This window comes from Artemia franciscana, chromosome 10 (assembly GCF_032884065.1).
Source record: "Artemia franciscana chromosome 10, ASM3288406v1, whole genome shotgun sequence".
Lineage (NCBI taxonomy): Eukaryota > Metazoa > Arthropoda > Branchiopoda > Anostraca > Artemiidae > Artemia > Artemia franciscana.
In genome coordinates, this window is record NC_088872.1 from 8,511,245 (window position 1) to 8,790,687 (window position 279,443).

Here is a 279,443-nt window from a genome sequence, read left to right on the forward strand (position 1 = left end):
GCCTTTAAAACCAGGGTTTCCTGATTATCAAATAAAGAACTGCTTATCAATTAAAACACTATCGACTTCCTTAAGAAATGAACAAAGAGACCTTTTGCTTTTGTGTACATGAATTAATAAAGTATGAGGGGTGTTTTTCGAGATATTCTAGGTATTGTTCTTCAAAGGTCTACATTGCTTCTTTCTTCATATAATTATTTGTTTGTTGGGTTTTTTTTTTCGAATCGTGCAACAGAGATCTTCTGATTTTATTTCTTCAGTTGATCTTATTTGTATTTACCATTGTATTTCTTTTGAGATATGATCTTGGTCTTTTGAAGATTCTCTCAATTTTTCGCTAGTTCTGTCTTAAGAAACTTAGCTTCGGTGTCCACCAGCGAGTAAATTTGCTATTACTGAAACGGTTTTTAGAGTAATTGAATGTTCTTTAGATTTTGTTAGTTGCAAAATATGACAGATATTTTAATTTTTATAATTTACTGAGAGATTTCAAAGTCATCAATATCTTCCAAAAGCAATTGTCTAAAAATATTTCGACGGGTTTTTAAAGTCATATCGTTCAATGCTAGGGCAAGGTTGAAATACATCTTCGCTAAAACTACGAATTAACGACTTGCATATAAAGTCAGATAAACATGGAGCAATATAGTGTATTCTACTTTTGAAAAATCCTTATAAGCTGATATCTGATGGTCATTATAGAAGGGTTAGCTGTAGAAGTACGAATATAAATAATAACGGACGGATTGTTTACGATGGTCAAGGAGTTAGAAGCCAGGAAGTTTTCTACTTCAAGAATAAGCAGAACCGATGGTTATTTCTTTATTTCCTAAGTAAAATATGACCGTAACACGCTCATTAGCAGTTTGATTGGATAAGCTGGGCAATTTATGACTTATCTTCACAAAATTTGATGCACTGAAAAAATTTTAACCCTTTAATAGTTTTGGTAACATATATATTTATTATGGATATGTGGAATTTTACACTGCTTATCTACAAAATATTCCTGAATTAAAATGACATCCTAATTTGTTCTTTTCAAGTCTTTACATAAAGTCATTTTAACACCCCCACGGTGTTTCAGTGACCCGCTAGCGCTGTAAAAAAAAAAACATGTTTAGTTTCAAGCCCTTTTTTGGAATTTTTTTTTACATTTTTGCGGGCACACAAAATTCGCACGCATTTTGGTTTCACAATAAGATTTAACTATTAAGGTGAATTAAAATAATAACTGCCATTTCAGAATTAGTATTAAAGACAAATTTTCCTTACGAGACAGTTGTTTTTGTTTTAGTTTTTAAACGCGTTTTTAGGTTTTTGTTCCTATGGGCCGTGGTTTGCTCTGATCTCTGTTCGAGCCTGAGCGTGAATTGTTTTACTGTCTCATTTATTATATTTACCTGTATTATGTTTTCCTGTTTGAAAGTTTCATATTTACGTGTCTTACATATTCAAATATACAAAGCTGAAGGATAATAATTGTTCTGTTGTAAAAAGGGTACATAATAATTAACCAATGAACAAAGTTTATATCATCCGAGTTAGCTTTTACCACTTCAGATAAAAAAGACTGAGTTACATTTTCTAGTCGTATTGTTGATTTAAGGAGGTTGGATTTGAATGGGGTTAAGTTTAATGGGGGTTGAATTGAATGGAGGCTGAGTTTCGAAGGGTTGAATTATATAGGATTGGGCTAAAAATGGGTTGAGTTACATGGGGTTAAGTTAAATGGGGTTGAGTTAAGTGATGGTTGAATTTTACGTGACCTTGGTTGTTGTATCGGGGTTCAGTTGAATGTGGTTGGGGTTGATTCAAACGCAAGTCAAGCTAACGCGGATTGAGTTAAAGGGGATGGGTTATACACGGATTGGGTTGAATGAGGCTGATCTTAGCGGGTTGAATTAAATTCGGATAAGTCAATTGAGTGTTTAGTTCCATGGGAACTGAAGTATTTCCTAATCCATTTCCCTAAAAAATACTTTCATTTAAAAAGGTGAAATACATATTTAATTACTCAAAACATTGGAACTAAAACATATAAGGAATAATACTCAAAAGAAGATTATAAGAGTAGCCACGTGTGTTTCATTCCGGTTTCTATTCATAAAAAAAAACAAGAAAAATTAATTCCAAACCCTTGTCAATCTACTTCACTTAAGATACAATATATTTGCATATTTTCAACATTAATGTTTTCCAAATCTATCATTTGCAAGTTTTTTTTCTCCTGTAGGTCAAAATGGCACTTCCAACTGAGTAAAGACGCTCTAAAGGAGCAGACACCGTAATTTGCATGATATATTCTGTGAATAGTTTTTGAAATCATTGGTGAGTCAACATTTTTCCTCTTGTGTTCAAGGAACTGTAGGATCTCTAATTTTAAAAAAAATGGTACATTTAAACTAGGTATCATCTTTAAGTCCTTACCCTTCCATGAACAAAAACACCCTCTGTATGAATGATTTTGGTTGTATTTTTAATCTTTGACGTCAGATAGACCTTGTGCTTTGTCCTTTTGTTTAGTAACTGTAACCACAAGTCTCATTTCTATAAGGAGATAATCATTCAAAATTGTTCTTCAGTCTTCTAAAAGCCGCTAAGTCTTGAAATAGAGGTGGTAGAAAATTGGAATTACAAACTCCCTCAAGGTTTTAGCCTAAAAGTCCATAAAAGGCTCTTGTCAAAAGATCCAGTGGAAAGTGCAGCCACCAACTTTTAAATTGCTCTCCTTTTCCTCTACGTCATGTTGGTAAGGATTCGACAATAAATATTTGTTTAATGAGGTGGTCGTTGGAGCGAAGCAAAATGTTTCCAAGCCAGTGGAGCTGCCAAACCTGATGACGCTTGATATTTTGTCTCAAGCTATCGTCGGATATGTAAGCATATTGCGTCTCAAGATATGTCGGTAAACAGCGTTGTTGGAAGTCTGATTTGACGTCTGGAAGTGTAAAATTTAACCTAGGCAGTGGTGGTCCAAAATCTCTAGAGCACCTCCGTGAGCTGCTTTGATGGACCTTGATTCAATACCATACAGTAAGACTGCCCTAATTGTCGACACATATGCTTATCTTCGTTTGCAAGCTAATTTCTCTACAGACCAAGAGATGTTTGCAAAGTTAAGCGAAACTCCATGAACTCAGACATATTTTTATTTGTTTCTTGATGACATCCTCCCTTTTGGGTCTACCTCGGGTTCCAGATAAACGAAAGTATCCACCTTTCAAGCGGGGGATTTCCACAATGATTTTCATTCAAGTGGATCAAAGGCGACGCCAAAGTATATAAATATGTTGATAAAGGGAAATTTGTATCTCTTGCATTGCTCCGTGATCAGGCGATGGACAAAAATGAGTTTTGAGTATCCACTGCCATACCTATATCTGGACTGGTTTTACCGTGTTTGCTTGTCTCCTAGTTTTTGGAATCTACATAGTAGAATGGCAGGAAAAAAAGCACATAAATACTTATTTTCAATACTGCACTAGAAGTGTATCTAAATATTTACTAGAGACAAATTGAGAGTATTTAAATGCATATTTTTAATAAACGCATTTAAAAACTATCCTATCATTTTCCTTGTACCTGCAGGAGTTTCCAAGGCAACCATTTAGCCAAAATAACAGTATCTTTGCTAATTCGGCATTTCTGATAGTGAAGTGGCAAGTAAGTCAATCTTTGCATGGTAACTCATGGCTGCATCCCATTCATCATGCATTCAAGAAAAGAGGAAACAAGACAAAGAATACAATTGAAATCTCAAGGCATCCAAAATTCCTCGCATCCCGTATGTTACATGGCAAAGCTTATGTATATTTGTCATTAGTGAACGATTTAACCGGAATATCTCTATTAGAGCTTTAAGAGCTGCATATTTATATGCACAGCCCATAGCTTAATAGCATGCCCATTAGTATAGCCTATAGGCCTAGCACCAGCAGGTCTCAAAAGACGCTGGGATTCTACTTTGTTCCCTTAAATATTGGTAAATTTAGAGTTTTCCCATTGTTTAAATTGACAGAAGGTGTATATACAACTTGATGTGTCTTCATGCTCTTCTATACCACTTCTATTACACAATTTGTTTTGAACCCTTAAAGTGATACCTTACTCCTTGTTTGAAAATCTGGTAAAATTCTAGTTAAGTGACTTCTTGCTATCTTGGAAAGGGGTTAGGTTAGGAAAATGAAACTTTTAGAGATGGGTCTACAGGCTAAAGTATATCATGGGAAGGTATTTTAAAGTTCCCACCTCCACTACTTCTCCCTCTGGCAGGCCCTGAAATTTTCCTACATGACAAGTCTATACCTATTGAAATTTTGACAAAACAGCATTTTACCTTAGTTTTCAGTTACTAGTTGCTTTTTCTCTGCCTTTAGTTCTGAAAATACAATTCCTGTTATTTGAGTATAATTTTGAGCCATATCAATGTTTTTTTTCAAAATTGAGGAAATGTATTTGCATATCTTTAAAACCTTATAAATTGAAATTGAGCAAAGTAGTGAAGCTGAAAACAATTTTGTTGTACTTCATTTCAGCAGAAGATCTATTTTGCAAGGTTTCACTTTTATAACACATATATTTTTAAAGGTCAGGGCCCTCTAGAGGAAGAAGGAGTAGAGGTAGGTACTTCAGAATACCTTCCTGGGACATACTTTAGCCTACAGACATATCCCTGAAAATTTCATTTTCCTAACCTAACCCCTTTCTGAGATAGCAACAAGTCACTTAGCTAGAATTTTACCAGAAATTCTGAAAACAGTATTAATTTTATTTTCCCACTATTCAGAATAAAATGCAAAATGTAGGCTATAGGGTATTCTTCATACATATTCCACTTCTTATTTTGCTGATGGTTCTTCTTTGCCATTAAATCAATTTGAAAAAAGCAATAAAATGCATAACTTGGGTAATATATATGAATATTAGGGAAGCAGGCAAAGTGAAGCACTTTTAGAAATGATGTAAGTAGGCTAGGCTATTTAGAATATTTCTTAAGTTGTTTCCAGAATTTCTACATTATCACTAGAAACATTATACAATTTTTTAAATTAGGCCTAGCCTTGGCCAATCTAAAACATTCTAAAGTACTTTTTAAAATTCTTTACCTTACCTTAATCCATCTGAGAGCTTTAAGGTCTTCCAGACCTGTAGTGCTCTTGAGTTGATGACTGCCAGCTGAACCTCCACTGCTTCTTTTCTCCTACTCTTTGTCAAGTTGGTTTTTGAAGGACTGGATAGAGAGAGCACTGACAATTCTCTCTTACATCTTACAATTTATTCTCTTCTCTCTTCTTGAAAACTCTTCTTGAAGACTCTTCTTGAAAAGAATGATTGGTGAGTTTTAGATTGGGAGCTTGACTTGGGTAGCTTCTTATAGTGTCCTCTTGTGTTATGCTGGCTAGTACCTACTGAGATTGCTGCCAAATGTTGCTGACTTTTCATTCTGCAGCTTGTAAGTAAGCATCATATTGCTGCACCATCATTGGTAAACCAGAGTGAGTAGTTTGAGGTACTTGAGGTGGTCCTCATATGAGGTTGATGCTAGACTTTTATGCATTTTGTTGCTTGTCTTTGTATGTTTTCAATGAGCCTCACTTTTTGTTGATAAGAAGGACCAGCAAGACACATGCCAAAATTGAGATGAGGTCTGACAAGAGCCTTGTATAGTTTTATAAATATAGATGCATGTCTGTTGTTGATGGTTTGTTTTAGTAGTCCAAGACTAGAGCTTGCATAGGAAAATACATGCTGGACATCACTGTGAAAATTAAGTTTATCATCAATAATGACACCTAGATCCCTTTCTTCTGCTCTGTTCTTTAGTTGCTCTCTTACTTTGGTGGTGGGGTTGCAGATCATGTAGTTTGCCATTGGGTTATTGGGTTCAAGGTGTAATACACAGCACTTTCCTGCATTAAATTGGAGAAGCCAGTCATGGGTCAAAACTTGTAGCACATCTATGTTGTGCTGGATACTCTGAGGGCATGCAATACCAAAGAGTTTGGCATCATCAGCAAACAGGTGCATGCCATTGTCAATATGGTTAAATATGTCATTGATGTAAAACAGAAAAAGAGTTGGACCCAGTACAGTTCCCTGCAGTACTCCACTCATTACTTCAGCCTTGTCAGAGTATATTGGCTTGCCATCTGTAGCAAATAAGCAAACTTTCTGCTTGTACTTTGTAAGGAAATTCATCAGCCAGTCTACAACAGCCTGATTGATGCCAATACTGGATATTTTTGAGTGCAGTCGACTGTGAGGAACCTATCAAAGGCCTTAGCAAAGTCCAGAAGGAGCAGGTCAATTGGATATCCAGGGTCAATTAGGTCTGTGATTTCCTTGTATGATTCCAAGAGGTTTGTTTCAATTGATTTCCCTGACTGGAAGCCATGCTGCTTAGGGGACAAGATCTTCCTGGTTGTCAAATGCTTAAGGATTGAATCATTGACTATGCACTCAAGTATTTTGATGACAACTGAGGTCAGGCTAATTGGCCAATAGTTTTCATGCTTGGAATGATTACCTTTCTTGAAAACCAGTGTAATGTTGTCTATTTTCCAGTCTGCTGGCAGCTCTCTAGAGGTGAGTGATGTTGGGAAAATTCTCCTAAGTGGTTCTGCTATGATAGCTGTAGTTTCTTTTAATAGCCTGGGATGTAGGTTATCTGGTCCTGGTGATTTGTTAGTATCTAATTTCTGTAAGTGTCTGATAACCTCTGTAAGCAATAGAGTGATGCTTTCCATTGGTGATCTTACAATGTATTCAGGTGAAGAGGGTAAAGGACCATTGGGTTCAGTGGTGAAAACAGAAACAAATTGCTGATTTAGTGAGTTTGCAAGCTTGTTGATATCTGTTATTTCTTCATCTTCCTCAGTTACTAGTTTCCTGATGCCTCATCTATTTTGGTCTTGGCTAGAGACATATTGCCAAAATTTCTTTGGATTTGTCTTAGCTTTGTCTGCAAGTTTAGATTTGAAGCTTGTGTATAAATTGCCTGCTAAATTTTTTTATTATAGGTTTCTTGCTATCCTGAAAAGTAGTTGAGTTAGATAAATAAAGCTTTCAGCAATGAATACAGAGCCTATAATACAGTCTTGGAAGGTATTACTAAGTATCTATCTCTATCTTTCCTTATTTTTAGTGCTTAGAACATTGCATAGCCTCATTACAGGCTTATGTCCAGTCAAAATTTTGACAAAAACATTTTACCTTAGCTTTGTATTCTCAGTGTGTTTCATTAGCCAAAAAATTTTTAAATGCATTTCAGGCAGATTTTAATCCTTGGCCTTTTTTTCTAACTCATAGGATAAAATTACAAATCTCTAAAACTGTACAAGTCTAGATTAAGTGAAGTTATGAGGCTCAAAACCAGGGGTTTAATTTGCTATGGGACTGGGAGGGAGGAGAGCAAAACACTTGGTAATGGTCTAGATTAGGGGATATTGATTAGTAAACATGTTAAGAAAACAATTCTTACTTCATAATATGCAGAATAATTGTAGTCAACATATTTTTTACTGCAGCTCTACTATACTTAACCCTGGGAGCTAGGGTTTTCCCCCTGGAAAAGTCCCTCATACACAAAATTGAGCAGACATGGAAAAAATACAAAATAGCTACCTGAAAAAGTTGATTAGATGTCCTAAGGGGTAAAAAAAGGACCATATATCAAAAATTAGTGTAGGACAGGTGCTGGTTTGGTCTCCTATCACTGCCAACTTATAAAAAAGGACTAGAACTCTCAATATCTAATCAAATGAGCATCTTCCAAAGTTTCTATAACTATGAGGGGGAGGTTAGGATAGGGAAGGGGCAGAATAAATGCTGCTCATTTTGGGGTTTAGTCTTACTCTTTCCTTTATAAAATATTCCCAGAAAGCAAGAGTGATTAAATATCAGTTTCTACCTCCAACCCCTCCCCCTACTCCTTCTTTGAAACTAACTCTTCATTTACCCAAAGGCTCAACAAGAGTTAGGATATGCTTGGGGCTTGTTGCCCTCCAATCACTTCTTGCTCTTATTAAGGAAATTAGAGTTTTTAATTTGCAATTGAATGAGCCCCTTTTGAAGTTAACACAGTCACCCCTTCCATATGAAGTTCTTTTGGGAATAAATAAAAAATAAATCATGTAAGCCTTATGCCTGTTTACTATAGGCAGTGTGCATTGCCTCTGGCTTCAACAGGTTAGTAAACTTTCTATTTCCTTTCTAATGAACATCCAAGATTATCCAGGAGGAATATGGAGGGATACTTAGCACCCTTACCACCCCCACTAATGTGCAAATATTTATTTCCCATGTATTCTGTCAATGCATCTCTCTTGTTTCAACCCATGTACCCATAAATTGAATAAACTGAGAACACTCTCTCATTAACGTTCTGTCATTCTATTGAAAACTTCAAAGGTGATTTTATTATTGGAGGAGATTTCAATTTCCCAGAACTGATCTGGAAGGATGGGTACTCTTACAACTCTACTGCCAATAACCTGATTTAGGCTAGACCATTCATTGAGATTGTACACAACCTTTCTGCCTACCAACTAGTTGACCAACCAACTCAGTTTTTCCCTTCTCAACAACCCATGGTGATCTGGTGTTATAATCACCTCTAAACATCTTGTGAAAAGTAAATGCAAAAGACAGGTCTACACAGAGAAAAAGGCAATTAGAAAGGAGCTAAGACTTATTGACTGGGATGAGCTACTTCAGATCAATGTTCACAACCAGTGGGAGAAATTCATGACAGCTCTCACCAACATTCAGAGTAGAAACATGACAAAAAAGCTGGTTGACCCCTAGCACTAAACCATATATGACCCCTAACATTAAAAAACAAAGAAATTGGAAGCTGCACCACTGGAAAAAAAGGAGATAAGCCTGGTCACTATGAAAAGTACATCTAAGCTTAGAACAAACTGCAAAACTTAACAAAACAACTGTACTAGAATTTCAAGCTTAGACTTGCCAGTGAACACAAAAGTAACCCAAGAAAGTTTGGAATTATGTGTCCAGTAAAGACCATGCTAGGTGCTGTGTTAAACACCTCACTACTGATGATGGAAGAGAAGTGACTGTCACCCAGAAACTAGCAAACTTACTAAACAAGCAGTTTGCTTCTGTCATTACAATACAACCAGACAGTGAGCCTCCACCCCTCCTAAATACAACATACCATTTCTCATGAGCATGTTTGTTATCACTATACTTATGGTGGAAAAGAGGCTAAAAACCTTGATGCCAACAAATTAGCCAGTCCTGAAATCCACCCAAGGTTTCTCAAAGAAACAGCCACCAAGATTTCTTCTGCTTTGTGCCATCTGTTTTAGTTTTCTCTCAACAGCAGAGTTGTTCCCTCACCATGGAAGACCACTTATATTAAACTTATATTCTAAAAGGAGGACGAATCTAAAGCTGAAAAATGCAGACCTATAAGCCTGATGTCTGATGTCACTAAGGTTTTTAGAGAAAATTGTCAATGATGCACTTCTCAAGCAGCTTGTTTTCCACAGCATTATCTCAGACAAACAACATGGTTTTCTTCCCAGGAAGTCAGTTGAAACCAACCTACTCATAACTTATGAGCTAATTACTCAGCTTCTTGACAGAGGATTTCCTGTCAACCTAATTCTTCTAGACATTGCCAAAGCCTTCAATAAACTCCCTTTTAGTCATTTTCACTCCAAACTTACAGCTGTGGGCATTAACAAAGTGCTAGTTGACTGGCTTATGGACTTCCTTGGCTGCAGAACACAAAAGGTTTGGCTATTTGCCACAGATGGAGAGAAGGTCTATTCAGCCCCTTGCCAAGTTCTGAGCAGTGTCCCTCAAGGAACTGTCATCAGACTAACCTTACTCCTCATATGCATCAATGACCTGGTAGCTGAAACAAGAAACCACCCAGCTCTTTATGCTGATGACTCCAAGCTATTTGGTACTGTGAACAACAGTAGCCTACAAGCTGACCTTAGCCAAATTCAAGCACAGGCAGATAAGTGGCTTCTATCCTTGAACATCTCAAAGAGTATCAATCTTCATTTCAGCCATGGAATTCACAGCACGAATACACCATGTATGGTAGAAAAAGACTGTCTTGCTTCCTACTTCAAGTAGTGGTAGAAACTTAAGAGTCCTGTTGAATGACAGTTTAAAATTCAATGACCACAATGTCAAAGCAGTTATGAAAACAGACACAAATTGGGACTCTTGAAAAGAACCATCAGTAGTCAATCCTCCAAAGTTTTTTTGAAACTATACAAAGTTCTGGTTAGGCCAATCCTGGATTTTGGAACATTCTTGCTGATCCTTTCTACAAGACCAACATCCAGCTTGTTAACCAAATGCATTGATGGTTTATGCAGTCACCCCTACTGCAGTAGATTACAATCTGCTAACCTCCCAATACTTGTTTTTCAGCATAGGTATAATGACATGATGCTCACCTACAGATACCTCCAGCAAGCAGACCAGAAGCTGTTCACCTTATCTCCCCACCAAAGACAAGGACATTCCAAAAAGCTGTTCAAATCCACCATTAACACCAAGGTCCAACTAGATTTTTTTAGCCAGCAAGTAGTGAATGGCTGGAACCAACTGAGCCAAGAGACAGTCTCTGTAACCCCACCTGTAGAATTCAAAAAGAGGCTCAAAAAGAAATGGGAGGTCAAACCATGAAGATTCCAGTGGCAAAATCCCTCCCAGTCCTCAATACCATAACATTCTTGGAAGACAATAGAGAGTCAGCCTGGAGGATGATGCAGCTTATCATTCCTAACTGTCTTGCATGCTTAATCCAAAGTTTCTGTTTGTGCAGTTGTGGCAACTCTGAATTGCTGGAGAATGGTTCTTCAAGCATATCTGCCATGTGATCACTCTTACCAAGTGGGCTTAAATGGCATCCCTCCAGCACTCTCAAGTCCTGATGGAGTATCACAGACCCTATGGAGCATCACAGTTCTTGCATATAATTTGCTCCAAAGTGCAAATTAAGGTATGGTAATTAAGGATAAACAAGAAACCGAAAAACAAGAGTAGCAGGTGGCAGAATATATAAAAATATACAATTTTGGCTATACATTTCTGCACTAGGGGAGTTTGGCACATTAGGAAGGGAGTGGGTGCGTTGTCAGAGTAGCAAATGCTATATTTTGGAAGATGAACTTTCCAAGAACAGTTGGATATGCAAATGGATAGCTTAGAACTTTATAACATAGAAGATGGATAAAATCATTTTAAGAAATTAGTTTGTAAAGATATCATTTAGAGGAAAGTTTGAAAAACAACTAAGAATATTAGTGAAATGTGTTAAGCTTGGTGAAAAGAAGAATGACTTTGTGTTGGGACTTTCCAAGGAATAGATTTTATAAAAATATGAGGGAATCAGGATGCATTAACATGTGAAATAACAAGTTGTAAAATGGAGGCTATTGATGAAAATTGCAAAGAATCTGGAAAATGCACCCAGGCAGCATAGAAGTAAGATATTTGTTCTGGCATGTTAAGAAATTAAGAATTAGTAGTCAGTCTGGATACTAGCAAGAGATATGAACCAAGCCAGGGAAGTTTTAAGGGTAATAGGCAGAAAATTTTGAGAATTTGTTACACCCTGGTTATTTGGTAAGATGTGATATAAAATAGAAAAAAAGTTTCAATACTTTAGAAGTTAGAGAATATTTGTTTTGCAAGGAGGAATTAAAAATGATACGAGAAGAATCGGAAAATAATAAAACCCCAGGCTCATGTGGTGTTGTAAATGAATTTCTGAAACACAGTTTTTGCAAAGTTAAGAAATAAGATACCAAATTTGTTCCAAAATCCAAGAAAAAGATAGAAAAATAAACAAAAAGGACAACAAGTCACCAAACTGACATGTTTGAATAATCAACATAACATTATATTTTACTGAGCATGTAGAACCTTCCTGGGATAATTATTGACTTTTATCTAATTATGTTACTTTAACAGCAATTTTTCTGAAACAATAATTTTCATCCTCATATCCTTCATGAATGTCAAACAGTCTTGTGTCAACCTCTTCTCTGTTGGTCAAGTTATCATCAAATAAAATAGTTATTGCTGAATCCATTGATATTTTCAAACAAAGACTGGATGCTGAGCGTTTTCCCAGAGAGTGTAAACTTGACTGGGAAGCTATTGATCATCCAATTGCACCTGGTTACTTAAGAACTTTGAAAGCAACTCAAATCATCAACTTTGGAGCTCCACAAAGATAAATCCTTAGATTGTTCTAAGCTGCAATTTAAGGTAACAAGAGGGTCAGGCAATGAGTGTTTTTCATTCCATATGAATGACTTGCTCATAGTGGAACATGGACTAAAAATTTCACATACCTGAAGAATCCTCTCATTATAGACAGTGGTGCCAGTAGGGGGTGTTTTTGCACCTAGATTTAGAAAAATACATTTGACCCCTCCTTTTATCTTGGTGAATTGTTGCCTCTGCTAATAGATACTTTTTTTCACCATTCAATTATTCTTGAGTGGCAAAACATATAAAATTTAAGGCAATGCAACTGCTAAAAATCTTTAGCTATAATGGTCCATATAAACTCCTTTTTGAGAAAACATGTTACCCAAGTTGAGTCTCTTTTCCATGTGTTTTGCAGTAAATGCTCATAGTATGGCCAATTGGCAAACCCAGATAAAGAAACTGACTCAGAAAGTATGATCACATGTGAGCTCAGGCTGGGCAGAGTTATTCCATAAAAGGATTTTACATTTTGATATGCTAAATTTCAAACCAGTTTTATCATATTCATCATGTATGTACAATATTTTGAAATTTTATTCTAAAGAAAGTAAAGTTATAGACAAGTTTAAAAAACCATTTGCAAACCCAGCTAGTCAATAATATGCCAATAAAGCTAATTCTGCCACTAGAATTCACTATATACTGAGAAGAGGGACAGCTGAATATTGTGAATAGGATTTTGATATAAAGGAAGTTCCTAGTTGTTTTTTTTTTAATAGCTAACATTTACTGCAATTCAAGAATTATTATAGCAATGAAGGCTCCATGGTTGGTTTAGTATACAGACATAGCAGGTACACAGATTCTCAAAAAAAAAATATTTGACTCTTTCTCTTAACTCTACTTCTTAAAACAGTAAAAAACTATAGTGTAAAGAGCAGGGCGTTGAAGAGGAAAAGCCCCTTTCATATACGGAGTAATTTCTGTTCGTTTTAAGTTTTAATGTCGCTCCTTACTTTCATTTAAAAAAACTTGTTTTTTTATCTAATTTCTGGACGTTTTTTAATTAATGCATGTTTTGATCTTGGCTATCCGCACATAAATAATTAAAACGAAAGTTGCAAATTTTTTTTTTTTTTTTGGCTAAATGGCTTTCTCATAGTTTTAATCAGAATATTTTGAGAAAAAAGGAGCGAGGGAGGAAGCCTAGTTGCCCTCCAATTTTTTTTATTGCTTAAAAAGGCAACTAGAACTTCTAATTTTGTACAAACATTTTCATTAGTAAAAAAATATATAATTTACGAATTAACTTACATAACGAACTTCTATATTCGTATGTTTTTATTGCGTATATGAGGGGGTTCACCCCTCGTCAATACCTCGCTCTTTACACTAAAGCTTAAATTTTGTTCCAATTCCATAAGAATGACCCTTGAATCACAAAGACTGTAGAATAAATAGTTGAAATTACTAAAAATACTTTAGCGTAAAGAGCGAGGTGTTACAAGGAGGTAAACCCCTCATATGCGTAATAATTTCTGCTCGTTTTAACTTTTAATGCTGGTCCTCACTTTCAGTAGAAAAAAACTTTTCATTTTTATTTTTTCATTGTTTTTTTAAATAATGCTAGAAAATTCTGCGCCCCCTTCATTGAAAGTCTCTTCCCACAAGAGAAGTTTTTCCATGGAAAGATCCTCCCACGTAACCCCCCTCCCCCCCTCCCACCTCAACTCTCCCTCCCAAACCGAAAAAATCCCCCTGAAAACTTCTGTACACTTCCCAGTTACCATTACTATATGCAAACACAGGTCAATGTTTGTAACATGCAACCCATCCCATGGGGACTGCAGGGGAGTAAGTCGTCCCCAAAGACATTGTTATTAGGTTTTTCGACTATGATGAATAAAATGGCTATCTCAGAATTTTGATCTGGTGACTTTGGGGAAAAAATGAGCGTGGGAGGGGGACTAGTTGCCCTCCAATTTTTTTGGTCGCTTAAAAAGGGCACTAGAACTTTTAATTTCCGTTAGAATAAGCCCTCTCGCGACATTCTAGGACCACTGGGTCGATACAATCACCCCTGAAAAAAAAAAACAACAAATAAACATGCATCCATGATTTGTATTCTGGCAAAAAATGCGAAATTCCACGTTTTTATAGATAAGAGCTTGAAACTTCTACAACAAGGTTCTCTGATACGCTGAATCTGATGGTGTGATTTTCGTTAAGATTGTATGACTTTTAAGGGGTGTTTCCCCCTATTTTCGAAAATTAGGCAACATTTCTCAGGCTCGTAACTTTTGATGGGTAAAACTGATTTTGATGAAACTTATATATTTAAAATCAGCATTAAAATGCGATTCTTTTGATGTAACTATTGGTATCAAAATTCCATTTTTTAGAGTTTTGGTTACTATTGAGCCGGGTCGCTCCTTAAGTTTGTTACCACAAACTTTTTGAAAAGTTACATTCTTGCCTCGAATACTTTCAGTGGCAGCCACCACTGTCTTTTATACTGAGGATAAGAACTACAAACCGTGCCAGTTCAACCAAATCTGCTTGCAGATCCTTTTTTTTGTCTTGAGTAACTTGGCGAATACTCTATGATCTGCTGAGAAGGAACAGAGAATTAAAATCTATTAGTGAAAATTCTATTATTTAGCATAATTCCAACTTAAGACAACTATTTTATAAAAGGAAAAATAGCAAGTTTCTAATCTTTCTAATGAGTGACTGAGATTGGTCTCTCACTAAACACTTCTGTCTGCTTTTACCTAGAACTTTTGTTAATTATTGTATGGCCAATAGAAAAGGTAACAGGGAATTTTTTTAAGATGTATTTCAAATGCTTAGCCTTTGAGAACGTGTATCCTAATGAAGCCTATTATTAAGTCAAAATTTCTAAAATGCCTTAAAACTTTTTTCTGAGATGCCCATTTCATAGTACTTTTTTCTTTTTTCTGAGATGCACATTCCATAGTAGCAACTTGTGTGAATAACCTTCTAATGAGTGACTGAGATTCTCTGAATAATCTGTCCTTTTTACCCACTACTTTCCTAAATTGCTGAATTTAGTTGATAATAGAAGAGGAGATATAAATAAAATAATTTACACATATTTCGAACCCTTGACCTTTGTTTTCCCATATCCTTAGTAAGTATATCATTTATATAAAATTTAAAATTTCTTGTAATTTTCTTTGAGATGTCTCATTTTGTAGAAGCTAATAATGTAAATGAACTTTTTGGGAGTGATAGCCTTTAAAGTATTTTTAATAAAACAAATAAACAGAAAAAATTAACATGTCTTCCAAACTATTGGCCTTTGCATACCCTAATTTTAAATAAATGTTCTCCTTAATGGCATTATTTATAGTTCTAATATTTTCATTATCTTATCTCCGTGGATATGCTAAAGATTCTTTTTTTGTCATCCCTGTAATTTATTTTTTGGTTCTTCTGTAACGAATGAACATAACCCTTATTTATTTTAATTTTGCTGTAATGAACAGGTTTAACCCTTTGAGACAAGGAGGGTGGTGACCACTCAGTCAAAATATTAAAGGGTACATTTTAGACAAGTGTTTCAAATTCTGAAACCATATTGGCCAGCCATAATATAAGAAAAAAACTACCAAAGATGGGGGCTTTTAGGCAAAAAAAAAACAACTGAAAAACAAAGTGAATGTTTCTGGAGGACAACTATGTCCCTCCTTCTGGGTGAATATAAAAAAAAAAAATCAAGGAAGATGCTAAAAAAATCACACCCCATGTACAAGGCCTTTGATATCTGAGGGGTTGATGACATGTTTTGTTTTGTGAATGCAAAGTTTATTCAAGGATAATCTCAGGAATGACTAAAGTATTGCTTCTCTTTTGAGAAAACCAAAATATGATTTACTTGTTCTTAAGTCACTGGTATCTCAGTCCAGAGCTAGATCTAAATTTTGGTATTTAAAAATCTCAAAAGCCTCTCTATAATGCCAGACAAGGTAAAGGCCCTATCCTGAAAGGTGAAAACTCTGGTGTTTAAAGAATTCTATGCTCTTGTGGTCTTTGATACATTGGAAGGGCCAATCAACAGCTTATGGATAGAACAGCTCAGCACTCTACTTCAATTGATAACATCCTTAAAAAGCAGAAAAAAATTAGAAATTTTGGGCTCAGCCCTTGCACACACGTTTATGACCACCCAGACCATACTATTTTATTTAACTAATCCAGTCTAATTTCACATGACAAAGATATTGTCCAGCACTATGGAGAGGCTCTTGAGGTTTATAAATACAAAAATTTAGGTATAGATCTGAGCAGAGATACTGGTGATTTAAGAATAAGTGGCTCATATTTTGATTTTCTCAAAAGAGAAGTCAATACTTTAGTCATCACTGAATCACTTTTGCATTTACAAAATGAATCACATCAACTCCTCAGATCTCAGAGGGCTTTTGCATGGGATGTAATTATTAAAATCAGAAATAAAGTGACAAGTTTTCCAAGTATTTAGTTGCTGGTCATTGGCTTGGGCAAATGAAAGTTTTCCACTTGCCAGTCATTTACTTGTATCCTTTGATATTGGTTCAAAAGTTTTTGAATTTTTGCTAACCGTGGGTATTGGTGACTGATTCACCTTTGGTTGTTAGGTATTTAGTTTTAATTATTTTAATTTTGGCTTCTATTTAATGTTGACTCCCCACTTTGTTCTGGTTTTCTTTGTCTTTTCACATTTTTTGGTATTTTCCTTGAAATTTTTTTGTTCACACTGAAGAAGAGAGGCAGTTGTCCTCCCAAAATGTTTGCTTTGTTTTTCAACATCTTAGTTTGACCTTAAAAACTATTGTGATTGTTTTTCTTTATATTCGAGTTTTAAAGAAAGAGTCTGAACCCACTCCCCCAATGAATAAGATGTTTCCTTTTATCCAATAAAAATAAGGGGTTTGTAGCTAAAAAAACACACTTTTTGTGTTGCTAACCCCTTCCTCAAGAAAGATTGTGTGATGCAACCAGGGATTGCACCTTAACCATATATTGGTTTTATATCTTTCTGACTTTGTTGGGGGGGGATTTGGTTGGAAAAAAGTTTACTTTCAAATGATGATTATAACCTTTACTAACAACGCAAAGCCATCTAAGGCAAACATAACAGTGTATACATCCTTACAGGGAAAAATAATAAGAATGCAATAAGAAAGAATGTTCTAAGGAAACAATCAGCATAAAAACAAATAATAGTAGGATTAATTTTCCATCTAAAGTGGTATTTGTTTTTACATAGTTTTTTTTTTCACTGGAAGTTTTCGAAAGCAAATTGTGCTAGAACATAAGTCTTCAACAGCTGTCTGCATGTTCGAAGGGTCAGTAATGTCATCAGGCATCAAAGTAATGTTATTTTGCTCACAGTTTTCAAGATAAATATCATCACAATCATTGGTGCCTACAAGTCCAACTGTTTGGCGGAGGTGGAGGAGAGGAATTTTCAAAAGGCTTTTTTCTAGAGGAAATTGATGAATAACAGCTCTATTGTTCAATTTTGCTACAGGATTTATTTTGACCAAATTTGGGAGAAGAGAGAATTCCTTATCTCCTTTCAAAATGGGATCATATCTGTACACAGCCCTTGGGGAAGAGGAGATTCAAAACATAAAACATTAATTTAGGGAATAAGTATGTAGTTTTTCCCATAGATTTGGGTTGGATTTTGTTGTGAAATTGCAAAATGATGTTTACATCTACTTCCTTCAATGATCTAAAATATATTGTTGCCTTAATGCAGAAATAAATTCCTTGCTTGTATTAAATACCAATCCTCTATTCTTTTGCCGAATTTGGTGGAATGTGTAAATTTAATTTATTATTATATATATATCATGTACATAAACGCCTGAACATACGAGGGGGGTGCCCCCTCCAAATGAGTCCAAAAGAGCCTCTTCCCAAAGATTGGGCTGTCTTTCTATGTGCAGCTGGTATAGTGTATTTGAACTTCAGTAAAAAAAAAATTGTTTTTCAGGAAATCACTGGGAATACTCCAAATGGCGAACCCAATAAGGGCAATAGTGTCCCGTAAAAAAATACGATATAAACAGGATGGTTTTGACTTAGATTTAACTTGTAAGTTTTTTTAAGTTTATAATTGTATTAGAAATCTATAATTGTCTCACGTTTACCTTCTTTGACCATTATTATATGATTTATTGATTTATTTATATTGATTATTGTTTTATGTTTTATTCTTACTGTTTTATTGTCTTACGGTTTCTCCAGTTCCAAAAATTGTAGGGAGGTATATGGACTAACAACAAGTCCTTTCATCCCTTTGACTTGTTCTTCAGAAAAACTAACCACTGGAAGTGCTATTCTCCAGTCTGCAAACAATGAATATATGCAATTATGAACAATAATACACTGTTTTGATTGTGAGAAGTGCGGGTACCTGAGCTACCTGTCCCCAGCAGTTTTAAGGCCACTAGGCCGGCCGGTACCAATACGGCTCTTCCTACTCATTTCCGCTCTCTTCTGCACAATCAAAAACTATAGATAAATCACGTCCTTTTAAAAATTGACTTCTTCCAGCTTTAATCATCACTAAACAATATTTCTCTTGTTTAAGATATCAATTGCTGCCTTAAATATCTTACAATCAATTTCCCATGGCAGGTTAGAATCCAGGATAGCTGTATAAGTATTTGGAATCTTAGCCAAGGAGCAGAAACGCTTAAGAGCAATAATCTCCTCACTCTGAGCCTGGCAATCAAATAATATATGCTGGATTGTTTCATCTGCTGAAAAGCAGACTCGGCGTAAAGGGGAATGATGTAACTTCCAATTAAATAACAAGCTATTTAGAAGTAGGGCACCTGATTTCAGCTGGTAATATAGCACCGTATTTAATCTTGTATAAATGGAGATAAAATTGATTTACTGTGATAAACATTGGATTTTTGCCTGATAATACCTCGTGAGTTGAGGTCAGTGGAAGGATTAGGAATTAACATGGAAGCCTTTGCTGCTAGAGAATCAGCCATATCATTATATTTGATGCCTTTATGACTTGGAACATGTTGAAAATAAACTTCATTTCCTTTGATCTTAAGATTAAGAAGCTGTCTTCTAATATTATATAAATCCTTGTCATTAGCAATTCTATTAATATTTTGGATCAATAGTAATGCTGCTTTAGAGTCGGAAAGACAGAGTATATTTTCAGATTCCATATTATAATTTATAAGTGCATCCAAGGCCAGGCAGATGGCACATTATTCAGCAGACAAGATAGAAGATCCCAATGGGAGAGGAGAATAGATGTTCAAATTCAGGGATGGGATACATGCTCCTGCTCCAGCTCTTTCCCTCTGGACAGATCCATCTGTATATATTTTTCTATAGTTGGGGTACGCCTTTGAGATCCGTTCAGCCAAAATAGTCTTGATCTCGTAATTAGGAATCAAGTCTTTACTAATAGAGATAAGTTCTACTTGACAGCTTGGAGGACTCATTTCACATGGAGGGGACTCGGTAAAAGGATATGTATAAAGTGAAAGTTGATTCCAGTTTGGGATCTCCGGTTGAAACTGATTCAATGATGAATGGGCATTGGGACAGGCTGACTTCCCAGCAAAGGTATGTACATATACAGCATTCTTGGCTCCATAAGCCTGGATTCGCGAGAAATATTTAATCCTTAGACTGGATGCTCTTTCACTTAGGGACGCCAATCCCGACAGTATTATTAACTTTGACATAGGAGTATGCTTATGCAAACCCAAAGCTATTTGACATCCCCACTTACTTCCAGCAAGTCTCTTTAGAATTCAAAGTCTCTGAATAATCAGAGATTTCAAAGAATTAATATGTTCATGCCATTGCATTTTAGAATCCATTTTAGAATAAACTATGTAACTTCACTGAATTGCAATATGAGATCTCCCTTGAGAAAATTGTTAGTGGATTAGGAGGATCTGTAGTACCATTTGTAAATATAATGGCTTTAGTTTTACTGATTGAGATTGGGAAGCCAAATGCTAGAGAGAATCTCTGGACTAAACTTATATCCTGTTGAATAAGACTTTGAAGAAGGCCAATATCCCTTCCCGACTTCCAAATAATCAAATCATCTGCATAAAGGTCAAATGATGCATGAGATACTTGAAATTCAGAAACATACAAGTTGAATAGAAGAGGGCTCAATATTTCACCTTGAGGAAGACCTCTCGTAATGGGACATTGCTCACCTCTAGACTGATTTACTTGAACGTAAAAACATCTATCAGTTAGAAAGGACTTGATAAAACTTATAAAAGAATAAGGGAATTCAGGATTTAATAAGATTTCCAATAATTTATTGTGCAATACGTTTCCATAGGCATTCGACCAGTCAAACAGAACAGCCATTGTGACATGTCTTATTTTAAGAGAGTTACAAATGTCAATTTCTAGCCGGGTACTGTTGTCTAAAGACCTATGTCCTTTTCTGAAACCTGTTTGTTCACTAGGAAAGAGATAGTTGACTTCAGCAAACCACTCAATTCTTGATAAGACAAGCCTTTCTAGGACTTTACTAAAGGAAGCTAATACTGATATAGGATGGTAAGACTTGAGATCACTAGATGAGTAAGAAGGTTTTAAAGCTGGAAATTCTCTTTTTGTTGATCCTGGTTTTGAAAGAAAAACTGCCCAATTACCCATTTTCAAAGAGAAGGTCAGGTTGAAATGCTTTGGACAACTGTCAACATACTTCTATGAATGAAGTGCAAACTTTTTATCAATAAAATGTAATGCAATGAAATGAAATGAAAAGAAACAGAATATTCCTTCTGTTTCTCTTTCTTTTTTATATTTATCATTATCTCTCTTCCTCTCCCTCCCTCTCTCTCACGTATACACACACACGATTTTAAGCTAAACTAGCTATGATTGAATCAATCACATCTTTGATGTAAAGTGTGTGCTACCACCCTCCTTTAAAGAATGTAGGCTATTAGCTTTCATTAACTTTTGATATTTCCCTACTCAACTAAATTAATTGAAGCTTTGAAATAAGAAGATATGGCATAATCTTTTGTAAAGATATTGTGGATTTCTTTTTCTTGTTGCAAGCTGAAAGATTTGAATGTCAAGTCTATTTTGACCACCCCAAAAGCCAGATAATTAAATGAGTTTTACCATATTTCTAATCATCCTTAACATTCAATGAAAACAAAAACAAAAAAACACGACAGTTCACTCAAATTAACAACGGAAAAAAGACCAACACTCTTTTTGGCCATCAATTTGTTTCTAAAAGGGAGTTTGGTAATGTTGTATACTAAAATGGACTTCAGCATCTTTTACTCTGCTCAAGGACATAGGTATAACTAGGGATTTCTCTGGGGTAGGGGTGGGGGATTGCCATCTTCTATAAAAAAAGTTCTCTGTTTGCTTCTGGGGATTTTTATAGGAGCACTTGTATAACCTCAAGCACACAGATTAATACCTGAAAACCTAGCCATTTTTCTCATAAGATGACTAGTGAATTGAAATACAACCATCAATATATCTTATTTTTTAATTTTTTCCAATGTTTATTTTTTGTATGGACTGGATTAATTTGACTTCTTATTTTACTTATAGAAGTTAATCGTAGACAAGAAGTATCTTTAACATGGTAAGATTCACCTGCAAATAATGAGTAACACTTGACAGTATTCACGCTGTAGAATAATTTTATTAGAATTTCATCAAACAGTTCGTGGTAACGAACTGTAGTAAGGAGCCACCCGGCTCAATAGTAAACGAAACTAAAAAAAAATGTCGCTAGAATGTCGCAAGAGGGCTCTCTCTAACGGAAATGAAAAGTTCTAGTGCCCTTTTAAGTGACCAAAAAAATTGTAGGGCACCTAGGCCCCCTCCCACGATCATTTTTTCCCAAGTCAACGGATCAAAATTTTGAGATAGCCATTTTGTTCAGCATAGTCAAAAACAATAATAACTATGTCTTTGGGGATGACTTACTCCCCCACAGTCCCCGGCAGAGGGGCTGAAAGTTACAAACTTTGACCAGTGTTTACATACAGTAATGGTTATTGGGAACTGTACAGACGTTTATAGGAGTATTTTTTTGGTTGGGGGGGGGTGAGGGGAGGGGGCTATGCGGGAGAATATTTCCTTGGAGGAATATGTCATGGGGGAAGAGAAATTCAATTGAAGGGGCGCAGAGTTTTCTAGCATTACTATAAAAAAAAACAATGAAAAAATAAACATGAAAAAGTTTTTTTAGTTGAAAGTAAGGTGTAGCATTAAAACTTGAAACGAACAGATATTATTGCGCATATGAGGGGTTCTTCTTCTCCTAAATACCTCGCTCTTTATGCTAAATTATTTTTAGTAATTTCAACTATTTATTCTACGGCCTTTCTGATTCAGGGGTCATTATTAAAGAATTGGGACAAAACTTAAGCTTTAGTGTAAAGAGCGAGGTATTAATGAGGGGAAAAACCCCCTCATATACATAATAAAAATATAAGAATATAGAAGTTTGTTACGTTAGTTAATTCTTAAGTTACGTATATTTTTTACTAATAAAAATGTTCGTTAAAAATTAAAAGTTCTAGTTACCTTTTTAAGTAACCGGAAAATTGGAGGGCAACTAGGCCTCCTTCCCCGCCCTTTATTTCTCAAAATCGTCTGATCAAAACTAAGAGAAAGCCATTTGGCCAAAAAATAATTAATATGCAAATTTCATTTTAATAATTTATGTGCGGAGAGCCAAAATCAAACCTGCATTAATTCAAAAACGTTCAGAAATTAAATAAAATACCTAGTGTTTCTAACTGAAGGTAAGGAGTGACATTAATACTTAAAACGAACAGAAATTACTCCGTGTATGAAAGGGGATGTTCCCTTCTCAACGCCCCACTCTTTACGCTAAGGTTTTTTACTGTTTAATGAAGTAGAATTGAGAGAGAGTCAAACTTTAGCGTAAAGAGCGGGGCGTTGAGAAGGGAACATCCCCTTTCATACACGGAGTAATTTCTGTTTGTTTTAAGTTTTAATGTCGCTCCTTAATTTCAGTTAGAAAAACTAGTTTCTTTTTATTGAATTTCACAATAAATCAATAGTCATTACTGAAAATAATACAAGACATAAAACACCAGATACAAGTTGAGGACACAAAGTGTGACCTTAGATAACCTGAAGAAGCTTCCTGAGACCTGTGGTCAAACTAAGCTTTCAATCTGTATAAAAATGTGGATGCAATTCGAAAATGAATAGAGTTCTCCTATGCCTCTCTCCTCCCCCTCCCTCTATTTTGAATATCTAACCTATTGGATGTTAGGGGCTCAACTAAGGAAACATCCTTTCTATTATTTTTTCCTAAATCATTAACAAGGTGACAGTAAACTAAAATAATCAGTGAAAACACGTTTTATTTCTACTGTTTATGGAAAGTTTTGAAACAAATCCTTTTGAAGTTGGGGTAGAGAGGTGTTTTGAACTTTTGGTAGTAGGCTTGTAAACTCTTTGACTCAGAGTTGCAGGTGGGCAAATAGCCTAATCCCCCTTTTATCGTAGCAACATCTGGAATTTTACATTGTTTGTTTATAATAGTTAATTCTTCAAATCGGTATTTATCGTTGCCCTCTCGACACCCTAAATATTATGGTCATCGAGGTTTCATGCTACCAAAAACCTGAAATTCAACAAGGGCATAGTCAGATCATTATTATTAGCTATTCCATCGTAGTCAACTACCTATTGTGGGGGGAGCAGTAGCCAGGTTTCATTCTGTCATTGAGGTTGATTCTGCGCATGTACTGAATATAGATCTGGATCACCTTTGAGCCTTATACATGTATATACTCTTGATTGTTTCTTATCCCAATGCTTGATGAAAGTCTCAGCTGTATTACCAGTACCTTTGGAAGCCATTAACTCTGGCTTATCATTTTGCCAACTGCGCCCTAGCTGCAGCAAGATCACTTTTACAACAATTATCACCCCTACCTTTATTTACCCATCATCTCTCCCCTTCCAGAAGAACTTTGCCCAATCGATTTTTGACCTCTGTTGCAGATGCATTGATTTCTCAAGCTTACTGCTCTTCAAGGAGGGTAAAAGTAGGGAAATACCAATCAAAAAATAAATTGGAAATGCTTGGTTTAGTCTTAGCTAAGAAAACTACTGAGTTCCTGCCAATTCCTTTTTAACTGGTGCTGCAGGAAAGATGGAAAGGAAAGGGACCTGGAGGGAAGATTTATTTTTCGGATAAATTCCGAAATTTAACACTAGTCCATTAGGTGAACCTATTTTTCTAAGCCCAAGGGATGTAACATATTCGATACATATTCCTTTACTTTGATTTGTCCATGAGATGGCCATATCTGTTCATTGACGGAGTACTGAAGAGTTCTTGGAACCATGACAGATTGAACTCACTATACAGTAACTTTTCAAAGCTTGGCATTTGACATTTGCTCATCAGATGTTCCGTCATACATGACAAAAGTGAGCAGTTCTACTAAAATGAATAGGTGTTTTCTGATACTGTGTTCACTTCTCCAAGGCTGTAGACCTTGGCAAGACGGTTCAAATGAGAATCACAATACCCATAACTTTTTTTTTAGCTTATGCGAAATGATGCTAGATGCAACTTTCACTTCTTTCTTTCATATTTCTTCTTTCATGTATTTATTTCTTATTTCTTGTTAATTACATCTTATTTCCTTCTTTATTTCTTTATACTTTTTTCTTTCATATTTCTTCTTTCATATATTTATTTCTTGTTTCTTATTAATTACATCTTATTTCCTTCTTTATGTCTTCGTACTTCTTTCTTTCATATTTATTCTTTCATATATTTATTTATTATTAATTACATCTTATTTCCTTCTTTATTTCTATGGTTTACTTTTTCTTTTCGTACACAGTTTGATAAAACTAAAATAGTTTTTAAATATCCTAGAAATTAAAATATATTAGCCTATACAGGTTTTAGTATCAACAATGATGTCCAAGATTGCATACATCTCCGTTTTCATTTCTTCTTCTTTATTGAGTTTTCATCTTTTTATGTTGGTTCCCTGTTTGATTTAAGCTATTTAGTGTAGTTATCTTTGGTGATTTTTTTTCCGTTCATAAAGGCGTCCAGAGGTATAGTTGAAATATTTGAGCTATTTTAGTTAGTATAGAGGTTAAACTCAAAAAAGGGAATTAGCCTTTATGAACATTATGCCATTTAATTCAGCACGTCAGAGAATCCTATTGCAGCGGTTTCAAGCCCCTGTATACAAAAATCAAATTTTATGTATTTTCTTCTGACAAGCATGGTGACAGATGTGGAATTCATGTGGAATTCACATGCACTGTCTTGGTTGGAATTTTTACCTGTTCTTTGCATATCCATGTATTTTTATTTTATATACAAAGCTTTAAGAAATGAGAAGTATCAGTGCAAATAACGTTCCGGCCTTTGAAAGGCAGAGGGGGGGGGGTAGCCCTACACCTGTTTATGGTATTTTCTGTTCGTTTTAAGTTGGATTTGGTTATTGATTATAATTTCCTTTCGTTGGCAAATTTGCGTATTATTTAATGATATTTATTATCTAAGTGTTACTCTTCAGTTACTATTTGAATTCATGTCTGTTTGTCAGGTTTGGTGTAGCCCTCTTCTTTTCTTTAAAACCTTCTTTGATGGATTTTTTTATATTTTTAACGTCAACTTTTTCAAACCTTTTTTTAAACGTCATTTTCACCTCTGTTTGCAATAAGAATGTTTTATCTTTTTTCATAGCTGTCATTTTGATCCTTTCTGGGAAGAAAAAAAAATGTAAAATCAAAGAAACGGAATTTAAAAAAAATGCCATTAGTCAATATATTCATGCCACGAACTTGAACAGGTCATCTGACCCCGTCAGACTCCATGGAAAGTAAGATTGTGTCCAGGTTGACCCTGACACATGTCCAGATATAATCGTCCTCTAAAGGGTGAGGGGGAAGGGAAATAAGAAAAATAGAAAAAATGCCACTAGATAGCCAGCAGAGCCAATTACCCTAAAGGCATTTTACGATATTCCATGAACAACCTTTTGTGCAGAAAAATGAGGCTTAACATTTAGAGTTTTAAAAATTCACGCTTCTACATAAACAGCATTGCTTGTAATTTTGATTATTCCAAAATAGAAGTCATTAGTATTCCAAACAATAGCCACCTTAAAAAAATCCAAAGTTAGTTTAAGCATCGCCATCTAGTAATTTGGAATTTTTCTACAAATAGATGCCATTTGAGAATGTCAGTCATCCTTTTTTGAAGAAAGTGGTTACATTCTGGAACTAAACATAACTTCAATAAGAAAAAAGGCCACAGTTGTTAAGAGCAATTTAAATCACTTGGATACCCCCCCCCTCCGCCTCCACTCAACAACAATAAAACTTACAAGTTTTGGAACACCAAGTAGGTAGGTATATCTCCCGAAAAAGTAGAGGTTAAGAAAGGAGAGTCCTGCTGGTAAAGGGTCTCTTACCCAATTTCACGTCTTTTATTACGTACCAAAACTTAACTCTGATTGGGAGTGTTCACTGATTTTCAGGTTTTATATTTGTCCAATTATTTTTAGGCTTTATATACTTTTTTTTATAGATATTTTACCTAATTTGATTGCTATGGGCTACCCTGCTGCTAAGTTAGAGTCCATCTATCGGAATAACATTGACGAAGTTATTAGATTTTTAGAAGAAAAGCATAAAAACCACTACCGTATTTATAACTTGTAAGTATTGACATTTATTTTCTTGCATTGGCTTATCTATAGCTTATTGATGAAAGATATCCAACACTTGAATCTGAGTTGTATCTAGGTTATGTGTGCTGTTATGAAATACACCTATGAATGACTCCGCCCAGGAGGGCTGGGGCCCCAACGTTTTGTCCATTATAGATTGTCGTGAGGTCCATTTTTTCTTATTATAGTTCCATTTTCTCTTGTTGCTTATGTTCAATTAATTCTTTGATTTTTTAACGCTTAATCTTTAATGTTGCCTTGTATTACCCTATCTGCTTTAATGTTTTGATGAAAATCTGTGGATTAAAATATTTAATTGGAAGATTAGTTCTGAATCACTTAAGATATCGAAAAAGTCAATTTGAGTTGTATTTAAAATGTAGCTACTTAAGGTTGCTACTAAATGTAGCTACCTTTGCAAGCATACGCCCAGGAGGGTAAGGGAAGTATTTTGATTATTATAAGTTTTCATGATGTTCATTAATTTACACTTTATTCTTAATCTATCCAACACAATTTCATCGTGGTTTTCCTGCCCTGTTTTGTTTTGTTTTTTTCAAATATTTTTGGAAAGAAATGAAAATTTATGTTTTAGAAAAAAAAATTAAATGTAATTTATTATAGTTTGTTACAGATTCATTATATTTCATGCTGATTTATCATATTTCAGTTTATGCTGAAGGTTGAATCTTTCTTGTTTTTCACTAGAAATTTTGCTGTTAGAAGAGTTTTTACAACATTGAAAGAAGATTTTGACTGCAGCTAGACTCTAACTGTGGGTAACGTTATATTGAGAACCTTGAAACAGACTCTATGGATAAAATTGTATTGAAAACCTCGAAGTATTTATATTTGCCCATGTATGGGTATTCTGTCACCAATAGGTTACACGTCTTTTTTTTTTCTTTTTTTTTACAAATATTTTTGGAAAAAAATAAAGCGTATGTTTTAGAAAATTTTTTTTTATTATAAGCGTGATCAACTGTAGTTTCTTACGGATTCATTATATTTATGCTGATTTATTATTTTTCGGTTTATGTTTAGGACAGAACACTTTGTTTTCCACTGGGAATTTGGCTAATATAAAAGCTTTCACAGCACCGAAAGAATATTTGACTCCAGCTAGACTTATAGTTCTAGACGCCAACTGTGGGTAAAGTTACATTTAGAACCCTTAAATTATTTCAATTTGCCGTGGATATAATGTGCAAGATCGTTTATATGGGTATTCTGTCTTTTTGTCCCTCCCATTTAGACGTATAAGGTGCATTCTCCCCACAAAGAAAAGATGCTCGTAGATTGCTCCAATAGCAGAATCTGGCACCTATAATAGTACCAGATCGGTACCTAAGGTCGTTGGTATTATCTCCTTGGAAATTTTATTTTGGTGATTTTTCGAGAGCAAAAAAAAAATCAAAAAGGCAACAGAAAAATATGTCTTGCCCCCCCCCCCTTTCCTAAAAAAATTTTATTAAACATACGCTCTTCTTCTAATTTTGTACTATTTCCATTAAGGTGCCTGTTAACTGTGGGTTACCATTTCACCAGCACTAGTTGGCATTTGTTATTGTTAGTTATTGATAAACTACAGGCTGTTTTTGAGGTTTTTAGTAATCACTGGTAGTGGGTTATATAGCCTGCGCTAAATGCGTTTAAACTGATTAAGAAAACAATATTCAGCCCATTTATGTAAGTTATAGCGAAGTAGAAGACTGTTTTCCCGCGTAGCATTTTGTTCCTCATTTGCTCTTGCAAAACTGTGAAGAAAGGCTTAGTCTTCTTTCCCACTTGCCAATGTCAATTTTTTCTAATTTTTCTATTTAATGTCGGTTACACTATCTTTACCCTTTTCTTGCCATATCCAAAAATCTTCTTTACAATAAAAAAGAAAGAAAAAAAAACAGAGTAACTATTTTGTTTAATAGGTAAAATATTTTTAGTTTAAAGTATCCGGTCCAACTTGGGAAAATGATTAAGTCCAAATGAAAAAAAAAGTACATCATTATACTATTATTAGAATATATATTATATTATCATTGGAATATATATTATTCCATATTCCAGCGCACTGGAATATGCTTGGAATATATGCGCTGGAAGTGCACTGAGTGTTATATTTTCTGAAATCCTGTTAGAATCCGAATAAAAAGAGTTGGGACAAGGACCTTCATTTAATTATAAAAATGAACTAAATGGAAATTTGATATTTGAGGGCCATTCATAAGCCTTTGGAAGATGATGATGATGAAAGGCGATAATATTGTAACATTTTGAATGCAAAATAAGGATATGACATAGTCATACGGGATCAAATTACTTAGCCCCCTCCTCCCTTTTATATTTGCTTAAAATTACAATCACAGGTGGCTGATTTAATGTAACCGATTGCCGTAGAATATTAAAAGGAAATTTGATCAAGCGGAAACTATAAGTTCTAGTGCCATTTTTTACGAGTTGAAAACGATTCTATGAAACGAAACAGCAGAAAAATTACACTAATAGTTAGCCTGTACCAAACAAGAGACAAAAAAAAATCTGAAAATGATAAGTTACAAAAAAAAATGAAAAAATCTCAATCAAAGAAAAATTAAATGAATGAACTAATATATATATATATATATATATATATATATATATATATATATATATATATATATATATATATATATATATATATATATATATATATATATATATATATATATATATATATATATATAACTACGTTTCATAGAATTCCTGTTCGTCTGGCATGGAGTTGCAATTGTGTTTATATATATATATTGGTATGATCGTTGTATCGTTATTCTTCTTTGATTTAACATTTCCCCTTTTCTTTCTTAGTTGTTATGTTTTAGGTTATTTATTTTTTCTACATTGAGGATGCATTGATACCGGCGAAATTTTTATATAATCTTCACTATTTTCCTCCTATTGACCATAGACCCATTCATGTTTTCAAACTTTTCTTCTTTTTTCTGTCATGGCAGGTCAGTTCAGCTTTAGATATCTTATGATTTGAAGACATAAAGAACATTCTCACATAGTATGTACACAATCAGAGATTTTGCTTAACAAGATGGTTAACTGAAAAAAAAAATTATCTACCATCTCGCGTCGCTCCCCTAAACTAGATTGAGATTTAGCAGACTAATTATAATAGCAAACAAAAATGAATAAATAAACTCACTGACTGATCGCTGATAAACTCACTGATCGCAGGGTAAAAAGGCTTCTCCCTTAGCTTTTGGTTCGTTCCCGATCATGGCTAGATGTGATTTTTAGACTGAACGGTCCGTGTGGCTATTCCAATGGGAAAAACGGAGTACGCAAAAACTCTGGATGGAAAACTTCCTGAAATATGCAGAATATTATATTAGAGCCTAAGAGAAATTAAATATATACTTATGTAATTAAATAAATAAAATATTTCACACCAGAAAGGGGGAGAGAATAAGTAGTTTTTGCAGAAGGGGTAAGGTATTTTCAATTCAATTTATCAGGAAGTACTGATCATTATTTATTTATTTTTGTACATTAGACCAAATCCGTAAAAGTAATCTTAAAAATCTTCTCAAACACGTTAAAAGCGCTTTTCTGCGACACGACTGAAAATTAAATATATATATATATTTTATCCTAGATGAAAGTAAAGAGGGACATCAAAACTGAAACCGAGAACTTTCCTGTATTGGAAGTGAGTTGTCTCGCCCTTCAATTTTCCACTCTTTACGTCAAAGTTATAACTTTGTCAACTATGCTTAAAGAAAGAATGATAAGACACGATAGTAATGTAGAAAAAACTGATCAGTATAGTTTTGAAAGGCAGTTGGTAAATAAAACACTTGCAATTACCGATTGGCTATATTTTTGGCAGTTTAAAAATACTTTCGCTTATACACCTGTTGAACTTTAGTGTAGTGAGTGAAGTATGAGGGGAGTGGAAACCTCATCATATACGTTATCATTTCTTTTAGTCCTGATGTCATTATTTTTTTTTTTTTCATTAGGAAAATTTTTGCTTTTCAACTGTAATTCAGTAGAGGTTTTTATAAGATCTCCAGAACGAAAATGTGAATTTTCAGAAGTTTCAAAATCGAGTAGTGGCATACCCTTTTGACAACTATAAACCACCCACGTTAGAATTCAGGTTGTCTTTCTGTTGGGATGTGGATAAAGAGAGGTTCAGCCCTCTTCACACACAGATTATTTTCTGTTCGAGTTTTATTTCGTTCTTTACTTAAATTTAAAAAAAGTTGTTTTTTTAAATCGAGTTATTTTTTTTATAAAGATGTTCAGAACGAAAATATGACGTTAAAAAGTTTCAAGATCGAGTAGCAACATACCCGTTTGAAGACCATAACCCACCCAAGTTAGAACTGATGTTACCATTCTGCAGGGATGTGGATGAATGGCTTCGATCAAACCCAGAAAATGTTGCTGCTGTTCATTGTAAAGCAGGAAAGGTTAGCCGTAATTAGATTTATTTCTCTTTTAGTTATTTACAGTAGCTATTGGACCTAATTGATTGTGTAGGGATCAAACTGCTTCATTGTCGTTTGTCATAACCTCGAATTCTATACTTTTCAAAAATTCAAGTTCATATATAAGAAGGATCAAGAAATTGCTAACATAAAATTTGGAGATTTTTGGAGGGTCTAGGGATTTATGTTTTCGGACAGCATGCTTGTAAATGAGGACATTCCTCACCAAGATTGTTCAAAAGGACAACCTCACCCCCTTCTGAAAGCCTATTATTTGTTTGCGCAAAAAAAAGTTGTTTTGTACCCTCTGTGAAAGTATCTTCCGGCTAAAAAGAGGTTTTTTTTTTCTTATAATATATATATATATATGTATATATATATATATATATATATATATATATATATATATATATATATATATATATATATATATATATATATATATATATATATATATATAAATAAATTTTGAGATTTTTGGAGGGTCTAGGGATTTATATTTTCGGATAGCATGCTTGTAAATGAGGACATTCCTCACCTAAGATTGTACAAGAGGACAACCTCACTCCTGTCTGAAAGCCTATTATTTGCTTGCGCAAAAGAAAAAGTTGTTTCGTACCCTCTGTGAAAGTATCTTCTGGGTTAAAACGAGGTTTTTTTTTCTTTTATTTGTAAAAGACGAATTTGTAAACTTTGTCCGTGAATAAAATAAAATCTACAAAATTAGCCACATCTTTGTGATTTTTTTGGGCTGACAATCAAGCGATTCGAGTCGTTGCATCATCACCATAATAGTGAGGTGTATTCATAAGATAATTCCTCGGGTCATTGATAAACACCAGAATAAGGGTGGGACCTAGAATGCATTCTAGCTAATATTGGGTGTTGCCCCAAGAAATCTATGAAGCACAAACGCTTAATGACTGTTGGCAAAGGATATCCGCCAGCATCTAAAACAGTCAACCATCAATTCCATAGAACCAGTGATGCAAAGCGCCGAAAATATAAAGGGGGGAGGAGGAAACAATTTTTTTTCAATTTAAAACAAAACAAAATTTTAACGTCGTTTTTTATATTTATTACAAAAAGGCATATTTTTATATTTAAGCGGAAGATATTTTACGATAGAGAACGTCATTAGATCATCTTATAAAGGTTGTATAGATGTAAAACACTTATCTAAAACTCACAAACTTTTTTCTAAAACTTTTATCTAAAACTTTTAAAAGTCACAACAATCGTAATCACACTTTAGGCTTAGACATATTGCAGGCTTAGTCCGAAAGCATCGTCAGAAAATAGGAAGGTTAAGGGTTAAATTTTCCTCCTACTCATTTCATATTTATCTATTATATAACCTCTCATAGCCTCTCATTATATTACCTCACATAACCTCTAATAGAGAGTTTGTGAAATGACTCAAATAACTCACTTAGTTATATTATTTATTTGGTGTGACAATCACACGTCATGTGCAAGCTCCTTATTGTTACTAAATATAATAACACTATTTTTGACATACTGTCCTTGGCAGGTAGACTGCCACAAATTAAAAGCTTTGACAGGCCATAGCATCAAATTCAAACTCAGATCCAAGGTAGTTTTTTTTTTTTTTTTTTTACTTACTAAGAACGCTTGACAGGCTGCACCATTGGGCCAAGCAGGCCGTATCATGCTTTGACTGGCCGTTCTTCTCTTGCAATTGGTGAAACATGAATGCCACTTTAAATATCAAAAAGAAGAAAGAAGAACCCTGTAAAATGAAGTTGGTTTTTTTTTTTTTTTTTTTTTTTTTTTTTTTTTTTTTTTTTTTTTTTTGTAAAACACACACAGGGCTAGTCAAACAGTTACTTAGTTGGGGCAACAAGATATTAATTTTTTTTCTTTTGTTTATTTTGTTGGATAAGAAGAAAAACATTTGAGTCAAGGTGAAACAAGGTTCTATTCAGCTGAGTTTCAAATGTTTTAAACTGTTAAAAAAGATAATTGTCAAGACAATCAGAATATTCTCGTTATTGTTATTGTTGCTGCTGCAAATACTGCCAAAAATGTTACTTTAGTTTTTAAAAAAACATCAAGTTTGAGTTATTATTTCATCAACAAGACGGAAGATTTTAAATACAATATTGATCAGCAGCTCTTGTCTGCTTGATCGTGGCATCGAGAGCATGGTAGCTATGCTCATCTAGACGAACAAGTCTACTACTGAATGGGGGAATGGGTTTTCTCACTTAACAATATCAGCCATGTCCAAAAGCTTGTTGAGGCTGTCCTTCCCCCTAATGCGTGACGTACCCCTTGAATAACACTAGCTGTTTGCTTCAGGAACGATTTCACAGCCTGTTTGGACGGGGGTGATATATGGTATTTGGAGAAGGCGCCCAAACCGCGAAGGTGTCCTATTACATAATTTGTCCTATTGTCTCATAATTGTCCTATAATTTGTCACAACTGTCCTGTAATTTGTCATAATTGTCGTATAATTATTTTCATAGTTGTCCTATAATTTTGTCATTATGAAATACATGTCACCGAACCTTTGTTTTTTTTTTGTTTTTTTTTGTTTTTTTTATACCAAGGTATAGTAGGCATTGATGACCTTATCCATGTGAAAATTACAAACCCAATCACCATCGCTATCATTTTCAGATTTGACACGTTTTAATTCTCACTGTCCAGGTTGATCTTCATTGACTCGCTCACATGTTCGGTGTTGCATGTTTCCTAACCACATGTGTCTTGGCTCTTCATTTTTGACTTACTCACATTTTATGACTTACTTCCTTTTTTTTAGGGTCGCACGGGTTTGATGATCAGTTGTTACCTTCTTTTTAGTGGAATATGTAAAACTGCGGAAGATGCAATGGAATTTTATGGTAAAGCTAGGACTTCTGATAGAAAGGTATTTAAGTCGTTAGTATGCGCTTATTTCCTTTTTTTGCTTTCTATTAAAGGAAGTATGTCGTTAGTTTTGCTTTTCATCGTTGCTTTCCGTTAATAGAGGCATGTTTTTTTTTTTTTTTTTTTTTTTTTTTTTTTTTTTTTTTTTTGTGTTCATTGCTTTCTATTAAGTGAGACATATAGTTGTTTTTTTTTAGTTTTGGTGCTCCTTCTGTTAGGGAGCGATGCTTATTGTGAGGCCTTAAAACTGATTTCATTTTATTAATACTCTAGATTCTGCAAAAGCTATACAAACTGCATTTATCTGTAGTTTCTGCTTTTCATTCGTAAGCTCAACATCACATTTTTGAAAATTCGTAGATGACTTTTTATCGTTTTCTCGTTTTCCCAACTACTGTTTTCTCAAGATCATTATCAAAAACTAAACCTTGTTTGGTGTTCTTTCGGTATGTTTAGTGTTTTTTTTTTGTTTTTTTTTTTTTGTTTTTTTTTTTTTTGTGTTCATTGCTTTCTATTAAGTGAGACATATAGTTGTTTTTTTTTAGTTTTGGTGCTCCTTCTGTTAGGGAGCGATGCTTATTGTGAGGCCTTAAAACTGATTTCATTTTATTAATACTCTAGGTTCTGCAAAAGCTATACAAACTGCATTTATCTGTAGTTTCTGCTTTTCATTCGTAAGCTCAACATCACATTTTTGAAAATTCGTAGATGACTTTTTATCGTTTTCTCGTTTTCCCAACTGCTGTTTTCTCAAGATCATTATCAAAAACTAAACCTTGTTTGGTGTTCTTTCGGCATGTTTTTTTTTTTTTTTTTTTTTTTTTTTTTTTTTTTTTTTTTTTTTTTTTTTTTTTTTTTTTTTTTTTTTTTTTTTTTTTTTTTTTTTAATTGTAGCTTTTTGCCCAAAAATATAGAATGTGAATACCTTTATTTCGCTTAAAAACTATACTAATGAAAAGCATTGTAAAATAATGAAGGAGAATTGCAAAGTTTAAAAAAAAATTTGACTTGTCACGATGGTCCATTGACAGCCCTTGCCAGCTCTTATCCTATTTGTAAAAGTTGTTCCTTTCTATATTTGTTTTAAATTATTTTTTTTATTGGTGTATTTGTTGCTTTTTTCGCATGCTCTACTCCTTTTATTAAATTGCTAATCATCTGTTATTTCAGGGAGTTACAATACCTTCACAGCGACGGTATGTGAAGTACTTTGAGCAGCTAAGAGTGCAGCGGAATTGTTCCTATCAGCCAGTTGCTCTTGAACTACAAGAGATATTTCTGCCATGTTTACCTGCTATTGTGACAGGAGTTTTTGGTAAGTCCTCTTTAAATTTAATTTGATTCCTTAATCTCATACTTTTCTGGTTTCTAGTCTGAGGCTGGTCTGAAAGTAATGGAAGTTATTATTAAAGTTGTGTTCTATAATCGTATACAATTTGGCTTGTCTAATCAACTTAAGCAGACGAGGAAACATCCAATCATTTCGGAGGCGAGCGGAAAGAGGGGGGGGGCTTAATACCTCCAGGAAAATAATTCGTAATAAAAAAAAATTGTATGATTTTATAGAACGAGGGAGAACGCTATTTTCGTTCCTTTTCTTCGCTGATATGTGAGGTGATGTGTTTGTTTTTTTCATTTGTATTTGTAGTGCTTTTTTTCCATAATGTAAAATTTTATTTTGTATAATATGCCTGCAAATAAGGAGGGGGATGTCCTCCCGATTTTTACCGGTTATTAATTACAGATTGAGCACTTGGTTCTTAGTTCGGAACTTAAAAATAATGTTTAAAATTTTTAGGCATTTGATTAGGGCCTATTTTTACAGCCTCGTTTGTTACCAACAATTTTTGCAATAAAAAAGAGATCGAATTGCTAGCACAAATTTGTTAATAACATTCGACGCACTTAGACATAGACATAGACATTTTTTAATTTTCTTCCAAAACATATAAATTAAACAAACAATTTACCATTAACGGCCACTCTTAAGACAAAAGAGTCCTGACTGTGGCTGCAATTCTAACCACCATGAATCTGCTAAATCATTTCTTCATTTCTTTCCCCCACCCAAAAAAAATCCTGGGGGGGGGGGTAAAAACAAAATAATTAATATTAAATACTAAATAAATAAATACCTTTTTCCTCTTATCACCCTTCTCTCCTTTTAAAAAAATAGAATTTAACCATTCTCTTGAATGATGCCAGACTTACTGCCGCTCTGACCGATTCTGGAAGGTCATTCCAGACGCTGACACCTATGTTCCTGAGAACAAATCCTGCTCTCGTTGCATTTCTTCTCTCGTGAGTCAAATCCTCCGGATTCCGGGTAAAATAAGGGTGATAAAACGAGTTAGTTTTAAAAAAATCATAGAAGTACTCAGGGCTTACCTTATTTACACTTTGAAAAACAATAATCGCTAGCTGGTAATCACGTAGCTCGCATATGTTCAAAATATCATTCTTTCTAAAACACTCCGCAGTATTTTGACTGTTTTGAAATTCTCCTATGAGGCGCAGTGCTTTGTTTTGTATTGTTTGAGTTCTTTTATAATTCATCACAAAATTACTTGCCCAAACAGAACAACCGTACGTGATGTAAGGGTGCACAATAGCACTGTATAAAAATTTGACAACTGCTACCGGGAACACTTTTTTCAGCCTCCTCGTCACTCCCAATCCTCTAGCTGCTTTTGCCGATACTATTTCACCATGCTTCTTCCAAGACAAATTACAATCAATATAAAATCCGAGATATTAAAAAAAAAAAAAACATGTGTTATGTAACACCATTATAAAGCACATTTTCAAGAAGTTCAGGTACACCAGTTCTACTAAACACCATAAAATTCATTTTTCTTGGATTTACTGCAAAGGAGCTTAGAGCTGTAAAAACATGAAGCCAACTAAGGTTCGCTTTTTGCACAACCTCTTTTGAAGTCCAGGCAAACACTGTGATAGCTGTATCATTGGCGAAAGAGGTTAAAACTGAATCATTTAGATAAAATCGAAGGGTATCCACATATACCAAGAAGAGTAACGGCCCAAGGACTGATCCTTGGGGAACACCAAAATTTATAGGCATAGCTGCACTAGATATATCACTTATCACCACCTTCATTGATCTTCCACACAGATAAGACCGAGACCAACTTAATGCTGTATCTTTAATTCCAAGGTTCCGCAGTCTTTTCAGTAAAACTTCAAAATCCATAGTGTCAAACGCCTTCTTCAAATCAATAAAAATAGTTAGAGGGATCAAATTATTTTCTAACGCACTATTTACACAATCTAAAAGGTGATGAACGGCATGCACTGTAGAATGACCTTTTCTAAAACCAAACTGCGAATCTGACAAAAACCCAAGCGAATTGCCAAATTAATTAGGCTGGATTTTTTTTTTTTTTTTTTTTTTTTTTTTTTTTTTTTTTTTTTTTTTTTTAAGTTGTAACAATTACTTCGAACCGAAACTCAAACGTCAAAATAAGTATAAAATGTTAAAAAAAAAAAATTAAAACAGAAAGCATGGCTGTTTCTTAAATGAAGGAATTCGCAACTTTTATTTTTATTGTTCCTGTTATATTTTAGTTTGGTGCTCAAAAACTATCAGTAGTATTTCGAATTTTTAGGGAATCTTACTGTAAATTTTTATCAACATATTGCGTGTTTGCTCCTGGAAACTCAATTATTAATAAAGTTAGTACTAAAAATTTAGTCTAGGACGGTAGAAACTCACCTTATATTAACACCAACTGTGGATAAAATTAACAGAGAAACCTGATTTTGTTTAGAACTCTCATGGGCACAAGTTTCATAATGGGTTATTCAATTGTTTTTTTGTCGTCTAAATTCTATGTATCAGACAATTGGGAAACAGTGGTTCATTGATTATGAGGTATCAAGTGGCGAATTAAGCGATATTTCGACGGGTTTTATGTTGTGTCATCATCAGACTTGTTTTGATTTAAATTCTCCTCTGCCAAAACAGGATCCAAGAAATGAAATCACTAAGCGTCCAGAAAAATAAGCACCGAAAAGGAAAAAGGCGTCAAGTGGTGAATTAAGCGGTATTTCGAAGGGTCTTTTGTCGTGTCAATTTCAGGCTTGTTTTGGTTTAAATTATCTGCCAAAACAGGAGCCAAGAAATGAAATCACTAAGCGTACAGAAGAATAAACACCGAAAACGAAAAAGGCATCAAGTGGCGAATTAAGCAATATTTCGACGGGTCTTCTGTCATGTCATCATCAGGGTTGTTCTTATTTAAATTCTCTGCCAAAACAGAGCCAAGAAATAAAATCACTAAGCGTCCAGAAGAATGAACACCGGAAATGAAAAACAAGACAAAAGAAATATAAAAAAAAGCACACAAAAAGAAGTTGGGTTGTTGTTTCTTAAAGAACGGAATGAAATATAGGTATCTTTAATTTGTACAGTGGGAGGTCCGAAATTTCATTTAATTTTATTTTACCCGGTTTTATTGAAAATTTTTACTGGATTTTGGATTTTCCTTATTTCAATGACCATCCTAAGCTGTTTAAAACATGTGCAGGGTATTCTATCCCCCCCCCCCCCAAAAGTAAGTATTGGGGTGGTTTTATTTAGTTTTTAAGGTTCTTGATCTGATCGGAATCGATCTTTCTTTGCTAGGCAGGTGTGATTAGTTCTACCCTCCAAAGGCTTTCCTCTAGCTCAATCAACCCTTTATACACTGTAGATGTTATTGAGTTTCTCTACCAACATGTAGCAGATGTGGATTTGAGAATTTTGCTGATTATCATAGCAGAATAGCTAATTTTAAGTGTAGCTGCATTCTTTTATTTTATCTTTTTTCTTTCTTTTAAATAATTTGTATATTTGTAATATAAGTTCTTGAAATACGTTGGAGATAGAAAATCAATTGGGGTAGTAAAGTGGTAACCCTAAATAATATTGTCTTTATAATTACTTTTCTTAAGTGTAGACTTCAATAAAATTGTGAAGTAGCATGGGAAAATCACTTTTTCCTACAATTTCAACAATCACTAGGTTGGAGATAATAAATCAATAGAGGTAGCAATGTGGTAACCCTAAATAATCTTGCGTTTATAATTACCTTTCTTATTTCTAGACTTCAATAAAATTGTGAAGTAGTATAGGAAAATCGCTTTTTCCAACAATTCCAACGATCACTATCTCCAACAATCACTAGGTTGGAGATAGTAAATCAATAGAGGTATCAAAGTGGTAACCCTAATAATCTTGCGTTTATAATTACTGTTCTATGTCTGGACTTCAATAAAATTGAGAAGTAGTATTTATAGGGCATTTTTAAGTCTTTTCATCAAATTAATCTTTCCTGTTTAGCTCCTCAAGTGATTGTTTATGAGAATGAAAATCGGAGACATACAACCGTTCCCAGTGAAGTTAGGAAAGGAGCAACTGGTGTAAAGTTCATTTTCACTTGTCCCATTGTACTATCAGGGGACGTCAAAATTGTACTCAAGCACAAATCAATTGTCAAGGTAGGCAATTGTAGGCTAAATACTTTTGTCTTTTCCTGTCTTCTACTTCTTCTTTGAGACACAAACTGATGCAGAAATTTGATCTAGTTGCCGCTTAATGTAAAGAAATGATTTTTTTTGTGAAATTTGTTTTACACCAAAATTATAGTTAAATATGTTAACTATGTTATATACGTTAAATATAGTTAAATATGTATTAAATAATTTTCTTCATTTTCACCTCCCATTGTACTATCACGGTATGTCAAAATTGTATTCAAGCACAAATCAATTGTCAAGGAAGGCAATAGTATGCTAAATACTTATGTCTTTTCCTGTCTTCTACTTCTTGTTTGAGACGCAAACTGATGGAGAAATTTGATCCAGTTGCCACTTCTTGTAAAGAAATGATTTTTTGTGAAATTTGTTTTACGCCAAAATTATAGTTAAATATGTTAACTATGTTATGTATGTTAAATATGCGTTAAATAATTTTCTTCATTTTCACTTGTCCCATTGTACTATCACGGTACGTCAAAATTGTATTCAAGCACAAATCAATTGTCAAGGTAGGCAATTGTATGCTAAATACTTATGTCTTTTCCCGTCTTCTACTTCTTCTTTGAGACGCAAACTGATGGAGAAATCTGATCTACTTGCCGCTTCTTGTAAAGAAATGATTTTTTTTGTGAAATTTGTTTTATACCAAAATTATAGTTAAATATAATGTCATTCAATAACTGCAACATGAAGTATTTAATAAATATAATTACAATTTTGACCATTAAATCTAAATTCTTTCGATTTAAAAACCAAAAAAAAAAAACATAAAACTGGCAATAAGCCAAAACTTTTTTGTCGCAATACTTTATCTACAAAGAAAATAAAAATGAAAAAAAGCCCATTCAATCAATTCAATATTAAATTGAAAAATATATGACATAATTACGCTCATATTTCGGAATTATAATATTGTAAAAAAGTGGAAACGAAAGTCTGCTCATAACTCGCATGTTGCGTGACAATTGGCTGTACTTTTAAAGAACCACTCCCTTACCACTTACTCCCTTACCATTAGGTAAGGGAGCCTGGGTGTAAAGGAATGATAAAAGAGGGAAAGGTATGTCGATGAAAAGGGTGGTTAGAAAGTATAATCGAAAAGTTTAGTGGAGCTTCTGACAGCGGTCGGATACAACTTCAAGCTTAAGGTCCTTAAGCAACCCCAGAAAAAAAGTCTTTTAGCAATCCCATAAAAAATCCTGAAGCAACTCCAGATAAGGAAACTTATGCTACCTAAATACTGCTATTAAGGCTCTAGACTAAATCCTCTCCAACGAGTCCAGCTCCTTGGATGCTACAATTTGAACGTAGTTCAACACCTGGACTGTGGCTATGGTGTTATTGCTTACTTAATTTTTCGTAGTGCCTAATGATTTTGTTTTCTGTTTGACACCCTTTGCCCCCTCCTCCCATTGCTCAGAGAATTTACATATGGCGGTGTATAATTCTCATTGATATTACATTCTCATGTCTATCTCTTTATTTTTTGGAGGTAGGACATCAACCACTAAAATTTGAGATGTAAATTTCTAAAAATTTCGGGTCCAAAAATGTGGAGATGGCTATTCAAGTATCCAAGATTCATAGTGATTGAGAGAATGTGATAAATCATTGTCATTAGATGTGAAAATTTGAAAAAGCTATTTTATTGGGAAATTATTTATTTTACTGAAATTTGCTATTCCAAAGACTTGAATAAGCCGAAATAGGAGTTCTAATGATTATCGATTTATTTTTAGAAGAAACATCTTTTGATTCTTTCTATTGAAATGTATTCTATTGAAATGTTTATTTTAATATTTGATTTAATATTTAATAATTTTTAATATTATATTAAAATATATATATATATATATATATATATCTATATATATATATATGTATATATATAGATATATATATATATATATATATATATATATATATATATATATATATATATATATATATATATATAGATATATATATATATATATATATATATATATATATATATATATATATATATTATATATATATATATATACATATATACATATATATATATATATATATATATATATATATATATATATATATATATATATATATATATATATATATATATATATATATATATATATATATATATATATATACATATATATATATATATATATATATATATATATATATATATATATATAATTATTTAGTATAAATATTATTATATATGATATATATGTTTTATATTTAATAGTAATGAAATATAATTATTTAATATATATTTATATAAATATATAAATTATTTACATAACATGAAAAATATATAAATGTAATATTAAATTATAATAATAATTTAATATTTGATTTTCCCATTGAAATGTATTCTACTGAAATTTTCCCTGCAATGCCAAATTACTATTTCATCTTCTTCCTTTTAAAGTGTCAGTCAATTTAGTTGGGCGGAAGCAGTTACTTGTTTTACTGCTTCCACATTTCTCAGCGTAAATATCTAATTTGACTTATTTTTAGTTTAATATATTTGTAGTGTGACTCACTCTGACGGCTGCACCCTCCAAGCTTTAGTTTTTGGTGAGTGCCTTCTTTACGAGTAAATTTGGACCAACGTCACAGCCGTGAGTGGACTACTATACTGAAACGCTGCCTTTGGATTCTTTTCATGAGCTACTTTGAAACTATTCTAGTTATTTCCTTCAGATTGTTCGGAATACCCCCTGATTCTGGAGCATACGTAGGATTTTTTTTGTTTTTTTTTTTGGGGGGGGGTAATTAAACAGCTAATCTATATATATATATATATTCTGTAATAATTGGGTTAAGAATTGCCCAGGAATTCAGGAAAAACTAGGATTTGGGTGAGAGCGCGAGACCTCTCTCGGGATACATTAGACCGACAAGATTACGAACCCTTTCTTTCAAGAAAAAGAGAAACAACCTTATCTGACCAATGAAATTGCAAGTAGTCGATGGTGTTATTGGGGTAACACGGTGCGTATGGGTGAAAGGTTGACTCTCTTACTATGTTTGTTCCTAGTTCTCTTCTGGTACCCGAAGGCGAAGACGTCAAAGGCAAAGCTAGGTTTATTTATGGAGGGTAATGCTATGCTGTTCAGGTATCAGTGAAAAATATTTAGTCTGCAACATTGGAGAAGTCGTCGTGGCGAGGCATTGTTGTCCCCGTGCGTGCCAGCCGTCGTGGGAAAACTTAAGTCTAAGCAATGGTGGTTATGACCTCTCTTGTGCCCAGGGCAAAATCTTGGTTAGTGCCCCTCTGTCTTTAATTTATTCAAATGATTTGATTATTGTTATTATTTAATTATTTTCTTAGTTTCTAATTTATTTCTATGATATTAATTAGTTAATAATTTTTATTTATTAATTATTTTCATATATTATCGGCACCATCTACTCTATTTCAATAAAAATAAATTTCAAAAATTACAAAATGATCATCACTATTAGATTATTATTTCAAATTTTGCACCCCCAAAAATTTCTGCACTCGTTGCAACAAAAACTCCGAAATTCACTGTCTTTAAAGTTTTTTTTTTTTTTTTTTTTTTTTTTTTTTTTTTTTTTTTTTTTTTTTTTTTTTTTTGGGTGGCACCAATTCACGAAAATGGGGGTGGGTGGGCAAAGTATATTTTTCAAAGTCTAGGGGGAGGGGTATTTTTTTTTCGATGATAATACTAAAAAAGGGTAGTTTTCAATGAAAATTCTAAAACAAAGAATGTATTTTTGAAATCTAGGCGACTGGAAAAATATCTGGAAAGAGAGAATGTTTCCCTGCCCTCCCAACTGGCGTCGTTGCGTCTCTTCTAAGGTCTGTGCATAAAGTGTGTTTCGTACACAAAGGAAAATCTACGGAGATTGCTTGAAGTATCGGTATTTTGGGGTCTGTTATATTCTAAGATCTTCCTTTTCAATGTACACTACAGTGTTTTCAATTAATAACTTTTTTTTTCTTATTTTAAGGAGACGTTATTTCATTTTTGGTTTAATACGGCATTTGTTGATACAGTTTTGGATGCTCCTTTACCTTCAGATTCCTCAATAGTTGTTATAGATGGAAGTGCTACTCGTGTACCTGCCTTTGGAACTGCCCACCCTGCAGACTCTCGTAGTAATAGGGGCTCAAGTCACCAGCCAACCATGACCCCTACCATTCTTGGAAATCGATTCTTTGCCCAAAGGTTTGTTTTTGTTTTGTTTTTATTAAGTTGGTATATATAAGGGGATTATTTTCATGTACTTTCACTGTGAAGCTGTTGAATGTGCTTTTTAGTTCTGGGCAGATTCAAATATTGTTTGGATGAGTTAATATTCTAATAAAATAATAGACGTTCTTAATTTTCTTAATGCTCAAATCTGGGTAATGTCGACATTCACTTGTGCATGTCCGAAATTCCTTTTTCTCTGCTTGGATTCAATTAGCTTTACAAGTCAGCTTTTTCAGTCTAATGCGAGCTATGATGGTAAAAGTTAAAGTTAGATTAGGTTAGCTTATGTTAGGAAAGGTTAAATTTGGTTATAAATGTCAGAAGTGGGTTAAAAACTTAAGTTAACCTAATCTAACCTAACCTGTCATCATCAAACCATGCATTAAATTGAAAAAGTTGACTGGCAACGCTGACTAAATCCAAGGAGAAGAAAATATTATCAAATTCGGATATAGATATTAATTGTATATAAATAAATATATAATTATTGGGGTATATATATATTATAGAGGGATTATTTTCATGTATTTTCTTTGTGAAGTTGTTGAATGTGCCTTTTAATTTTGGACATGTTTAAGTGTTGTTTTGGCAATTTTTTGTCATTGGTAAATAAATAATATTTTTGGTACGGGGGGAGGGGAATAAATAGTATATAAAAATAGTAAATCGAATTAATTGTTCATTACTGAGATCTTGTTCTTTTAATGCTTTTAAATTGGAATACACCGATGGATTACTTTAATCTGTGAAAAAAAAAACACTAGAAATTACAGATAAACCATAGAATTAAACCTGCAATGATCTTCAAACAAATACAACGTAGAGACAATAGGGAAAATTTCAATGATCTTCATTATTCAAATAAGTCATTAAAAGGTAAAATTTGAAATCTGTCGAGGCATAATTAGGTGAGAACATATAAGAAAAAATGTATATACTGAGGGCCGTTTCCAGGGTCTTGCTACGAGGATGGGGGGGCAAATTTACAAAAGACTTTATTGTCATTGAATAGCTAAAAAGTACGGTATCTAATTCTTGCATTTTTCTGTTCAACATAATCCACCCCAGCCATACCTAGGTAAAACCTCGTGTACATCATTTGTGCACTGTTAGGTGGTCGGATGGCCTTGGGGTTCCTTTGGGAAAAAAAATTATGTTGTTGAATATACTGTTGCTTCTTTTCTTGATGTAGGCGACTTATGAAAGGAAACAGAATTAAGGTTCCTACAGGGAACTGTGGATCGAGAAGGTAATTAATAAAAATATGATTTGGCCAAAATGTATGGTTGTATTTGTTTTGTTTTTTTCTGTGTATTGATTAGTCGAAAAAAAAACAGCTGTATTTAATTCTATCAAAGTTACAGGCATTTTCAGTTTGTATTTTATACTGTTTTAATGATTAGAGATTTCTTGAGAATTTGGTATTGTAAGCGTTTGAATCGTGATAAAGTTGAAGAAAATGATTAAGAAATAAAAAGAATTTCAACTATTTGGAAGTGAATTAAAGTTTATTTGGCAAGTAAGAGATAACAAAGGAATGACAGTACCAAGAGGGGACAATACTAAAAGGATCGAAAAATAATAAGGCTTCATTGAAGGTTCAAGGCTTTATTATAAATGCCAATAATTGGCAAAATTTTACGTTTTTCCTTTGGTAGGGAACAGAGCTCGTGTCAAATGTGTTCATTTGTTGATGGAGTGGTAATTGTGAAAAATCGTGGCAACGAAGTTAGAGATAAGATACTGAGGATCACTTATAGCAATTAAAAAAAAAAGGAGCAAATTAGCTAACTTACTTACTTAATTTACGTAATGTTTTGCTGACTTGGCGCCAGCGTGGAGAGAGCAGACGCCATCTTTCTCTAGTAGGCCGGATCTAGAGCCGCCGCGGGTGTATGTTCATGTCTTATTCTTGTCTAGGAAATGATGCAGACTATCGAACCATCTTGTTCTTGGGCGGTCGCGTGGTTGTTTCCATCTGGCAGCCACAGGGGATTAGTTAACTGTGGTGTCAGTTTGGGATGAAGGAAATGCTACCCAGGTGGCCCACCTTCCCCCCTCCCCCCTTTATTTTGAAAAACACATTGTTTGGAGGGTATTTTCGTTAAGAAAATGCTTTTTTTGTGTTTTCATTGGAAAGAACATAAAATTCCCTCCTCCCTTCCCTCAGTTTTACCAAAGTATATTTTGTCCCTCCCCCGTCCCTAAAATCACATGTTACAAATATTATACTGACGCCACTGCTACAAATTCTGGGAAAACTCCGATCGAACCTCTTCATAGGAAAGGTGACAGTCATGTTTATCTCCCGTAAAGAGTTCTTAGCGTCAGCTATTTTCTGATAGGGATTTTTTATTCCACTAATCTCGTTTCCTTCTATTTAGATCTTCAACGATGATTGCATCGCTACCAGCTAATTCAAGTAATGAACCTACCCGGGGACCAAGGTTAAAAATGGAGTTTGTAACTTGTGACCTAGATAAAGTTTTCAAAGACAAGCATAGTAGATTTGGTGCAAATTTTAAGGTAAGACCATCAGTCAAAAATCAAGGTAGACTTTTATATTTTGCTTAAGAGAAACCGAAATTTATTAAAACCAAAAAAAAAAGAAATATAATACCTGTTTAACGGCGACTCTGAGAACGAAAGTACTTGTCCGACGGAGTGGTAAATTACTTACACTGCAACCGTAAAACATAATAACCGAACAGATAATATGTCTCCCTTAGGACTACAGACCTTACAAATAAAAGCCACATAAACCTTAATGGAGCCAGTTTTGTTATTACTAATCTTAGAAACAGAATAATTTCTTGTTTCCAATATCTAAAAAAGATAGTTTTAGGTTGAATTGTTTTGCCAAAGGCTAATGGTTTTAATCTTATGCCTTTATTTAAAATATTTTACTTAATAGAGATTTCTTAAAACCAAATAAAAAAATACAAAATCTGTTTAACGGCCACCCTGAGAACTAAATAGCTTGTCCGATGGGGTTGTCAATTACCTACACTGCAACAACAAAACATTGTAATCCAACAGGGAAGATGTCTCCTTTGGCACCACGCACCTTACAAATAAGAACCTTATAAACCAAAATAGTGTCAGTATCGTTATTACGATCTCTCAGGGGGAGAATAATTTCTTGTTTCCAATATTTCAAAAGAGTTTGAATCGTTTTAACAATGGTTCATGATTTTAATCTTATACTCATTTGACTTTCAGCTTTACAACTATTTGCAAAGGGTGGTTCATTTTCCTAAAATTATAGCTCTTCTTACTTTAATAGTTTTAATTGTGCTTGGTGATTGGGGGGGGGGGAGAATCCCACTAAGATTTATCTGGAGTACACTTCGTTTGGAAAACCATTTCCCAAAGGAATTTTTTAGGAATATGAAAAAATATATACAGTTCTATTCCAAGCGACTTCCGTGCATTTGTTCTTTATGGGGGAATTCGCTTTAATTGAAGATAAATTAAGCAAAATTAAGTAAGATATAAAATCCTCCGTTATAGTATCTGAATTCATCTAGGTCAATTATTTTAAGTTCCAGGTCAAAGTCCCAATCATGTTTTAGCTTAAAGCAATGGATCTTTTTCTGCCGTTCCAGTTATTACTGACTGCGTTACCAACGGTTTTTGATTTTTTAGCTTGAAAAACAATTACTAAATAAAAAAAAATTGGTGTCACCAGTTCACAGAAACCCATCAAATATTGATAAATTAAAAATGGGAAAGTCTTAAAACAACACTTACACCTCAAGACAAGTACATAAATGTAATACAAAAACTATAGAACATAAAAGCCGTCCATAGTTACTTCTTGAATGAGAAAAATTACAGGTTTTAATTTGTATTCTTTGAATTTTTTTATTTTTTTGCTGAATTCTTTAAAGTTGTCTTTTACAACGTTTCAAATTGTTAGAGAATTTCACTAGTAATCGTCAAGTTTTGTAAGCCACAGGAAAAAACCAAAATCTTTTTAAGGATGTCAGTTAAAACTATAAAGTTGCCCTGGTGCTCCCCGGAGATATGTCCTCTGCATGACAAAGGATTAACCAGAGTTTTAAGAATAAATTTTCCGAGAACATTCTTAAACAAATTTCTGAATCTAGTGGAAATCTTGTCCAATTTTTGGCTTGTTCTTTAACTTCAGCGCTTGTTTCAGAAAATTGTTAGAACAAATAGGGAGTTAAAAATCTCTGAATAAAACTTTAAATTCAGTTAATTAAATAATTTTTCTGGAATTAAACCTGTTCCTTGACTGCTTTTGTGTAAATTTACAGTGGTTTTTAAATTTTTTCCAGACAGAGTTTTTTCTTACACTATTCTTGATTGCTATAGAAACAAAGTGTTCAATTTAATATCTAATGAAAAAAATAAGGAATGAAATGATTTAACATTTGATGCTAAAGAAGTGTTATTCATTTGTTCTTTCTGATGGATTATTAAACATTGGTGAGTTTTCTCCTTTTATAATTTTTCCATGTTGATCATGCCTATAAATTAAATCATTTTTGCTTTCGTTTTGTTCCCCTTCCCTCTCTCTATCAATCTCCTTCTTCATTTTTCTCTCCCTTGTCTTGGCTTTCTCTTCTGTGTATATCTAGGCTTGTGTATTATAGGGCTAAAAGCTTTTGGTTATGCTAATTTAAAAAGAAAATTTTATCAGAATAACCTTTATGAATCATGGTATCAGTGAAATGTGCTCGATCGATTGATCTAATCTGCTACACTGTATCTTACTTTGTTCTTGAGATAATTAGAAGCCTCCACCGTCCATAGTTTATAATTCTTAATTCTATATATAATGTATAATATAATAATGTATTAATAATATTGTTAATATAATTAATTCTATAATTCTCCATGTTTTAAGTGGTTTGCCTACTTTGCTATATACAATGTATTATTTATTATTATTATTTCTATAGTATTTTTGGTTTTAGTCCAGGGCACTATATATCGAAGGAGTTGTCGTGGAAACTTCAAAAAGGGCTCATTTGATTGGAAATGGAAAGGGCTTGTGCCCTTTTTGATAGTTGAAAGTGATTTGAAGTACAAATTGTATTCCAAATTGTGCTATTCAGCTTTGTGTTGTCCTGTTTTGAAGGCGACAAAACACTTTTTGTGCAAAGAACTGTTTCGTTTTTTTAGCAGCAACCGAAAATCCCAAGACGCTTTTCCAGTCTTTTTTCTCTCCTAGCTGGGTGGCTAGCACGCTAGATTTGAAATCCTTTGTCCGTTAGGACAGTGTTTTAAGTTCTGGGGTTGCTGGTTATTTGATTTTAGAACAGGGATCAGTAGCGTGATTGTAAGCTCAGCCGGAGTCGACCCAGATGTAAATGGGTACCTGGAGAAATCTGGGGAAGGTAAACAGATAGGATGAGCGAAAGCACATGATGCCCCCCCCCCTAGTGCATTGCACTATCTGGAGTAAGGGCCATAAAACGGAAAACAGCACTACCGCCAGGAATTGCCGTATTTTTACCTTTATAAAATTAATGCTGTGTGTCATACCTCCTTTGGATTACCACAGTCTTCTTTCGACAGGTCTTATGAGTCTACTTGTATTGTTGATTTCAAAGTTTGCTTGAACTCGAAAATGTTGTCATTTGTCGTCATTAATATTTCTAAAATCTTCTTTAGCATATACTATGATAGATCCGTCTTTTCAGGTGATATGTATATTTGCAAAGCCGTCGAATAATAACCGCGCTCAAAGTAGCAATGTTGGTTATAGACGTACCCGGGCCCTTTCGGGTCACGCCATCAATTCAAACCTGAAAGAACTCCGTCCTCCCCTGTCACCAACAAGCCTGAGCAGTTCTCCCCAAGCTAGAATTACCTGTGGGCCCGTATGTTTTCTTCCAGAATACTCAGATGGAGCTTGCAACTGCCAAGAATTATCTGACTCAAGCTCCACAGTTGAGTCTGAAAGCGAAGGAGGAGGCTGGGACTCAGGTATGCATTGTCTTCTATGGCTCTAGTGAGATTTACTTTGTCTCTTTAGCCATATCTCAAATTTTAAATATAGAACCAAATGTAGCATAGTGAATTGGGGTTTGGGGGGGGGGGGGAGGGGTTGTGAGGTGTCTTTTGTTGGCCAAATTTTATGCTTGTTTCTTTTTTCCTTTTCTTTTTGCTCTAATGTCAAATAGATAAAGCCGAATAAAGTAGATGTATGCTGCGATGAGAATGCATAATGTTGGATTGGACATAACTCCCAAGGTTGCCACTGTTTCAGGGGGAAATCATTCAGAAAATCGTCCAAAAATATCAATATTAAACTTACTAGAGCCATGTCTCCATTTAAATATTTTCTTTGTTTTATTAAAGCAGTCAGAGATATTTGTGATAAATTTTTGTTTTTTTTCTTTGGATTTATTAGAAATGTTTTTTATTACCTTTAAATTTCCTTTTTATGCTACTTATATTTTCGTTTATTTTTACTTTGTTTGACTTTCATTTTATTTCGTAAGGTTTTTTTTTTCTCCCTGAGCCAAAGAAGAATTTAAGGGCTAGATATTATTAAGTAATTCCAATTAGTCTCTAGAAACAATCAAATGGGAAAAATGCAAGGAGAGTCAGTGGTTACTTGTCTTCATTATTAGATAATAAAAAACAAGTTTTTTTAACTGAAAGTAAGTAGCAACAATAAAACTTTAAACGAACAGAAACTATTACGTATATGAGGGGGGTTGCCTCCTTGTCAATGCCCCCTCTTTACGCTAAAGTTCGAATTTTGTACTAGTTCTTTAAGAACGAATCTTGAATCACAAAGATTGTTTAATTAGAATAAATAGCTCTTTTAAAAGTACTAAAAAAAAATTGCGTAAAGAGCGATGTATTGACGAGGGAGCGACCCTCCTCATATACGTAATAATTTCTGTTCGTTTTTAAGTTTTAATCTTGCTCCTTACTTTCAGTTGAAAAAGCTTGTTTTATTTTGATTTAATTTTTGATCCCCTCCATGGAAAATTCCCTTCCCCCAATGAAAAATTCCTCCGTGGAAAGATCCTCCCACGTAGATCCTCTTTAGTCCGGCGCCAAAGAATTTTTGATGATCGATGAAATTAGTATTTATAAAAACAGGTTAGTGCTGGTCATTTAAATCCTTTGATATGAGAAAAGAGGGAGTCAGCTCTCCACGCTCTTGGTGTTTAGAACCAAATCGCCCCTACCCGAGTGGTTGGCACACCAAACTTGAAATCCTTTGTCCAATGACAGGGGTTAGAATCCTGGTTTCGCTGGTTAATTTTGAAATTGTGGTCAGTGGTGTGACTCTGTAAACTCAGCCAGAGTCGACCCAGCTCTAAATGGGTGCCCTTAAAAATCTGGGGAAGGTAAACAAGGTTGTGTTCGAAAGTAGTGTGGTGGACCCCCAGGCCCCATTGAAATTCCTGTCTGAAGGGCCACCAAACGAAGATCAGCATGGTTAGTAGTGACTGTGAAGTCCAATGCCAGTCCCCTAACTCTCTTACGTTAATGGCTTTCTTAAAGCTAGTTTTTGGTTATTAATTTAAAACCAGAGATGGCAACTTTGGTCGATTTATCAAGGATACCGGGGGGGGGGCAATATTATCTAAAAAGAGCACGACGGCTGATTGAGAAGTATATGCAGCATAAGTATGCTGCTTGTTTGGTGTTTACTAACATTTTCCTGGAGGAAAATGAATTGATGCCTACCCTGTGTTTTTTAGTATAAGATTAAGATGTTTAAATAGTATGTGCGCTAAACATTGTGAACGCAACCTTGCTTGGTAAATGAACTTCTCAGGCGCATGCACTGTCACCGTCAAGGATTTAGAATTTAATAGTTTCACTTTTATAGTGTTGTGAGTGTTTTATAGTGTATGTAGTGTATTATTTAGTGTATTATAGTTTTTATGGTGTATTTGGTGGTTGGTGTAAAAGTTTTTGGTTTTGGTTAAATGCGTCGGATGTTTTCAAGAAATCTAGTAAAATTGTCTGTCTCGAAACATAATTGATACCGTACATCCCTTTTTTTTTGGGGGGGGGGGGAACGTCAAATTAAAAAAGTTACTTTTGGCCGTTATTTTTCCTTGTGAAAGTGATCTTTTCGATCCGTCTAGGAGGGCCCTTCCCTACCCCCTGGCTTCTGGTATGTATATGACCTTTATCTTGAAATTTAGAATGGTTGTTCACAGGCTGCTACTTAAAAAGAATAAACAATCGCAATGCCTGGTCAGCTGTCCCTTCCCCTCCCCTTAGGTTTCATCATTTTGAAAAGAAACAATGTTAATATTGACAAAATTAAATATTCAGACCTACTGAATAGTAACTGTAGGTGAGTTAGGAAGCGACGATTGTGGTGCCAAAAAGTAAGGAGTCACGCAAAACCCGAAATATGTTTGTATGCCGCTAAAGTAGACTTCGCATGTAGACTTTTATTTCCTTTTAGATATAAAATCTAGATAAACATCTAATAAATAACATGTGTTAAAATAGACCATTTTCCTCTTATTTTTTTTCTTTTCTCGTTTCACCTTTTTTCCAATTGTCATAGTCTAAAATCGTCTGTTTATTTCTTTTACCAAATGACCCCGAACAGTTTAGGTTGTGTTCTCGTTAAACTTGGTCACTAGCATGTCAACGTCAACATGTGCCTGACTGTTTGATTGGTCAAAATTTGCTTTCCGGTAAAGCTAGTGGTAGAATTATAGTAGTCATAAAGGTTGAAAAAGAATGGAGGCCAGATTCTGCAGAATGTCGTCATCGGATTTCGCCGTTAATTTGGTTCACGCTATATATTCGAAATGGATTTTTGTTATAGCACAATGGGATAAATGACACCATCTAGTGAGAATCTTGCCTCTGGTCCCTTTTTTATCTCTGTGACTATAGTAGAATTGATATATAAGCTAACTTCTGAGAGAATAATTTAATTTTTGCCAAGCCAAAGATAACCGTTTGACAAACGAAAACAACCGTGTGGCGTCAAACGACTGTTCTGACCGAAGACTGTAAATTTTGTCAAGCAAAAACAACTGTGTGACGAACAAAAACAACCGTGTGACGCCAAATAATCGTGACCGTGTTTTGATTCCTGAATAATTGGATTTGGATTCAAAAATTGGCTACGTTTAATATATATATATATATATATATATATATATATATATATATATATATATATATATATATTCTATAATACATTTTTATTGGCACAAAAAAAGTACTACTAACAACTCACTGGATCATCAAGCTGCCTGAGGCAAGACTGCTGTGCACGCTCTTTCTCCTCCCCAATCTGTTCTTTGCTTCACTCTTTATTCCTTCCCATGAATCTCCTTTAAATCCTTCCTTATGACTTCTTACCAACTTCTGGTGATTAGCAAGTATAACCGTAATATCATTTAAAACGTTAATTAGTGATTCATTTGTGTCAGTGTAAAAGTGCTTGCTGCCGTAGATTCACCACCATCTGCAAGAAGCTCGTGGGCCAGTATCCCGGTCAAAGTTGCTATGGACACTATCTATTTCGTGGGAAGGAGTGTTACTCAATTTTTTATGTCAAGACCTACTGGAACTACTTGTAATACGGTAGACTCCTATTGTAGTTTTAATTTATTTGCCGGTCAAAAAATCATTCAACTCTATTCCGAAACAAGAGCGGATTTAATTGGGGGGGGGGGGTAATCCGGTTTATTGGGAATCCGTATTTGAAACTAAATATTTTAGACATATTACAAGGATCACCTACATTGACCGAGTATTAAATGAAGAAACAAAAGCGGACATTAGTGTTTCTTCACACAATTTTTTTCGGGGGGGGGGGGAGATTACGGTTTATTGCCCCTAACTGTTTTTTTTGTCGATATTTGTATTCCAGTGAAGTTATTGGTAGTGTTACTGTAATATTTATATTACTGTATAATAGTGCTATATTTAATTGAGAAGAGAGTAAATTTTGTCAAGCGAAAGCATTCATGCGACGTCGTTGTGTGAATTCCAGAAAATTGAATTAGGATCCTGGATTTTTTGGATGCCTGTTTAAAGAAGAGAATAGTACATTTTTGCCAATGGAGAAACAGTAAACTTTATTTATTTTATATTCAGTTTTGCCCGTCTGATGACCGTGTTTTCAAATTCTCCGAAACAGAAGCTAACCTAATTTTCTTCTTTTTTCCATGAAAATGTTTTTTAATCGGGCGATTTGAAATCGGGTTGGCGAAGCAAAAATCAATATCTGTCAGAGCTTGGCGTTATATTTCTGTATTGCACAGCTTTGCTTTTTCTCTTAAAAAGGTGGACATAACTTTTAGCTTCTTTTATTTTCTTTTCGCAGCGAATGACTCGGACCAGCCAAGCCAAGTTCGTTATCGGGCTCTTTCCGAATCGTCTGTGACGACAATCGAACCTTCCTGAGACTTCCTTCCTATGCTTTACCTTCTTCCTGCGGTGTAGTGTTGCACAGTAGACCAAGTATGTTGGCTTTAGCAATTCGCAATTTGCGTTATTTGGTAGTAGCAACTCTGAATGGACGAATAAACCACCTATTGTGTAAGCTAAGGTTCCTATTAAGTAGGGTGAGAGTACACAAGCTACGTTGTCAATTAAGGTGAATAGACAATTCGGTGGTCTAAAATGAAAGATGTAATTTGTATTTTTTTATGATTTTGAGTCAGATGTACCATATGAAGCGCATGTTTTCCGAAAGTGATAAAACTCAGGAATAGAACCTGTTGAATGTGGACAACCGTTTTGCATGATCATAAGAATTCGTCACCAGCACAGATAACCTAATGCTCAAGGACGTAAGCTGGAACTTATTTTTGTTGAAGTCGTGAGGCAGATATTGGAAATAAGCGCGTAAATAGGTGAATTGCATGGACAATATACGCGGTTATACACGCATAAATCGTGCGGTTTCAAGGAGGAGTAGGCCCGAAAAACTTCTCCCCGTGCGTACAATCTGTATTGAATTGTTGTTATTTCAATGATTGTCCTAAAATCAGTGAAAGTAAAAAATTGAACATATGTGATTGATTGGTGTTAAACAAAAACTATCAAGGCCACGTTTTCTTATAATTCAACTATATTAACATCCGTTAAAAAAAAAAAAGAAGCAACTGGTGAGATTTGATTTTGAGCCTGAAATTTGAAAGATGGCTCAGAGATTTAGCACGATTTTGCCTATTTTTAAAGCGGAAAATTTAGCTTTCTATTCAGTATGGCTTTTTCTGGTGAAGTCACCCATGCTTTTTAACTTCCTGACAGTTCCAGTCTCCATTGATGCTTTTTAAGGGTCAGAAAGCAAATCAGGCGCACTTCAAGTGTTTTTTTTGTTTGTTTTTTTTTTTCAAATAGTTTTTAGCAAAAGTCAAATCTGGTGAACGAAAAGTTGTTATTACTCAACTGAGTTTGCTGAGAAAACCACAATGAAGACGGGACTTTAGTTTTATAGTTTTTAGACTAGATTATTAATTTCAAAGAGCAGCCGTGTCTTTTGGCTGTAGAAGGAATTTTGACTGCGCTAGTCCACGTGCCAGGAAATATTTAGTAATATCATGGCAGTAACTGGGTTTTGGTAGACTGCCACCTTAGTTGCTTATGACTGGTTTTGCCACTTATTATGTGTTGATTCTGAACAGCCAAATTATAAACTCTAAACATCTTTTTTATTCTGCCACTGGTTATAGTTATGTACAATGTTGGGCTTACCCTAAAGACGTCATTCGTTATTAATAACAAACACCGAAAAATTCCGTTATTGGTTCAAAATCTTTTGAAATGATAAAAAATACTTTATGTAAGTCTATTTAATATTTACCTGACTCTAAAATACTCCAGATGTGTCTCATCAGGCAAACAGCGCTTCCGCTAAATTTTAATATAGTATAAAGATGACTGCCTAAGGCGGTGCAGCTTGGTATAAATTAAACCTAGACGACATCAGTGTCCCTAGCAGATTAATTTGATTTAGTCCCCTCCTCCCATTTCATCAAGATATGGTAATTGCAAAATTTTTGGTCGTTATACAGCGAACATTGGGAAGAAAACTCGTTTTCTTCGGCACGTAAAGTGTGTATCTAGTTAGATAAATTGACAATAGAAATATCAATTAAAATTGTGTAAACAAATTTGAAATTGTGCTACCAGTGAGCCGTCCTGGCTAAGTGGTTGGCGCACTAGATTGAGAATCTTTTGTCTGAGGGGCATGGGTTCGATCACTGGCGTGGCCGGCTATTTATTTTTGGACGGGGGTCAGTGGCGTGACTCTTTAAGCTCAACCAGGGTCGACCAAGCTCTAAATGGGTACCTAGAGAAATCTGGTGAAGGTAAGCAGGAAAGGTGTGCGAAAGCACCCGATGGCTGGCCCCCAATCCTTAATTGCACTTCCTGGCTGAAGGGCCACGAAACAGAGATCAGCACTGCCGGTTCGGACTTTGATGGTCTAGTGCCGTCATGCATACATACTACTACCAGTGATGATGGTGAAGAAACGAGGGATTAATGGTAATTCATCTGTGTGGCGACTGTACTGGAACGCGGTCAATTTGTTTTTAGTTTTTTTTGTTCTTTTTTTTCTTAAAATAATTACCATGAGAAAAAAATGTAGGGCAAATAAACGAGGAAACACTCAGCTAGTTTTTCCTGTCAATACCCCTGCTCAGCCGTCTTCATTACAAAAAATAATTCGTCCTCATGTGCAATCTGTCCTTTATCTTATATTCTTCCTTCTTCTTTTTTTGCACTGAAGACGGCTGAGCAGAGGTCATTGCTGAAATATTCGCATTGTTTTCTTGTTTTTCGTGGACTGAAAGCTTTTCTCTTTTTATATGTTTTTTCTTGTGTCATGTTTAGCCAATGTAGTCTTAGTGTTACTACATTGTAGATTTGTTAAGTTCTATTCAAGCTTCTACCATGAATTGTTCCAATAGCAAGATTATGGACTTTGGAAAATTCTGTCATCACTTTGCCATCCTTACCATGAAAAATCCTTCGCCATCTAGCGTTCTTGCATATACATATACTTTTGTTTAAACATCAGGTTTAAAATTTCTGGCAAAACATGAAACCAAAAGCTAAAATCCCTTGATATTCAAGGTAATAAACGTTGACATTAATGTGACTCTTTGAAAACATTTTAGGGTTTGACAGACGTAGTGTTTTCTTGATAGAATGCTTCAAATTGAATAATTTGGAGATTAAAAGAAGATTTTTTTTTGGATTAGACATCAAAAAGGGTTTTGTTTTTGTTTTTACATCAGATTTAAAATTTCTGCCGAACCATTAAACCAAAAGCTAAATTCCCTTGATATTCAAGATTATAAACACTGAAATTAAAGTGACTATTTGAAAACATTTTAGGGTTTGACAGACGTAGTGTTTTTTTGATAGAATGCTTCAAATTGAAGAATTTGGAGGCTAAAAGAAGAATTTTTTGAATTAGACACCAATAACTTTTTTTTTTTTTTTTTTTTTTTTTTTTTTTTTTTTTTTTTTTTTTTTTTTTTTTTTTTTTTTTTTTTTTTTTACAAAGGATTTTTTTGTACAAAGTACAAAGGATAGTGACCATGAAGTCTAATAATTCGAATTGCTGAAGTAGAAAATGCTGCAAGCACATATATCTTAGAAAATTAGTAAAAATCTGGTATTCAACTTTCAATGAAAAACACCCAAATGTAGTTTTTGGTAATAGTAGGTGCCAAATCTAAGAAGAAAAGGATAATCATATGAGAAACATTAGCCAAAAAATAAACTAAAACAGCTGAAGAAGCTCGAAAATCTTTCCTTTGAAGTTGTAGTGGTCTTTGAGAATCAATACATTAATTTTTAGTTTTTACAGACGAAGAGCATAGTCAAATTTAACGTGCCAGTTTTGCTTAATTGTATTCACGATTCAACGTGACAACATTGATGAAAATGTGCTACTTAGCTAAATATTCATAATTTTAAAACAACCAAAGGAAAATTTCTGAAAAATTAAGGTTTTCTGGTATGAATAGATGGTTCCGGGGGGCGGGGAATATTTTTGTTCAATGTCCCTGGTATTTGAAGAAAATGCATAACATTAACCAAAAAACAAGGCGTAGGTTTTGTAAAGCATCCAAAACATCAGAACCTGGGCCGGATCTAGGGGGGCTAAAGGGGGAAAGTGCCCTGGGTGGAACACCCGGGGGTTGGCAAAGAAGCTTAAATTGTAATATTCTTGGGCAAAATTCTAATATTTACAGTATTGATGGTTTGTCAGGGGGCGGCAAAGTCTACGTTCCTCCCTCCCCCCCCCCCCCTGAGAAAAAAACCTTACTCCGGTTCGGATCAAAACTTCTGTAATGGGAATTGCACGAGCGTCTGTAGCACATCCCGTTTCAATTTCAAATACATCGGTACTGTAGCATGAATACTGTGGTTTTTTCCTGGCTTTTTTTTACAGTTTTTGGAAATCTACACATTGCTCACGTTTCAATATTTTACTGATGAAAAGCGTTGTCAAATTTGATTAATTAGTTTTGCTTATTTATTTTCAGGGTTTAAGGTGGCAACACTAACGAAAACGTAATTCTGTCGAAAAGACATAATTTTAACTCATCCAAAAGAAAAATCCTATAATATTGCAGTTTTTAGATATGAATGGACCTAAAAATGGGTCCAGGGACGGCAAAAAGTGTTTTTATTTTAATGCCATTGACACTGTAAACAGAATATTTAAAACTAGTATGCAGTTAAATACAACCGAGCCGGTTAAACTGATCTACTTCACCAACTCCTCAGTTTTTGAGCTTTGGTTTTTTCTCGGCTGTTTTGACAGGTTGTAAGACCGTTTTACTTGTTTATAATTCTTCTTCTTAATGGGACAGTAGCAAAATAATTTTTAATATTCAAGAAGATAATACTGTCGAAAATTGCTAGATGGCAGTTAATACCAATAGAGTGAATCGAAGTTGGCTTCATCGCTCATTTAGATTATCTGCTTCTTCAACTATGGTTCTTGGTACATGTAAATATTCAAAATTATTTGCGACATATTTAAACTTTTTTAGACTTACTGAATGATCAATTCTGGAGTAAAATAACTTTAAGGCTTTCTGTGTGTAGACTATCTAAAGAAGGGAGTTTCTGCTCGCCTTCTAGATTGGAAAATATTTTGGCTGACTTTGTCTTCTTCTTCTTAAGAAAAGTACCTGAAATCCTAAACGTTCTCCTTTCGACTTCCAGATGCATTATTATATAGTTTATATAGAGTTTGGATTTGTGTATGCCGTGTGTTGTTAATTTATTTCGAGATATTTACGTGGTCTTAAGAACCTTTTCCAAAGATTTTTTTTCTAAAATATATAAATTCAACGATTTTCATTTTGCAAGTCTTAATTTCTCTTTTTTTATCATAAATGACGTTACCTGTAAGTTCCAACAGAAGCTGGAGAATATTAAGGCTTGTTTCTGCCAGCTAACAGAAAATTTTCTCTTAAATGAAATGAATATATAAAAACGGGTAAAGATCTTAAGAAAGATAGTGAGCTTTGAAAAAACAACAACAATTTTATACAAAGACTAGTAAATATCTCAGTAGTTTGGCTTCACATCTGAAAGGCTTTATCAACCGAGAAAAAGGGCAAAATAGAACTAGATTTTGAAAAATGCTAGAGAATAATATGAAAGATAAAACAAAGACTTGTAAATATCTGAGTAGTCTGGCTTCACATCTGGAAACCCTTATCAACCGAGAAAAAGGGAAAAGGGCAAAATAGAACTAGATTTAGAAAAACACTAGAGAATAATATAAAAGGAAAACGAAAATGGTAACAGGGAACCTAAGATAAACATAGTTCTTTTGGCTCGAGAAGCGAATTTACCATCTCTGATCCAAAACAGTGAACAAAGTGAATATTCGCTCTTATGAAAACATCTTTTTCATCACTTGGACGTGAAATCAGGCCGCCGGAACGAAACTCAACTCCTACCAAAAACTAAGCGTTAAGCTAAATTTGTACCAAAAAGCTTAGTTGTGTGAAAGGGTTTTCTGTCTCTAATTTTTGAAAGTCACAGCCTATTCTTATAATTTATAAAATTATGAATGGTAAAAAGTATAGGCAAACGAATATAAAAAGAGAAAAATAGACAGATTAACATTAATCAATATAAGGGTCATTCAGGAGCCAAACGAATTACATTTTTTTGTTCATGTTTCCAATGCGATTTTTAGATTTCATGTTCTACTCTTAGTTGTCCCTGTCTGCATATATTGCATTTATATTTACCGCCTTGAATAATGTATGGTATCTGAATCACTGTTTATTCTGCTTGCAATGCCAAAATATTACAGAAGATCGAGTTTTTGACCTCGATTCGATTCATGTATACTAGAGAAACCATGAGAAATCTATTTTTTTTTGTATAAATCTATTTTTTTGTATAAATATATTTTTTTGTATAAATGTTTTTTTTTTGTATAAATCTATTTTTTTGTATAAATCTATTTTTTTTGTATAAATCTAATTTTTTTTTTGGGGGGGGGGGCACTAACTTCCTTTGCCCCTCTTATCCGAAATCTTGGATCAAAAAAAGGGTACTTTTAATTGAGGATGGATGTTTTTTAGACTCAACTCTAGATATGAATAAACCAGCCGTCAACCCAACCTCAAGGAACCAATTTACCAGTTCTAGGTCATATCATCATCATTTTTTTTTTCTTTTTTTAACATCAAGTTTAAAAATTTCTGCCAAAGTGTGAAACCAAAAGCTAAAATCCCTTTGTAAGATTATTCAAGATCATAAACGCTGAAATTGAAGTGACATTTCGAAAACATCTTGGGGCTTGACAGACGCAGCGTTTTCTTCGTAGAATATTTCAAATTGAAGAATTTGGAGGCTAAAAGATTTTTTTTTTTTTTTCTTGACTAGACACTAATAAGTATATTAACTGTGGCTGCATGAGCTTAAATTTTTATAGTAAGTGTTTCCGTAGATCTAGAATCAAAAATGTTCTGTTGTGTTCAAGTCAACTTTTCAAAAGTAATAAAGGCAGGCCATGGCATACCCAGGATTTTTGTTCGAGAGGAAGGGGGGATACTAAAAAACTGCGAAATGCATCAAAAATTTTTTTATATGATTTTGTTACTTTTTACGAGTTGCACAAAAATTTCCAAGGGGAGCTTCAAACCCGGTAACCCCTCCCCCGGATACAGCCTTCAAGGCAGCGTCAAAAAAAATACAAAATGAGTCGGAATTCTTTAACAGTCCCTACCTTGAAAAGGGGGTAAATTACACCCGTATTTAATAGTTATTTTTAGATTGAAGACGCTACGTCTGTAAAGTTGTTAGAAGAAGATGAAATTGCTGACTTTGAAGTAAGCTGAAATACCAGGAATGTGTTTTTCATTAAATGTACACTGTTGTTGCTGGAGGACTTTGAATGCCAAGTATGGGTCTTCAATACATATAATACAGGAGCCCAGATTCGGTACACTAAGATATGTGTATTTGACCATTTAGGGAGACTACTATCAATGCTACCTTTTCAAACAAGGCGTTTCTCGAGATTAACGTTCAGCATATATTTCGAAAGATTTTAGGTGAGTTGGGAAAATAGATGTCATCACGTACAAACTTTTTTTTTGTAAAATTAGAATATGGTTAAACAAAAAAATTTTTATTAACAAAATTTCCTAGCTAAGCAAATTGACCCAACTCCAGCTAAGCAGCACCCATAGAAGTAATAATTTATAATATGTTGGAGGCAGCGTGACTTTCAGTGACCTCTTTCTGATTTTTCTTCACTACCACCAACAATGGTTTCCTAAAGCTTTTGAAGTAAGCAAAACGAGATATATCGGTCTGCCTCCCTGTTACCACCATCGATTGCAACTATTCTTGTTATATTTATAATGGCTGTTTACCTCTAAGGTTAGTTATAATAGAAATAAATATATTTGACGAATGCTTATATAGCAGGTAAAAGCAATTTGCTTAAACATGAAAATAATTAACTATAAAATTACCCGAACGATATTCATTGAAAACTAAGTCTTCCTTTAAAAACATTGCGGACTCGTATCACAGACTAAATGTGTACTCGATAACTTAATTTTAATTACTTATTTGTTATCACCCTATGCCTAAATATTAAAGATTAATACAAATTTAGGCCCTAAAATGCTTATTACTTACAGTAATACAAATTGCTTATGATTTTAGTCTATCCGCTTTATAGGAGCGTAAATAATTAATTGCCGTTAACATTAATTTAGTTCTGGAACTAAGTTAGCAATTTCAAAAATTTATTCAATCAGAAATGCCATCGACTAGTCAAAGTAGATGGCAAGCTTTGCGAGACTAAAATTGCTTCCGTTAAACGGGAACAAAATAGATACATTTTGTTAATATCTTTTTAACCAGTTAAAAATAATTTGGGCAAGCATAAGGATATTTTTTTTAGGATTTCGGAAATTATCTTAGAATTTAGAAAGCTGAAAAGAAGCAAACTTTTGCTCTAAAAGCAACAAAAAGCGGCTCTTAGAGGTGACTTATTCCCGGGCTTTTTTAAGGCATATTTTAAAACATCTAGTCAAGTTGGAAATGTTGGTGGAAGCATTTACAAAAATAGGTTCTTCGTAACGAAATATATTTTTGTAAATATTTTATTTGCCAAAGAAAATCCATTTGTGTGAATATAGTTTTCTTTGTTTTCCATTGTGAGAAGAAAGTCCGTTTTTAAGCGTTAAATGTGACTAAATTAATCTGTGTCATTCGAGTTTCTTCGTAAAACTAGTTCATCTTCTGTAGGCAGCTTGAAGTTGTAGAAGTGAAACTGACAATCGAAATTTGTATGGGTGTCGTAAATTGTAATATTGTTGGTATTATATGAAAAGCGTATATTGTGTCACACTATGGCTTATTACCGGTGGATTTTTTCGATTATAGATAATTTTCATTAAAGTGTGCTTAATTTGTGTTTTTGGAATTATTTCGATTGTCTTTTGTTGTATCCCTTACACTCCCTTTTCTAACTGTGCTTTTAGAAAGCTTTATTTGTCAGTTTGCTATATTTATCTTTAAATAGGATATTTAAATAGAAAGCCTTATAAGCATTTAACATTCAAGAATCAATAAGAATCTTTTTAAGTTGTAAGTTTTTTTCGTGCTTTTTTTCTATCAATTATTCAGATTTTGCCTGTTCGCCTTTTGAAAAGATGTTTTCAATCAACAACCTTTAATAAGTCTCAAACGTGCAGAGAGGGGGTTCGTTCACGACTAACGACATTTTGACCGTTCATCTTTTGAAAATGTTTTTTAATTCAGTAGCATATAATACATCTTAAAAATGGAGGGAAGCTTTTCTTTGCTCGCGTCTATCTGCAGAGGGATTTCAAAAGCTGGGTGCAGCTTTAGCTCGTTCGTCTTTTGGAAAGGGTTTTTAATACAAGAGCATTTAATGCATCCGAAAAATAGAGGGGAGTTTTTTTTTTTGTCCACGCCTAATTGGTGGGTGCTTTCAAACGCTGAGTTCAGCTTTTGCCCTTTCTGCTTTCGAAAAGGGTTTACGATTCAGTAGCAGTTAATTTGTTTTAAGAATAGAAGGAATATTTTTTTTTACTCCTTACTGCAGATTGCTTTCAGAATCAGCTTTTGCCTTTTCTGATTTTGAAAAATTCAGTAGCAGTTATTTTTGTTTCTTTAATGGAAGGGAGCTTTTTTACCCCTAACTGCAGTGCTTTCTGAAGCCGAGTTCTACTTTTGCCTGCTCCTCTTTTGAAAAGGGTTTTCTATTCAATGGCATATATTACATTTTGAAAATGGAGGGAAGCTTTTCTTTGTTCGCGTCTATCTGCTGAGGACTTTCAATAGCTGAGTTCAGCTATTAAAACGGGTTTTCACTTCATGGTCATTTAATGTGTCTTAAATAGCCGGGAAACTTTTTTTTATTTGGGCCTATTTTCACCGGGCTGTACCCTAAAAATATTCAAGGGTAGCTATTCTAGATTTGAAAATATAAAAACCAAGAAGTTATGTGGAAAGGAGTTTTTTGTAGAGAAAGTCATTAAAATAAAACCGAAGCTACTTTTTCAGCTATATGACCAATAATGATGAAATAAAAGAAAGGCAAACAAAAAGAAACTGTTAGGACGATCAAAAACCCAATCAAAAAGTTTTTGCGTCATTGCTATTCGGCTGAGTAGCTATGAGTCATGTAGCCAAAATCTTCACTTCGATTTTTATTTTAATCCAAGATTTTTTTTTTTTTTTTTTTTTTTTGTTCACAAAAATTTCTCATTCCTTTTAACTTTTAGTATACAGGAAAGACAGTGTCGTCTTTGTATTTTCTTTCGAGTAGAGTTTGATTAAAATCTCTTTTTACAATGTCCGAGAACGTATGCCGTTTGGCGATTTTCCCATGGCAATGAGTGAAGTATGTTGTAAAAAAAAACAAGCTATTTTGACTGTAATAATTTAGACATAGACTTGAGAAACTTGAATCGAAAACGATTTTTGGTTAAAAAATAGTCGTGTTGTAATTTTCCTTACGAATCTCGATAGCATTTTAAAGAACTTTCCTATTTTGCGAAACTACCTGAGCATCAATCGAGAGCTATACGACGTCAAAATAGTGTAGGTAAAAAAATGACAGTAAATGCTACTAAAATTATATCATTAAAAATAAAATGTCTTGAAAAAGCCCATTTTTTGTAATTTAAGAATTTCAACACTATTTATCATCAGCATTATCGAAATGCTGTGAACTGAAGATTTCAGGGCTTAAGTTAATAGGCGAGTTTACAAGCTTACAAGCCGGCTTCCAACATACCGATGATTACGCTAGTATTCGAGTACACACAAAACTTCCCACTTACTCAGTTCAACTTGTTGGCATGTTGAAACTTCGTGTCGTCGTCTGCTGTTACGGCTATTGCCCTTAAATTCACTATAATGTATTACCATACGAGCAACTCGTACACACGCTAATCTAAGTACACGTGGCTAGTGTACAAGCTAGCTCTTTCAAAAGCCGGCAGTCGAAATCCTAAATCCACTATAACGTATTACTATACGAGCAACTCGTGCACACACTAATCTAAGTACACGTGGCTAGTGTAAAAGCTATCTCTTTCAAAAGCCGGCAGTCGAAATCTTCTTTCAAAAGCCGGCAGTCGAAATCTTAAATCCACTATAATGTATTACTATACGAGCAACTCGTGCACGCACTAATCTAAGTACACGTGGCTAGTGTACAAGCTAGCTCTTTCAAAAGCCGGCAGTCGAAATCTTAAATCCACTATAATGTATTACTATACGAGCAAATCGTGCAAGCACTAATCTAAGTACACGTGGCTAGTGTACAAGCTAGCTCTTTCAAAAGCCGGCAGTCGAAATCTTAAATCCACTATAATGTATTACTATACGAGCAACTCGTGCACGCACTAATCTAAGTACACGTGGCTAGTGTAAAAGCTATCTCTTTCAAAAGCCGGCAGTCGAAATCTTCTTTCAAAAGCCGGCAGTCGAAATCTTAAATCCACTATAATGTATTACTATACGAGCAACTCGTGCACGCACTAATCTAAGTACACGTGGCTAGTGTACAAGCTAGCTCTTTCAAAAGCCGGCAGTCGAAATCTTAAATCCACTATAATGTATTACTATATGAGCAACTCGTGCACGCACTAATCTAAGTACACGTGGCTAGTGTATAAGCTAGCTCTTTCAAAAGCCGGCAGTCGAAATCTTAAATCCACTATAATGTATTACTATACGAGCAACTCGTGCATGCACTAATCTAAGTACACGTGGCTAGTGTACAAGCTAGCTCTTTCAAAAGCCGGAAGTCGAAATCTTAAATCCACTATAATGTATTACTATACGAGCAACTCGTGCACGCACTAATATAAGTACACGTGGCTAGTGTACAAGCTAGCTCTTTCAAAAGCCGGCAGTCGAAATCTTAAATCCACTATAATTTATTACTATACAAGCAACTCGTGCACGCACTAATCTAAGTACACCTGGCTAGTGTACAAGCTAGCTCTTGCAAAAGCCGGCAGTCGAAATCTTAAATCCAGTATAATGTATTACTATACGAGCAACTCGTGCACGCACTAATTTAAGTACACGTGGCTAGGGTACAAGCTAGCTCTTTCAAAAGCCGGCAGTCGAAATCTTAAATCCACTATAATGTATTACTATACAAGCAACTCGTGCACGCACTAATCTAAGTACACCTGGCTAGTGTACAAGCTAGCTCTTTCAAAAGCCGGCCGTCGAAATCTTAAATCCACTATAATGTATTACTATACGAGCAACTCGTGCACGCACTAATTTAAGTACATGTGGCTAGTGTACAAGCTAGCTCTTTCAAAAGCCGGCAGTCGAAATCTTAAATCCACTATAATGTATTACTATACGAGCAACTCGTGCACGCACTAATTTAAGTACACGTGGCTAGTGTACAAGCTAGCTCTTTGAAAAGCCGGCAGTCGAAATCCTAAATCCACTATAATGTATTACTATACGAGCAACTCGTGCACACACTAATCTAAGTATACGTGGCTAGTGTACAAGCTATCTCTTTCAAAAGCCGGCAGTCGAAATCCTAAATCTACTATAATGTATTACCATACGAGCAACTCGTACACACACTAATCTAAGTACACGTGGCTAGTGTACAAGCTATCTCTTTCAAAAGCCGGCAGTCGAAATCCTAAATCCACTATAATGTATTACCATACGAGCAACTCGTACACACACTAATCTAAGTACACGTGGCTAGTGTACAAGCTATCTCTTTCAAAAGCCGGCAGTCGAAATCCTAAATCCACTATAATGTATTACCATACGAGCAACTCGTACACACACTAATCTAAGTACACGTGGCTAGTGTACAAGCTATCTCTTTCAAAAGCCGGCAGTCGAAATCCTAAATCCACTATAATGTATTACCATACGAGCAACTCGTACACACACTAATCTAAGTACACGTGGCTAGTGTACAAGCTATCTCTTTCAAAAGCCGGCAGTCGAAATCCTAAATCCACTATAATGTATTACCATACGAGCAACTCGTACACACACTAATCTAAGTACACGTGGCTAGTGTACAAGCTATCTCTTTCAAAAGCCGGCAGTCGAAATCCTAAATCCACTATAATGTATTACCATACGAGCAACTCGTACACACACTAATCTAAGTACACGTGGCTAGTGTACAAGCTAGCTCTTTCAAAAGCCGGCAGTCGAAATCCTAAATCCACTATAATGTATTACTATAGGAGCAACTCGTGCACACACTAATCTAAGTACACGTGGCTAGTGTACAAGCTAGCTCTTTCAAAAGCCGGCAGTCGAAATCCTAAATCAACTATAACGTATTACTATACGAGCAACTCGTGCACACACTAGTCTAAGTACACGTGGCTAGTGTACAAGCTAGCTCTTTCAAAAGCCAGCAGTCGAAATCTTAAATCCAGTATAATGTATTACTATACGAGCAACTCGTGCACGCACTAATCTAAGTACACGTGGCTAGAATACAAGCTAGCTCTTTCAAAAGCCGGCAGTCGAAATCTTAAATCCACTATAATGTATTACTATACAAGCAACTCGTGCACACACTAATCTAAGTACACGTGGCTAGTGTACAAGCTAGATCTTTCGAAAGCCGGCAAGTCGGTGGCAGTTCAACCGTTTCCTGAGCATTTTTTAGAAGGAGCTAACGGATCGAATGCATCGAGTACACGAGACTAGTTTACGAGCAGGTTGTGGAAAAACCAGCATATAGTCTGTAAATTCGTATCGTCTACTTGAGTCTTTGCGGTACGCTTTTTTGACGTCCAAAAAAATGTTTATTTATTATGCAGGACATATTTTTGAGAACATTATTTGTTTGTTATGTAGAACAATATTTCAAAACAAAGAAATGAGCCCCAAAGTGACAAAAAGGTCTATGGCCAGCAAAGGAAATAAGAGAACAGAAATCAAACGAATATTTAACCCGTATATAACGACTCGTCTTCAGCATAAAAAAAAACAATGAAGCAACTAGAATCCAAAACTGAAATAATATTATATATATATATATATATATATATATTTATATATATATATATATATATATATATATATAAGTATATATATATATACATACATATATATATATATATATGCATATATATATATATATATATATATATATATATATATATGCATATATATATATATATATATATATATATATATATATATATATAATTACTCACATATACAATTTCCAGCTACCCTTATGAATTCAAAATGGACTTAATTATACTGTTGTTGCGACATAATTGTATGGTTACCGTTCGATGCTGTCAATTATTCATTTTCGGATTCATTTCTTTGTTTTGTCATAGCTGGCCAGTTCGGCTTTAGATATTTTATAGAACATTATTTGTTTGTTATTTAGATTGAACATCACTTTTTTCCTCTTTTTTAATCATTAGTTATTGAGTTTTCAATGTTTGTTCTCATCTGAGTCAGTACAATTTTCAAAACAGGACGAGTTAAAAGGGCTTTTACATATTATGGACACATTATTTATAAATGCTCCCTCCCCCCAGGACCCTCTGGGTCGTTAAAACCTGATGAATTTTACTTTTTTTTAATATTATCTTTGAAAAAAACAATAACAGAACAAGCTATTTCAATTACCAAATTAAATACAATAAAATATCAGACTTATCCTTGAGGGGAGGAAGAGGCTTGTTCGTTTGCAGTTAAGAATTTATTTCAATATAACAGTTAAATTCTTTTTTATTTATTAATTGTCTCAGAGCTGATTTTTAACGTAGCAAAATTTCACGTTTGTCCTATCCGAGTCCTTAAGATTTTTGGTGCTTATGTATTATACGAGAAACATACTCGAAAACTTGTATCGCGAACATGAGACATTACCCGTTTTTCACGGTGTTAATACCAGACATTTAGTTTCGGCTGTGAAAACTACAGCAAGGAATTATGGAAGGGGGGCCGCCCAGAGCTTATTATATTAGATATGTAAACTAACCTAGCCAAAATACCAACTAAATGTTTAATTAAAATGTAGGTACAATGTATTTTTCCGCTGAAGCTAATTGTCTCGTATTAACACGGGAAAAAAGGATAATGTCTCATGTTCGCGATACAAGTTCTCGGGTTTGTTTCGAATAATACATAAAGTACCCATAATATATAATACATAAGTACCCAAATTTCTAACCAGAACAGATTGCTATACTGTATAAAGTACTATTATTCAGTGACGCGAAGATTCAATCTTTAAAATTTCGAATGACGACTTGTTTTTGGAACGTTCCAATTTAATTAAATTCCGATTTTGTCGATTGCGTCCATCCTGTTTGGATCGTCTGTTTCTACCCAAATGTTGAGCATCCAATTTACCAACTTCTCTTTTGTTTTCGCCTCAGTCTGTTCACTTTATGAAAATTTTCTACTAAACTAGGGAAGTTTTAACGTGGGAATTTGATAAAAAAATTTCTTTTTTGCAAGGTTTTGGAAAGTCGAACAAAGAGTAGTAATAACTTTCGATTCAGGATTTATGTATCCCAGGTCATGAGGATTTTGACTACTATTACTACTAACAACTCATTGCAGTACCGAACCACCTGGTGCTAAAACTGCTAGGCACGCTCCTCCTCCGCCCAAATCCATTTAAAGCATTCCGCTTCACACCCTCCCCATAAGTTCCAATTTCTATTAAATGCTTCCGTACGACTTCCATCCCAATTTGGCCCCAGATGATTGACCAAAATAGAGGAACTTGACTAGAAATTCTGAAAATGAGGAATGGGGTGAGTCATAAGATTTTCCACTGGGAGGCTTTGGGATTTTTTGGTTTCTTCTCAAAATTTGTTTTTTTCGGGTTTCAAAATGTCGGATGCTGAATAAATTTTTTTATTCAATTCTGGATATTTGTAGGCTATGTCAAAATGAATTCTGACTAGAACTAGATTCTAAAAGGATATTATTAAGAAAACTAATAGGGCCAAGCTTCAAATTCCCATCCCCCCTTGATCCACCCCCTTAAACTTTAAGAGCTAGTTCTGATGTTGCAATTACGTGCTACTTAGGGTCCAACTGTGAGATGTTCAGGTAGGAAAGCCACTTCGAAAGAACTTGTAAAGCTGATATCCAACCTGAACATCAGGTTGGATATGCTACACTTTACTTCAACACATTGTCTATGTTAAAACACATAAGCAAACATCTTTAAAATTCCTGAAATTGAAGTGACAGAACGCTTAGACTTCTGACAGTTTGACGATTTTTAATCTGACTGAAGCATATTTTTGACCATTCTACACTTTGTTTTACCTTAACATATTGCCCTAGCACTTGATTACCCCATAGCTTCGGATGTTTGTGATGGAATTCCCTAGAATAAGTATCAATACACCGGAATAGGAGAAACTTTTTGTTTGTGTTTGTATAAGAGAGCAATTGGACTAATATCATAGTTGAATCTTCCAATACATAAATAACTGACGCATTCCGTGATAATTCACCAAGAGGACTGGTAAAATACAATAAAAACCGGGCGTGCATCTTCGTCACTTTTTTGTTTTTAGTTCTATTCAGACTACTATTTTGTTGCTCAAATATGTAGGAAACGCCAAAAAGTGCCGTGAGCATTTTCTCTTTTTCTCCGCTCACGAGATCATTAGTACATCTTAATTAGAACAAGGACAGTATCGTCTATGTTATTGTCTGTTTTTTGTTAGATTGTTTTTTTTTTTATAACGGGAAGCACTAGTTTAATAGCTGAGCAACTCTTATCGAACAAACTCTTACGATTTTTTTTTTCATTGAAAAATAAAATGTTAATATTATATTAAGTCCGTTTGTGGTCATCATCAATTAATAAACTTGAAGAAAAGACATGGTGTGGTCCAATACCGAACCTAATGTAGCTTTTTTGAATGCATTTGATCGTATATTGAAAAAAAAAGCTATCTTGTGTATTTGTGTTGCCAAGCGAAATCATAAACCCAATTCTATTTTCAAAAATGGCACAATGGTTATATTTGTTTACACTTTTTCTTTTATACCTTGCATATTTATGTACACTAAAAGCCGTCATGAGTCATGGTTAATTTAACAATCAAATTCAAGTAAACTTGTGGTTTTTCCCCATACTCGTACATTTCTAAAACATCAATGCTTTACTGATTACCCGATAAAAGCATACCCAGAGTGTAACCAAAAACCCCGTTAGTGGCCTTTATGAGTTATGGTTAGTGTAAAAGTATAAAAACGAAAAATTATAAACAAAGACAGTAGTACCCCCCTTGTGAGTTTAAGCGGCCAGTCCCTTCTACTCTTTTCTTCTATAGTGGTTTAAGATCAGGAAGAAGGTTTAACGGCGATTCCACCAGTGCTGCTATAGATGGTGTTATTGTTAACTAGTCATAGATGGTGACATGTTTTCTTTTCCCACGATACATTTTTAGCTTCCAAGCAGTTTTCTATTGATTTTATGAAATTTATACCTGATGTAGGAGTCGAGTGTGAGACCCATTATTTCCTATGGTAAAAGAACGACTCGTTACTCGAATGAGAGAACAAGTCATCGATGATAGTATGTTCTTAGAAATAAATTCTAAGGTAACCAAGGTATTGTTTCTTGGACGCTGGCCAACTGGTGTTAAGTGTCACCACATCGTAATAAGTTAATTGCGCAATCGATTTCACAATTGGATTTTTAGTATTGTTATCAGTGATTTGTTTCAGTGCACCTTTTTGGAAATATCACGAGAATGTGCATACCATGATAATTTGAGATATATTCATAAGATAAATATTCTTTTGATGGTTAATGAAACTGTCCGCTTAAAGTCAGGGGAGATACCACTAAAGACGCACCTTTGAATTCATATAATATATAGATGAGTGTTGAAAAAGGTCTTTATATGCCATACTTGTACCCATCAACTTCTTCAACTTCCTAATCCCACATAAATTTTATCACTCAATATAAAGTCCTCTCATTCCTCCCTTGTATCTCATTCCTGAAAATCTCATCCCTAAGTCCATTTTTGTCCCCAAATCCACTAAGTCTATTTATGTTCTGCCGTTTAACTTACCCTGACTATTTTACAAACCAAAAAGGAGCTTGAAAACAAAACAATAACCCTACTTTCCAAAAGTTTTAGACGGATATTTTTTTTAATTATTTTTTTCCGTTTTTTTTAATCAGACCATTATTTGGGATCATGATTTTCGTAGATGATTCGTAGAATTTTTCCAACTCTTTCGTGCAACACTGCACTGTTAGTGGTGGTAGTATCTTTTAATTATTAATGCATCCAGAAAGGCCTGTATCCAAGGGGGTTACCTGGTTGGATTCCCCCCCCCCCCAAATTTATCTCTGGCTCGTAAAAAAGTAATGAAATACATAAGACAAACATTTATTGCTTTTTGTAAAGTTTTTCGTACCCCTCCCCTCCCCCACCCTTCAACAAAAATCCTAGATACGTCCTTGCGTCCAGGTTATACCACCAAAGATTTGCTTCTCTTCAGTTTCTTAATTTGTTTGGTCTAGGGATTAATGATTTTGTATTGCTAGTCTTTTTTTCTGTATTTGAGATCGGCTTTACCCTGTTTAGTTATTAATGGTCCGAAATATCTGGAACATTCTCTATCTGGACCCTCTATCTTTTTTTCTTTTTTTTTCGCTATAACCTTTTTTCCTTTTTTTACAGGCTTTTAGTTTACAGTTTGGATTTGTGTTTACCCTGTGTATTTATAAATAGCTCAACATATATGCTTTTTCTTCATTTTTTGTTGTTTTCAGCTCTACACTTTTCTTTCTTCTTTTTTGAATGCTTTTATTTTACTGTACTGGATTTTGGCTTTGCCCTTTGTAGTTATAAATAGTTTCAAATGTTTTATATTTCCAAGAACAAGCAATAGTCCAGCTTAAATAGAAAATGTAAAAGGCAGGGAACTGTTAACTCCTCCAAACTGATTACTCTAACATAGTTAGAGTAATCATCATTGTACTTTATTTAAATGTAAATATTGATATTACTGCTGATAATGCTCATGTTGAAGCTCTTATGCCTGACTGTTAGAGTCGGAGTGTAAAATTATAATTATCTAAAGAAGATTCGACATCGTGGAAAAAAGTTCGGACAAAATGCATTTATCGAGATAAATCATGTTTTCGTTCCCTTGCTTAATTTTGCGCTGTCACTTAATTCTTATAATCGAATTGCCCAATTATGATGACATGATTGTAAATTTTTAGAACATACAAAAAGGGGTTAAGACCAGTTAATTGAAAAAAAAAATGGCAGATATGTTTTTGGCCGATGTCGAGGTTTAGTAACGAACAAAGGAAGGAAAAGGAATGGAGAAACACTAATAAGTGACAATAAAAATAATTGTCGTGTTTGACAACAATAAAAAGTGACATTGAATGACAAGTTTTATATCATTTCCAGTCCTTGATCTTTCTTGTCTTCGCTTGATCTCTAATATGCACCAGGAATATCGACCAGAAATATCCGCTTCTTCTTCATTTTTCTGTTTCATCAGCTTCATCTACTTTCATTTAAATATTCCTCTTTGGATGTTTTGAAACTCTGTGTTTCGTTTCATGGTTTTAGCAGTTGTTGCTGTACAACTTTAGGTTTTCTTAATATAAAAATCTGAAGTTTTAAAAATTCATCCTAACTGATTACCAGATCTGTTCAGTCAAGTTTGTCATCATGAGAAGTGTGTGTCTTATTTTCATTAGTCACATAAATTGTTTATTACAATCTTGAATCTTTTTAATGATTAAAATTATTTTTCGTTTTTTGGTCTTTAGAGTAAAAGATCTCTCGTGTTTTGTTGTTTTTTTTTCTGTTTGTTTTTAACCAGTGCAAATTTTCTTAGACCAGGAAAAAGAATTATTTGGAAATTAAATCGAAAGTTATAATAAATTGGATAACGAAGATTAGTTTTCTATTTATGATATTGGTATTGGTGCATTTTGAGAACTAGTCCAAGGCATCTAAGAATATTTGTCATTATATATATATCGTCTGTCCGGTATCAAAAGGCCGGTATCTCCATAATTGTAAACTTTCAAAAGAGCGAAAAAACCTCACAACTTTTTTATTTACTCCAATAACCGTAAAACAAAAACGGATTGATATTTAGAATAGATACATATACACCCCTTTTCCGTTTGAGGTTATTAAAGGGAGTAGTGACGCTATAATGCTTTTAAACTGACCCATAGCCGTTAGTCTTTTCTTCTTTAATGGTTAACGAAAAAGTTTTACGGCGATTCCCTCTAGACACAGGTGCTATTAATTTTCTTCAAGATGCAGGTATTTTTTACGTAATAGGGAATTCCACGACCCACGTATCCCACCATTCAGCGACACACATTTCCCGCCATTCCATGGCAGCCGGCAGGTTTTATAAATTTTATCTAGATTTCTTTGGTTGTTACGTAATAGGGAATGCTTACCTGTGTTAAGGATGCTGCATTCTCGTGTGACTTGTTTCTTCAGGCCCCAGAGGGAATCCCTGCTTGTAACTGAGGGCACACGCGGCGTATCACGTAATGGTGACGCAATCCTGAGTGTTACGTAATGATGCGCACACGTGGGATTTTATGTAGTGACTGTGCACACGTAGGGTATTACATGATGCTTTAAGAGGGTTTTTTCAAGATTTTTGTCCGCTTTAGGAATCAAATGCAAGACCAGAGATTTCTTCAATGACCAGACCTGAGCCTTAGACAGCCGACCAATAATGTTTCATAATATTTGGATTTGGGAAATACCTTCTACGTGACAAGTTGTTTCCCCGCCCAGAGAATTTGCTGCAGTTTGTAGAAGGATTAAATGGATCGCGTGTTTCCATCTCAATGCTATTGACTATTGATCTATTTCGCGCACCTGCTAGCCACGATGTATTAAAGTTCTAATGTGACATAGACAGGTTGAGTTAGGTATTGAATCATGGACGTGTTACATAGAATTTGCCTTAGATATTTCATTGTGTAAATGTCACACGCATTTTTTGTACATACAAGTTTTATTAATAAAAACACATTATAAAATCACGAAATCACAGAATAAAGCAGTTAAAACTCAACGAATGGGAAAACAAAACGTGAAAAAAACTGATATAAAGGATAAATATAAGAAAAAATCTGGGAATTAAAGAAAGATGGGAACCCTAGCTACCACTTCCAGGGGAGGGGGGTCTATTAGAGTTAAATTTAAGCCATATAAAGATATATTTCCGAGACGTTTTAATAAAAATGCCTCATTTCTTTGAGCCGAGACTGCATTCCTGATTGCTAAGCATCACAAGCATTATAAAATCATGAAATCACAAAAACAAGCAGTTAAAACTCAACAAACTGAAAAACAAAACGCGGAAAAGCTTTTAAAGGATAAAACATAAGCAGCAAAAGTGTGGGTTAAATAAAGGCGGGAACCCTAGTAACCAATTCAAGGGGAGGGGAAGGGTTATTATTAGAGGCAAATTTAAGCCATATTAAGATTTATTTATGAGAGGTTTTATGAGAATGCAACGTTTCATTGACTGATGACTGTATTCCTGATTGCAAGTTATCACAAGTATCATCTTGAAATCTTAGAAAAGGTAGTTAATAATCAACAAACGGAAAATCAAAACGTGAAAAATCTGATAAAGGATAAAAATATAAGCAAAACAGCGTCAATTAAAGAAAGGCGGTATTCTTAGCAAGCAATTCCAGGGGGCTGGTATAAGAAGTAAATTCAAGCCATATTAAGAGATATTTATGAGAGGTGAGAGAAAATTCCACGATTCTTTGAGCCAAAATAATGTATATTCACGCCACCGTGACAATATTTGGCTGGTTCGTGACATCTCCCTGATACATATTATCATTCCTAAGGCATTTTTCAGATACTTCCATGATAAAAATCATGCTTTAAATCCATCGGTTCATGTTTTCTCAAGCCACTCCCTCGTGATACACCATGTCAATTCACGCCACCGTGGCACACTATGGATGGCCTGTGACTTCTCTAAGATACATATTATCCTTCCTCTGACACTATCGGACTGATAAAAACTATACTATGATTCCATTGGGTCGTGTTTTAGCAATCCACCCCAACGTGATGCCTCCATGATAGTTCCCGCAACCGTGATAAATTATGGGTGAGACACGGCACCTTCATCATTCTTAAAGCATTTTTCAAATATTTTCATGATAAAAATCATGCTTTAAATCCATCAGATCGTGTTTTCTCAAGCCACCCCTCGTGGTATATATTGTCAGTTCGCACCACCTTGGCACACAGCACCCTCTGGCGTGCTTTATCAGAGCTAAATCATTTTTCAGTCGATTTCTGGTAAAAATATCCGTTTACACTAGAATCGATCGGTTAAACTTGATAAAAAAAAAACTTCCCAATTATAAGAAAAACTTCAGAGTTTCCTCTGATGACTCGTAGCAGTTGACGCCAGAGTGGCACAATTTACCGACTCCCTCTCCTGGTGGCACCCCCTGTCGTGAACAAACGCACAGAGACAGGCAAACACACAATCACGGAAACTCAGACACGGTGTGAGAGAGAGACAAAACACACAGAGTCAAACTCACAAAGACAAACAGAAAGACCGGCAAACACACACTCAGACGCACACAGACAGGCAAACACACGGTCAGGCACACAGGTACGGTGACAGAGAGACAAAAAACACGCACACACACAGAGTCAGACAAACAAAGAAACGGTCGATTTTCCGGCATTATTTGAAAAATAATTAAGTAGACTTACTTCAACTAAAAGTAAGGAGCAACATCCAAAGTTAAAAAGAACCAAAATTGTCCCGTGTATGAGGAGTGGGTCCCTTCTCTCAATACCTCGTTTTTACGCTAATTGTAGCTTTTTTCCCAATTATTTAAGAAAAACTCCTGAAACAAAAGAGTCGTTGAGTAAGGAGATTTAAATACAAAAGAAATTTTTGTGTGAAGAGCGATCCAAAAATCGCCAGTATCTTATTTTTCTTTATCCTGAGCCCGAATAATTCCAAATCAGGATTTTATTAATATTCATTCATATAATGTAAGTTTTTTGTATTTCATTGAAAATTTTGAAAACATTGTGGAAAATACCCTTTGATTGAATATTTTGATATTGATTTTTGGGAAATTTAAAGTTAATCAGAGCAAAAAACTGACCAGAGGTATTGAAATTGATATATCGAACATCGAAGTAAAAATGTCGATATAGCTCAGGCTCGTAACTTTTGATGGGTAAGACTAAACTTGATGAAACATATTTATTCAAAATCAGCATACAAATCCAATTCTTTTAATGTGTATTGGGATCGAACTTCCGTTTTTGGAGTTTCGGTTACTATTTTTCCGTGTTGCTCCTTACTTTCAGTTCGTTGCCACGAACTCTTTGATTCAATCCTGAAACTCTAGTGTTTGTGGTAGTTTCTGTTTGTTTTAAGTTTAACTTCTAATTTCTGTAATTAAATACTGTAATTTCTCAACGTTTTGGGTTTCATTTATTTATTGATATTATGTTCGTCTGTATATTATGTGATATTATTTATTGATATTATGTTCGTCTGCATATTATGTGATATTATGCGATATATATCCGTCTTGCACGTAATGAGGCTTTGGGTGCTGCCTAATAAAGAGCGTTTAATTTTACTTGTTACGTAATAGGACTTGTTAGAGTCCGTTAGTCAGGAGGGGAAGTTCCGGTTGTAACTGAGGGGGCACAAACGTGGGTGTTACGTAATAACGGTGCACACCTGGGATGTGACGCAACCTTATGTCACTTGATAGATTTATTGGGGATGAGGTAGGGGCGTATCTAGAGCAAAATCTTGGGGGGCCCAAAGTGACAAGGGTGCCAATGAGCAAAATCTAGCCCCCCTGTATCTGCCGGTGGGGTTAGGTAATCGTACGTGACTTATTGTCACGTATTTATTGGGAATGATGTTATGACAGTGCACACGTGGATGTTATGTAATGACGATGTACACGGGGAATGTTACATGATACTTTAAGAGATTTCATTTTCTTTTAATGCAAAACCGCGTCTGGTACTATCAAAATACTATCAAGTATTACCAAAATCTTGTATAATATTATCAAAATCTTGTCTGATATAATGAAATTCTTTATTAAATTATCAGACCTTACGTGGCATTAGCAGAATCATACAATCTAATAACAAAATCAACCCATTAACAAACTCCCCAAAAAATCCACCTATTAACAAAGTCCCAAAAAATCTGAAGTTATAGATAAGCTTGGGCGCGCACGCTTACTAAGCCCTAACAAACCTAACCCAAAATCAGTTAACAAAATTTAACCTAAGTAAAAACAAAAAGTCAGTACTATCTATAACTTTAGTTTTTTTCCACTTACAATTTTTATAAGATTTTGTTAATAGGCTATATGATTTTGATAATACCACGTAAGGTTTTGATAATGCAATAGAGGATTCTTGTTAAATCAGACGATATTTTAATAATGTGGGGCAAGATGTTTGATAAAATTAGACAAGATTTTGAGAATACCATACAAGATTTTGGTAATACTTGATAGTATTTGGATACTATCAGACACGATTTTGCTAAAACAACACTAATTTTTAATAATAACTTGATTTAAGTAATGCTACGAAGGATTCTCATAATGTCTCGTATGACTTTGTAATATTTCAAAGGATTTATTAATATCTTGCTAGACTTTGATAATATCGTGTAAGGTTTTGATAATCTTGATAATAGCATACAGGATTTTGATAGCACTATGTTAAGTTTTGTTAAAAGGTAATAGGATTTTGATAGCACCATATTAGATTTTGATAATATCAGACACCTTTTGATTAGCTGAAAATATTTTGTTAATAATTTGCGAGATTAAACGATAATACCTTCCAAGATTTTGTTAATAACTTGCATGATTTGATAACCCTATTTAGGGTTTTGATATTGTCATAAAGGATTCTCATTAAACCAGTTGAAATTTTGATAATATCATACACGAATTAGGTAATACTTGGCAATATTTTGATAATCTTGATATTGACAGACGGGATTTGATTGCACATTGTTAAATTTGGTAATTGCAGACACGATTTAGATAACATCATGTCAGATTTGACGATATCATATACGCTCTGACATTACCAGAAAATATTTTTATTAATATATGGCAGAACTTTCATAATACCATGCATGATTTTGTTAATAACTTGCAAGATTTTGTTAATACTATGTAAAGTTTTGATAATATCAGAGGATTCTCGTTATATCATGTGGGACTTTGTTAATGTAGCACAAGATAATTGATAATTTCAGGCCTGATTCTGATAGTATCATAGAAGATTTTGCTAAGGCTTGATATTATTTTGATAGTACCAGAAACGATTTTGCTTGCATCATCCTAGATTTTGATACTAACTCACAAGATTTAGGTAATAGCGAAAAGGATTGTCATAATATCCCCCAAGAATTTGAAAATGCAAGACCAGAATTTGTAATATTTAAACGTGATTTGGTAGTATCATTGTAGATTTTGATAACAGCTTATAGGATTTAGGTAGTATTGGAAAGGATTGCCATAATATCTCGCAGTACTCTGATAATGCAACACAATATTTAAAATTTTGTAATATTTAAACACGATTTGTTAATATCGTGTAAGGTTTTGATAATATTTGACAAGATGTTGATAGTCTTGATAAAAGCATACACGGTTTTTATTGCACTTTGTTAAGTTTCATTAATAAGTTACATTATTTCAATCGTGTCATATTAGATTTGGGTAATAGCAGTCACGTTTCGATTGTTGCTGAAGATATTTCTTTAAGGCCTAGCTGAAGTCCAAGCATTTTACTCCCTAGTCAATTCTTTTTTTGAGGCGGCAACTCGATCAAAGACAAAGTTATCAGTTTTCTTCGTCGCTTCAACTAAACAAATATGAGAAGGTTGAACTTAAGGGGTTTCTCACTCAAAATTACGATTAGGCGCAGGTTATTCTAAGCAATTCTTCTTGTAATTATTTATTCAATAATATTTTTTACAAATATTTATTAACCGGCAATTTGATGTCTACATGCTACTTACTCTCCAGACTCTGTATAAACCGGTTACAACTAACTAATACTTCATTAAATCACTCAAGAACAATCCGAATGGTTAGTCCCTTGGTCTAATACAAGACTTTGGTAATGCTTGGCAAGATTTTGATAGTCTTGATTATAGCTGACATGATTCCATATTGCCAGCTTAGGTTTTGGTAATAGCAGACATGATTTTAATGTCACCATTTTATATTTTGAAAATAAGAGGCTAAATTTTGATAATTTCTCACAGGATTTTAATAACGCCTAATAATATTAATGTAAGATAACTCCATGTAGGATTTTGGTAATTACTTGTATGATTTTGATAATACCACTTCAGGTTGTGATATTGCCAGAGAGGATTCTGACTATATCAGTCGATATTTTGATAGTGTAGTGTTAAGATTTTGATAATATGATACAAGATTTTGATAATCTTATTATAGTAGAAATGATGTCATATTACTACGTTAAATTTTGGTAATAGCAGGCATGATTTTGATTTTACCATTTTAGATTTTGACAATAACAGACTAGATTTTGATAATACCACACAGGATTTTGGTATTCTCCGATAATATTTTGATAGTAACAGACATGGTTCTGCTATAACCATTCCAGATTTTGATAGTAACTTGCAAGATTTAGGTAATGTCCAAAACTGGTGGAATCGGAGCTGTGGAAACCGCAGGGCGGAAGTGGCGGAATCGGAACCGAGATTGGAATCGGGACTGGTTGGACTGAAATTGGAATCGGTGGAAGCCAGCAGAAACAGAACTGGAACCGCTGTGAGCGCGGGTCAGAAGCGAGGAAAGCTGAATCGGATGTCACTTTATTTAAAAATAACTACAAATGTTTTAGGAATGATGAGGGGTGTCATAGTGTGCCAGAAGGTCAGTCATGGTGTGGGACAGTGGCTTGAACTGACATAACGTATTACAGAAGGTTGGCTTGTGAAAACACGATCCAATGGATTTAATGCATGATTTTTGAACAAGAAAAATATCTGTAAAATGTCTTGGGATTGATAAGGGGTTGCCAGAGGGTCGTTCATAGTGTGGTACAGTGGTGTGAATTGGCATGGTGTTTCACGTCAGGGGTTGGGTTGCAATATTTTGAGCCATTGGATCTAAAGTAGGATTTTTAATAAGGAAATACCTGGAAAACGTCTTAGGAATGATGAGGGGGTACTAAAGGGGGCTAGAGAGGCCAGTGATAGCTTGGCACAGTAGTATGAATTGACATGGTGTATCACGGAGGGTCCGTTTGTGAAAATATGAACCAATGGATTTAATGCTTGATTTTTTTTTATATCTGGAAAATGTGTTAGGAATAATGAGGGGTGCTAGAGAGTGCCAGTAATAGTATGGCACGGTGGTGAGAATTGCTACGAGTCATCAGAAGAAACGCTAGTGGGATTTTTTCATTAAGTTGAAACAATCGATGCTAGTATAAACGAGAATATTGCATGAAAATGCCTGAAAAATATCATATGTGCGATAATGTCTCCTTGATGGTGCTGTGTGTCAAGCAATCAGTGTCACATGCTTGGAATTGCCAGTCTGTTTTAACAGGAAAAAGCATGATTTTTAGCAGGGAAATAACCTGAAATGTCTTGAGAATGATAAGTGGGTACCAGAAGGCCAGTCATAGTGTGACACATTGGTGTGAATTGACATGGTGTACCACGTCGGGGGTTGGGTTGCGATAACTTAAACAATTGGCTTTAATTATGATTTTTAACAAGAAAATACCTGAAAATGTCTTAAGAATGATGAGAGGGTGCTAGATGGGCCAGTGATAGTTTGGCACAGTGGTATGAATTGACATGGTGTATCACGGAGGGTTGGCTTGCGAAAACATGAACCAATGGATTTAATGCTTGATTTTTAACAAGAAAATGTCCGAAAAATATCTTACACTGCATCATTGTGACATTGTGTCACGCTGGCCTCAGTTGCTAAGAGTCTTCTGAAGAAACGCTAATGGAATTTGCATTAAGTTTAACCAATCGATTCAAGTGTAAACGAATATTTTTGCAGGAAAATGCCCGAAAAATGTCATATGTGGGATAATATGTGCTAGAGGGTGCCTTGTGCTAACCAGTGAGTGTAACAGGGAATAAGAAAACAGTCTCTCAAACACTGTAAAGCTCTTTTAAAAGATACAGGGATTATTTATTTAACAAAAATCTTCATTTTTTAATGAGCGTCAAGTAAAGACGTTGATGTTAAAACATCGAAGAAAATATGCAATCAACGTTTCAAACTGTAGTTTTGTTCGTTCAAGATTTGCCTCTAATATAAGTGTTCAATTCTGTGTAGTGAAGAGGAAAAGAAAGACTTTTGATCATGTATGAAGGTATGCCATATGATACTCTAGCCATAATGATTCTCTCGCTTTAAATATGCGTTAATCTCGCACTAAAAAAATGCGCTAAGAGCAACCCGCAATATTATCTGATAACACTCTCTAAAGCATTACTTAACAAACAGGTGCTCTTCAAATGTAACCAAATCCAGCAATCGATATTTTCCTCTGCGTGTCAATTATTGCAGCCATATGGGAACGCGCAATTCATTTAGTCATTCTAGTATGCGCGAACAAGGGATTCTCCTTGTGTGTTATAAGTCATCATTTAGAATTTATTAGCTGAATCAAAATATTAGAAAGATTTTGTTGGTCCAGCTTGCTAACGCTCCATTCCGTTGAGTGTGAATATCTTTTGAGTCCTAATGTGGACAAAAATCTTTAGTTAATAAATGTTCCCTGAGAAAAAAAAGAAAACGCATTGAAAGAAGATGATATCTCTTGAAGTATTATGTAACATCCCACGTTTACATAGTCATTACGTAGCACCCGCGTGTGCACTGCCATTGCATCATTCCTAATAAATCTACCAAGTTACGTAAAATTACCTCACCTCCAATAAATCTGACAAGTCACGTAAGATTGCGTCACATCAAACATGTGCACCGTAATTACGTAACACCCACGAGTATGGCCCCCTCAGTTACAACCGGTACTTCACCGCCTGACTAATGGACTCTAACAAGTCCTATTACGTAGCAAGCAAGATTAAACACTCTATTCGGTATCACCAAAAGCCTATGGCATAAAAACCCAAGTAAACACTCTCTATTATGTAACAGGCAAACCCTATGATGTAACAGACACCTGCGTCTCGAAGAAGTTTAAAAAAGTGTCGGGATCGGGATTGGAAAACATTCAGTGTTTTCTCTGTCTCGTTACAGTCTACTTCAAAAGGTTAACGTTTTGTGTATGTGTGTGTTGAACGATGAGGACAGCTTGCCAGGGTGCTTGCCGAATTATCTGCTTTCTCTTTTCGTTTTCGTTCTCGATGACTGAAAATAACCACCGTTCTTGGTTTCTTAATCATTTTTATATTTCATTGTATTTTCTTTTGTTTTTCGTCAAACGTCATTTATAGCCACCATGTTTTTAGAGAGTATTTGCTTGTATAAAATGTATAAAGAAAATAATCGGGGAAATTTATATATATTTTTCTTATTTATAATTCTAGGTGAATCTACATATCTATAAACATACAGCATACAGTCACGCTACAGCAGATGACGTATGAACAGCTGATTGCCTACAGTACAAATTCTACCTGCTCAACCCAGTGAATTATTTAATGGAAGTCAAAACGTGACTTTAAATTGTTGCCACAGCTATGTTGTTGTGCAATACGTTTTGTTATTAATTTATAATAGGCCTAGGTTTATCATGTAATAATTTTGGTCTTTTAAGCTTTTTCTTTTGATTTGTTTTCTAGGAAATAAATCCAAATATGTCATTTTTCTTAGTTGTTAGCGATGAGAACAGAATTATTGAAACATTAAAGTCTTAGACTGTTTAAATTGGTCCCATATTATCGAATCTGGAAAAACGACTATTATCAAGTCAATTTGTGCAGGTCCCTGACACGCCTGCCAATTTTCATCGTCCTTGCCCGTTCAGAAGCACCGAACTCGCCAAAGCACTGGACCTCCCCCTAAATCCCCCAAAGAGAGGCCCGATCGAGTCCAGTTACGTGACTAACGTATATAAGACATTTGCTTATTCTATCCACCAAGTTTCATCCCGATCTCTCCACTCTAAGCTTTCTCCAAGATTTTTGGTTTCTCTCTCCAACTAATTTTTCTAATTTTTCCGAATTAACACCCCCCTAATTCCCCAAAAAAGATCGGATTCAGTCTGGTTAGGTTAATCACATATCTAGGACTTGTGCTTATTCTTCCAACCAAGTTTCATCCCGATCTCTCCATTCTAAGCGTTTTCAATGCTTTATATCAGAATATAAACGATTTATATCTATTATCTCTACTCAAAGCGAGATCCTTATCTACGCTTATGATTTATGTATCGTTGTTTTTAAGCTTTTCATTGGACTCAGCGTATCAGAAAACCCTACTGCAGAATCTTTAACAATGTGGAATTTTGCATTTTCTGCCAAAAGAAAGATCACGGATTTGTGTTGATTTATTTTTTCCCCATGGGTGATTCTATCGAAGCAATGATCCTAAAATATCTGGAGAAAGCTCATTCAAACGGAAATTAGAAGTTCTAGTGTTTTTCAAGTAACCAACAAGAATAGAGGGCATCTAGCTACCTTCCCACGCCCCTTTTCCACCAAAGTCATTTGATCAAAATCTTGAGATTGCCATACTGTTCGACATAGTTGAAACGAAATATATCTAGGGTATTTTTTAGATAACATGACCCTCCATTGCCCCTGAGGAAAAGTCTAAGTTACGAAATTTACCCATTGTTTACGTTGGTTATAGCACTAGTACATACGTTTTTTGGTTTGGCGGGGCGTGAGGGTGAATTTTCTGCTTTGAAATTTTCCTCGGGGAGAATTATCCATGGGAAGGAAGTTTCTGGGGAGATTAACTTTTTAGGGTAAATTTCGTACTTTGGGAATCTGCCAGAATTCCAATACAAAATTCTTTTTATTTGTCTTACTTCCTCATTGCCGACCCAATTTTACATGTATAGATGTTAATAGTAATTGTCCAGGGTAAATTTTCACTGGGATTGAATTTCTAGAGGATCTTTCCGTGGTGTCGGAGCCCGATTTCCCGGGATTAATTATTGAAACGATCATAAATTAAATTTTAAAAAGCTAGTGTTTTCGACTGAAATCAAGGAGCAACATTAAAACTTCAAACGAACAGAATTTATTAGGTATAAGAGAAGGTTCCTCCTTCTTAATACATCGCTCTTTCCACTAAAGCTTGAATTTTTGTCCCAATTCTTTAAGAACTGCTCTTGAAACACAAGGGTCTTTTAATTAGAACAATAAGAAGCTTTTTAAAAGTACTTAAGAAACTTTAGGGTGAGGAGCGAGGTAGGGGGCAAGCCCCTCATATACATAATGATTTCTGTTCGTTTTAACTTTGAATGCTGCTCCTTTCCTTCAGTTGAAAAAAGGAGCAAAAAAAGGATTTGTAAACCCCTTTCAAAGCAGCCAGTTACCACCAAATATAGTAAAACATAAAAAACATTGACACAAAGTTACATAGTGGGAAAGCACAAAACTCATACAAACATGTAAATCCCATACTTTGGACAAGATTGTGTATTTTTGACATCTCTGGCAAAACCTAGATGCTAAAAAAATAATAATAAAATACCAAGAAAAGCACTGCTTTGGGAAAAACTGTCTAGGATACTGTCTTCCAGGGTCGATCGGCATTTCTAAAATTAAAATACATTTTTTTCGTTAGAGTAACTCTATAAAATACAAAGCAGTATATATAACAATTTTGAATTAAAGTGTATTCACAAAATATACCTTTTGTAATTGCTTTTTCAGGTTCAAATTTCAAATAGAATCATTTTTAATTTTTCTAGTTATTTATAAAACCCTTTTCAAATTATATTTTATACAGATATAACTTGGAAAAGAAGATCAAAATATGATCATGCTGCAGATTGAAATGTCACCAAGTTACTTAAAAGAAAATTCACCAGTTGATTTTCTCTACAACTGAAAGGAATAGACGTAAAAAGAAAAAAAAGCGTTGATAAAGATGTTGAATAGCCTTTTAAAGAGGAGGTATTCAGAAGAAATAATGGGGCTTTCTTTTCATCAAGATTTAAATGGAAATGTTTCTCATTTCCTAATTTATTAAGATTGCTCGATTTCTTCTTTTCCTATCAACTGCGGGGAAGGGGAGGCTGGCTTGCTACTCCTGTCCATTCTATGGAGTTCCCCAAGACATATTTCGAGGGTTGAACTTTTTCAAAGATTATTGTCATTCTGGAAAGACTGTTTTATGAACATAAACCTTGAACGAACACAATAACTTATGTGCAACTATACCTCACTGCACATAATCTTGTTTAATTGAGAGGCTTGACTTTGTACACGTTGCCTTATCGTCAAAATGTCCTTTGTTTTCGACTTTATACAAGTTGCCTTATCGTCAAAATGTCCTTTGTTTTTGACTTTATGCACGTTGCCTTATCGTCAAAATGTCCTTTGTTTTCGACTTTATGCACGCTGCCTTATCGTCAAAATGTTCTTTGTTTTCGACTTTATGCACGTTGCCTTATCGTCAAAATGTCCTTTGTTTTCAACTTTATATACGTTGCCTTATCGTCAAAATGTCCCTTGTTTTCGACTTTATGCACGTTGCGTTATAGTCAAAATATCCTTTGTTTTCGACTTTATGCACGTTGCCTTATCGTCAAAATGTCCTTTGTTTTCGACTTCATGCACGTTGCCTTATCGTCGAAATTTCCTTTGTTTTTGACTATATGCACGTTGTCTTACCGTCGAAATGTCCTTCGTTTTCAAATGCTTTTTAAGTTTATTGATCTATTGTGTCTTATTATGAATATACTATGCAGTCAAATAGTGCGGATATTTTCTAGTAATGTAGATACAAACGCCGCTTTACTTAACAACTCTTAAAATATTACATTTTTGGTTTTTGCAAAGGTTTTGTTAGCTTTTAACTATGGAATTGCTGTTAGATTTAAGATGCCTAATTTATCTTTCACCCAAATTTATGCCGAATCTATTGTCATATAAAGTCATAAAGGCCATTGACTTTGATACAAAAAAAAATTAAATAAATGACAGGATTCAGCATGAAAGAAAACCCATTTTAAAGTAGAAACCCTTATCTTTTCGGCCCTGCATGGTTTTCTGTTAAATTCCAATTATTTTGGCCTTGATAGCATTTTTTGGTCTATAATTTTGGACTTTTACAGGGTCTTTCTTAATTCTGACCGACTTTAATAGATATTTAAGATTTAGGGTGACAATTCGTTGAAAATTTCTTTGTGCTTCATCTGTACTTCATCTCGGGACCCTTGGTTTTTTGAGCCACCACCAAATTTAGGCAATGAAATTCAATTCGATTTATTTATAACCCATCTTTTACAAAAAGTGGGCAAAACACCCTTAAGATAGATTAATAAAAAAAAATAAGCTATAAATAAATACAAATCAAATCAACACCAAGACACAACCCAAATAAATAATGAAGACCAAGGATGAGATACTATCGATGTTAAAGAACAAAAATCATGTAGCTTTTTTATCAATAACACATATAGGCATACATATCATACATTAGGTAACGATTTTTAGTCCAAGGAGGGTAAGTGAAAAGGAATTTAGCATAACGAAAAAATAATCTACGAACAGATAGTTTCTGAGGTTCACTAAAAAAAACTGCCAAACTGAACAAAGAGAAAGCAGATGAGGTAAAGCTAGGCTATTATAAATTTTCGCGAGATTTAATTTATCTATGTGTTTAATATAAGATACAATTGAAGCAGAAGCAATTCTCAGTTTTTACTTCAAATTTTCAAGAGATAATTTCACAGTTTCTCTCATATTTTTTCCAGTGGGCATTCCAAGGTAAACTAATTTTTTTAAGAAAGGGGGACTTGAACATTAGCTAATGATAAAAAAGTAGGGCCATTTGTCTCTTCAAAATTGAAAGCTACAACAGCAGTTTTTTCTACATTGAAGAAAATATCTTTATATTCATTATAAAGCTGATGAAACGCTTTTTCACATTCACTAAAAGTACGGCTTTAATTCAAAACGTCATCTGCAAATGCAATTAATGACAAATTAAATCCTCAGTAAATACGACTAAAATTAATAGAATTTTGGGCATGTAAAACAGAGTTATTAAATAAAGACGTTGAGGTAAGGCCACCTTAACGGATACCTTTCAAAATATCAAAAAGAGCAAATCCCCCCTGCAACTTTGCCTTAAGGTGATGGTACGTACAAATAAGGCATTTTCCCCTCTTTTACAAAAATTTACCGCTCTTTTACACGCTTCAAGTAAAACTGGGGAAAAAATGCAACAGTCAAAAGTTTGAGCAACATCTAAAGCACAAAGGATAATATATGATCAACTTCTTTCAGCATCAGCAAGAGCATTCATTAAAGCAAAAAGGGCATGCTCCCTGCTAATACGTTTTTGGTAACCAGACTGGTGAGGTGGGACACAACATTTAGAAGCAATGTAGTTCAAAATAACTGACTCAAACAATTTCAAAATAGCACAACAAAGTGTTAGTGGTCAGAACGTATTACACGCTGAAAAATCCTTTTTGCCTTTTTTCGGGATAGGGGTTATTTGACCAACTGTAAATTGACAAGGAACAACTCTGTTTTCAATAGATATTTGGAAAAGTAGATAAATGATTAAAAGAAAAGTACTTGCATAATCAAAACGTCTGGTAGTAATTCTACCAACTCCCGCGGAATTTCTTTTCTTTAGTTTTTACAATAAAACGATACATCACTTGGCTTAATTATAAATGTCGAAGCTTCGTGTTTTTTCAGACAAGCACTTAATTCTTTTTCGAATTTTGATTCAAGAGCAGGATCAGGAAAAGAAAAATCATGCTTATAATGGTTTATTTACTCAGGCTCAGGAATATAATTTGCACAAATGTATTCACAAGGGCGTTCAAACTTTTTCAAGAGCTTCGAAGGGTTCTCTGCAATTTTATGAGCATTTTTTAAATAATATCAGCCTTATATTGTCTTAACATTATAGTAAAAAAAAAACTTTCCGAACGTAGCCGCAAACCATTAATAGTCCCAGACTTCGGCCTGCCACAATCCCTCCACAAATCCCTCCGAATTTTAGAAGACTCGCACGCGGACATAAGAGAAGGGTTAAAGGTGATCCAGGACATTTTGAATATTTCAAATAGTTGGAAATTGAAAGATAATAGCAGTAAGCCTACACTAAGATACAGTAAAAATGAATTTAATTTTGTCTAATAGTTTGGGATCCCAAACTGTAAGTAAAGAGTCACTAAGCCTAATAGTAGCTAAAACTCTGGAAATAGAAGTTTTGATAGCAGTACCTATATCGAAGAATTTTGAACTTTATTGTGATTAAAAAAAAATACCAAAAAAGGAGTTTTGATACAAATATCAGAACGACGCTACGGTTCGCCTATAGTAAAGAACCACAAGGCTTCCATGTATTTTTTATTTTATTTTCCAGAGGTGCTTCATATGGAAGGGATGGTCGCTCAAACTATGGAGTGGAATCGTTCGATTACAAATTAAAATGCCACTCTAAAGAATCAAAAGTGATTGGAGGGCAATCAGCCCCCCTTCCAATTTCCTTTATTCTCCAAACATATCAAATAAAAAAAAAATATTGCTGTTGGGAAAGGAGGGCATGTTTGACCCTTGGTGTTTCAAAAAGGTCAAAAGAATTCAGATGAAGTTTTCAGAGAATGTTGAGCTAAATCAAAACGCATTATGCGCATGCAGATTGTCAAAAAGACGTAACTGATGTGTGTATAGATGTTTTCTGGGGGACTTTTTTACGTTAAAGGGGGGATGGAGTTACGTGGGAGGATCTTTCCATGGAGGAATTTATCATGAGGGAAGAAAATTTCCGGTATTTTCAGGATTTTCTAACATTATTTAAATAAATGAGAAAATAAATAATACAAAAGTTTTTTCAGGTGGAAGTAAGGAGCAGCATTAGAACCTAAAACGAACAGAAATTATTGCGTATATAAGGGGGTTCGTCTCCTCCGCAATACCTCGCTCTTTATGCTAAAGCATTTTTAGGAATTTCAACTATTTATTCTACGGCTTTTGTGATTCAGGGGTCATTCTGAAAGAATTGGGACCAAATTGAAGCTTTAGTGTAAAGATCGAGGCATTGACGAGGGGGAGAAACCCCTAATATACGCAATAAAGAAATACAAATATAGAATTTTGTTACGTAAGCTAATTCGTAAGTTACATATATCTATTACTAATAAAAACATTCGTAAAAAAATAAAAAGTTCTTGTTGCCTTTTTAAGTAACCAAAAATTGGAGTGCAACTAGACCTTCTCCCCCATTCCTTTTTTTTTAATCATAAATCGTCTGATCAAAACTATAAAAAAGCTATTCAGCCCAAAAAAAAAAAAATGTAAATTTTGCTTTAATTATTCATGTGCGGTGAGCCAAAATCAAAACATGCATTAATTAAAAAGCTTTCAGAAATTAAATAAAAAAAGTTTTTTAACTGCAAGTAAGGAGCGACATTAACACTTAAAACGAACAGAAATTATTCCGCATATGAAAGTGATTGTCCCCTCCTCAACGCCTTGCTCTTTACGCTAAAGTCTAACTCTTTGTCACAACTCTACTTTTTAAAACAATTTAAAAAAAAATTAGCCTAAAGAGCAAGGCGTTGGAGAGGGGACAACCCCTTTCATATACGGAATAATTTCTGTTCGTTGTAAGTTTTAATGTCGCTTCTTACATACAGTTTAAAAAAATCTGTTTTTTTTTTTATAATGTGAGTAAGAATAAGTCACAGTAGTACAAGGATTAAAAATTGTAAGGCCTCAGATTCTTTTAAAGTTTTTTTTTTAATATGCTGGCTCTGAATTTAGAGACAACTTACCGAAGATTATGCATATTGGTTTTGAAAAAAAAAAGCGAAGAGCCGAACGATTTTAGGAAAACTTTAATTCAACCCTTCTATAAGAAAGCTGATAAGAGTAAGTTTTCCGTTTATAGAGGCATTAGGTATGTTCCTGTAGGACGTGATTTACTTAGTATGATAACACTTTTTAGACTTATGTAAGTTGTAGATAAAGTTTTAATAGAACAGTGTGGTTTTAGAAGCAGGATAGGATGCTTTGACCGAATTTTCAATATTAGATTAATAGAAGTGAGGAGTGCCTCATTCATCAAACCCCTTTAGTCCTCAGTTTTACAAACTATGAGCAAGCGTATGATTTATCCGATAGAAGTGTTTTAGTGAAGGTCCTGTTACTGTATTTAGTACCAGATTAACACAATAAAGTTACTAGAGTAATGTAAGAGAATAGCATTACTGCGGTTAAGGTAGGATAGTAGCTTGTTTTGTATTAAATAATGAATTAATCAGGGATCCCTTCTAATCCCATTAATATGAACAATTTTCCTGGACGTTACCTTAAAGAGTGCATAAAAGGCAATTGAACAACACGGAATCAAATGGGGGAAGTAAAACTATTTTAATATAGATTATACAGAAGATTTAGGCAGTATAGATGATAATATTATCAAAATGTATGAATTTTTGAAGGTTTTGAGAGTTCAAAGAGTTCAGGCGCGAGAATAGTTATGGAAATTAGTGTTGGAAGAGAAGTCGCTTAGAATGGTAATAAATGAACAATTAGCCATGGCTTGATGCCCACAACTATTCGAGTTTAATTCGAGAATAGGTATTGAGATTAATATTAAAAGACAAGTCGCTAAGACTGGTAAAAAGTGAACAATTAGCCATGGCTTGACGCCCACAACCATTTGATTTTAATTCGAGAATAGGTATGGAAATTAATGTTAGAAGACAAGTCGCTAAGACTGGTAAAAAGTGAACAATTAGCCATGGCTTGATGCCCACAACTATTCGATTTTAATTCGAGAATAGGTATGGAGATTAATATTAAAAGACAAGTCGCTAAGACTGATAAAAGGTGAACAATTAGCCATGGCTTGATGCCCACAACTATTCGAGTTTAATTCGAGAACAGATATGGAAATTAATGTCAGAAGACAAGTCGCTAAGACCGGGAATAAATGAAGGTGAAGAGTTGATGTTGGGTAAAGAGAAGGTCAAATTGATGGACAGCTATGTACTATTAGTTAAGACAGTAGGGCAGCAAAAATGTTAGAATTAGAATAGCCAAGGCCCAAGGTGTTTCTTCACAACTGAAATTTTTTTGGAAGAATGGGAAGATAAGTCAGCGAAACAAGATTAGAATAATTAAAGCAGCAGTAATAACAGCGGTCAAGTATGGTTCTGATGCGTGGTCGCTACGAAAAACAGAGGATGATTTGCTAGATATTTTCCAGCAAAATTTCAAGTGAATATTTTGCTGTTGTTTTTTTGTTCTTTTTTACCGACTGCCTGACCGTTTTTCAAACATTAAGCCCGATGATGAGTGGGTATACAAGCTGGCATACTTGCCGGATATTTTTCTCTGTTAAATAATCTAGATATATCTTTGATCAAATATGGCTCTGAAGCATGGGCGCTCCGAAAAGCGGCTGAAAATTTACTAGAGCTGTTCCAGAGAAATTGCCTATGGATTGTTCTGATTACCCGGCTGACTGACCGTATTTGAAACAGTAGGCTGTACGGAAAATGAGGTTCAACCCCGCTTTCTAGGGCTATAATGAAAGAAAGGTAGAGATGGCAAAGCGAGGTTCTGCGGAGGAAGGATGACAGATTGCCGAAGATTGTCCTTTTTGACCATCCGTCTGGGGCTAAACGGAAAGCAGGTCTTCCTCGCCTGGGTTGGGAGAATGTCATAGATAAAAAAATCTAAAGGAAATAAGAACTTCCTGGGAGGGTGTAAAGAGGGAGGCCTTGAATAGATTGGGTTGGAGGAGGAGCGTGCGTAGCCGTGTTGGCCTCAGGTGGTTTGGTGCTGCGGTGAGTTATTAGTAGTAGTAGTAGTAGTATTAGTAAACGTGGTTGGCAGATGGAGATATACAAATTTTTATGAATGTTGATGAATATATGGAAGGGAAGAATATTAACCGTCAAGGGGTATCCGAAATTATTCATTAGCACTTACAGTCACTGACAGAATATTTTTATTTGCATTATCCAAAGGAAGAAGATCCCAGACCAGGAAATATATAAATAATAGATCCATTTGTATTTGTCATCGAAGGGGACAAATTAAACATAAAGAAAAAAGAAAGGGTGAGAATGTGAGAAACATTTTATCATGTTTGTACAAAATGATATATTTAATGTTTCATGAATTTTTAAAATCTAGCAACTGCTAATTTCTTAAAAGATTGGGACTAACAGTGAAACTTTAGCGTAAAGAGCAAGTATATTTGAGGGGGTAGTCCTTCATAAACAGAATAATTTCTATTCGTTTTGAGTTTTAATGTTGCTCCTTACTTTCAGTTTAAAAAAAATTTGTTTTGTTAATTCAATTTTAGTTCGTTTTTCAAATAATGCATGTAAATCTGGCTCACCCTCCATGAAATATACCTCCCCCTCCTCACGGGAAATTCCTTTGAGAAAATTTCATCCAACGTAAAGTACACAACTTACATTTCAGGACTTACAAGCCTCTCCCCGCGGACTGTGGGGGGTGGGAGTAATTTTAGCGCTAAGGACATAGTTATTTGGAATTTCAACTATATGGAACAAAATAACTATATCAAAATTTTGATTAGGCAACTTTGGGAGATAAACGGGCGTGGGAGGGGACTGGTTGCCCTCCTGTTGTTTTTGTCAGTCAAAAGGTGGACTAGAACTTTTAATTTCAGTTCGAATATGCCCTCTCTCAATCTTCTAGGACCGTTATTTCAATACGATCACGCCTGGGACTATCTCCTATCTCCATGAACTGTCTTCTGACAAATATAGCAAAATGCGACCTTTTTTTTATATAGGAGCTTGAAACATCTACAGTAGAGTTCTCAGGTACGCTGAATCTGATGGTGTAATTTTCATCAAGATTCTTTGAAGTTTTGGGGGTGTTTCCTCCTTATTCCGAAAAAATAAGGTAAATTTTCTCAGACTCTTAACATTTGATGGCTAAAACTAAACTTGATGAATATTTTATATTTGGAATCGTTATAATAAGTTTATTCTTTTGATGTATCTATTGGTGTCAAAATTCTGTTTTTGGAATTTCGGTCACTATTGAGCTGAGTCGCTCCTTACTAAAAGTTTGTTACCACGAACTGTTTGATGTTAAAAATGGTCGGTACTTTCATTTGTAAGGACTCATTTCTGTGGTGTAAGTATCGACATAAAGTTGCTGTCTGGTATCGTTTTCTTCCTTAAATACAAAGAATTTCAGCTCCAGAGAAGTAAAAACAGTAAAATGAAATTTTGTCCGCATGCTTAAAGTGAATCAACTGAGGTATGTTTCCAAAATTTCAGACGCCCCGCTTTGTTTGAATATAGTGTATTTTCAATGTAATGCTATATAAATATTTAGAAAGAAAATATTTTATTCTTCAAATTTAATTAAAGAGAAATATGTGATCTACTCCGAGCTACTCGTCTAAGAGGTCGAAATTCAAGAAAAATATGAAAGTGTGAAATTTCTTGGAACATAAGACTTTTTTTCAGACTTTCCACCTCTAAAAGTACATGATACAGATGTATATGGTCTGTGTGCGCTATCTTACCTTGTTATAAAGATTCAGGTATGAGCGTTTCATTAGGCTATGTGTGATGACATTAATGCACTTTATAAGCCTAAGAAACTGAGCACAGATGAGCACAAGCACCAAGTTGAATGGTACCATAAATTATTTAAGCTGGACGTTTGTATCACATACATTTGTCTCTGGTCTGCAATAAGTCGTCTTTCTCAATCTTCTCTGACATCTATATTGCTTCTCATTGATGAAACTAATGCTACCAATTAAAATTGTTGGTTGCTTTGAAACTTCGAGAAGAAATTACTACTAAGGGAATCCGATAGTGAGTAAGTAATACTTTTATCCAATTTCATCTTGATTACTGTATGACATTTTGCGTCACCAGTGGTAGATTCATGATTTAAAAAGGCATAGTTTATATTTCTGAAATAGGTAATGAATCCAATTTCTCTAAGGTTGTGCTTACTGGATTCTCTACTGTTTGTCTGTGTAAAGCATTCAAGATAGGCTATTATAGAAGACCAATAGGCTATCCATCAGAGTTAGTCAGAAAATTGATCTATTTCAGAATGTTTAAAATTAGTTTACCAAATTCGTATCATTCCCTTCTAGAGAGTGGGAGTATTAAAATTACATTGCTTCTGCACATGTTTATGAAAGATACCTCAACCTAATCCATTTGAGAGCTTTAAGGTCATCTGGACCTGTAAAGCTCTTGAGTTAATGATATCCAGGTGAACCTCCACTGCTTCTTCTCCCACTCCTTGTCAAGTTGTTTTAAAGACTGGGTGGAAGGAGTGCTGTCAGTAGAGTCTGTCTATTCATTCCACTGGTAAATTACTCATTTTGAAAAATACATGTGATGGATTCTTGATCTGAAACTCAATTTGGTAAATTTATAGCAAATCATTTAAATGGCTTTTGCATAAAGTGAATATATCACTTTATGGCTTTTTTATGTTCTTTACAAATATAATAATTGCTTCTACCTCAAATTCAGATTTAAGCACTTTTTGAGCTCTTAAAAATGACCTAAACATGGGGTACAACATTGGTCTCAAACTTACTGTTTCATTATAAATCCATTTTTTAATGTTCTATTATCCATAAGCATTGATTTTCCATGATTAAATTGGATAACTAAATTTTGCCAATGTTATGGCATTTTCTTTCTTGTTGCCAAAATTTCAATTAAAGTATGTGTTTTCAGTCATTTTTTTTACAAAAGAGCCCTCTAGAGGGAGAAGGAGCTGAGGTGGGTACTTTAAAACACCTTCCCGGGACATATTTTTAGCCTGTAGAGTCATCCCTGAAAGTATCATTTTCCTAACCTAAACCCTTTCCGAGATAGCAAGAAGTCAATTATCTAGAATTTTACCAAAAATTGAATGAAGCAACAATTTTAATAGTAAAAAAAAGATGATTACCTTCATTATTACAGTTAAACAATCTCAGAAACTGAAACCAGCTGGATATCCAAATCCTTATCAGAATATGCCTCTTGGTGGGCTTCAGCCTCCACTACTCTAGAAGGTGAGGGCTCTGATCCAGGGGGGTAAAGCGTTTTTCTTCAATAAAAAAGTAATGCAGGCACTCTTCTGGATCATAGGTTTCAAGGAAGAGAAATCTAGCAATATACTGCTTCAAACACAGACTCCTCATCCCTGACATTTTGCAATTTTTCTTAAGAGAGAGCCCTAGCCTCTCAATACATTGGGTGTGGATGGTCACATCCTCAGGGTCAACAAAGGTGTTTGAATGATTAATCTGGTGGTGAGTAAAGCTGAGTTGTTACAGACTAGAGTATACTGTCCAGCAGTTGCTCATAATTATTGAACCCAGCCTTATGTATCTTTGTAAAAGAGGGATTAGTTTCTTTATCCCTTCTTAGAGTCTTACCACCATCTAAGAAAGAAATGCTAAATTTCTTCTTGATTCCTCCAAATAACCAAACCTGGCTGAGAGGCCCCCCTTTATTATATTTTCTTCAAGCCAGCACACTTTCATCTATTTCAACAACAATACCCTCAACTCCTATTGGCTCCTAGTGTCCCAAATACCCAAACCTGGCTGAGAGGCCCCCCTCTATTATATTTTCTTCAAGCCAACATACTTTCATCTATTTCAACAACAATACCCTCAACTCCTATTGGCTCCTGGTGTCCTACCCAATTCTCAATCACCTCACTACACCATGACCTCTAGTCCACACTTGTGTTTGGGGTAATATCCAGTTCTAGCATTGCTGAATGACACTCCCACATGTCAGTCAATAAAAGAGCAATGAACATGAGGGCTTTGTTTGGTGGAAGTTTGATGCAATGTAGAAAACTTCCTTTCCCATCACTCACAGAGAAGATGCATTGTTTCTTCTTTTTTGAATATGGGAGTCAAACAGAGTTATTGCACATCCAAACATTATTTGATGGGAAAGTATAGTGCAAACAGGGGGTCTGACAGCAGGGACAAATTACTTCAGTTAGTAACACATCATGAGCCCTGAGGATAAAAGACATTAGAAAAAATATACAATATATTGAAATATCATATTTGAAATGAATAGCATATTTTTTTTTAAATTCCAACTCATTTGCAGTTGTGATAAAATTGATATATTCTTAAAGATGGGAAAAAGAAATCTGTTTTTATGTTATGCTGCCAAGATCCATTCAAATCTTCTCATCATTAATGAATGTCTTCTTGATGTAGGGTCATTCCATGTCAAATCACCCAGTAAATAATTAATTTGAAACCCACCTCTTTAGATTTTGATGAAACTTGGCACAATTATTGCATTTGCTATCCTATTGATAAATATCAAATTTTATTTCTCTATCTCTTATAGTTTTTTTTTCTACAAATTCTTTAATTTTCTTAATTTAACGTGATTTTAGGCCTTGGATTTTGCATCTTGCAATGTAACTTGTAGCTTAAAAAATTAATATCTTGAAAACTATTTGAGATATCACCATGTAATATTTAATTAATATATTTAAGATAAGAAAAAAAATACATTCACTAACCTATCTCAACTCCAAAAAATAATAAAAATATTATAATCATAAATTTTTTTATATTTGTAAACCATTGTTGGGATTTACTAAAATTGCAATATCTCAGGTCTCAGACCTGGTAGAGTGTTCATATTTTTTTTACATACTCCTAGATACACAGGCTAACAGATAAACAAAAAAGATGTATGGCTTTTTCAAAAATTATTCTATTCTTTTATTATCTACTATTTTCTCAGGCATGGAACTCTTTTCCGACCTGTCGGCATATATCCCATGTGTGGAACTCCTTTCCACCATGTCAGCCCTTAACTCCCCTGATTTAAACCCACGCCCGCTTTTGCGGACCAGAAACAGAATAAGAACTGAATAAAGCACTCTAAAAGGGTGGGTTATATTCACTAAATCAAGGAAATAAACATCAAAGCATGTGACAGGAACTGATCTAGTTTAATCTGTCAGTTACTGCAAATACTGAGAATTCATAATATTAATCTGGTCATTTAGGAAGTGGGAATTTCACAGAATTTGAGAACTTAATTATGTATTTAACCTACTTTCAAAGTTTACAAAGGGGTCAGAACTAAGACATGACAAAGATTTATAAGAGACATTATAAGCACTAATATTTACACATCCTGTGTGACTCATCTATCTTGTCTAAACAGGATCCTTTCATGTTGGTTCATGCTCCTAGCTCTACAGCTAACCACTGAACACTGCCTCAGTTTAAATCTTGCTTTGAGTGAGTGAAGACCTATAGTGCAAACTTCTTGTGCAGTGATTGTGATTTCTAATTTTATTTAAAAGTGAAAAGCAAAACATAACAGTTTCAGTATATAACTATGTGATTTCCATTAAATGTTTTTTAATAAAACTATTTAGTTTTGAAGTAAAGATGCACCTTTTAATTTGGAAATCAACAAAAGTCAATTTTCTCTGACTCAATGATTGTGTAAAACTAAGTGAATAGGCTAGTTACAGGTTGTACCTATTTTTCTTCTTGGACTTCAAAATGGGGTAAGTGGAAATCAAAATGACAAATCCTCAAGTTTGTAGCATTGGACTATTTAAACAATCAGACTGTTTTCAGACAACTTATACACCTTCTAAAAAATTACAATCTGTATCAGAATTAACCAAGGAAGAAAAAGAATTAATTCAACTTAGATCTGGAATTGATTTAATTGAATTTAAAAATGTTTGTTCCCATCACAGCTACTACTTTCTGAATGTGTTTGAAAAATATCAAACAGTATGCATAGATCCATTAAAAAAACACAAAAAGCCAATAAAAAAGTCGCTAAGAAATGTATTTAAGTTTTTCAAAACAATTGTGTGAAAAAATATTTTTATTAAACCTGGACAAAAGATATGCCCTTCATGTCAAAACTTCTGTGAAGAAAAAACTAAAATCACTGAAAATGAATCTGATGACAAACTAATGATTGAATTGGATTTGTTTGAATCTAGAAATGTCCTTTTCACAAACAAATGCCCTTACACCTAGAAATGTCCCTTTCACAAACAAATGCAGCCTTAGATGATTTGGGTTTAACTCCTATTAAACTTCATAATTTGCCATCACAGTAAGGGATTGTATTACAAAAGAAAAGTTGAAAAAGTAACAAAAGAAGTAAAGAAAAAAAATCTCCAAAGCTCTAGATTATGACATTGAAATATCAGAAGATGAAAAAGAAGACAAAAGAAATTTTATCAAAAAAGCAGAAGATTTTGATAGGCTTGTGGGCCTTTTAAAAGAAAAACTTATGCCTGTTGGGAGATCCCAAAAAGTCCAGATTCTGACTTTGGAGCCAGAAAAAAGTTGCTACAGAATTTCAGGTGACCAAATATATAGTAAAACAAGCAAGAAAACTTCAACAAGAGAAAGGTATCCTAGCTATCCCTGACCCTAAAAAAGGTAACACACTCCAAAAACACAGTTAAACTTGTCACAGACTTTTACCAAAGTGATGAGAATTCAAGAGTGTTACCTGGAGCAAAAGATAAAGTGAGCATTAAAAAAAATATTTATAGACAAAAAAGACTTATTCTCAGTAATTTGAGAGAGCTTTACTCTTGTTTTAAATGGGAATGCCCCAACTTGTAAATAGGATTCTCGAAATTTTGCAGTATAAGACCAAAATGTGTGTCCTTGCTGGGTCAGCAGGTACCCATACAGTATGTGTATGCAACATACACCAGAATGTGAAATTGTGACTAGATGCTGTAAAAATTGAAGAAAGTTACAAAGATTTGATCAAGATGTTGGTTTGTAATGTTGAAAACAGTGAGTGTATGCTATGCCATTGTGACAACTGTCCATCTGATGATGCCCTGATTGAATACTTAACTGCAAAATTGAGCGAAGATTGTGATTTAGAAGAAGAAATAATTATAAGCCAATGGGTTAATAATGGCAGGACAGAAATGGTTAAGCAATCAATCAGCATTGAAGGCTTTATTTCTTTTTGAGCAAATCTGTAGAAAACCTAATCCCACATTCATATATTACAAAATCACAGTCTAAAACTTTCAAAAAGCTTAAAGAAGATCCGCCTTTGAATACAGCAATTGTAATAATGGATTTCAGTGAAAATTATTCTTACACCATTCAAAATGAAATTCAAAGTTATCACTGGAACAGAGGTGGATGCACAATTCATCCAGTTGGACTCTACTTGAAAAAGGATGATAAAGTTTTAATTTCCAACCATTGTTTCATAAGTGATGATTTACAACATGACACTTGTTTTGTGAATTATGTACAAAAAGAAATTTCGAAATGGCTGAAAGAAAATCATCCCGAAATAAACCAAGTTCATTATTTCACTGACGGCTGTGCTGGTCAATACAAAAATAGAAATAGTTTCGAAAACCTAACTAAACCATCATGAAGACTTTGGGATGAAAGCCGAACATTCATTCTTTGCAACAAGCCACAGGAAATCAAGGTACTCAAATACTAAAATATATAATATGAAGCTGTATAGGTTCATATGTTTGGTATAAATTAATAGATGTTTTACCTTCTAGACAGAATTTTTCATGGAGAAGGTGGAGCCTAATCTTTGGCTGAAAGTCAAGATCTTCAAAACTGATCTCTTCATTTGACTAATGTTGGCAACCCCCTCCTCTTTATTTATGTTGGTTAAATGAAGGACAAAAAAGGCAGATCCCTCAATTTATGGTATAGCAGGCTCTATTGACAAAGTAAATCTGAATTTTAGTTTATGCATTTGAAGTATATCTAGAGGAGTATTAAGAATACCCTGTGGTAGGTCTGAAGTTCTTTTCCTCCAAAAACAGGCTTTAATCTTCTTGTTATGTCTTGACACCCCCTTCCTTGCTGACTTGTCTTTTGAACTTCTCCCCACTTAAATCTTACTTTTAAACTTGTTGACTATTAATTATATAACAATGTAACAAAAATGTTGTAATTTTAGGCCCAAGATGCCAATTCCTAACAGAGGAAAAACTTTTAAGATTTTTCTTGGCAACCTAGCTGAAGGTGTGAGCAATGAAGATGTACGCCCGCTCTTTGAGAAATATGGTGAAATTGTTGAATGTGACATTGTTGGAAGTTTTGGATTTGTGGTAAGTTTTTTTTTCTGTTGCTGAATTTATCACTGACACAAGTAATTCTCAGTAGTTGAAAAGAAAATTCTAAACATGATTCATGTATCTTGTATCTACTTCCTATTTAATATGGATTTAATTTCATTAAATAATCCATTTTTGAACAGTCTGAGGTAACAAAAGGTAAGTAAATAGCAGGTAAGCCCAATAGTAACAAAACTAAAAATAATTTTTACAGTAATTAATACATCAAATGAATGTGCATTTTTTAATCCTGATTTCATTTACAAAATTCATTAAGCTGAATGATACTCATCAAAAGCTGCAAGTCTTAAGAAAATTTGCCTGATTAAAGAGAAAGGGGAGCGCTCTTGAAAGGTCAGGCTATCTTATTCAAATCTCACCGCCAGATTCAGCACATTCAAAAACTATTATGGGTCTTGAGTTCCTATCATGGCATTTTGTATTTTTTGCCCGAAGAAATATAACAGATGAATTTTTTTCCGTTTCTTCAATAGGTGATGCTATCAAACGAGTGATCCTTGAAGATTAGTAGAGAGGTCTACTTACCTTTTAAGGGACCAAAAAATAAGATGCAAACTAGCCCTTTTTCCCCAAAAGCTTTAAGTTCTGGAATACGCCCATTGTTTACATAGAGCATCTGTTGGGAAGCAAACATAAGTTTTCAGGGGATATTTTCTGCATGAGGGATTTTTTACAGGGAGCATATTTCGATAGGGCAACAGTTTCTGGAGGACATTTTTACTAAGGAGGATTTCTTGGTGTAGTTGGAAAAACGGCGAGAAATTAAATAAATAAAAAAAATTGTTTTTCAGTTGAAAGAAAAGAGCAACATTAAAACTTAGAATGAACAGAAATAATTCTGTGTGTGATGGTGGCTGCCCCTTCCTCAACTCTCGCGCTTTACAGTAATGTTTTATTTATTGTCATAATTCATTATAATTTCTGCTGGTGTTAATGTTACTTTTTTTTACTCATAATTGAAAAAAAACTTCATTTGTATATTTAATCATCTTTAGATTTTTGGGTATGGGTTGTAAAGATCCACTACCGAATTTCTTCTAGCTTACCTTAGAAATTGAAGACTGAACATTTAAACATAGATTTCTTGTGTTGCTCTGATAAAGTTTTTCTGCAAGTTGAACTTAACACAGGGCTGAAACCAATTAAATACAGTTGTTTGGTTTATTTCAACTTTGGTGCTGTTTCTTATATTTTAGTTAGGCTATGGCTATTATTTTTTTTTCAATCCGTTAATGCTTGAAATTCGTTTGCAAGTTTTCCATTGAAATTCTTGCATTGAGTTTCAGTTTTTAACAGCAAAATATTTGTATATAACTTTTCAAATTCCTGTGATATAGCTTTAAAAATCTGAGACTGATCATTAAAATATATTTCTTGTGCTACTCTAATGTAGTTTCTCTGTAAATTCAACTTAATATGGAGGTGAAATTCAATAAAAGACAATTGTGCATGATTTATGAAATTGTGAGTTGTGAAACGAGTCTTTACTTTTTTTAGATCAATAGATAGATTTTGGGAAAGATTTATTGCTTCTCTTCGTAAAAGAAACAACAGTAGATTCAATACCTTAAATTATTTGTGTTGTTTTTCATAGCAAAGTATTTATTGACTTCACTCATTTGGATCTCAAATGATCACCTTTTTACTAGCAGTTTTGAATAAGGAGAGAAATGTGTTGTAATTTCTATGCGAATGCGCTTTTTGTCCAGGTAAGAAAACCTAGGGCACAATCCTGATAATTATTCTCTTACTGTATGATGAATTTTCAATCACCAAGATCTTTGAATCCTGATTACAACTATTCCCCTGATCTTTATGATTCTTATTGTTGTTTATAGTATTTTTTTACTGACCAAATCTTAAGTGTTTCCCTCTTTCTAGCATATGAGAAATGCAGACGAGGGAAAAGCAGCTATTGCTGACCTGAATGGACATTTCATCAAAGGAAAAAATATGAGAGTGGAAGCCTCAACAAGCAGGCCATCAAACGTACCATCAGTAAAAATATTTGTTGGTAACCTGCCAGATGATGTCAATGGTTCTGAACTTAGAGAACTGTTCGAAAAATATGGAACTGTAATGGAATGTGACGTTTTGAAAAACTTTGCCTTTGTGGTAAGTAAGAATTTTATTAGCCCTATACCCAAGCCATACTAGTTACACCTGTCAATGTGAAAGTTAAGATTCAGGAATCACCCATGCTCGTCCTTGACTTTTGTATCAGCCGTACTTCAGAAGCGGTAATTCAAAATGGCAAGGACACCATTTGGAAAGCCTATGCCTGTAACTTAATATTTTCCCTTAGCATTGTTCCATAAATCTTCACTCGTGTAGTTCAACAAAGAAAAGGTTTATCCTCTAAAATTGAATGCATCCCAGATCCTGAAGGCCTCATTCACAACAGGATTTTACTTATATTAAGATTTAGCTAACACTAGTTCAAGCCAATCAGATTTTTTCATGCAAATATTTAGACAATCACAAAAAAGTGAAGAATTCGATTTGCTCAAAACATGCGTTAGCTAAATCTCGGAATTCGTAAAATCTCATTTTTATTGGGATATTGATTATGCTCAGAATTTGTTTTTGGCAATGTAGTCAAGTGTACTTTTATTTGATTGTGTCTATTGTTTCTGTTTTATGAAATGGTTATAGCGTCAAATTTGGGGGAATTGCTATTTTTCTGCTGGGTTATTTTACCTTACTGTGTATTAGGATTTGTTAGGATGATTCACATAACTGTTCTACATTTAATGACGATGCTGTCTGTTTACGCTTAAAGCCCCAGGGGACCAAGTTTCGCTCGGTGAAAGACGACAACTTTCGCTAACCAGATCTGAATTCCATTTTATTTAATGTAGAAAGTAAAACCATTACGATATTGGACATCTGGGCATGTTTGTCATTCATATTAAAAACGTTGTCTAAAATTAGTTAAGGCCCTACACGAATTTTCCCTGTTGTTTTGTTTCCTGGTATGCAACTTTTTTTGTTATTTTTCTACCACATGGCATAGCGTTGGCAATGCGAAGCCATTAAGAATCCAACAGTCTTCACAGCTATCAAGGAGGAATGTCTATCTAAAAGCTTGGAACCAACTGATAAAAAAATGTTTTGAAACTCCTCGTACCTCGACTCAGGGTATTCAACCTTCATGGGTCTCTAATTTCAATGAGCAGATGGTTTACGAAAAATATCAAGGGTGTTGTGACGAATTTTTCCAAAATTTTAATATATCTGGATTCATTTTTTTTCACAGGAGAAGTATAGTATGCAATTTTTGTAAAAAAAAAAAATTACTGTGCCCGTATTCGGAAAAAAATTACATGTAGATAACTATTACTCGTTTAATAAGATAAATCGGGCAAGTTCTAGGAGAAAAAGAATAATAACTAGCATCAAACAAATATACCATTTTTATGATAAGAGCAATCATAAGTTATCAATGATATGCGTTTCCTTTGTTTTTTTTGTACTTCAGTTTAGTCTTCTCTTCTTTGCTAATCTTGCAAAATGGTTTCTAGGATTTGATCTATATTCTACAACAAATATGAAGGATTTTATTTAGCCTGTACATATGTCTAGGCCAAAGAAGTACTCTTAATTACAGTTTTGCCTCTCACAATTTCCTAATTCAATTAAACTTGGCCATATTTTTTTGCGAGTGATCTCTTTTGAGGAATTTTCAAGCTTTTTAACTTTCAATAAATATAGGTTAAGTCATATTGTTACTTTGTTGCATTTTGCTAAAAATTAATAAACATGATTTACCCATGGATGTATTCATTCTGTTTTGATTACTTTTTCGCTAGCATTCACCATAACAAGTATTAATTGAAATACCTGGAAAAAAATGATCTCACTTTGCGGCTCAAGTTTTTACATCCAAATCTGCTAAGGTGTCGTCTGGAACAATATGCACCTGAATTAACCTAAGTTTTGATTAGGGTTCTTAATTTAGATTGATCGTTATAAAATAATTATTATACTAACTCTCATGCAGTCTGTCAGAACTATTTCGGATGTTGGTGAGGATGAGGGCTAATTTAATTGGAAGAGTAAAATCCAGCCCTTGCACTGATTATTGATTGCAGCAGTAAGCCCTCACTTTCTTAATAGCTGATACTTAGCCTTCATGGTTGTCTAAACTTCCTAATTTTAATGAATTGTTATTAATTAACCCTTAAACTAATGCTAATGCAGTCTGTTAGGCTGTCGACATTGCTGGTTAACACTTGATTGAAAAAACGATCAACATCTATGATTAGTTTTCAAAATTGAAACATAATTAGCTCTATGTTTCAGCACATGGAAAAGGGTGAACCGTCCAATAGAGCCATTCGAGAATTGAACAGTTACAACTATCATGGCAACCCTTTGAACGTCCAGTTCTCAACCAGTCGGGTAAGAACCAAGCCAGGAATGGGTCAATCAGATCAATGCTACAAGTGTGGCCGAAGTGGCCACTGGTCAAAAGAATGTCCTGCCGAGAGATATGGAGGACGCAGCAGTGGTTTCAGAGGCCCGTAAGTTCATTTTTTATGTTAACTTGTCCCTCACGAGTATAACATGATTACACTATATTGAAAATAGTTCCACTTGGACGTACTAAGAACTTTTTTATTAAGATGATCTATAGGGAAATTGATTTGGTTTTTGAATTTCCCATATTTACGCATTTTAATAGCTTACTAATTTTAATTTTCCATTCTTCATAACGAAAAAGTTTTTTTCATATCATCCACTCTATTCTAGCCTACTAGTGTTTATTTAACACGTTCCAGTTTTGTTATTTTGTTATTTGCTATTTATTCCAGTATATGTATTAATAATGCTTAGAGGCAAATATTTTATTAATGACATTTCTTATTAATGTATATTTATAATATATATAATATTTTATATTATGTATAATATAATATTTTATATATACATAATATAATATTTTGTTAATGTATTTCTGCTTCTTACACACTTAGTCGTTGTTGTGGTACATCGTTAGCCTGATTTGAAGCTTTAATTCTGAATTGAATGTAGGAAGTTCCGTTAATATCACATGCTCAAGTTTTGAGTCAAATATCATATTATTCTGAAAAGGCGGGGGAGGGGGCTAAACTTTTTTCTTTCTCATTAATCTCTTGATGTTGTTATCAAAAAGAAGAGATTCTACCATTGAATGACATACATGGACGTCTAAGATGAATCCCAACCTTGAGGATGGTTGAGGGAGGACAAAGCTAAATCTAACCGGCTAATTAGATGAAAAAGCTATTTTGCATTCATAAAAAATATAAGAAAAGAGAAGACCTTCTTCACATATGTTCCTGTTCAAGATAAACTTCAGCTGTTCTGCCCTTGTGTGCGTACTGTTCCGTGTCGTGGATTCCTTGTGTCGTTGCCGTATATCTTGAAATTAAGTAATAGAAGCTGGAAAGCAGTTTTCAGCTTCTATTGGTTTTCAGAAGTAATACAAGCTGAAAAGTTTAATTTCAGATTTCCACTTCGTTTTTATGTGTGATTGGATTTTGATATCCAACATATAAGCCTTTGATAAACAAACATGAATCCGGTTATTTTGCGCTGCTGGAAATTTTACTATAGGCAAGTAAATGAACTTCTCATTTCATCTAAGTTTTTGAGATAGCTTTTGTGGTAGGTTATAACGGGTTGCGGGATTATTTGATAGTTGAGCATTCAATTATCAATGCCGTGTTTGCTGTAATTCAATTTTTTCTCTCTTTTTTGCTTTTTTCACATTTTTCTCTTTAATTTGATTCACACTACTTTTGTGTCATTGAAGTTTTCTGCAGAATTAAGAACCATGAAAACCACCAATCCTTTATTAGGTCAAGGTGTAAAAGACTTTCAGTCGTCTAATTCTATATTCAGCTTGTTGTAGCATAGTGGATTGACTCAGCTTGACAATACGGGGCTCAGGGATCAATCCCCACCGCAGCAAAATTAGGCAACAAGCTTGTAATTTGTCCCTGTAAAAAGATACAGCAGCTGAAACTTCGATTCGACGCCCTATAAATATCCTTTGACGGCAATGACGTCAACAATGGCTCTGGAGAATCTTCATCCTTTTAATACCATATTTAGCAACGTTTTTAAAAATCATTTATTAAGGTTATGTTTCTTCTGCAAGCTGTTTCCTAGGTTATGCTTAAGCAGTCCTATGGTTTTGATGTTGGAACATTAGATAGCAATCAAGTTATCTTTTGATTTCCGAGATTTAGCTTCATCTATCTCCAAATTATATTTTTCAATTTTGCTTTGCATGTCTTGCTAGATTGAAAATGAACTATAAATGGTGCAAAATAGGGGTTTTCCGTTTTTAAGGGAGTCTGTACTATTCGCTAAGAGAATTTTCCAGTAATATCTTAGTTCTGGATCTTTGAAGAGATAGGTCTGGAATAAATTAATATTATGTAATTATATTGTCCTTTTGGTTGTAAGTTACAGCTGTAGGTCTGTCATAAAGTCATACTTTTGGAAGGGAAGATGAACCTTACTCGAAAAAGTGTTTTCTGATAGGGTGAAACGGTTGTAAATAAATGGCATTAATCATACTCTGTTGGGTAAATTAATTATTTAACCTTTGGTTGGGGTGTTCGATTTTTTTATTCTGATGTAGTGTTCACCCTTTGCTCTTTTCATATTTATGTATATCAATATTATTAAAGGAGAATGTATAATATGCTTTTGGCTTTATTAAGTGGATCGGCAATAGTATTGTTAAGTACTGATGGTTTTATTCATTTTTTCTTGTAAGTAAAAATTGCCACACATGTGATTAAAATGAAGTCCCCATTGGATTTCGATTTCTTGTTCATTGCCTCGTGTTTCAGCTCTAAAAAAGTCGACATGAATCCTAAAATAAACGAAACAAACTACTGGTCACGAGGATGAATGGTCAGAAAGAGACATGCGAGGTAACGAATGCTTAAGAAAAATTTAGTTTAGGCCGATAGACAACATGATAAAGACGATAGAACGCATGATGTCTTCAACGATTTTGCGGAAATCCCTTTCGCACTAAAAAGTTCCTTTTTTTTTCGGGGTTGTACTGTCCGAGGACTTGCAGAAATTATATAAGCCATGTGACGAATGGGAAGCGTTATGGCGACTGCGGCACACGTGGTGTTGTGAGATGTCGACTAAAGTGGACACCCCTTAAGTTAAATGTCAACTATTTATGAGTTGACCGTTCAAATATATGTATATTCAAGGGTAGAATCCTGTTTTTTCAATACAAGTTAGACGGATTATAAATTAACACGTATTTGACTTTATAAGGTATAATTACCAATAAGAATATGTATGTTGAGGAAGCTATTAAGTATACGATTATGATTTTAAGTAGAAAGCATATTAGAAAAGAAGCTAGTAAGACACAGCTGGCAGACAAACATATTTCAGTTTAAAATAAATTTAACGAATTTAGCACCTTATTGTTTGGTACTTATTTCTTTTATAATTACGTATGCTTTTTATGATCTGAAATATTTTATTTAGTGGAGGATTTGGCGCGCCTCCAGTCTACGGTGGATCACCTCGGTACGGAGGATCGTCGGCATATGGTGGTCCACCTGCTCGGGGCCCTCCCCTACGTGGCCCTCCGCGTCGAATGGATTCTCCATTACCTCTTGGCCCCGCTAAGATGTACTCGCGACGCTATGAGGATGACTTTTACGAAGGTGGTTCAGTGGATAGATACCGTGATTCTTATGATGATTACGGAAGGCCTGGATATGGAGATGTAGGAGGCTATCCATATGAGCCAAGCGACAGCTTCACTTCTGATTATCCGCCTGGTGGCTATGGTGGATCTTCATTTTCTGATTATCCCCCTGTTGGTCGAAGCCCCGTTAGTCGAGGACGGTAAGCAATTTTAAATATATTTTGATTATTTTTTAAATGCGTTTTTTAATCTCTCGTGTAGTTAATACGACGGTAAAGTATTTATAAGCCTTAAAGTTAATTGCTAAAACACAAATTTTTGAGATTTTTCTTTATGCTATTTCTAAATTACGAGATTTTAAGGCAGTACCCCATTTTGGTCGATGTTGCCAGATTGAACAATGAGAATAAAGAAACAAGACTAATTGATTAAATTTCTCACTACTTCCCGTCGTAAAAGTTCAGACGTTCATTTATGTTGATTCCAAAAGATAATTTCATTTTTAATGGAAACATACCCTATTAACTTGTTTGGTGCCGTATTTACCTACCCTATTAACGTGTTTGGTGCTAAAGATATGCCCTATAACCTGTTTGGTGCCAAAGATATGCCCTATATCTGTTTTTAATTTGGTACTCGCTACTAGAAATAACTGCATATGTGCGTCTCATCAAAATTTAATTACTGACTTTTCTTAATTTATACGTATAATATATATATATATATATATATATATATATATATATATATATATATATATATATATATATATATATATATATATATATATATGTATATATATATATATATATGTATGTAAATATATATATGTATATATATATATATATATACTAGCTGTTGGGGTGGCGCTTCGCGCCACCCCAACACCTAGTTGGTGGGGGCGCTTCGCGCCCCCCCCAAGCCCCCCCGCGCGCGTAAGTCGTTACGCGCCATATATATATATATATATATATATATATATATATATATATATATATATATATATATATATATATATATATATACATCCCCCTGTTTCCCCCGGTGTCCCCGTTGTAGTTGTGTCCCTGTGTCCCGGTCGTCATTTATATTCCCTGTGTCCCGGTCGTCATTTGTATCCCGGTGTCCCGGTCTGTATATACATTCGTTTTTTAGTTTTGTTTTTCTCCTTTATTTTTTTCTTTTTTTTCTTTTTTAGCTTATTTAGATTTTTAGATTTTTTAGTTTTTTTATTAGTTTTTATTTTTTTTTTCTTTTTAGTTTTTTTGTCCCGGTCGTCATTTATATCCCCCTGTTTCCCCCGGTGTCCCCGTTGTAGTTGTGTCCCTGTGTCCCGGTCGTCATTTATATTCCCTGTGTCCCGGTCGTCATTTGTATCCCGGTGTATTTTTTTTTATTAGTTTTTATTTTTTTTTGTAGTTTTTGCCTTTTTTTAGTTTTTTCAGTTTTGACGTCACCTGATCCAGTTTTTTCAGGTGACGTCACCTGATCCACGATCCACAGATCTACAGACAACTTATTTTTATATATATAGATATTTTTTTTTTTTTACTTATGCCCTGGTCGTCATTTATACTCCGTGTGTCCCGGTGCTTTGTTGATTGCTAATCGAACATTCCTTTTGTCCTGGTCGCTTTCTCTTTGAGTTTCGTCATTTATTTTTTTCTTTTTTAGTTCTTTTAGTTTTTACCTTTTTTAGTTTTTTTTAGTTTTTTAGATGAAAATTTTTTTTAGTTTTTTCCTTTTTTTCTTTTTAGTTTTTTATTGGTTTTTACCTTTATTTTAGCTTATTTTTCAGTTTTTTCCTTTTTTTTAGTTTTTTTTTATTTTTTATTTTTTTTAGTTTTTTACCTTTTTTAGTTTTTTTAGTTTTTTTAGTTTTTTAGCTTTTTTACTTTTTTTATTAGTTTTTAGTTTTTTTTTGTAGTTTTTGCCTTTTTTTAGTTTTTTCAGTTTTTTTTTTAGTTTTTTATTGGTTTTTAGCTTATTTTTCAGTTTTTTCCTTTTTTTTTAGTTTTTAGTTTTTTTAGTTTTTTATCTTTTTTTTAGTTTTTTTAGTTTTTTTAGTTTTTTAGCTTTTTTATTTTTTTTTATTAGTTTTTATTTTTTTTTGTAGTTTTTGCCTTTTTTTAGTTTTTTTAGTTTTTTAGCTTTTTTATTAGTTTTTAGTTTTTTTTGTAGTTTTTGCCTTTTTTTAGTTTTTTTAGTTTTTTAGCTTTTTTATTTTTTTTATTAGTTTTTAGTTTTTTTGTAGTTTTTGCCTTTTTTAGTTTTTTCAGTTTTGACGTCACCTGATCCAGTTTTTTCAGGTGACGTCACCTGACCCATCCATCCATCCATCCACAGACAGACAACTTATTTTTATATATATAGATATGTATGTATATATATATATATATATATATATATATATATATATATATATATATATATATATATATATATATATATATATATTGTATTTGTATATAAATATAAGTAAATTTATATTCTTTTTTTTTCCGAACTTCGATAGCCAAACTGAATAAAGCACACTCTTCAAAGTATCTTTGATAATCCTGTCACCTCTGCTTAAATTCTAAAGTTTAGCTTCTGTCACCTAGTTAGTCAAATACGATCAAAAGTATACGATCAAATACTGGGGATCTTGCAATCAGGGCCATTCCTAGGGTTGGTGGTGCCGGGGGAAAATTGATTTTAGTGCTCCCTACTGTCTCAAATATAACCAAAAAAAGCCGAATCAAATTGAAAAATTGGATGAAAGTGGGTAATTCCTCAGCTACAGCACCGATAATTTTTTTTTAGTTTATTAGAATGGAGCTTTTAGTACTGCTTAAACAAGCATGAGCTAGAAATGTTTATTAAATAGTGTTGTAATGTCTATTAATTCTCAGAGGCGGGACGGATTGAGTGTTATTTGTTCTAAAGCAATGTGGGCGTATTTTGCGCCATGTTTCTAAATATGTAGTGTTTTTTAATTATCACTCATTTTGGGTGCTATTAAGCTATTTCTTTTAAGTTAGGGGCACGGACTATAAATTTTTTATATTTTCAAATTGGATTTTGAAAGTACTTCAATAATGGTTTCCACTCCACCCCCTCCTCCTTATTACTTGTATGCTTTGCTGAACAGTTTTATCCTGATGAGCGTCCGTGTTTAATGAATTTGACGTAGTTACCATGAAAACAGTATCTTTGTAACAAGGTCATTTTATTCGTGTGTACGTTCTAAAAATGCTCCAGTTAAGTCCTTTATCCTTGGTTCAATCAGCTGGGCTCAACTCAAAACTGGTAGCTTTTCATTTCTTACCATTTATTATTTTCTATTTTACTTTGCTTGGTGATTTAATTGCTGCATTGGAATATTTTAATCACGCTCCTATTAAAAGAATCAGTTTAAAAAAATATTCATGAAATGGGAATATCGGGGGGAATGAGAAAAATTAATCTGCTGCTGTATACTCAGTTATCTAATGCTAGATATCTGCCATACTTTAGAAGCCGAATTATCTTAAGAAATAGAAATGTGGGTTATCCGTGTTAACCATGCCGCATAATTCCGTGGACAATGGTGAGTGTGCATCTACTTCAACTAACTTAATGACTGTTAAAAAGTATTGGCCTTTTTAAGTTCCTCTGAGTAGAAGTTTTGTAACTGCTCCGCGCTCTGTGGCTGCGTTTATCGCTGTATGTCAGAAAAACGCAGCTGTCTGAACTAGGTATATGTTGTTGCCCTTTTGGGTCCTGCCTGATTCTATTCTTTTTTGATTTTATCATTGGAAAAAAGCAAACCGAAAGAACTATGAATAATTTGTAAGTTTGAATTAAATCGTATGTAAGCTAGGCAGATTAGAAAAGTGGGTTGTTTTCTTTAAGAGAAACCACCACTATCGTCAATAAATATATAAGAGTAGCCAGAAAAAATCAAAGTTTTTCCAGCCACTTGTTATATAAAGCCTTGGCTAATTCTGGAAAGTCTTCAAAATATCCGTAATAGTTTTTTGTGAAGAATTCGAAATTTGACTTTAAATAAAATATTATGATTCAGTTTAAGTTGGTTCATCAATTGTATCCAGTGTGCGCTTATTTTTGAAAAATATTGCCTTGATCTTGAATCTTCACGAGTCAAATAAAATACATTTCTTAAATATAAACTTTGTTTATGTGGAAAAACAAACTTCAGCCTTTGCTAGATTATGAAACCCTTTCCACTTTGACAATTGTCGATTCTTTTTCTGTTGTGTGAGTTTTCCCCTTCATGGAGACATTGAGTAAAGGTTAAACAAAAAACAAATTATTACTAACATCGTAATTTTTTTTTATAAACCCCGCTATACCGTTGACAGGTCATTTAGAACTAAATTGCCTATCAAAGCTATGACTAATTTTCATCAAAGATAAATTAAAATGATGAAAAAACATTTCCCAGTCTAGCAAAACCTTTTTTAATCGATGAAAAATCTAATATAGTTTATTTACTATAGGTGACTAAAATCGCTAATTTTTCTCTTGTTAATGCCTTTGACTTAAGCTGGTACTGTTTTAATAAGTCGACTATATAGCGTTGAAAATAGTTAATCGCGTTTTTTATTGGAACCAGTTCGAGTAGCAAGGCAGTTTCGCTCTCAGGTCAAAAACTCGTGTCGTGTTACTCTTGGATTTTTTTTTGGTATAATATTGAAAATAACTTGTAGCAAAGTAAATTCAAAGGTGCTTTTCTGTCGCTTCAATTCTTGTGGCCCCAATAGCTGAAATGAAAAATTTGCCTTTTGTTACGTTTAGTCTAACCTGGAATGCATCCTCTATTTCAGGATCTTTGTGAAGGAATTCATAAGATTTCTTTTTGAATTTGTAAAGAAAAGGGTACAATTAGTACTCGAGTACAATCTGTCGGTAAATTGAAAATAAGAGAATCAATATATAATCATATCTGTTCTTTACTACAGGTGGTGAATATTATGTAATCCATTATTTTCTTTTGATACTAGTGGCGGTCGTGTCGGAGGTTCTCGGTTCACACCGTACTAAGAAGCGGCGTATTTTCGTGTTTTTTCGACTTTGATGGAAATTGGCGGATGACTATGGAAGTTCGGTGCGGAGTCGTCACACCTTGCGTTCATGTTGGAGCGTCCGGTTTTTCAATTTCTTATATTATTTACCTATCTGTATATTATTTGATATATTAGTTCTCTTTTTAGAAAAAGTGTGTGTTGATGTTTTCTACTCTTAAATACATTGGTCACTATTCACTTTTCTTATCTATTAATGTAATATAAAACGGAAGATTATATTAGTCTGTTGACCATTAATTTTGGGAATTGTCAGTAATATCGTCGTTTTCGCGCTCATGGGCGCTGTGCATGGCTTGTGAGATAATTGAAAACCGTTTACTAAGCAGTGCGCAATGAGACGATCGATAAGGCAGTGTATGTTAAATCGTTCTTTTTTCCTCTTGCTGATCTACCTTGCCTTATTAATATCCAATTTGAACCCAAACGTTGTTATGGGGTTATCTTTTAAACATCTCTGTTCTTATTATAAAATAGTTTTTGACGAATTTTAGAACCGTGCGGATCTTGCTGGTATTCTGTTAATTTCTGGTGATGGGAAGTGTGATAAATATTGACTACCAGGATTCGTAAAAAAATATATAATCGTTTATGATAAATCAATGTAGGTCAAATAAGGTCAAATCAAGCTCAAATTAGGAAAAGGCCTATTGAGGCGTATTTCGGTATTTAGAATGCAGCTTTATGCCTAAAGCATCGATTAATTTTAGTGAGTCTGCTCATAACCTTGGATGCAAAAAAAAACTTCTTTAAATAAACTACTTCCCCTTGATAACAGTAAAAAAAAGGTAAAGGATACGGCATTAGACTTTGCAGTCCGTACCGGCGGTGCTGATCTCCGTTTCTTGGCTCTTCAGCCGGGAAGCGCAATGGGGGGTTGGGGGCCAGCCATCCTGTGCTTTCGCACACCCTTCCTGTTTGATAACAGTAGGAGTAACTTTAGTACATTTTAAATTTTTTTTTAATTTATGCAGATTAGTATAGCGCTGAGCTGCTATGATCCTAAAAGTCAACTGTCCCAAGAAGCAAATAATTGACCAATGACTGAACTAGGGATTTTATAAAAATTATAATTTCAAACGACCTTTTTTGACCATATTCCTTCTCCTTTTCTTAAAATTCAAGCAGAAACTTCTTCATGTGCGCGTGACTGTTTATCAACATGTTAATTATTTTGTTGACAAGTCAGGAACGTATAAAACAAATGGTGCAACGAACGAAAATAATTTTTTATGGTACTGTTTTTTTTTCTTGTTCTAATCACAAGGTTATCATTGTGTTTTTTTTGTGATTTTCATAGCAAACGTCGAATCTCAGTTGAAATTATCCTTGCAGGATGTTAAGACCCAATATATTGCTCGCTAGATTTGCTCTGTATAAAAGAAATTAGTTTGAATCACATTTTGTCTTTTATACTGTTACATTTTTCTGTAAGTCAAATTAGCTGGATTATTTTATGGTTCTTATATTATCTCTAAATTATAGTTGCTCACTTAGGAATAAGGGACACATTCACATTGGGACCACTTCCACCTCCCGTGATTGTTGTAAAGAACTCGTTATTTACGTGGAAATTAAACAGGAATAAAAGTAAAAGTTTTGATGCAGATCCCCCCTTGACACTCCCCAGGGGTTATACCTGATTTTATCTTTACCCGATCTAGAATCGTTTCTAACCTGTTTCAATTTTTCAATTTTTTTAATTTCAATTTTTAATTAATTTCTGATGTTTATTTCTAGGCTTGTATTTGTAGGTGGTCCTGTGTACTGGCGGGGGAAAAGGGCTTATATGGTTTAGGACGTTAAAGAAACCCTAGGATTGCTTTATTTTAGAAGTTATGAAAATCTACAAAAACCATGAACGTTGTTGTGTGGTTCTAAAAAATCGTATAAATCTTCTTGTTCACTCGGTCTTCATTGACTGTTGGCACTAGAGATGTCCTATTTATGAACACGGTTAAGGGTTTTATAGTTCATGAGGCTTAATGAGGCAAATTACAAATTATAGAACTCACCATCCATATTTTGAAAAGAAAAATTTTCGTTAACTCCCATCTAAGTTTTCGTACCCAAGTAGCACTTAATGGAAATTTTATCTCCAAAAGGAAGGTGAAAACGAATTTGATCAAAATTTAGCCTGAAAAAGATAAAATTGAAATTTAGCCGAAAAAAGATAAAAAGTAGCTGTTTTAAGCTCAGTACTTTCAACAGCTTCTCACAATTGTCTGCAAAATAAAAATTTGTGGAATGGGCTAGAAATGAAAAAAAAATATGAAAAAAAATTCCTAAAGAAGACACTGAAAAAGTAGAATTAAGAAGTACTGCATGATGACTATTGGCATATTAAAATGTCAATTTCTATTGGTAGAAAAGAAACGATCACTCATGACTCTTGGATGGAGCGCCGACAATGTCTGCAGTATGCTCCATATGGCTGAGAATTATTTATAATTTTAGGTAAGATTTTTTCCTTCTTAATTTAATTTTATTTACTTAATTATTTTAACTCTTGAGGTGGAGAAGGAACGAGCGTACCTGTGTTGGGCTCAAGGTAACTTGGTGCTGCAGTGAGTTGTTAGTACAACAGCATTATTTGTAACTTTATACAAGAGTTGTTGGTTTTGAAGTATTTTTAATTTTTTGTTGCTTGTGTCTCATATTTCTGTCAAAGGTACCTAAAAGGTCGCCTTGCAGGTCTTTTGACAAGCAAAAAGCCGTCTTTTGTCGCCTATCTGCTTGCTTGAGGTCCTTACTTGGTTTGAGTCTGTTCTCAGGCCTTCGGCTCTCGTAGTTGGTAATAATCTTGCTATTATATAGTTTAAATAAATAAAAATGTCTAAAATGTTACCCGTAAACAAAGTGCCGATTGATCACAGTTGTTTTACTCTGTTGATATGGGTTTTCTCGAAACTACATACTGTTTTTATATTTTCTAGTATATAGTCTGAGCCTAAAAAAAACGATAATATAGTTTGGATATGATTATGGATATTATCATTGCTAAAAAGAGATTATGGATAGCTAAAAAAAAAAAAAAAAGCCACCTCGTGGTTCTTTCGGCAACTAAAAAGCCGTTTTTTGTCAACTCTGTTGGCCCGTGGTCTCGGTTCTCGCTTCGCTTGGGTCTGCTCTCGTAGTGAACAATATTTTGTTAGTGCAGGACTCGTATATAGTTCGAATTTAAAATGGAATTGTCAAAAAAATATACTCATAAATAAATGCCGTTTAAACAGCTTCGTCTGAAACTGGTGATATGGAGAAAAGTGATGATTTTTCTCGAATTATACATAATTTTATATTTTTAAGTTTGCGTTATAGACCTCAAAAAAATATACGAGCACCCCAATTCACTTTTAACGCCTAGTATTGGCTTATGCTCCATCTGTTAAGGACAAACGTGATGAGCCTGTACCTATAGCCTACAACCAAAAGATAAGAGTACTCATCATATGATTCTTTAGTTTTAGATCTATCCCTTCATTGAGCGAGAATCACGTTGTCCCTTTACGCCAAATTTCAAAATATAATTGATATGATGGAATTGAATCTCAGCTAGGGAGCAATAACAAAATTTTATCTTTCGTTGATGTAGTAAAACTTGGAGATTTTTTCAAATAGAACATAGGCCTTGAACTGACATGTGCAGTGAATGAAAATCACTAAATGAGCATTTTAACGTCAAAAATGCTCATTTAATAAGAGAAAAAGGGCCCATCTTTTACTCCATATTGAGGTTTTGATACACAAATGACTTCTTACCCCGAAAGGAATATATTTTCAATAATTGTTCGTTTTTTTTATGCGATAAACGCTCAAGGTCGATGTCTACTTACGACACCGAGGTTAAGAGCCTGCTGGGGAGATAATTGTATATCAGTCGTGTAATTTTTTCTTTTTTGGGGGGGGGCAAAGATGGAGCAAAATGACAGTGAAAACGAAAAACGTCATATATTACCATAAAGGCAAAGATGTACTTAAGAAAGCTGGCATGTTTCTCTGGATCTGAATTATGCAGGCTTATCTTAATTTTGACCAGATTTTTTGCAAAAACCAAATTTATGTTTAGGAGAGGCAAACAGGTCTGGTAGAGGGGGCAGCTGCCTGCCCCTTAGCAAATTACGCTCTTGTTGTACATGTGTACAACAAGTTTTATTGTGATCTGTATTTGAAAATATTGAAGGAGTCTTTAATCATATAGACATAGTTACACTTACAGGAGGGTTCACAAGCAGCAGAAGAGTTACTATGAATGTTTATGCGTTCTCTATGTTTTAATTGCTTTACCCTTGTATGCGTTTTGTTTGGAGTCATTCAGTAGTTAAGTCGTCTTTATGGATGTATGAAAGTTGACTTCGACTACTTACTGATACAGGGATTTGAAAAAAAGCTGGATTTGAAAATCCTAAATTTAAAAAAAAATCGAAAATCTTCAATGTGTTTGGCACCCACACAACTGCCAAGTTCCCAAATTCCAAAAGTTGATGGTGTTATTGGAGTAAGTGAGGCGGCTGGGGAGTATGATCTCTGGTTTTTGGTCCATGTCAACATCAGGTCACGCTGCCAACAGTTAATAACGCTCAGGAAAGTCGCAGAGAAAAATGTTTGGGTACCAGGAAAAGATCGTCCCAGGAAAATCTTTCATCTATAGCACACAAGAGGCGCTGTTGTCCGCTAATGTGTCCAATAATGAAGTATTTGGTACTTCAATGATATACCCCAGACCTAATATTCTTCATATAAGTAGAACCTGTTTCATTGATGCTCAATCCTAGTGAAATATGCCTAAGTATTTTGAAAATATAATATTTTAGAAACAAATACGGGCTATACATTTCCACATTTGGAGGGGGGTAAAGTATTGCGGGTCTGCATGCCTAATGTGTTAGGTAGAATTATTCTGCATATTACGAAGTAAGAATTGTTTTCTTACTTCATACTATTCAAATCTTTACCCCTCCCCCACTCCCTAATGTGCAAATATATAGCCCAAATTATATATTTTCTATCTATTCTGTCACTTCTCTAACTTGTCTCACGCTAGACTGAAAGAAACTAACGAAAAAACGGTTTTACAATGCGTCAATGAATAAAGAGTGGTCGGGGGTATATTGCTTTATTTGCTTCATACCTCAAAAGCTTGGGTATCTTTTAGCCAGGCTTTGGGGAAGTTTATTAAGAAAATGGTTGCAACCCTGTCTTGATATTCTTTTGTCCAATGAAACAATTTTATTATGATGATACAACCCCGCAGATATGACATTATTTTGATTCAAAAAATTTCCGTTACCTGATTGAATGCTATCTGTTCATTGTTGCATGTGTATTTCCCTATGTTTTTGGTAATAAGGATTTTCCTCTTTACAGTTAGGGGTTTAAATCATTCCTGTGACTATCGACAAACCAGTAAGTCTCAATACTATTGAAGATTTGGGGAGACAGAAGATAAGAATTAAATGTATTGTCAGTGGTAATCAAGGTATGGTTCTTTTTATCACATTTATTTCCTGTGATTCCTTATGTTTTATATGATCGTATTTTGGAATTAATTTTGTATTATCGAATTAATTTCGTGAATTTCGTGCTTTGGAATTAGTCTTTTAATTGTTAACGGCTTGGTTAATATCTTTGGCACAAAAGTGGGGGGACTCTTTTTTGTGGCTTAGAAAATAGTTACCCAAGATTTATGTTTGGTCGTAAACAATGTATGGTATTGTATGACAAAGCATTTTGTGACTTATTGAGACACGTCCGTTAATTTTTTGAATTAAAATCAACTTGGAGAAAGTGATGGAATACTGGAGCGCTATGGCTAATTAGAGTAAAATCAAGAGGGATGGTACCTGTGAGAGGGAAAGCTGGCATAACTTACAGCATTGTATAAAATGATACATTATGTTAGTATGACAATGGTGGTATTCTACTTTTTAATTTGATTTCAATGTCCCATTAGTTGACTGTCTATCCGAGTCTAGTAGAACATAAATACATTTAATAAAAATTTAATAAAAACAGAAATTGAAGTTTGTATTTTGTATATTTAAATTTGTATAATAATTACGTATCTCAGCAAATAAAGTGAGGAAGTCTTCTTTTTAGTCAAACAGACTTGAAAAGTTAGAATAATATCTCTTTATATGCCAGGTTTGCCCCTCTCACTCACTCGGACTCTCTGTCTTGGCTTTTTCTACAATTAGCCATAGCTTGATGCCAACAACTACTGGATTTTGAAACTGTTGATTTTAAATTATAATCAAGTAGTTATGGGCATCAAGCCATGGCTAATTGCAAAAAAAAAGCCAAGACAGAGTCTGAGCGAGTGAGAGGAACAAATTTAGCAAGCCCTTATTAGGATTGTATAAAAATGATATCAGTTCATTTGTTGATAAATAAGTTTATCTATCATCCGTCTTTGTGTCATTCCTAGGGCAGAACTAAGGGATGAAACAATCGGATTAATTTTGGATTGATGCGTGACGGGTAATGTCCACTGGACTAAGGTGCAAAATCTGGGACTGAAGTCGCTCTGACTCACAGACGAACAAGTGAAACCTAAGCCTAATAGGCTTGGCTGCTTGTAGTCTAAAGGTGGAATACCCTGTCAAAATTGACACATGACCAACAAGTCCTCTGGACTCGCAGGCGAACGATGAAACCTATAGTTTTCCAAGTCTGGCTAAATGGCACGGGTAACCGGCGGGAGTAAGTATGAGTCTTATTGGACAAATAATTATCTATGAACAAATGAACTGACATCATTTTAATACAATCCTAATAAGGGCTTATGCCACATTTGCCCCTCTCACCCACTCGGACTATCTGTCTAGGGTTTTTCTACGACTAGTCTGGGCTTGATGCCAACAACCACTTAATTCTAATTCAAAGATAAGTCTTTCGAACTTAAACTTCAATCCCGTAAGATCCAAACTCAAAGTTTGTTGAAATCAATAATGATGTAATGCAGCGGTGATCAGTAGTGACAGTGATGTGGCCAGTAGTAATTGCGATAGAAAATTGATGAGTTGAAGTTGATTTGGATGATGACACTACCTTGTTGCCAATCAAATGAAATTTAAACTTTAGTTAGGGAACATTTAGTGTAAGTGAATTAAGTCAATTTTTAAAGGAAGAAAGATATGCTGGAAAGTTTAAAATGCCCGCCCTTTATTGGTATTATTGAACAGTGAAAATGATACAACCAGTAAAGATAGTAGTAAAAGTAGGTCTGCTAAGAGTTTGAAAAAACAGAATTATAATATTGGCTTTAAAAGAAAGGAACAGAAAAAACTGGATGATGAAATCTGGACGATGACACTACCTTGTTGCCAATCAAATGAAATTTAAACTTTAATTAGGGAACATTTAGTGTAAGTGAATTAAGTCAATTTTTAAAGGAAGGAAGATATGCTGGAAAGTTTTAAATGCCCGCCCTTTATTGGTATTATTGAACAGTGAAAATGATACAGCCAGTAAAGATAGTAGTAAAAGTAGGTCTGCTAAGAGTTTGAAAAAACAGAATTATAATATTGGCTTTAAAAGAAAGGAACAGAAAAAACTGGATGATGACACTACCTTGTTGCCAATCAAAGGAAATTTAAACTTTAGTTTGGGAACATTTAGTGTAAGTGAATTAAGTTAATTTTTAAAGGAAGAAAGATATGCTGGAAAGTTCAAAATGCCCACCCTTTATTGGTATTATTGAACAGTGAAAATGATACAGCCAGTAAAGATAGTAGTAAAAGTAGGTCTGCTAAGAGTTTGAAAAAACAGAATTATAATATTGCCTTTAAAAGAAAGGAACAGAAAAAACTGGATGATGAAATCTGGATGATGACACTACCTTGTTGCCAATCAAAGGAAATTTAAACTTTAGTTTGGGAACATTTAGTGTAAGTGAATTAAGTCAATTTTTAAAGGAAGAAAGATATGCTGGAAAGTTCAAAATGCCCACCCTTTAGTGGTATTATTGAACAGTGAAAATCATACAGCCAGTAAAGTTAGTAGTAAAAGTAGGTCTGCTAAGAGTTTGGAAAAGCAAAATTATAATATTGCCTTTAAAAGAAAGGAACAAAAAAACTAAAATTACGATATATTTAATTAGCATGATGATCATTCTTAGGACACCTAACGAGCTTAAGGCTTTGATTAGTATTTTTAAACTGAATTTAAAAAAAATGCCAACCACATTGTTAATGCCTAAATATCATCTTCTATTGCTAGGGTCTACTTTTCAGGCTATTTGTGTCTCTTCTCGCTGATGATAATGACCTGTGTGGCTTTGATATTAATTAAATTTATGGAACACCTTACTACATCGACACGACAGTGAGCCGCCTAACGAAGATATTGACGAATTCTGACATGTCTCTGTTCCGTTTGATGGTTCTGTTTTTGCCGACTCAGAATACTGGCTGATATAGGTAATTTTTAAGCAATTTTTTCTAATACTACAGAGCATTGCTATGCAAAAGATAGATTTAGGGAAGTCTTAATGTTCAAAATAATCCTTAATAGTATGCTTATAGCGGACAGGAATTTAACAAAAAGAAAGGCTTTCAACAAACAAAATTACTCTGTATGAGAAGGTAATCTATAAATGCTTTGTTTTTATTTAACAAAAAAAAGTGATTGTAATGAATTTACGGTATATGATGATAATTCTTAGGACACCTAACGAGCTTAGGGCTATGATTAGCGTTTGAAAACTGAATTTGAAAAGATTATTACTATATTACAGACGCCATATTATGATTATTTATTTCTATTTTTACTTCCTAGATTTCCTATACCACTTTCATCACAAATGTGACGTTCATTTGTTTCATAAGAAAAGTGAATTAACGTAGACTTGGACACTGGAAGACTGTTTCTTGGCCTTCTTCCGCTTGAAGACTCTTGGATGGTTTTTCAAGGAATCTTCTCCAGTTAAGGTAATGTTTCTTCAGTTTTGTCTCAGCCTTTTAATTTATCTCAAAATTAAATTTAAAAATGAAAGTAAAAAAAAAATCTAAAAAATGAAAAAAAAAATCTCACCCGTTTAATTTTATTTAGCAGAAACAACAAGGAGATATAAGTTCAAATGTGGGCTGGTTGGTATGTCCGATTGAAAGCACAATTACCCATGTCAAGTTAAGGAAGTTAGAAATCTAATTTTAGACACCTATTCTTAAAAATTCCCACGAATCTTAGATGCAAGGTGATGATGCCTGATGCCCTGAATGTTAGATTTCAGGTAAGGAAGAAAATACCTCTTGCTGCTGCAATTATAAGTACAATAGGAAAATAATGCGAGCAGTACATTTTTAATCAATAGTAAAAATAAAAAGGGAAGTTTCATATTATTAGACATAATTTTGCCTGAAGGAAAAATTTATTTTTCCTTTGGACTTTCTTTTAGTTTGCTATTTATTAATAGTATTGTAGAGTTGATGTTTTGTATCTCCGGGAAATTTTCTTTCCGCTGTACAATTTAGTTTTAGATTTGTTTCTTAATTTATAGGATTTAAATCTATGTTGAAATTCCAAGTCGCTTTGAAAAATTGATGAATTACGGCTTCCTCTGGTGTCTCAAAAATACGGATCGTAATACCACACATTGTAGCACTTTTGAAAAATCTTAACCAATAATACAGAATAATTCTTAAGAAGTGTTTTTTATTAAAAAGAAGAAAATATTATGAAGGCGACAATTTAAAGTCATAGACTTGGGAATCATTGATAAATTTGAAAAACTGCACCTAAAATGGAGGATTTCAATTGTCTTGTTTCATTTTTTTGTTTTCTCTTCCCCCTTTTCTCTTTTTGCATCTCCTACCCTTTTTTGTTGTTGAAATATTTCTGTTTTACAAAAAAATAAATCCACTAAGCAATATAAAATAGTGTATTATTATTATTATTATTAATTTTTTGTTTTTTTCTGTTCGTCATTTGTCATAGTGTGCTATTTCTATGGCATTACTATTGTAGCTCACCTAACTGAATGAACGCTTAGACGCACATTACCTTCAAAAATTGTAAATTAAGTAAATATATATCGTGACCTGAAAGCAACGTTGCCATCCTACTGAACGAGTATTTTTCATTATATAGTTAGTAGGCATCTGATTCTAACAAAAGAGTATACGCTATGTGTGTTTTTTTATTCTGTCCTCTTTCTGGCTATACTGTTGGCTAATAAGTATTGTAAAGGGAGTGGCCAGTGATAATAGTGAAACAACTAGTTCTAATCCACTAACCCAAAAAAGAAGCTAACCAAATGGAAGTTCTGAAGTGTAATATTGCCAGAAAAGAACAAAATTTTTATTGCAATACATCTACCATATATGATGATCATTCTTAGGACACCTAACGAGCCTGAGGCTATGATTAGGATTTAATCACTGAATTCGAGCAGATTGGCAATATTAATTAAATATCTAGTTACTGTTATTTACTATTATTGCTTTAATTTCTAGGCTGCTTTTATCCATCTTATGACGAATATGGCTTTCAATCATTTGAGAAGTACAGCAACTCTAAGAAGCTCAAATGGCTCGTGTAGATGGCTCAAATGGCTCGTGTAGTTGTGTCGACACCAGAGTTTTTAATTCATAATCTTTGAAGTATTTTTAACAAAATGGTTATCTCAAAATTTTTATGTAATATATTTGGGGAAAAAAAGGTGTGGGGGAGCTAACTGCCCTACTATCAGTTTTACTCTTAGAAAATGAACTAGTACTTTCAATTTCCAATCAAATGAGCCCTCTCTGGAATTATGGATTGGTAGATGCTTGGCATTCTGTGTGTAGCAATCCTTACTATGTCTGTGCTTTGCTTTATGAGGAAGGCATTGGTTGTTCTCATTTTATCTGAAGCTTCTACTCAGGTCGTTAGTCATTGAATCCCTGCTTATTTATAGGTAATTTTTATTATATCATTTTAGTAATTTTTATTGGTAAAAAATCTTTGGTTTATTTCAACCTAAAGTAGAGCTTTATTGTTTATTACAAACAAACAAAGAACCCATCGATATTAAATCCCAAGGAACCCTTTAGATCGGGGTAATTTTGTTCTGGTTTAATCTCTCCCCTCAAGCTAAAGTTTAAGTCCTGACAGAAAAGGTGTAATTTATTGAAAAAATTCTATATTAAAGGCTTCTTGCTATCTCCAGGAGCTGGTGAACGAAACGTTTGGTAAAAAACGTTTTGTCACAATTTAGATATTGAAAAAATCCGTCTTCGATGCCATCTCTGACTTTAAAAAAGGCAGAGATATTGGCTTGAAAACATCTTCCCGGGTTAACTTTTACTCTCTGAGTTCATTCCAGATACTTCTGTTTGCATAACTCAACCACTTCTCCAAGATATCAAAGCCCCATCTAGAACTCGGCCGATTCGTCAGGGGAAAATGACAAACCATCCATTGTGATGTGAATTCTCTTTGGCATGTCTAATTAAAAGCCAATCTTCTGTTCTTTATTGAAAAAATATCTTTCGAAGAAAGAATTTAATCTAGATATCTATTTGAGAAGAGGTTTCAAATGTTAAGATTTCAGTAGTGAAATGAAATGAAGCTTTTTTAGAATTTTGTTGACTTGAAAATGGAAGTTTTTCGAACTCTTAATTCAAATCAAACAACACTCAGTTGAATGTTTTCTACAGCTAATACCACAGCTATTTGAATTATCTGTCAGAGTTTTAAAAAACTACAACAGAACAGTGTTTTCTGTCATACTTCTATCATCCTTACCTACAAACTATTGTCGATTCTCCGTAATCCGAGTTAAACCATATCAAGAGCCTCTTTACTTGTATATATGAATGTATCATACTTGACAAAATTAATTAATGAGCCTGACTAGTGCGGATAGTAAAGAAGCACTACTAATCTTGGGGTCACCGGTTGGAGAGCGACGTTTAGACTTCAATTCCCGTTGGTAAAAAGTAAGTTACTGAGAATAAAATGTGATGGATTCAAGTTACGTTTCTAGGTGAAAACTCGGCATTAGATTCAAATGTGATTCCAAATGGTTAAAGAATTCGACTAAAAGGGAGTTGGGTTTCTCTTCGTACACGAGTATTTATGTTACTTCAGTGTAACCGTAGCAAATGTTACGGGTTTTGTTATTCTTTATTTTTATGTATGTCAACTGGCCAACGTATTGGATAAGCGCGGAAAGGGGGGAGGGGTACTTTTCTCTTTATAAACTGGGTATTTTTTAGGTTCGTTATTACCATAACAATCGTGGCGTCTTAATGCTTTTTTGTCCGACAAGTTTCACTTCTTAATCTGCTTCATTTCTTAAATATGTATTTTCAAGTAATTATGATGATACCACATTGGCCTGAATAAAGTGAGGGTCCATATTTGTTTCAAGACGGAACTGAAAATAAACGACATATCCTCCCTGTACTTTTGGGTACACATTGCAGCATGATATTAATTAGTTTTCTTTTTAATAGAGGCCAGACTGTGGAAATGAAAGCGGCCAAGGAAATCTGCTGGATTCCTCCATCAGTTATAGAAGAATGCTGATTTCAAAGGTTTGGGTTAGCCAATTGATTGTTGATTCTATTCAAGTTACACACATACCTTAAAAGAGAATATCAGCAGAGCTTGTCGTGGGTTTAACCGTAAGTCATTTTGTTTTTTTATTAAAGATGGGACCCGAATATTTTTCTTGAGTAAATATTTTTTCAACGTAGACAAGCTTTAGACTTTTTATGGCACTTGGAATTTACCAAGTCACATATAGCGATCGCAATTTCTGTCTGTCGGTCCTAGTGTTGCTTGTTCGGGCACTTCCAGATAAGCTAGGACGGTGAAAGTTGGCAAGCGTATCAGGGACCAGATCAGATTAAATTAGAAATAGTTTCTTCCCCAATTCCACCATCTAGGTAAGGGTCTATGTGAGCATTCTGTATAAAATTTCGGTTCTTATTAAAAGTCTCTACGCTAACAATGATTTGAAAGAAAAAAGAAAAAATTTCAATGAAAAAAAATCATTTTTATTTTTAACTAAACTAAAGCCTTGTTCGAATTCCTTTATGAGTTAATAAGTATATTTTGTCGTTTTTTTGTAATTCTTAATTAACTTGAAACTTTTTAAACGGATTTTTAGTGCGCTTAAAAAGTTGATTATGAAACTTGTTCGGAATTCTTCCTTTTTAGATATCTACAAAGAATTTTTGGCAATAAATTCGAACCCTACAGTTTATGACTTCAAAAATGGAGATGTAATATTTTGGCTTGTCACGCCCCCTGTGGAAAACTCCAGGGTAAAAGGCTTGCCTATTGCAGAATATGAAGATTCATTTAGAGTTCCCCAGATTGAATGATGCAGTTCGAAATTAAAATCGCTCACTCATATTTTAATCCTGGTGTAAAACTTTCACAAAATGGCTGATTTCTTTTCTAGAGCCCTAGATGATTTCAGCCTACTTCCTTGTTTGACTGTTTCAGGTTTGACCTTCAAACTTCTGCCAAAGCTCTTAATCTATTTGCAAACGCATGGTGAACTTTCCGATTTCTCTTTTCGGTAAATAAATAAAAACAAAAAAGAATAGACAACCACATACGTTTTTGAAAATTATGAAAACCTGGGAACTCAATTTTTGATGCAAATGTGAAGTTATATGACTTATCGAATTTCATGTTTAACTAAGTGTGAGAACTGTAGGAGAATACATTTAGAAAGACCATTAGGCTGTCCTATTTTGTTTTATTATCTCTTTAGTAAACTATTGATGTAAACGTAAACTAAAAGATGATATGTCATCTTTTTTTCTTCTGATTCCAAAAACATAATTTTTTAAACTTATTTTTGATATATTCTTAGTAGGCTTTATTTGTTCAGTGGCAAATTGTTATATCAATCAATTGATAATTGAAATAAGTGACCCTATAATGCATGTAAATTTGGTCGTACAACGTTCGGTTCATTTTTTCTGTGTAAACAGGAAGTTTTCACCTGTTTCTCTATGCGATTGTATGGCAATAAAGGGGAGAATTTAAGGGACGAGAAAGTCTTAATAGTTGAAATACCATGTCGTAACCAAAATGAAAATCATACATAATTCTGATTTTCAGCAATAAATAGACCTAAGATGGAGCCATAATAAGTGACAACGTTCGGTTCATTTTTTTGTGTAAACAGGAAAAGATTTCACCTGTTTCTCTTCGCGATTGTGTGGCAATAAAGGGGAGAATTTAAGGGACGAAAAAGTCTTAATAGTTGAAATACCATGTCGTAACCAAATGAAAATCATACATAATTCTGATTTTCAGCCATAAATAGACCTAAGATGGAGCCATGGGGTGTAAAAGTTTTCATTTTAATGTCCTTAATACTTCAATATTAACATCTGATGAACACCTGTTGCTATATGATCTATATGATTATACATTTAGGTTTCCCTGGCAGTCTGATAATAATTTCACAACAACTTGCAATCCTTGATTTAGTTGATCAGTGCATTTATTTCTATATTTATTTAAGTTTGAAGACACTGATGACAACATTTAAAATGGAGAGAAAGGCTTAGATGATGCTGACAGTTTTTATATGCCAAGAAGACCATCTTGGTCCAATAGATTCCTACAAGCTGGTTATCCTAATGACAATTTTCCCCATACTTTGAATTCTGGCAACGTTATCACTTAGCCCGGCCAGGGCTTTTGAAGACGTAGAGGAAAGAGATATGATTGAAGCAAAGAATTTTATGGAAGTTCGGTTGCATATCCGTGGTATATTCACTGGTAAGCAATTCTCACATCTGCATTAAGAGCTCTATATCATGCTAGCCTAAACTGCATGGTTTGACTCGAGAATTCCCATGATAGTTTTTCTGCTTTTAGCTCCACATCTGTTGTTCAGTGCTTTCTTTTATATTTATTATCAACTATCCTCTCCCTTTCCCTCCCTTTTAACATTCTCCTTCGTTTCCTGCCCCATTAAAGAAAAATGTTGTAAATTGAATAAAGAACCCATCTTGGAATGAATCTGAAACCTGTTGCGTATAAAAGAAACGTGATCTGTAAATTGTTGTACTGATGCTGAAATCTTGAGGCAAGTTTGGTGTGTGGCTTATCTTACTAACGAATACTTTAAGAACAGCCATTCTAGAGAAGAGGGGGATTGGAGTGTTCTCCAAAAAACGGCCCACCCTTGAGATATCCCCCTCTAGGTTATGAAAAATACATTTCATGGTATTATACTTAAAGAGCAGTGTGTAGCATAGAAACTTAAGGAACTGACTTGCTGTAGTACGTCAAAGACATGCATTATAAAAGTTATTTTTTGGCATCTAATTATTTTTGTAATAATTGCCAATAAACAAAGAACAGCAAAATCGATAACTCTAGTACCGAGTTTAATTAGAGGTTTCGACCTCGTCACAAGGGTCATATGAGCTCTTGGCTCTTGTTATCAAAAATTATTGATTTTTGTACTATTCTGTCTTACGAGTGAATATCAGTACTGTTATTGGAATGATAGGTTTTCTATTTTTACAAGCTATTCACCTCAAATTTCTCATAAATTAAAGATAATGACCACATTGCCTCTCCAACATACTAAATCTGACCCAGAGTTTTAGATAAACCTACATAACGTATTGAAGCTAGAAGTCCGATTAAGCTTTTGAGTTTTTGGCGGTTTTTGGTTCTATGTTATTTTGTAAATGTATTTTTTGGAACCGACACGTAAAAAGAAACTTTTAATCAGCTTTTTAAAAACATTAGTCCCGGGTCCTAGGAGAAAGGGGACTATAAAGACTTCAGTTTGAGATCTAGGTACTGGTCTATTTGAACATTCAATATAAAATTTCGGTTCTTATTAAAAGCTTTTACGCTCACAATGATTTAAAAAAAAAGTTGAATTTTTTTTTTTTCTTGCTAAACTAAAGCCTTGTTCGAGCTCTTTTACGAGTTAACTAATAAGTATATTTTTGCCGTTTTTTTTGTTGTTGTTGTAATTCTTGGTTAACTTTTTTGTTCGCTAAAAAGTTAATTAAGAAACTATTGTTCAGAATTCTTTGTTTTTAGATATCTACAAAGAATTTTTGGCAATAATTTCGAACCCTACAAATAATGATTTCAAAAACGGAGATGTAACATTTTGGCTTTTCATGCCCCCTGCGGAAAACTCCAGGGCAAAAGGATTGCCTATTGCAGAATACGAAGATTCACTTAGAGTTCCCCAGATTGAATGATGCGATTCTTTATTAAAATCGCTCACTCATAGACTCTATTTTAATGCTGACCTTAACTTTCGTCTTGTAAAAGAAAACAAGAGGTGTAAAACTTTCACAGAATGGCTGATTTCTTTTTAGCCTGGAGTTCTAGATGATTTCAGCCTACTTCCTTGTTTGACTGTTTCAGGTCTGACCTTCAAACTTCTGCCAAAGCTCCTGATCTATTTGCCAACGCATGGTGAACTTTCCGATATCTCTTTCTGGTAAATAAATAAATAAAATAAAAAAAATAGACAACCACATACGTTTTTGAAAATTATGAAATCCTGGGAACTCAATTTTTGATGTAAATGTGAAGTTTTGTGACTTACCGGATTTCGTGTTTAACAAAGTGGGAGATCGCAGGAGAACATATTTAGAAATACCAATTAGGCTATTTTATACCCATTGAAATATCAATGTCATCTTTTTTTTCTTCTGATTCAAAAAACAAGTTTTTAAGCTTATTTTTTGACATTCTAAGTAGGCTAATTATTTAGTAGGTTATTTTTTTAACGGCAAATTGTTATATTAGTCAATTGGTAATTGAAATTAGTGACCCCTATAATGCACGTAAATTGGGTCGTACAACGTTCGGTTCATTTTTGTGTAAACAGGAAAAGTTTTCACATGTTTCTCTTCGCGATTGTGTGGCAATAAGGGGGATAATTTAAGGGACGAAAAAGTCTTAATAGTTGAAATCCCGCTTCGTAACCAAAATGAATATCATACATAATTCTGGTTTTCAGCAAAAAATAGACCTAAGATGGAGCCAGGGGTTGTAAGTTTTCATTTTTATGTCCTTGATACTTCATTATTCACGTCTGATGAACACCTGTTGCTGTATGATCTATGTGATTATACATTTAGGTTTCCCTGGCAGTCTGATAATAATTTCACAGCAACTTGCAATCCTTGATTTAGTTGATAAGTGCTTTTATTTCTGTATTTATTTAAGTTTGAAGACACTGATGACAACATTTAAAATGGAGTAAAAGGCTTAGATGATGCTGACAGTTCTTACATGCCAAGAAGACCATCTTGGTCCAATAGATTCCTACAAGCTGTTTATCCTAATGACAATTTTTCCCATGCTTCGAATTTTGGCAACATCACTCAGCCCGGCCAGGGCTTTTGAAGACGTAGAGGAAAGAGATATGATTGAAGGAAATAATTTTATGAAAGTTCGGTTGTATATCCGTGGTGGTATATTCACAGGTAAGCAATGCTCACATCTGCATTAAGAGATGTGTATTGTGCTAGCCTAAATTGCATGGTTTGACTCGAGAATTCTCTAAATTGTTTTTCTGCTTTTAGCTCCACATTTGTTGTTTAGTGCTTTCTGGTATATTTATTATCAACTATCCTCACCCTCTTCCCTTCCCTCCCTGTTAACATTCTCCTGTGGTTTCCTGTCCCATTAAAGAACAAGAGCTCATATGGCACTTGTGACGAGGAGAGAAGAGCTAAGAGCCAAGAGATCATATGGTATGAGCTCTAACAAAATTCTATGAATCAATAGATTGATTTAAAAAGGAAAATAAGAGGCTTAATGCCGGTCAAGATTTAAAATAAGAGCTCTGAGTCACAAAGTCCTTCTAAATATCAAAACGACTTTATCAAGTCAGATTGTGCAGCTCCCTGACACGCCTACCAATTTTCATCGCCCTAGCACGTCCAGAAGCACCGAACTCACCAAATCACTGAACCCCACCCCCCAACTCCCCCAAAGAGAGCGAATCCAGTACTATTCTGTCAATCACGTATCAAGGACATCTGTTTATTCTATCCACCAAGCTTCATCCCGATTCCTCCACTCCAAGTATTTTTCCAAGATTTTCCCCTCCAACTCCCCCCAATGTCAAAAGATCTGGTCGGGATTTGAAATAAGAGCTCTGAGACATGAATTCCTTCTAAAAATCAAATTTCATTACGATCCGATCATCTATTCGTAAGATATAAATACCCCAATTTTCATGTTTTCCAAGAATTCCGGTTTCCCCCTTCAACTCCCCCGAATGTCACAGGATCTGGTCGGAATTTGAAATTAGAACTTTAAAGCACAAGATCCTTCTAAATATCAAATTTCATTAAGATCTGGTCACTGTTTCGTAAGTTACAAATACCTCAATTTTCAAAATTACCCCCTCCCCCCCCAATTCCACCAAAGAGAGCAGATCCGGTCAAGTTATGTCAGTCAAGTATCTTAGACAGGTTTCTATTCTTCCCATTCAGTTTCATCCCGATCTCACCGCTTTAAGTATTTTCTAAGATTTCCGCCGCCCCCCCCCCCCGATTACGCTTGATCCGGTTGAGATTTAAAATAAGATATCTGAGTTACGAGGTCCTTCTAAATATGAAGTTTCATGAAGATCCGATCACTCCTTCGTAAGTTAAAAATACGTCATTTTTTCTTATTTTTCAGAATTACCCCCCCCCCCCCCCCGCAATTGAGCGGATCTGTTCCAATTATTTAAATCACGTATGCAAGACTTCTGCTTATTTTTCCAACCAAGTTTCATCCCAATCCCTCCAATCTAAGCGTTTTCCATCATTTTAGGTTTCCCCTCCCCAAACTTCCCCCAATGTCACCAGATCCGGTCAGGATTTAAAATAAGAGCTTTGAGACACGATATCCTTCTAAATATCGAATTTCATGGAGATCCAATCACCCATTCGTAAGTTAAAAATACCTCATTTTTTCTAATTTTTCAGAATTAACCCCCCCCCCCCCAACTACCCCAAAGAGAGCGGATCCGTTCTGGTTATGTCAATCATGTATCTAGGACTCGTGTTTTTTCCCCCACCAAGTTTCATCCCGATCCCTCCACTCTAAGGGTTTTCCAAGTTTTAGGTTTCCCCCTCCCAACTCCCCCCCAATGTCACCAGATCTTGTCGGGTTTAAAATAAGAGCTCTGAGCCACGATATCCTTCTAAATATCAAATTTCATTGAGATCCGATCACCCGTTCGTAAGTTAAAAATACCTCTTTTTTTTATATTTTTCAGAAATACCCCCCCCCCAACTACCCCAAAGAGAGCGGATCCGTTCTGGTTATGTCAATCATGTATCTAGGACTCGTGTTTTTTTTCCCCACCGAGTTTCATCCCGATTCCTCCACTCTTAAGTGTTTTCCAAGTTTTAGGTTTCCCACTCCCCGCCCCCGTCACCAGATCCGGTCGGGATTTAAAATAAGAGCTCTAAGACACGATATCCTTCTATACATCAAATTTTATTGAGATCCGATCACCCGTTCGTAAGTTGAAAATACCTCATTTTTTCTAATTTTTAAGAAATACTCCCCCCCCCCAACTACCCCAAAGAGAGCGAATCATTTCCAATTATGTCAATCATGTATCTGGGATTTGCGCTTATTTTTCCCATCAAGTTTCATCCCGATCCCTCCACTCTAAGTGTTTTCCAAGATTTTAGGTTTCCCCCCTTCAACTCCCTCCAATGTCATCAGACCCGGCAGGGATTTAAAATAAGAGCTCTGAGACACAATATCATTCCAAACATATCGTCATAGCTTACCTGGAAGTGCCTAAAGTAGCAAAGCCGGGACTTTAGGTTTTCCCCCTCCAACTCCCCCAATGTCATCAGATCCGGTCGGGATTTAAAATAAAAGCTCTGAGACTCAATATCATTCCAAACATCAAATTTCATTAATATCCAATCACCCGCTCATAAGTTAAAAATGCTTCATTTTTCTATTTTTTGCGAATTAACCGGCCCCCCACTCCCCCTCAGATGGTCAAATCGGGAAAACGACTATTTCTAATTTAATCTGGTCCGGTCCCTGATACGCTTGCAAAATTTCATCGTCCTAGCTTACCTGGAAGTGCCTAAAGTAGCAAAACCGGGACCGACAGACAGACAGACAGACACAGACCGACAGAATTGGCGATTGCTATATGTCACTTGGTTAATACCAAGTGCCATAAAAATGTTGAAATATTGAGATAAAGGACCTATCTTGGAATGAATCTGAAACTTGTTGCGTATAAAAAAACGTAATCTGTAAATTGTTGTTCTGATGCTGAAATTTTGAGGCAAGTTGGGTGTTTGGCTTATCTTACTAACGAATACTTGAAGAACAGCCATTAAAGAAGAGGGGGATTGGAGTGTTCTCCAAAAAACGGCTCACCCTTGAGATCTCCCCCTCTAGGTTATGAAAAATACATTTCACGGTAATATACTTAAAGAGCAGTGTGTAGTATAGGAACTTCAGGAACTGGCTTGCTATAGTACGTGAAAGACATAGGATTATAACAATTATTTTTTGGGGGTCATTTTTAAATACTGAATAATAACCTGCTTAGAAAAAGTTTTAACTTTTTAAATATGCATTTATTTATATGTAATTCTACATACTGACAACATAGGCGTCGATAAAACGGTAAACGTCAAGAACGTCAAATAAGGTCGATAAACGTCAAAATAAGGCTCAAAATATTTGAGCGTGGGTGTGTGATAAAATAATCATTGCAAGCTAGCAATTGAGAATCGATCACAACCTATTCTCTACTACAAATGACTTGCATAATATAGGGATGAACTCTAGCTGGATTGCCAAACAATTAATTATCTTTATTAGATGCTATAGCCTCCTTCATTTAAATGCTAATAACTGAAAAATCGGGTTTTATTGATGTTCATCTTACATCGGGCAAAGTTTAAGTCTGTTTGTTATTAACTTTACTTCAAGATTTGCTTATAGTATGCACAGTAGAGGTCACGCCATAGAATAGTTTTGATCTCTATCATCTCGTACTACAAAACTCATCGTGCCATTCCGAGCCCTAAAAACAACATTTGTTCTTGAACAGAACCAAATTTTTGCCAAGTCAAATGGCTGAAACAACCTATCATTTAAAAACTATTTTGGAGCATCCCCCCCCCCCCCCTCTGTCTATGATAACGTATGGGCGAGAAATTTTATCCTTAAACCATGAATGTTTACTATAAATAATAATTCTAAGATTGTTTATAATATGTTAGTTCTTTTCAGACTTAGTGTACAAATTCATTTATACGTACAGCTTTAATTGTTACGTATAAGGTATAGCGTTTTAATACAAGGCGACAATTTTGCTATCCCACGATAGCTGAGATTCGTACTCACCCACCTACTGAAGAGAGTTTAGGAATATAGTTATTATTTTGTTTAAATGGAAAAATACGTGATTCAAAATAGAAAAATACGTGATTAAATGGATTCAAAATAGATGTTAGGATCATTGTCTTACCAAAATTGTTAAATACTGTTGTATCATATCATTAGTTAAATGGATAGATATGAGACTAATTAACTATATGATCTAAGTATATTGTCCTATTGGTGCAAGTTACAGATGTAGGCATGTCGAAAAGCTGTGTTTCAGAGGGATTTCATTAAATTGGGGAGTTTCAAAATTTTATTAAATTTGATTTATATTGAATCTTGAATCAATAGTTGCAGTTTGATGATACAGAGAATCATAGATAGGAATGCGAGGCTCAATAAATTAATCAAGTTGTCTGGATGACAGTTTTCAATGTGTATTAGACAGTATTAGTACTTAGAAAAGTATTTGTAGTTACAAATAAGCTTTAGTGTAGTTTAAAAAATATTAAAAGAAAAGTGACTTGCTTACTTGATTTAGAGCTCCTGCTGATGGTCCAGCGTGGAGAGAGATGTGACTCTTCGTCTCCATTCCGGACAGTCCTGTGTAAGCGTGACTGCTTCTCAGTGCTGATCATGAAGAGGTACCGGGTAATGCTGTCCCTCCATCAGAACCGGGGTCTTCCACGGAGGCGCTTCGAACCATGTTCAGGGGGATCAAAATTAAAAAGTGTGCTAGCGGGTGCTTCTGCTGGCATGCGAATTAAGTGGCCTAACCATTGTAGGGTTCTTACGGTGAGCTGACGAGGGTTGGGGGTCTGATCTGTTAGTGTCAGCAGTCCGGTCTTTGAGACGAAGTCGTACCACTTGATCCTTTCGATTCAAATTAGGAAGTTTGTATTGGCCACATCTATAGCATCATGAACAGCTGCAACACTTGCCGGCCTAGTTTCACCACCGTAGCGAAGGACTTGCGTTACGGTCTTGTTGTAGTTCCGTATTTTTTTCAGCTGTTGTTGGGCTTTGACCACACGGAACGTCATCGAGCCATAATAGAAGCGGCTTCAGCGATGCATGACGAGACTTACCGAAGGTCTCGACAGAATCCCTTGATCTTGAATTAAAATTTAATAGTTGTGAGCATCAAGTCATGGCTAATTGTTGAAAAGTCAAGACAGATAGTCCGATTGAGTGAGAAGAAAAATCTGACATTAACCCTCATATTAGTAGGATTGTATAAAAATGATGTTAGTTCATTTGTTAATAGATAAGTCTGTCTACTCTCCGTCAATGTGTCAGGTTTCAATTGAGCCGTTATCTGAGACGGCAGATCTAAGTAAAAGACATAACTTCAATAGTATTCCCTAATACGTTGAATGGTGGTGAGTTTGCGGAATTACCTGCCTGGTCGATGATTATTATTTTTGTTTTCTGCCAGCTAATATGTAGTCCCACTTCCGATAGTGTATGAAAGAAAAGTACTTGAAAAGTATTAGTACTTAGGAAAGTATTTGTACTCGGCTGCTCTTATACTCTTACTTATGACTAATTTTTAATGTGTAATTTTTAAATTAGAGATATTCTGTTTTCATAGTTAATTGTAACTGAGTCATTTAAATTTAATTATTCAAATTGATTTTATTATTTAAAAATCATTGTATTTTAGGTCTAATTACATATGACATTATTACCAAATATAAACTAAGCGTAACGCAAAGAACCAATCAGGTGAAATTTTCTTTTTGCTTCATCTTTTCTTTTGCTTTTTATGGCAATTGGCATTTACCAAGTGATATATAGCGATCGCAAATTCTGTCGGTCGGTCGTTCCCGGTTTTTCGGAAAAATTGGAAAAATGAGGTATTTTTAGCCTACAAACGGCTGATCGGATCTTAATGAAATTTAATATTTTGAAGGATATCGTGTCTCAGAGCTCTTATTTTCAATCCCCACCGGATCCGTTGACATTGGGCGGAGTTGGAGGGGGAAACCTAAGATCTTGGAAAACGCTTAAGAGTGGAGAGATCGGGATAAAACTTGGTGGGAAAATAAAGACAAGTCCTAGATACGTGATTGACATAGCCGGAACGGATTTGCTTCCTTTGGGGAGTTGGGGGGATTCGGAATAATTAGAAAAAATGAGGAATTTGTAACTTACGAACATGTAATCAGATCTTAATGAAATTTGATATTTAGAAGGATCTTTTTCAAAGCTCTTATTTTAAATTCCGACCAGATCTGGTGACAATTGGGAGAGTTGGAGGGGGGAAACCGGAAATCTTGGAAAATTTGAAAATTGAGGTATCTTTATCTTACGAACGGGTGATCGGATCTTAACGAAACTCGATATATAGAAAGATCTTATGTTTCAGATGCTCCATTTTCAATTCCAATCGGATCCGGGGACATAGGGGGTTGGAGGTGGGAAACAGAAATCTTGGAAAACGCTCAAGACTGGAGAGATCGGGATGACACTTAGTGGGTAGAACAAGCAAATATCGTAGATACGTGATTGACGTAACCGGACTGGTTCCGCTCTCTTTGGGGGGGGTTCCAGTGATTTGGCGAGTTTGGTACTTCTGGACGTGCTAGGACAATGAAAATTGGTAGGCGTGTCAGGGACCTGCACAAATTGACTTGATAAAGTCGTTTTCCCCGATTCGACCATCTGGGGGACTGAAGGGAGAAGGAAAATTAGAAAAATCAGGTATTTTTTACTTAGGAGGGGGTGATCGGATCTTAATGAATTTGGATATTTAGAAGAACCTCGTGTCTCAGAGCTCTTATTTTAAATCCCGATCGGCATTAAGCCTCTGATTTTCCCTTTAAACCAATCTATTGATTCTTAGAATTTTGCTATAGGTTATGCCATACTAGCTCTTGGCTCTTCCGACCTCGTCACAAGTGCCATATGAGCTCTTAGCTCTTGTCTTCCTTTTTTCTTTTATTTCTTTTTGTTCCTTTCTTTTGCTTTTTTGACTTCATTTTTTTTCATTCATTAAGACACGTTTCCTTTCAGTTTAAGTTTATGTTTATTTTTCGTTTACGTAACAATCCATAAGGCATTCAGCTATTGGTAATAAATAAAAGAATAAAAATGGTTAGTAAATTGGAAACTACGATTATAACGCTTTTTTTCAAATTTCACAGGGGGATACATGAGGGAACTGAAAAGACTTTAACAAGGCCTGACATTTTCTGAAAAATGCACAGCACAATAGAATTTTCTCTAAGACAAATGCAAATCTACATTGAAGGAGTTTGTGATTATCGATTTCAAGATGTAGACAATATTTTAATTTTCATATTATCAATCAAAATAAAATGTCGATTTGGCAGCCAGATTATTAGTTTTATTTTATACTAAATTGAAGATTCATGTATGATGAACGCCTGTTGTTGTATGATATATGTGATTTTATACTTGGTTTCCCTGGCAGTCTGATAATAATTTTACAGAAACCTTGATATCCCTGATTGAAATGATAAATGTATTTACCTCAAAATTTTTTTAAGCTTTGAACACACTGGTGACAAAATTAAAGACGCCGAGAACGCATCTGAGAACACTGTTCATCTCTTATAAGAAGACCACCCACAAGTTGTTTATCATAATAGCTATGGCATTACACACTGTTTGATACTATCAACGTTATTATTCTGCTGGGCCCCGTGCGTTTAAGGAAGAACAGGATATAGCTGTGGCAGAAGTAAATAATATTGTGAAAGTGGGATGGGATACCCGCTGGTGTATATTCACAGGTAATTAATGCTCATAATTTCAGCAAAAAAATGATTTAATGCCATCCGAAATTGTCCTTTTGGGCCTTCATTATGGTTTATTAGGTTATTTGGTACCTTATCTTATTGTTCAGTGCTTCCTGTAATCTCTCGCAGAACAATACGGTGGGTTGTTAGTAGACTTGTAGGGATGTTCTTTTTTAAAATTAAATACAAGAACAAGGCTTTTCAATTGAAAATAAGGAGCAATATTAAAACTTAAAACAAATATAAATTATTTCGTTTATGAGGGGGGTGCGATCCATCGTCAATAATTCCCTACTTACGCTAAAGTTCGAATTTTGTTCTAATTCTTTAAGGATGAATTCTGAATCACAAAGGGTGTTTAATTAGAATAAAGGGTTCTTTTGGAAGTACTAAAAAAAAACTTCAGTGTAAAGAGCGGGGTATTGACGAGGGGGAGAACCCCCTCATGTACAACATTTAATGGTTATATTTGTAGAAGTAAAATAGTCAATAGTATTATATATAGAAAAAGTAAACAATTTTAATAATGTGAGTAAAGTATGATCCGAACACCTATAGAAAGTATCCCACAATTTGCGAGTTACAAGAAAAAACTGTCAGCCCTTCACCATCAGTTTATCAAAATTAATGAAAAATAGTTTGAATTAAAACAGTGAATATTTAAGGTAATTACAGACGATTGATGGTTTCAAGTCAAATCTTGAAAGTTGGTTTAAGATGCTGACCAATCGCTTCTACCCATAAACAAGGCCGCATCAGGGGGAGGGCTTCGGGGCTTTTAATCCCTCCCCCGAAATGTTTGTCCGACTTGCAAAAACGTAATTAAAAAACATTTTTAAGGTCTATTTTCCTCCCCTTCCCCCTCCTGAACGAAAATCCTGTAAACAGTCTCGTCCATAAAGCAAATCAAATTCACTATGAGATTAATTTTTTTTTGTGAATTTATCAAATTTTTTATGGGAAAAATGTAATTTTTTGTTGGATTCATCATGTTGGGAACCTAAAGCTTCGTCTAAAAAAAAAAAAAACAACAAAGAGAGAAAAAACTCAATGAAAAACAACAAACAAGAATTACTTTTCAGTCTGAAAATGTAATTTTCTTAAATATCCTATCGTAACTAAAATATTCTGAAGTTCAATTAGCATTTGAATTAAATAAAAATAAGTTTTTAGAAACTTTGCAACCGAATAAAACTGAATGTCATTGCAGGATTCTACACTGAGCATAATTCAAATTTTTCAATGGGTAGAGTGGGCTTTATATGTGCCAAGATGAGCAGCATCAAAATTTCCAAATGCTATCCAGTCGCGGTTCTGGTCTCTCTTGCGCCAGTGGCAAAATCTAACAAAAAATTTTCCGGTGTTTAAATCTTACTTTACCCTCTGTAAAATTATTAACTAAGTCGTATCAATTGAATGACAATTTTGATTACTTTGTTGCTTGAAATTCGATTAAAATTTATTTAGTTCGGTCTACTAGATTCTATTTTCAATGAATTGTTGTGAAGATATGGGGAAAATGAAAATTTCGCATTCAATTAGCTTCTACTTACTGCTAACTGTGCCCTCTACGTTATCTTAGTAAAACTAAGAATTTAAAAATTACAAAATGGATATAAATCAAATACAACCGGGGCAAGCTGTCCTGAGCGCCGTGGCTGGGGTAGCGCCGCGGCTGAGTCACAGGGTGGGGCACTCACTTAAGATCGTTTTTTTTTTTTTTTTTTTTTTTTTTTTGTTTTTTTTTTTTGCTTATATTTGAATTAGGAGGGGAAAATATGCCGATTTCGTATTGTATTCCCTCTTCACCAGTATATCTCCATTTGTATAGAAACTATCTGCCCCTTTTCACTATGTTAACGATGGACGAAGTGTGGTTCTCATCTGCAGTACATGAGTACCAGCTTTTGTCCTGTTTCTTCCAAGATAGTGATTTTTTGTAGCGGGTGGACCATGGACACTAATGTTAATTTTTATTATTATTTGTATATATATATATATATATATATATATATATATATATATATATATATATATATATATATATATATATATATATATATATATATATATATATATATATATATATATATATATATATACCAGTTTATCTCGTCAGTAATCCTTCAGTGGGAATTACTCGCTGTTTCCAATATCTTATCTCTTAACATCATATCGTATCGAATTTATGGTTCCTATCTTCTCTCATGTTTTGCTATTTACTTTCTCTCCTCTCCCTCCCCCTCCTTTTCTGTTTTCTTTTTTATCTGTATCCCTGAATCTGAATAGAAAATGTCCCTTTCACTTTGTTAATTATGCACAAATCGGTGTTAGTATCTACAGTACACCAGTACCATCTTTAGTTCTGTTCTTTACAAAATAGTAATGTGTACTACATAGTGACTTTTTACGGATTATACTTTCTTGAAACTAAAATAGTGGGGGGTGAACCTTTATATAATGCTAGTAAGTAAATTAGTTGTTTTTTTCGTTAGTAATCCTTTGGTGGGATGAACTCCTTGTTTTCAGTATCTTATCTCTAACATTGCAATTTGAAGCTCGTATCCTCTCTCTGGCTTTACTATTTACTTTCTTTCTCCCTTTCTACTTTGCTTTCTTTCCTTCTGTCTATGTTTCTATATCTGTATGATGACTTTGCTTCATGACGGTCTTCTTAACTACTTTGATGAATATTTGAACACTGATAGCCTATAATAAATTGTTTATAATTCCGTTAGCCTAAATTAGTTCTCATTTTACTGTTCTTTTTCAGGTAACTGTCACCGCTTCACCATTAGTTTATCAAAATGAATAAAACGGATTTTGAATCAAAGCAGTGAATATTTAAGGTAATTACAGACGATTGATGGTTTTAAGTCAAATTTTGAAAGTTAGCTTAAGGTGATGACCAACCACGTCTAACCATAAATAAGGCCGTATGCAGGGGAAGGGTTAGTGGGTATGAATTTCCCCTCTTGTTCTATATTTATCCGTCTTGTTAAAACGCAATAAAATACATAAAAACACATTTTTAATACGTTTTTTTAACCCCCTCCCTCTCCTGAACGAAAATCCTGGATGTGGTTTTGTCCGTAAAGCAGATCAAATTCACTATTAGATTAATTTTTTACGAGTTCATCAAATTTGCTCACGAAAAAAAGCACGTCTGTCGGATTCGTCGTGTTGGAAACCAGAAGCCCAATAAAGTGTTGTGCCGTTGGCAATTGCTACGCAGAAGAACGTAATTGAGCTGAACGTAATTCAAAGTTGTCAACGGGAAAGGCGAGCTTTATGTTTGCCAACATCACAAATTTCCAAATGATGTCCAATGGCGGTTCTGGCCTCAGGGGCAAGAGGCCGTTATTCCATGACTATCTTAGTTCTTCCCTAGGATGGGTGGATGATAAGACTTTCTATCAACAACTGAAATGACACCATTTTTATACAAATTCGAAAAATTACCTGCACGGAATTTGTTTTGTATATTAGAAAGTATTTGGTCACGTCTGTTTTTACTAGTCAAATATGCGTCATTGACGCTTCTTGGCAATAAAGGTCGCAACGTTGGATCGATAAATCGGTCTTCGAAACTGCAGCCAAGCATCTTTCAAACAAGTTCCAAGTTCTACTATAAAAAAATGGTTGCTACTGCAACTGCTGAAAATTATCGAATGATCACATCCAGGGTTGCCACCTTTAACACGAATGTGCTATTTTAGCACTGCTTGAGTCAAATTTTTTACTACCATTGAAAATCGTTCTGTAGCACACCAGTTTTATTAATTTCAGTACTTTGGGAACTCTGCATCTGTCGACGGAAATTATCAAACGTCATTAATATTTCTGCTTCGCAACTAAGGTTAACCCTGGTTTACTATTTGCTGTATTTCTATTCTAAGCTGAGGTGAAAAGTTCCAGACTTATTTGGGTTAAATATTAGAAAAAATCGAGAATACATTTTTTAACGAAAAAGACATACAATTAGTACTTCTTGATAATATAACAGAGTATTTAGCTGTTAAATCCAAAATACAGCAATTCTCATAAAGAAGTGATGAGCTAGAAATATATTAAGTAATTTGGAAGTCCAACTTCCACCTTTTCTTGTCAATTTTATCGTGATGATACAACCCCGCAGATATGAAATCATTTGATTCAGAAAATCTCCGTTGCCTGATTTAAATATTGTGTATATTTTTGTATGTCTTTTCTATGGCTTTGGTACTATGTGACGTTTTTCTTACAGATTTTTTTTTTTGATGTTTGAATAATCAACCAGAAGAAAATAGAAGTATTTATTTTCTTTAGGACGTCAATGTGAAAAAATTGGATGCATGCTCCATAGTTAAAAGGTATGATTTATTTTTGTTTGTTTCGATATATCTCTGAATTTATATTTTTGTACCCTGATATAAAGGGGCATTTCTATAATTTTATAAGCTACAGTTTTTTGTTAGAGTATTTTAATGAGAAATTCGTTTAGAAAGTAGACTATGAAGTTTTTAGAGAATCTTGTTTCTGACTAGGGATAAGAAAATCTGTGAAAATCTTGCCTTCTCACTTTACAAAGAATTTGGATCAATTATATTAGATTTTTTAAATGTTTTTCTTTTGACTTGGATAAAATAAACAGGTTCTTATCAGAAAATTCCTTGTTCATGATATTACAGTTTAACTTGAATTACTGTTCAGAAAACTCAAACACAGATTATGTCCAGAGGCTGTTTTAGGAGTGGGACAGAGGGTCACCTGCCCAAGGCATGAATGTCAAGGGCGGAAAGTTTCAAATAAATAATATATTTGAAACATAAATTTGAACATAAAAAAATAAAGCAGATTGCGCGGTTACTTAATGAAAGTAATTGATAAATTATTAAGCAATAGATTAAAATATTCGAAATAGTTAAATAATTAAAATAATTATATTATCTAATAAATAGAAAAACAAAATTGTTTGCAGATGAATATTCTGTTAAAACTTTGTCTGAAGATCATGCGGGAGACTGAGGAGGGACTATTCAATATTCTGCCCCGGTTGCAAGAGAGGCTCAGAACCGCCACTGCTTCCGTCCGTATTTCCCCTTATCATCGCCTAATTAAGTTCTTTCAGGTTCTCAAGTTCATCGTGTTTTTTTTTAGGTATTTTTTTTCTTTTGTCTTCTCTGTCTTCCACTTTTGATGTTTTTACTCCTTGCTATTTTTTACTTGCTAATCTTCAAATGTTTTCCATTTCGATTTGTATTCGTTTTTCTGTGTTACTCCGTGTTTTTTGTTTACTATTGTGCAGCACATATAACAATAAAAAATAATATTTATATATATATATTATATATATATATATAAAGATATATATATATATATATGTTATATATATATATATAAAGATATATATATATATATATATATATATTATATATATATATATATATATATATATATATATATATATATTCTCTCACTCTTCCTACCTCTCTCTTACTCTCTTATACACACATACGTCTGGTTGTATGATGACTTGCTTCATGACGGTCTTCTTAATTGTATTGAAAGAACAATTGAACACTGATATTAACCTATTTTTCAACTCTAGTCTTTGTTGCTCTATATTAGTTCTAATTCTTGTGTTTTGTTTCAGGATCCTTGGCCATTCACATGTTAAGACCTGCGAAAAGGAGCCTAGATTAAAGCAGCGAATAATCATATAGCTCATAAGAAATGTATAAGACATTGGTAGAAATCAGCTGATTGCTGTGCTGATTTATAGTTGATCCTGTTCTGATCTATAGCTGACCTTGCTAGAAATCAGCAGATTGTTGTGCTGACTTACAGTTAAACATAATTTGAGTGATTACTTTCAAAGAATGACCTGATCTGTTAAAAGTAAACACCATTTTAGTCATTTTGTGAAATTGTCGTTCTGGTATAACTTGGATTAAGGCCGGGAGGGGTCAATAAAGTGGACTTTGAGACTATTTTATGTATGTGAAAGTGAAGATTAACGCGTTTTTTTCTTTTTTTCTTTTTTTTTTATTTATTTTTTTTTTTTTTTTGTGAATTCCAGCTCTTACTTGGCTAAGAATTGTAATTACGAATCTTGGAATGATACGAAGTATGCTTCTTCCCATAATTCAAAAAAGGGGCCCAAGCGTTAAAGGTATTGCGATGAGGAAAAGAGCACCTTGGGCAAGGTAGCAAAGACACGGTTTGTCTGATAAATTTTCTAATCTGCCCATGAAAACCATGGAAAAGCTTTATGTTGCATGTTTATAAAATGCTATTCCAACCTGGCTGTTTGCAAGACGGAACCGGTATATGGGGGGCATGGCGACATTGGCAAAACAGACTAAAAAAATAAAATACTAACGATTTAATACTCAAAGCCTTACTGACGATGCCTTTAGAAATCCCGCCTTATGGTTTAATTGCGACGAGACAATGATTAGGTACGATCCATCTTTGCCTTTTTTTTTTAGCACAGAGAGGAACTGAAAAACTCGTTTAAAAGTTTTGTGAACGAAAAGGATGGGCCAAAGGTGTTGGCATGTGTCAATCTCAAAGGCGATTCTCCCCCACTGGTAGTGTACAAGGGTGAAAAGATAGACAAAATGTCCTTGAAATGGTTCCAATAGGTGTAAAGGTTTTCCATAACAAATCAGGATGTTTCTCAAACAGATGGAAGACATATTCTATCCATAGTTAGTTGAAAAGGGTCACGAATAGGTTGTTTTGTCTATGGAGGGTCTCACTAGTATTGTATCTGTAGTCATCAGAATTTGCCAGAGAAAACAAATTTTAAGCTAGTGTGCATATTACAAAGTACTACGCACATTTTGTAGCTCTTACTTGACTTCTGGCTCCTGCCGGGCGCTGCTCGGTTTAGAGAGTGACGTATGCCTCCTATCCAAAGTCGTAGATCGGCTTTGCGAGCAGATGTGGTGGCAGTTGAAGCAGGTGTCTGAACCATTATAAGGTTTGCTCGGCTGCTTGAGTCGAAAACCGAGCATGCTTTGTGAGCTGTTGAAGCTTCTCATTGAGCAGCAATTACGAAGCACTTTGGGACAGGTAGCGAAAGAAAAGGGTTTGTCTCATAAATTTTCAAAAGATGGGATACCAGGGGAAAGGTTCATGGGCAACTTTTTAAAACGAAACAATGACCTGACAGTACGTATTGCGGAACCGACACATGGGGGGAGGGCGACCTTGACAAAAGAGAGAATTCTCAATTTTTTCACTACTCAAAAAGAGCAACTTCTGTAATGCACAGAAATGGGCCTACGAAACAACATAACAGCCAGGGTCCAATAACTATAGGCCAACCACTTATACAGAATCAAATAATAAAAGAACATTTTGGAGCAAGCTACATTGCAGGACTTCGTCTCAAATGACGAACCAATGTTATAGAAATGACCAGTCTGTATGAATATTGGAGGTCTGTTGAAAAGGAGTACTGATAGTTTGAGATTCTATACCTATGCAGTCGATAACACGAACAGGTTTTAATTTGCTGGAAGGGCTGCCAGCTGTACTGCTAATTGATATCCATGAAACCACAGCGTCATCAAATGAGATATTTGACAGGGATATCTCCTGCACTAATCAATGAGGTAATGCAAGAGAGCCTGTGTCAAACTTTCTCCATGTATGCTTCTTCTATGTCGTCGATTTTAATTTAGTAATTTGTAGCTCTGTTTCACATGAGCTTAATTTCATTCAACTTCGAAATCAGACAGGGTTCATGTTTCGTAACTTGCTTTGCCTATTCGTACTTAACGACTCCTGAGGAGCCCAGCATCAAAAAGACTAAAGATTCGACTCAGAATGGTTGTGCAATACTTGCTTTAGAAACAGAAGTCACTGTTGATTTGATTTGTCTGTACATTCCCCAACCATTTCTTTGGACTCTATGCTGCGAGATTGTTGATTTTCTTTTGCATAATGTTTAAACTTACGAGTTTAAAGCAAGGAACCGATGTTAATATAAAAATTGTTGGTGGGGCAGGTCCACTTCATTTAGCGACTTTATGTAGACACTCGTAAACTGTAAATGCTTTGGAGGGGGTTCATTCCACTGGAAAGTGAAACTTGGTTTTTGTTGTTTGAGTTAGTGTCTTTCTTCCTCCCGTTTAGTTCACTTATAAAAGGTTAGATTTTGCTGTTGTTTTCTTCTTTGTTTCTTTTTGAGCACTGAGGACAACTTGGCGGAGGTCCTTATCGAAATATTTGCTTGTTTTTCATATTTAGCTACTGGCTGATAAATTCCACTGGACGCTGATGTTAACATAAGAAAAAACAAAGAATGTATTTTTTCTAAATTCTTTTTCCATTTTATTTGCTGAACTTTTTTGTTTTAATAAATAATTTCTCGGTTTATGTTTAGTAGTCAAGATAGTGATATTTTGGTAGTGAAACGGTGCTGCCTAAGTAAAGAGTGATAGTACTTCAATGCATTTTTATCTGATCATGACACTTTTCATGGTAGATGCTTTGGAGGGGGCTCATTTCACTGGAAAGTGAACATTATATTGTCCTTTTTAAAAGACTTAAATGATTGGATAGAGATCAGCCACCCTCCCCAAAGACACTTGAACGAAATTCTGATCCCTGGGAGACTCCAATTTCATCAATGCAGGTAAGATTTTATTAGATCTAGGCCTTTACATCTACTACCTGTGTTATTAGTTTCCTCCATCAAAATTATATACGTTCTGAGACCATACTGGCTATGCATGATGTATGAAAACAAAGAAAGGGAATAGAAAATGAAAAGAACAAACAAATAGGTGAAAAAGCGAGGATTTTATCAGCCAGTAGCTAAATAAGAAAAACAAGCAAATATTTCGATGGAAAATAAAAATGACAACTTTGATTCAGCTCTGGCCCAGCATATATACGAAAATCCTGACCATTTAGTTCTTTTTGAAGAGGCAACTTTAATATCTACCGTAAATGGTCTACCGCAATCTTTTAAAGAGGCAATTGAGATAAAAAAACAACAACATATAAATAGAAATTTGGCTATAAATAGAGACACGGGAGATATTTCCTTAAGCCCAATTTATAATAATTTAATATTAAAAGACTATGAATACTTTCGCCCAGTCTAATTTAAGACAACCTGTTCGCATATTTATTGAAAACAAAAATTGTAGACAGGCGAAAAATGTTGCAAGGCAAAGGATACTTATTCAATCTAATTGGTAACTTCTCTTTCATTGATTTAAACTTGGTTTTTGTTGTTTGAGTCAGTGTCTTTCTTCCTCTCGTGTAGTTCACTTATAAAGGTTAGATTTTTCTGTTGTTTTCTTCTTTGTTTCTTTTTTTAGCACTGAGGACGACTTGGCGGAGGTCCTAGTCGAAATATTTGCTTGTTTTTCATATTTAGCTACTGGCTGATAAAATCCTCGTTTTTCACGTATTTGTTTTTTCTCTTTTCATTTTTTATTCCCTTTCTTTGTTTTCATACGTCCATCAAAATTTCATGGTTCCGCGTAAAAAATACCTTTTTTATATCAAAGAAAAGAGCAGACACATGCTTATTATAGTTTAGTGAATCATTAATCTCTAAAATTAGTGCAGCAGTAGCTTGTTCTGTGGAACGACCCGACCTGAATCCAGACTGACTTTTATTAAATAAATTTCTTAATCGAAATACAAAACAGTTCTTTTGTGAATAATTTTTTTCTAGAACCTTGTATATTGGAGAAAGAATAGCCATTGGACGATTGTTGCCTATATCTATCTTATTATTTTGCTTATGGCCGCTTTTTAGATTTGTAATTACTTTTCAGAATTTACCGAAAGTAAAAGAGGCCAGAAACATGCTAGAATTTTCAGATGACGTTAGATATTTTTTATGTGAATAAAATGGAGATTCAGGGGTTTCCAGTTCAACAGTAATACTAATATGAAGAAAATAATCTACAACAAGATCCTTCCCCTTCGATTCAACACCATTTTCATTTATGGTTACTTCTGGGTGGGGTGTCTTAGTATTGTTTTCAGTTTTTTCTTGACTAATTTTCATGTAGTCCAAGGTGAATCAGGTTGTTTGGGCGAGGTTCTTTTCCGGTATGTACTTTTAAATGGGCAATGAAGGTCCACTTTTTCATTCAGAATTCAGTTAAGTACATCTAAGGATGTATTTTGATCATTCTCATTAGTAACTATCTACACTGTTAAGATTACGTTTCAGTTCATTTGTATTTACTTGTGAGAAATTTCTCCTCTTCATAGGATTTTTTTATTGGCTATCTTTTATGCTCTATAATCAGACATTAGAATTCAATGGTCATACGTATCTTCCGTAACCACGAATGCAGCCTCACATGGATGAGGTGCAAAAATGTTATCAATCAGAGAAAAAGAAGAATTTGTTATTTATGTCGGAATAAAAAATATAGGGTTCATACCATGAAAAGGGTTAAATTCTAAGAACTGAAGGACATATTGGTCAATTCCTTGCTGGCTTGATGGGAGGCATCCCATTAAGTCCATATTAAAGTCCCTAAGGATAAAAATGGCATTTGAAGATGATATCACACTTAACGTATTTTCAAATTTGTCAATAAAGTTTGCCACCCTAGATGAGGGAGGACGATAAATTACAGCAATTAAAAATTTATCATAAAGCTTTCAAAAATCATCTTAGTATTCTGATATAGGAATTCTTCTTTCATCCGTGCCGGGATATAATTTTCAAGTAGTATTGCTAAACCACCTTGCTAATTTCGAGTTCTGCTTACAAGAAAAAATTAGAAATCGCAAATATTAATTTTATTTGCCGAATTCTCATCTAAAAATGTTTCACAAAATCCAAGCATATCCGTAACCGATTCAAATAAAAACGAATTCGGGTGCAGCTTGCCTACTCTTCCATCCACGACAGTTCCAAAAAGGTATTCGCCTCATATTTGGATTTGTATGAACTATTTCATGAGAAAGCAAATATTTATGTGGGGGGGGGGGGCTAAAAAAGAGTTTTGAATTTCATTATTATCATGGGCTAGGGTCGTTTGGAATACTTTAATAAAAAGAACTGGATTTCTTTCAAATTCATCTTGCATTATTTTCTTGTTTTATTTTGTAGGTAGGCTGGTATATTAAATCCTGTTAATACAAATATCACACATTGGGCCGGCAGTTGAAGGGAGACCTAGCGTAATCCTAGGCCTATTATTGGTCATTACAGGTTTGTTTTTTATAGTGGGTGACTCTCATTAATCAGCAAGATTTGACGTCTTGTACAAGAGTTCTCAATCCCAATCCTATTGCGTTCAACTTGTTGTGTATTCATGCGTATAAATATTGTAGTTCACTGTGAAGGATGCCCACAATAAGCAACTTAGCTTGGAAAAGGTTTATTTAACAAAAATCCACTAGAACCATCAAAACCTACAAGAATTATCCGTTAATCAGATTTCGGTGCTAAGCCGTTTTGTTAACTAGGCTATGATTTCATTGTAGGGAATAATGAAATCTCCACGAAGCTGGGCAGAAAGCCAGATTTGAATGCTGAGCAAGTGGTTGGCTTTGGAGAGTACCTGGTTAGTCGAAAGACGGTGCGACAAGCCAAAAGTATCGCCAATCTCCTAACATCATTGGAGTACCTTACCACAAATCAGTATTTTATCCCTTTGGTTTTATCAGTATCTTCGCAACCAGTCATATCTTCTGAAAATCGCAACCTCTTAGTCCGTGTTTGCGATTTACTTGGCAATGAAATTCAGGTGTCGAAAGTCAAAGCAAATAGTATCGTATCTACTGATGATAAAGTGGAAGTGAAGAAGGACATTGCTCTCTCTGCAGAAGGTAATAACTTCAAGTTATCACTTGACGGAGATATGTCTGTGGGTTTCTACACTGCAGAATTATCGGTCGATGTTGTTGGTGATAGCCCTTTTATTGGAGCTGACAAGTCTACAGTTAGTTTCAAAGTTGTTTCAGAGATAGCTGTCACTGGCCAGTGAATTTCATTGCCAAGTAAATCGCAAACACGGACTAAGAGGTTGCGATTTTCAGAAGATATGACTGGTTGCGAAGATACTGATAAAACCAAAGGGATAAAATACTGATTTGTGGTAAGGTACTCCAATGATGTTAGGAGATTGGCGATACTTTTGGCTTGTCGCACCGTCTTTCGACTAACCAGGTACTCTCCAAAGCCAACCACTTGCTCAGCATTCAAATCTGGCTTTCTGCCCAGCTTCGTGGAGATTTCAAAAATACCATTGAGTACCAGAGTTGTAACTGATAGTCCTCCTTCAAACTGAACATACTTGTTGTCAACCGTGTCTGCTTGAACTACGACATCTTCTATACGGTCATAATATTGTTCAATATTTCCAGGGAAATTGGAAGCAATATGAAAAGCGTAGCCCAGACTTTGAGCCGAATCATCTTGTTTCAGAATCCTATCCAGGATTGGGCGAATTTTTTCAACGGGTGTAGATAGATTAAATGCTGCCAATGATTCAACAATATAATATAGATCAGCCATGGAACTTGCGTGGTTTAGTGATGATATGAGGACCTCTTGAATTCGATTGTCAGCTACAACCCCACATTTTGGTAGAACAGCAGCAGATTTGGCAATATAAAAAATATCTTCTGTTTTAACATTATTCAGTGCTTCATATTTCAATAAATTGCAGGATTGCTCTAGGTAAGCTTCTGGTGAAAGATCCAACTTCTGAAGAGCTGAAGATACTCCATAAAGTGTACTAAGATCTTTGCAAGGGATATAACTGATGAGAAGATTTTTAATTCTAGTAATATCGGTCTCATGTATATAACTTGTAGCAGAAATCGAGCTCACAGCTCTTAAACACAAGAGTAATGCTGAGAAGGTCTTCACAAAATCAAAATTCTTCATTTTTGGAATGAAGGGAAAGCATTTGTAATACTTCAGACAATTTGCCAATGCCATTTGATTTAGCTGTCCTTATGACACCGATTATCTACTAAGCTTCAAACTCTTGATTTTCTTTTTTAAGGTTTTTAAATGTTGTAATCCCCTGTGAAAATATATACAAATATTTTTTGCAATTACTCGTTTTTGCCCTTTAAGCAATTTAATGAAAACTTATCCATCCATAAAAATTTTCAATTTTTCCTCATAAGTGAAAGAACGTCATTGCAATACTGGTGTTTTTAAAAACGACGTCATTCATATATATGTTTTTTTTCCAAAATCAAGGCTCTTAACGAATTTTCTCAAACTCCTGACATATCTGGATTGTAGTTTAGGCCAGAATACTAATTTTACCCAAAAAATATGGAACCGTTTTCGAGAAAAAATAAGTACATAAGTGCGTAAATTATTTCTCACTTATAAAGATACTATATGTATTTGCATGCAAATAGCATGTATAATTTATAACACTTAAAGTTGCTTATATTTTTCAGAGTACATTCGTCTTTTGCGAAACCGTATCTGTCTGAGTTAAAGTGTGTATGAGACCTTTGATGAGTTGGAATAAGCGTCTATAAGAAAAGAAGACATAACTAATAGGCTAGTTTGAGCCAATACTTCATATAAAAGACAATTTTAGGTCTACTGTTACAAATGAAAATTATCTAAAATAAAGCAAAGTATTCTTATTTTCTGATGCAAGGTAAGTACCTGATAATGGACCATCTATGAAATGGTCACGCTCATATAGGCTAAGCTAAACAAACAACTTTCAAAATATTTGAAGAGTTGATTTAGTTTTGGAAAATTTTTCTTTTAGGGACTTCTTGGTATCATAAAAAGTAGTTGAAAAAAGCAAATGAAACCACAAGATTGAATTCAGGGGCTAAAATATACCTAGGAAGGTGTTGTTATGCTACAATCTCTACCCTTTTCTTATTGCTAAGGGTTAGAAGGTTGTATATGTGATAGGCCTATGTCTGGTAAAATTCTAGTTAATTGACTTCTTGCTATCTCAGAAAGGGTTTAGGTTAGGAGAATGAAACTTTCAGGGATGACTCTACAGACTAAAGTATGTACCAGGAAGGTATTTTGAAGCAACTACCTCCACTCCTAGAGCCCTGACCTTTGACAACCTTTAAAAATATGGGTGTTATAAAAATGAAACCTTGCAAAATAGATCTTCTGCTTAATTGAAGTACAACAAAATTGTTTTCAGCTTCATAACTTTGCTCAAATCCATTTAATAAGGTCTTAAAGATATGCAAATACATTTCCTAAATTGTGAAAAAAAACATTAATATGGCTCAAATACCAGGAATTGCATTTTCAGAACTAAAGGCAGAGAAAAAACAACTAGTAACTGAAAATTGAGGTAAAATGTTGTTTTGTCAAAATTTCAATAGGTATAGACATGTCATGCAGGCAAATTTCAGGACCCTCTAGAGGAAGGAGGAGTAGAGGTGGGTACTTTAAAACACCTTCCTGGGACATACTTTAGCCTGTGGACCCATCCCTAAAAGTTTCATTTTCCTAACCTAAACCCTTTCCAAGATGGCAAGAAGTCAATTAACTAGAATTTTACCCTAGTTTCATAAAACCATCATAGAAGGAGCACTTTTTTGTTAATTTCTCATCAACTGTTTATTATAGAACATTGAAACATATGCCATTAGATACATCTCAATGAGAGGAAAACAAGTGTGTATTATTACATATAGCAAGATTCTGATGATCATGTATTGTTTTCTTGTCATTATAGCAAGATTCTGATGATCATATATTGTTTTCTTTTCATTATTAGAGAAGCACATTCATTTCTGGTTGACCCCCCTCCTCCATGAGGCAAACTAAAAATGTATAAAGTGGGCTTGTTTACAGGTAACATGACCTAAAGAGCAAAGCATAATAGTCCATGAGCCCTGCAGGCAGTGGGGTAAGATCTTTATTCTATATTTATTCAACAAAGAGTGATAAAAAAAACAAAAAAAAACAAACAGAGTTTATTAAATGGATATAGAATACAGACCTTGCCCTGCTGTCTGCAGGGCTCATGGACTAATACACTTTGCTCTATAGGTAATGTATGTCAGGTTGGCCAAGTAGAAGTGGGTTCAAGAGTAGGCCAGGCGACATGGATAGGTAGTGTTACCTGTGAGCAAGCCCTTTCCATGCATTTTTAGTCTTGTTGAAGAGGGATTTTAGAAAGCAAAAAATGGATGTTCTTCTTTAATAATGACAAAGAAACATTATGTGATCATCAGAATCTTGCCATATGCAGTAATATGCACTTTAGAGTACTTGGAACAAATGTAAACATGTACCCTATTTTTTTATATAACTTGAATCAAATCATTAAACCTTGTTTTTGCTGTTTAAATTATCAAGAGACACTAAATATGTTTTAAAAAAGATTTATTTTCATTTACAAGAGGATTCTGTTACTATTAGACTACTAGTTTCTTCCAAAACAACTTGAAAAAAATCAGTTAAATGCAATGAATCACATAAATTATCTGTGGCCCTGAGCTAGTTAATTGACAGAATTTCAATATCTTGGAGCTTCAGAGCTCCTCTATGAGTCAACTCTAGAGGCTGGAGAAATTTTATTCTGTCAGACTTTTTAACATGACCTTGTCCTCCTGTGCCTGGTATGCAAAGTAAGGCAAGTTGGTCTTTCTTACAAATTTGACTTTGACTTTTCCATACTCTCCTAATGTAAAGCTTCTGGCTTTTGTTCTTCCAAACATCAAAGGGTTCCTTGAAGCTCACTATAACCCAGGATCCAACAGTCGATTTGGCATGTCTTTCTGGTACTTCTGTGCCTGAGTCAGAAGAACTTGAGCCTTGCAAGTTGTAATCCTCAAGTTCAGCACTGGTTCACTTTTTTTCTGATTTGTGCCAAACTTTTCTGGTTGACTTTCTGACCACACACACCAGTTTTCTTTTTTTCTAGGATAAGCCATATTGGTAAATATTTTGCAGTTCATATAATTGACTTACCAATAAAGTGAAAATACCACTCAATGCCTTTTTTATCTTTGTATGAGTTCTTGGTTGTTTTTGACAAAATAATACTACATTTCCTCAGCTCTGTTTTCAACAAAATAATACTACATCTTCTCAGTGCCAAAATTATTTATAGTTGGGTTAGTTAGGTTAGATTTGGTAAAAAAAAGTGCTTAAATTTGCAATAGAAGCAATTATTATATTTGTAAAGAACATAAAAAAGGCATTGAGAGGTATGTTCACTTTATTGGTAAGTCAATTATATGAACTGTGAAATATTTACTGTCCTTTTCTTCTCTCCAGCAGAACATGACTGTGTGTTAAGTAGAAGCTCAACTGGTTTTTCTACCAGCATTAAGCACTCATAATCTGACTCTTCAGATGGCTGTTCCCTGACTGTGCCAGTATCCTCTGACACTCTAGCCAACAAGACTTTTAGCCTTTTTGTGTGCCATGGCATACTGTATTATTGTTTCTGTCTGCCAAACCAAGATTGCCTCTGGACCAAACTGAATTTCTCTAAGATAAGAAACTAAACTGTCTTGAAGTTCACCACCGTTTTCATCAGGTGGTAGATGAGTAAGCACTATTTTTGGCCTTAATAGATATGTTCCACACTTTTCAAACCAGCTCTAAGGAGAGGTTTTCTGGAGCATTTACTTCAATCAACATGAGAAGAGTGTTTAGAAGCTTTGGAAACTGATTTTTTCAATGGCACTTAGATTTCTCCCTGGTCCCATCTTCTACATGTCTAGAATTTCTCTCCACTTTTGTTTAGAAGGAGAAAAAATGCAACATCAAGAGGCTATAGAAGATGAGTTGTGTTTGGTACCAGGAACTTGAAAAGAATGTCTTTTTCATCACATAGTCTTAGTATTTCTGGGGACAGGTGGGATGAGAGGTTGTACCAATCCGTACTATTTTCTCAGATAGCCAATGACAGTTGGGCAAACTAATCTTATTGAAGAATCTTCAAAAGTGACTCCATCAACCAGACTGTGTTCTATTGTACCATGCATCAGTTGGGCAGCCAATGATCTAGGCATCATACAAATGGATTACCCTGTAGCCCACATAGGGAGGAACCACTATACCACTTGCTATAACTGTCATCATTAGCAAAACACTTGCTTTTGAGGAGTTAATCACCTTTTCTGGATACTTCATGCTGCAATTCACAAACACATTTTTCTTCCCCAACTTGTCAGTAAGATTCATTTTATCATAGTACATGATATTTTGCTGAGGAATTCCTTCTATGTCTTTTGCATGTTCCTCAAAACTCACTAACTGAAGCTTCATTCACTTTTGCTAAAGCTTTTTTTTATGTTTGAAGTCATTCTTTCTGACAGTCTGCCTCTGTTTCTTTCTAAAATGTTCTTTACCTACTGCATGTCTTTTTGAGGAGGAATTCCTTCTATGTCTTGCATGTTCCTCAAAAACTCCCTAACTGAAGCTTGATTCACTTTTGCTCAAGCTTTTTTTTGCATGAGGTCTCTCTGACAGCCTGCCACTGTGTCTCTCTAAAAATTTCTTCATCCACTGTATGTCAGGAAAATTGTCATTGAATCTGCCAGATTATCGCCCTGTTAATCTAGGTGTTACTTCACAAAACACCTCAAGTCAAAAGCTATCATGGGATAGCCCATATGTCCAAAAGTCACCAAGCTTTTCATGTGTTCCTCTTGAAACTTGTTGATCTTGGGGCTCTTCCCATCTTTAAGATTTTATATCCTTTTTTCTTGCACTATGATGTCTATAGACGACACTTTTTGGGATTTGTCACCAGCTTCTATAAAAGAAACTGTGGTGTCAATGGTAGCTAGAGCATGTTCTAGGGCATCATTGTCCATCTGCATTCTTCTTATGCTCATGTCTCTTGATTGAGGACTTTACAACCTTAAAAGGACAGATTTTTAGTAAAAGAAAAACAAAAATTGTCTGAGTTGCTTAATTCCATTTTTTAAACAAGTTTGCCCTGTATGATCCCTGACATAGGATATTGCATCTTCCCCATGACTGTGGCTTTGCTACAATTCACAGTCTAGATCTACATAGCCTAAGCTGGGCTATTTTAGTTAACTATCAAATCTACATTTGTGTTTGTCAAAAAAAGGGTTGGAACACAAAATAGTAAAACATTCCTTTTAGTGGATAGTGAGATTTGGTCCACTTACATGGATAGCTTTCTGTTAAAATAGTCCAGTGTACACCAAATCCTATTGGGCAAATTTATCTCTCTTGAGATTTCTTCCCAAGCCTTCTGAATTAAATAGGATGTTGGTTGCTTAATTTTTGACGAAATTTAAGAGCTGAAATCTGTCTTTCAATTGCCTCCGTGTTCTTTTCTTCCACTATCCACAAGTGTTTTAACTGCTTGCATTGGATTTTTTCATTACATGCCTCTTGCAGAAAACCACAAGTATGAGTTGCAAGAACATTTGTAAAAGTTTCTACTAAATTTTAAGAAATGGTATTACAAATTTTTAGAATCTTATGAATCAGGAGTCTTAAATACTTTTCTTGTGCATCATTTGAGCAGAATAGCTATAATGTAAGGTTTCACTTTTACAAATATATGTCATTATGACATCCCTTTTTGAACATGTACACAAGTGTTGGGGAGCTTCAGCTTATTCAATCAAGATGGATAGTCAAGATTCTTGCATCCCTCAACACCTGTCTTTAGACATATTCTATTTCTTGCTGATCACCCTTGTTCAGGAGTGTTTCAACACACATCCCAAGTTCTAGCAATGGCTGCACAAGACCCTTGTACAGTTCAGTCATAACTTTAGATGTTCTGCTGTGTACAGTGCACTTGATTATGCCAAGGGTCTGGGATGTTTTGGCAATTGGTGTTTGTGCATGTTTGTTAAATTTGAGTTCATCATCACCAACAATTTCCAAATCTCTCCTGTCTGCCAAAGAGTCAATCAATTGTCTTGAACCATCCCCTTCTATCATATAGTACTGCCACCTTACATTCTTTCTCCCTAAGTACATTGACTTGCACTTCTGAATGTTAAATTCAAGTTTCTACTCTTGGGTCCATAGTGAAATCAAATTCATGTCTTCTTGTATGTAAGCTTGTGTAACTGATGACTGTAGAGCCAATAATATTTGAAATATCAACATAAAGGCTCATCTTATTTCTTACATTTCTTCAAGCATCATTAGTGAAAACATTGAACAATGTTGGACCTGGGATTGTCCCCCGAGGCACACCACTTCAACTTCTGAGAAGAATTTGTGCCCATTGTCTTCAAATACCTTAACTTTGCTTTCCACTTGAAAGGAACTGCATCACCCATTCTACAACGTTCAGGTGGATACCAATAGCTATTTGTTTTATCTTCAGCAATGACAGACATAATCTCTGGCAATAAAAAGAAAAAGAAAATAAAAACCTAACAAGCATTTCTAATTTTTTACACTATACTGCAGTTAATACCATAGGAAACATAGACTGATATATTTTTTAGTAAATGAAGTAGAAAAGAGAATCTGTGAAAAATGAGATAATTCATTTGCAAGGAACAAAGGCCAGTGGTTTGAATTGGGAGGGGGGCATCAGCCCTCCTAGGTTTCATGGATAACACCTTTTTTGGTGTTTTCATTTAAAAATGTGCATTAAAAAATTGGTTCCCTCAGATTTTGAGATATATACCCCCCCCCAAAAAATAATCTGGAATTGGCAATGCTGCCAAAAACCAAATCAGTGATGATTTTCCAATTTACCATCTGGTATTCCTTGTATTCTCATCATTTTATTTCTTTTTAGGTATCAACCTTCAGTATGCAATTTTCAAATGGAAATGAACAGAAAAAGGATCAGGCTGCTGACCAAAATGCTTCTTCCCCACAGAAGAAGTTTAACCCAGTATCCCCCCAAGGAAATGTTCAGTCATTTTCATATTCACCACTAACCCAAGTTGGAATGTTTAGACCACCTAATGTGCAACTTCTCCAGAATAGTCCAGCACAAAGATTACCCAGTACTCCTAGTAGCATTAATCAACAAGTCCCCCTACGAAGTCCTTTGCCTTCTCTACCAACTTATAATGGATTACCTACAAGACAACAAGGACTACCAATTCAAGGAATGCTTCAGCCTACACTGACACCTCCTGTACCAATCTATAATGGCTTACCTTCCAGATCACCAGGAATTCCAACTCAAAGATTGACTCAACCTTTATCATCATCTGTTGCTACTCCCCTTGTAAATCCTCCATCAATTAAGCAAGCACAACCTTCTTTTGCTGGAAGACCCTTTCCTATACCTCCAAGGTTCCCAAACAATAATTTAGTCCAAAACGCTCCTTCTGCCCCTCCTTCAAGGCAACCTGGTGCTCTATCTAATCAACCAAGCCTGTCACAGAGGCAATTTCCAGTACCACAACAACCACCATCTATTTCAAAACCTCCTGTGATGAATGGAGTCATAGATATGCAACCTGGTGTGAATGGTTTTCAAGGTCCAATGCAAGCTAATATGATGAGACCCATCCAGCCTTCTGGTCAGCAGCATCCCCAAAATTATGCTTCAATGCAACAGACTTACCAAAATTCTTTGAATGCCCAGTTTAATCAGATGAGTGTTACTCAAAGTGGTTTTAATAGAATTTGGGGGACAGAAGCTATAGACTTACTTACTACTCGTGATGTGTTGCCACCAGAGGGAGTTACTCTACCAGCTATTAATTTGCAAAAAGAGCATTTGAATCAACTAAACTGTAGTAGTGACATAATGAGATGTACACTAAGGAAAATTCCAGAGACACAGTCTATATTGGAAAAGGCTAGACTCCCTTTAGGCATTTTAATACATCCATTTAAAGACTTGCAACAACTGCCAGTTGTGACCACAACAAACATTACCAGGTGTAAATACTGTAGAACTTATATAAATCCTTTTGTTTATTTCATTGATCAGAGACGCTGGAAATGCAATATTTGTTTTAAGGCCAATGAATTCCCTGAGGATTTTTTATATGACCCTGGAACAAAGCAGTACTTGAGTGACCCATCTAGAAGACCAGAAGCACAAAATTCCACTATTGAGTATATTGCTCCTTGTGATTATATGACCAGAGCTCCACCTCCTGCAACATATGTTTTTGTGTTGGAGACTTCAAGGGCATCTATATGCTCTGGTTATTTGAAAGTGTTTTCAAAGATTTTATTGGAAGAATTTGACAGGATACCAGGTGATGCCCGAGCTCAATTTGCATTTCTTACATTTAGCTCATCAATTGACTTTGTTGTCTTGGATGAGGGAGCAACAAAACCAAAATTGATCCCCTTGTCTGATATTGATGGTAAGTCAAGTTTTTTTTTGTGAAATTTCTTTTGACTATAAGAGCAAAAAAAAAAAAAAAAAGAAAAAAAAGGAGGATATTGGATGATATCACATTGGGAAAATAGGGTCTGAAATCTCAAAATTGTATTTTTTGGCCTCAGTTTTAATTTTTATCAGGAGGTAACTTGGACTGATATTTGGCTAATTTCTACCCAATTTCCAAAAGTACTGATCAAAAGGTCAGTTTTCCCAAAGTTAAGGTCTAAAAATTCATTATTTTCTGTGTTCAGACATCTTCTCCTTAGGAAGACTTCTATGCCCCCCCCCTATAAATACCCACCAATGCTTGTCATAATAATGGATAAACACAAGGGGGAGGATAGAGGAGACTCTCCTAAAGAAATTGAAACATTGTGGTCTTAGAGAGTATTTATTTCTGTTGATTGCCCCCCCCCCCTTATTTATACCCCTCTTATGTTCCAAGACCATACTGGCTATGCATGATGTATGAAAACAAGAAAGGAAATAATAAATGAAACGAGAAAAATCAAATAGGTGAAAAACGAGGATTTTGTCAGCCAGTAGCAAAATATGAAGATGAAAATCAAGCTAATATTTCGACAAGGACCTCCGCCAAGTCGTCCTTAGTGCTAATTGACAGCCTGTCTGCATATCTAATGAAAACCAAAATTGTAGACAGGCAAAATTTGTTGCAAGGCAAAGGATACTTATTCAATCTAATTGGTACCTTCTCTTTCATTGATCTCAAGTTGGTTTTTGTTTTTTGATTCAGTGTCTTTTCTCCTCTTGTAGAGTTCACTTAAGAAGGTTATATTTTTTTTTTTTGAGCACTAAGGACGACTTGGCGGAAGTCCTTGTCGAAATATTTGCTTGATTTTCATCTTATATTTTGCTACTGGCTGACAAAATCCTCGTTTTTCACCTATTTGATTTTTCTCTTTTCATTTATTATTTCCTTTTTTGTTTTCATACATTATACTCCTATTGTTAGGACCTGTGTTTGTCTGTGATTACATCCAAAGATGCACACATGCCCAACCCCTTGCAGGAGATTGTGATTTTTTTGTGGGATAGGGGGGATTACACATGAATAAAAATGTACACTTAGACCAAAAATTTCTCTGGAAGGTGAATCCTTCTGATGCCTCTCATTAAGAAGTGTTTCCCATATCCTCTTGTTAATGGTATGACTATAACTATGTCCACACATAAAGTAGTAGTGGAGAAGCATACCCCAAAAATTTATTCAAAGGACCCCCTCCTTAAAAAAGACAAATTTGGGCCTCAAAATAGTTGTTTCTTTCAATGCATAAAATTACATATCAATTTGCTATTGGCAACAAACACATATTGCAAGGTAATATATATTTGTCTTGCTTTCTTTATTATTAAAGCTTACACAATTTGTACTGAGATCTAACTCTGACACATAATTATTTTTGGTTAGGTTTCATATTTTGAGTGTCAAGAGGAGAGAATACTGAGTCGCAAAAATATTGAGAAATGGGTAAGTCTTGTTTAAAATCAGATAGAAAACGTCCTATAAATCTTCTCGGTCTTGTTGAGGCCAATTCTTGAGCCCCCAACCTTCTCTGCATTAATGCTTTACTTATCTAATGAGGTGTTTTGTCAACAGTAAATTAAAGTCTTTTAGGGCCATGAGCCAGTAGTATTTCACTTTTAATGATATTTGTCATAAATAAAATGTTTTATGCAAAATACTGAGTACTAATAACCTTTGTCTGGTTTGTGTTTGTTTAATCAGGTATCTCACTGCTGACTGGACAACAATTTTCTATGCATTTTACTTTCTCTTCAAATAAGCTGCTTATTTTCCTTAAAAATCCCATTTAACCTCTATAGTGAAGAAAAAGGGCGTTAGAAGTCTTTTTGCCATTAGTTTGATTGCACGACTTAGGAGACGAATGTCTGGAAATTATTTTGTTGGTTTAGCCTGTTCCCACTCTTTTCTGAAAACCTGCTTATGCAGGAATTTTGACTAAAGGTTTATTTTGGCTTCATGATAATGCGTCCTAAATGGGGTGCAGTGAACTGAAGAAACACTCCAAAGATTGGAGTTGGAGATCCTTCCAAATTATTTGTACAGCACTGACCTCCAATCATACTTTCGTTTGTTCAGACCTTATATTCAGACCCACTCTTTTCTGAAAACCTGCTTATGCAGGAATTTTGACTAAAGGTTTATTTTGGCTTTATGATATTGCGTCCCCACATGTGGTGCAGTGAACTCAAGAAACACTCCAAAGATTGAAGTTGGAGATCCTTCCAAATTATTTGTACAGCACTGACCTCTAATCATACTTTCGTTTGTTCAGACCTTATAAAGAGGATACACACGGTACATTTTTCATCCAGTGAAGAAGTTAAATATCTGGTTTTTCCTTTTTGTCTTTGCCTCTATTATTAGTTCCTATATATTGGGTGATACTGTTGATCTAATCTGACCAACTCTTTGGTTACCCCACCATTATACAGCCAGAATACAGAAGGACTACAGAAAAAATTAACTGATTTTAAGCTAAAGTGGCAATAAAAATATTTCTTATTCTTTTTTTTATCTTATGCAAAGACAGCTTAGTCAATTTTACTTAAGTAGTGAAAAATAATTCTTTCAACATGTAATTAATAAAATATATAGCAGTTCAATTTTATCCCAAGAGTATATCTTTTTGGAGATGATAACGCTTATCATGACTGTTTGTATTTAAGATTCAGTTGAGTGCCCTAAAATTGTTTCCCAGTGCAATTGAAATCTAACTAAGAAAATAAACGTATTTACGCATTTTAAATAAGCTTTTTTGCCTTGATTAAATGATTTGGGCTCTTTTCCTACAGAAGTAGAAGAACAAAAACGAACTCTAAAGTAACTTCATTATTCTAGAGAACAAAAAAGAGCTTATTGATGTTTCAATGTTTTTCCAGAAAAAAATACTCATTTCCTTCTTAAATCCTAAACAAATACTGTGATAAAAGATTTTCCAAAAGAAAAGAGGAAACCATCAATGTAGAAATAGTAATTACCCAATGAGTTTTGTTTTTGAAACTTAACTCAAAATTTGGCATTGTAATAACAGGTCAATACAACAGTGAGTAGAAATTGAGGTTATTTTACTTATCTTTTTGGCATGCGCTTAAAAGATAATGTGATTGATTTGTGAAGATCCAACAAGAAAATAAACACATAGAATTGAAGCCCATTTTTTAACACGGAATTATAGGATAATAATCTCTAGTTTTCTCTTTGTCTTAACACCATAATAATTGAAGGTCAAAGCGTCCATGGTGTCAGAGCCGTTCCTAGAGTTTGAAGTCAACTGGGGAAAAATTGATTTTAGCACCCCTCTCTTGACCCAAATATAAGCAAATAAAACCGAATCAAAGTGAAAACTTGAGCAAAGTGGGCAATCCCCCTGCTGTGGCGCTGGAGCTAGCTGACCCGGTTGCCCCCCTCTTTCGAACGGTTCTGCATGGTGGTCATGGCCAGGTGTGCACATTCATAGGTTAAGACATGTAAATACAGTAGGTAAATCATTTGTGTGTGGTATTTTTTATACTTAATGCTGGTATTGTATTAAAAAGGTTTCAAGATATGAAGGAGGATCGGTTTGAAGGGGTTGGGTGTTAACACAGAAGTACAAATACTTAAAGAAAGCAAACTACTTATATTCTATAATTTTTATTTAAAAACAGTATATGGGTCTACACAAAATTATGATCAACGACATGAACATCGAATAGTTAACCGATGAAGTGCTTGCTATGAACTTCACTGCACAAATTATAATGTCTCAACTTGTTTCTAAAAATTTTTGTCAGTTCATTTGGTGCAGAATTTAAAGAGATATTTCCCAACAAAGTTTTTCATATAAAAGTAAAGAGCAATTATTAAAACCTAAAACCAGGAGAAATAAAATCCTATAAGTCCAATTTAAAACAAACAGCATTCAAAAATCAATAAGTGAAATCTAAAAAGAATACAAATTAAAAAGAATAACCAAGTCAAACGGCCATAAATTCGATAAGGTCGGGACCCCTTCGATTTATTAACCCATCTAAAGGCTATAGAAAATTGTGCTTTACTGAAAACGATTTGTATTTCAAACAGTATGTTTTTTTATTTGTTATACCTCTGTTTCCCCACCGGACTTCTTTTGTCTTGGTTACTGTGTACAAGGAATTGTGTGCGGGACCATTGGGACACAGAAAAGGGCTTAAAACTAGATATACTCTCTGTCAACCCCTCCCTCCCTATATATGTTTTCTGCGACCTTATTTTATGTTTTGATTGGATATTTTTTTGCTCCATTCCTGTTGTACAATTGTGTAAGAATTAGCCTCCCACCTTTCATTGTAATAGCCACCAAGTCTGTAATGGGGGGGGGGAGAGTAGCGCTTTTGTAAAGCAGGTTTAGGGTGGAGAGAAACATAAAAACGTTACTATTCGCGTAAAACAGAGCTGAGAGTGGGAGTGTCGGGGACAAGTATAACTTTTTAGATGCCCCGAGTCGTTCATTGATTAGAAAATGTAGATGTATGTCACATGTAGGGGCATACCTATTATTCTTACAAGAACAATTATACTCAGCCGTCCCTGGCGTGGGAATTCTGTGTCCAAGGGGCACGGGTTCAATCCCAGCTGTGACCAGTTATTTAGTTTGGGATTGGGGTCAGTGGCTTGACTCTGTTTGCTCAGCCGGAGTCGACCCAGCTCTAAATGGGTACCTGGAGAAATCTGGGGAAGGTAAGCAGGAGGGATGTGCGAAAGCACAGGATGGTTGGGCCCCAACCCCCCATTGCACTTCCTGGCTGAAGGGCTATGAAGCGGAGATCAGCACCGCCGGTTCGGACCTTAAGGGTCTAGTACCATCTTACTTACTTACTTTTTGTTATCTCAAAAGATAATGCTAAAAATACCTAAAAACCTGTATTTTCTAACATAATGTACTGGAAAACAGGGGGAGAGGAGATGAGGAGTTAATAAACGCTTAAATAAAGAGTTTTGCTTAAATTGAGTGACATTTTTTGTGCACATACGTTTGCTAGTACTTCTACCCAAAATATGGTCTAAAAACTACGCATGCATCTTTCATATGATAGTTTTGGATGACTGGGGGAGGGGAGATCCATCTCATCTTAATCTTCCATGCTTAGTTCTGCTGCTTAAAAGGCAGTATTAATTTAATGATTAAACATGTTTAGCAGTACTGCAAAACCCTCGTTTTGTTATTATTTCAACTACATTTAAGTACATTAATCATATTTAAATGGCTCCTTTCACACTGCAACGCTATTTTCTTTTTAAGTTCGCCAGCTTCGTCCACCAAAGCTTTATAGGTCCATCTCCATTCATATTGAAATGGCTCCTTTCACACTGTAACGCTATTTTCTTTTAAGTTCGCGAGCTTCGTCCACCAAAGCCCATCTTTATAGGTTCATCTCCATTCATATTGAAATGTCTCCTTTCCCACTGCAACGACTCCTTTCAGCTGTTCGCCAGCTTCGTCCACCAAAGCACATCTTTGTTGGTCCATCTTCATTCATATTGAAATGGCTCTTTTCACATTGGAACGCTATTTTCTTTTAAGTTCGCCAGCTTCATCCATCAAAGCCCTTGTGTTTCATGCCGTCTTATAGTTAGGTTGACATAACGTCTTACGTTGGATTATTAAACGTTGCCATTTCAATATGAAGGGAAGAACAGAGCACCAGGATATAAGAAGAAGATTCTTATCGAGTGGCTAAAATAATTTGTAGAGCCGACTAAATGGGGAAGTTAACATTAAACTAGACATCTTTTTCAAGTAAATATTCTTCAATAGGCCTACATGTTAGCTAAACTTTAGCATTAAAATTCTGGGACACTTTTGAAGGGATTTGAAGATAGAGTTTTTTGTCTCTGTCTTTGTTTGTGTGTGTATGGGGGGAAGGGCTCTTTGCCCTTTGAACTGTAAGAAGTACATTTTGCATGATTTACCAAATAAGACTTCACAGAGTTATTTTTTAAGGGTTTTACCCAATTTGATGTTAAGATAGATTTAATACCCTGTACATGAAATTGATGGTATTCTGACTCAATTAATATTGATACGGTACACCAAATTGCGAGCTTCAAAGGAATGAAACAAAAAACCATGAAGGTAAATATGTCCTTTGGTCTTCAGAGGATTATACCCTTGGAAAGAAAAATGCTTCTTTTATATTATGCTTTTGTATTGATTTATTTTTTATTCGGCAATAAACATACAATTTCTATGAATAATGTTTCATAATTTGATTTCTAGAAATTTTCATACCAAAAGCTGAGGGCTTACTGGCAAAGAGGTCTAACTGTGAAGATTTAATACGAAAATTTCTCGAAGTTCTACCCGATTTGATGAATGTAGAAGGAATGTACGAGAACACAGGGAGTTGTCTAGGCTCTGCACTTCAAGCCGCTTCCAAACTGGCTGTAAGTACTGACCTTACCGGCATCCTACATTAAAACGCAATATACGTGGGTTTTTTATGGTTTGGTTTTGGGACAGGATATGTCAATTGTCCTAAAAAAAAAAACCTTGCGATTTTAAAATGAGTTAGAGAGTGAAAAGAGTTTTGTAGCGCATCTTCACCCACTGTGAAGGTAGTGTAAAGTTTAATCGTTTGTAGTTTTGATTTAAAACGAAAAATCCCACACTTTTTAAAGGGAGTTGGAGAAAAGAGCCTATAGCACGTCTTTGTTCACTGTTCGCATTTGCCAAGGTAGTAAGAAATGTACTTACTTGTAGTTTGCTTACGAATTTCTCGAAAGTTAACGTTTTTGAATTTGTAACGCTCGATCATTCATTTTGTCAAATGATCAAATAGAACATCAGAATTAGTATTATATTAAGTTCTCTGTATAGCTTGTTTTGTTTTCTTTAAAACATTTTTTGGGTAATAGGCTGTACAAGCCTTGTTTAGGAAGGAGGAGGTGGAACGTTTCATACCTAAATTTACTTCAAAAGAGGTAGGAGAGACCAACCATGACTGGAATTAAAAATAGAACGTTCTAGTTCCAATAGACTAACGGACATAGTTATGAATATATATATTATAATTGTACTAATAAATAATTATTTATTTTTTATGAATAATTATAATTATGCTGTAGTTGATATAATTGTAAAAATAATGGTTTTAGATTCTAATACAGCAGTATTATATCTGGTCTGAGAAGAACGCCTTCGTTTTGAAATTCCAAAATTTGTTCATGGTTCATTGACATTATACCATCTTCTGAAAGAAATTCTGAAAAGATGTTTGAAATGTTGTGGGACTTTTTGTCTTTAAATCTAATCTAGGAAGGGACGTCTTTGGTGTTGAACTATTTGTCTTCTTTTGCTTTACTCCACTTTCCTTTTCTGAGAGAGTGGGCAAAAATAAAATTATTATTGCTGTTGTTTTCTAGCTAAATACGATAATTTTTACGCATTTTCTCCTTTAAATAGAAAAAAATCGAAAAAAAAGTTTCTGATGGTAAAAATCTAATATTATATTATTTTTCAACAACTTATTATCCTTGTAGTATCCTTTCTGCATTCCCAGTCATGGAGCCTTCTGGGGTGTATGATGATGTATTTGCTTTATTGTATATTATCGTATCTGAATAAATATCTATTTTTAGCTCTTAATTTTAATCCATGTTAATCCATACATATATTTCACAGTAAAGAATACAGTAAATACACATTAATGAGCCCCAATGGTCTACCAGGAACTGTTCCTTCTGTGAATGAACTAAAAAATTTCCATGAAAAGTAAAGGAACATAATAAACCTAATACCAGTATAAATAAAGTCTTATCACAATTCAAACTCAAAACGACCTGAAATTACTATCAAAGAATAAGTGAAACCCAAAGCGAACATAAATACAAATAAACTATCATATCAGATATAAAGATAACAATTACTGATGCAGATAAATTAATAAATCTAAAAAAGAATAGAAATGAAATTGAATATTGAAGTTATATCCAAATCTAACTAAAATTACGACAAACAGGAGTTTAGCTAGTGCCCCTTTACCAATCCTCTAATCGTAGAAGTTCTAAAGCTTATTGCATTATTTGAGAGTTATTGAGGACTACATGTATTTTGAACAGTTTGCTTTAGTTTTTCAAAACATCAATGAAAAATAAATTAAATATTTGATATGTCTATATGATGATATTAATCCAAGGAAATCTCACTAGTTCAAGATTTTATTTCACTATAATCTTTTTTTATTTTTCAATTTTATAAATATGAGAAAAATGTTAATAATATTTTTTGTTTTCAGTAAAGCGTTAATGACAAAACAGGCTTTAGAACCTTTGCGGTTAGGGGATTTGGAAGCAATATGTTGCCAAAATCTAGTTTGCAGTAATTTTATATTCATTTTAAGATTTGTTTATTTATCTGCATCGTTGCCTGTTTATTTATTTTTAATATGATCATTTATTTCAGTTTCTGTTCGTTTCGGTTTTATTTATTCTTTGATAGTTCTTTCTGAACGTCTCGACTTGAATTGTGATATGACTTTGTTTCTGCAGGTATAAGGAAGAACTTATTTCTTGGAAAGTATTTTAAAATTAATTTTTGTTCGTTTTTGATTGCCAAAGTTATGTTGTTGATTAATATAGTGAGTATTTCCCCAGTTTTTCATGTCTTCCGTTTCAGAATTGGTACATCCGATTCTAATTTATTAATTCTAATTAGCATCCTGTCATTAATTTCTGCATTCCCCTTAGCATTCCCTGAAAGTTTCAAGTAAATACTATTATCTGTTCCTGAGATATTGCAGATACACATTTTTGACAGCCGGGATGCACATAGTGTCTTGTGATTGAGTTCAACATCACTGTCAACATTATTTACAACGATTCAACTTATTACCGTTAACGTACCTGTGATATTGGACACACCATTTCAACTAGCTGGATGTATATAGTTTGTTTTGAATTTGTTCAACATTCCCTGAAAGTTTCAACTAAATAGTATTAGCCGATTCTGAGAGCCCTTTTGACAACCGCGATGCATATAGTTCATTTTGATTAGGTTCAACCTTCCCTGAAAGTTTTGGCTTTATACCTTTAACTTTTCCTGAGATATTGCAGGCATGCTATTTTGACAATCAGGATGCATATGGATGCTAAGGACCCCACACATACTCCCTCTGTATGCATGCATGTATGTTTGTTTATTGTCCATTTACATCTTGCTTTTTAAAGTGATTAATTTGAAAAACCTTTTCCCAAAAAACAAGATTTTTCAAAGAAAAGTAAAGATTTTTCGAAAATGAGCGGAAATTCCAAGCGTAAGACTACCAGAAATAACCATCAATAAATATATGAAATAACAGGAATAACAGAAGTAGGGCTGATAGTGTAACACTACCAGAAATAACCATCAATAAATATATGAAACTCAAAACGAACAGAAATTGCAGTAAATAACCGAGCCAAACTCAAAAGGAGCGACAATTAACATGAGTAGGGCTGGCAACCCATAAGCTGGCCAGCTTAACCCTTAAGCTGGCCTTCTTAAGACCAAAACATAATTTGCATTTTCAAAAAAACAACAACAGAGGACCGCAGGTTGTAATTTTAATATAAACACACTGATATTTATTCTTTAAAGTTTTAATAATTTTTTATCTATTAACGTAAAGAAATGAAAGCATTTTAAACGTATTTTGTTTTCAGTAAAGTGCAAAATATGTTCTGGTCTTGAGAATGCATGGAGTTTGTCAGCCCTTTTCGTGTTAATTTATACTCGTATTGTGTTTGGCTTGGTAATATTTATAGTAATTTCTGTTTGTTTCGAGTTTCATTTATTTGTTGATGGTGATGTGTGTTAGTTTTCAGCATGGTAGGTTATTTGACTTTATTTCTGCTCATTTTTGGCTTAATGGAGCTCTTTACTTTTCTTCGAAAAACTTGTTTTGTGGAAAATGCTTTTTAAGTTAATTTCTGTTTGTTTTTTATTCACACTAAATAAAAAAAACAAGTTTTGTCAACCGAATGTAAGGAGTAACATTAAAACTTAAAACAAACTGAAATTATTACGTATATGAGGGGGGTTGCTCTTCCCCAACACTTCGCTCTTTATGTTAAAGTTTTTTAGTACTTTTAAGAAAAGCTTCGTATTGTTAACGAATATAGCGCTTCAGGATTTGTTATTAAAGAGTTGGGACAAACTTCAAATTTTAGCGTAAAGAGCGAGGGGTTGAGGAAGAGCAAATCCTGAAAAAGTTTCTATAACATACACATAGCAACCCATAGTATGGATTCTTATAGAAGAAAACTGAAAAGATATACAATATAATTTTCCTTCCATGAAAAAGACTATGTCAATAAAAAACGAATAGAAATTAATTTTAAAAATTTTTTCCTCAAGACAAGTTTTTCAGAGAAAAGTAAAGAGCTCCATTAAGCTAAGAATGAACAAAAATAAAGTCAAATAATCTTCTAAGCGTAAAACTACCACAAATCACTATCAATAAATAAGTGAAACTCAAAACAAAAAAGGAAATTACCATAAATAGCCGGGTCAAAATCAAAACGAGCAAAAATTAGCATTAGTATGTCTGATAAACCATATGCCTTCTTAAGACTAGAACACAATTTGTGCTTCACTGAAAACAAAGTACGTTTGAAATGTGTTTATCTTTCTTACTTTCATAAATGAAAAATTTCAAAACCTTAAGGAAGAAATGTCAGTATATAGCAATTAAACTGACTATCCACGGTCATTTGTTTGTTTGTTTTTTTCAGTAAAGCGCAAGTTGTGTTCTGGTCTTGAAAAGGCATGGGGGTTATAAGCCCTAATCATGGCAATTTTTGCTCGTTTTGAGTTTGAATCTGCTATTTATTGTAATTTCTGTTCGGTTGTTTTTCATTTATTTATTGGTAGTTACTTGTGGTAGTTTACACTATTTTTGCTCATTCTTGGATTAATGGAGCTCTTTACTTTTCTGTGAAAAACTTGTCTTTTGGAAGAAGTTTTTTAAATTAATCTAAAAAGTTTAATTGTCCAACTTAGGCGAAGGAACTTTAGAAATAAATGTGAGTTTTTGCTAAATTAGGGCATAAAATATAGGGCTTATTTCACATCTCTTTTAAACTTTCCCTTTAAAAAACTGCAAAACTTGTCACATAAAGTGACAAGTCCATTAGTTAAAAAACGATCCTCATAAGTTAGTAAAAAAAGCAGCAGGTATAAGACCAGAGTCAAGAGCTAAAAGAAAAAATAATTCAAGAAAGCTGAACGTGCACGCTCAGTTGAATATTTTGTCCTCAGACGAAAATAGAAATTACGAAAAGAAAAGAGTTCTAAATTAAGTAAAACGAGAAGACGGGATGATGATTTTCACGATCATTCCATAACCCACTGAACATAATTATTTACTTGTAATGCTGTCCTAAAGTCTTCACTGCCCTCAGGGAATTTTCTATAATCATATTTTTTTTTCTATAACAAGAATACGGTTTATCATTCTAGTGAAGCAAATTGTAAACTCCTCAATAAGGCTAGAAAAGTTGAACTCGAGATCCATACAAAATACTTAGAAGAAAAAAAAACATAAATAAATTTAACATAAAAATCCGAATAGATCATTAAGTCTATGTAAATCCATAATCGCTTCAAGATCTGTCAAGGAGTTGATAGATAGATAATTTTTTATTCGCAACAACTACATAGATAGATATGACAAACCAGTGCACTTGCCTGGTGGCATACTTTAGCACTGACAATGTTACACCTCGAAAATAAAAACTTAGAGGTCTTAATAAAAAAAATTACATTTATAATAAGTCAAATCAGAAAATAAATAAAAAATAACCAATATAAATTTCACTTTATTGATTGGTATTAGCTTGTTACTAAATAAATACACTTACTTTAACTATTTTCGAGAACTTTTTTTTTTGTCCTTTTTGTGGCTCTATGCTCAACCAGTGGTGTCAATGGATTCTTTTTACTCCCCCACCTAGATTCTTAAAAATACTGTTTGGGGCATTTTCCTTGAAAAGGATGAATGTGCTTGAAATGAGGCAGACATTTTGCCTCCTCTATTTTGTTTTTGTGAATTTGACGCCACTGTGCACGGCCTACTATTATAAGAAATACAGTATAACAATTATCCTTATAGCCATAACACTTTTTCCATGATTCATAATTCAGTGCTCAGCAACGATAGGTCCAATACTCAAACTTGAATATTTATTAGGGCGCCACTTTGCCACTTTTGACAGATGGTTGTGGTAAAAGAAGGTTATTTTGAACAAATAACAAAGTTTTAGTTTAAGACTATTGAGATTAAAAAGCTGCAGAAATTTATCACAGCTATGGCAACGAACTGTAAGTAAGAAACGACTCGGCCCAGTAGTAACCGCAACTCTGAAAAACCGAATCTTTATAAAAACAGATACATCAAAAGAATTAAAATTTGCCTAATTTTCATGAAAAAAGGGGTGGGGGACACCCCTAAAATGTCAAAGAATTTAATGGAAATTGCACCGTTAGGTAAAGCGTATCAGAGAACCCTAATGTAGATACACAATGACATTTGGCACTTTAGGATGGCTTAATCAAGTCGAATTTAAAAAGAACAGATATATATTAAAGTTACTATTCAAATGAGCCCTTAAACAGTTCCTTGTGATATAGTAGAGCCTCACTTGTGGCAGAGAAAAAGAAAAAGAAAAAAGGAGACATGTCAGTGCTTCCCATGCAAAAAGTGATTTTCTTTGATGTTCAGCGCTGAGGGATGTTGTTTTCTGAATAGAACTTTCGACTATGCTGATTCCATGGCGTATTTCACGTTTCTTTTCGGCCCCATTTTCAATGGGTTCAGGTTCAATTTTGAAATTTCTACAAATTTGTTTCCGTAATAAAATTTTACTATGAAGATTAATCGAAATAATAAGTTACGATTCGTGAATCAGCCACTAATGGGATTTTTTTCCCAAGACAGTTATTTCTGAAGCACTTTTTTAATCTTTTGCTGCTATTGGCTGTGGATCGCTCTGTACTAAGCTGCAGGGATCGCTACAACCATGATAGCTAAAAAGCTGATGCTATTTCTGAAGGCCTATTTCTGTCTTTAGGAGCCACCCCCCCCCCCCCTATGCGTACATATCTTGACTACAATGCCGAATATTCATTCAAAATGTGCGTTTTTTTAGTGGCCAACTGGAGGACGAATATCTGTATTCTTAAATTCGCTGCCTACAATTGGACCCGGTGCACTGAAAGAACGACCGAGAACATCATCAGGGCTTCTTTTACCTGCTACTGACTTTTACAAGAATATGGCCCTTGACAATACTGGTCAACAGATAGCCACCGATTTGTTCTTCATTGGCCACGAATTTCAAGATATTGCCACTGTCGGTAAGTCAAACCCGGTTTAAATCTATAACGTAGCTTAGACTTTGACTTAGATTTATTTATACATACAGTATAGTACAAGGGCTAATTTACACAGTCTTTACAAAAATAAAAACCTATATGTATATTTTAAATCACTATGACCTGTTATACACTTCCACAAAATAGGGAACGAATGAGTTTCTGCATCGATTTGTCTTAAATTCTACAGGGTTTAATTTCACCTTCGACCTAGTTTGGGGATTCACAGCAGTATTCTGTGGTAAGATGTGTAGCAGGGCTTAGGTGAGACAACGAACGTTTTTCTAAAAATATTATTAAAGGGTCATGTCTATCTTGTAATAGTTAAAGTCTCAAATTCCTCAGTGTTTTGACATAATCTACTATTCTACCTCCGATTGTGACTGCTACCATTTTCTCCTGAATAGCTTCAATTTCGTCATAATATTAGTTGGTTTTCTGGACGAATGAGCCCCGAATAGGTACAGCGTATTCGAGTTGTGTTCTTAACTGCGTAAGATAGGCAGTTTTGACATTGTTGCTATCACACCCAAATTGACGCATTGCAATAAGAGTTTGAATTGATACGTTTCCGACTTTTGTAAGCTTATCAACATGCTCGGTAAACGTGCAATCAGACGAAAACGTGCAAGCACACTCCAAGGTAAGCGTGCAAGCACAACTCCAAGGATTTTTTATGACGAAAAGACCTGAAATGGCACTGAGGGGAACTCGTGGCGACGCTTTAGCGTACAAACGCTAATCGATGATAATAACGCAAATCGATGATATTCGATTTGGCGTGGTTGAGAGTAAATTTGCTTTTCTTTGCAATCATCAAAGAATGAGCCTAGGAAACTATCGCCGAACTCCATCTCTATCACCTAGTTAGATACTAAATACTTGAGAATAATGGAGAGGTCTGCTACAAAGATCAACGTCTTATGATAGTTCAGTAAGTAAGCACAGGAAATGGAAAAGAGGAATAACAATGTTAGACGCTTATCAAATAGACGCTTGTCAATGTTAGCTCGTCGTCTTCTGAGGTGTAAAGCAGATCCAAATGCTGAGAATAAAGAGCAATTGAAAGCTTGACATATTGCTGCTCTCCTGGTTGCAGCTTTATGATGTGTTAAGTGCCTCTTTTAGTTGGTGCTCGATAAAGCTCAGCAGTTCTCTGTGTATGTTGCCATCTAATTTTTAGTGCCTTAAAATAGAGGCAATTGGTGTGCCAAGCACAAACACCTATAAAGCAAAAAAAAGCAAAAAAAAAATGTGAAAAATTCAAATAAAGTCTGAACAACCCATCCAGCAATTTATAAATTGCTCCGTTTGGAGATGCCAACCATCACTTATGAGAATGAATTGGTAAAGATAAAAAGGTAAAGAATACAACAATGGATCTTCACAATCCCTACTGGTGGCGCTGATCTCCGTTTTTTGGCCATTGAGCCAGGAACTGCAGTATGGGGTAGGGCTAGCCATCCTGTGCTTTTGCACACCCTTCTTGTTTACCATCACAAGAATTCTCCATGTACCTATTTAGAGCTGGTTCGACTCTGGCAAAGCTTACAGAGTCACGCCACTAACCTTTGTTCAAACCATATAACCAGTGAAACCAGAACTCGAACCACTATCCTTTCGGTCAAACGGTCTCAAGTCTAACGTGCTAACCACTCGGCTAGGACAGCTCAGAGTGAGTTAAGTAAACCTTAAAACTAAAGAAAAAACCTCAACTAGGAAGTAAATCCGAAAGTTTAGTAAATCTCGTACTCTGTTGGTAAAGGATCCATTGTATTATGATAGACATCAGCCGCCTATACTAACTGCTAACGTCTAAAAATCTAAATGTTACCCATTAGCAGTGGTAAGTTATTCATAGCTTAATATATATTGCAATAACATATGAAAGCCACAGCTCGTAAATGAAAAATTTCGCCCTCTCTTCAGATTTTGAATACGATATCCACCCTTGTTGTCAATGTATGTCTTAATATGTGCGCTGTAGAATATGTACGAAATGCCAAGAGGATATAAAAAATATATAAAAAAAATAATGACAAAGACCACACTGCCTCTCCTTAATCAAACAAGCAACAAGTAAAAGAGTACAAGTAAAAGTAAAAATATATAAAAAAATAATGACAAAGACCACACTGCCTTTCCATAATCAAACAAGCAACAACTAAAAGAGTACAAGTAAAAGTAAAAATATAAAAAAAAATAATGACAATGACAAATGACAAAGACCACACTGCCTCTCCATAATCAAACACGCAACAAGTAAAAGAGTACAAGTAAAAGTAAAAATATATAAAAAAAATAATGACAAAGACCACACTGCCTCTCCTTAATCAAACAAGCAACAAGTAAAAGAGTACAAGTAAAAGTAAAAATATATAAAAAAATAATGACAAAGACCACACTGCCTTTCCATAATCAAACAAGCAACAAGTAAAAGAGTACTAGTAAAAGTAAAAAAAAAAAAAAAAAAAATAATGACAATGACAAATGACAAAGACCACACTGCCTCTCCATAATCAAACACGCAACAAGTAAAAGAGTACAAGTAAAAGTAAAAATATATAAAAAAATAATGACAAAGACCACACTGCCTCTCCTTAATCAAACAAGCAACAAGTAAAAGAGTACAAGTACAAGTAAAAATATATAAAAAAGATAATGACAAAACCACACTGCCTCTCCATAATCAAACAAGCAACAAGTAAAAGAGTACAAGTAAAAGTAAAAATATAAAAAAAATAATGACAATGACAAATGACAAAGACCACACTGCCTCTCCATAATCAAACAAGCAACAAGTAAAATAGTAAACATTTAATACAATGAAACTTGCTCAAACCTCAAATGAATATATCTTTTATTGAAGAATAGAAATTATGTAAAGAATTTTAAACTCGTAATGAGCCAATCAAGTATGTTAACGCTAAAGTCTCATATATTAAACTTCCATGAGATCTAAAAACAATTGTCAGTTACCTCGTCTATCCCCAAAAGGTTTGCCTTCCTCCTCCATCCCAAAGCCATAAGAGTTTGCTTTATTGTAGGTCTTATTTGATTATAGATGGAAGAATTCGTTCTGGGGTGAAACCGTATGAGTTTGCTATGTATTGCAAAAATTAGCATTTATACGGTTTTTCTCCAGAATGGGAACATCCTTAACTCCTTTGACTAATGATCGTAGAAAGTCCTCTTCTAAGTTTGTAGGGCCAATTATTCTATTACACGCTGTCCAGGAAATAAAAAATGCATAGAGGCCACAAATTTTTGAACATAAAATATATATTCGTGAGTCAAAACCAGATTTATTTGCACAGCGAGGGAAATTAAGTGGCAGTTTTTCGAAAATCTAAGGGGGTGGGTTACCCCCGAGGTAAGCCGTAAGAGTCTGCTGTGTGTGAGCAAAAGCTTTATAACCATTTTAATTTTATTGTGGATAGACGAATCGTCTGTGAAATTATGCTTGTATATATATATATATATATATATATATATATATATATATATATATATATATATATATATATATATATATATATATATATATATATATATATACATATATATATGTATAAATATATAAATATAAAAGAACTTGCTCACTCATACGGTTTATCGATAGAATTGTTATGGATTGCGGCTTATCGAGGGGGGGTGTGGAGGGGGGATGTGATGCTCTCCTTTATAGTTTGAAAAGCGCCTTTATTTGTATTTTTCTTGAAAAATGCCTTGATTTTGGACTTTTCATTGAGAAATAGAGCAAAGAAATTGGCCCTCCCCCTAAAATTTGAAAATCAGTTTTGACCTGCTCCTTGAATTTTTCAAATTGGCACCACTGGATTTTTACAACGATGTTCAGTTCCCATGATTGAATGGCACAAAGTAGTCCTGCACCAACACTCTTTTCTTCCAAATTACCAACTTTTCAGCTGAAAATAGGTATTTCGCATCTTGTTTAGATGAGAATCATACAAGAATATTTAATTCTTAGGATCAGTCGTATAATATATTCCCATAGCCCCTCTAACGCCCAATTGCCCAGCTGTTAAATTTTCAGAGAATTTATTTTGTAATTAATTTTTGAATTAATTAATTTAAAAATTAATTTTTAAATTTTCAGAAAATTATAATTTTCATAAAAAATTCCCCATATATTAACTTTTCATAACGTGTTAACAAAAACCGTTACATAAAATTACATTTCTAATTTATCTATTAAATGAAGTACAAGCATAAGATATTAAGACCACATGAAATTCTTATTGAAAGAAAATTGTGTCTTCTGTTCATAAGTACTAAGAGTTCAAATATTCTTCATTAATTTTAAGAATAATTTTGTTCTGATTTAAGCAGAAGATTTAAACTGATTAGCCATCTGATTTAGCAGTAAGATATTGTAAAAAGTAGAGAGGGCTTCGTCCTTTTTGATTAAAGATAATCTTTAAATATAAAGCTCTTTTGAGAGTAGAAAACTTTTCCCTAAAAAAAGAATGGCTTTGAATATCCTTCTAACAGGGACAGTTCATAAAAGTACATCTTTTTATTGCTCTACACTAAAATCCTTCCATTACAGCAGCATAAACTTTTCTTAGGGTTCTTTTGGATCCTGAACTACTATGGTTCATGGGTTGCATACTCATAGGTTGCAATTGTGACTCATGGAGGTATATTCTTTGATTTTTTTAACTCAACCTGTAAGTTAGATAATTCTACTAAAAAAGAGGTTTGAGGGTCCCTTCATACTATTGCCTCAAAGTATACTCCTGTCTCTGGGGATTACAGAATACTTTTCTCCAGGACTTGGTCTCACGCAGTAAGTCGGTTAAAAGAGGCTTAATGCATGGACAAATGTTTGCTATTTGCTTAGTTTCGACCTTTCAGGGTATGGGACCAGCTGTCACGGCTGATGGAGGCACTATTACTCCGTCGCTCAACTCAATAGCTTAAATATTGTAACTGACTATGTAGCAACTGTTCTCATATTTAAAATAGCCATCGTGATACCTTAGATAACCTGACAACTGTTTTGATAACTTGATGTGAAAGAAGAAAGGGAAAATATCAGATCAAACAGTTCGTGGTAACGAACTGTAGTAAGGAGCGACCCGGCTCAATAATAACCAAAACTCTATAAAACGGAATTTTGATACCAATAGTAACATCAAAAGAATCGCATTTTAATGCTGATTTTAAATATATAAGTCTCATCAAGTTTAGACTTACCCATCAAAAGTTACGAGCCTGAGAAAATATGTCCTATTTTAGAAAATAGGGTGAAACACCCCCTAAAAGTCATAGAATCTTAATGAAAATCACACCATCAGTTTCAGCGTATCAGAGAACCCTATTGTACAAGTTCCAAGATCCTATCTACAAAAATGTGGAATTTTGTATTTTTTGACAAATCACGGATGCGTGTTTATTTGTTTGTTTGTTTTTTTTTTTTTTCTTCTTTTTCCCAGGGGTGATCGTATCGACCAAGTAGTCCTAGAATTTTGCGAGAGGGCTCATTCGAACGGAAATGAAAAGTTCTAGTGCCCTTTTTAAGTGACCAAAAAAATCGGAGGGCACCTAGGCCCCCTCCCACCCTCATTTTTTTCCCAAAGTAGTCGTATCAAAATTCTGAGATAGCCATTTTATTCAGCATAGTCGAAAAACCTTATAACTATATCTATGGGGACGACTTACTCCCCCACAGTCCCCGTGGGAGGGGCTGCAAGTTGCAAATTTTGACCAGTGTTTGCATATATTAATGGTTATTGGGAAATGTAGAGACGTTTTCAGGGGGATTTTTTGGTTGGGAGGGGGGGGGTTGAGAATAGGGGGCTATGTGGGGGAAGTTTTCCATGGAGGAATTTTTCATGGGGGAAGAAGATTTCCATAAAGGGGGCGCTGCATTCTCTAGCATTATTTAAAAAAAACAACGAGAAAATAAATATGAAAAATTTTTTTCAACTGGAAGTATGGAGTAGTATTAAAAATTAAAACGAACAGAAAATATTACGCATATAAGGGGTTCACCTCCTCCTAATACCTCACTCTTTACGCTAAAGGATTTTTAGTAATTTCAACTATTTATTCTACGGCCTTTGTGATTCAGGGGACAAAATTTAAGCTTTAATGCAAAGAGTTATTGACGAGGTATTGACGAGTGGGCGAACCTTCTCATATACGTAATAAAAACATACGAACATAGAAGTTTGTTACGTAAGCTAATTCGTAAGTTACGTATATCTTTTACTAATGAAAACGTTCGTAAAAACTAAAAGTTCTAGTTGCCTTTTTAAGTACCCAAAAAATTGGAGAGCAACTGGGCCTCCTTCCCCTCCTTTTTTCGCAAAATCATTCGATCAAAACTATGGGAAAGCGATTTAGCCAAATAAATAAATATGCAAATTTCGCTTTAATTATTCATCTGCGGAGAGCCGAAATCAAAACATGGATTAACTAAAAAACATTCAGAAATTGAATAAAAAAAACAAGTTTTTTTAACTGAAAGTAAGGAGCGACATTAAAACTTAAAACCAACAGAAATTACCCCGTATATGAAAGGGGCTGCTCCTTCTTCAACGCCCTGCTCTTTACGCTAAAGTTTTTACTGTTTTTAAAAAGTAGAGTTAAGAGAAAGAGTCAAACTTTAGAGCAGGGCGTTGAAGAAGGAGCAGCCCCTTTCATATACGGGGTAATTTCTGTTCGTTTTAAGTTTTAATGTCGCTCCTTACTTTCAGTTAAAAAAAACTTTTTTTTTTTATTTAATCCTCTTTAAAAAGCGGTAGTGGCGGTAATGTGACATCTTGCGTATGTTTAAATCTGTACTTCTAATAGATTTTAGGTGAAAACTCAGAGTTACTGATAGACACTACAGATAGTAGTGTACAGATAGTTATGTACAGCAGTATAGTTGTGTAGATATGGTATTTAGTAGATATAGTATATAGTATATAGTAGATATGGAAATGGTAGATATAGTAGATATAGATATAGTATATAGTAGATATAGATATAGTATAGATATATATAGTAGATATAGATATAGTAGATATAGATATAGATATAGTATATAGTGGATATAGTATATAGTAGATATGGATATGGTAGATATAGTAGATATAGATATAGTATATAGTAGATATAGATATAGTAGATATAGTATTTAGTAGATATAGTAGATATAGATATGTAGATATAGTTGTGTAGTTGTCAGTAGTATTGTAGATAGTTGTGTACAGATAGTTACTGATAGACACTACAGATAGACACTACAGAGTATCAAACAATATTAAAAGACATAAGTTCACCAATTAAAGAACCGTATCAAAAGATGTGGTTCACTGATCACCGACATAGTAAATTGGTTTTTCCTTGAAATGCCACCTACCATGAGAATTAGTTTTGCATTGTGTCTTTGCTGCTTGGAAATAGTGGGAAGAACTGGTACCAGGAAAAACAGAATTAAGTAGTTAGAATTGTATTCTGCTGGTGAAGTGTCCATTGCCTTATGATAAGCATCTTAGACATCTAATGTCTAAGATGCTTATCCTAGGGTAAATAGTAAATAGAATTGTATCCTGCTGGTGAAGTGTCCATTGCCTTATGATAAGTATCTTAGACATTTAATGTCCATTGTCTTATGATCAGCCTCTACAACAACTGCCAACATTTGAAAATCGAAATCTCCTAGTAGCAGCACTAGAGCTTATGTACCTAAACTTGGATCAGCAAACCCGGAAAAAAGATTTACTTAGCCTATTTACTATTTGCTTAGTTTTAAATCTGAAATAATTTCATTCTTTTCTTTGATTTCATTTTCTAATTTTATTTTTAATTCAGATTCAATATTATAGTAATACTGCTTTTTGTCTTTTTCTCTTTTTACATTTCGTGACCATTGAATTTAATGATCGCTTTTTGATATTTCAATATTAAGATGATCATTGATGGTATTGAATATTTTACGTTTTTAGCCATTGTTCTTGTTTGTATCATTTTGACAGCATTATTTGTCAATGCCATCGCTAAAATCAAATGTAAATGAATATGAAAATAATAAATGATAAAATCTCAAATTAGTTTTTGCTTCAACTCCTCAATGAAGACTGAAGACGAAGGTTTTTGTGATGAGGAGGTAAAATCTCAGCAGAATATATCACAATTACGTGGCAGAATATGTCCTTTCATTTCGTAAAAAATAGGCCTAAATGATCTTGTAACCGAAGGCCTCTATTTAAAAAAAAGATGAAGACAGAGAGTTTTGGTCTGGGCCATTGGAGGCTGAGAAGTATGAGTAAGGCACAAGTAAAGGAGATTTGGATCTCTGTAGGAATAAGAACAAAGGAGAACTGAATCTAATTGTAGCTCCTTTAATCCTTTATTTGTATCTAGGTAAACTTGATATTGGTATATATTTGACATAGGATTCAGAGGTCGGTTTCTGGCCTCCTAACAAAAAAAATATATTAGTAGCAGTTTTTATTGACAATTGTGTGGAGAATCTATGTAGGAATAAGAACAAAGAGGAACTGAACCTAATTGTAGCTCCTTAATCCTTTATTTGTACCTAGATAAACTTGATATTGGTATATATTTAGTTAAGCTAGGTTAACTTAGCTTTGTCTTCCCCGTGCAAATTGTGACATGTTATTTTTCTACTTTTCTACCTTTAATATATCAACGAAAGCCTAAAATTTTAACTATGCATTCATAGCTAAGATTCAGTCTTATCTATCTACCAAATTAAGTTTTTGAAACTCTGAATATGTTTTTTTTTTTATGTTAAGTTGACGATTGGTTGAAAATCACTAAAAAAAAGACTATTTATTACAACTCTAAATCCTCTAATAATACGCCGTTGTTGGACATTGTTGACTGATTTTGTGTGAAGATTTATATGGACATTAGAATAAAAAATGCAAATTTCTTTGTCTTTCTTTATATAGCTGGTGAGTATCTATAATATGTAGCCAATGTCTAATCTAAAAACAATATCGTGATGTTAAACAATGGATCCCCTAAGCGTCCCTGGATAGACAACAACGGAACCTAAGATATCAGTAGGTTTCTGATTTTCACAAGAGAGTATATGTTTTCTCTCTCTCTCATGTCTGAAGGGAAGCGAGTGATTCTTAGTATGCAGATTGGCTACAGTAAGTGTGTTTCATTAAATGGTGATGAATTTTATACGTGGCTTAGTAAGTAGTAAGTTTATGCGTCCTTTTTTGACTCACAAAGGTTTGACTGGGTTGAAATTTTGAGGTTTTTTTTTTACTTTGAATTTTGTATCTGGGGAAAGGGGCAAAACTTTTCCTCTGCTTCTAACAAAATTATATACTCTACGTTATGTTTCTTTTATATGCAAGTTTTCTGACAGTTTCTTATATTATATTGTTGACTTTTTGAATTTTTGCGATTGTTTTAAAATTTTGTTACGCTGTTTTAAATCTTCTTGCATATGAAGGTTCTAATTCGAAATTTCTCATCTAATTAACATGTTTTGTTTTGAAATTATCAGTAACAAATTTTTGTTAGTAGAAAAACTCGTGAACATAGAATTTCTGTGTTCACAATTTTGTGAATATAAAACGAAATATGCAAGGCGATCCTCATTGGTGGCAATTTTTTTTGGAGGGGGACTGTTGGGCCATTTTCCCCTAGAATTAGAAAAACTAATTTTTGCATCTTCATTACAAAAAATTTGAAAAAGCCCCAGAAACTTAGATTTTGAAAAACACCTTTTTTGGCATTCTTATTAAAACGATCGAAAAATCCTTGTGCCCTCTCCCCTACATTTTCGAGAACTAGTTCCACTGGAAAACTTATGTTATTGTCAATGTTTAGAACTGTAATATAGAAAAAAATCATTTAATTTTTTTTACTTTTAGGTTGTGTTGCCAAATTCTCATCAGGGAGCATCTATAAATTTCCCAATTTTTGTGCTGATAAGAATGAGTTAGAACTAAGAAGATTTGAATCAACTCTTAGAAGGTATCTTACTAGAAAGATTGGTTTCGAAGCAGTGATGAGAATCCGATGCACCTCGTAAGTCTGCAGTTTTTGGTCACGCACTTCATTTAATATCTCGCACTTTATATTCATTTCGGTTTCGCACTTTATTTAATATCTCGCACTCTATATTCATGTCAGTCTCGCACTTTATTTAATATTTCTCACTCTAAATTCATTTCGATCTCGCACTTCATTTAATATCTCGCACTCTATATTCATTTCGGTCTAGTAATTTATATTCGTTTCGGTCTCGCACTTTATATCCATTTCGGTCTCGCACTTTATATTCATTTCGTTCTTCACTTTATACTCATAGTTAGTACAAAGTTAGGAAATGAAATAAAAGGCTTAATGAGCAGGATTTTGTGGGACTTACTATTTTTTTGATGCTAAGATACTTTGGAAATTGATATTAAAGCTAATTTAGCCAATTGTGAAAATTCTTTGGCGTTAGTAAAGGTTCTATCAGATCCACTACTCCGTAATGAGGAAACACCAGCAGTCAAAGCTAAAGTACATAATAAAACCTTGTATAAAGCAAGAAATAGAAATTAGAAAAACCTGTGTATAGATTAATATCGATGTGGTAAGATAAGATATATTCATGATTGAATATACATACAATTTAACACTTTACTATTCCTCTAAAGACTCCTTGGTAATAAAGGTATCCTCGATATTTTAAACCAGTAAATAGTATTCAACCCTTCCAAACTTCAGATCAACCCGTATCTCATACAAATGCCTAATTTTCAACATGGCATCTGCTCTGTTAAGATTGTAAAATTTAGGACTAATGGAAAACTGCGTAACTGGGAACACCGCATTCCCTATGAAATGATTGGTTTTGAAATTTATCACTATTCAACCGTCTTAGGTTTTATTTCAGAATCATCATAGACAGCTCAGAAAAATAAGTCTTGAATTTGAGTTGAGAGGGGGGGGGAGAGGGATTAGCTGGCTAAGTGTTTGTCACTTATTTCGTTTGCAGCTGATTTTATATTCTGTCTGTATCTGTTAACGTTAAATGTTAGCAACCTAACCTATTAACTGATATAGAGTCCTTTTCGTTTTTATAAGGTAGTTGCTTTAATTTACGTCTGTGCCTCCTTGCTATTATTCTATGGTGATTTTAACATAATCATAAAACGAAAATTCAAGAAAATTAGAAAAAAAAAACACTGAATCATCTGTTTGACTAATCTGTAAAAGCTCTCTTGGTAGTATAAGGTAGTATAGAAGGGAAACAAAAGAGGGAAGAGAGAACAAAACGATAAGAACGTAGACTTCCAATCTGACGGGTCAATTTGGACCCTTTCCTCACTGTTAACGGAATAGTATAATTCGCCCTACTACACCAGAGAAGCTTCAGCTTCTCTGATAATTAAGCTACTTCATCATTAATGCTGCTGACCAACAATGGCGCTTAAAAACTTGCCAAAATAAGACAAAAGCATACAAAGTTGTGTGTTTTCTTGGATTAACATATAATTAGTCAAGCGATATTGGGCCAAATTGTAAACATTGTGAGATTTGGCTAAAATGTAAACATTCAGAACGTTCGTACCCCTAGTATCAAAGAAAACCGAATTTTAAACGAATTTAAAACGAAAAAATTGTGGAGCTCATTTGTCAAGTGTCAAATGAGCCTTCATTCAGGGGTTATTCACCAGTCAATGGTCCAAAAATTTCGATCAGGTTGTAAAAAAAAACGCTCAAAAAAAGTAAAAGTGTAACTTTTTTCTTGCTACTCGGAAAAATTCTAAAATTACTGAGACTAAAAATGCCTATGGCGCCTTTTATAAGATGTCTTATTTTATAAAAAATAATAAAATATATAACGTTAACACTTCCTGATAATCAGCGTGATGTGCTCGGTATAGCAACATTTAAGGGTATTATGCCGCGGAAAGGTCTTTTAAATATTTTATAGTTGGAAATAATTACAATTTGCACAACACATTGTAGATAATCGTATTAAATAACTATGCAATTAAATAATTATGAAATATGTTTAGTATTACTTCAAAATGACTCTCATTAATGAAAAATTAGTTCATGTAAATGTACTGTGTGTCATGACAGGCCTGTACTTTCATTTTTAGTCATAAAAATTATTACTGTTCTGGGTAACAGAAAAGAAGGTAGGACGGACCTTGTATGATAAGCCCCCTACCGCTCAAGTTGCTCATTCATTAACGCATTGCAGAACCGGTTTTGTTAGTTTCTTTCAGCATAGCCTGAGACAAGACAAAGAGAAGTGACAGAATAGATGGAAAATATATAATTGGGCTATGTATTTGCACATTAGGGGGGGGGGGATTAGTTTTGGATAGTGTGAGGTTAGATAACAATTCTTACTGCATAATATGTAGAATAATTATACCTAACACATTAGGCTTGCAGACCAGCTGTACTTTATCCCCACCCCTCTAATATGCAAATATATAGCCCCAATTTGTTTCTAAATATTATATTTTTATCATACTTAGGTGTATATCATTAGGATTAAGGGTCAGACAAATATATTGAATGATAGGTAGGGGGTATATCATACAAGTACCGATAGGATTTTTACATGTTTCTTTATTTTGAAACAAAAGCGCTTTTTTCATGTTTCGTTTTTTTTTAATTCGTACTTTTGCTTAGTTTTCTCTCAAAATTTGCTAGCATCTAAAGACTTACATGCATAAAGCAATAGTTTTGGTTAAAAATAAAAGTAAACAATGTGTCGTAGTCTCTTGTTCTATTCAAAGGCAGTCACTTTCTGTATAGATGAGCTACAATAATAAACTGGAAAGACAGTTGGTGAGCTCTGTTTTCCCAGTTTGTGTGTCAGATTTCCTTTTTTCTTTTTCGTCCCCTACCTTCGATAATGAATCTGTTGTCTTCTTCCATTGCTTGCATAGACATAAATATATTTTACCAAAGTATAATTTTCATGTCTTATCATAACCAGTAAATATCATAGCCATGTTAGACCTTCACGTAGGATTATAGTAAAGAATGGAATATAAAATTGAAAAGTGTCTGGGTCATTCCACCCCTTTAGTACTCAGTTGTATTGATTTTTATAGTAAAGAACGAACTCTAGGCCCTAGAGATTGAAATATTAAAATAAATGGCAATTTTTGATAAAAACTAAGTTATCTTATCCAACCATTTATTTATTATAAAGCAGAATTGAAAAGTGCTTGGGTCTTCCGACCCCTTTAGTACTCAGCTGTATCGATTTTATTGTAAAGAACGAACTCTAGGTCTAATAGATTGAAGTATTAAATAAAATGCAATTCTTGATAAAAACTAAATTATCTTGTCCAACCATATATTTATTAAGTAACAGAATTGAACAGTCCCTGGTTCTTCCGACCCTTTAGTACTCGGTTGTAATAATTTTATAGGAAAGATTGAAATATTAAGATAAAATCCAATTTTCGATAAATACTAAATTATCTTGTCCAACCATATGTTTATTATATAATAGAACTGAAAAGTGCTTGGGTCTTCCGACCCCTTTAGTACTCAGCTGTATCGATTTTATTGTAAAGAACGAACTCTAGGTCCAATAGATTGAAGTATTAAAATAAAATGCAATTCTTGATAAAAACTAAATTATCTTGTCCAACCATATATTTATTAAGTAACAGAATTGAACAGTCCCTGGCTCTTCCGACCCCTTTAGTACTCAGTTGTAATAATTTTATAGGAAAGATCGAAATATTAAGATAAAATGCAATTTTCGATAAATACTAAATTATCTTGTCCAACCATATGTTTATTATATAATAGAATTGAAAATTACTTGGGTCTTTCGACCCCTTTATTACTCAGTTGTATTGATTTTATACTAAAAAACGAACTCTTGACCCTAGAGATTGAAATTTTAAAATAAAATGCAATTTTTCGATAAAAACTAAGTTATTATATCCAATCATATATTTATTATATAACAGAATTGAACAGTCCCTGGTTCTTCCGACCCCTTTATATAATTTTATAGGAAATATTGAAATATTAAGATAAAATCCAATTTTCGAAAAACACTAAATTATCATGTCCAACCATATGTTTATTATATAATAGAATTGAAAAGTGCTTGGGTCTTTCGACCCCTTTATTACTCAGTTGTTTTGATTTTATACTAAAAAACGAACTCTTGACCCTAGAGATTGAAATATTAAAATAAGATGCAATTTTCGATAAACACTAAATTGTCATGTCCTACCATATATTAGTTCTATAATAGAATTGAAAAGTGCCTGGGCCTTCCGATTCCTTTAGTGCTCAATTGTAATGATTTGATAGTAAAGAACGAACTCTAGGTCATAGATATAGATATATTAAAACAAAATGCAATTGTCGTAAATCTATTTTATCCAAGTAAAATTTTTTCAAAATATTCAAAATATTCGGTATTTTAACTTTCTTTCTTTCTGGTAACATTCGTTTATTCTTGCTCTCTTTCATTCTCTCTAATTGTCTTTTTTGTGTCTCTTGTTGGTACTTAGGGAGGAGATTCTTTCATCCCCCATGTCATATTGGTAGTTATATTTGCGATTGGAGCCGAGTATAAAAGAAGTTTTTATTTTAATTCCAGGGGGCTCTCAATTCACACTTTCCACGGGAACATGTTTGTTAGATCAACCGATCTAATTCAATTAGCCAACGTCAATCCAGATGCTGGGTTTGGCCTACAGTTTTCCATAACTGATTCAATGGCTGAGCGAAATAATGTTTGCTTCCAAGCAGCTGTTTTATACACCTCTTCAAAGGGAGAGCGGAGAATACGGGTACACACGTTAAGTTTGCCTCTTACGCCACAAGTCAGTGATGTGATTAGTAGCGCTGATCAACAGTGTATTGTTGGCCTTCTTGCAAAGATAGGTGAGAAAATGCTAGTAAATCCATATCCTGTGTAAGGACAGGAATAGAAAATAAAGACCTCATGATCAAAGAGATTTTTTTTCTTTTTTTTTTGTCGTTCTAATTTTGAGGTGAAATGGGAAAATTATGTTAATGAAAAAGAAATTGATTGATGATTAAGAAAAAAAGCTGTTCGACTTGAAAGCTACGTTGATGCAACAGAGAATCTGTGCATCAATTGAGTTCATGTGAACAGCAAACATGTTTGATTTCGATAACATTATAATGATGGTTAATTTTTTGAGAAGATAAAAAAAAAAATGTCTGTTAACTTCATTTTTACCGAAAAGCGTTATGAAAAACTTGTAACTTGTTGAATGTTATTTATTAATTGTTTTGTTCAAAAAGTGAGATGACAATTATCCATAACAGTCTAATTTGATTTGAGTACCCTGTTGACACAACGGAGTAGATATGCATTCCACTTATGTGTGTTGACAGCTTGATATCTTTTGATAGCAAAAAAAAAAAATTCCGGCCTCTCCCTTCTCGACATAGATGTGATGTACTTGGCAGAAAAATGATATGGAAGGCTAAAAGAATATAAAGCTAAAAAAAAACTATAAAACTTTCCAAATTTATGAAATTGCAATTAACTCTATAAACGGGATTTTACTCTATTATTATCACTGTTTTACACACCATTCTGCAAAATGAAGTGAAGGTGGAATATAATAACGTCCATATAAAAGCACTCTAAAATTGCATTGAGTCAAACAACATCCTATACTGTAATTGCCTATGTCTGTAAACTTCGTGTGACGTCAGACGCTGGGTATCCGAAACCAACCTACTAAGTGAATTTTTTGTACCTCATTATTCAGTAGTTTCCATTAAGGTTTTGATTAATGTTTAGGAATATCAAAGATTGTTATTCTAAGAATAATTAAGGACTGTTGGTTCTTAGGAATTTCGCTCGAGTGGCGGATATGTAACGTCGTAATAGCAAGCTCTCAAGGGCCAAAGACCCGGGTCAAGTAAAGCCACCTCTACGAGGGCTAAAGGCTTGAGTGAGTGGTGAAAGCAATAAAAACCCGATGGTACCGCTTTTTTTTGCCAAAGTACCTATGAAGTACTTTCAGAAATAGATCGTTAATGATAGATTCATGATAGTTTGCATATAATATATATATATATATATATATATATATATATATATATATATATATATATATATATATATATATATATATATATATATATATATGTATATATATATATATATATAAATTCTAGTCCAATATATATATATATATATATATATATATATATATATATATATATATATATATATTGGACTAGATGATTGCTATATCTTAAGTTGTTTTAAATTCTCGTGAAAGCTGGTATTAGGTCTGTCTGTGTTGATAAAAGCGTGAAAATAAAGTAAAGGTTGTCTATTTTGTTGCCGGCAATAATACTGTCGATAAAACAGTCATGAATTGAACGAGGCCAAAATTGTTCATATAAGGGCAAAAAATAGTTAAAAAAGAAACAGTTTCTAGTTAGGAGAACTCTTAATTGAAAAGAAAGAGGAAAAGAACATGTTTGACTAAAAATCCTAATTGATTGGATAACTATCAGGTGAGATGACACTAGATTGGGTTTAGCGAAATGATATCATGAGATATGCTGTTTGAAATCCTCGCCGCCGAAAACTGACACTCGATTGTTCCTTGTCGACGAAATTATAGGAATAAAAACTAGTTGTCTATTTTGTCGATATAGACATTGCTGTCAAAAGATCAGTGTTGAATTGAGTAAGGTTAAAATTACCCATATAAGTATAATATAATATACTATATATATATAGTATAACCCATATAAGTGCAAAAAAAGAACTTCAAAAACACTTCTTAAGCTTTAAAGTTTGTAAGAATTTTGTTTCTTTTTTTAGTACCGTATGTCCTCACTTGGATGAAAAAAGCGTAATTGCCCAGGAAATATTGATTGAGTAAATAAATATTAAGTGTGATTGGAATCAAAAGTCTTTCGGGGAAACCAAGCAAAATATTTCTATATTTTTCATTCTACTTAGTTAAAAAATTTTAGAAGCTATTATTTAAAACGACTATCTTTGAGTACTAATTATCTAGAATCAGAGTTTGGTAGTACAACTCATAAAAGCAGCCAACTCCTATGTCATCTTTTGTCAAGAATATAGCCAGATATCCTCAAAATTATGTTAGTATTTTAAGCTTATATATTCATTTTTGGAGGGTGGGGGCATGACTTGGGCTCTAGATTTAAGTTTACCTGTCAGTCAAATGCTGATAAATTGAATTTAGTACATTTTTTAGTCAAAAGATGTAAAAGAAACCTTCTCGCTAGTCAGAAAATCAATTGCGAATATTATGGGCATAAGATACAGGGATCTCAGTCTCCAGTTTCTATATTTCTAGCAGGTCAGTCCCAATGCTTTACACACTCGAAATAAAAGCCGCATTCCAACTTATTCAGTGTGGCCCAATTATGAAATAATAAAATTGTCGATAATTTAATTAAATTTTCTAATTATTTTCTTGTTTTTAGCTGTAGACAGATCAATGGCTACATCAATAAGTGATGCAAGAGAGGCCTTTTTGAACGCGGCAGTTGATCCACTGTCTGCCTATAAAGCGTTGCAAAACGTCCGGAGTGGCCAACTTTTGGCTCCTCCCACCTTAAGCCTACTCCCAGTGTATATATTGGCTCTATTAAAAACGGTAAGATCCATGTATTTTAGTAGTCAAAGACAATTGGGCGTGAATGATTTGTGAGAAAGTTGTCGGTGTTAAGGTTGATATATCCTCTGTAAGTTTATTGTGTGGTTTTTTCAATCGGTGTACCGTTTCAGTGTTTAAGAGTAAGACGTCTATTCAGATATTATTTGATATTTTGGATTCAGTTTCACCCATCAGTTGAATTAAGTTTTTGAAAATCGACTTAGATTTTTATGGCACTTGGTATTTACCAACTGACAAACGGAAATCTTGGAAACCGGAAATCTTGGAAAACGTTTAGAGTGGAGAGATCGGGATGAAACCTTATGGGAAGAATAAGCACTAGATACGTGATAAGTTCTAGATACGTGATTAACATAACCGGACCAGATCCGATCTCTTTGAGGGAGTTTGGGGATTTCTAGTGCTTTGGCGAGTTTTAGAATAAGCACAAGTTCTAGATACGTGATTGACAAAAACGGATTTGATCCTATCTCTCGTCACCAGTGCCATATGAGCTCTTGGCTCTTGTTTTTTTTTTTTTTTTTTTTATTGAAAAACATGTTGGAATTTTTTTTGTCAGAAAAATAGAATTTTGCGACAAGCCTACATCTTTACCTAGGTATCGAAATGACAGGATACTTGTTTCAGTGTATGCATACTTCTGAATATATCTATTAACCAAGCCAGGATTTTGATGTTATAAAACTTTCTAATAAATGATCTAAATTTGCTCTAATAACGTGAAAATTTTGGCGGTAGACGACGAAAGTTTCGCAAAATCTTCAAGCAAGTTTTAAGAGAAGCCAGTTTTGGCCGCTGTAAGCCCTCTTGTGTGGTGGGATTGTGGTTGCATGTAAGCAATCAAGTTTTTGTTTGCTCGCAATAGTTCCACATATTAAAAGTAATCCTGGGAGGAAATAAACATGACGTAATGGTTGATACTAAATATTCAACTTTATCCATTGGGTCTCTGTGACAAAAGGTGGATACATATTTCAAACCGATTGAAAAAAGGTTTATTGGGCTATTTGGTTAGGAAAAGGAGGAGAGTGTGTGGGGGCATATGTACGAAACCTTAGAATCAATGAGAGACCGCGAGTTTTTTTTACCTATTTTCCCACCCCTTAACACTCCCCCTTTCTAATCAAAATTGAGTCTTAAACCGTAAATTCCTTTAACAAGGAATTTATGGATGTCAGTTTCAAACCCTCATTTCTACCCCCCAACATAAGCTTTGAAGTCCCCTTCAAACCCCTCCCTTTGTAACCCCTCCCAGCAGCACTCTGAAAGTTTCAACTTGATTCCCAAAATTGTTCCCAAAATATTACATAATTTCCATTAACTTGGCACCCTTAATTAACTATTAAGTTAATTATTAATAATTAGTTAACTATTAATATAAATTAAATATAATATAAATAATATAACTTAATATAATATTAATATGTCTTAATATAAATTAAGTAAACTATTAATAATAATTAACTATTAATTAACCATAAATAGTAATTAACTATTTACTATTTCGATAAACTTGGCACCCTTAGTATCTTTCGATTTACTTCGCTATTTCAACATGAAAAGTTTTCAGTCTAAAGTTTTCAGTTTTCAGCTCTTTTCCTCTAAAACCTTTCAGCAAACAAGGTGTAATTCACATAGTCTAGGACCATTGTCCTGGGGGGTCTTGGGGCAGTAGCAATCCTGGAGGCTTACTTACTAGAACTTTTGACTATTCTGAACTAAATGTTTATCTCAAAGTCTTTATTTGATGCCATTGGGATATATGAGATATGAGCCCCGCTATACTTCTGAGAAAGGGCTAAATGGGAGCCCTTTTCACTTAAAACAAGACTTTAGGGTTGCCACGAAGTCTATTCTGTTAGCAAATCATTCATATCTATTGTTTAAATGATAGATTATTAGACTGGTGTTACAGTTTAAGTAAACAAATTGCAACTGTTGGATCGTCTAAAAAACAGTAGTTTAGGAAAAATCGAACCTGTCACAGGCAATATTTGTCCTGTGGTGGCGCAGTGGGTTTGACCTTGGCTTGGTAATACGGGATCCAGAGATCGAATCATGCTGCAGCAATGCACTGCAGGGCCGACGCAGGGATCTTAGTAGTCAAGAAGCATCGTTAATCTGATACAATACCGCACTGTTATTGGTGAGGTGGACTCTGATAGAAGAGGGAAAAATGGATTTTATCCTCTAATAAGTTATGGTTTATGAGTACCACAATTGTTAAACTACAACCAGGCACACCTCTAATCTTCAGGGAGGGAGACGGGGAGGATGAAAAAAGTCATCAATGAGAGTTGACCAAAATACTGACCCAACAATAGAAAACGTGGCCCAAAACGCACTTGTCTGGCCCTTCTCCTTCTGGTTGGGATCTATTTTCACCAATAAGTCAAAGCTGTTTTCTAATTATGTATAATGTTTCTAATTATATTATTCATATTATAATAATTTATATTATAAATGATTGTATACTATAACGATTATAACAATTATTTTTTCTAATTTTAATATTTTTTTTTCCAAGACTGGCACCATTTTCCTGTAGTTTTGTTGAATACTTTAATTTTTTATAGGTTGCCTTTTGTGATCAGGCCCCCGGACTTGACGAAAGAGTGTTCGACTGGTCCGAAATGAAAACTCTTCCTCTTCCCGAGTTGATTCAGCACATTTATCCGGATCTTTATGCTGTCCACACACTCGATGAAGAGGTTGGTTATTTTCTACTTCTTTACTTGAAAATATGGCATAAATTTAAGGTTGTTTCTGATAGTTTTGAAAATTTCAAATCCCTTGAATAGTTTTTATTTACTGGAAACTGGTTAAACTCATTTTCACAAACCTTTACTTCCCAATTTGAAAAACCATCCACGTCCACATTATACGTCCACGTTAGAATCCATACTTGACGTTCAAAATGCTCTTCGAAACGTTCCAATAATGAATTAGACTATGATTCAAAATGCCATGTTATTATAATCTAGACAGGCAAATACTTTGGAAGAAGGGATGTAAGACCCGCTCAATTTGAAAAACCACCCACGTCCACGCTATAGTCCGTACTTGACGTTCAAAATGCTCTTCAAAACATTCAAATAATGAATTAGACTATGGTTCAAAATGCCATATTATTATAATCTAGACAGGCAAATACCTTGGAAGAAGGGATGTAAGACCCGCTCCTGGTTGATCTTTCCTGAATATTGCGTCCAGGTTTCTTTTAAACAAAAAAAAAAAAAAGTTGGTCATCAAAATTTTAGGCAGCCTCTGTCCAGAGATCGTGGTTCTACTAATGAACTGCGGTGCCTCGTATGATTTGATATATATATATTTTTTTTTTATTTGAATGTCCTGTGTCTGTTGAATCGAATATTGTATGCTACGAATCAGTCGAAAAAATAGTAATAAAAATTCTAGCCCCCTTCCTCTCCCTCAAACCACTGAGATACTCTGCAGAATATAATTGTAGGTATCAATTTTTTGAATATAAACAACTTCAAAATGAATTTATTTCCATCGAAGTTTTTGTCTAAATTAGCCAATAACAGAGAAAACTGTCTCGGTTCTAATTATTTAGGCTAGTACGGCTTTTCAATATGCTGCACTAGTTTTTTCTTAGTTATCGCGTCAGAAAGACCAAAAGTTGAGACATTGTCATATTAAAAAAAAAAGTGTCATTGAGTCCTTAAAAATTTGCCCATCCCTCTACAACCTAAGTATTTTTTTTTTTATCTAGAAATCTCCGAAGAAAGTTGAAAACAGTATCACTGAAATTTTAGGTAGTCTTCCCCTCCTCCCTCCAGGCCACCGAATCGATCTGCATGATGTGATTCAGAATGTCCCTTTTTTAATATGAACGTCTTCAATATGCGCTTTCTGCTTTCTAGATTGATCCTCCAAGATTGCAGCTGTCTTCAGAGAAAGTGGACACGACTGGCATATACCTTATGGATGCTGGTAGTTATATTTTCATCTTAGTTGGAAGGACATCGCCGCCCCAATATTGTAGGGCTGTGTTTGGTGTAGACGATCCTAGACAAGTTGAAACGATGGTAAGATTTATGGTTTCCCTGTTATCTTAAATTTTAAACTAATTGAAGGTAATTTTATAAAGAGTTTATTTCTAATTTATATTAATTAATTTTAGTCTAAATTAAAATTAAAAATTGAGTCACCGATTTCTTTTCGAATATTTAAGACATATTTAGCTGCAGAACTATCAATTTTCTATTTCATGTTCCTTGGCACTTTTCACGTTCAAAATTTTCAATTCAATAGCATTACAATATCAACAAAAGTGATAGCAAAATAAACACAACATGTCAGAGGCCAAGGTCCTAATCAGGGGAAGGATTTGGGGGTTTGACCCCCCCCCCCCCAGATTTTTTGTCTGACTCGTAAAAACGTAACAAAATGCTTATAAACAAATTCTAATGTTTTTTGAATTTTTTTGTTAACCCCCTCCCCTCGAACAAAATCCTGAATACTACCTTGCCATAGGCTCTAGAAGCTTAGATTTGTCCATGGAGCCATGGCAAAAAAGTAAATTCTCTTCATTATGAATTAATTATTAAATGTTTAACTAAGAACTTACAGTGTAGCACAAAGCACATATATACTTAATAGTCAGGGAACCCGGTGACAGAAATGTTGATTGTTTGGGTGATCAGCAAGTAGGAGAAGGTTTGAGAATGTAATCTAATGGAATCATTAATGCTCCATGAAATATACCCCTCTCTCCCTCATGGCAAACTCCCCTGTAAAAATGTCATTCGAAGTAAAGTACACCCCGTCAAGTTCCCTTCAGACTGTTCAATCCTCGCTGAAAAGTCTCCCTCTTAAAATTCCTTGTGGGCGATTCAGCCTGAAAAAAAAAAATCTTTAGCATACTTTCATTAGAAAAACAACTTTAATCTCTAATCTTTTTCTCGATCACTTCGATAACGCCCCTTTCCGTTGATTTTTTTTCCGGAAATCTAAACATGTGGGAAATAGCCTCTGGATAATTCCCCCGGAGCATCTCCACATGCAAAATTGAGTTGTCAATGATAATGTAAGACAATTAACAAGAATTTCATATAGGAATTCTGTCAATTCCCACCAGTGTAAAATTTTCCCTGAATTTCCACGTCCCCCATCCCAGATATTTCCCTCCCCAAGGAAGGTTCTCCCAATGGAAATCCACCTCAAGCACAAAATCCCCCCCCCCCTGAAAAATATCTGTATACTTCCCAATAACAAATACTATATGTAAACAATGGACAAATTTCATAACTTACAGGCCTCTCCCCACGGACTGTGGGGCGTTATTTCACACCTAAAGACGCAGTTACTTGATCTTTTAACTAACTGAACAAAATGGCTATTTCAAAATTTCGATCAGATTACTTTGAGAAATAAATGGGCGTGAGAGGAGGGCCAGTTGCCCACCAATCTTTTTTGTCACTTAAAAAGGGCACAAGAACTTCTAATTTGTGTTCGAATGCGCCCTCTCCCGACCTTCTAGGACCATTATTTCAATACGATCACCCCTGGCAAAAAATCAAATAAACATGCATCCGTGATCTCTGGCAAAGACCACATCCGTAGTCTTCTTGCGAAAATAGCAAAATTCCCTATTTTTTATATAGGAGCTTGAAACTTCTACAGTAGGGTTCTCCGGCACGCTGAACCTGATGGTGGAATTTTCATTAAGATTCCTTGAATTTTAGGGGGGTGTCCCCCTTACTTCAAAAATCAGGCAAATTTTCTCAGGCTTTTAACTTTTGACTGGTACCACCAAACTTGATGAAACTTGTGTATTTGGAATCTGCATAATTAGCTGGTTCTTTTGATGTACCTATTGATGTCAAAATTCCGTGTTTTAGAGTTTTGGTTACTATTGAGCCGAGTCCCTGCTTACTTACAGTTCGTTACCACGAGATGTTTGATTCGTCAGCTGCATTGTAATAGCATTTAAATTTGTTTATTTAATGATTTTTATCTTGTTTATCTTGCTTTTAAAAAGTAATTTTCTAAATCGTGTTCGTCCATAAAACGCGATCTAATTATTTTAACCCTTTTTTCTCTACAGCCATAGAAAGTGGAGATCAAGCCAATTTTTGCACACCTTATTGCCTGATGCAAGGTCACTCGAACTTATACCTAAAATTGTCCTTATACAATTACGTTTATATGGTTGAATATGTCCTTATATATTTATGTTTACATGGTCGAATATGTTCTACCAGCCTTATCCTTTTGATTACCCCTTGAAAAGTTAAGTTTCTTTTGTTTTCCCTATAAGTCTTCTTGTGAATACTTATTAGAATTGATTTTAATTTTATTCCAGTACGAACTTCCCACCTTTGACACGACTGAGTCTGATAACTTGAGGAAGTTCATTGATCTGTTGCAAAATGAAAAGAGCTATCCAGCAGCTGTACAGGTTTTTAGGTAAGAATAGGCTTTCTATTATAGGTTTTTAGGTAAGAATAGACTTTCATATAGGCTATTCTAGGTAAGAATAAGCTAAAAACGCGCCTGAATCTAACAACTTCAGGAAGTTCATTGATCTGTTGCAAAATGAAAAAAGCTATCCAGCAGCTGCACAGGTTTTTAGGTAAGAATAGACTTTCGTATAGGCTATTCTAGGTAAGAATAAGCTAAAAACGCGCCTGAATCTAGCAACTTGAGGAAGTTCATTGATCTGTTGCAAAATGAAAAGAGCTATCCAGCACCTGCACAGGTTTTAGGTAAGAATAGACTTTCATATAGGCTATTCTAGGTAAGAATAAGCTAAAAACGATCTGTTGAAAAATGAAAAGAGCTATCCAGCAGCTGTACAGGTTTTTAGGTAAGAATAGGCTTAAAAATTCGATTAACTTGTGGTAACAAACTCAAAATAACAAATGCGGCACATCCTGTCACGAATAAACAACTTAAGTAATGCATAAAAATTTCTATTTGTTATTTAGAGATAGTAGGCCTCTGCCACTCAAGTGATATTATTTTGTTTTTGCTAGTAGATTAAACTTATTCTTTACTGTCTCAAGCGGGTCATCAGTTCTTTTCAAGGACGCATTACGAGTATTCAGAGGGACACCAAGTAAAAAAATTTTCAGTATTGCAAATTTTATTTCCCACGCTGTTACTGCAATAGAAAATTAATCTCTAAGTTTGGTATTATTGATATTATGCATACTCCGCACAAAGCGTGTTAAAGGCTGAGTCCTCCTTACCGTCCTATCTTCTTCTTGTCTTTGCCTCTTTCTCTTTTCTCCTTTCTTCCTTCATCAGTTGTTTCTTGTGCGTTGAGTAGCTCAGTATTAATGTGTTTTTAATTAGCTGGGGGTGATAACCTTGCTTGGCCTTTCAAGCTATTGCCTTTCTTGGCAGGCGAAAGACGAATGGGGTTTGTTTTCTTTTTTTAATAAATGTATATCTCGATCCGGTTAATTTATGCAGTTTGATATTTGTATAGTTATTGGTTTCTTTTTGTGTAGTGAATTTTGTTCCTTTTCCTTTCCTAATTAAATATATCGAGAGATAAAGTCTAGCTTATATGCTTTTTCTCATAGAGCCACATAGCTGAATAAGAGAACCAAAAGGTTTTTGAATATTAGCCTCTGATTGATTTACTATTACATGCTTTTTTTTCTATCAAATCTTTGTTATTAAAAGACTATTTATAATTGATTGAATTATTATTGTCTTTTATCTATTGATTTATTAGTAAATAATTGTTTACTATTAAATCAGGCGAAACTCCTTCAGCATGTGAATACTGAACATTAAGGTACATCTCCGAATACGAAGTATGGAAAATCCAACCGTTGCCGAAACCATTTTTGAGAGAACAAAGGGGATCATTTATAGCAAAATATTGACATTTTGTATCGCTAATTTTCAAATATTTTCTCTTTAACTAATTAACTAAATATTAAATTACCAATTTAACGACTAAGTTAAATAATGTCATCAGCATATTCGAAGTCTGCTGTTTCAAAATTTCATCAATTTCATGGTTTTATCCTTTGTTTTTGTTCTAGTTGACTGTTTTTTGCTTAATTTTGGTCTCCTTTCTTTTTGTATGTATTTACTCCACTTTTTTCTGTTGTTTATAATTTGTTAAAAATAAATTATTATATGCCTAATAATTATTTTCACCTATTAAATAAATAAGTGAGATTTTTATAGTTGCAGAGGAATCTTTCAAAGATAAATCGAGAGATAAATTAACTCTGCATTATTTGGAATTTATAAAAAAAACATATCTAGTGATGAACATGAAGCTATAGTTTACTATTTGGGAAACATAAATTAAGAGAGCAAATATTAGGTAAGCAAAACCTCGAGCTAGCTGGTATGGTATAATACTTAGTATAGTTTTACAGTACTTGTACTATACTTTTAAACTAAATGAGTATTAAATTGTATGGAATGGTTTTCAAAATCAGAATAAAGTCTTGATGAAGCTTGCCTTCTCCTGGCAAAAGTGGTTTTGGTGCTGATTTTATTCGTATATAAAAATTTTATATAAAATATATATATTGTGTATAAAATTGTATGTAAAAATATTTGTGTTTATTTGTAATTCCAAGTTTCAGTCATTTCTTCGTCTTATCCTTTTTTTTCTAGTTGATTGTTTTTGGTGTCTTTTTGTTTGTAAATCTTTACTCTTCTTTTGTCTTATTGTTTGTAGTGGGTTAAAAATAAATTATTATTATTACCAATAATAACCGAACGAACATTTCGCCTGAATGCAACAAGTTGTCTTCAGTGCTGAAAAATAGAAATAATATAAACCAAAACAGTTATAAATAGGAAGAAATGCAAAATCAAAAGGGAATAAAAGAAACAAATTAGTCCAGTATATACAATCACTATTCCGCGTAATAACCACAGAAGTATTGTATAAAACAAATCATTGAGTTACTCCTCTCAACAGCATAGCGTTATTAAGTCCTCCTGGGCCATTCTTGTCGACCTTTCAAGATCTACAACCGATGAGAGTAAGTCGTGAAGCGGAAGAGCGCTTCATCTGTCCTTACCGTTCTATCTTCTTCTTGTCTTTTCCTCTTTCTCTTTCCGCCTTACTTCCTTCATCAGTTGAGTTTCTTGTGTGTTGAGTAACTCAGTATGAATGTGGTTTTAATTAGCTGAGGGTGATAACAATCGTACTCCGCACAACTATCTTCAGGAATTTACTTCTGAAGTGTTCTAAACTCCTCCTTACGGTTCAGGACACAACAGAGAGTGTGTGTGTTTCATTCATATTTATATCGAAAGTACAGCGCTTGATTTATTCTCTGCAGACATAAATGTAATATTTGGAGGAAATGGAAGAGTTGTACTTTTTCTTTGCGAGGACATAAAAAATCATGAACCGTTTTTGCTCTTTAAATACATATGAATGTGACTTAATTTGCATGAACGTTTTTTTTTTTCATAATTAAGGCTCTAAAGAATAGTCAGCCGAGGGGTGCAATCTCGTCCCCATGACCCACAGAAATATTGCCTTGGCCCGCGGGGCCTACATCCCACGTTGAGAATTATAGATTTAGATGTTCAAATATGATATAGGTCATTTTTCCCTTTATATTTCTATGAGTAATGATTTGTCGCTTTGAATAAGTGGTAGCATTGAGTTTCCTTCCATAACTATTTTAAGTAAAAATCTGCCACAAGGATAAGTCATTAATTTTTGGTCAAGAAAAAAATGAAAAAAATGAATATAAATTGATTTAACTGTACTATCCCAATGTCTTTATACAAAGACTTTACACAAAGAAGTATTGAGTTTCATTCCATAACTATTTTAATGCTCTTTTTTAGGACTTGCTTATATGTTTTTTGTAAATTCTTTTTTTAACCTTTTTTTAGGGATGAGGCGCCCGAGAAGACCAGCTTCTTCAATCGGCTTGTTGAAGATAAGACAAAAATAGGAGTTTCTTATTTTGAATTTCTACAACAGTTGAAAACAAAGGTGAAGTGAGCTAGGGGACTAATGGTTTACGCTTAAATTTTGCTAGCTAATTTAACGGAGTAAACAATGGGATAGCATTTGATTGATATTCTTAATGATTTGATGATAAAGTCGTTATTTCTTGTGGGATTTTTTTTTCCTGTACTACTGTTCTGCATAATTTAAAATTATTTAAATTTTTATGATACTTGACAGGGATGTACGGAGAGGTGAGGGGTCATGGACTTGCCCCCAAAGTCCCAAATTTTCTTGAATTTCTGCAAACTTACTATCAAATAATTTTATTTCCCCCCCCCCCCCTCACACACGCATTAGATTTTCAGTATAAGCCTAGAAAACTAACTGGAGAGATGGAAACATGATAAGAAAATAATTCTTACTTCATAATATGCAAAATAATCATAGTTAACAAATTTTGTATGCAGCTAACCTTTATCCTCACTTATTTCACTGTTTTTTTCAATTTTTCTAAGAAATTCATCGATTTTCGCAATAACCTTTGTTTAATTTTGGAAAGTCTGCTAAATGCGGCACCACCAATTTAAGATTCTGACCGTTTTTCTGAAACAAAGTGCTATCTATATTTTTTTTTTTTTTTTCTTAGAATTATCTTTAGTCCATACACTGTTTTCATTAATTTTGTGTTCACTTTAACTATTAATTTTGTGTCCACTTTAATTACTTTAATGTCCTCTAAAATCTAATTTTGTCAAGGGTGCTCTGTTTCAGGGATGATTCAAAACTGAAGAAAATCTATTGAAAAAAAAAAAATTAGAAAAATACTGAAATCAGTGCAAATCAAATTAGCTATATGCAATAAAACTTTGACTATTCTGCATATTATGAAGTAAGACTTGCTTTGTTAACATATGTCCTTCCCTCCAGTTAGTTTCTCCAGGCTTATACCAATTTTTTTGCTGTTGGGCCCGAGAAAGAAAATTTCTGCGTACGTATCTGATACTTTAGTCATGATTTCAAGCGTATTTGGAAGTAGTAATGATTGAATATCCAATGAATCATAATATTCTTTACTAAACGGATTTGTTTACAGGGTATACCAAATGGGGTTCTAGTTTTGAGCATTCTCTGCAAAAACAGGCTTTGAGGTGTGTGCACCTCATATGGTTATGGATCCTTATATGTTGGTATTTTGTCTGTAAAGTCAATAGTTTCCTCCTGTTGTATTTATTATTGTTCAAACGATCGTATTTGACATTTTATTTTCCAGAAATCATGTAGATTTATTATTATTATTAATTTGTTACCCGTCAAAAATGGAAAAGACGGAGTATAAACAAAGAAAAAATTTAAATACACTTTAACTACAAACATTATAAAATAATACTAGTCCAGGGGTGGTTGGCTCTTAAAACATTGGCACTGAATTTGGAGATTCTTCTCTCTTTGGTGATGGAAGGGTTGTTGACCTTTTATTTCATGGAGATGTCGCTATTGCTGTGCCAAAGAGGGAGACGCAGGAGAAACCTGGCATATCTGTAGAATGCGCTATAAATGGCTTTCTTTTCGGTAGTTGTGAATATTTTCCAGAAGGGAGCCAGAGCAAGCAGATGGGGGGTAGTAAAAGCATTGTATAGCCGGGCAAGGAGAGAACGCTTGAAATGATACTTATTGACAACAAGTAATCCGTAAGACGCTCGTATACGGAAACAGAAATGGTTTGTCAGTTCTGAGCGTGTGTCCTTAAAAATAATTCATCAAAACTTGTCTTTGTAGGGAATGCATTCTGTCATATATCTGACACATGTGTTAAGTGTTAAATATCTGATAGATGTGTTATGGTGATGTGCTATCTATGTTGGGAGTTGTTCTTATCCCAAGACTTTAAATCGCCTTATAATTTGGCTTTTTTAGTCAAAAAAAAAAATGAGAAAATTTTTAGATTTCGAGAAGGCAATGGGAAAATGAAATTTTCTTATTGTTAAAATTAAGACATCCGTATTGAGTTCCAATTATATTATTTTTGCCTTCGAATAACCAAAAAATTGCATGAACGGAATAAAATTAGTGAGAAATCGAACTAGAAAAGAAGACGCAGTTTTTTTTGAGGCGGTAGTCTGTATGTTAGTGATCAGCAAATTTCTCTAAAAATCGATCCTGGAAATAAATGAGTCCTCAATATTTAGCACAAATTATTAGAGATGGCAACCCTGAAAGCTTTGCTTGAACGCTGAATAATCTCTTTATTCATATGCGTCTTAATTTGATTCAGATTGCAGATTCCAAGTAATCCACCTTTCCCTATCGTGGCTGGCTGATCTCTGAACTATTTGTATGTGCTTAAACCACCAAGGATAAATAGTTAACATTGGGGCTCCCGCTCCTTCGGACTTTTCCAAGATATTAAAATTTCCATCCTGTGTTTGGGATCTTGGTAAAGTATACGTATTCAAAATACCCTTAAAAAGTATGTTAGGCATATATAATTCCTTACTATTATTTGATATCCTCTCAGGTCTCGGGATTTCTTGCAAGCAGGGATTTTTTTCGCGGTGTTATAAAATTTAAAGTTATAAAACTTTAAAAACGCATCAAAAATGTGTTTTATGCATTTTGTTACGTTTTTATGGGTCGGACAAACCCCCTAACCTCCCTCCCCCTGAATACAGCCATGCTTGCAAGCGAATCTAAGTATATTGTTCTTTTATCGTGTTCTTTTTATCGTGATTGCAGCAGTAATCCTACTGCAACAATGAAATCCTTTATTTCTTATCAAAACGGAAGAATGCCAATCGTCCTGTCTTGACTTAAAAATTGTTTTGTTGTTTTGAGCATTTATTCTAGATATAAACCACAAATGTAAAAAACACGTAATATATTTTACCTCTAGTCACGAATAAATGTTTCTTAAACGAGAACGAAGAAAAGATATAAAAAAAAAATCTAAAGAAGAATTGGTGTGGATTTTTAAAATTAAAAAATTTGGACTCCAAAAAGGAAAAGAGGTTTAGCAATTAGTCATTGTTAAGAAATTAGTGAGCTCCTTAACAATGCTCTTTGGATGGTCAGAAGCTGCTCTCCCCCCTCCCTCCAAAGAAAGGACGAAGTATGTTCAAATACAGGAGAATCGTTTCTGCTATGGCTTAAGATACACCTCAATTAAGTACATGATAATGGATAAACGTCCTCCAGAGCCGTTGCTGCCGCATAGGGTGTCGAATTGACATCGAATTTCTGGGTCTTCGAATATATAGGTCTTCTGGGTCTTCGAATTTCTGGGTATAAATAGCAACCTTGTTGCTCACTCTAAGTACTTGACAAAAAAGAAAATCCTATGTGACCCTCCCACCCCCTCCTCCAATGTTTGGATTGCGTTTAGTTTATTTGTGTCCCCATAGTATTCAATAGTATAGAAATATATTTCTATGTATAGAAATGTATCAATCTATAGAAATATACTTGTGTGAACAGATTTTCTATTAGCCATTTTTAAATAGAGTTGGATTAGTCGTGGGCAATTCATTTTTTTTTTTTTTTTTTTCTTTTTTTCACGTAAAACTGAAGTAAGACTATATATCTATATGTTTTAATAGAATATGGTTTAGTTTGCAATTTGATGGTTGGGTTATTCTGTAGGAAGTTAGCTTTCTTTTCATATATCTTTTGTCCACAAACCTTGATGACTGATGTTTAACATTCAAGCCGAATTCTGAGCTGACCCTTCCCTGGAATAAGATTCTTTATATACGCCCCTCCTTAATATATAACTTTGTATTACCATCTTCTATGCAATTTTGCCGAAAATGAAAAACCGCTAAGATTTTATTTCGTCTGGGATAACCTATCGAGCTGAGCAAGCGGAGCAGATGAAAGCATTGCTTTTGATTTACTGCTCTGGGGAATAATTGCTTCATGGTAAGATATTTTTTAAGAAAAATTATCCGGCTGAGCTTTTTTTGTGCTCGCTGCCCAAGGATAAATATCTTGTGTAGCTCTAAATTCTTAAATAGGTCTTAAAAAATAAAGCTTGAAACAGATTAGGGTGGGAGAAGAGTTAGCGTAGCCATATTGGTTTCAGCTGGCATGGTGTGAATGAGTTGTTAATATTGTGTGCGGCAGTACCTAATCAAACTCATACCAAAAAAAAAAGGAAAATGTACCAATCAATACTATAGCCTATGCTACCCACTATAATGGCATAATTTTGCCTCTTTTAACAAACTAATCCACTCGGTGATTTAACGATGGTTGACAAATAACTACCAAACTACTCCGGATTACATAACGGAATGAACAATATGTAGATTATGAATATGCTCTTGAGAGAAAAGGATTTTTACCCGTAGCTTCCTTCTGTTCTTGTGTGACATGTCCCTGGGGATTGGAATCCCTGAAGGCTATTATCTTCACGCCGAACAAACTACAAAATGGTCAAATTTTCTGCTTTCAGAAGTCGCAGTGAAATTTATGAAAAGAAAAATTGTGATTTCCGTAAATTGTCTCCTTTTTGTAGTGAAACTTTCAAGAAGGAGGAAATTAACATCACCTTGAAATTTCAAGATCAATCTTGAAATTTTTTGTAGCTCTTTTTGGATAGCCCAGAGGGTGTAGGTTGGCTTTGCCCGTAGCTCACCTTCGGCTTGAGCCATTGACCAGCTGTGCCCTCTGAATAAATTGCAGACATACGGGAACAATTCTCGCTGAGAAATGTGTATGAAAATGCGATGTCACAATTAAATACAGAAATGTCAGGAAGACAAAAGAAGTCCGTATCTGGATTCCTGATGCTAATTTACTTAACAAGCCCTATCAGAATATAATTTTCAATCTTGATTATGTTTTCAAAATGAACCATCAAACATTGATTAAATGATCTTGTGATATTTTTACCCGAGATGGTACTCGACGCCAGGGTGGCTCTGAGACAGAATTTTTGCCCCACTATTTCGGGAATATGCTAATACTTCTCGAGTATGGACTAGGTTACATTGGTTTCAGAAGAACTTCATTTGGTGTTGAACGACAACATTGTTTTGGTGTTATTCTCTTTTTTGTGGCTCAAAAAAATTTTAAACTCAAAATATTTACCGACGTCAGGCTATATAAAATTTGGTTGTGCAAGGCTTAAATATACTTATGTATTCAAATTACTATCAAACTACGCTAGTAAGTGGCTGGTTCCTGCTATAAGCATAATCTAAACTGATGTAAACCATTGGTTTTAACACCCAAAATTTACATAAAGTTCAAAGAGGATAGGAAACTGAGTAAAGAGGAAATCAAGCTTGTGTATGACAAAAAAGCCAGAAATACCCACAAGTTTACTGTACAAACTTTAATTTTATTTTTCTGTCTTTAGGATTGAAATAAATATTTTTTTTTTAATAAGACAGTAAAAAATAAATAAAAAACTTTATTCTGCAAAAACAATAACTAAAGACCGGGTGTTTTGGCTTCACACCCGCGAGTTTAATAATAGTAATAAAAAAAAGTGGCCTAAACAGAACATGTAGAGAAAAATGACAAACTCTATGCAAAACAAAAAAGTAACGAAAGGGAAACCCACATTAAAAAAAATCGTGCTGCAGCGAAGATAAAAAGAACCGCTTTCTTAAAGAAAAGAAGGTACAATTGGATTATGCTATTTTTCTAAAATGCTTTTTTTCTTCCTGTCGGTGTTCCACAGACTAACCTACCCTAACAATTTTTTTTAGCTTCAACGAGGTAAAGAAAAATTTTAGTTCGATCCAGTTAAGCGCTGATCTTTAAACTAAATGAGTATTAGGTGTTTGAATTTTTTTTTTTTTTTTTTTTTTTTTTTTTTTTTTTTTTTTTTTTTTTTTTTTTTTTTTTTTTTTTTTTTTTACTGCTGCACTGTCAGTGGCGTTAGTACTTTTAATTCTTGTTAAATTTGGGTTGAAGCACCAAAATTTACTCTTCTTGGCTTCCAATACTTTTTTACTGAGATTTTTTGGTGATTCCAGGCAAATTATCAACTTGGTTTAAAGCTTTATTAAGGCCTTTTCACATTGAGATTTAACTGATACCGGAGATTAGCTAACGCTAATTTGAGCATATTGGGTTTTCAGTCAGTCAGAAAATTCTATGAAAAATCTGATTGGCTAATTAAATATGAGTTTAGCAGTTGAACTAGCTAAACCTTGGAATTAGTACAATCTAATTTCGAATGAGCCCTTAAGCTAGACTCTTATAGACTGCTGGATTTGCCGTCTACTGATAAAAACTATATCTGCGTGTGGACGAATAGTTTGTTCATTTCTTTTTTAGATCAAAATCAAAAATTCCTTATTTTGTCAGAACAAATTTGTGTACTGAATGAAGCTTCCTGTTTCAAGGATTTAATATTAACCCCAGTGGAACATATAGATTGCTTATCGAATAGGTCTTTTTTAACTTTTTTTGACCAATTTTCTTGAAGGAATTTAGAGAACTTTACTTCTAGGTAAGCATACCAGCCTGTATTCACTTATTGACGTTGCTTGATTATTTTTGCTTGACATGATTTATCGTCTTTTGTCGTTACCGGGCTTTAGGGGGCTAAAATTTATCTTTCAGAAGTGATATGCTTTTTTTTTCTTGGAGTGTAGAAGTTTTGAAGTCTCGATAATAGGGGAGGAGATCAATGAACTATTAACTATCCTCCCCTTCTTTGCGGCCTTCTAGGTTGATTTCGAGTTCTGTATGTCCGTAATTTTGAAAGTTATTGTGTTTAAAGTCTGTGAAATAAAGTTGTTTTATCTAGTCTATTGGTTATTTTTCAGGTCTCTACAGCACTTATTAAGCTAGGTTTCCAAAGGAGTCCAAATTTTCCACTGATCTGCAGATTTCAAATCATCCGAAAAAAAGGGAAGTCTTTTTAAATAATTGAACGTGTTTTTATGGCACTTGGTATTAACCAAGTGACATATAGCGATCGCAAATTCTGTCGGTCCTGGTTTTGCTACTTTAGGCACTTCCAGGTAAGCTAGGCCGATAAAATTATGCAGGCGTATCAGGGACCGGACCAGATTAAATTAGAAATAGTCGTTTTCCCGATTTGACCATCTGGGGGGGGGAGTGGGGGGCCCGTTAAGTCGGAAAAATGGAAGTATTTTTAACTTACGAACGGTTGATCAGATCTTAATGAAATTTGATGTTTGGAAGGATATCGTGTCTCAGAGCTGTTATTTTAGATCCCGACCGGATCTGGTGATATTGGGGGGGGGGGAGTTGGGAAGGGGAAACCTAAAATCTTGGAAAACACTGAGAGTGGAGGGATCGGGATGAAACTTGGTGGGAAAAATAGGCACAAGTCCTAGATACATGATTGACATAACCGGAACGGATACGCTCTCTTAGGGGTAGTTGGGGGGGGGGGGGCGGGGGGTGATTCTGAAAAATTAAAAAAATGAGGTATTTATAACTTAAGAACGGGTGATCGGATCTCAATGAAATTTGATATTTAGAAGGATATCGTGTCTCAGAGCTCCTATTTTAAATCCCGACCAGATCTGGTGACATTTGGGGGGGGGAGAGTTGGGAGGGGGAAACCTAAAACTTGGAAAACACTTAGAGTGGAGGGATCGGGATGAAACTTGGTGGGAAAAATAAGCGCAAGTCCTAGATACATGATTGACATAGCCGGAACGGATCCGCTCTCTGGGGTAGTTGGGGGGGGGGTAATTCTGAAAAGAAGAAAAATGAGGTATTTTTACCTTACGAACGGGTGATCGGATCTCAATGAAATTTGATATTTAGAAGGATATCGTGTCTCAGAGCTCTTATTTTAAGTCCCGACCGGATCTGGTGACATTGGGGGAGTTTGAGGCGGGGAACCTAAAATGGTGGAAAACGCTTAGATTGGAGGGATCGGGATGAAACTTGGTGGGAAAAATAAGCAGAAGTCTTAGATACCTGATTTACATAATTGGAACGGATCTGCTCTATTGGGGGGGGGGGGTGTTAATTCTGAAAAATTAGAAAAAATGACATATTTTTAACTTACGAAGGATTGATTGGATCTTCATGAAACTTCATATTTAGAAGGACATAGTAACTCAGATCTCTTATTTTAAATCTTAACCGGATACAGCGTAATTGTTGGGGGGTGCAGGTGGGGGGGAACCGGAAATCATAGAAAATACTTAAAGCGGTGAGATCAGGATGAAACTGGATGGAAAGAACAAAAACCTGTCTAAGATACGTGACTGACAGACACAACCGTACCGGATCTGCTCTCTTTGGTGGAGTTGGGGGGAGGGGGGTAATTTTGAAAATTGAGGTATTTGTAACTTACGAAAGGGTGACCAGATCTTAATGAAATTTGATATTTAGAAGGATCTTCTGCTTTAAAGCTCTAATTTTACATTCCGACCAGATCCTGTGACATTGGGGGGATTGGAGGGGGAAACCGGAATTCTTGGAAAACGTGAAAATTGGGGTATTTTTATCTTACGAATAGGTGATCGGATCTTAATGAAATTTGATATTTAGAAGGAATTCATGTCTCAGAGCTCTTATTTCAAATCTCGACCAGATCTTTTGACATTGGGGGGAGTTGGAGGGGGAAATCTTGGAAAACACTTTGAGTGGAGGAATCGGAATGAAGCTTGGTGGATAGAATAAGCAAATGTCCTTGATACGTAATTGACGGAACCGTACTGGATTCGCTCTCTTTGGGGGAGAGGTTCAGTGATTTTGCGAGTTTGGTGCTTCTGGACGTGCTAGGACGATGAAAATTTGTAGGCGTGTCAGGGAGCTGCACATATTGACTTGATAAAAGTCGTTTTCCCAGATTCGACCGTCTGGGGGGGCTAAATGTAGAGGAAAAATTAGGTATTTATAACATACGAGTGGGTGATCGGATCTTAATGAATTTTGATATTTAGAAGGACATCGTGACTCAGAGCTCTGCTGCTTTCTTTTTCTGCTTTCTGTTTGTAGTTAAGGTACAATAATGCAATAATGTTAGTTCTCTGTAAAAACTATGTTTATAAAGAGTGAAAGCTATTTTTTATCAACGTAATGCTCAACTTGAAAAGTCCATGATTAAATTTCAAAAAACATGCAATGTTTGTTACCATTCAATTTTTTAAAAGTCTGAGCAATAAGGAAAAAGGCTATTAAACCGACGTTTTCTAAAACAAGATTTCATCATGAAACTGTAAATTTGCAGACATTTCAGATCATTTCGCCCTTTCGATCCCCCTATTCTCAAACAAAATTGTAAACAAGGATTAATCCATCTGCAGTACAAAATAAGAACTTATATTGAATAAACGTTAAGTTAATAAATAACATGCATAGCGTTCTTGAGTTTTTTTAAATTCTAGATAATATTATTCTTTCTTAGTAATTCTTTCTCAGTAAAACTGACTTCAATATTGGTATGTTTTCAAGTTAATTCAAGGGTTTTTTTTTAAAAAGTCTTCTGTATCTATTCATATTATTACTTGGTCGTTGTATTGATTAATTTTTCTTACGTTTGAATTTTTATGTTTTTTGGACTCAGTGCCTAAATCAGTGACGGATTTCACCCCATACTCTAGCTGCGATGTAGACCAACTATTCAATGTTACTGTTACTGATAACCTCCTGCACCAACAAGCCGCATAAGACCAACACAGCTACGCAGGTTTCTCTCCCATTCAAATTCATTTAGAGCTTCCCTCATTAGACTCTTCCAAGTAGTTCCGATTTTCCTGAACTTTTCTTTACACCTTCCCACCCCATTCAGGGATGACCTGCTTTACGTTTGACCCTAGGTGGCTGGCTGATAAGGACGGTCTTTGGCATTATGTCATCCTTCATGCGCAGAACGTGTCCTAGCCATCTCAAACTTTCTCTCATTATGGTTTTAGAAAGCAGGATTGAGCTGTATTTTCCATACAGCTTACTGTTTAAGATACGGTCAGTCAGTCTGGTAGGCGATTTCTCTGGAAAACATCTAGCAAATCTTTTGTCTTTCGTAGTGCCCATGCTTCAAACCCATACTTGGCCACTGTCATCAATGTAGCTTCTAATATTCTGCATTTGAAGGGCTGATTTGTTAAAATTTGAAATTCTCGATTTTCCCTAATGTATTAAGATATAGATGACGATGTAAGTTTCCGCTTCCCCAATTCAGACAACTGGAACCGGTGATAATTCTAGCTGCCAAATCTGCCCGACCAAGGTCAAAGACCAAGACCAAGGTCAAAGAATTGTTTACCAATAAACCAAAGGATTGGTATTCAGAGGTAAAAAAGTTTTGTGGTAGGAGTCTAGACCAGCTCTATTTCAACCTAACTGAATCCCTAAAAGTTACTGCTAATAATCTTAACAAGTTCCCTGTTTCTATCATTTAGGGTCTTTTGGAAATTTCTTATGAATTAGCTAATGATGTTCTCCCCCCTGCTTTCCTTTCCATGTCTCCGTTTGAGATTGAAAGAAAAATTTGAAAACTATAATTCATTTGCGCCTTTTTTTAGGTCTATGTTTAACAGTGCATAATTTTTGTTGTTAGTGTTTTTGCAACTGCAGACTAGCCAAGAGCTACGAAAGTTGTTTAATAAACCGTCCCATTCCCTCTCTCTCTCTCTCTCTCTCTCTCTCTCTCTCTCTCTCTCTCTCTCTCTCTCCCTCTCTCTCTTGCCTATTTCCTTTTTAATTGTTTTTCTTGGTATATTATCTTCATCCAGTTTACCATTCCTGAAAAGATTCAATGTTTTTTTAATTAGCCTTTTTATGGGTTGATTAATGAATTAAGAGGTTGATTAATGAATTAAGTTGATTAAGTTTGTCACTGTAAAAGGTAGTGGTTTTTTCATCAAGATCATGCAAATTATAAATATCAGACCAATCCTTAGTACTCAGCTACGTTCCAAAAGAAAGAAAGCCAGCATTTTGAAGAGGGTGGAAAGAACCACAAGTTACTGAGAATGCATGCTTAAAATTAAAAGAGGGGGCAGGGGGAGGGAGAAAAGATAAATCCCACCCAATGGAGGCAAAGGTGAAGAGGGACTGTAAAAATTCTTCAGATTAGTTAGAATGACATCTAGATAGGTATTTCCCCTAGTTGTTGGTATTTTACCTATTTGCTCAACTTTTAGAGAGGAGCAAATCGAATTTATTTCAAGTTCATTGGCGTCATTAACCAGAAAAAGCCCGGCGTTTGGGTACTTAGAGATAATAAAATCAGCTCTGGTCTGCAACTGCTTGAAAAATTTGCGTTTTGCATCAATATTTGGTTTGGCGAGTAATAGAAGACAGCTATTGCAATGACATTATAGTGACAGGGGAGTACTTTAGGTCTAATGCTTAGCTAAAGGAGGATTTCATCGTACTCAGATATATAAGGAACAGGAATAATTTTAGGGAAAAGGTTGAATTTATTAAAAAACGCGATACCACCTCCTTTTTTCCAAGTGGGTGATCCAAAGGACGGAGCTTAATAGATTCTGAATAATTTGACAAGCAAAGAGACCTTTGGTCATGAAACTGTACCTCTGTAATAGCTACAGCGTCAATTTGATTTAATTTAAATCTGAAGAGGTATCTTTTGAGTGAAAAACTAAAAGTTCTTATAGCTTTTTAAGGGATTAAAAAGAATAAAGGACAGCTAACCCCCTCCCATGCTCCTTGTTCTCAAAAATCGTCTGATCAAAAAATGTTGATAACCATTTTGTGCAGCATAGCGTAAAAATCCGAAAAACTACATCTTTGGAGATAACATGACCTCCACAGCCTTTGGGGAAAGGCCCTTAAGTTATTAAGTTTGCCTAATGTTTATGTGTAGTATTTGTTATAGAGAAGCTTGCATACATTTTGGGGTGGGGAGGGGCTGTGAATTTTTACTGGGGAAATTTTCTATAAGGAAGGAAGTTTCCGAGGTTGAACTTTTCAAGGAAGATTTTGTATTGAGAGAATATGCCAGAATTCCTATGTATTTTTTTTTATTTGTGTTACTTTCTCTTTGCCAACTCTATTTTACATGTTGGGATGTTAAGGGCCAATTTCCACGGTAAATTTTCGCAGTGATTGAATTGCCTATGAAATATTTCTGTGAGGGGTATTTTATTCTGGGGATGGGGGCTTTTTGTCGCACTATTGTGTGACAAAAGCCCGGCCTGTCTCACTTTTTAGGTAGAAAAAGCACTTTTTTCTGCTCTCTTTGTCGCACGTTCAAAGAGTCAGCAGTCGGTAGTCTTACCTTTGAGGCAGGCGGTAAATTTGAAAATGGAAAATATGCTATCTTTCTAAATAAATGCCTAATGGAAGCTTTGCTTGAAAAGAAAACTAATTTCGTAGACTACTATAAGGTTTTGAACTGCAGTCCTCACTCCACAGTAAGTAAAAGCATTTACCTCACCAACAGTCAATCATCCATCATATTTTGGTTGTAATTGTAGTGCTAGACCTGGTGTGTTTGTGAAACAGACCAGTAGAGTGCTGAAATAGACACCTTGTTATCCGTCTTCTTACATCTTGTTATTCTATTCAATTTTGTTGTTAAATTTATCAATGGTTAGAGGTAGGGCTGTATCCAAGACTTTTGTTGCAGAGAGGTAACAAAAAAAGCAAACTAAAAATTCACCAACAATTTGTTTACATGCATTTTTTCATGTTTTTACAAGTTGGACAAACTTTTTTGGAGGGGGGTGTTCAAGCCTGCTACCCCCACACCACAGATGCAGCCTTGCCCTGAGTTTGCCCAGTAACAACATGCACATTATTCTTGGGCTAAACTACTTCTATTGACCTTTGATAACTATGCTCTTATTCATTGAAATCATTCTTCATTATTCATATGAAGTCATTGGTAAATTATGGTGTTACTAGCCTAGAGACCCCCTTTTATTTAAAGATTTATATATCAAACAGCCTAATACAAAATCAAGAATTAGAGTGAAAATCACCTTACCTTAACCTTAATCCATCTGATAGCCTTAAGGTCTTCCAGACATATAGTGCTCTTGAGTAGTTTTACTCCTTGGTGAGAAGGCAGCAGCTGCTGCTCTAACAGAAATCTGTAACCTTGATGATACCTCTGGACAAAATACAGGATATAACACAGCAACCAGATCTATTGCCATCATCAACTATGGAGCATCACAGCTCTCACAACTAATTCACCCTGAAGCGTGAATTAAGGTAATAACTTATTTGTCAGTACACATAGCAGTAGAGGTGACAACTGGCTCAGTGGTGGTGTTGGACCCTATGTGCAGAAAGACATTTCATGCAAACTTCTCTCTGAATATACTAACCCAAACCAGGAGGTTATCTGGGCCATGTACCATTTCCCTTGTCTATCTTGTTGCTTTTTGTGTCTGATATTTGCATCAATATACTATCCAGAGAGTGCTCAAAACTTTTGGGATCTTGTTTTTATCTCTAAACTACAGCTGATTTAATCAGAAGCAGATATGGTTGCCCTGGTTTTATTGTTGCTAGAGATTTCAACCAAACAAAGAAAAACTGGCTAGCAGCCAGCCTCTCTTTAGAGAAGATTGTCAACATCCCAAGCCACTTATCCAGAAGCATCCTGAACTCAGTCCTAACAAACACTGAAAACTTCTATCACTCCCCTACTTCCCTTGGGTCAATTGGGTTGTCTGATCACCACACTTTAATTCTCAAGGCCAAAACTTCTGTGAAGAGACTTAAGGTTTCATGAGTAACAATAAGACCCCTAACCAGCTTGGCTGTGTCCTTAGACAGTACTCTTAAGCAGAGAGTAAGCACCTTCAATGAGGTACTTTACTCAAACTATCATGAAATGTTCACAACAAAGACAGTGACCTTGAGCAAATATGGCAAACCCCTGCAATAAAAGCTAAAATTTGTGAACAAAGTTATCTTTACACATGGTGTGCAATGCCAAAAGTAAATATTGCTGTGAAAAAGTGGTGCCACTTCTGAACAGTGAGCCTCCCAAATGGCACCACTCCATCAAGAAATTGTGGAAAGTTGTCAAAGCCTACTATTACAATAACAGACAGTAATGGGCAATTATATTGTCTTGTGCTATTGTCTTGTGCTATTGTCTTGTGCTGTAAATGCCTTCTTAACCTCTATATGCACTACATTTCCTCTTGACTGCCCAGAAAAAAGAGTAGGCTATCTGCTTTAAGACTCCCCCATGAAGGTTTAGCCAAACTCAGTGAGTTAGATGTTCACAAGGAGCTGAGAAAAATTAAAACAGGAGTCACACCTTTCTCTGGCAAAATTTTTCCATGAATTTGCTATGATCCTTGCCCTACCCCTTTTTACTCTGCTTAATCAGTGCTTTGTGTCAAGAGTGTTTCCCTTGCTTTGGAAGAAACCACACAAATGTGTCATTCTGGAGGTAAACCAACCTAAGGGCTGTGATGGGACCCATCTCCATAACCCTGTGCTTTGTGAAAGTAATAGAGTCTTTCAGACTTCATTGTCTGTTGGCTCAAGTGTGTGAATCCTTAGACAAATATCAGTATGGAGGACTCTCTAAATGCAAAATTTCTGTCTACCTAGTAGCAATGTTTGACTGTATTCTAAAGTTGCTGGAAATCCCAGGTTGTTTTGTTGATCTAGCTGTATTTGCAAAGCGTTTGACCTTCTATCTCAGTGCATACCTTAACTTAAAGTGAATGGGAGCCAAGCATCAAGCTCTAACAATCAAATAGGATTTTCTGTCTAAATGGCAGCAGAATATATTCACCTTCCACAAAGAAGACACTGACTCCAACTGGAGCAATATAGCCTGCAGGACCCCACAAGGCACCAAACTTGCAGGCATAGCATTTCTCACTATGATTAACTACATCCTGAGTGAGCATAAAAACAGGTATAAATTTGTGGATGACTTATCTCCCATGCTTTGTTATCTACTTGAAGGTAGTGCTCTTTGCTAGTGACATTTTTGATGAGCTAAATTTCCAATGTAACAAGTCCAATCTAACCATTAATGCTACCAAGTCAAAAATACTCCAGCTGAAACCCCCTAAAAAGAGACTTTAACCCCCCCCCCATTCCTGAAGTTCCATTTCCTGTTGTGTCAGAAGTGAAAATACTGGGAGTCATTTTCTCTAAACACTGTTCTTTCTCTGCACATGTTGACAGTGTGATTAGGAAGGGCACCACTTCCTTTCAAACACTGTCTAAAATATGTTGTTTTGGTTGTGATGCTGAAACTCTCCTCTGCACCTACATTTGCTACATGTGGCCAGTATTGGAGTATGCATGTCTTGTGTGGGGCCCTTCTGTACTATATATATATACTGCTCACCTAATCCACAGCCTAGAGTTAGTGCAGAAAAGGGCAGTTAGGATTATCCTGGGATGTAGTGATATTCCTTACCAAGAAGTACTCAATAAACTTGAAATCCAGTGCCTTGAGCAAAGACTGAGAAATCTTATCATGAGATTTGGAAAAGCATTGATGTCAAACCCAACCCACCATGATATTCTCCCTGCAGATGCCCCACCAAACAGAAAAATCTTACAAAAACTCAAACTGACCCCTATACATGCACAAATAAACTAATTTAATAATTGCTTTGTGCCATTTTTTACATCTATGTTTAACATGTAATGTTCTAACGTTTATCTATGTCTATGTTTATTGATGTTTAACATGTAATGTTGTACCTTTTTTGTATGGGTATTTTTAACATTAATGTTTTTGCAACTGTAAATTAGCCAAGAACTACAAAAGTTGCGTAATAAACTGTTCTCTCTCTCATACTAGTTGTTTCTATATACAATTCTTCTTGATTTGGGTTAGATAATATAATATAATGCTAGCAGTTTTATAATTGGAGTGTTTGATAATCCTTTTATTGTTTAAATGAAGCAAAATATTTTTTTGTCATATTAGATTGTTTCAAAAGACAATGACAACCTTTTTTCTTGATTGCGTTTAGACAAGGGATGACCATCACAAACTATAATAAGCCAAATGTAAATTTCAAATAAAAAAAAAGTTTCAGTAGTGCATAGGCTGCTGGAAAAGTTTTAAGTTGTTAACATCACCTAAGACAAAAATTCCAGCACTTTGGTAATTGTATAGTCCAATCCAGAGTGGCCAGATAAGGTGTATTTGCTCCTTTTGGCGCTTTTTGAGGTGGCTGTGCATTGAATTTTTTTGAATCAGTGAATGTATCCAGGGGGAATATTGTTTATTTGGCGCATTTTCACTAGAAAACAGAGCTTTTGGTAGGTTTCACTTTTAGGTGGCGTAACCATAGAACATGCAACTGGCTACACTGGCCCAATTGCTCCTGGTATGGAACTTATTGATGAATTTTTTTTTCTCCACAGTTTTCTCAGATGAGAGTAATAAAATAAAAACAGTGAGCACTTAAATTGGATGAAGCAGTAAAGGCTTAAATTGTACTTGAACTCAGGTTATCTCATAAAAGGGATTTAAAGATTGTATTGGGTTGAAAATTCAATAGAATGTCAATCATTAAAAATTAAGCAAATAATTTTCCCATCTTTCTTTTTAATATGATGGTTTTCTAGTCTTAATTTGGTGAACTGAGAAAATATATTAATGTTGACAGTTGAGGGTCTTGTGCTTGCACTTTGGTAGCCTAATTAGGATTATGCTGAAAATTGAAGTTCCTCAAAGGGATATTGTTTTGTGCAATTTCTGAGCTTTAAGATTCTGAGTATTGCTTAACTAAACTTTTTGAAATCTAAAGTAATAAGTAAAAGTGTTTTTTAACATGTTTAATTGAAGGAGGCTTTAGCAGAAACACAAAATGATTAATGAGGTTAGGATCATTGGTCTTTAGAGATTCAGCTAAACCTCTGCTACTAATAACCACTCAACTTCTTATGCATAGGGTAATTGACTTCAGGGAAGAGAGAGGGGAATCTGCAAACTTAGGATTTTCATTTGGGTAGGGAATGTAGAGATGGCTGGAGGTCAAAGGTGTTTCCAGGATTTTTATTTAGGGGGGTTAGAGTTAACCCCCTCTCTAGGTTAAGTTACTTTTTTCTTGCTATTATTGGTGAAATAGTAAGAATATTTCCTAAAGAGATAGAAGTTAAAACAAGATTGAACCAAGAAATTAAGCTAAGAAGAGGCAAATACTTACCAAGTATAAGGCAGAAAATAAAAGTTAAGGGGAAATACTATCAAGTAAAATTGCTTTTTCATACTTACCATACACTGAAATCAGTTTTAAAGTTGAGATCACTTTTAAATTCGGAAAGTTCTATTGTGTTGTAGAGCTTTGTTGTTTTATGGTTTCGCTTAAAAAGTAGCCACCAATTTATGTTTACATCAGAGAGTTTGCAGTTTGCCATAGAGAGTGCCCTATCTTTGCAAGGTAAGTATTTTTTTAATGTGTGGCAAGTTACCCCATTGTATTTTTTTAATTTTCAAATATTTTGTTTTTGTGTTGTTTTGATTGTGAAGTTTGATACAGCTGAGGATATTATGTCTTTTTTGGGTTTTAAAACCTTTTTACCTGTCCTTTAAGCTGAAAACTGGTGTAGGGTATTGCTCACCTCTCTCTAAAAGGATATCTTTGACCACATCCTGAAATTATTTGATGCTTCAAATATTTTAAATTACAGACAGACCAGATTCTGGCAGAATATAGAGCTTTAGCTAAATTGAAACACCCAGATAAAGGCAACTCTGCACAAAGTGAGGATTTCCAGCTTTTATTAGAAGCAAAAGAAACTCTTACAAACCCCGAGGAAAAAGCTCGATATGATAGGTGGCGAAGCAGTGGTCTTAATGTAGATTATAGGACCTGGAAGAACATGAACAAAGGAGCTGTAAGTTTTTTTCTTTTTTATTTAATATTCCTGAAATTCCGGTCAATCATAGATATACATATGTGAGCTATGTTAAAGGATTTCCACAAATCTTTCAGTGAAAAATTATAATCATGTTTGGTGCCCTTGTGAATTATGAAAATCTATTCATTCTTTTTTCTGAAATATGAATAGATGCGTAAATGGATCTATGATTTGGGCTCCACTTGGGTAAGATCATACAGGGTTTTCTTTTTCAACTACAGCAGGGAGCAACTGACGTGATTCGGTAGTTTAATGTATTGAGTTCTAACTAATGAATCATAAAGTGATGAACTTTGAGTACACAGGATTTAGTTCCTAGTCTGATATCCTAATTTTACCAATGATTAAAACTGAAATGGTCAATTTAGCTACTACAAATTAATAGCTTAATATACACAATTTAAGTTAGTAAATCAATATAGTAAACCTTATACTTTCTTAAAATGAATGTTTGAGTCAAGTTTAATTAATTTTTGGTTAGGTGCAAAGAGTACTGGATAACAATAAGAGTGGAAACTCAAGTTGATTACAGAAAAGATGCAAAGGCTACCGTAACTCAAAGGCCTTATGTTACATAGCATCACAGCTTAGATACCAATACAGCTATGAAACTCGATAGCGATGCTAGCGGCTAGAGATAGGAAACTGGCAGCATAGCTTAGATACCAATATATTTGTATCTAAACTGTGTATGCAACAAAACAAAATTGCGTTCCTGCCCATGGTGTTGTAGTACGATCTACACGTCGGAGTGCGGGCTTAGAGGGGATGCCGAGTTCAGAGCTCTGTACCAAAAGCTTCTCATGGGTAAAATAGGAGTTTTCATAATCTAAGCTAAGCACAGCATACATTTTATTAGAAAGTGGTAAAACTGAAAAATGTATTTTAAGTATTTGAATTAATAAAAGGCAGTTGTTACTAAAGGAAGATTTTTCCAAGTATTCCAGATAATACAAACGTAACTTCGGTATCAAAGGATCCTAATTTCTCATGATTTTTGAACAAGAAAAGAGACATTTTGAAAAAAGGATAAGCTTTTAAATTTCTTGCAAGCTAAATAAGATAGGAGACAGTGAATTGAATCAATCGATGGAACTTGTTTTGATGGTGGGGGATGTAAATTTGTAACTGTGTAAAGAGATTTGAGCCAATTGTAAGTTTTGTCAGCACAGCTGCCATCGATGCCCACGCTGGGTAGAAATAGCCCCTCCTCTTACTAATGAAGACGCAAAATGGCATTCCTCCATCTACCCCTTCTGCGCCAGAGAAAGCTGCTTTCTAGCTTGTGTCCTGACTTAAATACGAGTGCAATTCAGTAAGTGGAATGTAAATATGATAATTCTGTAAAACATCACTTAAAAACTTTTGAATTAGAATCATATTATTGAGCAAAGTCTTGATGCCATCTGTGTTTTTTTAATCATATTTTCTCTGTTAATTCTGCCACTATCATTGGGACTTTTGTAATAAGCATTTAGACTTATTCAACTTTTATCATAAAAGCCTAAATAAAAAAAATTGAAGGCGAGCTGACCAGTCACTATAAAATGAAAATAATAAGAAGTACCAAGAAAATGGGTTTAAGGTCAAGAAATTTTCAACAACAAAAAATGCCTCAGATTTATAATCAATAAGGTATCCTCAGCACAAATAAAGATGAAGCAATCTAAATTAAAGCAAATTTCTTATTTAATTTTTGAAACGTCTTTTTTAATTTTTCTGCTTCACTGACACTGAGTTTTACACTGACCTTCACGCTGTACAGGTGAATATCCACAGTATATGTTTCTCCTGTGGATTCTTTCCATAGAAATGGTCCAGTATTGGACCCTTTTTTTGGTTCTTCTTATTAGTTTTCTATAAAATTCTTACAAGTAAAGCCAAGCTAAACGACCGTAGATCTGATGCAGTTAATTTTGACTTGACAACCGAAGTATACATTGCCTAATGAATTAAAATTAAATCCCAATTAAATCTAATTAAATATAATAATGTAATTCGAATTAAATACAATTAAATCCTAATGAATTAAAAACACAAAAAAAGTGCAAAGAAAAGTGAATTTGACATGATTGTTAACCAGTTTATGAACAACTTCCAGCCAAAAATATGTATTTTATATCAATATATTTGTAACCACTAGCTTAGTTTTGCTTGTCCAGTTTCCTTACCAGTTAAAGCGTTGTTTTTCTTATAACTCACTTTTCGGAAATATTTTCTTACTTTGAAATCTATTCTATTATAATGTGTAAAAAATCAGTTTGCTAAACAATTTTTGACTTAGACAATCTATTTAGTTTTCATTCCAATTTTTATTTTTCATTCTGGTAAAATTAACTTTCTTTTCAAAATTTAGCTTCCATTCTAGTAAAATCAATTAAAAAACGTCTGCTTATGGAAGTACATATTGAAGTTGAGAACGAACAAAAATTATTGCTTCTCAGATTATACAAGACAATCTGAGAAGATTGCCAGATTTCGTTAAATCTTATGTAAACAATTTTCTCAAAACTAGCTCAAATAGGCTGACTTCTGATATTTCCCAATATTTGGCTTTGCTGAAAACACAAAATCAACGCCAAGAAACTGGATGTACATTTAGGAGCAGAAAATTATAGCCGAAGAGCATAAAGCGCAAAGTTAATTACGTCCAGTAGGCTACTTTTGTATCTTTAAGGGTTGTTTTTACATTGTTAGATTAACAAATCAAGTATTTAAGTATTTGTTTGCATAATATATGGTATCTACAGAGCCGACCAAGAATTTTCGTCAAGTAAACTAACTAACTACAAAACGAAATCTAAACGACGATTTTTCTTCCCTGTAAAAACGTCTATGACTTTTTCGTGACAGACATCAATGTCTCTATGGATGGCGAGCAGGGCTAAACCATTCAACCTTTCTTGTCCTGTTAAATTTCTTAGCCAGGTTTTTAACCTTCTAAGTGTAGGGAAGCTTCTTTCCTGAGTAGTAGTACTGACAGGCAGCGTTGCAAGGACAGTCAATAGAAGAGAAATATTTTGAAAAAGAAGAAACTTCACACTTTCTTTTCCCAGATATTGGAAAAGTATAAGCAATATCTGGAGTCCAAGACTTTTTAGCAGACGAAGTTTGGATGCAGTGTTGAGGGACGACGATCTATGGGCAAACCGTCCGATGTCGTTTGGAACCAAAAAAGATTAGGTAATAGCGTGCTGCCAAGTGACTGTATCTAATGGACTGGTATGTGAAACAAGTTTAGCGTCCTCAAGTTTAACATGAGTATCAGCAACCGCTTCCCTGTTTTTTCAGCCCGAAGGGACAGATGAATAATCCGCAGGCAACCCGCCAACGTCACTTAGAAATAACTAACCTTGTTTCCTTGGGTGCAAAAATGATGTTATTTCACATTTCCTTTTCATTTTTTGAATCGCTCTTCACTTAACCAAGTCTGAAAATAAATTGACAAAACAAATTATCTTGTGATCCCTTTATGCTTCCTGTTCCACAATTACAAGTTCCGCAACGTATCACCCACTGACTGCAAAATATTAATAATTATCAAGGTTACTGTTTGCAAAAATTTGTTTATATGCATTTTGTTACTTTTGTACGATTCAGAAAAAAAAAATCAGGAAGGGGGGTTCAAACCGGGTAACCCTCTCCCCCTGGGTATGGCCTTGGGTTAATTTAATGAGTCATAAAAATGCTTTCTGGGGATAAATTTTACGCAATTTGCAAGTTTGTGGCAGAATATTTACAACGGAGATGCAAAATATTTACATCGGGTTCAAACCGGGTTACTATTCCCCCCCTCCCCCTGGATACGGTCTTGGGTTAACTTAATGAGGATAAAAAAATGCTTTCTGATGAGAAATGTTACGTAATTTGCAAGTTCGTGGCATAATATTTAGAACGGAGGTACAAAATATTTACATTGGGTCCAAATCGGGTGACTCTCTCCCCCCCTGGGTACGGTCTTGGGTTAACTCAATGAGGATAAAAAATGCTTTCTGATGAGAAACTTTACGTAATTTGCAAGTTCGTGGTATAATATTTACAACGGGGATACAAAATATTTACATTGAATTCAAACCGGGCGACTCCCCCCCTCCCCCTAGGTACGGTCTTGGGCTAACTTAATGAGGATAAAAAAATGCTTTCTGATGAGAAATGTTACGTAATTTGCAAGCTCGTGGCATAATATTTACAACAAGGATACAAAATATTTACATTGAGCACAAATCGGGTGACTCTTCCCCCCCCCCCCCTGGGTACGGTCTTGGGTTAACTCAATAAGGATAAAAAAATGCTTTCTGATGAGTAATTTTACGTAATTTGCAAGTTCGTGGTATAATATTTACAACGGGCATACAAAATATTTGCATTGAATTCAAACCGGGCGACTCCCCCCCCCCCCCTGGGTATGGTCTTGGATTAACTTAATGAGAATAAAAAATGATTTCTGATGAGAAATGTTACGTAATTTGCAAGTTCGTGGCATAACATTTACAACGGGGATACAAAATATTTACATTGAGTTCAAACCGGGTGACTCTCCCCCCCCCTTCCCCCTGGGTACGGTCTTGGATTAAATTAGTGAGGATAAAAAAAATGCTTTCTGATGAGAAATTTTACGTAATTTGTAAGTTCGTGGCATAATATTTACAACAATAATAACAACAAGCATTACTTTATATTCTTCTTACAATCCGAATACAACTCTGTGGATAGCCTTCAATATTCTGAAAACTCAATAAGAATTTCATGACAAACAGATCTTTACAGATGTTTGGTATTTTCTTGGATAAGGCTGTTTCTCCAGTTATTAGAAGGAAAACATAGGTCCTACATCAAATTTCGAAGGAAATTTTTATGGCACAAAAAAAGAGTATAAAAGAGGAAAAATTCAAGGGAATATTTTTCCTTACCAAGAAGAAAAAAAGTTTTGACGATCCATGGCGCAACATTGTTACCTAAAACCACAAATTATTGAGAAACCTAATAGATAATCTATGCTAAAACTATTAGGTTGCCCCATTTTGGGGCAACTAAATGTGTGGCCATATTTTGTGGCAGATTTCAAATAGTCCCGCCACTTTGTGGATCCCTCTCCCGGAATATATGAAATTCCGGCTATTTTCCTGTTGCAGTGTTGATTAGAAGTTAGCACTAGAAATTTCCGTATTCGCTAAAATTTAATCCAAATCCCCCCTTTAGAAATCCTAGATAGGCCACTCAGTTAAGTCATACCTGTCAGATGAGACAGTAGCGAGCGAACACGTTCGCTGGCTCACCACCTATTTTTCTGCTTTCGTAATCATAATTCGAAAATAAAACCGCAATAAAAAATCGTACCATTATTCAAAGTTGCTTAATAATGAAACTTGAGAAATATACAGTGGCTCTTTTACACAGTGACAATTAAAGTTACTGAGAAATATACACTGGCTCGTTTACTCAGAGAAAATGGGAGGTGGTTTTTATACGCTTCGAGACTGCAGCAGACAAATAATTTCCACGATGAACCCACTGTATAAATTCCTCTATAGTGCACTCATCGGAGCAATAAGTTGCCTGGGACCAATATAGTTACGCATGCTTACTCTCAAGTCATTTAGAGCTTCACTGTTTATTCCCTGCTATAAAATTCTAAATTACTTCGAATTCATTCGTATGAAGACTTCCTAGCAAATTCAAGGTCGTTCTACTTTTTGCTTAGTCACGGCTGGATTGTCGGACACCTTCCACTCTGCATTTATCTGAAGGCTCCTCTACTGAAATTTGGGAAATGTACACCCCAATTGTGCTTTTTAAAGCTTCAGTAACCATCCATCTCAGCAAGAATTTATATTTGGTATTTTTTAAAACGTGGGCCTCAACTGTACTGTTGAAACTTCCATGACTATCCTTTCTGGCAAGAATATATATTTTGTATATATTTTTTTTTTGCATAGAAGGGACCTCAAACAAGTGGCATATGGTTATGGGACATATTGAATTAGGCTGTATAATATAAATCAAGGTCACTCCCCCCTCATTTCTTTTAACTTTGTCTGAGATTATGCAATTTTTTCGCTAATGGCTTTTAGTGGAGTTATGAGCTCAGGGAAACCGTTCTGTGAAATACTGCCAAAATAATAAATACTGCCGTATTCTTTTTTATTGCTCTTTCACGCAACCAATTGATAAATATGGGCCCAGTCAGCTTTTCAGTAATATTCAGAAGGTAAAACTTATTTATTATTTTTTGATTCCTATACCAAAGAGGAATATAGAGAAGGTATTTACAAAAACGAAAATACACTACTCGAATATCACTAAAATCCTTATTCCTAAAAATATTATAAAGCCCAGAAAGGTAAAGAACAGAATGATCTGAAAAAGTAGAACAAAGCTTTCCAAGGGCAATGCCATTATATTTGCCTCGATTGGGATATTAAAATGGTTAAAGTGAAATTCCGGCTTAGTCTGTCTTAGTGCTACTAAAAGATCCTAAACTAGTTATTTTTTTAGTGTTTTCACTGGAGAATGCCGATGGATCAAAAAAATATGCTTCCTAATGCCAATCCTGGAAAAGAAAATGAACATGTGGAAATTCAAAATCGAATGAATGGCAACCCTGAACACGTTCGTATTTTTACTGAGGATCCTGCTTTAGTCCTGAAACAATTTAGGAGATATGAGATATAAGTTTTCAACGTCCTGTTGTTAATTCTGAATATTCTCTAACAATTTTTTGTTAGCTTATGGAAAGATAAAAGAAATCCCAATTGTACTCAGAGACGTATTATTTGGGTTGAAAAAAAGAAAAAAAAAATCAAGCTTACCCTGTATAACAACATGTGCTTTTTTGAAACAGGTTTTTATAAAAATGAAGAAGATGAGTAATTTGCTAACTTTTGACAAGTTTAGATCAGGCCTAAGCCTAGTTAATCCAGAATAGCCTACAAGCCTATCCTATCTTGGGGGATATTTTTAGAAATTTAGCAAAATAATTTCCTAACTGTAAGAAATATTAGCATCCATGGGTTCTAGTGCATAGCTAGAAACTATAATGCTTTGCTATATTATCAGGTTTTGAATAAGGGCATCATGCACTCCAATAGTTTTTTCCCATCAACAGTTGTATTCGATGGATTGATTAGTTTGTAATTGTTTTATTAGTTTACGAAAAATATGTCTTTAATATCTTTTTTCTTAAAAAAAAGTTTAATTGTTTTTTTGTTAATCGCTTTTGGTAGCTGAGGAAAATGCAGTTGTAGTCAAATTTCTAGCTGATAATCGTTTGTAGGACGGTGAAAAAATTGCTATTAAACAGTTGTGTCTCAATATATTTAATTGTTTCCGTTCGTAAAAATGTCCTAAATACTCATTGGGTATTTTTGCGAAATTCGATAATATGTATTTCTTGGAACGTTTTTTAATCAAAGTGAATATGTGTGAAACCAAAGTGAAAAATGAAGCGTGTTTCATCGTGATAAAGTATTGAAATGTTTAATTTATATGTGAAGAAAAAAAAAACTAAATTTGAGAAAAACTAAAGCAGCTTATAAAAAAGAAAACCCGCAAGATTGTTGAATATAATCTCTTATATTATTATATTGTCTATAAACATAGACAAATGAATATAAGATTCTTAAAAGGTTTAAGAAAAAATTGAATTCAAGCAAAATCTATTTCATCGGTCATATAGAATCCAAATATGCAACATTTTATTCTGTAAAATGTCAATTAGGGCACCCGTAGCCCTCATGAGAGCACAGGGGCGATATTTAGATCGTATTTCCATAGTTGATGATTTCACTCCAAAAAATGTGGAAATTCATGGAGAGATTTCGTTTTTGGAATAAAAGTAATATTGATAACAATGTCAAGACTAATTTCAATAATTTTGTCAGGCCTTCCTAGCTAAGAAAAAATGAATCTGGAAAAATAGACTGGAGTTAAGACGGGATTTGTTTAATATCCATAAAAGAGCATGCAGTTCAGTATAAATCGAGACAATGAAGATGCGGCCTACTTAATGAAGAATTTAGCGCCAAAAAGCCAGACAGAACACTTGTAAGTCAAGTAGCTCGATCAGACGTAGAGTCTGGCATCGAGACAAGCCGAATAATACGATGGTAAGTAAACCAGGCAATACATTACAGTTCAGATTTTAAAATATGTCATAAAATCAGTGCTATTTGAAAGATTCTCGAGAATGACACATGGCTGATAGAAAATGTGATGCATTTATGAAGGTGTACTGGGGGTGATTTCGATCATCGTAACAGAGTGGACAAGGAAAAAAACCGTCCGATTTCACGAAAATGCTCAAAATTTTTTTTTTTTATCTATATTAGTACCCATTGCTTTCTTGTTTTTTATGTTCTCGCTTTTTTGTGCTTATGTTTGTTTCTCAATGTTTTCTGACTGCCAGTGACTTTATGACAGTTAGTTGGTTTCCATCTTATCATATTTTTCAACATCCTTGTCTTTCCCCCCGTCTCTCTCTCGCATTATTTAACCTGCTATCTCTCTCTCTCTCTCTCTCTCTCTCTCTCTCTCTCTCTCTCTCTCTCTCTCTCTCTCTCTCTCTCTCTCTCTCTCTCTCTCTCTCTCTCTCTCTCTCTCTCTCTCTCTCTCTCTCTCTCTCTCTCTCTCTCTCTCTCTCTCTCTTTTCTCTTCCTCATGGAGTCTTCTGTCATGGGAAGACTGAATCGTCACCTCTGGCGAAAACCGAAGGTCAGCTGTACAACGAAAATACGGATCCTCAACGCTCTAGTCGGCTCTGTGGTGGTTTACGGAGCTGAGACATGACAAGCATCAGCTAAAACCCTCAAGAAAATTCGACGTGTTTCATGCGAAGAGCCTGAAGAGGATCCAGAACCTACGATGGTCTGACTTCGTCAGCAGTGAGAAGCTTCTGCAGCTCAAAAAGCAGTCTTGGTTTTGGACTAAAGCAGCCGAGCGAACCTTATGATTGTTGGGGCACCTGCTTCGAACGCCGACACATCCACCCGCAAAGACGATCTACGACTTTGACCCTATGAATTGGGGAATTCGACCCCATATTGAAGCGACCTCGCGGCCGACCGAAGAAACGTTCCGACAGCCTGTCCGAGCTCTTGAAGATAGCAAACATCAGACAGGGCGAAGAGTAAATACTCGTCATGGACCGGAGTGGACGGAGGAGGTAGACGTCACTCTCTACGCCAAGCAGTGCCCGGCAGAAGACTTAAGTCAAAGTAAGTCAAAAGTTGGAAGGGTGTAAAGAGGGATGCTTTAAACCGATCGGGATGAGGGAGGAATGTGCGTAGCTGTATTAGTCTCTAGCAGCCTGGTGATTTAGTGTGTTGTTTGAAGTAATAGTAGCAGTAGTAATACAATTTGATTGCATAGGAAGAGCAATACCTTATTTTTTAATGTCCAAACGATCTGTGTTGGAACTTAGGAAAACAATATTTCAAACTATTTCATTAATTAATACAATCATATTGGTCGCTTAATGTTTTTCCAAAGCCTATTTTTCTTCACAACTTTAAAGATTGCTCATTATGTCTACATAATGATGTGGGGTATACAAGGCCGTACCTAGGATTTTCTTTTGCGAGGGGGGGGGGAGGTTTTTAAAACGCATCAACAAATCGTTAATATGCATTTTTGGTACGTTTTTATGAGTCGGACAAAAGTTTCAGGAGGGGGTGGAGATTCCAAGCCCCCGTTCCCCGTATTTTACTACCCAGTGTTTCTTATTATATTTCCTAACATATGCTAAGTAAATGCTCAGTTGACTTTCAAAATGGGAGTTTTTGACGACTATATCTTGTGTTGAGAAGTACGTGTATCAACTCAAATCTGTGTCTTTTATGCAAATCTTTGGTTTGGATTATACGCTATGAAAACCATCAGTGAATAGCAGCTGATGTTAGGTAAGTGTGCTTATATAAGAAGTGCCATAACAGCGAGAACATTGATTGTGTTGCTAGAGCAACACTTTGGTTTTGTCCCGTTTTTTTTCCTATGCCGCCGATGTTGGCTTATTCCTGGAAACTGGTAAGGGTCTAACCTGTGCGGTTTTTACGGTAAGTGCGGACCTCAGGCCGGATTGATGAATATGGCATTACATCTTGGAAGATTTTACCGATGAGAGAGAGAGAGAAAACTTGCCGATTTTTTAACTGATAGCACATCAGGTGTTACCGAAAAAAGCCATCTTAGGCCCCTGGCCCAGATGGAATTTTAAATTTAGTAATAATAAAAAATATCAATGTCCTCGCTCCTAGTTTGGTAAGTTAATGAATAGTTGCTTAAAAATTTCACATTTCCCGAAAAGTTGGAAAAATGCAAATATAATGGTTTAAAAAAAAATGGTAAAAAGAATGACGGCAATCCAGCTTCATATCGTCCGATTTGCTTACTCTCAAATCTTCGTAAAATATGAGCGTGCCATTGCAAATAGAATGATTGCGAGTAGCACTGAAAATAGTTGGTTTTTTGGCCCTGCAGTTTGGCTTCCGTTATTGGAAAACTACTATTGATGCAATTGATCGTATTTTTACCGCAATGGAGAAAACATACGGAAAAAAATCTTTACGTTATGCGTATTTTTTTTTAATAGAAAAGGCAAATTTGACGCCGCGTAACTTTTCAGGCAGAGTTGTTACGCATAAGGTTGAATATTCGTGTATTTTAGAGCGATCATGTCCTCAAGGTGGAATATTATTATGGTAAAAGGTAAAGGTAAAAAATACGGCATTAGACTTTACAGTCCCTACTGGCGGTGCTAATCTCCGTTTCTTGGCCCTTCAGCCAAGATGTGCAATGGGGGGGGGGGCTGGAGGCCAATCATCCTGGGCTTTCGCACACCCTTCCTGTTTATCTTATCCAGATTTCTCCAGGTACCCATTCAGAGCTGGGTCGACTCTGAGCTTACAGAGTCACGCCACTGACCCTCGTCCTAAATTAAATAATTGTGTGCACTAGGATTCGAACGTTCACCCTCACAGACAAAGGATCCTGAATCAAGCGCACCAATCCACTCGGCAGGTCGGTTAATATAAATGATCTTCTAGAACTAAATATTCCTAATCTAAAAATTCAGGCATACGTTGATGATGTTTCTGGGATTATCACATCAAGTAAAATAGCAACTTTAGAATTCTTGTCATCAAGGGTATTTTCGTATTTCCAAAATTGGTCAGTAAATAATAAGCTTGTGTTTGACAAATTTAAGACAGAAGCAATTTTATTCTTCAGGAAGCATCAGTTTCCAACTGTAAAGCTAATGTATGATGGAACTGAGATACCTGTTAAAAGTAAGGTTAAATATTTGATTGTTATTCTTGATAGAAAATTGTTAAGGACTGACCATGTTAGACATAAAATTAACTCCGCAAAACAAATTCTGCTCGTCTTTTAACGGTTGCCAAGAGTGCTTAGAACCTGAAACCACACGCAATGAGGATGCTATATAAATTAATAATCGAAAGCCATGTTTTATGCGCGTGTCCTATTTGGATCTCTGCACTGAGAAAAAAAAAAAACATTCAGCGAATGCTACAGTTGGCGCAAAGATCTTCTATGATCATAATTTCTAAATCTTTTAGCAAAGTTCAAACGCATGTGGTAACTGCTTTCGCAGGAGTGCTTCCAATGGATTTTAGAGAATTGGAATTAAGTATGTTAAGGTTCGGAAAAAATGATCGACCTCAAAATTGACCTAGGGTTTTGAGCTCTACTTTGAATGGAATTAGCTATTCAGCACATCGAAACCATTACACCGACCAAATCATTGCAATTTTTTTTTGGTCCTTCCTTTATTGATTGTAGTGCATATCAGACCTTTTATATAGACCGTAAATTGTTAAATTATTTTTTGCATGGAGAATGGTTTGATGTGTTTAAAAATTCTGTTAGCACAATTCTGCAACCTAACTTTTTTGAAAATAAAGATATCCTCATTTCTGCATCAGAAATCCACCCAAATGGTAGATTAACACAGCTTATTACAGGGCATAGCAGATTGCTTCATTTTTTTTTTTAAATAGGATTGAGAAAGCTAATTCTCCATTGTCCTTGTGCGGTCTAATCGAAACATGTAGTCATCTTCTATTTGATTGCCCTGTTTATTGTAGAGCACGTAGAGGAATGGAGTTCAAATTAAGTGAATATCAAATAAGTGTTCCGTTTGCTTTATCGCTGATAATTAGAAATAAAAGACTTCGGACTATTGTAAACAGATTTTTATCCTGCATGAAGAGACTTGACTTTTAATTAGTGTTTATGTTTTGTTTTCAGTAGTGTGTATTCTTTTTTTTAATTATACAGTTTTTTGTGTTTTTTTTTCTGTGAAATACCTGTTATTGAAATATAGTATCTATCTAAGTTTGAAGTTTGGATTGCAATTTCTACTTGTCTTAGATTGGATTTGTTTCTTTACAGCGTTTCCTGGTATATCTTATGCTTGTTTTAATACCAACAAAAACCTTTTGCGAGGTTCGGCTTCTTAAAAACCCTTTTGTGAGCTTTAGCGTCGGTTGGCCATCTCAAAGACAAATGGCTTATTGGTGAATTTTCCCAGCACCGTAGGGGGTTTTTCAAGTCCAATAAAAGTAAAAATAAACCTAAGAAACAATTTTTCCTATTTTTTTTTTGAAAAGTAGGTACCCACAAAGAGGGTGGGCTCCTGGTTTTGATTTTTCAATATAACCTTTTAACTCATTTACCTTCTTTAATTCCTTTATTCTATCTAAACTTTAAAATTCAAATAATTTTGGTTTAAAATGCTTAAAGAAAAGTAATATATTAAAGGCCTATAATACTCGAACTCTTTAATAACATGATTCAATAAAAAATCAATCAGTTTTCAGGATGGTCATTTTAGGCCACTTTAGGTCTGGTAGGCCTATAAGATAGTACTCTACTTAAAGGTAAAATACATGGAAGGAACAATTACCGTCCAAGAAAAAGGTGCGAAAAATACGTTGATTTAATTCTTCCTTAAATAGTGAAATTCAAAGGCACACATTTTTGCTCTTTTTGCTAACCAATATGAACAAAATTACAAATCATATAAAGTATAATATCCCTTTGTCAAAGCAAGTTCTATGTTTTTCATTATTTCATTAATTTTATTTACTTGTTTATTTATTTATTTTTTTTATTTATTTATTATATTTTCTGTAAGTAACTGTTTATGAAACAGAATTTGCAATGTTCCAATTGAATGTGAAAAAGGTTAAAGTTTTACGTCCTCACTGTACTTTCTTGTGAAAACAAGAAAGGAAATAATAAATGAAGAACGAAAAATCAAATAGGTGAAAAAACGAAGATGTTAACTCCTTCATCAGAAGACTCGAAAGTCATCAAAATGTCTTGACGGAGCCATGTAAAAGACTAGCGGCAAATCAGATACTTAAATATACTTGGCCTGATGCCCCAAATTTCGGAATGAAAAATACCCTAGGCCATTCACCACCCCCTTGATCCATGTAGCGTTCATCTTGGCATCTTACCTTTGTTTTGCCATCCTCTAATTTTGTCAAGAAGACATCAGGGGCAAATCTCCGATTATCCTGTACAATTTTGGCCTTTAGGGCTTCCATAAGAAAGACAGCATCACCATCCCTTGGTGTTTGCCAGTTGTGTTTGCTAACCCTTATAAAAATAGACTTTGTGACTTCAGCAAAATTATTCCTTCTATTTAGTGTTCTAGGAGTCCTTTTTACCCCTTTTCCGCATCAGGTTTTTTTGCCAGAGCTATTTTGTGATAGATTTGCCTGACTTTTTTGACCTTTGGTTAAATAGAATGACTCTTGCCCGTAACCCACCCGAGATCTCCCATTCCGGGTGGCCCTGTACGCGGAGGTGATTCCTATAAACTTACTGCTTTCTACCCTCTCACTTTCCCTTCTTTCTCACTCAACATTCCAATGGAGTATCTGGTATAGGCAAGAAAATTAAAAATTACAGACCCAGAAAATATACTGCTTAGCTAGGTAGGCAAATTTTTCTAGGATATTTGTAAGAAACCTATCAACGAATTCGTTAACTTCATAAATTAGCTGTCAAAGATCCTTTATCATTGCAAGTGTGGTTGTAATCGGTCATACTACTGTACTGCACTTTAAGCTTTAAATATTAGGTTTCAAATCCTACAGTAATTTGATTCGTTAGTTAATTTAGCTAGCAATTTTAGCTATCTTTGATTCATTGAGATATGATTTCGCTTATGAAAAATATCTCAGAGATGATGGAACCAGCAAAAGCGCACATTTAAACACTCCAAATGGGTTCCACATGCTATTGTATGCAAAAAATGAAATGGGATCGGTCAAAATCATTTGTAATCTTTGCATTTTGTGTGCTGGCATTGTCGACAAATGGTGTTTAAAGCAAGTAAAGTGTTTTCATCACATATCACCGTCTGATATTTCAGAGCTAAAATTAGTTTCTCAGTAGAATCTATTTTTCAGATTTTTAAGTTAGGCCTTTCCCTGCTTGTGGTTTAACAAATGACCTTTAGTTTCCATATGAGGAGTTTTACCGAAAACCTTTTGGATCACAGGCGATATATTATACGCCCTTTTCTGAAAACCACACGTTTCGGAATTTTCAAATACTTTCAAGAAAAAGTGTCCTCGAGTCCAAGGAATTGCAAATCATTCAACTGTTCACATGCTATAATCTATAAATTACCATTTTGCACCTGTTTGCAGTAATGGTAGAAGTTTAACAGCAGCAATGGGATTGAAACTTCTCTTCTGAATGATAAGGCAATAGGTTTCAATGATGTCAGTTATTTTCTAAGCATAATATCTCAACGCATACGTCGGCTGTCACATCAGAAGAACAGACTTCAGGTACGAAATCGCATAATTTGTGTTTGAGTGTCAAATCACATCTGTGTGAGCCCACGATACAAGTTTTTCGTTGTCTCAGTTACATGCAGTTGTTTGTGAAATTGTTAACTTACAAACTTTTGGATTTTGGAAAAAATATAATTTATCCGCATTCAGAGATTTTTTTTTATGTATTTATATTCTGTGGGTACAAATTCTGGCATATTTTTGCCCAAAAATTTGTATGTTCAAAACAAATCCTGAATTAAAAAAGATGGCGCAAGCCCAACAACATATTTAAAATTCCGATGCTGTGAATAAACATCTGTTGCTTTTGCTTTTGGTACTCATTGTCTTTTTATATTTTCTGGGTTCAACTTCCAACTGGAATTTTTTACCCGTGTTTTATCAGTGCTGTTTTCACTCTAAGTTACTATAGTAACTTTGTTCTAAAAGATGGTTTTCAGGCAATCTGTTCAAGTGATTGTTTATCACCACTTTCATTTAAGTTCTAAACGCTCAGGTAGGCTAGAATTGTGTGATGTTTTTGTTGTTGGATGGATAGCATATAAAGAAACATGGTAAACTTCTAGTTTAGCTACTTTTTGCTATCTTAAAAAGGGGTTGGGCTAGGAAAATAAAACTTTCAGGCATAAATAAATAAAACTTTCAGGGCCAAAAACATATTGTAGGAAGGTATTATGAAACTTCTATGTTAATCCTCTTCTGATTTTTTAGTCTAAGAAATTTGTCTACTTGACCCAGGCTATTGAAATTTTGACAAAACAACATTTTACCATAATTTTCAGTTAGGCTTTCAGTTTCTCTTCTCTGGTTTAGTTTTGAAAATACAATTCCTGTTATTTAAGCAGAATTTTAAGCTATATCATTGTTTTTTTTTTCTAAATTCAGGAAGTATATTTGCAGATCTACAGTGTATTTGCATTAAGCAAAGTTATGAAGATGAAAGCAGTTTTATTATGGTTCATTTAAGAAGAAGATCTACTTTGCAATGATTCACTTATGTAAAACACAGATTTTTTAAAGGCCATCAAAAGTCACTGCTCCCTAGAGAGACAAGGACTAGAAGTAGGCAATTCAAAATACTTTCAAAGGACATAATTTAATCTATAGACCTATCCCTGAAAGTTTCATTTTCCTAACCTAACCCCTTTCCAAGATAGCAAAAAGTAGCTAAGCTAGAATTTTACCTGAAACACATGTGCTTTACCCATTTTGCAGTTTTTGGTAATTATATTCTGTAACAAAAAAAGTCATAGGGTTAAATGAAATATAGGCAAGCTTAGACTATCATTTGATTACTCATTTGGTCAGAATGAAATTATAAAATTTACTGTTGTAATTATATCCCAGCACCCTCCTTTTATTGCTTTATGCAGCCCTTGGCTGTATGTTGATTTGTATAACCCTTAGTGGCATAAGACTCCTTATTTTGTACACTTTATAAATGATATATTAGTAATTTTGACAATACACCCTATTCCCTGTTATGGTCCCAGATATAGTCCAAGCTTATATAAAAAACTTAAAGAAATACTAAAACAATCAGTGGCATAGCAAGGTCTTGTGACACCCAGGACAGAATTTCAACTTTTCAACCCCCAGCAAACATTTAAATATTGTTGAGTCATTCTTTGTACAATGTGAAAAACTACTCCATGAGGATATAGGCTATAGAACTTAAGTGAATAGTTCTGGGTAAACTATATGGGTTTTGAACACTTCAAAGTGTGCTGTCATGCACTATCTCCATAGAAAGTTGGTTGGAAATTTGCATTCTCACTATTGATTAGAATCACCAAGGTACCAGAGGTGAGGACTACCCACAATTGTGGCACAGTATTTGATCTGTTATTAAAGTTTGATGAGCATATGAGGATTATCTTGGGTAGAGTGTTGTTTACATTTTCTAGAATTAAAAGAGTATTTTTGAACTTTAATGTGAAATATTTTTTAAGTTTCTAATATTTATAAATTTTATAAATATTGAATGTTGCTCTCCAGTATACTACCCTGTAAATAAAGATGATAGGAAGAAAATTGAATCAGTACAAAGATCTGCTACATAACTAATTCCCTACCTGCAGCATTTGCTGTATGCAAAACATTTAGAGGCCAGGTCTTCACTTCTGTTGGGAGCACTCTGATCTTCTCTGTGTCCACAGTAAATAGTATTATTTACTATTTACTATTTTAAATAGTATTATTTACTATTTACTATTGTAAATAGCTCTATACAGTAGGATCAAGAAAATTTCTTTTGAAGAAGCCATTATACATCAACCAGGCAAAATCATTGAAATTTTACCCCCCCCCCCCCCACACACACACACCAAAATCCAAAATAGGCGAGATGTCTTTTGTAAATAGAACAATGAAACTTTGAAGCTCATTACCTGATAGTTGTGTCACTGCTATATACTTTTCCTAGTTTTAAGACTAAGTTTGTAAATACCTCTTTTTACAGTGATGTATATTGTCAGCCATTAGTTTACTATTGATTTTTGTCAAATGTTCTAGTAGTTACCAGTTTTTGATTTTCATTTGTATTTTGTGCTTACAAGCTATTGGGTGAATTGTCATATTAGTTTGTGGTGGAAACATACAATTAAAAAAAGCCATTTGAAGCATTCAAATTAAGGAGTGAAAGGGAAAGTAAATTATTTGCTGTATAAGATTGGTATATAAACATTTTAATGTAAATAACTTCCAGAAATTTAAGCAAAATACAACATTTTTATACATATTAACATTATTATCACAATATTGAACAACACCGTTTTAATTTGTGGCTTACATTAAGTGAGGCTAAAATGGACAGGTGGTTTCATTTTAATCATTTTTAAGAGGAAATACAAGAATAGCTCTAGCTTTCATTTTACTATAGGCCTATCAATATTTTTCTATACTTTGACTTCAAACACCCAGGTGATTGAATGATATATATATATATATATATATATATATATATATATATATATATATATATGTATATATATATTCATCTTCAGGAATGTTTGCTACCTGTAAAAACTCCCTCAGATGTGGGATTTCATTTAACATGTCTTTTGAAGATATTTCTTCATAATTGTCAATTAAACAGGCTACTAATTTTAGCACTTCAGTTTCTGAACTCTTTAGCAAGTTCCTGGTCTCCAGGATAGCAAACCAAAGTGATATTCCTTCCATGCCTTGTCAAAGCATACTGATTTCTTTTTGAAATGTTTCAATGCACTCTAGCATCAATATTTTTAGTTCTTCTTTCAAAGTTACAGACTAGTCAGCAACTTTTTCTCTAGGCATTAGTTTCTTTCTTCTAAATATTCTTTGTTTGGCTAGGGAAATGTCCATCTCATCACAAATAGCTTTTGCAAATTCTATTGCCGTTTTCAATACGACCTTATCTATTATCATTCATAAAGGCATTTAAACTCCTCATTCTGATGAGGCACATTTCAGAACCTGTTTCAACAATTTGAAAGTATTTTTGGGTGGGGTTGACTTCTTCAAGGATACTGTTCCATAAACACAAAAAGAGCAAAAATGAGATTTCCCACACGAAAGTCAACAGAGTTTGGGCTGGTCCTCTAGTTTCAAGAGTTTCTGAAGAGTCACCCAGTTTCTCAATGGTATAAACAATCTTGTTAAAGCATTTAAACACTGGCTTTACAGAATTGTAGTGAGCACTCCACCTGGTTTCTGCTTTTCTTTTGACCATAACTCCAACATTTGCCAAGAGGACATTCCATCTGTGTTTTTGAGCTTGAGAAAAAAACATAGAAAAAACGTTACACAGGAAGGAACTATAGCAAAAGAGCACACTCCACAAAGAACTGTAGCAAAAGAGTACACTCCACAAAGATTTAATGAATGGTTGGCACAAGGTCAAACAATGCTTTTAAGATTAAGCTCACAAATCCTAGCTTGTACTCCAGCTATTGTTGTTGCCCTGCCCTCAGCACATTGCTATGCTCAGACCATCTTTATTAATGGCATTAAAAATATCCTATGTAATGTCCATGGCTCTTTTTCCTGTAATCTTATAACAGCCTAAAATGACTCCTTTATGTAAGAGATTTTTGGGGAGCTGATCTTTTTTTTTGATAAGACAGATTTTTGGGGAAATTCACAAAATTTTTGGGATATTTAAAGCACTGATGTTTTCAGACAGAAACTGCCAACGAATTTTGCTGGGCCATGCAAACTACCAAGTAGCATTGCTACTATGCTACCCCATGTTTTGGACAGTGGAGCACAAATTGTGTTTCGACAGCTTTTCTTTGAGAAGAAATTATTTTTATGTATAAAAAGAGTATTTTAAGACAAAATCTGCCAACAAACTTGAAAACTGCCAAGTAGCATTGCTACTTTGCTACCCCACTTTTTGCACAGTGGGTCCTAATCAATCATAAGTCCTTTTAGATCAATTTTTGTCACCTCTCCAAGACTGGCAATCAGGGTGGTCTGACCCCGCCCCCTCCCCCCCACATCCCCTTTCTACACTACTGAAAACAGTAAAATTCTTACTGTATAATATGCAACATAGGTAGTTGTCAGAACATACTCAATAAGTGAAATTAGGTTCTTTTGTGAAACAAACTGCAATGCAGGTACATTTTATGAGAGAATTCAGTTTCATAGCCACAAAGATAAAACTCAATTTAGTTTGCTATGCATAGTGATAGAAGATAGTGTCTGAACATGGATTTTGAAATGAAGATTTGGGATTTGCCAAAGACTGAAAAAGAAACAATTATATTTTTCCAGGATAAGGGGTTGTTGCCAACAACAAAACAGTGCATTGATCAACACAACATGACTTTATATTCTTACAAGAAGGAACATTTTTGGAAATGTAACAATGGTTCATGTTTGAAAAAAGTCAATTTGCATGTAAATACATGGTTTGTGGGGTGCATTATATCAAATACCTAATTTAACCTAACCTAATCACCTCTATATATACAATACTTTATTAAAATGTACCTGCATGAAAGAACTGTTTCATGAAGTTTGTTTCATGAAAGAACTTAACTTCACTTATTGAGTATGTTCTGAATAATAGGCTACACAAGTGCCACTACATATTTCTATGAATTGGGTCATTGTGTTTTCTTCCGTTGTATCCATATTTTTAAAAATTAATTGTATTAAACATTTCTTATGCAATCTTATAGTAGAGCTGGGCCAAGATTGCAACAATCCCATTATAAAACAGAAAGCATGATATATATTATATTGTAAACAGTGGAGAAATGCTTTATTTAGAACTAGGGTAATACCCTTAGTTTTTGGACAGTGCTGAAACTTGAATAAAAACTTTGATTAAAATGTATCTTCCATAAATATTGAAAATAGGTTACTAATCTTAGGTATAATGCAAATAGTGAAAGATATTCTGGATTGGCTGACGGGTAGGACTTTACTTATCAAGATTGGCTAACTACAATCTAGGAAAACTCTTTTTTTCATATTTAAACTTAAACAAAATATACCCTGTTGTCCAAGCTTATTTAAATCTAATTATTCTGTTTTGTAACATTAGCATTTGGTTATATATGTAACCTTGATATACTGTGTATATGAATTTGTTACTTAGTTCTAATTTCAAGATCATATGTCCGAGATTGGGCAGCAACTGCCATAGGCGTAATCTTATATAGTGCAAGCCCGAGATTACAATCCACTCTTGACTATCAGTACACCTAAAATGGTTAGTGTTGTGTATGGTTAAAATATTCAAGCTAATCACATACTTACTGAGAAAACTTAGAATAATCTAATACTGAAACAATCTGCTTTCTAGGTGATATAATAGAGATTTTACTGTGATTTAACTGTTGAAATGGTGATTAGCTGACCAAGTACTGGATATCTTACACTATATCTGGGGCCATCAAGAGGTTGGGCGTGTTGTTAAAAATTCAAAAATGATATTTGACAACTGTAGCCTATAAAATAAAAAATCTAATGATGCAGCCTTTTTTTATGAAGATTTTTCCTTCTTTAGAGCCATTAATCTAGGATGTTACCCTGACCTTTGATCATCTTGAATAATCTTTTTACTATAGAAATAAAATCTTCAGGAATAATGTACAGCTCAATTGAGGCACAAAAAAGTATTTTGAGGATTATAAAACTGTTCTGGTGTCAAAAAAGGTCTATGGTTTAAAATTTCAATGAAAACGTTAGTTAGGCTTTCAAAACCAAATATTAGGGTAAAACATTTTTGTTCAATTTAAATAAGAAACCTATGAACCTGTCCGTCATCCAATCTGCTATAAAAATATCCTATAAAAATAATAGTCTTCAGATAGTATCGCAAAAACACCTTCCTAAGGTATCTTGCAGGCCCTTGACTCATTCCTTGAACTTTCTTTTACCTGAATCAACTGCTTTCCAAGGTAGTAATTGCCCATCATCTAGAACTTTCTGGAAGTTCCTTGCTTTAATTTTTGTTTTTCTTTGAGAACAAACCCTTCTTTGTTTATGACTCCAAGAAAGAATTGCGATTCAGAGCTTGTGAGTTCTAAGTAAGACTTTAGACTTGATTTCATACCAAACCCTTCTATCCCAAAAGCTAGGTTACCAGAAATTGCCTGGAACTTTTGAGTTGCAATTTTCTTTTTAGGGAATATAGATAGCCTAGCAATTATTTTGAAAAAAAAACAAAACATGGAATGCTGAAAGATTGAAGTTTTGCCGAAGTAGTCACATTTTTGCAAACAAGTTCAAGAGACTATTGCACAAGCACTGAAGCATATATGTCCAATCAGAATTCGTTCAGATGGCTATTATCAAACAGTTTGTGGTAATGATCTGTAGTAAGGAGCAACCCGGCTCAATTGTAACTAAAACTCTAAAAAACGGAATTTTGATGCCAATAGCTACATCAAAAGAATCGCATTTTAATGTTGCTTTCAAAAAAAAACTTTTATCAAGTTTAATCTTACCCATCAAAAGTTACGAGCCTGAGAAAATTTGCCTTATTTTAGAAAATAGGGAGAAATATCCCCTAAATGTCATAGAATCCTAACAAAAATCACACCATCAGATTCAGCGTATCAAAAAACCCTACTGTAGAAGTTTCAAGGACCTATCTACAGAAATGTGGAATTTTGTATTTTTTGCCAGAAGGCAGATCATGGATGCTTGTTTATTTGTTTTTTTGTTTTTTTCCCCATGGGTGATCGTATTGGCCCAGTGGTCCTAGAATGTTTCGAAAGGGCTCTTTCTAACGGAAATGAAATGTTCTAGTGCCCTTTTTAAGTGACCAAAAAATTGGAGGGCACCTAGGCCCCCTCCCACGCTAATTATTTTCCTAAAGTCACCGGATCAAAATTCTGAGATAGCCATTTTATTCAGCATAGTCTAAAAACCTTATAACTATTTATTTGGGGACGACTTGCTCCCCCACAGTCCCCTTGGGAGGGGCTACAAGTTACAAACTTTGACCAGTGCTTACATATAGTAATGGTTATTGGAAAGTGTACAGCCGTTTTCAGGGGGATTTTTTGGTTGGGGGAGGGGTTGAGAAGAGGGGGATATGCGAGGGGAAACTTTTCATGGAGGGATTTGTAATGAGGCAAAAAAATTTCCATGAAGGGAGCACAGGATTTTCTAGCATTACTAAAAAAAAACAATGAAAAATTAAGTATAAAAAAGTTTTTTCAACTGAAAGTAAGGAGCAGCATCAAAACTTAAAACAAACAGAAATTATTACGCATATGAGGGGTTCACCTCCTCCTAATACCTCGCTCTTTACGCTAAAGTATTTTTAGTAATTTCAAATATTTATTCTATGGCCTTTGTGATTCATGGGTCATTCATAAGGAATTGCGACAAAATTTAAGCTCTAGTGCAAAGAGCGAGGTACTGACGAGGGGTTGAACCCCCTCATATACGTAATAAAAACATGCGAATACAAAAGTCCGTTACGTAAGCTAATTCGTAAGTTACGTATATCTTTTACTAGTAAAAATGTTCGTAAAAAATTAAAGGTTGTAGTTGCCTTTTTAAGTAATCAAAAAATTGGAGGGCAACTAGGCCTCCTCCCTCGTTCCTTTTTTTTCTCAAACTCATTCGATCGAAACTATGAGGAAGCCATTTAGCCAAAAAAAAAAACAACCCAAATTTCGTTTAATTATTCATCTGTGGAGAGCCAAAATCAAGCATTAATTCAAAAACGTTCAGAAATTAAATAAAAAAAGTTTTTTAACTGAAAGTAAGGAGCAACATTAAAACTTAAAACAAACAGAAATTACTTCGTAAATGAAAGGGGCCGCTCTCTCCTTAACGCCCTGCTCTTTACGCTAAAGTTTTTTACTGTTTTAAAAAGTAGAGTTGAGGGAAAGAGTCAAACTTTAGCGCAAAGAGCGGGGCGTTAAGGAGGGAGCAGCCCCTTTTATATACGAGGTAATTTCTGTTCGTTTCAAGTTTTCATGTCGCTCCTTACTTTCAGTTAAAAAGACTTTTTTTTATTTAATCTCCAGAATAAAAGTTACTTGTGCTCCATAATGCAAATCCTCAAGTGGCAATCTCAAACTTGGATAAAGTGTTGTAGACAACTCTGGTTTTGTCGATTTTTTTTTCTTCATATGCGACCAATTTTGGTTTATTTGAAGGAAATTGTAACCATTGTGGTTTTCACGGAAGTGTGGTTTTTGTGCAGGATTGATGAATTTAGGACTAAAATTTGGAGAGTCCTGTATATTTCTTAAAGAGGCCATAAAAGATGGTTTTGCTTGTTCTTGAGTCAGACCCTACAGTATTTGATCTGAAGTGGAATTTTATAGCCTTTTTTGGGGAGGACTACGTGACGTGTTTCTGACAGTGATCTTGCTTTTGAGTGGATCTTGCTTTACTGCTGGCAAGGAGGAAGCTACTATTTTCAACTTGCTTAAACTAAAAGCGAGTTAAGACTTGTGGCCTTCCTTTTCCCTATCTCCAAAATATCTTCTTACAGGTATGTAAATTATTTGTAGCAAGACTAATTTGGACCACATAATAAATTTCTTAAATGCCAAATAATAAAATTAGTTTTTTGTGAATCTTATATATATATATATATATATATATATACACCTGACTAAACACCTGACTGATTCTTAATTGTGTTTGCTATTTCTTGAAGTGCTTTCAATATATTATGGTTTATGTCACCAATGTTTTTGCTTGTAGAAATGAATGACTATTTGGACTTCCTAGAGGTGTCAAAAGCTCAAAATGAAAGTTTAGATGTTGAACAAGAACAAAGGAAGGGATCAAAAAAGAAAAAGGATGATTATGCTACATCTCTCTCCCTCTTGAAAACAAGGCTCACATTGCTTCCGGAATTTGGTAAGTTAAGAAAAAAATAAAATAAATTAATTGCTCTCGAGCATCAACCGAAATTGTAGTTTTAGACAGAACACTATATCTACTAAGACAATTTCAAGCATAGTTTCTGTAAAGTTACCATTCCGTTACGATTTAGTATTACCATTCCGTCCTCTCTGTTGTAATAAAAAACTGTGATCCATTCGAATTTGGTCCTCAATTGGCTATGGATAGTGTCCCAGGACTTACGTGTCTTAACTGGAAGTTTTCATCTTCAAATTTTTACCGTAAATAGACGGTCCACCGGTTCCATCTCCGTGCGTGAAGGAGGAGCATCAACAGAAATTGTAGCAAATAAAGATTAAAAATAGTAGTAAAACCTGAAATGCTAATTTAAAAAAGGAGGATCAAATAATTGTAAGGGACTGATTCTCTCCCATTAAATATCTTGCAAATGCTGTTCTATAACTAGTTTTTTTTTCAGCAAAGGACTGATTGGGAGGGAGGGTAATCCCTCATATAAGTTAATCAAAACACATTTATGTCAAATTATCTCACACAGCGCTTGTTCTAAAGTATCAATGTTGCTTTTTGATGTTGGGATATATTATCTGATTTGACATTGGCATTATACGGTATTCTCGGTAAGGAGCCCCAGTACTGACGAAAGTCAAACATTGTTTTTGACAAAGATATTGTGTCTTAAGGAACAAGGCTGTATCCAGAGGGGAGGGGTTATGTGGTTTGAACCCCTTCCTCCGAAAATTTTTACCCGACTCGTAAAAACGCAACAAAAATGAATAGGCTATAAACAAAATTTTTGATGTGTTTTTGAAGTTTTTATACCCCCCCCCCCTCACCTCTCCAAAAAATCGTTTTTTAAAGCCCCATGAGATATATATATATATATATATATATATATATATATATATATATATATATATATATATATATATATATATATATATATATATATATATATATATATATAATAAAACGTATATGTACATGCCTGTTCTCTGTGCATTACTACACTGTTCATCCAGTCACCAAGAAACTTCAAAAGTTGTTGAGTACGCTCATGAAGGTTTTAGGTGTAAAAATCTCCCGTCCTCTCCCAAGCCCCCCCCCTCTGATAATTTTGGTGCTGGCTGAAGTTAGAGAACCCTCGACCTAAGTAATTGACAATTCTTCCCTGTCAAATTATCAAAATTTTCTGGATATTCAATCAATGAGTTCCTTAAATATGAGTTATTTCATCTAACACACTTCTAGAATCACAGACTATCGTTTTTTAGTAAATTCTCTGAATTTGGTGTTCAACAGTTATTTTCAAATTTAATAAAACTATCGTCATTGTACATGTGTGGAAGTTTTTCTGCAGGGGAGGGGTATTTATCGGAGGAATTCTGTGGAGAAAGGGAAGATTTTTCATATTAAAATGCAATTGGTTTACATATCTTTTTCTGACTCTTTGCATATGTATTAATTACAAATTAGTTAGGTAATTTATATGAATATAGTGCAAATGACAACTTTATTCAGTCTGGTATTTACTCTGTTGTGGAAAGCATGTTGATCGAAAAAAAAGAATCTATGTCCGGTTTATCTATTAAGTGCATAATCGTGTTTTTTTTTTATTTTATGGACTCAATTCCCCAATAAAGCGTATATGTTGGGGGCGGAACTTTCCGAGAGGCGAATGGCCTGTAAGGGAAATTTCATGGGAAATGTTTTAAAATACTTTTAAATTTAAGAGTGGGATCGTTATCATTACGCGGGAAAGTTTTTCCTGGGGAAGCAGGGGGAAGTGTCTGTGGTGGATTTTTTTTATGGAAGGGAGTTGTCCAAGAATTTCCTTTCTTTTGAGATTGCTGCAACGCGCGACGACTTGAAACGGCTTGAAACAAATACAAACTAAGTAATTAAGGTTATAGACACGCGCACCCAAAATGAAGTGACAGAATCGAAGATCCGAGACTAGAAGACGTTAAGGTTTTGACTTCTATATCAAGGATATGTTGAAGAATGAATGTAATGAAAAAAGGTCATCTTAGTTGGTATAGTACTAACAGAGAGGCACAGCGTTGCTTCGGCGAAGCACATATGATAAATTTAACCTGGTATTATGTTATTATCGACACAATTTGACTGTTATTCTTAACGTTTCTATTCTTTTGGTTTCAACCAGTAATTGTAAATTTCTGTAAGTTAGTACATAAAAAAAGCAGAAACATCACAAGTGGTTACACCCATTCCTTCTGCGTAAATATTGACTTTAATAGAGGGCACAACAAGAGGAACAAGAGGAAAAACGACGTTTTGCTTCTTTTTTTTAAACACTGATCAAAAACCTCTATAGAAAGTGCAGGCCACGGGGAAAATTTTGACCTAATATGGCATGTTAAGCCATTTTCCGATCCAAATCTTCTACACATATCTTCTAGCGCCCGTGGATGTTCCTCGTTCCCGTTTCCTAGTTCCTCGTGGATGGCAGGTATGAGAAAAGCTGCCAGTAGCAAAACTCGACAGAATTCCTAAAGCTGCCGACACTTTAGCGGCAAAAATTGTGTTTTGACAGCTTTTCTTGGAGCAAAAAGTATTTTTATATGTAAAACTGGCATTTTCAGACAAAATCTGCCAACAAATTTGAAAACTGCCAAGTAGCATTGCTACTATGCTACCCCACTTTTTGCACAGGGGGTAAATGCGAAAAGCGCCCTTTGACAGTAAGCAAACGGTCCAAAGTATGAATAACTGCAGGGGAGGAATAATTTTGCCACTTAGGGTGGGTCCTGAAACAAGCAAAACAGAACTGTGATCAATCAGTAAAGGTATAGTGAAACATTTAATTCTTCTTCTTCTTGTATTATCATTTTGGACACAAAATCTTGGTGAAGTTTTTGTCAGCTTAGGGGACCATTTATTGCTATGTTGGGGATGGGCCGAGGGGCTAGGTTCTTTTGTGTAGTCAGTAGCTTAAAAGTGCCTGAAACGATGCCAACTACATAAACCTACTGTTCTCAACTATCCTATCAATTGAATTTTGTCAAACAGTTCGTGGTAACGAACTGTATTAAGGAGTGACCCGGCCCAATAGTAAACGAAACTCCAAAAAACGGAATTTTGATACTAAAGATACATCAAAAGAATCGGTTTTTTATGCTGATTTAAAATATATAGGTTTCATCAAATTGATGTTGATAAATTGATTGATAAATTGATGTCGTGTGCATAACAGCCAAGGTTAAAATAATGTGTCTTTTTTGTTCATTTTTTTTTATTTTTAATTAAATTAAAAAAAAAATTAACTGAAAGTAAGGAGCGACATTAAAACTTAAAACGAACAGAAATTACTCCGTGTATGAAAGGGGCTGTTCCCTTCTCAACTCCCCGCTCTTTACGCAAAAGTTTTTTACTGTTTAATAAAATATAATTTAGAGAAAGAGTCAAACTTTAGCGTAAAGAGCGGGGCGTTAAGAAGGGAACAGCCCCTTTCATACACAGAGTAATTTCTGTTCGTTTTAAGTTTTAATGTCGCTCCTTACTTTCAGTTAATTTTTTTTTTAATTTAATTAAAAATAAAAAAAATGAACAAAAAAGACACATTATTTTAACCTTGGCTGTTATGCACACGACATCAATTTATTGAATTTTGACCATGTATCATAACATTGCTAACAGCACGAAGAGAGAATTCAACTTTCCCCCTCTCCCTTTGATATCGACGTGAAGTGTCCGCTTCTAGAGAAGCTAGAGGCATTTGAACGATTTGAACGAAAAATTGCATTTGAACGAGCAATCTTCTCCTCTCTTCTTATTGGAACTCATCCTCCCCCCCCCCTAAGGTTCAGACACCTTTGAGACACAAAGTTCAGTTACACCTTTGAGAATTCTGATCAAAACGTAGATGTGTTTATTTGGAGCTTCTCATTTAACATTTGATTCATCAAATAGTCTTTCTTACAGTAGGCTACTCTTCCAATTGATTAAAATATAAGTAATTCTTACTAATATGTTGAATACCAAAATAATAATTGAGACGTAAAAACAACTGTTTTCCAATAGTTCCTATTCTCTAAATGAAAATTTTTATACTTACTTCTGTCATTGTTATTTGTCATATCTGTTTGTTTAGATTCGTCGGACGTAACTGAAGAGTTAATTGTGTCGTGTTTGCATGCAAGACAGAGAAATGTGGACGCTGCTTTAGAACTTGTGTGTCAGGCCCACATATACAACCTAACCTGCCTTACAGCGCCTTTAAATGTAAGTATCTCTAATTTGTGTAATTTTGTCTATAAAAATTCGTACTTGTATGATATACCCACTACCACTCAAGAATTGAAGTTAGGTTTTCCTAATAAAATATACCTAAGTATGATAAAAATCTGATACTTTAGAGAGAAATTTGGGCTATATATTTGCACATTAGGGGAAGATGGGGGTAAAGTGCAGCGGGTCTGCATGCAAAAGTGTAATTCTAGTAAATTGTCAATGTCCATAAAAAAATCCTTATGAGTTATATTTTTCAATAACCTTTCATCTAACAAGACAAAAAGAATTAACTGCCTTCTCCTTGCCTAAAAAAAAAAAAAAAAAAAAAAAAAAAAAAAAAAAAAAAATCCATAGCTGCGCCAATGCTGGCTACTACCATATATGTAGTTTCTATTTTTGAATGTGTTACCTGAAAAAACGGCTTGGAAGAAGTGGAGGCTCGCCTACTTTCAAAAATCGCACACGTTCTGTGAAATGAAAGATGCGTAATGCAAGGGGGTGTGGCGGGTTTGAAATGTGGCACTCTGATATTTGCCGTAGATGAAGGAGATTGGGCAGCCACTCGATGAGTTGTGTTCGAATTCGGTTTTTTTGGAACTTCATTTCGGTACTTATGTATTATACCAAACAAAGTCGAGTAGTTACCTGAATGTAAGATCTGACAAAACCGGTTTTATAGCCACAAAGACAAATGAGGGGTGACAGAATGCATTGGACTTTAATTTGGGCTATATATTTGTACATTAGGGATGAGGGTAAGGTTAGGCTACTTTACCCCCACCTCACCCCCCCCCCCTAATGCGCAAATATAGCAAATTATATTACTATATAAACTAAAGTATTATATTATCATTTCTTGGTAAATTTCATCATGATTAACCTAGCTTCACTTCTTGAGTGTGTTTGGTATAATACGAAGTACCTATATTTCTTTTATTTTAACTATATATTTTACGAATAAACAGAAGAATAGTTCTTGACTTTCTTGTCACTTTCTATTTCTAACATAACAAGATCACCCGCGGATATCTTTGAATCAGTTATTCTTGTCCTTGGAACTAAAAAGGCCTCCCAACCCTGCTTTAAAGGCTTGCTTAAAAAAGCCATTTGAGACAGCATTGCGTAACAACACGATTGTTTTCAAATCGTTCTCTTCCATTTTTAGAATCTACCCAGGTTTAATGATGTATTACGAAATAGTTACGACATTATGCTAGTACCCAAGTCAATTGTATTTGATTCATTTTTGTTTCTTTTACTGAAAATTCTCTGTTGCAATGTTTTTCATAGCAAGTTTGGCTTTGAAGGTGAAATGCAATGTCTGTTTTTTTACGCAATGAGAAAATGCCATATATGCCCCTTTGTTGATTAGACCAAAAAAATAAATTTGGGTCATTCCATACCAAATGAGCCAATTTGTAAGATAGTCATTTCTAGATCACGTGAAGTTCGTATGGACACGTGTTCATGAGTTTAATCAAGTTTGAAGCTTTAAGTAGTAAGTTGGGCAGGGCTGGAGCCTCAGGACTATTTATGTTGAAATCATTTAAAATGCACAAGATTAAATTAAAATAAATATGTCATGACTAACATTTTTTTCGTTAACCAGTGCTTTTCCTTCCAATCACATTTTATTTAAAAAAAAGGAAATGAACAACAGAATTTTAAAAACGATTAGGTTTTTTCAATTGAGCATTAAAAATATTTTAAAATTCGAGGGGCTACTCACTCAAAAATCATTTACACCAGGTAGCACATTTCAAGCGTGGTACAAATTTTTATGTCTATTTCTGTCAATAAATCCTTCCAAATCCAAGGGTGTTAGCACATCTTGCTAAAATTTCAGCTATGCCAAGCGTGGCGGCACTGTGTGGTACACGTGATGTTCCGAGATATATACCTGCTGGTGGGAAGTAGACAACCCCACAAAAAATAACAATTAATTGCTCGCCATAAACTGCTATAGAGACCAATTTTTAGACGTTTCTCGTCTTTACAATTTACTAAAGATATTTATTATTCACCTCATATCTATAGGTTGTATCTAATGCTGTCAATCTTCTGATGTAACTGCCGAAAAGCATTTTCTAAGCTTATCCTCAATATCCTCAAAGCAGTGGGGGTCTTGGGCTCACTTGTACCCGGGACAAAATCTTGAAAAAGGTCCCTCAGTCTCCCAGAAATTTTTAGGTCAAATTTGATCAAAATTTTTACTTGTTAAAATTTTTTCTATTTATCTAAATCTGACGTTTCTTACATTAACCTATGCAAAATTATTAATTATCTCGACATCCGATTAAGTACGAACAGGCTTGGATACAAAACATCACACACACAAAAAAATATAAATTCGATCTAATTAGTTTTATTTTCAAGGAATAGTGATGAAGATGGGGAAAATGGAAATTTCGGATTCAATTTACCTATAATTACTGCTAACTGCGTCCTCTACTATATTAAAAAAATTTCAAAGATTACAAAAGCATTCTAACCTTTAGATTATTTATTTGAAATTTTGTGCTCCTAAAATTTCTGCACCCAGGGCAAGTGCCCGCTCTGCCCTCCCTAAATCCGACTCTCCCCCAAAGGGAGGATCCACTGGGCAAAGTTTGTTCAGTCGTGCTTTGATCCTACTGATCTACATTACTTTGTTGACCTTCCATTTGAGAACAGCTTAGCATATAGATTTTTGAATGTATCACATACGACCTTTCAAGAGTGACAGCTATGACGTTACAATTTCATAGTGCGGCAGACTATCTAATTATATGTCAATGTGTGGGATAAATATTTATCTTCAGCTCCGTCTTATGGCTCGTATGTCAGTATTTAATTGAGAGAGCAATTAAAGAAATCCATTTTAGCAAGTATAGATTTTGTTTTTTTTTGTTGAGGGGTGTAAATAAATAATTATGGTCTCTTGGGGTATGATTATAGTAGTGAAGTTGAAATTGTTTAGTTGTATGGTGTGGTCCCGATTAGGGTATGTGATTTGTATTCGTTGTTCTGTTGTTCATTTTGTCTTGTATTATTTTTATTTTTTTTGTATTTTTGCCACCCTCTCGGAAAAGTTTTTTACTTCTCGGGATGGCTATTAATACTGATGCAGTTGTTTGATATAATAAATATATATATATATATCTCTCTTTATGGAAACGCCTACTTTGACAGTTATTCAGAGCATAATAACTTAAAATATACCCTCCTTTTAGTTTAGTATCATCCAAAAAAGTGAATTTTCGTCAACTGGGAATCATGGTTTGTATTTTTGTATCATTCCAGTTCAGGGGGAGGAAATCACCTCCCCCTGCTGAGTATCATGAACCATGAAACGTTCAGTTGATTAATATGCTATCAGTTACAGGATCGTAACTATTCCTTTATTCACAGGGAATAGGCATTATTACCCCCTCCTTCCTTGGGTCCTCTCTCCATTTTTTTAATCTATCCTAACGCATATATTATTTATTCACAAGATTTACGAGTTTTTAAATGCCGCAGCCCGGGACGTGTGCAGTAATTTATCTTTTAGGGCCAGATTTCTGAGAGTGAGGGGCAGGGTTGTATCTAGGATTTTTTTTGGGGTGTTTACAAAAGTATTTTCTTTGAGACGTTTACAATAGGATTTTTTTGTGGTATTTACGAGGATTTTAATATAAAAGCGTAAAAAAATTGAGTCAGACAGACGTTTCGGGGGGGGGGGCTGTTAGCTTCACCAAGGGAATTCAAACCCCTTGGTGAAGGGTAGCCTGTTTGGATAAAAATTTAACCAAAACTGGGTTAAGTATCTTTAAAAAGTATTGTGGTAACAATGTTTAAATAAAAAATGTAAACATTTTGTACACAGTCACTGCCACACCCTAGATTCATTGATTTAAGTTTCATTAACCGATGGCTAAGGCTTCGTTTTTAGTGGGGTCATTTTTTGTTTTATTTTTTTCCACAAAGTCAACATTAACTGAACTTTTAAACATAAACATGATTTCAGTTGATAAACCGTATCGTACTGTATAAATCACAGGTGCAGGATCATTTCTACGGTGCGAATATAGTATTACACCTGGTTTTGCTTATAGGATTTTAGTAGTAAACTTGAATCATAAAATTCATAAATTTCTGGGCATATACAATTACGGCAGCCCATGCTAGTCTCATTGAATTAGGCATAATTATCTGGAGGTACAGGTTTGTCTTTCGAATGGGACCACCTCTTATTAAATTCAATAAATTAAATTTAATTCAGTGTATTAAATTTAATTTAATTCAATAGATTTAATTGAATTAATTCAATCAAATTCATTCATTATTATTTATTCATTTATTATTTCATTTATTATTCACTAATTAAATTCGTTTAATTAAATTTAATTCAATAGATTAAATTCATAAATTTCTGGGCATATACAATTACGGAAGCCCATGCTAACCTCATTGAATTAAGCATAATTATCTGGAGACACAGGCTTGTCTTTCGAATGGGGCCACCCCATTAAATTCATTTATTAAATTCATTTATTCATACATTCATTCATTCATAAATTCAATTTCATAATTCATAAATTATATTCATTCATTCATTTATTAAATTCATTTATTATTAAACTCAAAGAGGATTTGAGATACCAGGATACCAAGTATTTTTTAATGCATAGCACGACTCCAGATGACAAACAGTATTTTAGTCATAGCTGTTGCTATTGGAATTAGGTTTTCGTTACAATATGAACAAAGTTGATGGTAATCAACTTTTGGTTCTTGACATTTAAGTAATGAAGTTAAAAAAAAAAAAAAAAAAAAAACAAATAAATTATCCGCATCCTATGTAATTTGTATCCGCATCCTATGTAATCCTTTGAAATTTTCGTTGCAATTTGAACATATTTGCTGGCAGTCGATTTTTGGTTCTTGATATTTGAGTAATAAAGTAGAAAAAAAAAATGTCCGCAACCTATGTAATTTGTATCTAATCCTTTTTAATTTTCGTTACAACATGAACAAAGTTGATGGCAGTCGATTTTTGGATCTTGATATTTGAGTAATAAAGTTGAAAAAAAGAAAAAGTTGTCCGCTACCTATATAGTTTGTATCCTATGTATCCACAAACGTGAAAATGAATCCCTTGGAAGAAGATTAAAATCGTCGAAACTGAAAATAAACACGACCGAGTGATATTTTGTGGTTTCAGATGGGCACTTGATGTTGACAATTATTGCTTGTCAACTTTAGAAATCTGGGGAATGGGTTTGAAGTACGGCCTTAAGTTTTATGGCCTTAAGGGCTAGCGAACGTCCAAGCATTTTACTCCCTAGTCAATTCCTTTTCAGGGGCGGCAGCTTGGTCAAAGACAAAGGTATCAGTTTTCCTTGTCGCTTCAACTAGATAAATATGAGAAGGTTGAACTTTAAGGGTTTCTCCTTCAAAATCACAATTAGGCGCAGCTTATCCTTAGTAATTCTCCTTGTAATCATTTATACAATGTGCTTTTTTTATGTACGTTTATTAACCGGCAGTTTGGTTTCTGCACGCTACTTATTCTCATGACTCTGTTTAAATTGGTTACAATTAACCAATACTTCACTGAATTGCTTAAGAATAATCCGAATGGTTAGTCCCTTGGTCTAATTTATGGATTCTCGCGCGCTCCGATTACAGCTGCATCTAGTCTTTGAAGGGACTTTTTGACTTCGGAACACAAATATGTAAAGTATTTGAAGGGACTGCAGCCAGTAAGTATATATTATAAAAACAAGTCTCTGATTGTTGAATAGAATATTTTTTGCTCTATTTGATAGCCCATAACATCAGTGTCAGGTGTAGCAATCAAGAATGCAAACCCGAAACAGATTTTATAGTTATTTTCAATGATAAAAAAATTATTGTCGGCTTTAATATTTGATTAGATCAAAATATTCATCAGATTTGTTTTATACCTGTTGAAGTAAAAACCGCTGAAATCACTAATTCAGGACCGTCAGGCAAACTCCAAGTGTTTAACATGGGAGGTATAGGAAAATTCCTTGAGAGTCTGTCCTGCCTTAAATTATTTTTGGTGATGGTAGTGGGGGTGGGGCAATAATAACAAAAAATTGTTTGTTTGTTTGTTAACTTGAAAAAATTGAACTTGAATAATTTAAATAAGTGTTGCCCGGAAATTCAAAAAATTTCGAATTTAGGAAAAGGGGATTAGACCTTGAGGTGTTCTTCTTGTGAACGTCTCTAGACTGGGCATGGACGTAAAAATCGATCAAGCTTTTGGAGGCACAAGAAGTGGGGCTGTAGACATGGATCCATATATACTTACCATAAATTGTGAACATTGTCTCGAGTGCTACTTTTTTATTATTTTTGCTGATAGCTTCATTAGTTTTTCTCTGCAACATTTTGTCTACTGCAGATTTGTTTTTAATTTTTGTAAGGTTTTCTGATAACTGTTTAGCCGTAACTTGTAAGTAATATTCCAATATGAAATATAAGCTTAGGTTGAAGGCTTCGGTTGAGTCACGAGTTGAAAAACAGATGTAAGAGTGGAAGCATAAGCTCATTCACATTTTCCATACTCAGTAAAAAACCCTTGGATGTAATTTCGGTGCTTACATATTATAGCGACCACACTCAAGAAGTGAATTTAGGTTTATCCTAATGAAATATACCAAAATAATATGAAAATATAATACATTAGTTACAAAATTATGAAAACTACAACAGAGAATTTTGGAAAGCAGACCGCCCAGAACGTATTATATTAAATACCTAACCAATCCTATATATTGAATATTTGATTAAAATATACTTGCGTTGTTGTTTTTCTCCCTAAAACTAAGCTAATTAAAACCGAATGCAGACAGACAAACCAATTTTTCTCATATCAAGAACTTGAGTATGGTCGCTATAACACGTAAGTACCGCAACTTTTTTCATCATTTGTGCTATTGAGTTTAATTGTTTTTTTCCTAGTACGCTAGAAAAGGCGTTCTGACGTTAGACTTCTCTTTTTTCTGGAGGCTTCTCCGTAGATAATTCTACGTTTACGGTTGATAAATAAAATAGAAGTTCATAATGCCTATTCTGAAATGCCTGTGATTTTAGTTACCTTCTCTTTGAAGGTTATTTGGAATGTTTTTGAAAATAACCGTAAACTAAAGAGAGGCTAAAAGAGTCAATTCTCCACGAGATGTGTCAGGAAGTCCAGCTTTCTTCATAAATTCTTGTAATCCCCCCCCCTGAAATCATTTTTTGTGCCCCTGTGTCATTTCAGTTTTCGACATACCGAAACATACTACCTGCTGATAACTCACTGCAGCACGAATCTGCTTGAGGTCAACATAGCTGTACACGCTCCTCTTCCACCTCAGCTCATTCAGAGCTTACCTCTTTTACCCCTCCCACAAAATTCCAATTTTTTCATTCAAATGAATATCGTAAGATTTTGAGAAGTCTTTATTTTGATTATTATTATTTTAGAAGCCATTATTTAGACAAGTCCATTATTTAGATTTGAATTGAAGGAATGTCATGGATATTAGCCATTAAAAAACTCTTATGATTAAAAGGTGATATATAGTCTCTTTATTATTCTCGTGTTTCTTATTTGTCTTTCGCAACAATGGCATAGCAACACCCTTGGTCAAAAATTCCTTTCGCAATAACGGGTTAATAGTGGGTTTTGAAAAGTAAGATTTTTTTTTCTTTTCTACAACTTTGTATATAAAACCGTTTATCGCTTTTCTAAGAGGGTGGATAAAATTTATTTCCTCTAGATAAAGTACATTAACACTTCTCATCAAGGAATTCAGGTACAGCCGGAGGTTATGCACCCTCCATGGTTGGACCTCTTTTTAATACACCAAATACATCGAAAAACACCTTCCCCCGTAGATCTATGTTAGGTCTATTCATACCTGGATAGACCTCAGAATATGGAAGCGACCTCAGAAGCTCGCGTGCTCTTTTTGTTGACCAGGTTCTGTCGGGTTTTCGGTCTGGGTATGCTAAACTTGCAGCTCTGAAGTTTAAATTTAATAAGCATATTCTTGCTAGGTTGTATCGTGCCGTCGCTCTTCCCTTTGCTCACTACATCTCACCCGTTTGGCATTGGCTATCGAATTCGGATATGTTGCGAATCCGTTCAGGCTTTTGCAAATATTTAAAGTTTCTGCTTGGTCTGCCACTTTACCTCCGTAACACTGGTCTGCTAGAAAAGTATCATATACCTGATCCTGTTGAGTTCATGCCGAATTTTGAAAAACAAGCTCTCGTGAAACACAGGGCACTATTATTTGATTTCCCAGCGACTTTTTTGCTTGATAGTTGAAGTGTGATTTGTTTGTATTTAGTGATTATTATGTTCGGTTGATTTGTTTTCGTCTTTAATTTCTCTTTTCTTTTGTTTTGCTCCGCTTCTTCATGCTTCTTTTTTATAAGCGGGTTTGTAATAAATTATTATTATTATTATTATACCTGAAAACCACGATTTTCGAAGATTCTGTCTCAAAAATTGGTCGTATCAAAATTTTAAAAATCTGAAGCAAGAAAATAAACGGGAAAACTTATTAGTTAATTGTGACAACGCCTTTCGTCTGTAAATATTACACATTAAAAATATTTTGATTCCCAAGACAGCTACACTTCCTTAAACTGTGTGGTGCCATCTGTCTACAGCTTATTTCTGCTGATGTTTCACCCAATTTTTTTTTAAATCGTTGGCCTCCAAAATCTGAAAATTACCGAAATCTCCGAAAATTACCGAAAATTACCGAATCTGAATAGCTGCATGTAGCAGACTTTTTGATTAAAATTAGAGTTCCTGATTTTTTTTTTACATTTTTTAAAGGTATATAGTTGTTGTATTATAAAGTTAATCATGTAGTTTATAGTGTTGAAGTTTCCACTTGTCTCAACTCAAACAATCAAAGTTCGCTTACCCTGTCCTTGGTACTTCGATTTCCAAAACAATTCTAGTCAGTAAATACTCAACCGAATTATTTTAGATTTAGAGGAATTTAAATTTTATAGAACCAAATTCGGCTACAACACTGACCTAATTCTGTTTTTACGTGGTATTGTTATCCTGTAAAAAGTACGAGGTCATATGAGGATGATTTGTTATTATAATATCGAAGTAAACAAAAAATCTAGTGGCATTGACCCCTTATCAACTAGAACAAATAAACGGCTGATGATGTATTATTCATATAGTTATTGTTATAATAAAATAACTTGGAAAAATACTTAATTTACTTGACAGAATGGGATAGAATATTAGACACAAAAGCGGTGAAATGGTGCTTTCTCAAAAGATGAACTTGACCTACAGCTCCAGCCAGCCTGTAAACAACATTAAGGATTTGGTAACTCTAGTCCTTCACATGGATAGACATGCTACTAGAGCGCCTTATAGATTCAGAACAATATACAGATGTTTTTCTGAGATGATCCTCCCACAAACCGCGAATCTGTCCCTCGGGTGAGACTGGTCGGAGGGTTACAGGATCTATTCATTTGGGTTTGCGTTGATTCGCTGGATATTATATATAGGAAGCACCTATACCCTAAGTTTTTATGCAACTATGAAAAATCTATCGTTCTGTTTTCAGATCTAGAATCTCTTTTCATTTCAAACAACCTTTTGACTTGAAACTTTAGCGACTAAGTTACACTTGATTGATAATTCACTATAAATAGCAAGAACATATATGAATGTCCTAGGTGGGAGCAGGGTCGCCATTCCACTCGAATCAATTTTAACATATATATATATATATATATATATATATATATATATATATATATATATATATATATATATATATATATATATATATATATATATATATATATATATATATATATACCTTTCAACAAAGAACTTCAAACTCGCTGCTGTGACCTTTGGAAGTTCTGAAGACCTCTGGTTTTGATAATAAAACCTGTTCTTCCCCTCTTTTGCTTTCTTATTTACTCTCCCCTTTAAACTAAAATAATTACACACTCTAAAATCTTAAATATATTTGGAAAATATGGATTGTACTTCGAAATTGATTCAGATTATTTTTTTTACTGTCAAGGTACTATTTAAATGAAAATTCTATGAATACTACGAGTGTAATGTATATAAGACAGCCAACGCTTGAGAGTTTCAAATATAAATTTTCTGTCCAAAGGATTTCCAAAAAACTGATCTGGATTCCCAAATTCTGCAAAGCTATCATTTTATTCTTTTCAGTTACCCACTCTCTCTTGACCAGCTGTATGTGTAACTGGCGTAATTTGGAAATGTTTCGAAAAGCTATGACCTTCGTCTGGCGAAAAATGCCTATTTTAAAGTTCCTTCCCACCTCAAAAAATGGAACCCGGTTCTATTCTTAGGCTTATTACCTTTATATTCTAAAATTTGGGTTCCTTAGAGCTGCAAAGCACAACGACCTACAGGGTTTTTTTCTTCGTAGCTCTATTTTTTATTGCTATTGTTTTGTTTACGTCATGAAACGTTAGAAGCAAAAAACACACAGATAGTATACGTAGTACCCACTAAACAAACATTTTTACTAATATAAATTCATAAACAAATTGTATTTTTAGGGAATATGTTTTTCACTATTGCATTACACTTCAATCCACAATAAAACTTTTTTATTATGCTTATTTATAGTATTTATTTACACTTAATTATAATTGCGTAGTGTATACTATAATGACGAACAATTACAAAATATTGCCCAAAAAGTTTTATTTTTAAAACAAATTAAACACAAACCTGATTGAATTACGCAGCTTCCAACTTCAAACTAACAAGAAGATACAAAGAAAAGTTTGGAAAATTTAAAAAGACAATTTTTTAAAACTATCTACAAGACAATGTCGTTAGAATTCGTTTAAAGATGAAATTAATTATAATTACTTAATAAAAAATATTTTAGGTACCAAAAAAATCATGTTCAAGGAATTCTATTTTCTTATAATCCTGGGAAGAACACATATTTTCAGTGTAGAAAACTGTCTATCAAGCTTAGTGGTTAAACACTCGGATTTTTTTTTTATTGAGATCTGTTAACGAGAAAAATTGTCTATATAAGATTATAATTAATTTCCCACTGATATCAATACAATACGGTTTAAAAATTATAAGAAGTTCCCCGGGAATGTTCTTAGTGAGAGTGAAAGATTTTGCTTACTGAGTGAGAAGTGAGTAAGATTGTTTTGTGAGTGGCCAGAATGAAAAAAAAAAATTTTCTTAGAAGGATTTTCTCTTTCAAACTAAGAAGAAAAGATCATATATAGGGATCAAAAAAGCAAGGTTATACTATGCTTAAAAACCGTCTGCAAGATAATATTATTTAAACCATCTTAAGTTGTAATTGATTTAATTATTGGAATTGTTTATAAAAAGGATAATAAAAAGATCATTTTAAATTAAGAAAACATTGTTTTCTAAATCTTGTTATCTTATAATTCTAGGAAGAACATATATTCTTAGCGTTAGAAAACTGTTTACCAAGCGTACTGGACAAGAAAGATCAATGGGGCAGACCCATCATTGTTGTCTATGCGAACCACTGGAGCCCTGAAACACTTCCCTTTGAAATTTTTCACCGAGCTTTTACGTTAACCTTGGATATGCTTTTGATGGAGAAGAAAAATCAAGAATCGGGAGTAGTGGTTGTCACTGATTGGACAGATTTCACGTTCAAGCAAGTTGGATACTTTTTATTTTTTTGAATGTGTAGATCATGAACATATCCGAAGAAAACCCTAAAAATATTGAAAACTGCTTTAAAACAATAATAAATTATGCTTCGTAATAGCTCTACTCTTTATTTTCATCGCTTGAGTAGCGTTCCCCATTGTAAGATGTTAGCGTTTGATGTTTGCTTTTGCAAAATATAAAGAACATTTATTTATCCATTAGCAGGGGGGAGTGGGCTGCATATTTATCCATTTGGGGGGAGTGGGCCGTGTAAAGTAAAGCCAAGCTTCTTTAGGAATGATATAATTAAGTCTTTATGTTTGTTTTAAACTAGCTTCCTTAATTCTTTGGGGTTTCCTTCAAACCTGTCCCTGATCTTGGATCTTTACCTATTTGTCTGATGCTAATTATAATGTTAATTTTTTATCAAGTGGTAGTTAATGACAGTTACCAGTTAATAAAGACAGTTAATATTATGTTAATTTAATGTCAGTTAATAACAGTAGAGCTGGTTAATCAAAAGGTAATAACAGTCATACAGTTAATGGTAGCGTGGAATTTTTTACATTTTCCCAGAAGAAAGATCAGGGGTTTGTTTTTTTCTCCAGGGATGATTGTATCGAACCAGTGGTCTTAGTAGATCGGGAGGAGCTCATTCGAACGGAAATTGGAAATCTACTGTCCTTTATAAATGATCAAGAATATTGGTGGGAAACTAGCTCAAATCACAAGCCTGTATTTTCCCAGAGCCATCCGATAAAGATTTTAGACGGCCATTCTGTTCAGCATAGTTGAAAGGTCTTATAAATATGCCCTGGGGATGACATGATCCCCACAACATCTGGGGAAAGGGCTGTAAATTATGAAATTTGCCTATTGTTTACCTATGGTATTTTTTATTGGAATATATACAGACATTATTGGAGGGATGGAGGGATGTTCCGCGTGGAGAATTTACGAGGGGGGGGGGGGAACTCTCAAGGAAAAATTGTACATGGGGAAATTTACCAGAATTCTTATTCAAAATTCTTTTGTATTTGTCTTAGTTTCTTTTCTGCACTAAATTTTACATGTGGAGATGTTTTAGGGAAATTGTCAGAGGAAATCTTCAGCGGGGTTGAAATTGGCTGGGGTATTTTTTCTTGGGGAGGCGGAGGGGAGGAATTTCCCGCCGCAGAAATTTTCCATGGATAAACTTTCTTTTTGGGCGGGGGGATTTATAGGAAAAAGTTTCCCTTGAAAATTAAATAAAACGACCAGAAATTAAATTAAAAAACTTAGGTTAAAAAATTTAGAAATAAAATAAAAAACTCTTTCTTAAATGAAAGTACACTACGGAGAATCTCCAAGGTGGAAGTGTTCGCAAGAATTTTCCAAAGGTCACTTTCTTAGGAAATTTTTTTTTATCGAAGATGGAATTGTCCGGGGGAATATTCCAGTGGATATTTTTCGTGGGACGATTTTGATGGAAAGGGGAAGGAAATTTCCCGGCATTATTTGAAATAACTATCATGAATTAAATAAAAAGTATTTTTTCTACTTAAAGTAAGGAACAACATTAAAACTTAAAACGAGGAGAAATTATTTTGTAGCCTATATGAGGGAGGCTGACCAGAAATTCTGGTCAGCCATAAAATATCTGTATCTATGAATGAAGTATTTGTAACTTGCGAAGGGGTGATCAGATCTTAACAAAATTTAATGTTTAGAGGGACCTCGTGTCTCAGAGCTCTTATTTTAAATCCCGACCGTATCCGGCGATATTTGGGGGAGTTGGAGGGGGAAACGGGAAATCTTGGAAAACGCTTAGAGTGGAGAGATCGGTATGAAACTTGATGGGAAGAATAAGCACAAGTCCTAGATACGTGATTGGCATAACCGGACTGAATCCGCTCTCTTTGGGGGATTTGGTGGGGTGTTAATTCGGAAAAATTAGCAAAATTGAGGTATTTTTAACTTAAGAAAGGGTGACTGGATCTTAGTAAAATTTGATATTTAGAAGGAACTCATGTTTCAGAGCCCTTATTTTGAATCCCACCAGATCTGGTGACATTGGGGGTGTTGGAGGGGTAAACTGGAAATCTTGGAAGACACTTAAAGTGAAGAGATCGGGGTGAAACGTGGTGGATAGAATAAAAAATGTCGTAGATACGTGATCGACGTAACCTGACTGGATCCGTTCTCTTTGGGGAGTTATGGGAGTCCAGTGCTTTGGCGAGTTCGGTGCTTCTGGACGTGCTAGGACGATGAGAATTGCTAGGCGTGTCTGGGACCTGCACAAATTGACTTTTTAGAGTCGTTTTCCCCGATTAGACCATCTGGGGGGCTGAAGGGAGATGAAAAATTAGAAAAAATGAGGTATTTTAACTTACGAGTGGGTGATCGGATCTTAATGAATTTTGAATATAGAAGGATCTCGTGTCTCAGAGCTCTTACTTTAAATCCCAACTGCCATTAAGCCTCTGATTTTCCTTTTTAAATCAATCTATTGATTCTTAGAATTTTGCTAGAGATCATGCCATATGAGCTTTTGGCTCTTCCGACCTCGTAACAAGTGCTATATGAGTTCTTAGCTCTTTTTGTCATTCGATTATGTAAAAAAACGGCATATATATATATATATATATATATATATATATATATATATATATATATATATTTATAAACATACATGTATATATATATATACATGTATATATATATACATGTATATATATATATATATATATATATATATATATATATATATATATATATATATATATATATATATATATATATATATATATATATATATATATATATATATATATATATATATATATATATATAGTTGTGTCCGTGTGTCCCGGTCGTCATTTGTGTCCCGGTGTCCTGGTCTGTATATACATTCGTTTTTGAATTGTTATATGATGAAATAAATTTTTGTGTTTTTCCTTTTTTTCTTTTTAGTTTTTTTTTTGGTTTTTAATTTTTTTTTGTTTTTTTAGTTTTTTTTCTTTTCAGTTTTTTTTGTAGTTTTTACCTTTTAGTTTTTTTTATTTTAATTTTTTTAGTTTTGTTTTTCTTCTTTTATTTTTCAGTTTTTTCCTTTTCTTTTTTTTTTTAGTTTTTAGCTTTTTTAGTTTTTTTTATTATTTTTTAGTTTTTTTTTAGTTTTTTTGCAGTTTTTACCTTTTTTTTAGTTTTTTTTTTACTTATGTCCTGGTCGTCATTTATACTCCCTTTGTCCCGGTCGTCTTTTGTGTCCCGGTGCTTTGTTGATGGTGATTGCTAATCGAACATTCCTTTTGTCCCAGTCGCTTTCTCTTTGAGTGTCCCGGTCGTCAGTTATATTCCCTATGTCCCGGTCGTCATTTGTGTCCCGATGTCCCGGTCTGTAATTTCGTCAGTTGAAAACATGACGTCAGTCGACACACAAACATGACGTCACTCGACACACACACACAGACAACTTATTTTTATATATATATATATATATATATATATATATATATATATATATATATATATATATATATATATACATATATATATTTATATATATGAACCCTTATTGTGCAATTATCATCCATATAAATTTTCTTCCGGAATTATCTGCAAAAATGAGTTCCTTAAGTTGTATAATTTATAGGTTATAAATTTTGCCGGAATCGGTTTGTGGAGAGGAGGGGGATGCTTTCACATAAATTAGCCTAGTTTATTCAATATTTGTGATGTTATCGGAAAACAACAAGGAAAGTTGGTACGATTGCACAAATAACTGTTCTAAGGATCAAATTTTTGGTTATTGTTGCTTTTTATAGTTCTCAAAGTGGAGTGAAGCTATTGAAATTTACGAATCTCCCAGTTTTCTGAAGTATCTGCTCAAACCTTTCGAAATACGAGAGTCCTCCTAAAGAGAGTGTTCCTAAAGAGGTCTAGTTCCAAAAGCTGCTTCCCTTCTTCCTTGCGTGTGTTTCTTTGAATATTCATAGGTAAAGCAATTAGTTAGCTTTAATCTGTTAAACAAGCGTTGTTGACCCAGACAGTAGAGTTCAAGCATGGCTTGCTCAGACTAGACTCTTTTGAGGGTTTCTGAATGTTTTCAAGATCGGTATAAGGTTGTGTTCTTTCTGTAAACTTTAAGTATTGTTCACCCGGGAGAACTGGTTTATGTGGTATGGGCTACCCCCTACTAACTTAGTAATTATTTAATTGCTAAACTAGTGGAATGAAATAAAAATTGGCGACGCTGTGAATCTTGCTTTAAGAAAGTTTACTAAGTCGAAAATTTGGATCTTTATTTTGTTTAATAAAGAAAGTGTTTTCTTTTCAAGTTTTTAAGGGCTATTTTAAGTAGTATAAGGGTAAAAAAATGAGGACGAAGAGGTTCAAACTGGGCTGCCTTGATAGGGCTCTCGCCAGTAGAGACACCAATTGTTATTGAAAAGAAAAAAAATGCAAAAGAACAGTTAATCATTCTGAAAATGGGAGTTATAGAGAAAATATGAAATACCTTTGGAGCAAGAAGGAGGGGCGAAGACTCCGATCTAATTTGCAGGCTTGACAAAAAATCTTAGCCCCAGAAGGAGGTATGCCCTCTGAAGCATTTAATAGTATTATTGAAACGCCCTGAATTTGGTCTACTATCATTCCTGGATTAATTTTACTCTGATTAACCCAGACATTTCATCCTGAAGAAACAAAACTTGTTTAATTTATCAACTTGAAAAATTGATAACCTATTTGATATTCATATACAAACATAGAGAAAAAGTGAATTGCAAAAGCTAACTTTTCAAAACCAACTATCAACCTGTTATTGCGAAAGGAATGTCAACCAAAGGGTGGTGTTGCACCACTGTTACGAAAGCTGAACGGATAAAAGTGAACCGTAAAATATCTATGCACTTTCCCTACAACAATTTACGGCCTAATATATATTTTCAGCAAATTCTTTTAGGCTAAATCGATGGTATTTTAGTAAAACAATAACAATAATAGTTAATTAACAATATATAACAATAATAGTTAATTAACAAAACAATAATAGTGGTGCTGTTGTTGCACCACTGTTACGAAAGCTGAACGGATAAAAGTGAACCGTAAAATATCTATGCACTATGCACTACAACAATTTACGGCCTAATATATATTTTCAGCAAATTCTTTTAGGTTAAATCGATGGTATTTTAGTAAAACAATAATAGCCTGTGTAAACAAAATATGGTAGATGACATTCGGTCCCCCCCCCCTTCCGTGAGTGATTTAAAAGTTTTAAACCAAAGTAGCAACGCGTAACAAAAATGGCTAAATGAACTAATAGCACAATTTATTAGTAAAATTCATAATTGTATATAGGCGTTTCTCTTAAATTGTATTCTCTGAAATAGGCGTTGAAAATAATCTGCGATTATCTGCCCCAGATATCTGCTATTTTGGTTGTTGGGCTAATCCTCTTCGTTTTTTCATTTTTATATATAACGAACCCCTTTTAGTCAACGTTGTTATGGTATTTATAAAAAAAAGAACTGTCAAATTTGAAAAGAAAATCTTATTATAAAATACTGCTGCTACTACTGCTGCTAGTAATTCGATGCAGCATCAAACCACCTGAGTCCAGCAAAGCTGCGTGTGCTCCTGAGCAGCCCCATTTCTTTACAGCTTCACCCTATTCCATTCCGATGAATTTCTTTTCCTTCTAATTTCCTTTTAATCCTTCCTTATGACCTCTTCCCAGACCATTGTTGGAACAAATGCTTTTCTTCTGGCCCCGGATGGATGGCCAAAAAGAACAAGCTTCGGGAATTTGTCATCTTTCAGCTGTAAAACTTGCCCTATCCATTTAAACTTTTCATTATAGCCGTAGAATGTGGATCGAATAGCCGATTATAGCCATGGAATGTGGATCGAATAGCCGATTATAGCCGTAGAATGTGGATTGAATAGCCGATTATAGTCGTAGAATGTGGATCGAATAGCCGATTATAGCCGTAGAATGTGGACCGAATGGCCGATTATAGCCGTAAAATGTGGATCGAGTAGCCGATTATAGCCGTAAAATCAGGATCGAATAGCCGATTATAGCCTTAGAATGTGAATCGAATAGCCGATTTTAGCCGTAGAATGTGGATCAAATAGCTAACTTAGATAACTTCGAAAACCGCATTGCCTTTCCATGACGAAAGTATAACAGTTCAAAATAGGGATGAAACCTTTTAATCGTGAATGAACAGATTTTTTAATTTTTTTTTTTAGATTTTTTCATTGTCTGCTGTTCATCATTTTACTGCTGATGATGAACACTGTATATGTGTTCGAAATATCCAGTTAACAATTTTATATCTGTTCACTGTTGATTTAAAAGGTTTCATCCCTGTTTTGAACTGTTATGCTTTGGATCGAATAGCTAATTATAGCCGCAGAATGTTGATCGAATAGCCGATTATAGCCGTAGATCGAATTACATTATTCGCAAAGCTTGTTCTGTTACGGAAGGTCAGTCAAATAAATGCTGCAAACTATCCTTCATAGTTCATCTGGCATAGTTCATCATAGTTCGGCAATTCATCTGGAAATCATTTAACAAATCTCCCTCTGGCTCTCGCAGCGTCCAAGTTTCAGAACCATACTTGACCACTGTCATTATCGTAGCTTCCAATATTCTAAGTCTTGGTTCTTAGACTTATCTTCCTATTGATTCAAACTCTTTTTAACTGTGGGCCTTGCTCTATTCTTGTAAAAAAAAATATTTTATTGAGGAATTATTGTTTATCAATGCTATTTAATTTATTGCTAAACTATTAGTAACTAAATTTTGTTTAAACACCTTAATAATATTATTTGAATATATTAATGTGTTATGAACAGTTGTTTAAATTATTATAGAATTTTACTCAGGAATTATTAAAGAAATTCTTATTTAGAAAAATTATTATTTTTATCGTCAATTTATTATATTATTGTCTTTTTTTAATCATGTTTCTGCCTAATGGAAAAACCTAGACTTCTATAGGCTACAAATAAAACGATCTCGCACCACCTCCATGAATGTCTCATTGGATCGTCTTGTAGGTCTATGGATACATGGTAGATGAAATGGGTCTAGAGTCATGATTCTCAATGTGGGGTATAGGCCCCAGGAGTGGGCTCGCCAATATTTGGTGGGTCATGTGCAGGCGTGCACCCTCTGGCTGACCTTAGAACTCTTGAGCCTTAATGTTGAAAAAACAAAATTTTCATATGAATGATGTCACATTCAAATTCATTTAAAGAGCATAAAAGAGGCATGGTTGTATTGCAATGACATCATGCATTGTATAAAACGTGTTGTATACAGACAAAAACTTAGTATAAGCAGTATATCATAGTAAAAAATCAGTATAAAATATACTTAGAGGACGACTCTAAAAAAAGATACCAAGTTAATGGCTATTTCAGCTTCCTTCATGTGAATACGCATAGAATTTTAGTAACAAAATAGAAATTTCACGAGTGGGCATAACAATTTTAGAAATGCCTAAATGGGGCATGGCCCAAAATCTGTTGGGTACCACTAGTCTAGAGGATCACAACCGAATACCGACTTAGCCAATCATGTTCATCTGCCGTTGGAAAATCTAAAACACCTTGAGTAAATCAATGTTATTTTTTTTTCAAAACTTGGGTTTAGTAGTATTAAGTCTTTGACCAAGCCCCGCCTCCCAGAAAATAATCCAAACTGTGGGCGAGCAAAGGCGTGCAGATTCATTCATAACTTTAGGTAGTGATAAGAAGGTTCTTTTGTTCCTACTCCGGCCTCGTATGCGTGTTATAAAAAAGTTCGGTTCAGGTTGAATACCATGTCTTTTTTTACACTATTAATTTTTACCAAAGTTTGTTTGGAGAAGAAAATCTCCAGGGTTCACTGCTTCATCCTTTACTGAGAAAGTTATGACCTGAATAACTGTAAATGACGCATACAAATTTCAATAAGTTTGGGAGAGCATTAAGTTTGATTCTTTGTCTGATTCTCATAAGTCTTATTCTCATAACTTAAGATTCTCATTAGTTAATATTACAGACAGTGTATGAAGATACCTGCTGCTGGTTTGAAGACATTGGTTCACCACTTTCACAAAGCATACCCAGTGAAATTCCATGCATGTCACTTCGTGAATCAGCCCTGGTACGTGAGTGGAATTTTGACTGTTTTGAGACAATTTACTACCGTAGAAGAAGCATCTAAGGTAATTATTTTGGGTGTTTTCCTTAAATAAGAGAAACTAATTCTAAGACATAGGTGAACACAGGTCTACCTGATGGAGGAGCGAGGATTTGGTTAGAACCAGGCCCGTATCTAGGAATGTTTTTCGGGAGGCTACAAAAAACGCATCAAATATTTGTTTATTTCCATTTCTGTTACGTTTTTACGTGTTGGACAAATATTTTAGGGAGGGTGGACGGGTTAAAACCCCATAACCCACCTTTATATGGCCTTGATCAGAGCGTTTCCAATTGGAAAACTGTGTCAAAACTTCAAAAAACGAGTATTTGAGATAACTTTTCTTCAACGTTTTTGGGGGGAAAGTCCCCGGAGTGAACTCTGGGGAAATCTGTCTTGGTGTTTTTCAAGGCAGGGGCTGCTGACATCTGACTTGTGGGATGTGTTTGCGCCGGTTTGAACATTAGTGTGGCCCGCCAGATTCAACGTAATTTTTCAAAATATAATGACCAAAGCAGCGAAAACTACCTGTCCTATTTTCAACTGATCTTGTTGTCTCCTCTTGAAATTTTATGAGATAAATTTTAGTTAACTAATAAGAATATCTAATGCTAGTGCACCATACTAGACATATTAGTTTTTCTTCAGTTTTATATATCTTGTCTAAAGGAGTAATTAACTTAAGTCAGATAGGTGCAAGCTTACTTCTGGTATATTCAAGCTACTGAGTCAAAGTTATTGATCTTTTGGTTGCCTGTAATATGCTTTTTTGTACCGATTAAAATTCTTGTTTCTGTTCAGTAGTAATTAAACGTAAAACTATAAAATTTTCGTGATAGTTTAAAAGTCAGACTTTGTTTAGCCTGATAAATTTTTGAAGTTTTATCCCTGAAATTTGTTTTTTTTATTGGAAAAAATAAGAAGGCTTTTAAATGGAACCTTTTCTGCTGAATTCAAATTAACTCTTAGATTTATAATAGCTTCCAAATTTTTGTCTTGTAATGAATTTTTTTTCAACACTGTAGATATTCCACTAATAAATAAAGAAGAAAACATTAGAGAAAAGCTTGAATATGGTAGAAAAGTCAGACTACTATGGGCTACAATGAGAGGGGGGATGGGAATTTCTCAACCCCTGAGAGAGAAAAAGCCGTTCCAGTTCATTGTCAGAATCATATATTTCCACACAGGTTTCGTTTCACATATTCCCAAACAGGTTTTGTTTCATATATTTTCAAACAGGTTTTGTTTCATTTATTTCCAAACAGGTTTTGTTTCACATATTTCCAAACAGGTTTTGTTTCATATATTTCCAAACCGGTTTTGTTTCATATATTTCCAAACAGGTTTTGTTTCACATATTTCCAAACAGGTTTTGTTTCATATATTTCCAAACCGGCTTTGTATCATATATTTCCAAAGAGGTTTTTGATACAAGGTTACAAACTAAATGAAAATTTTTTTGTTTTTATTTAATGTTATGACGTTATTTATTGGATCGTTATTACGTGATTTAACGCAATATATCGAATTTTTTTCCAGCTTTACTTGCATGGAAATAACTTAAGCACACTGCATGACCACATACCAAAAGAGTGCTTGCCTGCAGAACTTGGAGGAGAATGCGCCCCGCACAACCCCAGAGTCTGGGCTGAGACAATGAAAGGGTTTTTGGCTGATGATTCTAGTCAAGTGAATGATGAATCTGGCTCTCTATGGAACTGATTCTGCTTTCCACTTAACGTCGTCTTTCTCGAAAGCTAGTTCTGACAGGAGACGATTTTCGCTATTGCATACGAATTATCGGGCGATCGATGACAGATATTTTTTTTTTTTTTTTTTTTTTTTTTTTTTTTTTTTTTTTTTTTTTATGTCGGTGAGTATTTGACGTGTTTCTATTTTGAATCAAAGCTGAAAAGTTCTACTTTACAGGGTGGAAAAACTTGGTTTAAAATATATGAAAGCAGTAAAATTCCTGTTTAAAAATGAAATTGTACTAAAGATAAATGAACGATTCATTGTTATGCGGTGGTAAAAAAAAAAACAATGGAAAATGAATAGTCAACTATATTAGTCTTTTTTTGATAAGGTTTAAATAAGTATGTTATTGGGAGGGGGAGGGGAGAGGTTTTTAATAAAAATTCCGAAAATTTTGGTTTCATTCAGACATTTCAGTCGGAGTACACGTAATATTTGGAGTACCCATTTTCTTAACATAGTGATGTCGCCTGGTCGTTTTTTTCACAATATTTACCGTCTTCTTTCAAAACTTTGCTTATTATTGCTTATTTTCCTTATTATTGCTTATTTGCTTATTATTCCGTCCAATTCGATCTTTGTTATCTGCTCTTCTTTTCTTGATTCTTTAGTTATGGCTAACTTGTCCTTGAAAAAGACGTAAGTGATGATTGATAGTGGTATTGTTATTTGCTTCAGTCGTGTCTCTTTTTCAAGTGATTGAAATTCTTTCAGTTTTTTTCAAAAAGACTATTTTTGAATGATATAGCTATGTATGGCAGAGATTACTTGTGGAAATTTCTTATGTTGCAGGATAATTTTTTTTCTAAGAAGAGACTGAACAAAAAAGAAATTATCGCACTCCCCACATATCTAGTGCTTCATTTCTTGTAATGTCTCCTAAAGAATTTTAAAGCTGATTTGTTTCAACCCCTGTAAGTTAATTTGAATGAATTTATAGGACCTACCTCATAGGTATATTGTCATCTATTTTAATAGATTCGCTTTAAATTACTATCTGGTTTTTCAAGCAGGAGAGTTATCTTGGAAATGGTTAAATAAAAGGTCTATGGATTCATGGTTAAATAAATGGTTAAATTCATGGTTAATTATGGAAAATGGTTAAATAAACATGGTTAAATAAATGGTTAAATTCATGGTTAATTATGGAAAATGGTTAAATAAAGGTCTCCAAATTCAACACCTTTTTCTTGAGCTGCCTATATCTGTATGCCCTTAAGGAATCTGTAGCTGATATATTAGGATTTTAGCGTCTCACAGTTAATTCCAATGCATTTAAATAACTTGTCTGTTTTTGAAGTATGTGTGTAAGATTCTTTGTATTTTTTTCCATAGTAGTCACCATAGATGTTTGAGCCTGATACTTGATTCTGATTCTACTAGAGGAAAATAATGAAATAATTTTAATCGGTGGTGTAAGAATTTTTCCCGCCGTCTGGTTGTTAACTGACAATGTTAGTTAAGGATTTTTGCTTATGCTTTAAATACTGGAATAACTTTTCAAACAACAACTCGATTATGGGAAAAAATTGGCTATTAATGATCGTTAATTTACCAAGGACATTATAATGAGAGTATTTTTTCTCACCACTAGATCCGTTTTAGATCAATTTATACCTGAGCAATGTGATTTTCTAAGATTTTTCTTTGGCTGTTTCAAATGATGAAGTTTAGGACACATTTTCGTCAGTGTTGCCTCGTTGAGCCGTGCAAATAAATAAATAAAATTATCCAGTTGAACTAGACAACGCTGTTCGTCCGTAAAAACTCAAAGATTAGCGATCTGTTGGATTCTAAAGACAACGACACCTTCAAAGGAAAGCTACACTTCCTAAGGTGTTCGGTGCCACGTGCTTTTACCTCATATTTTGCTCATTTTTTGTCAACATTTCTTTTTTTGTATAAATTTGGCAGTCGCTACTACAGAAAATGCACAGTTGCATATGGAGGAGTGTTTGCTGTAAAATGTTTGGTGGCAATTGTTATATTCCGCTGGTTTTTCGACTACTTTTCGTTTTTTTTTAATTTGGTGCCCTCTAACATCTCATAATTACATGTGGAAGTGTTTTTTGTTATTAAAAATTCAATTCGTGGTATTTACTAACTGTTTAATTTATGCATGGTTGTGTAAGTTTCCCTTTGACTGATTCAAAAATCCATTTTCATTGTCCTTGGTACTTGAACAATTGTTTGATTGCTCGCAGAAAAAAAAAATATTTATAAGATTAATTTGTAAAAATTTTTGTTGGGACGGCGGAAAAACGGCAACAGGTGCCCCGCATTTATTTTCATTGTGGTGTTTCTATCATAGAAGGCTGTGGAATGGAGTGCAATCTCGATGCTTTTAATATGATCTTATTTGGAATCTCTTTGTTTCTTTCGTTCAAAACTAAAATCGAGCCTTCGGCACCTAGATATGACGTCTTTAGGATCTAAACTGCGGTTAGCAACTTGCCAGTTTCGCAAGTTAAAGCACTTAGAGCTATACAGCTTGATAATTCCGATACCCTTTTGTAACCAGTATATAAAATAGATGGCTTAATAGTATCCTCTGTGATTAAGGTAAATCAGATGCTCTGTAGCAGAAATAATTGTTTATCTTTTTGCATTTTTGGTTCTTGGGAGGCGTCGGATTCGGATTTAATGCTTCAATGAAAACGTGTCTCTTTTTTTTCTATGTATAATTTACTCCCATTTTCGTAACGTAGTAACGTAGAGAGTAACCTTTACTCTCTAAACATAATTTTCCAACATAGTAGTTTTAGTAATTAATGATACCAATGGTAACCTATTTACATCGAGGCATATTTATACCATCTACATTAATTTATTGATTTTACCGAGCACTGGAATTAGAAATCGACATATCTGTTTTATATAGGCCTACCTTTTAATTTCTTTGTACCGGTAGAAGCGGTTTTAGGGGTGGGGCAGGGGTGCACCTGTCCTTGGAGCAGAAATTTTTGGGGAGCATAATTTCAAATAACAAGTTGATGATTGTAATTATTTTGAAATTTTATTTTTATTAAAATAAAGGGTAGGGTGCAGTTAATAAACGAAAATCATTAATAAATTGTTCATTTTATTAATTAATAAAAGAAAAATAAATTAAAACTAAATTAAATAATAACAATTGAAATAATCAAATAAAATAATTGATAACAACTAACTAATTTGAATAATAAATCAAAAAATAAATTATTAAGTGATTAATAAGTTGAAATTAATTTTGTTAATCAATGGAAATTTTGTTAAAAATTGGCCCAAAGATTTTGTGGGAGACAGGGGAAGTGGCGCTAATTAAGATTTTACCTTGGGCGCAAGAGAAGCCACAACCGCCACTGAATATCGGAATTAGTAAGCTACTGAAGATGTCTTGCCTGGGTAGCGAAGAACCGAATTTAGTTCTATCCTGTTTATTTTGGTAATATCTTTTTTTTGTGTTCGAATTTTCTTTAATTGTAATTTATGTTATTATTTTTGTTTACTGTCAGGCTGTAGAAAGGTGCGAATTATTTCCTTTTTTTATGAGAGCTGTCGAGAAATTTCATCGCAACATTTGCTGTGTTCCAAATAACCTATTTGTTTATATTCTCAATGGCTTTATTTTAAAATAATTTTAAAATAAATTATTTTATTTCAATTTATTTAAAAATACTATTTTTCTATTTTTTTTAATTTAGCTGTTTAATCAATTTAATCAATAAAATGTTTAGTTCAATTTGTTTATATTCTCAATGGCTTTGCTATTACTGCTATAATTTCGATGTTGAGTGCTAAAATTCCTACACTGCTTAATGACGTTTTGTATACTGTAAGTAATCTTAATAAATTGATTAAACAGTTAAATTTAAAAAAAAGAAGAAAAATAGTATTTTTAAAATAAATTGAAAACATAGGGGTTCATTTGGATTGATATTAGGAAAATGTTTCATGATGAGTATATAAAGAGCAGGGAAGATAAACTAATTTAAGGGAGAGGCGGCAGCTATGCGGAAAAACACCGAATATGTGAATTGCTTTGAAAATACTATTTTTATTTCTATAAATTCGTCACAGAGTTAAATTATAAGTCTGATATTATAGTCAGATCTGTGGCAGATTTTGTCTCAAATGGGTGCCATAATCGGGACAAATGGATGGAAACCGATTTTAGTCCCCACGATAATGGCTATTAGGCAAGAGATCTTCCCCTCCCCAAGAAAAATCACTGTCCCTCTTTAATTATCCTTGGGGAAAGTCGGTTTTTGTTCTGTTTGTTGGCACAATTTTGTTGCAGAGAAGGACAATACAATATTTTATTGAGTGTAGAGAGCGTACTGAAGCACACTTAGTGAATTTAGCTTTCAAACTGCTGTTGGGCAATATATGATTGAAAAGTTTTGTGTTACCCCTGTTCATTTTCCTTGCAGCCTCGTATCTTCAAACCATTATTGCTCAGAACTTTTTCATTCCTTTTACAGCCCTACAGCTTTAGATTGTCTAATTGGGTTGAATCCTGACTTTAGCTGGTTTGTTTGAAGAGACTGTAGAGGAAAGATGGGTCGAAAAGACAGAACCTGATAGACAAAGTAGTCTCAATTTTTCTCAATGTTTGCAGGTTTTACGCTATGATTCTGGGCGTCAAAACACAGTAAAAGAAAGAGAAAATCAATAGTCTTCGTAAATTAGTTCTCTTGACGGATTTTATCTTATAACTATTTTTGGTGCTTCAAAATGTTGCTTTAGTAGCTGAAATTTATATTAACTGGTCAAAGCCGGTGTTTGCCCGAAAAACTTATAATCACATTGAAACCTTACCGGAACATACCTTCCTCAAGGCGATGGAGTTTTTACAAGAGGGTGAGATTTGGTCAAAATCCAAAATTATCGTTTGAGTTGAGAGAACTTGCTTTTTGCCGCTTCAGTAAATTTTTTTTTAAACAATCCGGCCAAATAAAAGATCGATTACAGAAAAAGCATTTTCAAATGGAAAACTATCAAAAACATAAAACTTCTGCAGTGTTTATGACATCTTTTCGTAACACCAGAGTCTTCTGGGTGGATCATTTGTTCCAGTTTTCTTTTATTTCTTCCATTAAAACTGTTAACATTCTACAACTTCGAGTTGGTAGTGTCACGTAGTCGTGGTGTTGTAGTCGTAGTCACGTACCTACTTCTCAGAAATTATCAAAAAATTCAATGTTATTCAGATTAGGCAAATCATCTAGCATCAGTACGTACTTCAACTTGTGTCTCCTGCCGGACATGGCTCAGCGTAGAGAGTGATGTAAGCCTCCTCCAACTGGTGCAATCAGCAGCTAACGCTGGTGTATCGTAGACATCGCATCAGTACTGGTACATAGTAGCATCAGTACTAATATAGAAATATAGGATCTTATTTTCTTGAAAATCACTCTAAGATTTGTTCTATTTTTGGTACATCTAATTTTTTCTCACGGATTAACGCTAAGATAATTGTTTGCAAAGTCTCATGAATCAAAGGCTCTAATCTAAATTTGACTGAATCTAGACCTATGAAGCAATTTTTTTAAAATTTGTTTTACTACTTTGCGATAGTTTACGCCTAAAGCTTTTACCTAAGCTTTTATGTTAAGTTTTTAAGTTCAAGTGTATATTGTATTCCTCTTCTTATGACTTATTCTTCCAGTGTGCTATTGTTTTAATTTTTCTCTACATTTGATGAATTATATCTTGGATGGATTGTCATAATGCTCTTCCTCTTATTTTCCTTTTCTGGTGCCTCTATTTGTTTTGCTCCATTTGATTATTTCATTTCTGCTTTATCATTTTAATTCTATGGCGTTGATCAGGTTCTCTTTTGTTTGCTCCGATTTATTATTATATTGTATCCCTTTCTATTATTGAACGCCTGGTAATCAAGCTGTCTTTTGTTTGCTTTGTCTTACGGTTTTTATTCTCCATTTTATTATTTTCCACCTCTTGTTACAATCAAGCTCTCTTTTGTTTATTCTGTTTTATTACATTTTAGTTTTAAGCCTTTTTTTCATTTAAATGTTTAATTTCTTTTTTATTTAGTGTATTTCTGATATTGCATGTTGTGCAATACATTTCCCTTTTTAATTATAATCATCTCTCTTTTTATTTTTAATAGCACTGTAAAGTATTTCTTGCATTTTGTAAAAAAAGCTAAATAAAAAAAATGTAAAGAAAAAAAAGCCATATAAAACAATTTTTGGGGATTGGGCTTTTATCATTCCTCTACGCACTTGAATGGTATTGCTTTTAGATGTTTCCAAGGGAAATGTATTTTATGGAATTTCATATTTTTCTGTGAAAAAAGCATTCTCGTAATTATATTTGAACTTGGTGATGGTGTTTAATTACCGATTATGCTAGTCATTTTGTATTCTTCACTGTTATAATAAAAAGAACTCTTGTAATTATGTATTGATCTTCCTTTTATTTATATTTTGTTATGATAGGACTATTAAACTGGCCATTCTCTTACCAAGTTGATTTACTCCAACAGAAAAGATTCAAAACTTGGTAGTTTTGACTTGAGTCGATCGTCTGGCCAAAAAAGTGTTCCATTTTTTTTAATAACATCTTGAAACATATTGAAATGATACTACTACTGCTTCCAACAATTCACTGCAGCACCCCCCCCCCCTGAAGCGATTGAAGGACGACAACCAACCCTCCTCCCTTGCCCTTTTAGTTTCGCCATTTCAATTTAGTTTGAAATTTATTATAAATTTTAATTTAGTTTCGCCATTTAGTTTGCCATTTCAATGATGACTTTAAATATGTAAATTTCATCAAGATTAGTCTTCCCCATCAAAAGTTACGAGCCTGAGAAAATTTGCCTCATTTTAGAAAATAGGGGCAAACACCCCCTAAAAATCATACAATCTTAACGATAATCACGCCATCAGATTCAGTGTATTAGAGAACCCTATTGTAGAAGTTTCAAGCTCCTATCTACAAAAAGAGGAATTTCATATTTTTTGGCCAGAAGACAAATTACGGATTTCCTCCTCAACGCCTCGCTCTTTACGCTAAAGTTTTTTGGCTGTTTTAAAAAGTAGAGTTAAGAGAAAGAGTCAAACTTTAGCGTAAAGAGCGGGGCGTTGAGGAGGAAAAGCCCCTTTCATATACGAAGTAATTTTTGTTCGTCTTAAGTTTTAATTTCGTTCCTTACTTTCAGTAAAAAAAACTTTTTTTTATTTAATAGTTAAAACGAACAAACAGACATTACTATAATCTACTAAAAACTACCAGTATGAGGAGCGCCTCATTTTTGGAAATTCCATTTATTTTTTTAATGTTTTTTTACGAATTTTTTCTTTTTTTCCATTTTTTTAAGAAATTATTTTACACCAAAGGTGCAAAATAATTTCAAGTGCGGCCAAATCAGACGGTGGAACGCTGACTCAGAATATCAGGGTAAGGGCTTAGATCCGAATGTTAGTATCTCTTCTTTTTAGGATAGATTAGTCTTGTCCGGTCCTCAAACAAAGAGTGTACAATATACTTTTTTCTTGTTATACTTTTCCCTTGACAAGCTCTTTAGTTAGCTTAAAATTGCTAAATGTATCAAAAGCAAGGACCTATCTACGGTGGTCCAGTTTGAGCCAGTTTTCTCAGTTGGGAATGGGATATTTGCCCCTACTCCCGAGTTTTTTAGCCCCTCTTCTTAGGTTTAAAAAAATGCTTTATTGATATTTTCATTAAAAAGTTTGTTTTGTGTATTTTCATTGAAAACATTAAAAAGCACCAAGATTACACCTTCTATATTTGGAAGCACATTTTTACCCCCACCCCTTCTACATTCTCATGAATTTTAACCAATGGTATGAACCCTCTCCCAACTTACATTGGATAAGGAACGTCCTGAAAGGTTATTTTCGATAGTTTAAATACCAAGGAAGAGCCACTGCTACCTCTTATTGAATTCAGTGATGTTTGTTACCAAAATATACTTTTTAAGCATATAGAACATGTTGGGTAATTTTAAAAATAATGCTTTGAACGGTTTTACACCTTGGGTAGCTTTAAGCAACTAAATTAAAAAAAAATCAACTGAAAGGAAGGAGTAACATTGCAACTTAAAATAAACAGAGTTATTCTATATATGACAGGGGTTGCCCCCTCCTCAATACATTGCTTTTTATACTAAAGTATTTTACCACTTTAAAAAAAGTTCTTTATTCTAATTAAACAGCCCTTGTGTTTCAGAAGTCATTCAGTTGTAATTAATGTTCGTTATCAGTTTTAATTCGTCTTCTTACTTTCAGTTGAAAAAACTTATTGACTTTTTAATTTTACTTCTGATCGTCTTTCAAAAAATGCGGAAAATTCGACTTCCCATCCAGGAAAAATTCCCGCGTCTCATAGCAAACTCCTTGATTGAAAGTTTCTCCAACGTAAGCCTCCCTACAAGAAAATTCTCCTGAACAGTTCCCTCCTCGCTGAAAATTCTACCCGGAAAACTTCTTTCGAACTATTCCGCCTGAAAAATTCACCATGGCACACTTATATTTAAAAAAAATATACATTTAAACCATTTTTTGCATCATGCCGAAGATACCCCTCCCTAAAAAAGTTTTCTGGAAATTCCGAAGTATTATTCCCACGGAAGATATCCCCATTCTAATCTATTCCCGTGGAAAATCCCCCCAGAAAAATTTCCCAAACAATGCCAACCTTAATAAAATTTCCCCCAGAACACATCCGCGCTTAAAATTGATTGGGCAAAGAGAAAGTAGTTTATGCCCGAAAACTTCTTTTCCTGCAAAATCACTCCCTGTGGAAAATTCTCTCCAAGAAATCCAATCTCAAAAACTTTTTGAATATTTCTGAATCATAAATATAATACGTAAACAATGGGCAAGTATCATGGCTTACAACCCTTTCTCCAAGGATCTGGGGGTTATTGTATCCCTAAAGGCATAGTTATTGGACCGTACAACCATGACCGAAAAATTTGTTACCTGAAATTTTTGATCGGACGTGTTTGGGAGAAAGAGGGCATGGGAGGGGGCTAGTGGCCCTCCAATCTTTTTTATTAGTTAAAACAGTGACCAGAATTTTTAATTCTGCTTGAATAAGACCTCTCCCAATATTCTAGGACCACTGGATCAATACAATCTTCCCAAAAAAAGTATCCGTGATATTTCCTCTGGCAAAAAAAGAAAAAAATCCACGCATTTTTGCAAATGGAAGCTTGAAATCTCTACAGTAGATTTCTGTGATAGGCTGAATCTGATTGTGTTACTCACTTTTTGTGAGCGTTTCCCCCTTTTTCAAAATCACGCTAATTTTCTCCGACTCGTTGCTTTCAATGGGTGACACTAAGCTTTATTAATGTTGCATATTCGAAATTAGCATAAAAAACTAATTTTTTATGCGTCTATTGATACCAATTCTTTTACAGTTTGGGTTATTATTGAGCCGAGTCACTCCTTACAGTCAATTACGTGTTGACGGAATGTCAACACGAACTGTTTGAAAAAAGAAACATGTAACTTTAAGGTGTAATCAAATCGGGAAAAAATAGATTTTATTTTGAAAGTTGACATTAATTGAAACTTGAAATGAAGAAGAACTACTAGATGAAAACCTATTTGAAAATCTATCTAGGGAGGGGGTACGAGCCCTAAGGCTGATCACCTGCAAATATACCCGATTGAATTCCAACCTGCCGTATTTGCATACCATTACGCCTTTTTTTTGCAAATCGCCCTCCCTACTCGCGATAAGGAAATTAACGACTGAAAACGATAAATTGAGTTAATTATGTTTTCTGAGCCGGGTCTACTGCTGCGGATTGGACTTTAAATTAACGTATTTATGATTCAAAATAGAAAGAATTTTTAAAATAAACTGAAAGAAAGAAGATTCGGACGTTTCAAAAATTTATACAAGTGATAGTCTATAGTATAACAGTAATGAGTTGACAACTTATGCACATTTGAAATTTGAAGGGTGACCTCTTCCTCAGTAAAACCAATATTTTCACGATAATCATTTTTTATATCTT

At 34.4% G+C, this 279,443-nt stretch overlaps 7 protein-coding genes across 21 annotated transcripts; 5 read left to right on the forward strand and 2 right to left on the reverse strand.

The window, feature by feature from the left end:
• Nucleotides 1–3,694: 3,694 nt before the first annotated feature.
• LOC136031739 (phosphatidylinositol 3,4,5-trisphosphate 3-phosphatase and dual-specificity protein phosphatase PTEN-like) lies at nt 3,695–84,042 on the forward strand. Of its 3 annotated transcripts, XR_010618573.1 has the most exons (12): nt 3,695–3,787; nt 18,227–18,327; nt 26,831–26,960; nt 31,264–31,438; nt 34,251–34,358; nt 35,528–35,672; nt 39,699–39,856; nt 43,874–44,091; nt 46,503–46,644; nt 49,794–50,079; nt 54,428–54,564; nt 83,758–84,042. XR_010618573.1 is itself a non-coding variant. In XM_065711446.1 (11 exons), exons 2-11 carry the CDS (start codon nt 18,249–18,251, stop codon nt 83,775–83,777), a joined length of 1,461 nt encoding a protein of 486 aa, XP_065567518.1. In that variant the 5' UTR covers nt 3,695–3,787; nt 18,227–18,248; the 3' UTR covers nt 83,778–84,042. The 3 variants fall into 3 exon arrangements, 2 of the variants coding, with proteins under 2 accessions (XP_065567518.1, XP_065567517.1); XM_065711446.1 differs by lacking the exon at nt 54,428–54,564; XM_065711445.1 differs by lacking the exon at nt 83,758–84,042 and having other exon boundaries at nt 54,428–56,279.
• On the reverse strand, nt 5,545–6,201 carry LOC136032368 (uncharacterized). The gene has a single exon (XM_065712691.1). It carries the CDS (start codon nt 6,199–6,201, stop codon nt 5,545–5,547), a length of 657 nt encoding a protein of 218 aa, XP_065568763.1.
• Nucleotides 84,043–95,014: 10,972 nt separating the features above from the next.
• LOC136031740 (RNA-binding protein 4.1-like) lies at nt 95,015–147,719 on the forward strand. 11 transcript variants are annotated; one of them, XM_065711447.1, is made up of 17 exons: nt 95,015–95,205; nt 101,337–101,487; nt 103,396–103,629; nt 105,820–106,040; nt 109,033–109,398; nt 116,636–116,724; nt 119,632–119,743; nt 122,499–122,684; nt 123,043–123,194; nt 124,719–125,161; nt 126,705–126,875; nt 128,741–129,000; nt 131,434–131,693; nt 139,095–139,340; nt 142,120–142,195; nt 143,593–143,698; nt 144,982–147,719. In XM_065711447.1, exons 2-6 carry the CDS (start codon nt 101,344–101,346, stop codon nt 116,703–116,705), a joined length of 1,035 nt encoding a protein of 344 aa, XP_065567519.1. In that variant the 5' UTR covers nt 95,015–95,205; nt 101,337–101,343; the 3' UTR covers nt 116,706–116,724; nt 119,632–119,743; nt 122,499–122,684; nt 123,043–123,194; nt 124,719–125,161; nt 126,705–126,875; nt 128,741–129,000; nt 131,434–131,693; nt 139,095–139,340; nt 142,120–142,195; nt 143,593–143,698; nt 144,982–147,719. The 11 variants fall into 11 exon arrangements, with proteins under 11 accessions (XP_065567519.1, XP_065567523.1, XP_065567526.1 ...); XM_065711451.1 differs by having other exon boundaries at nt 143,626–143,698; XM_065711454.1 differs by having other exon boundaries at nt 143,655–143,698.
• Nucleotides 147,720–151,203: 3,484 nt separating this feature from the next.
• Nucleotides 151,204–152,236, reverse strand: LOC136032369 (uncharacterized). Its single transcript, XM_065712692.1, has one exon. The coding sequence runs from the start codon at nt 152,218–152,220 to the stop codon at nt 151,204–151,206; it is 1,017 nt and encodes a 338-aa protein (XP_065568764.1). The 5' UTR covers nt 152,221–152,236.
• Nucleotides 152,237–152,823: 587 nt separating this feature from the next.
• LOC136031741 (protein transport protein Sec24A-like) lies at nt 152,824–201,777 on the forward strand. The gene is made up of 11 exons (XM_065711459.1): nt 152,824–152,962; nt 159,053–160,592; nt 166,897–167,063; nt 173,805–174,012; nt 183,909–184,065; nt 188,630–188,916; nt 191,488–191,660; nt 194,258–194,392; nt 195,569–195,733; nt 198,013–198,116; nt 201,546–201,777. The coding sequence occupies exons 2-11, from the start codon at nt 159,068–159,070 to the stop codon at nt 201,655–201,657; spliced, it is 3,033 nt and encodes a 1,010-aa protein (XP_065567531.1). The 5' UTR covers nt 152,824–152,962; nt 159,053–159,067; the 3' UTR covers nt 201,658–201,777.
• An 11,995-nt stretch (nt 201,778–213,772) lies between these two features.
• Nucleotides 213,773–226,144, forward strand: LOC136031742 (J domain-containing protein-like). Its single transcript, XM_065711461.1, has 3 exons — nt 213,773–213,932; nt 219,157–219,363; nt 225,883–226,144. The coding sequence occupies exons 1-3, from the start codon at nt 213,858–213,860 to the stop codon at nt 226,057–226,059; spliced, it is 459 nt and encodes a 152-aa protein (XP_065567533.1). The 5' UTR covers nt 213,773–213,857; the 3' UTR covers nt 226,060–226,144.
• Nucleotides 226,145–234,474: 8,330 nt separating this feature from the next.
• On the forward strand, nt 234,475–269,520 carry LOC136031743 (clavesin-2-like). 3 transcript variants are annotated; one of them, XM_065711463.1, is made up of 6 exons: nt 234,475–234,537; nt 243,396–243,554; nt 247,672–247,802; nt 259,266–259,502; nt 267,543–267,704; nt 269,222–269,519. In XM_065711463.1, the coding sequence occupies exons 2-6, from the start codon at nt 243,398–243,400 to the stop codon at nt 269,402–269,404; spliced, it is 870 nt and encodes a 289-aa protein (XP_065567535.1). In that variant the 5' UTR covers nt 234,475–234,537; nt 243,396–243,397; the 3' UTR covers nt 269,405–269,519. The 3 variants fall into 3 exon arrangements, with proteins under 3 accessions (XP_065567535.1, XP_065567536.1, XP_065567534.1); XM_065711464.1 differs by lacking the exon at nt 234,475–234,537 and adding an exon at nt 234,547–234,717 and having other exon boundaries at nt 267,539–267,704; nt 269,222–269,360; XM_065711462.1 differs by lacking the exon at nt 234,475–234,537 and adding an exon at nt 234,548–234,717 and having other exon boundaries at nt 269,222–269,520.
• Nucleotides 269,521–279,443: the final 9,923 nt, after the last annotated feature.

Excerpts from the sequence above, each read along its gene's own strand:
- LOC136031743 (XM_065711462.1), top strand. The coding sequence starts at position 234,651 with ATGGTTTTCAGGCAATCTGTTCAAGTGATTGTTTATCACCACTTTCAT. Across the intron at positions 247,803-259,265 it reads GCCTTACAGCGCCTTTAAAT|GAAGAACATATATTCTTAGC; the intron begins GTAAGTATCTCT and ends TTATAATTCTAG. Across the intron at positions 267,705-269,221 it reads CCGTAGAAGAAGCATCTAAG|CTTTACTTGCATGGAAATAA; the intron begins GTAATTATTTTG and ends ATTTTTTTCCAG.
- LOC136032369 (XM_065712692.1), bottom strand. The coding sequence starts at position 152,220 with ATGAAGAATTTTGATTTTGTGAAGACCTTCTCAGCATTACTCTTGTGT.
- LOC136031741 (XM_065711459.1), top strand. The coding sequence starts at position 159,068 with ATGCAATTTTCAAATGGAAATGAACAGAAAAAGGATCAGGCTGCTGAC. Across the intron at positions 184,066-188,629 it reads ATGAGAATCCGATGCACCTC|GGGGCTCTCAATTCACACTT; the intron begins GTAAGTCTGCAG and ends TTTTAATTCCAG. Across the intron at positions 195,734-198,012 it reads CTAGACAAGTTGAAACGATG|TACGAACTTCCCACCTTTGA; the intron begins GTAAGATTTATG and ends ATTTTATTCCAG.
- LOC136031742 (XM_065711461.1), top strand. The coding sequence starts at position 213,858 with ATGGAAGCTTTGCTTGAAAAGAAAACTAATTTCGTAGACTACTATAAG. Across the intron at positions 213,933-219,156 it reads ACTGCAGTCCTCACTCCACA|ACAGACCAGATTCTGGCAGA; the intron begins GTAAGTAAAAGC and ends TTTAAATTACAG. Across the intron at positions 219,364-225,882 it reads AGAACATGAACAAAGGAGCT|TGTTTTCACTGGAGAATGCC; the intron begins GTAAGTTTTTTT and ends TTATTTTTTTAG.
- LOC136032368 (XM_065712691.1), bottom strand. The coding sequence starts at position 6,201 with ATGAATTTCCTTACAAAGTACAAGCAGAAAGTTTGCTTATTTGCTACA.
- LOC136031739 (XM_065711445.1), top strand. The coding sequence starts at position 18,249 with ATGGCGAACCCAATAAGGGCAATAGTGTCCCGTAAAAAAATACGATAT. Across the intron at positions 34,359-35,527 it reads CTAGGACTTCTGATAGAAAG|GGAGTTACAATACCTTCACA; the intron begins GTATTTAAGTCG and ends CTGTTATTTCAG. Across the intron at positions 44,092-46,502 it reads AATCGATTCTTTGCCCAAAG|ATCTTCAACGATGATTGCAT; the intron begins GTTTGTTTTTGT and ends CCTTCTATTTAG.
- LOC136031740 (XM_065711447.1), top strand. The coding sequence starts at position 101,344 with ATGCCAATTCCTAACAGAGGAAAAACTTTTAAGATTTTTCTTGGCAAC. Across the intron at positions 101,488-103,395 it reads TTGGAAGTTTTGGATTTGTG|CATATGAGAAATGCAGACGA; the intron begins GTAAGTTTTTTT and ends CCCTCTTTCTAG. Across the intron at positions 109,399-116,635 it reads AGCCCCGTTAGTCGAGGACG|AAAAGAAACGATCACTCATG; the intron begins GTAAGCAATTTT and ends TTCTATTGGTAG.